The sequence below is a fragment of the Prinia subflava genome, chromosome 7 (assembly GCF_021018805.1).
Source record: "Prinia subflava isolate CZ2003 ecotype Zambia chromosome 7, Cam_Psub_1.2, whole genome shotgun sequence".
Taxonomy (NCBI): domain Eukaryota; kingdom Metazoa; phylum Chordata; class Aves; order Passeriformes; family Cisticolidae; genus Prinia; species Prinia subflava.
Window position 1 is genome coordinate 23,389,020 of NC_086253.1, and position 288,358 is coordinate 23,677,377.

Sequence of the window (288,358 nt, forward strand, 5' to 3'; positions counted from 1 at the left end):
GCTAAAAAGCATCTGCTTGAGCTAGGGCTAGTCGCACCATGTAAGTTAGGCTCGCAAGTCTCTGCAGGACAGAGCTGGATTTCTTCCTCTGCATAAAGAGAGAAATGGGAACTGTTCACCCACGGAATATATGTTTAAGCACACCTTGATGCCCGCTCTGCTCTTGAAGAAGACACACGCCGTCCGGCCTTGTGCTGACCCTCAGGCAAGGCCGGTGTGTCCCCCCAGCAGCCGGGGTGATGCTCGGCAGTGCCGCCGCAGGTCCTGCCGAGCTCCGCTCCCGCTGCAGGACCCCCGGCCTCAGGCAGGTGGGTGAGGGACGGGCGAGGGCCGGCGCCTTCCCGCCGCGGGGATGGAGATTCTCGGGGGCCCCGAGTGGCAGCATCGATTAATGGAGTGTTTAAGGCAGCAGCGCAAACAGCAATTCACCGTGTGTGCGGCTCGCTGCCCTCCGAGCGCTGAGGGTGGGGGACTGGCTGCCCCCAGTGCAGGGGGTGCCCTGCCTTGCCATCGAGCTCCCCCCTCCTCGGGAGCAGCGGCGTGAGGGCAGCGGCTATTCCCCGAGCAGGGAGTGCTTTGCCATCACGGTCCCCGTCCCCCACGGGGGTGCCCGCGTCCCCCGCCCCCTCCCCCGGCCGCAGCGCCGCCCGCGATGCGATGCTCGCGGCGGGGAGGCGGCGGCGCGGGCATTTGCATGGGCTGAAGGCAAAGCGGCTTCGCCCGTCTGTTTTATTTTTAGCTGGCAGCTCAGGACAGCGCGGCGCAGCTCCGCTCCGCCGGCGGGGCGGGCGGGGCGGCAGGCGAGGGAGGACCGAGCCGGCAGGGCGGGCGGGCGGACGGGCACCGCGGAGAGAGGTTACCGCAGGCGAGCCGCAGCCAGCCGGGCTGCGGAGCGCCGCCGCCCCCGGCTCCCGCCCCGGCGGCTGCGAGCGGGGAGAGGCAGGGAGAGGCAGGCAGCGGCCTCCGGAGTCCCCTCGCTGCGGCCGCGGTTCACCCCGGGCTGGCGACTCGGTGCTTGGCTTCTCCCCCGCCGCAGCCGCGGCGCGCCGGGGCCCTGCAGATGGCCAGTCCTGGGCTGGAGCTGGGAGAGGTTCAGCCTCCTCCCGAGCCCCCGCAGCCTGAGCCGGCCTTCACCGAGGCTCAGAAGTGGATCGAGGTAAGCCCGCGGGATGGCAGGGTGCGGGCGCCTGACCCCATCGGGGACACCCCGCGGGACAACCCAGTGTTCTTCCCTCCCCCCCACCGGTCGCTGTCCCCTCGGCGACTGTGGGCGTTTTATTCCACGCTGATCTCTATCCCGGCCTCCCCGCCGCTCTCCCCAGCATTTCTCGCTGCAGGGAGAGCAGCCGGGGCCGACAGAGCCACCACAGTCCCCGCGCAGGCTGCGCGCCTTTGGATGGGCCCCCGCCCCCCTTCCATCTCTTCCAAACTTTAATCTGTTAATCGCATTTCCCTCCCCGCCCCCGGCGTTTGGATGAACGGGATGGCTGTAAACACGAGCCGGGCAGGTGCGCGGAGCTGCGGAGCGGACGCGGATGCTCCCGGGGCTCCCGGGGGCAGCGAGGGCCCCCGGCCCGCCGGGAAGCGTCCGGCCCCGCGCCCCGCCGGCTCCCCCGGCCCCGCCGGCTCCCCCGGCCCCGCCGGCTCCCCGCGGGCGCGCAGGTAGCGCTCCGCAGTGCGCAGAGGGCGGGCCGTCACCGCTGCGAGGCCGGGGACAGCCCTGCTGCCCCTGTTCCCGTCCCTCAGCCGACCAAGGAGAGATTTAGTCTAGCTGTTCATGCAGGGCAGAAAAAAAATAGATGTGCTTGCTGTACGCTCGCGCCGTAAATCGGAAAGATGGGCAGGTGGCGGGTCAAATTTAATAGTTAAATATTTTGGCGTGTGTCAATAGAGGCGCTTAAAATAGCTCTCCATCTGATTTCCGGTACAGAACATGCGTGAAGGTGGCATAAACCCAGATACCAGAGTAGCTGCTCCCTTCAGCTGTGGGCTGTGGATTTACTCTGTAGCTTTTAGAAAGCCTCAGTGGATTCTCTTTTCTGAAAGTGACTAGGCAAACGGTTGTAAAAATCGTCGTGACTTTAAGATTCTGTGAAGCCCTGGGAAATTCAGCCTGTGATGTTTTACTCCAGTATCAATTGCAAAAGTAATGCTGTGTCAGTCTTCAGGGAATTGGCCCTGACATGATTTGAATCTGGCTGGTGTAAGACCAGAGGCAGAGGAACCACGATGAATGTGAAAAGAAGGGCTTTTGTGCCAAGGAAAGGTGAGCATGCCGCTTGGAAAAGTGAGGTGCAGATAAACACATTTGTCTTGGGAAGATGAATATGGCAGTTTCTGTAGAGCCTTCTTTATGACAGAGGACCAAGGGAGAGAGGCACATGACTCCATCATATGGTATATGGTATAAAAATACCTTGTGACCATGGGTTCTGCTGACTGCTAATGAAGCCAAGAGCTCAATGGTGAAGCAGTTCTCTGTAGATAACAAAGCTGCCATCAGTCACTCCAGGCATGATAATAATTAAGGGACTATAAGTCTTCCTGTATTAGAACAGAAGCTTGTGGGTCAGGCAGAAACTTCTCTCTTGGGCAGTTAATTCCACGTTTCACTGTGGCAGGAGGTCTCATCCCTGTCTCTTGTGCTATGCAGGCCCTGGTGAGCAGAGCAGGAGGGCTCTTTAAGTTCTTTGTCCTCCATGCAAGTCCAGGAGTTCCATGTGTACAGGGGAAGCTGTCAATAACTTCTTGTGCTTCCTCCACCTTTTAAAGCATCATCTGCTTGATGCATGAATGGCAGAACTGTAATGTACTGTTAATTTTGCAACAATCCCCTTGCCTGAGGGGAATGTGTCAGGAGCCTGGAGCATTGCCACAGCTGTGGTGTCTGCCTTTCCAGCAGTGCCCAGAGTTGATGGTCCCAGTAAGAGAAAGAAGGAGGAAGCTGCCAGTGAAGCAAATGTGGCTTAATTTGCCCAACACATTGTATTCCCTTTTAATCCCAGTTTGAGTTAAGCTCTGGGGCATGAGGGTTATTACGTCTTCCAAAAATCTGGTCAGCATTCACCCTTCTAAATCTGGATGATTTGAAGTGACTGAATTTTGTGGAACTTGATATGCTAGTGCAAAGTTATTGAAAAGCAATGTCAGTCTTAAAAAGAAATAAAATAAAAAAATAGGAAATGATAAGGTATCAACATTCAGTGTGCCAAGCCCTATCAATCTGCATGGAAAGCAGAAATGGGGGTCATGCTGTGTCTGGCTACTAAGTCCATTTGCTTCAGCTGGCTCTGTACTTGTCTCTCACCAGTTTATTCTCTGGCCTAGAGATCTTATCAAATGTCCAGCGTGTTGTGTCTTCCAGCTCCCTTCTGACCATTTAAGATTACATCTCTCTCAAATGGAAATAAAAGGAATTGCTATGATTGCAAGGAAGGCTATTGAACCTGTAGTACGAAGCAGACAAGCTAGTGAGAATGTTAGCTGTGTAAGACGGCTTAAAACCTGTCTTAGGCTGTAAAATAGTGCTGTGCAAGGAAATTAAAATAGAAATGGACACATGGAAAATTCTCACAGCTTACTGTGCATTTTTATTTCTAACGATTAAATTGTGTGACTTGCTTGTTTGATTCTTGTCTGATTTAAATCCTCGTGTGAGTGCTGTCACTATTGTTGTAGGGCTGCAAAAATCCACCCTGTGGTCTGCAGTACATTTCTCCTGTGGTGGGACTGGAAAGGGAGGCTTCTTCTCTTCTTGCAGATGGGCAGCCAAGACATTAAGTGATGAATGTTTAGATCTGCAGGGATCAAGGAACTTCAGTTCCACTGCTCCAGAGGTCTTAGGGGTCTTGTCTTTATTCCTTGAGTCTGTCACCTTTCACCAGAGATGGTCTTCTGGGTGCCAGAACCCTTCCTTTTTCTCTGCCAGCATTACTTTAGTATGGATGCTGCAGTGTAGGGTGGTCTAAATTACGCTGAAGTTTTGGTGGATTCTTGTACTAGTCCTCTTGCCTCTCCCTGGAGCTCTGACCCGGTAGCAGTGCTGATCTGAGCAGGGAAAAAGGCCAGAGTTCTAACTTACTGCTGAGGCTGCTTACATATTTAACTATCTGTGTTTTGCACAAGAGTGTTTCTAGTGGTGATAGATTTGGTCTCTTCTCTGGGTTGCAGAAGGTGGGATTTTGGAATTCTGTGGAGTTTTGATCATGAGTCGCTTTGGGTAGGAAACCAGATTTCAGGCTTGCTTAATTTTGCACAAACATCAACTGTGCATCCCTCTTGTAACAGCAAACTAGTCTATTTTAGTTTAGCTTGAAATGTACTACTCAAGTAAAGAATGCCCTCTTAATGATAAAGTGCACCTTATTAGTAGGTGCATTTTTAATTTCTCACTCAGAGGAATTAAAATAAAGGCACTGAATGAAAAACCCTCTGATAGAGCTACATCAGTCTGCATTATTAAAGGTGTGGTATCTCATTTCAGTTAATGCGTCTCAGTTTCACTGAAAGAATATATCAACCTTGTAAAGCCTAGTTGCATGCCACAGCAAAATAACAAATCTAATTTAATCTAAAGGCCTGTAATCTTAAAATATCAAGGTTCTCTGTATGTGTGTTTAATCTGGAATAGCTGGTGGTTGAAAGAACATCTGTATAAACAGAGTTATTCTTGCTGTAAAGACTCATAGGAGAATAATACAGTAATAAAGTCACATTTAATACTGGTGTAACTCCTAAGGGTATTGTTATCTCCTCATCGTGCCTCCTAGCCTTGTCTCATTAATATGCTCTCCTCATTGCTGCGACTTGGTTCAATTAGGGATGGCTTTTCCATAGATTTGTATTCCTTAGAAACTTTGCCAGCTGATAAGAATACTTCCTTTATAGTTATAATAAACAGGTCGTGTTTTTCTGTCCATTGTGACCGGTGCTTGACTTTATCATTCCCTCTAGATGTGTGTAAGCTAAACCCCATCAACTTCTAATAATCCCCTGCTTTTTTCTTGTATACATTCCCCATGAGAATTCTTGTGTTATGGAGAAATCTGCCAGCCAGAGAAGTTTCTTTGGTGTTTTTTGGCTTCTTTTTGCCTTCTAGCAAAACACCTCTTAGATTTTTGTATTTAAGGAGGTGTTTTAATTTGGTAACAGTGATGCTGCTTCTAGGAGAAGCTGTAGGACCGTGTGCATTCCTTAATGCCTCTGGATGTGTCACCTCATACAGCAGAACAGGCAGGCCACTCCTGCACCATCTTCTCTATGGAAGAGTACCAGAGGCATAAATTCAGGGAACTGACTCAGGCAAATAAACTTCATGTGACTTGCGTGAGCTAGGAGTCTAGAAACAAGGTTTCTATGGGGTGTCTCTCTCAGCCAGAGAGCTGAGGTTCCTACTGCAAAAATGTAACTTAGAAGGAGTTGAAGGTAGTTCATGGAACAAATCTTTCCCCATGGGGAAGGACTTGTTTGGAGTATCTGCAGTGGTGGCCTGGAACTTGAGTAATACGCAAGTTTGTTTATGTGATCTTTGGAATGCAGTTTGACCTTTGAGATATCAAGATCTTTTGGTGAAATGTATTGTGGAAGCTGACTGATTCACTGAGGATACGGGTGACCTGTGTCCTGCAGGAGTGCTTCTATTTCCAAACATGTAGACATCTCCTCTTCTGTGAAGCTGATTCTAGGATCCTTGAATAGGGACTCCAGTTCCTTTGAGCATTGACACAGTTCCTGTCAGTGGTGAACAGTTCCTGAACAGTGGTGCCTATAGTCAACCTGGGACCTTTGGGTACCACTACGGTCATGGCATTATTTGGATAGGAATGCATTAAATCAAACAGACATCTTCTCTAACAAGCATTTCCAGAGAATTCAGTTTAACTACTTCACGAGAGTATTTCAATACAACTTAAGTGTAGAATGTTGCACCAGGCTCTAAAACGGAATGGTTTTATGAATCAACTATTGTAGAATAGTTGTTGAATGAGCCTCCAAGCAGTGTTTGCAGGTCAAATTTCTCAGTCTTTAGCCTTTCTGTCTTTTTAGCTCTTTTTCTTCTGCTGGAAGAGTGTCTTACCTGTATACTTTATGTAATGTATTGGGAATTAAATTACTAAAGTGACCAAGTGTATTCTTAGACTAGAAGAAACCTATGCAAATGTGTTAGACAAGTTGCCTGATACAAAGACAAGCTGAAGTATAGGCCAGAAAAATCTTTCCCACAGTGTTTGGAAGGTAACCATGACCACAAAGAGTCACAGGTGTGTGGCTGATATCTGGCCCTAGATGCATGTGAATGCAGCATAACTTTACTGTGGTTGAGTGACTGGACTTGGAGAGGAATTCTTCACTGCTATGTCTGCGTCTCCTCCTGGGCAGCGTTTAGGGACTGCAGGCAGGACAGATGGGATGCTCTTCATTCTGGCTCAGTTAGTCATTCGGTGGAATGAGAGCTAAATTGATTTAATTGGGGTGGAAGAACCCACCCAAACTCTCTGACCCTGTCAGACTACCAGCTTCTAGAAGTTTTTTCCTCTCCAGCTGCCTGGCAGCCGACCTCCTGTGCTGTATACATGAACCCAGTTCCCTTGTTATAAGATCTGTTTAAGCCATGTTACAAGTAGTGCTTGGCACAGGGGTGTAAATAATCAGAACAACAATACTATTGATGAAGGGATAATGTCAGGAAATGCAGGACTGAGCTCTTAATTGTCTCAAACCTGTATTAATTTCTACTTTCAGTATTGAAATTTTAAAATAGATAAAAGATCTGACCTTAACACCAGTCTGGGGTGCTGTTATGTAGTTGGTGGTGGAGACCAGTTAGCATAGCTATGTAATGTCACTGTGCTTGTTCTGCTAGTAACTACATTTTTTTAAAATTATTTTTTTAAGACAAACATTGGTCCTCTAGAAAGGAAGGTGAAATCTTTTCCAAGTATGGAGTTTAAATAGTAGGTTGATACAGCAGAATTTTCTAGCTTCTGAGATGTTTTGGCTTATCAGGGTATGAAAACTGCATTATCTTTTGTTTGGAAAATCTAGCTGTCTAGGAGCTTTTCATCCATGGATGAAAAATTCAGTGTATTCATTCTCTGCAAACATTCCAAGAAGAAGAGTTATTCAATGAAAAAGCCACTTATGGGATGAAATTGTCACTTAAAAGGACAGCTGCATGGGGAAAGGTATGAACATTCTGGCGTGCACGCCATGAAGATCTAAGCTTCTCCTCCTTCTCCTTCTCCTTCTCCTTCTCCTTCTCCTTCTCCTTCTCCTTCTCCTTCTCCTTCTCCTTCTCCTTCTCCTTCTCCTTCTCCTTCTCCTTCTCCTTCTCCTTCTCCTTCTCCTTCTCCTTCTCCTTCTCCTTCTCCTTCTCCTTCTCCTTCTCCTTCTCCTTCTCCTTCTCCTTCTCCTTCTCCTTCTCCTTCTCCTTCTCCTTCTCCTTCTCCTTCTCTTCCTTGTCCTTGTCCTTGTCCTTGTCCTTCTCCTCCTTCTCCTTCTCCTTCTCCTTCTCCTTCTCCTTCTCCTTCTCCCTCTTTTCTCCTTCCAATATTATCACTTAAAGAAGAAAGACTTGCCTCACTTGGGCCCTTAGATCACGATGTGTACAGCAGATACTGTGGCACCAGGAACATGACATTAAAATTGATAGCTGAAACTTCTCCCAGCTATGTTAATCACTGTTGTGGGTGAAAGGACTGTGGTCTGTGTCCTTGAGGCAGCCTTGTCAGAATGTGAAGAACAGTAATGTACCACAGCTTGAAATGAAGAAATCCCTGCTTATTACTGCTTTTTATTTTATAAACAGCATAAATGTACTTCCTGTACCTGGGACTGGGTGAGGACTGACTGCTGGGGCAGCAGCTCTGGTGGAAAGGATGGGGGGAACCTGTGGGCAAACAGGCTGGTCACAAGCCTGTGGTGTTCTGGCAGCAGGAGAGGCAACCCCTTCATGATCTTCTGGAGCTGGTAGTGATGGAAGTGGTTGTTTGCTCCTGTTTGGACCTTGCTAGCCCCCTCTTGGAATACTGCATCCAGTTTTCGAGCCCAGAGTGTGAGAGGGACATTGCTAAGCTGGAGGAAATGGAGCAGGGTGTCCCCAGGCTGAATCGGGCTGGGATACTTGCCATGAGAGAGAGGGTGGTGGAGCTCAGCTTCTTCAGGAGAGGTGGCTTTGTGTGTAGTCATGGCAGCAGCATCCCTGTACCTGTGAGCAGGTTTTTGAGAAGACAGATTCAGGCACTTCACAGAGGTATGTGACAGGAAAATGGGATACCTGTCATAAATTAAAATAGGAAAGCTTATGGCTTGATGCAGGGAGAAGTTTCTTCACCATGAACCAGCTGAACATGAGTGCAGGTTGACCAGAGGTGCTGGGAGAACACCATCCATGGAATGCTTCTTTCCTCTCTGGACAAAGCTGGGAATGGCCTGGTCAGACCCAAGAGCTGCACTTCCACATGGCAGGAGGTTGGACTAGAGGCCTTCTGAGGTCCCTACCAACCTAGTCATTCTGTGCGTCTGAAACTCCTTGACAGTGGGTGAAAAAGCATCCCTTAATTTTATTTTTAATGCTACTTTATAGGCCACTTGTGTTATTGTAATGAAGAGCCTGTTTATATAAGCAAGATCCTTCTTTTTACAAAAGCAAAACTCCTATGGTTTATGGCAGACATCTTCAGGGAATGCTATTGAGTTTTCTTTGTAGAAACTCATCAAGGCAGTGTGAAATCTGTTTGGCTTCTAATCTAACTATTTTTGCTAAACCTGTTTTATTGTAGGAAACTATAAAAATGACCAATTTCCTTGTCTTGGCTTGAATTTGTTGTTGTTGTTGTTATTTAATTTATTGTGCACTACTGTAATTGACCATTAAGGAATTTAAATTTCCCTTCCTTTCCAGATCTTGAGAAGATGACATGCAGGCTTAATTCTTGAGCATTTAGCTGCTAAATCCTTAAGAGGCTTTTTGTTTGTGGTATTAGTTGTTTGTAAGAATCCTTTACCTTGATAGTCACTCTGCTCAGTTCCAGTATAACTTGCTACTGTTAACTAGGGTTTTCTTTAGTTGTATGCATACATAATGATTATTGCCAGTAATCCTTACCCTAGAAAAATGTCTACCTTAAAAACAGAGGTAATAATAGAGCTTGCATCGGATGTTAAAAATGACTTAAGGTAGCCTAGTGAATTCTTGATTGATGAGGAAAGAAGAAAATCCTCTTCGTCTGCTCACTTGAAAAGAAACCCTATTTTGCTGGTTTTGGCGGTTGAGAAGTCTCTTGCCTAGTACCAAAGACAGCTTGATTTTGAAATCAACTTTGACAAGCTAAGATTCTGAAAAATAATGCTGCTGTGGCTTCTTGGCTTTGGCATCATTGTCAGTGATTCACAGAGCACTTTCACAGGCTAGGGAGCAGCATGGTGGAGGCAGGGGAAGCAATTCTTTAATTCTACTCTGAATGGATGGATGAGTAAGGTAAGAGAGAAATGCTCTTCATTAATTGCTTCTTCACAGAGTGTTCTGCATGATCCCCCTGGTTTATGACAGAAATAAGACAGGGATTTTTGCAATTTGTGATCCCACTGTGAGTTTCAGGAAGAATGTCAAAGGAGAAGTTCTCTGTGATGGCTTTTTCCTTACGCTGTTCTGACATCCAAATTCTCTCTGCCTCCATCTGACTTTTCCAGTCTTCAGATGAATCCCAGCCCTTCAGTTATCTACAAGCTATATGGAAAGTGGCTGCACATACTCTGTGTAATGCACAAAACCCAGAAGATCTCATCCTGATACTGTAAATACATTCCCTCTGCTTTCCTTTCCTCTTGGTGTTGGTAGATCTCCGTAGAGTGTTGTAATCGGGAGCAATCAAATGTCTGGGTGGATTAGAGTATCATTTAAAAAATAAATTAAGCTGTTACCTGCAGTTCCTCAGACATACATTGCTGTGTTTCAGGTTTTTCTGACCAACAATGAGGACGCAAAATCTATGGAAAGATTAATACATAAGAGTTCCAAAAATTTATTTTAGCTCTATACATACATTCAGCAAAAATGCAGGTCAAGGGCTTTACATAAGGCATTGATAATGCTTGATAGCACTGCATCATCTGAATTCCTTCACATAGGATGGGACTCTTAGAAGGAGAAGTTGTGAACTGAGGATGAAGAAAAGTGTGGTCTTCCACTTTGGGACCTTTGCATTTCCAGAGTGGCAGGAAAAAAGCTCCAAATGATCTTTCCACTAAAACCAGAAGGCCAAGAAACTCAAAGGAATTTGTAGTTCAGCATCAAGTCAGGCTGGCACAAAGAGTTTTAACTGTTGCTCTGACTTGGAAGCACAACCTTGCTTTTGCAAAAGCAGAGGCTGATGCCCATAAGTAACTGATTTCAAGGGGGAGCAGAATGCCTGCATGGCTACAGAGGACACGGGGTTGAGATTAAAAATCTCTTTGTGTGGCTTTGCCAACACTGTTCTCCATGAAATGCACAAAGTTATGCTGTCGTATCACAGCAGATTGTGGCTCTGGTGGAGGTTAGAGGTCTTGATATGTGTCTTAAAACAAAAGTAGCTTCCAAATCCAACCCTCTAACCCTCTTCACCTGCATATAAATATCGAAGGAAATAATGGAACTCATAATGATTTAATTTCTTGTGACAATTTTGTATCTGATGTTGGTGTATTGGACACTCCCTTTCAATTCTACTTCCAACGAATACTGAAAGTCCTTTGTCCCAGAGTCTACTTTACTAATCTAGAAAATTCTTAAGTAAGAGATTTTTTTTGAAGTCTGTGGTTAGAGAAGGGAAGCTTCTGTGTCTGAGGAAAAGTGCTGAAGTATTCCTCTCCATTTTTTTCCTCAATTCCTAGTTTTGAATATTAACTTCATGCCTTTGATGGCAATTTCCTTGTATTTTACAATTTCTTTTCTTCCAATTTAAAAAGAGTCATGGTGTGTTAGCTGAAGTCTGCTCCTTGTCAGTGAGCATTTTCTGGCTGTGTCTGGGAAAGGGGGAGGGATGAGGCAGAAGTGGCTGCCTTGTCTCTGTCAGACAGCTGCAGGCAGGGATGCCCAGTGTGCCAGGATGTCCAGCCATGAATCCCTTGGCTTTGTTTCTGTGCAATTATTGTGATTCATTTCAGTGGGCTAACTCACATATATTGTTGCAACAAAAACAACCCTGGAAAAATTTTCAGTCTAGAGACGTAAATGTAACTGTAATCTAAACAGAAAAAAAAAAAATGAGAACAGCTATGTAAGTATTTCTTTTTTTCTGTTTGTCCTTTTCCTGATTGTGATGAGTTGTTTTTTAAAGTTGTGGTTTGGATAAAGGAAGATACAGATTTAGGAGTATGCATGTGCAGTGTCTGTCTTCTGGCAGTATTTGGATCAGTTAAAGATAGGCAAGAAAATAGGTTTTTTTCCAGAAAAAAAATGTGCTTGCAAGGAAAAGAATGTGTGATTATCAGTGAGCCACAAAGGTGAGTCTTGCTTGAGTTCAGAGAAATTATATAAAACCTTAGCCTAACGTCCTACCCCTCCCAAAACCAATTTTTATTTCATCAAGAGGGCCTTCAGTTTTGGAATAACATGTTAAAAAAACCAAAAATCAACATAGTTTAATTGACTCCAATGATCCTTTATTAGAAACATCTTGGCTCTTCCAAAAGGAAGTAAAAGTACCCTCTAAACATTTTAATTATGAACATGCAGATCTTCAGTCTTGCTGGGACTTTGTTTTCTCCTCCCCTCAGACTAGAGCCACTCTGCCCATGTCACTGCTCTGCTGAGGGTGCTGGGCTGGAGGGCACTTTCTGTCAAGGCAGGTACTTCTGCCTGCTGGTGGCAAGGGCTGCAGACAGTGCTGCACTGATCTCTCAGGACAGCCCAGGGGCATGGCCGCTGCTCAAAGTGCAGGTGCTGGCTCTTGTGTGGTGGTTCCAGCATTGGCAGCTGTTGCATTGCAGCTCCTGACAGCCACAGACACTCAGACTGGCACAGCACAGCGAAGGCTGAGATATTTGCTGTGAGGAGATGAGCATAAAGGGAGCACACAGTGTTAAAAATAAAGCTGGTGAAGTTGCAGTAATTTTGCCTCTCTTGTTTACCTTTCAATAATTATTTTCTCCCAGGAAGCAGTCCTCAGTTAGATTTGCAGATGTTCACTTGCTATGGGTGCCCTCCAACTAGAAGCATCAAACTGGATCTGTGAAGGATGTGCAGTTTGTGAAGGATGCACTGCAATTGGTGGGAGAACCTTCTTGGAGTACCCTAAACAGGAAAGATCCCTATTTTTATTTAAAAATGCATCTTAGTAATAAATCCTTTGTAACTTCATTCATTTCACTCATTTTTCTTTGTGTTAGTGTGAGCTTCAGGGAAGAAAGTAAGCAAAGCTGTTATTGATAGATATAGGACAATTTAATGAAAATTCCCAGGGGTAGCTCTGGGTGATGTGCTAGTAAGATACAATAAAAATACTTGTCTACCAGTGCTTGTAGGATTTTATCCAATAATTTCCATTCATTGCAGTTCACTCATGTCTCTGATGTTGCACTGCTGAATAATAGCTTTGATTCTGTACTTTTTATTTTTGGATTTCAACCAAGACTCTTGAGTACATATTCTGGTTATAGGCAGATCTGATATTTGTGTTTCTTACGTCCATCCTTGATATTTGTTAGTTTTTCATTGCAATACTTAGTTCTCCATTGCCATACCGGGTTTTCTTTTTTCTTTTTCCTTTTTTCTTTTATTTTTTTAACAAATTGTGTGGAAAAACTTGCATTTCAGCTTCCCACATTAAGTGCCTTGAAATCAATAGATCAAAGCCAGAGCAGACTTGCTGGAAGTGGTGCAATCTCAAACTTGTTGAAAGCTTTTGTTTTCTGTCTTTTTCCTGTCTCTTGGTATCTCCCAAGAGGGGGAAGACCACGAGGAGGGTCTCTGTGCAGGGAAAGGGGAGTATGCCATCACTGCCTGCTTGGGGTGCAGGGCTGTGTGACTACAAGGTGCTGATTTTCACCCTGATGAGCAGTGGGGGCAGGCCTTGCACAGGATGAGGAGCTCTGATATGAGGCATCCAAGCAATGGTTTCCCATGGCTTGACCTGGCCTCTAGTACACCCAGGAGATAGGTGCTGTTGGAAAAAGTGCTCACAGAGAAAGGACTGTCAGTGTTAACTAGGAGCAGTGAACATTTCTCAGTGCATGCAGCTTCAGCCAGGTCTAAGGTTTTTTTTTAGGACTGAGAGGGAAAACATAAGCATCTTGTACACAAAAACATATGAACCAGCGAAGCATAAGCTCCTATTTTTGTGTTTGGTGGGGAGGGAGAGTGCTTTAAACTTGGAACTGCAGCAGCTGAACACTGTAAATGGCTGGTGAAGCAGGTGTGATAGAGTCAACAAAGTTGAGATGCTTCCACATGTCAAAAACTCTTGTTGGTACTCTGTTGAGGATAAGCTTTTATTTCTTCAACAAAAACAGCTTGAAGAAATGGCTCTTCTACAATGTAGAAAGCTGCTGGCAAGGGCAGAAGGTCACTTCAAATGCGCACACTTGTGTCCTTTGTTGTCCAGAGGTGTATCATAGCAGAGTTCCTTAGGACAAGGGCATGAGGTGAACAGAGCTGCTGTCTGACAAGCCTTCCACAACCAATTGCATTTGTGGGTGGCCGTGAAAATGTCTTGTAAACGATTGAGCTGGAAGCCACATGTGTTGACCTGTGAACTTGTCCTACTCCTCGGAGCCATGATTCCTTCCTGCCAAAAGTGTAATGAGGCTTTTGGAGGGAAAGAGCAGGTTTGGGAATTTCTGCAGTAACTATAGCTCTTACACCCCCAGTGCTGAGACAGAATATTTGAACTAATACAAGTTAGGAGAATTACAACTTTATTCTTACTACAAAATGCTTTTTTTTTTTTTGCTGATCAACAGCCCATCTGACTTAAAATACGGCTTTTGACTGAAGGGCTTTGGACCATTTTACTTGCTGCTTGTGTGGGCAGCACTGGAGGATTTTTTGTCTGTAAATGACTGCCCAGTAATTCATCTGTTAAAGCACAGAAATATGGGTGGCAAAAGACACTCACTTGATGCATTTGTTGCATGGGTTCTGCCAGCTTTCTGCCTCCTGTCTGCCTTAAGGGCTTAAAATATCTTTATATAGGATAATGGTTATTGCAAGCTTTCTTGAGCAATTTATGTGCAGTTGGTCATTCATGCCCTTTTATATTCGGATCCCGGTGCAATAACTTCAAGGTTTTTCTTCTAAACTTGAACAGAAATAAAGAAATCTAAGAAATTTAGTTGAGAGAAGGGAAATAATGAGAATTAGCAGAGTCTGGAGAAAGCTTCAAGAGAACACACCCTGTAACAGGCACTTCAGAGAATATAAGCCAGATCAGGCATGTCTAATCCAGTGTAAAATCTCAATTTCCCCAGGAAGTCCTGGTTGGAGTGGGGGGATCTCAGGCCCTGATCATGTTGCAGGCAAGATGTAGAATTTCTACTGGAAATATTTGACAGCAATTCTGACTGGAATGAGTTGCTCAGCAGGGCTTAATAGAGATTCTGTGGTACATTGTTTCTGTGAAGCTGTGTCTTCAAGAGTTCTGCATTTTGTATTCTATCACAGTAGAAAGTGAGAAGCATGAGTACAGACAGATACCAATTTGCCAGATCATCTCTTTGGAAGGCACTTGGGCTCAACTCTCAAATTAATTCTAATTTGACCCTGCCCTGTTTCTGAAGAGAACAGTTGCTTCTTTCCTTTACTGCTTCTGTCTTTGTCCTGCATAAACCCCATTTTTAAGATAAAAGGTGGTGGAGGCAGATTTTATTTAAACTGTGGTGTGAGCTCCTGGTGTTGCTTTGAGGTTGGGCTGAACACACTGCTTTCCACCTTTAGGCAGTTGTTCCTCTAGTTGACTTGAACAGCATTTCATCCTGACAGCTGTTTTGCTGACATTATTCCCAGTGAGTTGTTCATTGGCATTAAGGGCTTTCTGCAGCCAGAACTCTTTGCTGGGAGTGTGCCGTCATTTGGCAGACCATTAAACCAGTAATTCTACAGCGCTTAAAAATTTTAATTTGCCCTACGTTCTTCATATTTGGAGTTCCAGCTTAATTGCCCTGTGGGTCAAGAATAAAAAATTACTATAAAACCCCTCATTTTTCTACCCATTCCTCTTCCCCACAGTATTTTCAAGCCAAATTTTAAGAGCCAGATTTTGGTAAGAGCTGCTTATTCCTGAGGTAACACAGGTTGGTACGTGTGTGGGCTTGAGACTCTGTGTACAACTGTTCCTGGGTCACTTGGGTGAAATCCATGAGCAGCAAGAAGGTCACTCAGCATTCCTTTGCATTGTTCACTCTCTGAAGATGATTGGTGTAATTTCCAGACTTGGTCCCACGGGGTAGCATGATCCTGGGAAGAGAGTACTTGCAATGGTGGTGGTGATGACACTGGTGCTTTCTGCCAGTGCTGGTGGCACTGGTGGTGTCCCTTCAGCTTGATGTCCTCACCTGTCAAGGAGGTGGCAACAGTGGTTCTTGCCAGCACAGTTGGGCTGGCTGTAGCTAGAGGAGAGTGCTTTGTGTTTTGCAGATACTTGGTGCTTGAATGGCCATTTCTTTCACTCCTCTGCTCCTTGGCAGTCACCTGATAGTAACTTGTCTTATGCTTTGAGAGTTACAGTTTTAAGCTAATGTGTAAGCAATCCTCCTGTAATTAAAATCAAGGATCAGTTCTCTTTTGGATCTGTAGCTTAGTTTATCCTGGCACTGGTCCAGACTGGATGGAGAAGCTGTTTCCCTCTGCAGGCTTCTTTGCTGCTGCTAAGCAGGAAGAACTCTGGGTTGCATGCTCTCAGAGCATCTGTTTCTTTACTAATATGTTTCTTACTGGCCCTGGCCCTGGATCTATTCCATAATGAAGAGGATGTTAAGCTTATGTGTTACTCTCTCATGTTCTGCATCTAATTTCAGCTCTAGTGCCACCTACTCACATATTGTATCTATAATGTTTGGTGTAATTCTAGAAAGAATTGTGATAACCCCTTAATTTTTACCATATCTATACCCTTTCCCTTGGCTCATCTATTTGTCCTGCTACCAGAGGGCATTGAATGAATTTGGTATGGTTCTGGTGACAGGAATCTTGTGGGCTAACCATGGGCATGAAAGGAAAAAAAAAGGTGGTTTTTATTATTAAAAAGAACAAAGTCTTCAATAAAAGGGCAAAAGGACTGATGTCCCTTTCAGCTGGAGATAAATTTCTGACACTCTGTTCAGCTGATGTGTGTTATATTTTTAGACTCAACTGACTTTGGTTTAAGACACTAGTAATTTTGAATACCTGCCCAATTTATATTTGAAAAATCTTTGGAAAAGCAGGTGTGTTCATGAGTATGAACTGGCACAACAGAATTCTGTCTCTGGAAAGACACAATAGTGTTAAATAGTACTGAAAAAGTATAAAATTCCTTATATCATGTCTGTAATCAGAATGTTCATCTTAAAACTCAAGACTATCAGAAATGACCTGCTTCCTTGAATATCATCAGCAGAAAGATTTACTAGATAAGTACTGAGAAATACTTTTTTTTTAATAAGATAATCAATCTTTATATCGATCTTTCTCTCAAAGACCAAATAGTTTAAATCCCATTCCTTCTCTTTGTACTGTGTTGTACTCTGCTCTCCCAAGGGTAGGTTTAGGGTCACGTTGCAGACCAAGCAGATGATCCAGCCAACCTGGTTGGAAGTGGGTGTGGAACAAAACTTTCTGGGCCTTTGTTGTTTTTGCAGTTCAAGTAAAAACTGCCAGCCCTGCCCTACAAAGCCAAAGCCCACTGGTGTCCAAAAGCCCATCAGCTGGCTTCCATTTCATTTTTAATAAAGCAGACTACAGAGATTGCTATGTAATACGTGTACTGCAAACACTGCTTGGAATTTGATAGCCTTTGAAAGTGGCCCAGAGTGGAGTCGAGATTATAGCTCAAGATGGTCTCCTTATTTAGTTTCTGGTTGGGAGATTTCATAATTGTCTTGAAAGACCCTATTTTGTATATTTTCACCCTTGGTGATAGTGTCTCTTTTCCATACTGAGTCCAAATGTTTGCTGGTTTTGTCTTCTAGCATTCTGATTTAGGGTAAGTTTTGTAACTTTAGATGGAGTCCTTTTTTTTTTGGTAGTTGTTGCTAACATAAGATTATATACCTAAATTTTTACAGGAGACTTAAAATTTTGCATTAGAAATTTAATGTGCTAAGAGTAGCTTGGTATTAGTCAATTTTCTATCTTTTGTTGTGGCTTCAAGTTAGGGTAGCAGAAATAAATTTCATCATTCAAATGGGAAACAAAAATATTTGCATTTTAAAGTATATTTATGATTTTTAAAAAATCCATTATTATAGCTTCCAATACCACAGAAGTTGGTTGGTATAATTTTGCAGAGAGCTGAGGAAGGCTCTATGCATTCCTCCAAGAATACTTTACTTTGTATACCAATAGAACTTTCATGTTTCGAGTACTGGAAAATTCAGCTTCACACCCCCATGAACAGCAGAGCTTGTAAGAAGACAAGAGAATACTAATGTAAATTATGGTTTCCTGTATATGTAGGATATTTCTGGGCTAATGCTAGAGTTTTGGCCTCCATTAGAGCACAGACAAACTATTTGACTTCAGGAGAGCACAACAGACCTTCTTCCATTGGGTTTTTTAAAATTGTTTACTGAATACTACTTTTTGTTTGAACATATACTTTGTCTGACTGTTCACTCTTTTGGCACTTCATCTCCTGACCTTTGCTTGCAGCATTTGTTAGACTGAATTGCATGTACAAACTTAAAGATGTTAAATTATCAAGAGGAGTGCTGTATTCTCCTTTGGAAAACAGGCAGTTTTACCCCCTCATATGGTACCCAATATCTCGGAGCCTGATCTTGCTGAAGACAGCTAAGTGCAAGTGAAACAGGAATTATCTCAGTAATATGTTTCTGTCTTCAGTCTTGGAGAACGTGATGAAATTTGCAAGGTCAGGCCTGCTAAAATAACACAATAGTGTCTCTGCAAGCTCAGTTCCCCTTCATGGGCATGCATATTAAATATGTGGTCACTGCTGTGTTTCTCCTGAGTATCTCTTTAGTGCCCAGAATGAATAGTGGAGCTCTCAATGAACAGCTATTCAGTGTTTCATTTTCTGCTCACTGTTCAACATGCAGTCCTATGCCATATTCTTTGTTTGCAGTTCAAACCAAATTCCAAGGATGGAATTTTTTTCTCAGACTTTTGTGGTGCTCATCACTGAACTGTCTTTGCAAAAAAGTTCTATGCAAACATGAACCTTATTTCATGCCTTTGCTCTAAGTACCAGAATTGTGGTACAGAGAAATTGATTCAAGACTGTATGCTAATTTGAGGCTCTTAAGACCCTGTATTCTTTGCCGTGTACTTAGCATTCTGTAGCATTCTAGAGGCACAGCTATGCCTGTCCTCTGTGTGCTGGGATGCCAGGCTCTCACAGCAGTGAGCAGTGTGTGACTGGTGACCAGCTCTCAAACCTTGCTATCCCTGATTGCTCTGCTGACACCACTGAGCACACTGGCATAAGCCAGGAAAGTACTCAGATCTCAGATCAAGCATGTGGCTGCCTGAAATGTAAGATCATCTTTTCAACTCCCTGCAATTCTTTCCTGCCTTTGCTGCCTACATACAAATTGTACAGGCAAGGAAATATCATTGTCCTTGCCTGAAATGCTGGTCTCTAAGGCTTTCAATCTCACTCTTCTGTGATATAAGCGACATAATAAATTTGTTTTGTTTTAATACCAGTTCTTTATTCTTAATCATTCTCAGGCAGCTTCCTTTTCTCCTGCCTTCTCGTGTCCCTCATTTTCATACCTCACTGGACTCTGTGCTTTAAACTTAGCACCAGCCAAATTGAAGGAGCAGTGTGGTGGGTGCTGTTGAATCAAATCCCAAGGTTTGGGACTGTTCTAACAGGGAAGAAGTGGGGCTGAAATGCCCCTAACTAGGAAACCTTGTTTTATTCTATCAGGATACAGTCCTAGTGACTTATTTCCCTTGCTAATAGATGATAAACGGCTGTAATTATTAAGCACTTTTCTGACTAGCATTGCAGATCTTCTGTCTTCACCTCCCTGGATAAAGACAATTTAAGAGCTTGTCCAGCACAAATTTTCTGGCTTGCTATATAGATTTCAACTGGAATATAACAGTTTCCATGTCTATGATCACTTTTTGGAAGTAAGAAGTCATGATGAATTAGTACTTCATACATCAGGAGTTTTAAAAGGACATGTGGTCGGAGGGAGGGCTGGGAGGCCAGCCCATAGCATCTGTCCTACAGTGCAGCGTCATCTGTTCCTTGGTATTCAGGTTGTCTGAGTTTCTGGCTGAAATTCAACACGTGAAGGTTATTAGATAAATTTTTTTCTGTCAAAAGGCTGTGGAAGCTTACTTTGCCAGTTTGTCCTGTAGTGAATCTGCTTGCTATCGCGATGCTTTTCCAAATCTGCTTTATTTCAGTAACCTCATAGGTAACTTCTGTATTTGGAATGAAAAGTCAAACACGAATGATTAATTTATGACCCACTATGCACATTATTATCATATAATAGTATTCATTTGAAACTCTTTGGCAGCTAAAATGTCTGTCTTGTGGCAGATTTTAAGTAAGGATCTTTATTTTTCAATTTTAAAATTTACAAATTTAATTTTCCTATTTTGATCCAGCTCTGAGGTATAAAAACTGCCTAAGGCTGTTTCATACATTTGTAAATAGATGCATTTAATTTTTTGTAGTGGTTAAAGGAGAAATCAGTGAATTTCTCTCTAATAATGGGGACTGCACTATAATAAAGGCTACATAATAAATTTGCCCAGCAACCATGATAAATTTGCCTTACTATTGGTAAACAATAAATCAATTAGGTGTCATGGAAATAGGATGACTTAGAGTCTAAGTGGTATGTCTCGTATAAGCCACCATACAAGTAATGTTTTGAGCTTAATGTGATAAAGGTTCATAGGTAGTGAGTATTTGGTAAAATAAAGGATCCCAAAAGGAATATTGTGCAAAATAATCCAAACAACTCTCGTTCTGTTTTTTTTGGCCCCATAGGACTTCTTTGAGCATGTAGGAGTCCTGTTACAACCCAGAAAGGTCAATGCAGTTGTAGGGACAGCACTGTCTCACCACACAACTCTTCAGTTGTAAAATATTTCAGCTGTAAAATATTTTTGAGGCCGACTGTCAATAAGCTCAGATCCTACTAGCTGGTGATTCTTCATGAAACTGGGAGACTTGAAGAGAAAGGGTGTGTTAAATGTGCACACAGGCACACCAACCATGCAATCAAAGTGATGTCATGTTTCTCTGTAGCTTGGAAGGCTCTAGGGACAGCAAAGTGATAGTATCACATTCTGGTAGAAGGGAATTTTCTGGCTCATCTTGGTGAAATCATTCATGCCTTGGAGAATCCTCAGTTTGTTTTAAAAAATTGACTATTTGCAAAGGATATGGTGACCCTTTCAATGTTATGAAAAAAGCTTGGAGTTTGCATCTGGTTTTGTGCTGTCACTGTAATATGACCTGGTTTATTATCTGATATAAAAGCTCCAGGAAATCAGAAAGCTATATATTTAAGTTAAGTTTTAGGATGCCATTTGTAAGACTCCTATTACCATTTTTACAAGATAAGTGTTGATCAGAGAGGAAATCTTATCTGTCTGTCTTTGAAGCACAGGGTCTAAATCATACAAGTCTCTTTTGGTGTGTTGGCATGAAATCATCCCTCAGAACAATACTTGCACTATGACAGTGGGTAGAAATGGAAGATAGGCTCCCAAATGAGGACACAGGTAAGCAGAATAGAAGTTTTGGCTGGAACCCTGGGAAAATACTTGCTAGTGTCTCTTGTGGGAAAAGAGAAGAAACTTGAGATTCTAGCACAAGGTAGCTTTGTGCAGGCTTCTGTTGATGGCAAAGAGAATGTGGAAAGTTGCATGGCAGACACTTGATAACCAGGCACCAAGAAAAATGCCTTTTGATGTTAAATCCTGTAGGTCCAGGTGGCTTCTGAAAAACTGAAAATATACCCTTTTCCCCAAAGAAGCTGACTGTGAAGTAAGGGGAGGAGCTGGCAGAATGAATCGAAAGGAGGGTTTTTGAAGCTGGAGTGTGCCTGTTGCACTAATTTTATCGAGCATTATCTTGTGGGTCTCTAGATAAAGCCTCAAATAAAGTAAACAAGGTACTTATATCCTGCTGGTAAGACTGTGATCATCATATCTGGAACATTTTTGTCTTTCCTATTCTTTAATTATGTGTGAGCACCATCAGTTTTCCATCTTTGAAAATCAGGTTGTGTATTCTGCAAAGGGCAGGAGTGGGTGGCTAGCTAACTCCCCAAGTGCTTTCTTGGGTGCCCTTGCAGAAAGCCTTATTGAAGGCAGCCACAATTTACCAGTGTTTATCAAGTTACTCTAAAACTTGAAGGTTGAGGTTTTGGGCAGTAGGATATGTTTTTGCAGACTCATTTATAGCTTTTTTTCCTTTGATTTCTCTGTATAGGGTCTCCCAGCATTTGCCCGATAATATTATGACTCTTGTAAGTCCTGTTGTGGTTTGGTTTAATGTGGTATCAGGGCAACATCAAGCATTTTGGGTAAAAATCTGTGTTTTATTGATACTCAGTTCACTTGTTAGATGATACTGAGATCCCAGATTTTGAAAACAAATATAAATTGGGAGGAAATAAAAAGCCAGACATATACACATGAAAAAAAATTGCTAAGAAACTCTTAGTGATAGATTTGAGTTAACAGAGTGGATTCAGAACTTTGCTATATCTCACCACTTCTTAAAGAGCTTGATGGGCTTTTTTCCAGTACTTAAGTATAGGCAATCAGTGAAAATTCTAAAGCTAGAATTTTTCTTCATTGGCTTTGTCAAAAACTAGATTATTGTCCCACATGAACTGAGCTGTATGTAAACTATTTGCTTGGCATATTAATTTTTTGACTGGGCAAGATGGTGTTGAAGTTTAAATTTGTTCTGTAAATTCAGTTCCTGTGGAAATTATTGTGACTGCCAGCATAGGAACATCACCATCTCTGTTTCAGGGGAAAATGAATTTCAACATAACAATGTTATGACAAACTGAGTTGAAGTTCATTTTACAACTGTTCACATGCATTTATGAGTCAGGATGACACACAGGGCCTGAAGTAGGATTTTGTCAGTCTTCAGCTGAGTTTTATTCCATCTAGCCATGTACACTATGTTGAATATGTGTAGGTGCAGGACACAGTCTGTTTCATCCCTCCCCCTTACATTCAGTTAAGGGCTTGTGGTTAGAGGAATGAAGATGGTGACACAGCTGGAGGCATCCTGTGTCACCTGATACAGGCTGGCCCTCAGCTCTAGCCAAAAGACCACCTGTTTCTCTGAGGGCTGACCTCAGAGATGGCCTCTGCTATGAGGTGAGGCTGTCTGAGCACAGCCAGCATCCTTTTCCATTGTACTTGGCTGGCATCCTGGAAAAATAGCCTGTTTGTGGATTTTCTTTTTTAACTCTCTGTAGCAGAGATCCTCCTCAGCCTTGCTGAACCTGGGAACATGCTTAGCTTCTAACAACAGCATCTGCCAGATTTCTGACCTAACTTGGCTTTCAAAAGGCCCCAGGTGTTTTTAAGAGTCTAGATGCTTCAGTAAGCTTAAGGGTATCTTTTGCGTGCAGCTCTTCCACCCAATCCACTGAGCCTGTGTAGCAGTATTTCCCTACCTCCATGCTGTCTCTTTCTGGGCCTTGCAACTGAGACCCCTAAGAGTGTTATTAGGCAGGGTCCTATGGGAGGTAATTTTCTCTGGTGTGAGAATCACCCCTCTTTCCCATCTTTTCCTTATCTCTTGCTTTGTAGATTTTAGCTCATATTAGAGTGGAAACAGGACCTAGTGCTCAGCTTTAGTTCTTGATAACTGTTACCCTGTGGTGTATGTCACAGAATCTAACCAGATAATCAGTATGAAACACTTGCACCTAGTTGACATTGTCCAAACAGCACTAAGAGCATCATATATGGGAACAGCTGTACTTCTCCAGCATTCTGTGTAAAATCTGCCTTCAGGGTAGGCACACGGGTAAGCGGGTATTGTTTCCAGCTGGACCTAGGAATGTGCCTTTTGACCTAGGATATCTGAGGTGAGACAGGGTATTGTTAGCCAGCTGTGGCACCCAGGGAATGTTCTGTAATAAATGGGGATGTTTGAGTGCCTGAAATGCATAGCCTGGCCTGCCAGTTTGGTGACAAGACTGTATCACTGATGCAGCTCAATGGGGAATACTCTGGAAGGGGAAGGCTATATTGAGAGCACACCTTGAGTGACGCCTGTGGCCATCTTCAAGCATGCCATTCCTTTTCTAAAACATACACTGAAACCAAATATCCTGTCATGTCCAACTGTTCCTGGAATTCCCTCCTCCTCCCTCTCTACCCATATCCTGATTCTCCTCCTCCTCCTCTGTCTCATCCAAATGGTTTGCTGGCCTCAGAAAAGACCTGGTCAGCCACTCTTCCTGACCATGAGACTTGCAGTGTTTCCCCTCTGTTTTTAAGTGCTGACCACACTGCCATCAGAATCGATGCCAGGGAGATGGCTTACTCTCTTCAGTACATTTTTAGCCCAGCCCAAATCCATCCTAGAGGTGGGCTGATCCACTCAAATGCTCAGCAGGCCCTGCAACACACTCCAGGCAGGGCTTTATCATTGAAGAAGTGTCAACTGAAATAGTAATAGGTCATGTATAGGTCAAAATACACCAGAATGTGTATTTAATGCCTGATTCCATTGCAACTGATATTTGGTTTGATTGTTTCCACTACTGTAATGCCATCCATCAAGGAGGGAACATGGTGGACAGGATTATTGACCAAACCTCTAGGTTTCCCAGGGGCAATGGGCTCAAAGAAAGGGCACATAAATTTATATTTTTTAAGAGTTGTTGTGTTTAAGTTGGTCCAGAAAAATGGTGTGTCCTTGCTGTTCTCAGAGCTAAGATGTGAACGCAGTGCTGCAGTAGCAGTCTGGTTAAAAGAAGTGTCTGCTCTCAAGTGAGCTGTCAGGTGCTGCTTCAGCCCAGCCTTTCAGTGCCTGAGGTTCACCTCAGAGCTCAGCTCTGTGCACGCGCCTGGGGCCACAAGTGAGCTCTCAGGATTTTTCTGTTTTCTCAAAGATGAGAAAAAATTAGTTGTGTGGAAAAAATAAATCCCAAACCTAGAACCTCAAGGACTGCAGAATGATGATTGACATACACAGATTTTTAAGGAAAACGTAGTTTGAAAACTAGTTTTGTCTTCACAAAACAACCCAGTGCTCTTTCAGGGAAGGCAAAGATAACCTTTTCTTCTGCACATTAGTCATTTAGAGGTGATAGATGTTCAGGGAATAAAATTTTGCAATGAAGTGCACTCCTGTAATGGGCTAAAGAGACGCTCTACAGGGTCAGTGCATTTTTGAATTCTTGGGTTTGGTCTTGTATTTTTCTACATTTTCTTATTCAACACCTTCCCCTCCCCATCCCTTCTGGAGTCTGTATTTGTGTGTGACTTTTTCAAGTTGTGTTTGCATGTGGCTTTCTTATCTTTGTCTTTCTTTCTTTTTTTCTTTTCCTCTTCTTCTGCTTTCCTTTTACCCGCTTTAAGGGGTAGTTATGAAATTCTTGGCATTTCTGGCCATTCTTGTATGTTCAAGTTGATGTGTGTGGTTCATTTTCATCACTGAGTGGCAAAGAAGGAGTAGCAATCTGCCCAAATTTACTGAAAAAAACCCCCAGCTTTTCTTGCTTTTGAATTTCTTTGGGTAAAATCAAGGTATCTCAAATCTCTGTTGCTTGATGGCGTGCATATATATATATATATATATATATATATATATTCACTAAACTACTTTGTCAGTGCCAGGGAGGGCAGCTGAGGTAGTCCTGCCTCGTGCCAAGTCCAGTGGTGTTCTCTTGTGACATTGCTTACAGCTGCTGGGCTGAGCTGTCTCAATTAGTTGTGGAATTAGTCTGGTAGCAAAGGGTATTATTTTTTACCAGGGAGGTCTTCAAAATAGTTCAGGTCTCAACTCTATTATTTGGAGCTTTTTTTCTGTGCTCTACCCTTTAGCTTTTGCAACAAGTCCAAATGGCTTCTTCTTTTTGGACAAATTTAGAAACTGCTATCATGTTGCTTGTAGCTTGTGGCATGCAAAAGAACTGGGAACAAATGGCTGCACAATGATATATTTGATACCATTTGATCTATGGAATGCTACACCCCCCTAGTTTTTCTCTATTTTTCAACCCCCTCACTCCTATAAACCTGTCTAGTGGTTTAATATTCTGCCAGTTCCTAAAAACAACAAAATCACACACATACTGTACTGAAAAACTGAGATAGCAGAAGTTTCCTATTTGCAGAACATGATGCTAAAGTCTTTATTACCAAAAAAAAGAAAAAATCAAATCCTTCAGAAATTCCAGAAGTCAGTCTGTAGATCAGGTTTTTGGAGCTAAGTGGCATTCTTAGTGAGCATTTGGGTTGTGTCTGTGGTGTGAAAAGCACTCTTAAGCTGCAGTTACTTAAACTTTCCTGTGCTTTCCTGGTTTGCTTTCTTTTGGGATGTTGAAAGCTTTTATTACTTTGCATTTTTTCTCTCTGTGGCTGATGCTGTGATCCTTTTGGTTTCTAACTCTCCTTACTCAAGCAAGGGGGAGATAAAAGATCTTGTTCACAGATTTACTGACCAAAGGATTATATTATTTTATTTCTTGACTGTTCAGTATTAGCAGATTTTTGGAAGACTGCTTCAAACTTATAGTCGTAGGAAATACAGGTGCCAGCCATTTCACACAAGGGTTCTCACTGATTAATTAGAAATTGGTAATAGACTAATTTCAAAAGTGCAGTTTTCTAACTCAGCTTTTCATGGCTCATCAGTTAAAGGGTATTCCTAACAACCAAAGGTTAGTGTATTTTTTCAAACCATAACGCTAATGATTTTGCATTATTAATGAAGGTTGGATGGGCTTTGGGACAGCCCTGTTGCTGCTGAAGTTCTTCATTTTTTAAAGCTGAAGGTTGCTGTATTTATTAAACAGATTCTGTCTAGCAACCTTGCTCTTGGCCTTGAGTTGCACTGTACAGATGAGCATTGAGCAGGTGATCCAGCTCACATGTAGCACCCCCGGGCAGGGCTGAGTCCTGGCACTGCTGGTGACCTCACATGGATCATGGTGACTTCTGTTCTGTATTACAGTGACCAAAGACATAGCAGTAAACCAGCAACAAGTAGAGGGTGGTTGATTTGAGAAGCAGGCGTGTGCTAATACAAGGAAGGCTTTGAGTGGCTTGTCAAAGTATGGTACACAAAAATCAGGTTTGTTACCTGTGCGCAAAAGTCAATAATTACATACTTGAGACAGACATTGGTTATTTATTTCAGAGCTCTGCAAGCCTGGCTATTCCACAAATCAAGCACATCAACTTTTTATTAAACTTTTTTATTATTTATACATTTTAGCAAACAAAGGAATTGGTGTTCGTTGGCTACTTGCTTCTCCTGATATTTAATCCTCATGCTCAGTCTTTCTTTCCTTTTGAGCCAGTGAGTTTCTTGGGTTGGTGGTCACAAGCCTGTGGAGACAATCTCCCCCTGCCAGAATTATCTTTTACCAAGTCAGAACTGATTTCAGCGCAGTTGCTGAGTTGGCTTTATTAGTTTCTTCCTTATCTTGGGAGTTCTGCCAAATATCCTTGCAGCCTGTGAATTCTTTATGTCCATCATCTGTGGGCATCCTTCTTCCCAAGCTTTGTTCACCTCTGCCTAGGTCTGAAATCATCAAGCCTTTAACTTTAATAAGGCAATTCTACCAACAAGTAATTTGTTTTTCTAACACCCAGGCATCACTTAGAGTTTGCTTGTTACCTGCTTTCTGTTTCAAATGTTAAATTGTCCTTCCTGCTGATCAGACCTGAAAGCACAGAAAGATCTAACATCAAAGAATATAATTTCCCAGGAAAATTTTACATATTCCAAATTTTGCAACAAAATTACTAGAGACTCTAAGGGAAGGAGACATTGGAAATTCAATGGAAAGTAACTATTCTGCTTCAGACACACCTGCCCTCTCAAGAGCATGGAGAAGACACAGTTTGAGAATGGATGTTCTGCAAATAGTTCCTGCAAATTCTTATGGATCCGTCTCTCTTTTTCATTAAAAAAAAAAATTTAAAAATGCTCTGTTCTTCATGGGCTCTTCATGGCCCTACTGTGAATGGTCTCTTGCAGTGCACTGTGCAGTCTCCTGCTGGGGAAGGGGCAGCCAAACAGTAAACAATAGATTTATGTTTGGCCTCTGGCTATAAATTATAACAAGTTTTATAATGCTGATGTTTGACCTTCCATAAATTTTGTCTCATCAATATCTTACCAGCACTTCTGATCAGCTGTAACACAATGGTTTAAATCCTCTGAAAAAGAATTTGGAGGCCTTATGTACTGGGATACTCGATCTTTTAATGGCTGCTATGAAATACCATCAGCAAATTTATGCTTTTATATTGGTTTTCCTCAGCTCTATAGGTCAGAGTACATGTCGGCAGGAAGGGTCCCAGGTTTAGGGGAGAGACAGGAAATTACACTGGACAGGAAAAATGGCACTGCTGATAAAAGTATGATTTTGGCCTAAGTTGTGGTTGACAAGTATCAGGATTGGAAAGGGAGCCTTTGTTTTCTGTTGAATTGTGTTATGATAGAGGACCTAGACAAGAATATCCCATTTAGAGTAGTCAAGCAAAATTGCTTCCCTGTAGAGTTTTTTTTGTGGGAGAACTTTTCAAGTAGTAGGTTAAAATTTCCCACTTCCTTTTCCCTGCTATAAAAATCACTCTTATTTGCATACTTCTAAAATAACTGTAATACAGTAGATACATACAAATGTATAGATTTTTTTCTCTCTTCCCTGTTTGGAATATTGATTAGCATCTTCACAAAGTAAATGGAAATAAAGATCAAAGAAATTTTTTTAATGATACTAAATAAAACACTGCAATACAGAAAAATGTGACAGCTTCTTATTATCAGGATAACATTTTTTAGGTGGCATTATCTCTGTCTGAAACAACTAACAGTGTGTAACAAGGATATTAGGAAGTATTCAGTTTTCTGCAACTTTACTATGTTTCTTCTTCAGTACTTTAAGTGTTCTGTATGAAAATGTATCTCTGCATGACATTGAAAAGTGTTCAGAAAAATACGAAAGAAAACACAGTGGCAAATAACTAAAATAATCACCTGACTTCTAGAATTTAATATAGACTAATTATTTATAGTTGTTGTAGTTACTGTCCTAAAAACTTATATGAGACAGGAAAACATCTAGAGGAGGAGTGTTGTTCTGCCAGGAAAATTTTAATAATTAAAGCTATTTCACAAGAGCAAATGACTGAGGAGATGTTTGTATGAATACTGTTCTGTAGAATTCTAGTAGCTTTGAAAATGTCTACTGTTTTTTACTTGGTTTCATTAAAAAATCCCCTCCCAAGTAGTTTATGATGTTAATCTTCAAACTGAGTTGGCATAGAAGCTCTCCAAAAAGAACTGCAAATGTGAAAAGATTTGGCAATGCTAAATACACAGTTAATATAAGAAACAACCAGCAAAGAAAACCATGGATATCCATAGATACAAGCCACTATTTTGTAGAATCCTATTTTTCTTTTAAAACTTTTTTTTGTCCAATAAAGTTATGTAAAATACCACTTGCATATGTTGTATTCTTCGTCAGACCTATGTGTGTTGCTTCAAAACCAGTGCTGGGGCAGAAATGCAAAAGCTTGTTAAATGTACATAAAGCTAGGACAGCTCTCTGACCTTTTACTAACTACAAAATTACAATGTGTGGAGACTTACAGCTAGGGAAGGAGTCCTCCCTTTTATATGACTTACGGAGAGATGAAAGTGGCTGTCTTTCAGTTTATCTACCCAAACTCTTCTGTAAGAATTGTAGGTAGGATGCTCTTGCAACCAAGATTGGGACTGAAGTTAAAAACTGTGTCAGACTTGAAGCTTGCTTGTGATCAAAGTTATTACTGACTTGCAGGTGGCTTGTGATCAAAGTTATTATTTCATTTGCTGTCTGGTGTGAAAGACAACAATTGTAGGCACTGTTTTGGCCTTGTTCATTTAACAGTTCTTTGAATCAGAATGACTTAGAAGCTCTGGTGGAGCTTCATGTAGAGCAGAGCCCTGGCAGATGATTGGAGCTGGGAACTACTGTCTTCATTAGGTCCTTGGGGTACCTGACACTTGAACTTGAGTTGGCCCATTACATGGCACCAGAGTCAGTGAATAGAGAGTGCAGAGTCCTTTGGAGCCTTTTGTAGGTCTTGAGATTTTGAGCTGTGTATTTGGCTTCTCCCACTCCCTTAACATCTTCTGTTTGCTTATTATAGTCATAGCTGAATATAGAAAATAGAATCTTCTTGCTTATTGAAATGGAACATAGCATCACATGTCACACTTGTCTTTACTGAAGACTTGGTTAACAGAACTGAGCTTCCTTGGAGTTGTTTCTCAAGAAGCTGGTATGCTAGTAGTTGCTAATTCCTACAAAAAACTCACCTATCTTTTGTATACCTCATCCTAACATACTGCTTTCAGTCCCTAAAGCAAAATGTTATTGATGCTTTAGTAGAAATGTGAAACAATCTTGGTATGCAGTGACTCATTTTTGCAGCTCAGTCTTCCTTTTGGGAGAAAAAAATTCTTCCTCTCTTACATTCTTTCTGTCTCTTTCACACTTTGGTACAGGTTGTAAAGACATTTCATGTGTCTACTGTGTAGGATTTCCTCAGAGGAACGATTGAAAGCAGATGTGTGAATATGCACACGCACACTCTCCCATACTCACATATGGTCATATGGAGCTAATGAATTTTGACCGAGCCACAGATGATGCAATAAATCTGTATAGCGGGTTTGGGAGTGTTGCCACTTGTGTATATATGCATGTGGTATGTCCACTTTCCTTTCTGCTCTCTCCTCCTCCAATATTACTTGTATTTAAACAAAAGACATATCAGGATGACCTTTGGGAATGCTAGAATGAACATATTTTTTAAATTTTGCGACTCTTAAAAACGTTTAGTGCAATCCTGTCTGCATTTTTTGTTTTCCCTTCAAAATTGTGAAATATGGTGACTGCATCCCATTAGCATTGCATCTCCACAGCATTTCATTGTGGTCTAGAATGAGACCAGTGCCTAAGTTTTGGTGGGTGGCATTGTTTTGTTTCTAACATGGAAGACTAAAGCAGAGAAATACATGGAATTAATGCTCTGAAAGAGGGGTGTGATTGGAGCTCTGTATGGAAACAAAATCAGCCTCCCTAGCAGTAAAGCTTCAAGATGACATAATTTATCATTTATTTCCATCAGATTCATCCTTTATGTAATGCTCTTCCTAATGACAAAATAATTAGGGGTTGTGTTGGGATAGCAAACTGTGCTCTTGTGTTCAGCAAAGAGAGGAAAACCAAGCTTCTTTCTTGACTTTAAAGACATTTGCCTTCTAACCTGCTCCTGTAGTTTTTCGTGAGTCCTCAAGTCCATGTCAGTTTTCTGGTGAAGGCTTTGTTGGAAATGCACACCCACACTTCCTGAAGAAACCTTATCCTTTAGAAAGGAAGTAGGTTTTGCCCTGCAATCCCATGTGTAATACCTGTGCTACTCTCATGCTGTGTGGGTTGTGCATTTTGCCATTATCAGTGCCTCTGTGAAGCAGAGGAAGAAAACTGCAAGCCAAGAAAATACGGATTGAAAATCAGCTTGGGACTTTGGTGTGGGTAATGGCCAAGAAAAATGGTTTGGCTATTTGGACTCCTTTTAATTTGTCATCCCACGTGGGGCCTCCTCACTAGGTCCCACCTACAAGATGACAGGAGAAACCCACTGCAATTAGGTATGACAAATCCAGCCATATATAGTGCAAAACTGCTGTCCATTGCCAGTCATTGACGGCTGGGAGTTATCAAGGGATAGAGGTATCAGTAAATGCATTTATCTGCTACTTCTATAGTAATCCATGAACTTTGAGCTTTTGTTTTAACCCATTAGCTCTAGAGAGTTGAGAACTTGTCTTCTCTTGACTTTTAATAATCTTATAAAACAGTTCAATTTGCACCTTAAAGGAGACAAGGTACAATTACGAGCATCAAAAACTGTCATAGGTTTTCCTCGAGTTTTTTTGATCCTTACTGAAGTTGTTCCCTTGGAGATTACTGAACTCCCCCAACAAGCAAACAACAGAACAATTGAAAGTGGATGTTTGAGCATTAGAGACCACTTTATGTTCTCCACCTGCACCTTACAAGCTGCAAAATTCTAGGAATTGCTTCTCATGTTGTGAAGACGGCACTGCTGTAGTACTGGAGTTTGGTGCTACCAAAATTCAAACTGGTTTGGGAATTCAAACTGGTTTGTATGTAGGAGGGAATAATCTGTAGCTGTTTGAATGTGACTTAGAGAGTATTTTTAACTTATTTTTCTGATCAATTTGAGGGTTTTTCCTGCTGTTCTCCAATCCTGACTGTTTCAAGTTTTGAATGAACAGTTTTTCAGGGTTGATTTTGTAATGGTTATTTCAAACTAAGCCATATTGATATGTTCTGTTGGACTGGAGTCATATTGCATAAAATAGAATATTCTTCTAACCTTTAATAAAACACAATTGGTGATGTTTAGTGTTATGAACATGGTTGAGAGGTCTTATAAAATAATAAGACTGTATTAGATATAAAGATCACCCTCCAATGCACATTTGGTCTTGAGTTGACTGAGCAAAAAACGGTTAAAAGAACAATTTAGCCACAGAGCCAATAATATCATAACATAAGCTTTAGTGTTTAAAATTGTTTAATCTTTTCCACTTACTTGATCATGACTGTGTACATACATTTCTGGTGACTTCTAGAGAAGGTGTTTGTGGTACAAGACAAATAAGCAACTAAATATGTGGTTTCAAGTCTTACAACACGTGAATACGGTTATATGAACAAATTAATATGCTTTTTGTCAAATGAATATAAATTAATAAAGAAAGATTTAAAGAACTCCATCCAAATTTGTTCTCAGTGGTAGATGGCAGGAAAAAGTGTTTGGCTTGTTAAAAGTTTCACTAATTGCAAACTTTCTGTTAGAGGAGATCAAAGGTATACTGAAAAATGGTACAAGAATTGCTACAACTGTAGGTGAGAACACATTTTTTTTTTTTTTAGATCCAAGTTTTTAAACTGAGAAAGCTGTAGAGGTTTTATGAATTACCTTAATGTCAGTTGAGTGTCAGCTTCATGTGTCATGCTAGCTGGTAAAGTTTACAAAGGACAAAACCTTCAGCAGGAATTACTCTCAGGGCTGTTCCAGCCAGTGTTTGCTGATTACAGCATGTGTGATATTGTAATCAGGCCATTTCTAGTGATATAGCAAGGTATTCCTCTGCCCTCGAGAGCCCTGCTCACACAGTGCATGGTCTGGTTTTCTTGTTTCTCTACTGATCTGAAGTACTAAAACACTCTAAGCTTAATACAACAGGACAAGTCAGTAGTGAGAACAGTGCAAAAAGCCTTGCTAAACTGTCTCAACTCTAAATCTCATTAATAATGTTGGCTGTACCGTGTGAGCAGCAAATATATGTCCATTGCTGAAGCTTGGCTGTTGATCACTGTGCATTCTGTAGTGGGTGGCTTTGTACTTGGAGAAAGGAGAAAACCTGGATCTCATTGAATTTCAGAAAGACTTAACATATGCATCCCTGGCTTGGAGCCTCCACCTGTGGTTTTGGAGCCTGTCTGGACATTCAGGTATGGCCAAGTTTTCTCCAGAACAGCTGTTCTTATAAGATTTAGAACAAGAAGAGGAAATCTCCCAAGAACTGCTGATTGTTGTGGAACTCCTTGCCATTTTGGCAGAAAACTTGCTTTAAAAACTGAGGATAGATCCTAAAGTGCTTAAGTACATAAGAAACTTTACACACCCGAGTAGTTCTGCTGCACCCAGAGGACTTCTGTCTCTGTGTGGAAAACTGCAGATGTGCTTTAGCGCTTGCAGATTCAGGCTTGAGTAGTACTGTGCTTTGATGAGCTTCATCTTCTTTAAATTTGGATCCACAGATAGAAGACACGTGGGCAGGAGTTTTAGAGCTATGGGATAGGCAGAGGCTGAAATACAAATAACTTAAAACTAGATCTTGAGCATATTTATGCATATAGAAATATGGACATCAGTAGTGTCAGGTCTTGAAGCAGGGGAGAGAAGAATGAAAGCTAAGTAATATTGGTGCTCTAAGTTATACGGTGCATCAAGAAAAGGAAGTCATGAGTTTTCTTAGGAGCCTGTAAGTCAGTGGAGTTGGGCTCCTTAGGCTGAGGTCCTGATGGAAAACCCTTTAAAGTTAGGTGGCAAAGTTAGTTGGTAGGAATCACCTTTCTTTCCAAGTGTCAAAACACAGCAAGTATCATCAACAACAAGAGGATGCAACTCTCGGGGTGGCAAACCCCAAGTTCACGAATTATTTTAAATGGCTATATGAGAAAGTAACCAGTAATTGTTCATAAGCATTAATAAAAGTGGAAAGTGACTTCTTATACCAGGTGATCATACTCAAATAACGGTAAAAAGTAGAAGTTTTTGACAGTAGGTGAAATGCAATAGGAGAGGCAGCTAGGGTCAGGTACCTATGGCAGTGCTGAGAAGGGAGGATTTCTTGTCTTGCTTTTGAAAATGTAAAAGCTAGCTAGCTTTATTCTTTGTGATGTATCCATAGCTGTGCACAGGGACAGCTGTCCATACTTGTGACAGGCTAAATGAAGATCTCAAAGGAAAGCAAAGGAGTCAACAATATGTTGAAGATACATAATACATACTCCTTTTTTCAGGAGATCTACCACACATGATCAAGTTGTTACTGTACTACCAGTTACTCTGATGACTGAGATCATCTGTTTTGTGTAAAAGCTCATAAGGGGAAGTTCTATGATAATTTTTGGTGGTGCTGAGATGTTAGGATAGACCAGCTTGGGGCAATTTTTCTGTCTCTCTCTATTTTTTAAAAAAATGAAAGATCCTTCCTCCTCCCCACACAATGTATAGGCACATTTCCAAAACACTACTAATGAATGCACTAATTTAACAGCATGCAGTCTGTAGTGCTGGATTTGAGAACTTTCTATGCACAGATGGAATTTTTCTCCCCTACAATGAACAGATGAAGTGAGAGACAAAACAGGCTTCTTGGATTTCCCAAGGGATTTCTTCAGTAAGACACTGAAGCCCTTCTTTTGTAGGGATAGACTGTGCTTTCCTGTCAAACTTCCATGTTTTGGTTCAGAGTAGTTTGTGGTCAAGTCTGTGCTTTCAGAGTTCACTTTCTGAATATGTGTGGCTTCCTATTGCAGGCTTGTGTTAAAAAACCCCAACACTTCTTAAAATGTGGAATGCTTAGAGCCAGAGCCAACTTGCAGAATTGCTTTGAAATGAGACAGCTTAACTGCTGAGAGCATGAGGATGGAGTCAGTTGCACTTTTGTGCAACTCCTTGAAATCATTGTGGTACTGCTTTAGTCCAAGATATTTAATTTTCCAAGCTAGTGAAATTTACTGCAAGAGTTACAGGTTATTCGTGATTCATTTGCCTGCCCCAGTTTCATATGAGTTACTAAATTTTGTACAGGTGTCAACAAAGAATCTCATGGGATGTTCTGGTGGATGCAGTGGAATTGTTTAAGCAGTTTTAGTAGGGTATGGAGTAAACTAATTAGATGGTATCCAAGGCAGGAAGAGCCTTTTTCAGAGACAGTTCTGTGTTAAAACAAAGGGTAAACTTTTACATTAGTACACAGAACTATGAACGAGTGAGAATCCCTTTATATCATTGCTGCAATTACTCTGCAGATGTGGTTCATTGGATTTTGCAAGCTTCATTCCAAAATGAATCCGGCTGCTTTGGCTTTTAAAGAATTTTTTTCTTTTGTCTGTGAAAACATGTGGTATCAACTCATTAAAAAAAAAAAAAAAAGAAGGAAAAAGGAAAACCTCAACAAAAACCCCTTTGCTGCATATTGCCTTTAGCAGTAAATGGTTACCAACTGTATAAACAATGAAAAACTTTATGAAAATCTCAGTTCACGTATGTCTTGGTGTGTAGCATGTCTTCAAGTCTCTCAGCTTTGAGCTAGCATGAGCTATGACGGTTATATGGGCATCAGGAGGTCTTGGTCAAATGGAAACATTTTCATTTTGTTGTCCCAGTTAATTTTGTAAAGGTTACAATATCACTCAGGCAAACCTATTTTCTCTGCAGCTTGCTCATTGTTTTTGCATCGTGATAGGGGTAAGCCTTCATCCACACTTCAGTCCTGTGTTTTGGTGTCAGATGTTTTTTGAAACATGGTTTGTTAATCCTAAATCTAGTTTTAAGGCTGAGACAGCAGACATGCCTAGTACTTGTTTTAAATTCAGTAAACAACTCATTTTTGGGGCAATAGGAATGGATATTGGAGATTCATTAGAAACCCTTTCTTGAGTTTTTTAATCTGCAGTGCACACTTACCAATTCTCAGGTGTATTTTACCTGAAATAATGTGGAAGAAAATCATGGAACAGCTGCTTTGTCATCCAATTACAGCTTGGGTAGCTGGATAAGTGAGACTGATTTTAGTGTTGGATCTGCTGGATGGAGCAAAAAGCACAGGTGTTCTCTGGAGCTGTGTGCCAAACAAGAGTTTTTGTTGGGTAGGGAATGCTTGTCAAGAAAAGGAAATTATCACTAGCATGCCAAAAACACTTCCTGGAAAAACCTTTTGAAGAGGTTAGTCTTCCAGGATCCATCAGGCTGCATACAAAATGTTGTGAAAAGGTTGTGTCCATAGCAGGAACAGAAAGGACAGGGGAGCAAAGACCTCATTGACAGCACTTTTAGTTTTGAGGTGTTTTAGAGTCACCTTACATTTTCACAGCGGGTAAAAATAAGGAACTATGTTTCACTATAAAGTGGATATTTCAGTCTTGTCCTACTAAATCCAAACAAATATATTCTATTTTGACTTTCCAGTGATTTGAGCTTAGGCTGTTGGAAGTTGGTCAGATGTTGGCATAGCTTGTTTCTGCCATTTTAGAGAATCTCTGTGTCTATGAGACAGATACATTGTTTGTATTGCTAACTAGCCATCAAAATATTTTAACAACACTTTATATATTTTACATAATTTAATGGGTAGAGGTCAGATAGTTCTCAGGTGCTGTATTCAAACTTTGAGCTTTGGTCTTATATATTTGTCCCCTGTACTGATGCCTTAATTATTAGAAGATTTAGATATTTCATTTCTGAGTGATATTACATGAATTTTAGACCATAAATTATATTAATTTTCTTGTAGTCTTAATGCATAAACGTGAAGCTTTCTCCTGTGCCATGTATGCATTTTGGTAATGTAACAACCTCAAGACATTTTGGTTGGTTTTAACTAAATGAAAATAAACAGGCAGCTGGCTGTGTAATGACATCAGAATGCCTATATAAGCCAAATGTTACAGTTAAGAGGATGGCCTCAGAAAATTCTATTTCCTAATAAAGGAAACTGCAACGTTTTTGTTTCTTGTTTTAAAAATCTCAGGTCCTAGTAGGTTTTCCACAATAATGGAAGGCGTTTTCAATATTGTGTAGTTTAAATATAGAACTTGTTGTCTTTCTCAGGTTTGTGAACACTTACTTTGACTCAAACATACAACTGGTTTAATACTACAGGGCAAATTCAGATGAAATTGAGCAGAGAGAATGTAATTTTTAAGATGAAATACCATCAAATATGTTATTTATCTGACTTTCAGTAATTTGTGATAACAGCTGTTGCAAAAGACCTCTGTGTTTTTGTATGAAAGGATAGTTTGTATTAAAGGAACTTTTTTCTCAAGTTCCTTTGTATTTGGTGGCCTTTCAACTTGTTTTGATGCCTTTGTTTCAATCCCTTCACCACATTCTCTGTGAGTTTTATGACCACACATTTGTAACTATTTATTTTGAGTATTTGTGCTTCTAAATGGATCTGGAAAGTTTCAAAAACTGTTTGGTAATACTGCTAATGATACAACTGGTTGTGTGAGATAAGGGATGAAGGAAAGTTACTGGGTAGAAGTAAGCCCATGTCTTTCTATCCCTAATTGTGAAGGGGTGCTATTGAGGAAAAATGTTTGAGGGGTGATAAATATCTTTTGAACAGAATTGTGTCCTCATGATTATAGATGGACTTTCATAGATGTTCAGAGCTTTATCTCTTATGATCTGTTACTTTAATGACCAAATATGTGCAGCATAGGAAGGGGAAAGGGGAGTATAAATTGCAAACTTACTTGTCCTTAAGGAAAGTGTGCTTTGTTCCACACAGCAAAGACCAAGGGCATGTAGAACTGTTATCACATGCTGGGGTCAGGTAAGGTGTCTGTATGAAAAATATTGCCAGCTCTGCTCACTAATTATGTTGATGCAGTGCTCTGCTACAACCTAGCTGAATTATTGGGCATTATCATTAAGCTTTCCAGTCCTTCCTTCTATTAATTCAGTGTTTTTCCTTTTTATACTTCTTTTCCAGAGCTGCACCCAAACTGTAGTGATTCTGTGGGCCTGATACAACTCTTACAATGCTGTAGAATACATTGTGAGGACAGAACACAGGGACAACTCTGTTACTTCCACAGCAATTTTGCAAATACACATCAGATGACTGAAGTGCCTTATTTATTTTTATAAGCCTCTTTGGCAAGGATTTCTAGGTCTTAGCATTAACAACTATTTTGCCAGGTGTCAGTAAAGATTATGCATTCTTGAAATTCTCAGTAATTGTCAATGATATCTGTGCAGTCTGCTTTGAACTTCCAACTTGGACCTTAAGTGTGGAGTGACTTTTAGTAGCAGGAAGGTAGCTTGGGAAATACTAAAGAGTATTTCTGTGCATAGCTGCTGTAGAAGTCCTCTTGGAGGTGTGTATGTCTCTGTTGGGTCTACTTCAAACTGGATGATTCAGAGTTTTCATATGATGTTTCACACTGAGTATGGTATGAAGTTTCATTTCTCACCTTTGGCTCTCATACAGCTCTTTTGCTTTGGAAAGTAAGCTCAAAGTATGGCTAGGGGTGCCAGCATTTAGGTGGGAAAAGTATTGATGGAAACACAGTATTGGCAAACCTCTCCCTTCAGCTGAATGACCTGTACTGTGGACTATTGAAAGAACAGACATGAAGCCACTTTGGAAAAGGAGTGTGCATGTCTCCTGACAGTCTGCTTCTAGCTAATGATAAGACAGCTTTGAAGAGAGCAGAAGCCCCTGAGAAGCTGAAACATGTTGTCCACAAAGGCCCAGATCAGCGAACTATGTATGCTGCAGCCTTCTGTAGGATCTTCAAACATGATTGTGTGACCCATGGTGGTATATGTGTCCATCCAAGCAGAGGAGATGGCCTACTAAGTGATTTCAGAACTCTGCCAACAACTCTACACTGGCTCTGTTATTTGAGCAGTGGGCATCTGGACCCTGTTTCCCTCTGTGACAGTCAAATCCTTCTGAAAATTCTGTGTGTGCCAGAGATTGAGATTCTCAAAAGGATGAACAAAGAGTGTGTTGTCAAATTCCATGACTGCCTCTTTCATTTCTTCTCTTTTAATTTTCTTAAGAATTCTGAAAAGCTAGACTGATATAAGTGCATGTTCTTGATGCACTTTAATTAAGGTCTTCAGCCTCCAAAGAATTCGGATGTTTGCTAAAAGTATATTGGACCCTTATGGAAATCATGGCTGAAGTTATGTCCGGAAACACTCCATAAAGCTGGTTCCTCTGTGCATCATGAAAGAAGAGCAAAGCTAGAGTGCTGTGCTGTCTGACTGTCAGCTCACCAGATCCTAGGCAAAAATATGGTTTTCCATGTGATGAAACTGTTGGCCGGAAGCTGCAGCCCATATCCCTGGTGGTGGTTTCTGAGTCTTTTGACACTGGTGCTGAACAAGCTGACTAGCTGAGCTGTTCTGCCAGAGCCACTACTACTGTGTAATTAAGAATAGATTTTGGGTTGATGACAGATTTGGCAGCTGCAGCTGTGAAATTATGACATTTAAGATTGTCAGTGAAAAGAAAGATAATGGAACCAACTGGACTTCAGGAGAGCAGACATCAGCTTGCTCAGGAAACTGGTAGGACTGATCCTGTAAGAGACAGATCTCAAGGAGAGTGACACAGGAGGACTGGCCTAACCTTTGTCTGCAGTAAGATTATGGCAGAAACAGAATATCTTGGAAGCTGTTTAAGGCTATATGAAGAATGAGGAGGTGATTAGAAATAGTCAACTTGAATTTTCACAGGTAAATTTTGGCTAACTTGCTTGCCTTATGTGGTGAGGTAACTGGTTCAGTGGCTGAGGACAGTGCAGTGAATATTCTTTTCCTTCATTTTTGATGTTGTCTCCCATAGTGTTCTTTAAGACAAGTTAGAAAACAATTGACTGAAGTCTGCTGGATAGGTGGAAAACAGACTGGACAGAAAGACCACTGCTTAGTAACTGTTAAGTTCAGCTGGTGGCCACTTTCTACTGGTGTTCTTCAGCACATGCACATTGTGACCAAGGCTGGTCCTTCCATTCTTTGTGTCTTTCTGTAGGCACCTGCCTAGATTTATGGCTGTGTAGCTCTCTGTCAGGAAGTTTTCGGTCTTCCTGGCTGATACATCAGTAGCCATCCAGCCACATACAACTATACTTAACACTGTTTCATCTGAGATCCATGCTTGCTGTTTTTCCCTTACTCCTGTTGGCAGTCACCCAGCCTCCTTTACATGCACTGTGCTAGTACTTTGAATTTTGCTTTCTGCTTCACTGTACATCTTGCAGGTGTCCACAGCCATGGCCTTGCATTGCATTTTAGTCCTTATACACAGTGACAGGACTTAGCAGGACTTAGTGTCTTTTGCTGAGCTCATTTTGGTTGTTTGGTATGGTTTTTTGTTTTTGTTTTTGATTTTGGGTTTTTTTTGTTTTGTTTTGTTTTGTTTTTTGTTTAAATGCAGATGAAGATGTACATAATGCATCTATCTGATTGTTTATGCCATGCCATACAGAAAGCCATCCGGACACACTTCTCTCATGACTTTATGTAGTTAGCATTAGCTGGGCTTGTATAGGTTCACAGCTACTTTACACATCTTGGTTCTGTTAGGGACACCTATTTTGTGAGTCAGAAAGAGATGATAAGAAAGACCATAAAGACCAGAACATGGTTTCTCTGGCTTCTGTCCACAAGCAGCCTGTAAGCCTTTAATTGAGAATGAGGTGGTTGAAGTTATCAAGTGCCCATAGTTGTCCATGAGGTATGTAGTAAAACCCCAGAAAAAAAGGAAATGGGAAGAGACTGTATTCCTTTTAAGGAGGATTATTGCTTCCTCATGGAAAAACCCAAACAAAACAAACAAAAACCCCCCTTCTTAACTCTTTGTTTAGGGTTAGTATTGTTTTTGGATCCTGTTTTAGTCAGGACTACAACACAGGTATGAGAAGTCTTATACGTGTAAAAGTGGGAAGTATTTCTCTGTTGAATATGTGTCTTAAGAGGCATAAATGCCAGAACTCAGGCTGGATTCTGTGCTTAGACTCCTTTGATGCCTGACATTTAAAACTGTTATTGGTTCCATATTGGGTGAGCCGTTATGTCCAGTAATGGTTTCAATTGCAAATCAAAAGAAATCTTTCTGTTCAGTGCAAACCTCTGTTTATCCAGCTGCTGCATGTGTTGGGTGATGACTAGTGCAAAAGCATGAAGTAGTGAAAGATGCAAGATTTTTCTCAGCAGTCTTCAAACAGCAGAGCAGAGCATTCAGTCTGTCAGCTTCAGAATCTGGGAGATGAGGCCAAGAGTTCTTGTGTGAGCTGGATTGTGGAGCTTTGCAACGAAGACTTTTGATTGTCTAGTTACATTGGCCTGCATAGTCAGGATCTTTTTGGTCTATGCAATCATCTTCATGTAAATTTTTCTATAGGTTGTGATTCTCCAATCCTCTCTACTGTGAATAAGTGCCAAAACATCAATCTGAGGGAATGTGGTGCCTACTGTAACCTGTTTTGATAAAACATAAAAGTGATGTCACACTTTTATGTGTAAACTGATTCACAATTGATTGGTTAGTGATTTCATATACAACTGATCCACAGTGATGTCATATACTGATTTTTGTTTGTTACAAAATGGGACATAAAATGCATCGAAGGTATGTACTTCATCAGCTGTTCTACTGCCATTTGGCTCAAGCACAGCTTTGATTTTGTGACTAGTAAATGTTTGAGGTTCATAATTTGTGTGCATCATTTCTATTAACCTAAAGCCTACAATCAACTTTTAAAGTTGCCTGTAGCAGAATTTGTCTGAACCACCTGTTCTAAGAAACATAGATATCTAAGATCTGGCAATCCAGCCTGTGTTTGCACATCACACTTTTGTCTTTCATGAAGAAAAACTGCTTTTTTCTTTGAATTGAGGATTTCTTTGGTAGCTCATATTTACATTTCTAAATATCTAAACTACCTGTTCTAGACATGGAATGCCCACTTGGCATTTCAGAGCAACTCTCAGAAATGTGTGCTTATTTCAGACTTTTTTTTTAGAATCAAGCCCTTCATTCAGAAACAATTTGGGAGGCTATGTGTATGTATGCAGGAGCTGCGCTCAAAGGATTTACAAAGAATTAATCATTTGCCTAATTTAGCTTGCAGGTTTTGCAGCTTATTGAATTTCTTGCAGTTGTTAGGGCTTATTGAATACTTCAGATTTCTGTGCTCAAATTCTGCCACGGTTCAAACAAGATCTACTAATATTAACTTCTAATGAACATTCTAATATGGGTGTTACATTTATAAGAGGTCTTTGTATATTTAATATTTCTACATAACTTGCATCGCAGTAGTAAAAAAAGTAGAGTGAATTTGAAGGTAAGCACTTAAAAACTGGTGTTAGTATGTAGTCTGCCTCTCTGGTCTTACTTCTAAGATGCAGAATAAATTGTGATCTTTACCTACATAATCATAGACTCTCTTTTTCCTGCAGTCTTTTTCTCTTTCAATGTGTAAGATGCATAGAGCTAGGGCAGCTGATCAGTATTAATTTTTAGTTGGTGTGTGTATTCACTCCAGGATTATTGCATAGTATCTAAACATGTTGCTGAAAATAGCTTTGTTAATTTATTGTTTTGAGTTTTCATCCTTGTCTTTATTATATTTCAGTACCCCTGAGCAGTTATGTGAGTTCAGATAGTAGAAAAATAACTACTTGCCTTGTATTGGTCCTGTTAGCTTAACTAACCTGTTAGAGCTTCCTCTGCAGTGGGTAGACTCTGCTTTACAACCCAAAGCACAATTGTATCTCCATTCATTTCTGAATTTCAGACTTGAGATGCTATCAACAAAAACCAGTGTGTTGCAGTTCAGAGTTTGCACAGGCACACAGAAGAGCACTGCACAAATTCATGGGTCTACAGTAGGCATGAGAGGAAACTTGCTGTGTATGGATGTGGCCTGCTGTCAGCACGAGGATAGTTTTTTGAAGAGACCTCATCATGCAAGTCTAGAGAGGATGAAAAACTCAAAATAGATTTTAAACATGTATCAGTGATTGCATCTACAACTGTGCCTGTTCCTGTGTCAGTGTTGTCCTTCAACTCAAAACTCTCCTGGTTCCAAATGCTCCTCACTGTTCAACAATCATGTAGCTCAGCAGTCTCAAGAACAGGAGGCTGAATGAGTTAAGAGTGGAAACAGTTTCTCTGGGTGAGCTAGCAGTTGGTCCTGCCTTGAGAATCTTTTGATAAAGAATGGAAAAAAAAAAGTACAAAACAGAACTCATGAGTGTATGTATAATTATTACAGTGTAATGTATTCCATGTAGGAGGAGGTGGTGTCTTGGCCCCAGGCTCTTTGAAGAATTATTAACACAGGTTGTAATGGGAAACCAGAAATAGGCCATCCCTGAAATATAATTCAAAGTATACTGCTATTAAAGACTTCAGGTATATGTAAAAATTGATTACATACCCATTTCCAATTCCGAATATAATTTTCATTTCTTCTGAAATTATATTTCAAGGGCATTTGCTTTTCAGTTTATCTTGCTCTTACCCTTCATTTCCTGACTCTTCACACAGTAAGACTTTTCAACAACCAATGAACTAGCTTTTGAATTGTTGGGAGGTGAAATAGTCTTTGTCTTTTATATTTACTTGTAATCAGCATGAATTGTAAAGAACAGTATTTATTGCCTTGCAACTGTGGTTTTGTCTATTAATAGGCTGATGCTCATATGTGTGGTTGACAACTTGTTTCCCTAGTAGGCAGGCTGCTTTCTGAGGTGATGATCCAATTTACTTTTAGTGTGGATAAGAAAGACCTGTCTGAAGCGCTGTCCAGGGAGGCTGTGTGAAAGACCTTGCTTCTTAAGGTTAATGATCTAGAATTTCACACATAACGCAAAATATTATGCTCTATGCATTCTTCTTACTGATTACAAAAATTTTTTATTTAGTGTGCTGGAATAGTCCATAAACTAAACATACCCTGTTCTTTTAATTGGATGGAGAGTAATACTGCTAATTGGAGAAACCTGAATGAAGTAGTTGGTGCTACATGCCAAATGACAGATTTTATACAGGAAGTATACCTTGTCCTTTATATGCATCAACAGAGTGGTAGTGTAAACATGTAATACAAAATGAAGCTGATAATACTCAGAATCAATTCCATTATTTTACAGACACTACTAGTGTTAGACAACATCCTTACCTGAGATATGTTTAGTGTTTATTTTGGAAGCTAAAGCAGGTGTAGACAATTGACTTTGCCTGAGAGAAGGATGTGACTGAGAGCTTGATGAGATGGATGGTGTTTCTTCAGCATTCCTCCAGAAGAACTGCCTGAATGCAGAAGAAAAGAGCAACACATTTCACCCTCCACCCCCAGTCTGTTTGGTGAAGGGAAGAGTTAGTAATTATTAAAAGGGCATCCACTTAGTGTGGAATATCACAGATTCTTAAGATTAAGGCTAGTCTTTCCCACGTTGTCAAGAGCAGCTTGATTCACTAGGAAGTTACTATTAGGGATGATTAATTTCATAAATAAAGGAGGCTCAGAAGGATGAAAACACACGCACAGACACACAGAGCACAGCTTTAGTCTTTTTATCCTGCTGCTGCTGATTCCTAGGTAAACATCTCTGCATCCTGGTAAAATCCTCTAATCCTTTTAGTGTTGCTCTGTAGTGTGAAAAGTAGGTTGAAGGTGCCAGAGTACATTTTACAACATTGCCTTCTAAGTAAACACTTTGGAGAATCTGGGGTATACCTAGCCAGGCTGAGATACTGCTGGACAATTTGAAATTTAGAAATGTTTTGTACTGCCCCTCAAGTAATAGAACAAAAGCATGCTGGTGACATACTAATTGTGCAAAATTGTTTGCAAAATATGGAACCTAACCTGATAGTTTGACAAGAAGGTGAAAAGATATTTCTTTTTGGCTTGGCATTGGAAATTTCGCTGACTTCCATGGTCTGCAGCTGAAGGCTTGGTGGGCCTCTGTTAAGGAGCCCTGTCTGTTTTATCAGACAGCCACCTTCATGAATTTGGGAAAGCTAGCACTAAATGAATGGGAGTGAAGTAAATGTTGCTTTGGCTTCAGGTAATATTTAAGGTATCATAACTAGGTGAAACCATATTGGTGAGAAAAAAATTAAATCAAAAATTTAAACGCATTAAGATGGAGAGAATAGGACTGATAACATTTGAATACAAATTACTGTATCTTTAAGGCAGAGGAACTAGTTATCTATTTGAAATGAACAAAATATGATTTTCATGAATGTAGGAAATGAAGACGTAGATATTTGTCTTTATGTGCTTGGATTTTGTCGGAGATGGAATAAACAGAATGCATTAGCAAACATTTTCTGAAGGGTAAGCAAAAGGGAAACGTGCATAGATTTGTTTGTTGGTTGTTGGGGTTTTTTAAATAACTTTGAACCAAGGTTATCATGTGAAAAACATGGATCTCTGATGTATTTGATTGCTAAATAGATATTCTTTCCTTTTCATTTGTACTGCAGGGAGCAATTCTGCCCTATTACTGTTCTTTCCCTGGGACAAATAGCAAGTCACGCAGATATACACGGCAACCCTTTCATATCTCCCAAAGCCAATTATAATTGCTTTAGTAAATTGCAAGTTATGGACTTGAATAGAGGGGTAAAGTATCCACCAGAACTTTTTGCCAAGTTCATTGGTCATCAGAGAAATTCAGGGAGAAATAAGAATTGCATAAGATACAAAAAGAACAATGTGGCCCTTTTTTTTTCTATTTTTGTCATTCGCAATTAAAGTGGCAGAGTATATTCAGCTGTGAGAAATGTTCTCCCTTACCACAAGAGTGTGCAGCACAAGGTTTTTATGACTCCAGTTGGAAACACAGACTAACTAAATTCAACTTCTAAAGGTGTAGAAGGGATAGGCAGGAAGGGACAGAAACTTGTATGTACCTCAGTTTTTTTCAAATCTGCTTTCAGAAGGACCATTTTAGATGCCATTTCTGAACAAGTAGGCCTTAAAGTTAAACTCCAGTCAACTCCAGTGCAGAGTTTTTGAGGAGAACACTACCCACACTCACTCATGTGTTGGCTCTGGATGGGTGGTTAGCCAGTCCTGTGTCCTTGGGGTGGCAGGGCCGGCTGCAGGAGCAGGGGCAGGGAGCACAGGCACAGAGGCAGGTCCTCGCAGCTGCTGGAAAGCAGGAACTGGTGCACAGCTCCAGCACTGCAATGACAGCTCCTTCACGTCAGTCTCACACTTACACTGGAGATCCTGTCTTTTCATTAGATGTGGAGCCTGGAGACGATCTTGTCCTTTTGCCCACAGTCCCTGGCCTGTCTACTGTGTGATGTGGATGATGTTTCTTTCCTAGGCTGGACCAAGTGCCCTTTTCTGTTCCTTGTCCTGCTGCCAGCTTAAAGCAGTCTCTTCCAGGCTCTCAAGGTTGCTTTTCTGCATTCACCAGCAGATGACCATCAGTAAATTGTGAACAGTCCTGGGGTGTCTGTGGTGAACCTGTGCCCACATTTTGGGGCCTCTGTGTTTCCCCGTTGGTGACCGGGCCAACAGGCGGGGGCCGGGTGCTGCAGGGGCGGCACCGGGCCCAGTTAGCATCGGGCACGTGGCCTCTTCACTAGTGATGGCAGCATGATTTTCAAGGACCACGAGGAAATTCAAGGGTGTGCTAATCCCCTGGACCTCCTAAATTCTCGTAGCATACTGATGGGGGTTTTTTAGTTGTTGATTTTGGGTGGTTAGTTGGTGTTATGTTTTTTTTTAAAACCTGTTAAATCCTGTGTTACGCAAATGGACTCCCACAGATGATGCATTCTGCTGTATCATCTCTTCATTTGTAGTATTTCAAAGCTCAAGAAGTTTTGGGGGCATTTTTTCATGCTACAGTTGAAATGTGTGAGTTTTAATCCTGTGGCTTAGTGGCCTTGGCATTTTGCTGGTGGCTGTCTTTGCATGAAACACTTGGTTTAGACGGCTGCTAGTTTTTAATTCACACATACAGCAGACTAAATTATTTATTGCATAACAGTAATTTTTTATTAAAAAAGCTCGTTTAGTTCAGTACGAGATTCTTCAAGTAGAATAGAATTCAATTCTTAACAGAGTCAGTAATAAATCCATATCTAATGCTGATACAGAAAGAAGCTGTTTATTGGTTTCCATGCCATTGAACTAGCAAGGAGTCATGGTCTTCAGTGGTCTGTGCTTGCTATGCATCCTCCTGTGGTCTCCTTCAAAGACAGGCTAAAGTGATTTCAGGCTATTCTGCATCAGTATATCTGCTTGTGTGGGGTTTCTGGTTGATGAAACAAAGCGTCAATATATGTCAGAGCTAGCTCCCTGAGAGTGCAGAAGCCTAGAGCAGAGTTACAGAAGAAGTTGCTTAAGTTATTTCTTTATATTTTGAATTATTATTTTTGGAGTGCTTGTCTTTGGATTTACTAAGGGAAGAATGACCACTGCTGTTGAGAGGTGTTCTTGCCAATAGTTAATGTAAAAATATTTGAATACTATTGAATTTGATTTTAAATAAACTTCAAATATTTTGAATTTGAGATGTTTGATTCAACTTTCAGACAGAAATTATTTGGCCTTTACGGGACTTTTCAAGCATGAGGGATTTTTTTCCAGTAGAGCCCCTCAATGACGCAAGTGGCCATCTGGGAATAATGCAAGATAAAGAAATATTGCCATGGTAGTGGAGGAGGAAATGTTTATATTAATGTTCTTTTTTACTCATTGGAACGGCATTTGCTTCAAAAGGTAATGTGCAGATTGCCATTACATCTCTTGGTTCCAGCTTACTGCATTTTATGTAACAGGTTAACCAGAATATTCTCTGTATCCAGACACACTAGGATAAATAAGATGCTGTAATCAGCTGTGACTTGATCTAAGAGTCTACTGAATTGAATTCTGTGTATTTTTCTGAAGGACTGAAAAGTGCTATTGCAAAAGGAGAGAATTTTTCTGAGAGCAGAGAGGAAGGAAAATGTGAGGAAAAAATTAGTGATTACTGGTTGTCTCTGATTTGCGAAGTAGAGAAAAGCTCATCTTCAGAGAGAGTAACTGAGTGGCAAATGCAAACTGGTACATGAAATGTATTTTGTGCTGTTTGCATGCCTGTTTTTTAGCTGCACAACTAGTAAAAGCCTCAGGAATGAGAGTCGTTTGTTTTGAATCATAGATTAATTTCTTAAAACAAAATGATCACTGTACTCTATGTAGGGAAAGAAATTTTAACTTTTAACTGTAGAGAAAGCTTTCTATTTGTTTCTGTAGTTTTGGGGAACTTCCAAATAACTACTCAATTTTCAGAAATGACTTATTTTTAATTAATAACACATTTGAGGAGATTTAGCATATGTTTTTACAGAATTATTAGTCCAAGATTCCTACATTCCTTTCTTTGTGTATCCTGCTTAGTGTGACAGATTTGAACAGGGTTTTTTTGTTGTCAAGAGTGCCTCCATCTCTAATATGTAAGTATACCTTCAAATTGGGTAGCCTGATTTGTGTAAAGTAACTGTACTACATGAGAGACAGGTCCAGAAAAAGAATTAGATTTTAAACCTGGTGAGAGGGACTTTTGTTTTGTTAAACAATACGCTAATTAAACAGCTAACCTCAAATATAATATGAAAAAAATAAAACCCCAAAAAATTCCACAAACAAAAAGATATCCCCATGCAAAGAGAGATTGAAAATCCTGGCCAAGAAGCTGGGTTTGTGTTATGCAATAGATATGTTGATATTTTTGTCTAACCAAGCAACTTGTGGCTGAGATGCAAACTGGACCTGGATACCTGTGTCTTAGGCATCATAACTCCAGGGGAGCTTGTTTTGGCTGTAATGTTTGCCCTCCTCCTGCTGAGTTCCACTTGTCTCTGGGATTCCTTAATGGCCTGACAGTCAGGTTGGGAGTGACTGCAAAGCTCCTTTCAGCAGCTGGTGGTGACACTGGGAAGGGGAGCACTGGCAGGAGCTGATGGTGCTGGGTGCTGCCGTGACAGGGGCTCAGGAAGGTCTCCAGCAGTGCCCTGGGTGGTGCTGGGCTGCTCCAGCAGTGGAGCTGCTGGAATGTGGGTTTGGGCTTAAGAGTGTAACAGGGAATTGTATTTCCTGACTTTTGGATCAGATAACTGTTTTTATCTCATCCCTTGGTCATATGAATAATAAGGAGGATGACCTCTCCAGGGCACACGTATCTTTGGTGTGGCTCTGTGTAGTTCTGAAGTTGCACAGCTGGATGTTTCTAAACTTTTAGTTTTAGAAAAGAGTTCATTTTCCCCTTCTGTCTCAATAGCAAAAGGACTGATTTTTGAGCCCAGTGGGAAATGTGGCAAATATTTTAATTACAGGAAGCAGTGTTTTGATCTGAATTTTATAGATGTATGTGTTTAACAAGCCTGACCTTTGGCTGAGTTTTGTTTCTGGGCTTTTTTTCTGAAGAAGAGTTAGATATTTAAAACCTATTACCCCCTTTTCAAAAATAAATTAAACTCTTACAGAGATTTTTGAGATGAAGCTTTGGCATCTGTTCATTGAATCAAATGAATATTAAAAAATTCCTAGCTAAACCACAGATAGTTACATGTGAAATACTAGAAAGAAAAGCAGCTGAAATGTTTCCAAACACATTTTTAAAATTTACATTTGTTTTTATTTTGCAGCTTCCTTCAAAAATCTTCAGTACAGGTTTTGTTCAGTGTTCAAAACCAGTTAAGTTCTTCAGGCGTTTTAAATTTGCTACTTGGTTTTTAAAGATTCAGTGAATATAAAAATAGAATTAAATGTTTGTAATTTACTTAACGCAGCTTAGATGTGGCAGCCACTGATACTGGTGAGGGTGGAGGTTCTGGTTGGAGCCAGCTGCCCGCCGTGTGCATCAGGGCCTGTTCAGTCACAGGGACACATGGACACGAGCCACACACAGTTGGTGTGGTAGCAGCGTAACACGTACAGATACTCTGCAGACAAAAATCCTGGAAGGGGCTGGGAAACCATCACCCTTTCACTTTCCACTTCCTCTCCCTTTCTCACATCCTCAGCCTTTATGCTGGGAGGCTCTGCCAATATTTCTCAGCTCTCTCCTATGCTCTGGGATTGCAGTCAGCCTAAGATCTGGCAGGTTTATTGCTGATGTTTCTTTTTTCCAAGCTAATTGCAAACAGCCTCATTAATAACGTGTTTGATGATTATGTCAAATTGTTGGTTTTTTAAATTTTGAAAGGTACTGGTTCAGAGTCCTTTTTTAGGGGCTGATCTCCCAGCATTAAGGTGACTTTGAGCAGAGATTCAGGTTGCGTTTTGTTCCTGAGAATCTGGAAACAGTTCTGACTTCTAAAGTATGGGAAAAATGTTTTAAATGGTATTTGTTTATGCTAATGTTGCAGTCAGCACACACCTTGTTTTGTTTACTAAGTATCTTCTGAGGACTGCAGATGTTGTTTGTTTTGATTGTGAGACATGTAAGTGTTGGTCCCTGGGAGGCTGCTCTGTGAATTTGCAAACTGATAAAACCTGAAAAATGTGTTGGTTGTAGAGATCATCTTGTTTGCTAAGTGGTTGTTTGTATTGAGCTGATGAATGAATGCAAATCAACAATATGAAGACTTAAAAGCCTTTTATATACATAGATATAAAAATGATTGTTGATAGACCTTTGTGCATAAGACCATCAAGAAATTGTGTAAGATCTAACAATGACTTGGAGAAAAACAGCTGTTTATAATAAAATGGATATAATCAGGAAAACCTTTGTTTGATTTTTCCCATCTGGTCACTTCTGTTACTACAAGGGGAAGGAACAAAAAGGTTTGTTTATTTTAGGGCATTTGAAAGAAGCAGCAAGTCTCAGCCTTCTTGCCCTGCGTGGGAGTTATTAGCTGCAGAGGTAGCACCTTCTCTAACCCTGATACAGAAATGGTCTGCAAACAGCTGAACTGGTCAAGGCACAGTTAACTCCCTGTTGAGAACTGAATGGCTTAGTTTTCACTAATCTTAATAGAAGCTGGGATAGTTGTTATTACCTTGGGATCAAATACCACATGCCTAACTCAAAATTAACGAGAAACTGGAATGAAAGCTCAAAGGTTATTTATCTAGACATTAGTTTTCTCTCCTGAGTGGAAATACTTCTTTTCTATTCTTAGTGTAGAAAACGGGATAAACCAGAGTGAACATGTTACTGTGACTATAACAGCAAGAGTGAAATGATTAAAAATCCTACATGTGTGGCAAAGCAAACCAGAGCCGTTTGAAGAGGGTCATGGCAATTTTGGTAAAGAGATCATGAGTTAGCATTAGGAATAGATTGAAACAAGCTTTGTGTTTTCGGTTTTGGTTTTATCTCCTCCACACAGTGTTCTGACAGCTCATCTAAATGCATCAGTTTGGATTTCTAGTCTTTCTCTTTACTGTTTTTTTTTTTTTCATTATCCACGTGGAGTTTATTTCGTAAGAATAAACCACAAGAGTAATGGGTGCTGTGTGATTGTGTTGGTCACTGACTTTCCTTGGTCGAGTCTGGAAAAAGACCTTGCCTTTTATCTTAGCACCTCTGCTCAGCTTTGCAAAGGTTATCCTGCAAAATGTTATAGAAGATGCAAATGGCAGGCTTGTGCACATAGATGTTGTGGCCTGCTTCTACATACAAAGTCTGCAAAAGACATCACTGTCTGTAGATGATGTAGCAAGGGACAGTGTATTTCCTATTTAATTTGCCTGTTTGATTTTACAGAGCCATTCCTTCTTCCCCTGCTATCTGAAGCAGAAAAGAAAGCCAGTAAACTGAGAAAAAACAAGATCATTTAATCTGGTGCTTGTCTCTTGAGAATCTTGCTCGAGTTGTTCTAACAAGTGGCCAAAAGGAATCTTGTTGGATAGAGTTAAGCGGGAGAGGGAGTGGGACAGAATGGCAAAACTGAATCACGGAGGGAATGTACTTTTGTGAAATGGCTCAAAAGATGGTTCAGACTTAGATAGAGAGGTGCTGAACAGTGTTCAAAACCCAGCTTCAAATGTCTCAATGTTTATTTGCATTTGCTGTCTGGTTTAAATTTTAAACCCAGCTACATAAAGACAAAGTTTTAAAGCAGTATATCTGGTTTTAACCCAGTAACCAAAGACCGCAAAGTAATTTAACTTTTATTAGTCTTGGAAAAAATTTGAATACTTGCTGGCTTGTGGTTTGGATGTGAAACATACAAAAATGGTGTTATTTTTTCTGATGTCAAATCTGTTTTTTTCATATTAGTAGACATCCGATTTTGTTCCATTATATAAGGATTCTTCAGACAGGCAGTAAGAGACAATTAGCTCTTGAGACATAGTTTATTTAACTTGATAATTTTGTACTAATGCAAATGCCTTTGCATTATGTGGTGTCAGCTCATTGAGATAAAAATGAAATCACTTGCATAAGTGATGTGAGGCCTCTTCTTATGTTGCTAGAGTTTGTACGAACATGGGATTTCTAACTCTTGGAGACAGCAGCTGTGCTTTTCTGTAGGAGTTAACTTACATCAAACACACTTATGTGTAGCTCCTAATGCATAAAGTACTTTCTGTCTGCAACTTTATTTTTATCCTCATGTGTCTTCTCCTATTTTTGTCCAAGTCAGAACTTTAAGGAAACCAGAGAAATTCATCTGAAAGGGAAATGCACAAAATTTATGGGATGCAATACTATGGAATTAAAGCATCTAGCACTGGTTCTCTTCCTTCTCTTCCTTGTGCTCACTTGCCTCTGCCATCCACCAAGTGTTGAGGCAGCAGGAAAATTAACTTTCTTTCTTTTAACATCAAATATCTCGTTTTATTGCTGAGCAGTAAAAATCAGTGGTGTTTTGAAAGGTAATGATTTGTATAAACAAGTATAATTTCAAGCTAATTGGAAGAAATTTTCTAGCAGTTTTTTAAAATGTGGAGTCAGAGTGCAGAGTATGCAAAACACTACAAAAGTACTGGACTTAAAATTATTTGGCCAACTTTGAGAGAGAGTATGGTAAAAACAGATGGTTGGATAGTGTGCTGATATTCCTGTTTTGGCTAAAATGAGACAGCTCATACTCAGATACCTGTTGCCTCTCATCATGTACAAAACCAGCAATGGTGGGCTTGATACCAGAAGATAAATTAGCTTTAAGACAGGTTACCTGGCCCAGTTAAATCATGTGGTGGTCGCAAATATCTCAGTCTTGGCAAAATAACTTTGAGTTTCCAGCAGCCTCTCCAACTCCATACAAACCCTTTGATATTCTGCTGAGCCCCTAGTCACAGAGTGAAAAACAAGCAAACATTCAGAAACTGGACTGACTGTTAAGGTGAAACTGCCCAACTTTCAGGGAGGTGTCAATAATGCTTTCATAGTAAGTAAACTTGTTTAAGTTTCTTTTTTGTATTTTTTTCTTTTCTTCTTCCCCCTCTCATGGGAAGTCTTAAACACTTGCCCTTAATTCCAGATGACAGGTTGTTATCAAACAGCTGTTCCTGGTAGCTTGCTGTAGGTGACTGCTTCTTCCAGTCTAAGCTGGGCAATATTTAGCACGAGAGGTTTAGAATTTGCACCTAATAAAGTCAGCTGATTGCAAGAGACACTTTTAATTTTAGCCAGAGAAAGAAGCTTTAGGTTCTTCCTGAGCTTTCCCTTTTAAAACATCAGAGGGGTTATCTCAGGTTTTAATATGGCTTTGGTGCACTTGCACACAGACAGGATTGACAAACTGTTTGAGCATGTGAACTCAACAACAAAGCTCCTGCTGTCATGCAGATACATTGTCACATTAAAAAACAACAGGAGAGAAATACAATTCCTATAAGTAAATGCTTTCTCAAAAGAGGGTTGTGGTTAATACACAGAATATCTGGATTACTTAAATAAATTGTAGGGTTTGCTTTCTTTTTTTCTTTTTCTTTGTGTATAACTTTGTTTGTAGATTAGGCAGGAATTCTTGTTCTGACAGTTCTGGTTCATTTTCCAATTTGTATAACAGCAGTATTCGCCCATGGTTGCATGAACAGTGTTACTGATGAGTGCTACATAACACTGTCAGTACTATATGCTTTTAAAGAGGAACAGAGAAAGTTGATGATATTTATTTGCTTTAATCTATTTGATAATATATAAAATTTGAAAACAACCTACTTAGGAAAGTAACTAAAATATTTCCCTTTTTATATAGTTGTATTGTTAATTAATGATAAGTTTCAAGTTCTATGGATTTTTTTAACTTCAAAATAGAAGGAGTTTGCTGAGTGTATGTGTCAGGAGGTACATGGAAAACCAATGTGCTGATAAAGGACTTCAGTCAACCATACCTTTTCCTCTCATTTTGACATGTGAAAACTGTAAAGTAACTAATTGTTGAAAGTGCTTTGCAATCCAACTTTGATGATATTTAAATATGCTTTTCAATGTTGACTCCTGCCAGTGCTTCACGTTTAACGTGGCATTTGAGTTGCCATCTTGACATGAGTGGGGTACTCTGGATTGGTAAGAAAGAGTGAAAATGTCCTTGGGACAGGTCTGATTCTGTCAGGGAAGTGGCCAACTGAAAAGATTTCTTGGAATTGTAGAAATGTAGCAAATGTTTTGAAACTTGCAGTTCTTATTGTTTAGATTGGAAATGTTAAGCATATTTTCATTAGTCTCCTTTTCTACTATTAAAGCATTATGGTAAAATAATTGCATTCCTTTCAGTCCATTTTAGACCTTACATGATTTCCACTATGAGTAAAAATAATAGTAATAGTAGTTAAAATAATTGTCAGGGGGTTTTTTCCTCCTCAGGAATTTATCTTCTGCAAAGCTAAATTGTTAAATTCTGTAGAAGGCAAATTTCTTTTATTGCTCTGACTATATTTGAACAAGATGCTTAATCTAATTGTTCCTAGTATTTGTTTCAGCCAGCAATAAACAGGGCAGAGAATGAGTGCCAGTGCAGTTCATTGATCTGATAATGAGAGGTGCTTGTTCTGTGTCCTGCTTCCTGGTCAGGTCTGTCATGTCTTCAGAGCTGGTGCTTCTGGAACTGGCAGGGCTGGTGTGCTGCATAATGGATGAGCCTGAACTGATGGAGGCAGCAGGTGCTCTAGTAATAGAAAAGAGCAGTGTATATTATTGTTGTAGGCATCATCAATCCTCCTCCCTTTCTCCCTCTGCTTTCTGTGTCCTCCAAACAAAGGCTTCCTATATCTGCAGCAGCAGGAGAGAAAAGAGCAACAACTTGCCCTGTGTAACATTGTTGGGTTTTGTCTCAGGGGCAACCTTGTAAATAGGTCTTGATTTGATGCTCGAGATCTGTGAATGGCATGTTTATCAGTGCAGAGGACAACAGTATTGATTTATGAATTCCATTTAGCAGAAAACTCTTACTGGTTACTGTTACTGTTATTTGTAACTGCCCTATTCCAGCTAAATCAGATGAATGAAAAATAGCTTTCAATCTGATACTCATAATGCACTGCAAGATCTCTAGCTCCTGTGGGAGCAATCTGTTGAAAGATAGGTCTAAACATTCTTTAATTGGGGAAAATTGTAATTTTTGGGAGAAGGAGGAGGAGGACAGAGAAATAAATAGAGGTTCTTAGTTCTGCTTAAGATGCTGATGGCTCTTGGAAGTGTCTTTTCAAGAGTAAGCTGTGATTTGAAATCTTATAGAAGTACTTCCTTTTCTATTGATAGGCAGTCAAGTCTACCAACATCTCATGTCCATGTGCTCTAAGACATCAGCTGATTCTAGCTGTTCTGCAGTGTTTCTCTTGTCTGGAGCATTAATGGCGGTCATTATTCCCTTTTGTTGGTCTCTCACCCTCCTTCAGGATTTGGGTCAAAGGGGCCATGGAGAAGAGTTGGGAAGAACAGAAAACCAGTTTCTTCCAGTGGAGGCTGCAGTGGGTTTTCTATCTGCTTGTGATGTCATCATAATTTAGAGAGAAATAGTTGTTCTGTTTCACCATACCTTTCTATTTAGCTTCTGGTGGTTTCATTCACTTATGGCAGAATTCTTTTTGTGGCTGTGTTGTGTTTTCATACTAGCTGGGAACTAAGCACCAGACAGCTGCTCACTCACTCTTCCCTTGCAGGAAAATGAGGGGAAGAGATTGGAAAAGGTAAAAGTAAGAAAACTCATGGACTGAGATAAGATTAATTTAATAATTGAAATCAAATAATCCTACATTTTAATGAATAGGAAAATAACAAAGAGTGATAAATAAAACCCAAGAAAGGCAAGTGTTGCAACAGAAAACAATTTCTGACCAACAACCTGCCAGTGCCCAGCCAGTCCCCCAGCAGCAGCTTCCCCACCAGCCTTCTCTCTGGTTCTGTTGCTGAGCGTGATCCATATGCTATGGGATATCCCTTGGGTCAGTTGGGATCAGCTGTCCTGACTGTGCCCTCCTAAATTCTTGTGAGTCTAGTTTTATCCATGCTTGGTAGCCAAGTGTTGTTTAAAAACTGGCTTAGCTGGAAAAGTATTCAGAGTGGGAATGCTTTTCCTTAACTCTGTCTCTACAGAGGCAGAGACAAAGTAGATCTACTTCCAAAGAGTTATTAATAAAGGTCTCAAAAGTGTATGACTGAATTAAGATTAGCCTCGTTTCTGCAGGAAAGTGGATCATTTTTCTTCCATCTGTGATTTTTTTAATGCACTGTTTTTCCTGTTTAGAACTACCTGCTGGTAATTCTGTGGTTTGTTTGCAAGTGACTGCAAAACCATGGCACGCAGACCTGTTCCTGCTGGAGAATGTGCCAAGAGAGGACCCAGAGTACAGAAAAACATCCAAGAAACTCAGATATTGTTCTCAAAAGCATTGTGGTTTACCTCTTTCCCTTTTGTTTGAAAGGAGCAAAGTTTTGCAGAGTTGATAGCAGATAGAATTACACCTTTCAGCAGTGTTTGTATGACACATCTCTATTCCCTGTGGACAGTTTCCTGCTTTGCTTGCTCTGGGCTTATTGTCTGGAAAATCAAGTCCTAAGTGCTTTTCTGAGCCATACTTTTATACATAGAGAGAGAGAGATATATATTTAAATGGCACAGACTGTAAATGGGACACTTTACATGTGGACTTGCCTTGAAACGAACTTGATGGTATTAAATTTAAAAGCATCACGGTAAACTGGTGCCTACTGATGCTCATCATTGGCATTTCAGAGTCTTCACTGAGATCTAAGACACTGAGTGTCATCTTTAAATGGATGGTTAAATTTATTATTGTTTTGCTCAAGTGAACACTTAATTTCTTCAAAAAGGCCAGCTAGTGTCTCCTACCAGACATTTTTCATTGCAAAATCTCAGTACTGAGCTTTGGTAGTCTCTGACAGTGCTTAATGACAGGCTGAAGTGCTTCTAGTGCTGGGCCTCTCTAACTTGGAGCATCTCATATGTTTGTATTCCTGTCTCTGCAGCTTTAAATGTGTGCAGTTTTAAGGTTGTCTGCCAAGATGCATATTCCTGGCAGAAAGAAACACACTGGTGTCAAAAACAGCTTGTCCAAGAAGCAGTGCAGTGGTCTTGTAAAATATAAACGCAGCGACTAATGTAAAATAGGTTAAAGCAGTGTAAAGTGGGATTAGCAAATCTAGATACTGCAGTGATCCTATCATCTCCTACAGAGCTGTTGATCTCTTCATTGCTTTGAGGGTGAGACAAGATGTTGAGTTCAAGGAGGGGTGTGCTGCCTGTGTTGTGTTTTGCTCTGCCTCTGCAGCTGTAACTGACAGAGCTTTAAACACTTTTGATTCAGGACTGTCTAAACTTTCTAGAGCTGGAGAAGAGAAACTAGAAGGTTTTACTAACAGATGCTTCAGTTTCAACATACAGATGATACAGCCTAGCATAAATCTTGGAGGAGCACTTTTTCAAGAACATGGGATACTAGACCTAGAAAAAGGAGTCAAAGGATTAAAAAAGTCTGTTTTAATGCTTGCTCTTTTAGAGATGGCCAGAAATCCAATTTCCTGCTCTGCTGGATGGTTGCTAATGCAATCAGCCAGAGACAAAGGAAAAAAATTCTCCCATCCTTTGCTAAAAACCATCTTTGACTTGGTGATAAAATGTGAGGCAAATGGGTATTGGTGGGACAGCTACTCTGTGTTCAGTAGCCAGAGCCTGAGTAGTCTACCTCCACCAGTACTGATTCCAGCTTCAAGAAGGATTAGTTAGGGAAAAAATGAGAGCTGAGTCAACAGTTTCTGCTTTTGAGACTAGTTCCCTGTATACACTTTTCTTTCCGTATGTAACCGAAGAGGTGCAATAAAAGGCAGTGTGAATGCTTGTCTGTCCATGGAAAGGCCCAGTGAATCACACAAAAAGCAAATTCATGATAACTTTAATTAGCCTTTCATTTGTCAGTGAGCAGACTGCTTATTTAGCCTGGTTGGGTAAGAAAGTGAGACCTTGGGAAAGGGTGTTCATGATAGTAATTACTACTCATCTCCTCTTCCCGTCAAAGGTGCGGGAACTGCCATTGTGCACTGGTTCACCCCGAGGCGGGATAGGTTCTGCAGGAGATAAAGGACAGCTGAACAGGGAGCTTTCTCCAGGCAGTGTAGGGAGTAAGGCCAGACTCTCCAGACACACAGGACTAGATTAAATGAGGGCCTTGGACTGATGAGGTGCATGCTTGTCTTCTGGTCTCTTCTACCTGTTGACCTCACATCGTGTGTGCTCCTCTGATCTCGGCTCCTGTGACATCAGCATGGGGTCTTGTTTTTATAGAAAAGAGCAAACAGCTAAAGAATGTACCATTATGGTAAGATGTACCTTCCGCCAAATACAAATTATTTTCCTGAAATAGAGCTTCATCTGCCTTCTCCCCACTGAAGAAGTAGGAGAACACTTTACTGATAAATCCGTGACAAAACCCTACAATTCTCCCCTTCTTTAATTGCCATTAAAACTAAGAAAGGGATGATGAATCCCACAGTTTAGGAAATAAGGGATTAAATTTTTTTAATTATTCTTTTTTTTTTTTTTTAATAGCAATAAAAAGAATCCTAAATTGAACAATTGATTAAAAACACCCTAGGGTGGTTGGTCATGTCTGTCATCTGGTGCCTAATTTCGATAACACCAGAGATAAGAGTCTGGTTGCCCATAAAACAACAGTGCGATGCCAATCTACTGACTGTCAAATACAAATTGGATGTAACAGATGACCTGATGCTAGGTGAAGCTTTCAGGGCATGTACTGCAGCCAAGAGAAATCTGACAGAAGTCGCTTTTAAGTTCCCTTCCTGCTCTTTGCTCTCTTTCTTCATAAAATGTTCAGCCTTGACTGAAATGTTTTCTGCCCCACCCCGCCCCAAAGGGAAGGCTGCAATATCTGGCAATGCACCTGGAAATGTATACAAACAGCATTAGAGAGAGGAGATGAAAAGGAAGCTGATTTTACTCTATCATTAAATTTTAACCCTGCTTAGCAGCTTGCCAGCCAAACGGGATTATACTACCAGATGTCCTGGCAGAAATATGCACGGCTCTGCAAGATCATAAATCCAAGCAGCGTATGGCAACCCTGCATGTTTAATACTGCTGTTAGCAATGCAGAGTTTCAGTGTGGAAAGCTCTGGTGGTGGGCAGGGTTTAGCAAGGACAAAATCTTCCCAGACTTAGTTTTAAACCATTATGTAGGGTAATAGCTGCTGGTGGTAGTGGTATCTACTCCTCTTTCAGTATTTCTTTTGTCATGTCTCCTAAACAAAGTACTAACCAAGCAAGTTTAGTCTACACTTTAAATATAGGTGCCCATTCATAGGATCATGTCCTCATTAATCTATACAAAGGTTAAAAAAAAAACTCCAGCTGTTGTGGTTTTGTTGCTCCCTTCGTGGAAAACAAAAGGCAGTGAGTAGCAGCCCTTAGTAAATAAATTATTCCTTTAGTGAGGACTTAGAATTGGGCCCAACAAAGGGAAATGTGGATATTTTTATCAGTGGATATGGTTCTTCCACGCTATATGTTGACACCAAACTGTCAGCTGACCTCATCAGCAGGGAATTAAAAGCAAATGGGAGAGAAAATGCTATTTTATTCTACTGCTGCTAGAAAAAGTGAAGTTTATATGAAGTATAAAAAAGCGAGTCAGCTTTTTGTCTCATTAAAGAATAATATGAGGGTGAATAGCCAGATGAAAAGAACAAAAGGGACTTCAGGTCAGGTAGTTAACTTTGCAAATTGCAGTTAAACTTAAGTGACCAGGAAGTAGAAGACCTAAAAATAATGTGAAGTGCTTTCTCTGCAGATTAGTCTTTACACCCAAGTGTAAAGTCTCCTCTCATTCTCCCATATATTCTTTAAATTTTCAAGTTCTGCATCACAGAATTTCAGGTGATTCATTGCTGGCCGCATTAGTCATTCTGAGCTCATGCTGGTTTTGTCTCTGAGAGTAGAATTACACACTACATATATTTGTTTGCTCTATTACTAATTTCAGTAGTAAATTGCCTCAATACTGTAAAGCCTTGGAAGGCTTTGAGCAGAGTGCTTGTCATTATTCAGCTTTCCTGGAAGACAGGTATGTTAGACCAGTGGTTGTTGCCCCTGGAAAACTCCATTCTTGCAATCTTCAGGTTTCTCTGGACTAAATCAACTAGCTTCCTAGTATTTGTAATAAAGCTGTTCACATTGCTATGAAATAGCTGGTTTACTGGGACTGGTTTACATTGCTATGATTTTAGCAATTTAAATGCCTCTGTGATATAAGAGGGAGGGAACTCATGCCTAGATGATGTGTTGTGTCCATTTTTGCAGACAGAGACATTGCATGATCGATAGGTGGCTGAACCAGGGGCCAGTGAAGGGTCTCCAGGCTCCATCACACTGTCACAGCAATGTTCTGGGCTGCAAAGGTGAAGCTGGCTTTAACTGGTTAGGGTTGTTTAGTTCAGAAATCTCTTGCCTTATGCTGTATGAAAATGGAATTTAACTTGCATATTCATCTTATTAGCTCAGATTATAACTCAGAAACAGGGAAGTAGGAATTCATTACTCTAGAGAAGCCAAATCCTGATGCCCTAAAATCTGTCACGCTTCTTTTGGTGGTTTGTGTTCCCTGTTGCTTGTACAATCCAATGCTTTCTATATATATACTTGATTATTACAGTTTAAGCCTTATTTTTATATCTTCCCAGTTAAGTAGCAGAGCCTGATTTTTCATTTAAGAGAAAAGATATTTAGGGGAAAATAATGGTTGCACAAAATGGAAAGGCAGCGTACTCTTATGGAAAGAAATGAACAGCTTATGAAACTCTTTGAAAATCTTCCTCTCTTTACGGTCATGCTTCATTGAGCTCTCAAAAACGTGTAATGAGAAACAAAGACCCCATCTTGCTGTGTCTCTAATTTTTTTCACTGCATAACATGACAATTTCAGATGTGCACATAGAAAATGAAACTAAGTGTTTTCAGTGTGTTATCCCTGATGACCAAGTGTTTATTCTACTACTTATATCTTGTTGGCCTAGATAAATTTCACCTGAGGCCAGCATCTGTTCACTAATTTGTCACCTTTTCTTTTTCATGCCCCTAAGCTGTTTTGACATGAGAGGCTTTGCAAGCTCCATCTCAAGAAGCACCAGCAGCAATATAAAATGCAAGAAAAACAATGTAAACTGAAGCTTTAGGAAAATAAAGTTGTACAGTATGGCAATGGTTAGTGGCTGGATGACAGCCATCCTTAGCATGTGTAACTGCAAAGAACAAAAGAGTTAATCAGCAACAATACAATATATACGAAGTGTTACTGTATGCAAATATGTATTAAAGTTGTTGCCATAAAAAACTTTTATTACTAATTTTAGGTTCATTTTCTGTTGTTAAGTGACAGGGAAACTGAGAAGTGCATCCAACACTCAAATAATTGCCCTGGTTGCAACACTTGTAGCTTTTTACAGAGAAGAAAACATCATCCAGATGATGAATAAAAACAACGCCACCTCTCATAAATGAAGCACACAGTAATAAATTATACTGTTTTGCTTCTGTTCTCTATTTTTAATTTCCAGTATGACAGGGAAATGCAGCTTTTTTCCACTCCGCTTTATAGAACTTATTAAAGAAGTGGGAGGCTATTCTACTAATCATGAGCAAGGTGCAGTTTGTGTTTTGTCTTTAAGCTACTTTGTTCTGACTTTGGCACCCTTGCACTGCAGAATTACAATATGCTGCCATTGCATATATAGGATAGGGAACTCTTCCATCTATCCTGCATCCTTCTGCACTACCTAAGTGTGCTGGTCTGTACCAGTGAAGTGGGAAGAGTGCAAGGTGGAAGATGGGGTTGTGTCTCTAAAGCATGTAGGACATGGCAGTCTAGAAACCTGGCCTTCCAAAGAAAGGCCAGGTGTCAAAAGTCCTCTTGGTTAACATCTTGGGGTTTGGTGTTACTTTTCTTTTTTCCTTTTATGAAAACAGCATACAGAGTGACTTGCATCTTTTTATGACTGGTTTTGTGCAGGTTCAGTTCTAAACACCAATTCTCTGTACTATGAAAGCTGATGGGCTAAAGATTTATTCTTCCATTTTGCAGTTTTCTGTACCTAGTTGCAGATGAACAGTTTCCTTTTTTCCAGTGGAGCTCAGTAGAAGCACTGCAAATTCTATCCTTTAGTCCCTGTGTGTCAGTGTTTTCAGAGTTTCATCCAGCAAACTGGAGGATTTTATTTCCTGAGATGGAAGATAAGCTAGTAAGAACAGACCACTGCTTGTATCAATAGCATGAACACAGTCAGTCCTGTGATGTGTGCAGCATTTTTGTGGTATCGTGGCTAATGCATGCACTTTCATTTTTACTGGAGTTTGGGTAAAGTATGCGCTTTGCTTTGTGGGATTCTTTGTGTGCAAATATGAGAGCGCCAGTCCTTTTGCTTGAAGTTCCCTTGTCTCCTCCTGCTCTGGGTGTGCTAAGCAGAGGTTATCTCAGCGATGTGCACCAGCTTGGCCTGTTGGCCTGCAGTAGTTGTTCACGAGGGTGTGGCCCAAAGTGGCCCCTGCAGAGAGGGAGGTGTATGTGCAAACGCCAAGCAACTGAGCTCTTGTTTCTTCTGGAAAAGGTGGATCCAGCTTCTTGCTTTCCTCAGTCCCATTTTATGTTTACCTTTGTCATTTAAAATGTCATCTTTGTGCTTATTTTTAGTTTCTAGCCTTTCTCTCTTGAAATGTTTTTACATTTTAATTGACTAAATCAGGAGACTTGTAGGTGATTAATGTTTTCCCTCTGCAGCTGCATCATCTCGAACAGGCATAAACCTTGCCATGCCTCATTTACTTCCAGTTCCTTTTCAAACAGATGTGCACTGTTCCTGGCCCTTCCTGTCTTTCCTCACCTCCTGTCAGTGTATGTTGTACCTCTCACTGGATGAAATTGTGTGCCAGCTGTGCATCTGTATTTCATGATTTTATTTGTGCAGGCAGAAGTTATGTATGAAATCTCCCTACATCATCAGTAATAACAGCAATACTCATGTGGCAGCTTTTGGCTGGTTGAGTCCTACCTGAATTGTGGTGACAGTTTCAGTACTGCTCCCTGCTAAATAAGGGTCTTCAACAAATGCATAGGAAGACTGATCTCCATGTCTGGGACATTTGGTGTTGAGGAGTGGAACAAGATGACTATAATTTTTCTTTAATTTTTTCACAGATTAAAAAAACACTTGGAGTCAGGCTGCTATGAAGTAGCTCTTCCTACTCCTTTCTGTATTGTATCTTGTAGATGAAACAAAAATTAGTTTTGAAATGCTCCACCAATAATTCATCCCAAATGCTAATGGTTTTATTGTCATAATTTCCCCATGTCCCAGCAGATCAAGATTAGAGATGATTTACTATTACTAGATATATTTTAAATGGTTAAAGGTCATTTACTACAAATTACATGTGGTTTCTTCAAAGATATGAGTGCAACACAGTGCCTTGTTCTACTTTATGCATTTGCACAAGATGTGATTATCCACTGGTGCCCTTATGATACATTTTTCAGAGTATGGGAGAACTTCCTTCACATTGAACAAAACAATATGTTTATAATTTAGTGAAGGATTGGATTTTAGGCTTTGCATTTGCATTTCAATTTCAAAAGTGTTGCTCTCTGTCTACACAGACTACACAGCTATAACCAGCATTTCTAAAACTCAAGCATCCGCTAATCCTGTGGGACAGTGCCAAACTTGCCAGTTTTTATAAATTGCTATCTTTATGACAGGAAACTAGGAGGGGAAGGGTCTTATATCTGAATATAATGGCAAGGAGAAAACAGGGACATAATGACAGATGTGTCCCCAAGTCACTGTTCTCTATGGTGGAAGCAACACCCAGAGCAAGGGTCTTCCTGGAAGACTGGATGCAAGCCATGAGAACTCTATAAGCATCCGCTAAATGTTTTGCCTGGGTAAAGAGAAGACCTCCTGCAGGACAATTAAAACTGTTTTCTTCTTTGTATTGTTTCTGTTCAGTGCTTTCTAAATGTATCTATTTTTGTATCTTTTGTGATGATAATAAAAAGTATTTTCCCTGAACATATAATCTGTTGAGAATGATATGAGGATGAATGGGAAGACATTGTCAACATAGTAGTGATTCATTAATGGGGGCTCAGTCATGCTTGTAGAATCCAGTACCCTCAGAAGAGATTGGGATTCCTGGAAGGTTTCTAGGTGGTCCATCCCTAAGAAGCACAGATGGGTTAAGAGCTTGTGAGGCAAAGTGTACCTCCTGGTCCAAGTGTACCTGGAGGGACCCTTAGCTTCCACTGAGTTTGTATTCCCTTAACCCTCATGGTTGAATTGCTGATGTGAAGTATCTTCTAATATGACCAGGAGTATTGAGGCATGTGTCTGAGGGCCTGTAACTCATGCCAGTGCTTTCAATTGTCTTTGCCTATTCTATAAAGACGATAAGTTCAGGACTAAAGCTCAAGGCTGGTACAAAATGTTTAGTGTGGTACAAAAAAAGCAATAAGAATACATAGTTTGTCTAAATGCACTAGTTTTAAAATTCAAAGCACTATTAAATAAAACTTCTAAAATAGTCTGAAGATTACATTGTAGTTTTTGTTCTGTCATTTTTGGTTTTTACTACTGGAAAACAGTTTTTTTATAATCTGCAATTGCATTGGCCGGAGGAAATACTTTGTGCTGTATGTTAAATAGCTTGATGAAATGGGAAGGGGGAATGGGCATGACTTAGTCGTTTGCAAGGCCTATAAAGCTGAAATATTCCTTACACAGCAGATGCTCTAACTGAATATTATGAATTGCACTTGTAAAGCTCTCTTTCTAATAGATGTCACTCTTTTGTTTCCCTCTTCTCTTTTGCAGCAAGTGACGGGCAGAAGTTTTGGTGAGAAAGATTTTCGTTCTGGATTAGAGAACGGCATTCTTCTGTGTGAGTAAGTAATGTTTACAGTTTTGAGCCTTGAATACAATCTTGACTAAAGTAGAAAACTACCTTAGCTAGTATGTCCCATTGTTGATTTCCTTTTGAGAGTTTTTTTGTTGTGCACAACGTGTGGTATTTCACTGCAGTATCATTTCAGTGCCAAAGCTATTGTTATGGTGAGGGTTGAAATGCGGCTTAAAGAAAGCAGGTTTTATGAAGTGCTTCCCTCTCTCCACCCCAGCTCCTTAGCTGAGTTATGTAAAAAAAAAATTATGTTTGTTTTTTGGTTTCCTTTTACTTAATGTTGTTAACCACAGATTGGCAAACGGTGTTCCTCACTTGCCTGTGGACGTCTCTGCTACAATGAGGCGTTTTGGACCAACTCCAAGTCTAAACGCTGTCAGGAGTTAGCCATCTGAATACCATCAATACACAGCTGCTTTAATAGTTTCTGGAAAGGTTAGGCATCCTCTAAATTTTGCCTAAAGGTGTGTTTCAATGACGTGTTTTGTAATTTTTGGATGAGAGACACAAGTTAGATTTTGCACATTTCTCTCTGTAGCTCTAATGGCTAGTTTTTAGGAAGTGTCTTCCAAAACCTTGTTATAGGTTTACATGCCAAAGCTGGCAATTTCTAAGAGCAATTTGGAAATGTACCCTAATGCCCTTAGTCCTTTGAAAATCAGGTTGTCAGGCATTTGGGAGAATGCTGAGCTGAATCACCTGTATGGACCAATTTCTTTCCCTGGATATGCAGGATTGTCACTGAAATTCATAAAAGCTGTCTTTGCACACCAGAGTGATGAAGCTTGCGCAGAACTGAATCCATCCTTATGAAGGAGATATCCTGGTATGTGTAGCTGGACAATTGCAGCTATTGGTAAAGTTTTATATTATTGCAGGTACCAGAACTTGGAAGCTGTTTTCAGCAGTAGAGTTGAGCTAATAAATATCCTGTAACTCAGCTCTAGGTAGCTTACCATAGATCTGAAACCTACTTGTATAAATACTGTTATATGTCTCACTGGTGTCATTAATCAGACAGCTTGAACTTTAGCTTTTTAGCTTTTGAAGGTGAAAAAATAGAAAGGAAATGATGTGATCTATTTTGATTGCGTGTCTTTGCTGAGGAGTGGCTTTGGGAGGAGGGAAGTAGTTGTTATTGTTGATCAAAAGTTGTGTAACTCAGAAGGAGCGTACACTCTTTGTATTTAAGGGTTGCCTCTTAAATGAGATCTCTCTCCTCTGTGTGTTGAAGGGAAGTGCTGTGTGCTGAATCACTTCACAGTGCTCTTTAAATGTTAAGGTTGAATTGTGTTGCATAAAAAGCAAGGGCTGTGTATTTCAAGATTAGATTGTAATCTTATCTACAAGTAAGCAGAGGTAGTCTGATTTAAATGCTGTAAATCTTTAAGATGGAAGGCTTAACTAGCTAATGTTTTGCTAATGAGACTAATAAATATGTATTTCTTAGAAGGTTTTGAGCTCCAGTAATAACCAAGTCAAGGGAGAGCACTTGGTTATACTGCGTAACTGTTCTGCGATACTGGGCAAATTCCTTGTCCTCATTTATCACTGGTGGATCAGTGCAAATCAGCCTGAAGGAATCTGTCTCCTCAGCCTCAAACATTAAAAGCCATGATGTTTGTATTGCATCCCGCTCTTGGTTAGCAAGCTGTAGCTAGAGTGCAAAACTCTATTAGGCTACAGAGCATTAATGAGAAAGCCACCAAACTGGCCTTCAAGTTTGGTTTCTTGATGACAAACAAACTATAGCACCAGCAGTAGAAGTGTACTCCTCACTTTATTTCACCACTGTGAAATAAAGAACTCAACAGAAATTTTTGGGTCTAACACTAAGAAATTTCAGAGTATCTTCAAAAAGTACTTTGGCGAGTGGAGCACTGATAGTTAATTTTTTATCTGGTGCTCAGTGAAGAAGCACTGTAAAGCTGCCACAAGCAATATTGTCTTTCTAGACAGGTTTTTTGTGACTTATCAGAAACTTACCAGGGTACCTAATGAAAAAAATGTAGTGGCATACAAGCTTTCTCTTAACTCCCTTCCAGTCTGTTGTGCTTTCATTGCAGCTAACCTCAACAAGTAGATGAAAACCTGATCTAAGTCTCTGACAACTTCAGAAGAAATAAATTATAGCTGTCTTCATTTCTGAAGATAGAAGAACTCATTGCTTTTGGTCAGGTTTTATCTCATTTGTTAAAGTTTTAGTGAGAAGCAAACTTACATCTGTTTTTATCCACAGGACAGTACTCACTGCAAGTGGCATTAACTGGCAACTCATAGCCAGACACTTGTCTGGGTGACATCCATGTGAATGTGGAATAGCTGTGCTTAACTTCCACATGACTGTCTCAGGGTTTTCCTCACCTACTATATTTTATGATGAAGACTGAAAGCAAGTTTGGGCTCTGAGGGATCTGAGCAGCTAGAAGACCAGAAACTGCTGTCAGGAGTGGGGACACAGTCAGCATGCCTTGAATGTCTCAAACATATCTCAAGCCACCTTCTGGGTTTTGCAGGTGTTTTGCAGAAGGGAACAGGGATGTTACCATGCCAGAGTCTGGGCTGTACAAAAGGATGCAGGTAGAATCTCTGTCTGTGTCTGTAGCAGGATTTTTAGACCCTTATACACAGCAGTGCCAGGCCTGACTCTACTTGATCCCATCTCGACTCCCTAGACAGCCTACAGACACAAGCAGACATCACCACACTGGCTGATTCATTCACATCTAGCAACAATCCATATACTTTAATAAATCAACACACGTGCATCTATGCAATGCCAGCAGCTCAGGCTCTTGGGATGAATGTGTTGTGGAGCACCATCCTGACTAGTGGAGCAGTCTAGATGTGTATGCTTGCCACAGGGACCCACAAGCCTTGCACCTGCATCTCTGGTAGTGTTTGTGCTGTGGCTGGCATTTTCATCTGGCCTCAGTACGAGCTTTATAGCTTGACATGCTCAGCTGAGGAGCTGAGGGGCATATTTAAACAATGCAGGATGCCATAAAGCAACAGATGAGAGTAACACAAGCCCTTTCTTCTTTCTGGCTGTTCGAAAGCCCACTTGTGCAGTTGCCCAGACAATGGTGACTCTGATTGTTCACCCAGCTGTGCTGAGAAGCCAGTGACTATGACTTCTGTTTGTCTGAAATGAGTTCATGTTTTTTTTTAGCATAGCTGTCTGACATCAGTGCAGATGGTGATTTCAGCAGGGATATAATAGCTATATAGGCAGAGGCAGTTCTTGCTCTGTTCATGCTTTGTGAATTAAATTCTTGTATGAAAAGACTGAAGAGTTTCTGCATGGGTGGGCAAATGTGCCTTCCTGGGATCATAGTTCAAAGCTATATGATGCAGGAATATAACACCAGCAGCAGGAAATATCACTGGAAATCCTCTGTTGCTGCTCCACCACATGTTCAGGGTTTTTTTTTCTCCCTTGTTACATAGCTTTAATGTTTAGATTTGACCCAGATATCATAAGAAGCTAGAGGATTAATCAGAAATAAATTAGATCAAGTTGTTGCAATGCTTAGGTGTTCCTATTCTATGAATTCAGGCATCATCTGAATGAAGGTTGACTGCCATTTTCTTTGAAACTGGAACTCTTTGACTCTGTGACTTTTTTGTTGTTTTTTGAAAGAGAAGATACAAAGACGTTTTAAAGTAATCTTGGTAAAATTGCATATGTACAGTGAACTAAAAAAAGTTTTACACTTTTTTTCCTGTAGGACAATATATAGGAAAGGCAGTTCTGTTCTGTTGTTCAGACTCGGAATATATGCTCTTCAAAAGTACAAGAAAGTTTTTAGGTTTTACTCTTAAATGAAAAAGATGAGAAATTAGTCATGCACATAGATTATTCTAATAGTATTTAAAAATGTGAAGAGTGGCTATAAATTTGAGCAAACTGAAAGTGATTATGACTAAAGGTTACTTAATGTAATTTATCATTTATTCTGTCACGAGAATGATTTTCTTACATAAGTAAGAAATCCCCTTGGCTTGTGTTCATGTTGTTGGTGATGAATGAGCTGCACTTTCTCAAAGAGCAGTTTCTCTGGATGTGCATCCTGGTTCTAGTGCATCTGACCAAGCTTTGGGCTGACATGAATGCAGTTTTCAACAAGGGCTGGCTATGTGCCAGATCAGTACAAGTGTAATGCCGTGGAATAATAAAACTTTTGTGCTCCGAGTCAGTGATACCATGAGGTATGAAGAGCAGGCGTTGCTGTATATATGGTGTTTCAGTCATTCTTCTTGCAAGTTAATGTCTCTTAAGTCTTCTGGTGGGGGAAAACAAATAGTCTTTGCAGGTACAGGATTTCTCAGATATGTCATTCTAATTGTCTGTTAGTGTTATGGGCCTGGCATCAGCTCAGCACTTGGCTTTATAGTGAAGAGTGGAGAAGTCAGTGGATGCCCAGCCCTTATGCTTAATTAGTATTTTGCTTGACTTTCCTATTCTTGGAAACTGAGAAGGTATTTGAGATTTATAGGCATATTTGAAGTTTTGAATGCGACCCATGCTTTGAGGTGAGAAGGAATTGCTGTTCTCCTGTGGTTTTCAGGCTGTGTGCTGTAGAGCCAAAACATTATCAGCATTGTGAATTTGGCATGTCTCCAGGTCTGAGAGATGGGCCCCAAGGCTCATTAAGCATTAAGATTTAGGTTCATGTGAGGACATTTGAAACAGTTTTATATGAATACAGAGTTCTTAATCTGTAAGTTTTATTGTTGTTTCATAATGAAGAGCTATTTATTAATATGGTTTAGATGAGGGGCCAAAGGTAACATAAACCCTAATGCTAAGCCCATGATGAGAAGAGAGGAATAGCCAGTGAGGGGCATGCTTAAATACAGACAGAATGACCCGTCTTTGTATTTATGTTTAAAAAAATATGCATTTCAGCAGACTAAATAGTAGAGCTTTTTCGCTGATGCTTGGTTATTAACAGGGCAGGAGACTGTGGAACACTGACCCACTCAAAAGGAGTGTTGCTCAAATGCAAGACAGGTAATCTCGTGAAAAGTTTCAGCTTTTCAAGAGTGTATGTTTAAGAAAGCATATTTAGTGGTTTTAGAAAGCATATCCCTGGCCATTGCTACTCAGTGTAAAAACTATGAATGAATTTTAAATTTATGAGATGCATGAGATGCTCTTCACATCATCAGTCCTTGTGATTGTAGGTTCTGTATAAATAGCTTGTGAAGTTGCTTACAATCTTCTCTGTTACTTTTCTTGAGCTGTTTGCAAGGCCTCTGTTTTGTTCATATTTTTAGCTTTTGGCAGAGCAAGAATCATGCAGTCCTGTGTTTGGAATATTGTTTTCTCAGTACTACATACCTGCATAGGTCTTTATTCACTTTGTACATATTAGACAGGACTGTGAGCCCTTTATAGAACAAAGTCAGTTCTGTCCTGCATGTTAAAAAAGCACCTTGTTCATCTGATTCTAAACAAATGAAGTCAGGGGCATCATTAGCAATCACTCAAGAATGTTTTCCCAAAAATATTTTTGTGACCTCAGGAACATGTTTATGTTTTGAAACTTCTTAGCCGTGTCTTTTGCAACAAAATATTTTGACTTTTCATTGTTCACTGTTTCAAGGTGATTTGTTCATCTTTAAGACTAGTAGTGGATTTTTCTGTCCTTTTCAAATATTTGCAGGCATTTTGGAGCTGCCACTAGAGCATGAGTTCAGAATATGTGGATACTGAAGCTGTCTAGGCTAATAATTATCAAGTGCTGAAAGGCTGCTTGTTTGAATATAAGTCTGTAAAACTTAATTTGAAGAGAGAAATATCTTTGTGAAGGTTTACTGTGGATAGAAATTCCTGAATTCTCAAATATGAAATGCTCTTTTATGTTTAGATCAGATCTGTAGTCAGCTTTTCTTTTTAGGAATACTGTCTGTTACTTGAGCAAAGAGCTCTGTTGGATACCTCACCCTCCAGCCTGGATTGATCTGTGAACACACATGACTTCAACCTTTCTTTTCTCCATTTCTGAAGTTTATTCTCTGAAAATGCTTCTCTTCCATTTCCTCCTACAATCGAGGTCTTTTTGGAGGCTGGGTTTTGGCAATCATCCTCTGAATATTTTCTTAACTGACGCTTTCTTGCAAGAATTTCATGGGCAGTTTATTGGTGCCTTTCATTAGATCTTTTTCAACTGTTGCCTGAAACGCCTTCTCTTCCTGGCAGAAGTTTTTCAAATTCTTAGCTCACGATAAAAAACCCCAGAAAGGTCTAATAAATTAGTCACACAGTGGCTAGCGCTGATTTCAGCTTGTCTGTCCAGCTGTGGAGATACTTTATCTCCTGGAATGCCAAGCCTTGGGGACAGCACGAGTGGAGCAATTGATTCTCCCTGTACCTATGAGAGCTGGTTTTTATCGGGGGAAGGAAGTGACCTGGCTTCTCCCTATGCGTGGGACTAGGGCAGCTTTCCACTTCCATCATTGCCCTTTTGTTTCTATAAGGTAAGACAGATCTGAGGTTTTAGCTTCCATGCAGTGTCTTACTGTGCTTCATTTAACAGCTGCTGGAGAGTCCGAGCCAGCACCTGGCACAGGGGAAAGGGAGCATGAGTGTCTGGTTGCTCCAGGGGAGATTTAGATCGGATATTAGAAAAAAAATTCTCACTGAAAGGATTGTAAGGCATTGGAAGAGGCTGCCCAGGAAAGTGATCGAGTTACCATCCTCAGCAGTGCTGGGTTAACAGTTGGACTTGGTGATCTTTGAGGTCTTTTCCAACCTTGATAACTCTGTGTTGGACTGAAAATTAGAAGAGAACTTTGAGAAGAACAGAGGATTGTTCTGACTCAGGATGGGTGCATAAATGCTAGGGGTGGTGGGCAGAAATCCCCACAGAGAGCTTGAAGGGTCTGAAAGTAGATCACGTGTGTATGTAGAGACTCAGGTTTTGTGGATGGAGCCTGAAAATTCTTGGTTGTGTCCTGGTTTAGGTGATTGTCTTTTGGGTCTTTCAGTGGGATTGTTGGGATTACTCAAAATGAGCCAAGGATTAGGATTAGGGTTGGGAGAGACTGGAGATTATGATTAAGTGAGAGGGCACAGGCTGGAGCTGCAGATGCAGTTGGGGCTGCCAGAGGAAGATATGTGCTGCACATTTTCTCTCCTGAAAACTCTTTAGACTAGGACATGGCTGGAGACAGGAGGCCCAGGGCAGACAAATCCTTTGTTTAGGACTGATGGGGCAGGAAAATATGGGACTGCAGTTGTCAGGGGCTTCTAGAACAAGGTGTGGGAACTCACCTGTAGAGTCCTTCCCTTGGGCCATGGCCAAGGGTCTTGTGCCAGGTCCTCAAAGCAAAATGGTGATGGGTCTTGTTTGCCCAATATTTCAACAGAAAACTACCAGAGCTGATAAAACTTTACATATCAAAACATGCTCTATGAAAGTCTAAACTGGCACAGAAAATTTAGTTTGTGTATACACGCCTATGTCAGAAGAGGTGTAGTTAGTGGATTTTTGAGAAGCAGGGATGGACAATAACTGTGTGAGTGAAGGCAACCATTGAGACACTGCACAAACAGCACCACATTTCAGCTGGCTTGGTAACAAAAAAAGCTTAAACCACTCAATGTTTTGGCATCTGGATTGTTACTCTAAATGAGGCAATAATTCAGAAGCAGTCAGTCTGCTCTGGAGGAAACCTTTGCCATATTCTGCAGCAAGCAAGTCCTGGGGGCTTTGGTGCCAGACTGCTTAAAAATGTTTCAAACAGGAGACAAACTTTTTAATAATAATTTTAATTTCTTCCTCGGTGTTTTCCATCTTGGCCCATCCCATTTCCTCTCTCTTCAGCCTCCAAATAGTGACCTAAAATGTTGTTTGTTCCCTACTTTTGTCCTTCCTCTCAATTTATCCTTCTCCTGGTTTTCACAGGGAAGTCTGTACAAGCCATTTTGAAGATTTATTTAGAATGGGTTTTGGCATTTGAAGTTTCCAACAGGAACTCTTTATTTTGCCTTCTATTATTGCCTATGACTTTTAATCTGCACCTGCAATATTGGTTATTGTGCTGATGCATTTGAGTAATAAAGAAAATGGGATGCTTTAGCTAATATATTCTTTTTTTCCTGAGACAGAATAGGTGGACTGAGGGCTGAAATCACGAGAGAGCTACAGTATTTGGAAAGGAGTCCTCTGGCAAAAAAAAAAAAAACAAAAAACAAAAAAAACCAAACAAAACAAAACAAAAACAAAAACAAAAACAAAAACAAAAAAAACCCAAAAAAAACCAAAACAAACCAAAACAAAACAAAACAAAACAAAAAAAAAACAAAAAAAAAACACAACCAAAAAATACACAAAAACACGTAAATTGCCCGGTGTAGCAACTAAATGGAAAATAGTAGTTTTACAAACTTTCTGCTGTGTGAGGTTAAAAAATACCATAATATCTTTGGGGGGGTGGGAAAGTAATTTTTTTTCCATCTGTGAAATAAAATAATGATTCTAGAAAATAGGCAGTTCTTCTATTGTCATTTTCTTCATCTAATGAGGAAAAGTGGGTTTTTTTACAAGTAAATAGAAGTATATTAATTCATTTGTTTTTAGGACATTACTGTTAGATTCTACTTTAGGCAGAAGAGGAATAGTACAGCTGTCTGTATGAGCTTGCGTTAGGGAGTTTTTAACTTCAAGAATATTAAAAAAGTACCCTCCCCAACTCCTCAAAGTATCATTCACATTGGTTTTGATAGTACTCTCAATACATGATGGTGTTGGAGATGTGGGAACTTCAAGAATGTAATGACAGACGTACAATTTCAGACAAGTGGAACAGAAGCTTTACTATGATCATAAAAAACTGAGAAGAGCATCTCCCACTCTGCTCCCCTGTTCTGTCAAAATGATTGCAGAAACTCAACCTATATAGTGTTTCAGGGAGACACAAAGGGAAAGAGGTGAGGAAAAGTGATCATTTCAATGTTCATAAAGCCAGATGTTCACTCCAGGAGGGAGGAATGCTTTCATGAGCTTGCAAACTGCCACAGTCCTAAGGAATCAAGCAACAAATAGTGTGCCACTATGGAGAGATGGCTCTTGGTGGAGCTTTGAGCAGTGGCACACCGCCTGTAATCCAAACTCAGATGCAGGGAGCTGGAAACCGTCACAGACTGTTAGCTTTTAGTTGAAAGGAATATTCTTTTCATTTGGATAAACGTCTCAGCCAGACCTCTTGAATATTAAATGAATAATTTTACCACCACAGTAAGCTGCCAGAGGAGTCTGCTTTTGAATGGAGACCATACCAGCCCAAAATGAGGTTTCTCTCTTTCATAGAGGTATTCTAATTTTCAGAGAGTTTTAAATTTAAGCAGACATAATTTTTTTCTCTTCAAAGACCTTAAATTTTAAGACCATGTCTTGACCTGATGATTTTCTTCCTAGTGGATGGAACTGGTTGAATTTTTCTTTGGATAAAAGGCATTATGGTTTTCTCCTAGGGGAAGGGTGGCGAAGACACAGTGTTGCAACAGGATTTTACAATTAAAATTCCCCACTTTAGAGGCTTGGTCATTTTTTTGGGTATTCTAACAATGAACCGTGTCAGCACATCTCATAGCATGCTCATGGGTGGTGAGGAACTTGGATTTGGGGGGTTGCTAATCTTTGGACACTGAACAGTGTTCAACTGTATTACTGGCCTAATGGTGTTTTCCTGATGAGATAGGGGGTTATACTTTCCCTTTTTATTTATCTTCTCTCATTTATGATTTATGGGGCCCTCCATTCAACACATTATATGGAAGGATGGCATTTAATTTCAAGTTAAGATGAAAAAAAATAGACAGGCCACCCATAAAGTGTACATCCTTTCACACTTTCCTGCAGTGCAGAAACTGCCAGACCTGGGTGCCTTCTGGGTTTCTGCTCTCAGGCCCTCCCAGGCATGATCTGCCTGTACATAGGTAAGGCAGACTGATGGGTCAAAATTGACCCAGAATCTGTCTGGGTCACTGATGTGGTCTAGATCAATTTTGAATTTAAAATAAATACTGTTAAGTTTCTGTGCTGTAGATATTCATCCTAGGCTTTCTTCATTTCATTGGTGGAATTTGGATGTCCATGTATGTTTTCAGAAGGGGGAAAGTGAAGATTCTTTTTTTTCCAGTCACACTGAAATCCTTATGTGCTGGGGGAAAGTGTTTGATAATTTGGATTTTGTGACTTACCACTCATAAAATACTTCTTTCTCATAACAGGTTGCTGAACGCGATAAAGCCAGGATTGGTAAAAAAGATCAATAGACTACCGACCCCTATTGCAGGTTTGGTGAGTATATCAAATAGAGGAAAACATTTCAGTGCTGCTTTTTGCACCTGGACATTGACTATGTGATTCAGATAGCCATTATTTTTGTAATTTGAATTCTTCTAGCCTAGTAAACTCAGACAATCCCTCTGAAATCGGAATGCTTTGTGTAGTCACCTTAAGACCTTTCAGTCTTTTTTTTCCAGAAGTAGGCAATATTCAAGTGGCAGGGTGTATTTTTAGAGGAAGATGATCTTCTTGGTTATATATCACCTTTCAGTTGCAGCACTAGCTTTAGAAAAACTGGAATGCATGCATTAGAAGCCACCACCACAAAAAGATAGTTTTTGGAAAGGAAGAAAACTGTACTTGTGTATTTTGTCTCATTTTCCCTTTCCTCAAAATACCACAGTCTGCAGATAACATTCATTGTGGGACTGTCTGGGGAACTGTTTCATGTTGATTTTGAGGGCAGAGCAAAATTTGCCCATACTCTTTTGTAAGCAAGGAAGACCACAGAGGATGTGCTGACAGCTTATGGGCTGTCGGGAGCACTGGGTGCTCAGGGGGTCACCTCAAGTGGTGGCACAGTCCTGTGCTTGCTGTTGGGGCAGAAGGGGGGGGTGTGAGTGCTTGTTGAGTCTAACAGGATTAGCCACATAGAAATATGGCTGCATTGATTTTACCTTCAGTTGTAACAGGAATAAAAGGGTCTTGAGCATGTGGAAGGTGGCCATCCTCTGTTTAGGCTCATCGTATATATACATGGTTCCTTTGTGTTCTGGCATTGTTCACATTGTGGTTTATACAAGATTCAGAATATATTACTTGTTGATAGCTGAAGTTAACATTCCTGTATATAAAAGGCATTAAAAAGTTTCAGTGTATCAGAAACCATGTTACGCTTGCTGTTAAATTAGATCTATGTTGTTATATGGCCTTTGAGGCTGGGTCTTTCAATCTGTAGATTGACAAGGATATTTCTGCATGAATACTGCCTGGTTTTAGAATTTCATTTTTGATCCCCATCACCCTTTTTCTAAAGTTTCCTTGAGTGCCTTTCTTTTGCCTATAAAACCCATCTAGTTTTATTCCTTTGCAGTCCTATTTGAAAAGAATATTTGATATAAACAGCTGAAAAAAGTACCAGTAGTGCAGTTTTCTTTTTCTTGGCTTGCTTTCAGGAAAGACTCAATTTTTGTTATGACTGTTTTAAGAAGATGATATTGAATTACATTGGTTTTTTTCCTTATTCATATGTGAAATCCCAATGGTAAGGTGGTTATAGTACAAATGACATAGAAAAAAAACCATTATGTGTCTATTTTTCTCATTCCTTGAGATAAAGCTCTCTTGCAAGATGTGTATCTTCAAAGCACTATGAAAAAAGGAGTTTTCAGGACACTAGTGATACAGCAGATCTCTTTTTGTGTTGTAAAGTGACTTTATAATCTCTCTACCTGTGTCCTCTGATTTTCTTTAGTAACTGCTTTTCTAAATATCTTTTTCAAATAATTAGGCTATTTTAAAAGTTCACTGTTTCTGAGTTCTTGAACATTACCAATGGATGTTTTAATCTACTGTTCTGTGAATAAATTGCTCCCAACAAAACAATCAAAATTTCCCCTTGTTTTCCAAGCAGTCTGGTTCCATACCTGCTGACTTTTGTTGCCATTTTTAGTTACAGTGGTAAGTGGCTGCTTTAAGGATTGCATGTGAATTTAAGTGATCAAGTGTTCTTTCTAGTCTGTTATGCTCATTTATGTGTATTATATAAAAGTACAGCCATCAGAGGTGTGTTTGAGTACAGGGCGTATCCTTTTCACTTACCTGTACCATGCCTATGTGTCTAAAAAAAAAGTTAAAGTACTGACACTATGGTCCAGAAGCAGTTATACCTCCAACTACCATAGGTAGTTGACCCTATATGAGAGATATTCCCGTATTAACTGACATTTTTTCTTTATTATCTTAGTTTTCGTTGGCTTGACATACTAAATAGTTACTACTTTCCAATTTATTTCACCCCAGTGAGTGTGATTTCCTCAAGTACAAGTAGAAATGCTGTGAAGGCTTCGGTACCTTTTCTTTCTTGCATGAGATATGTGCTTTTAAATACTAGACACTGCTTCTGCCTAAAAAGTGTAACCTAATTATTGTAACAAAATTAATTTCTTTCCTGTAGCTGATAGTGTGTTTATTTCACTAGGAGAAACAATAGGTACATTTTCTTTTACACAGTAGGAGCTAAAACTTAGAAATAATTGAGGAGTATTCAAAGTGCCTTTTGTTTCATCTTGAACCTTCAGAGATACAGTTATTTATTACATAGCTCTACAAAATGTCTACTTGAGTCTAATTCTCCAGATATAGTTTATTTTTCTCCTTTGTTATGGTAAGGAAAAATTAGGAACTGTCTTTTATTGAAGCAAAATAGCAGTGAACTTGAAGCCCATATCAGACACAGGCTGAGGTGTTCACTTGGGAGTATTATCAGATGTAAAAATTTTGCTTGTATTTCATGTTTGAGTTACTTCTCACAACACTTCTGTAAGTATGATGGTTTAGTGTTGACAGACTGAATTCTTCAAACTTTTCCTGGCATTTAAAACCTGATGAATCTGCAGTTACTCTGAAATTCTCACCCATGACTTGCTCATGTATTTTGGGAGGGAATAATTTATTTGCAGATCTTGCATATCAGAACACCAATCATTTAAGTAAAATCTATTGGTTATAGTGCTGTGGTGTTAAAGTAAGAACTTAAAGATCTGAACACCACCACACTTAGTACAGGTCATATAAATACACAAAGATGATCTTTGTCTAGTTGCCAGTCTAAGTCAGGAAGTGGATTGTATGCAGCATTACATATAGAATTACATATGTTCAGCTTGGCAGGCTTGTTTGTAATTTGCTTTGATCTCCAGAAGTGCCGACTGCTTCTGTTATCACAGCAGAAATGATACATTGCTTTAATGAAAGAAAATATAGGACCACTGCTTTGGTATTCAGACTTACAGTATTAAATCTGATGAAATGTTTTCTCATGCTTCTTCACTATTCATTAATCCCGAAAGCTAATGCTCCACCAAAAAGCAATTTCACAAAACATTCAAAGAACACATTAAGCCTAGGTAGCAGTAACAGGCTTTATTAAAAGCCTTGTTGCCAGAAGAAATTTTCTCATGTGAGAAATTGATACTGAGCATCTTTGTTCTAAGACTGTCAGGCGTCCAGCCATCATCATTTCATGTATTTAATTGTAGAAGGCTGAAGAAGTGTTTTGGCTGAGTTATTAATTAAAAAACCATCTGGAGCTGCGGAAGACTTGCGAAGATGTATTAGAGTACAAGGAATATAACTGACTTTCAAAAAACTAGCAGTTTTCTCAGCGAGTTGCTGTTAGTTTCTTTCATTTTGTATGACATTTATTGTGAGTACAACTAATTTTTAGGGTTTCTACTAATTGCAATTTTTTACCTCTATGCCTTATTATCTATTCTATAAAAATTACCAGCATCACCGTAGATAAGTTTTGCTCTATAATACTAACCACTGTATGTTGACTTTCTTTTCCTCTTTAAAAGATTCCAGCTTTTGCTTCCTGTCCCTGAATAATGTCACTCTGTGAGAAAAGAAAAGGGTTTTGCCTTATCTTTTGTTTGACAGGATTTAGGGGAGTTTATAGCATTACTTCAGTTCCTTGAACAATCCCCACAGGGGCTCAGACACTTACTTCAGAGGCTGTGTGAATGATTCTCACATATAATAGGAGGAAGTAGTCAAGACAAAGATGGAGAGATGAACTTTAGCTTGGATCTTGGCTCATGTTTCAGCACTACTGTGTTTACTGTGGCATCCAGTTTTCAGTTTGTTTAGGGTCCTTAACTTTGTGACATATGTATGATATAGCACTGGAAAAAACAGACCTGCAGAAGTCACCTGGTTGCATTGTTATTGCACCAAGACGAACAGAGCCGGAATGTGCCGCTTAAGAGAGCTTGTTCCTTTGAAAGCGAGGTTGGGGGTTTTTTCCCTCATTTTTTTTCCCAAGAAGTTTCTTTTGGCAAAGCGTTCTTTGAGAGCTTGCTATTATCCTCATTAAGAACAGCTATGTGTCTGCTGGTGCTGGTAGTTTGTTCTTATGCTGTAATATTGCACAAACTGTAAGTTTGGGGTTTTTCTATCTTATATGTTATTTCAAAGAAATGTCATCATGATGTTAGCACTCAGGAATTAGTGCTACTAATTAAATTCAGCAAATGAGGTCTTGTTTCTTCATGCAGGTATGAACCTCAGAATAAAATGACAAGGCTGAAATAAAGTATAGTGTGTTTCACACAGTTAAAAATAATTAGCAAAGATAGAGAAATACACAAAATTTTAACAGATGTGCATTATTTTTTATTGCTCTTTTAATTCATACCACCTTGTTACTATTTTTTTTCTTTAAAAAGTATCTGCTTTTTTTTCCTTCTTTTTTAAATTTATCACTCTCCCTTTAATTCTGGTACTTTTTGGAAGAAGCCTGCTGCTATTTTAATATGTAGATTCATAATATATGATAATTTCTGTTTCCTTGTTTTGTACTACTATTCACTGCTAAACATATTCATTTCCCAGCACAATTGTATTCACAAAAAAGTCTTGCTGTTTGAGTTGTGGTACATGTGAAGTAAACAGAAGCAAAATTTCCTGGCTATCTAAAAACAATAAGTTCTTGGCACTCACATTCCAAAAGCATTTTTGTGAATGTTGACGGAAAACAAAGTGTCAGCATAGCAAAATACTGTGCAGACCTTCTGCCATATTTTCTGTGGATCTTCCTTGCTAAATAATTATTCATTTCTCTACACCTCTTGTGCCTGCTTTCAATTCTGAAATCTGAATGTTTGACTATGCAATATTTATGGTGTGGCCAGTAGTTGAGAGCAGGATTGTGTGCTTTGGCTCATCACATACTGCAATATAAAATGAATCTCTTCACTAAAGCAAAAGTATCCTTAAAAAAAATAATGATTAGTATCATGTCATTGTATTCTTTGTGTTGTTTGGGTTTTTTACTTCCCTAGCTTTCTAGACTGTCTTCAAATTGATCTTTCACTTAGATTCTCTTCCCTTGGGTGTCATCTGAGCTGGACAGAATTACTGTATAAAATTACTGTTTAATGAATTTAGCTGTATGTTGTATTCATAAACATTTCTAAGTTACACAAAGAATATAAAAGCAAACTAACAGGTGTTTCTCAACCACGTTGTTTGTAAACAGAGTCTGTGTGGAACAATCTGCAGTGAAGCTGTAGTTAATTCATTGCAGAAGAGGAAAACAGCCATCAGTTCAAATTTGGCAGGAAGCACAGAGAAAGCAGTATTGGGGGGAAAATGAGATAGAAAAAAATGAAAACTAAAAGCTTATATGGAAATTCACCTATTTTTCTTTTTTAAACGGGATTGAAGGTTTTTATTGCTTCCAGTTAACTATACAAATGCTGTCCACGAAGCATTGCTCTCCTGTCATTTAGACTAGTAATACAAATGCAAAATACTGGCAAATGCTGGCATCTAATTTAGTATTTTATTGATTAAAATGCTTCTTCTTACTCTGGTGTGCTGGGTTTGGTTCCAAAACTCTAAAACATTTCATGCTGGAAACTAATAATTGATCTGACAGAAAATGTACTGGAGATATATTCCACTGCTGCATTTGGGTTCAGCCTGTGTTGCCTGGCTTCCAAGTTGTACTATAAACTGATGTGTGCATGCAAGAGAGGCTGAAATAATAGGAAACGAATAAAAGGCATGTTCGATAGAAAAACAAACAAATGAAACAAAGGGAGGTAAATGACCCCACCTTATTTATTTGTTTGTGATGGTCTGAACTGCATTTAGCTATAGCACACACCCACAGACAAGTGAGTTCAGCCAACTCCGAGTAGTCTTCATGTTCACCACCTCTGTATGGCTCATGAGTTGTCCCTAGTATCCATGGGCGATCACTTCTTCCCTCAGATACCAGCTGCAGTGTTGTGTTTCTGATGGCTGGAGGTGAAACTTGAAGAGAAGGACCTTGCTCATTTCCAAATTACCTGGTTTTGATCCCTCAGGGGTTTTTATGTGCTTCCTACACCACTGGCCCCAGCCAGAACTCAGCCAAGACTTTGGCAGACCAACCTCACTGCTGGCCCTAAAGTCCCATCTTCTGGATTCTTCCTTGATCGGAGTGCTTGCAGTGCCCTCAATAAGATAAACTGTTTGTTGGCTGGAATCACTCCTTGTCATGCTAAGGATACTGGCCCTTTCTGCCAGTGTCCAAGAGTTTGTCCCTTGTTATAAGATGAAGTCCCTCACTACCCAGGGTGCCTTGAACAGCTTCCTTGTTGGGTCAGAACAGCACCAGCCAAGATGGGTAAATATTTGCAGGACACATGTGAAGGATGGCTGTGATCCATAGCTGCTGTGGACGTATGCAAACTTCGTCATGTTGTTGAGACCTCTTCCCAAACTAGACTGGTTAGGATTCAAAGGTGCAGCATTTTCACATTTTCAGTCAGCTTAAGCTGTGCCCTCAGCCTGCTGAGCTCTGCTACTGAGAATGTCAGGACTTGATTTGGCCAAATGCTAATAATACTTGTAAGCTCTTTGTGGCAAAGATCATCTGTTAGTCTGTTTTTGTCTAACACCTCACCCCACGAGTCCTGCTCCATGGCCCGGACTCCTAGACAGTATGTTAATACAAATAATAAATAACAGTTACAAAAATATCACAAGTATTCCTGTGTCATTCAGAGCCTCATTTTAGACTGCTCTCCCAACAACTGTGAGTTTAATCAGTAGGTTTATAATTAGCTTTATTCACACTGAATAATTTAGAATGTTAATATGCAAATTTAGAGGCAAGGGGAACCTGTTCTATGATAAAACCAAGAGAGGATGGTCACTGCAGAGGATGTCCTTTTTTGAATTTTTTTTTTGCTGTATGGAGACACCCTTTTCTTGCCCAGCTTTGCATGCTTTAGAAAAAAGTGTTCAGTTAAAAGCAAAGAGTCTACATGTTTAGGGCTATCAAGTGACTTCTCAAAGACGTTATTTATAAAATATAATAATGATTGTTTACTGTGGGCCTGACATTGGTCTGAATTTAGGCTTCAGGCTCTGCTACTGTCTGTGTGAAAGGCAGGCGAACAACTTTCTCATGTTAGCCTGAGAAATCTTAAAGAGGAATTCAAACAAACCTTGGGAAGTGAGAAACTATCTGCAGGTGGTGTTTTTCAAACATGTTTACTGGAAAGAAATATTTACAAAAGAGTGTAGACGCTGAATAACCAATCATGTTCTTTGTACCGAACTACTCTATAAAAGTAGAATTTAGAAGAATAAAGTTGCTCTCATCTTTACCATCATGGAGAGTCATGTTGTTATTTCTGTGCCGTCCGAAAACCATAGCAACATCTGGTGACCTGACGTTTTTCGAAGAAGTTCAGCGCAGCCAGGACTGATTCATGCAGCAAAGCTTGAAAATTCTACCTGCCTCCTCAGAGAGGTAAGCGAAATATCTCCACGTTTTTTCTAAAGAATGCTGGTCCTGCTGACCATGGAAAAAGATCAATCCTGCCAAAAGACAGCAGGCCGGACGGCACCCAGCACAGCTGGACTTTAATTTCTAGAAAAGACAGCCGGGCAGAGGTTCCAGAAAAACCTGGGGAACCCCTCTCCTGAGAGAGGACAGCTTGTGCCTTTCCTGACAAGAGCAGCTGGAATTCTTCGCTGCCGACAGCTTGCCCAGCGCTCCCCCGACCTCTTTCGGTTCTGTCTGGCCGAGATCAAAGCGAGCGTCTGTAAGCCTCTCCCGGCCGGCAGAGACGGCGCTTCCTTGGCTTTTCCTTCTCCTTTCTTCATACCACGGATGGCTGGCAGTGGTTCCTGCGCTATCATCCACTGCGACTAGTCTGTACCGTGACTTTAAAAGATGCTAGCCCGTCCAAGATACAGCTGGTCAGATTCCGACCCGGAGTGTGACACAACGATCCTTTCCTCGTCGGCGTGGCCCAGCATCTGGCCTGCGGACGGGACCGGGATCGAAAACCTTTGATCCCTCTGTATCCTTCTGTGTGTTCAGGGCGAAAAGTTCACTTTATGAGTGTTTTATGCTTTTAACGTTACCTGTGCTTGTTTTTATGATTGCCTGTGTGAGTTTAGGGCTTGTCTTTCTTTGTGTTTCTGTGTTTTAACTTTGTTCTTTCCCTTGTGCGGGGGTGCGGTGAGACAGGCATGGCAGCACGGATGCGATCTCCCTGCCTTCTCTCTCTCTCGCTCGGTTTTTCTCCCGCCCTGCTCCAGGGCGCTGCAGCGGCTGCAAAATCTCTCTCTCTCTCGTTTTTCCGTACTCGGTTCCCCCCCCTCCCTACAGGCGCGCGGGTCGGGCGGGCGCGCAGATCCCTTCCCCGCGCGGTGCCGCTGAGACGGGCGGCTTGGAGCAGCTTTGCCTCTTCGTCCCCCCCCCCTTCCCCCCAGGGCGGTGAGGGGGGCCACCGGCTCTCCGCTTGAGACAGGCGGCGGCAGGGCGGCGGCGGGCTGAGCTCCGCCGAGCACCGCTCCGTTGTCCCCTCTCCGTTTCCCCTCCATTTCCTTCCTGCGTGAATTTGCACAGCAAGTCGTCATAGGAACGGAGGAGCGGTCTCCTCGCTCCTTTTCCCCCTTCCCCCCGCCATGAGCGGCGGGGTTCGCTCCCCCACTCCTTCCCTGCGGGCCGAGCGGCTGACTGCGAATAGGGCACGAGGAACTTGCCGTTCCTCTAGACAGCGGATAATGCTGTGGGAGTTGCTTCGCTTGAATTTTTTTTTACATAGAAATGGGGGCCACGTTTGTTGGATTTCCCCCAGCTCTGCGGAGCGGCCCTGGGGCCATTGAGCCCCCAAAGCCCCACTTAGGCCAGGGCCAAATAGCTTCACCGCCTTTAAGGCAGGCAGAAGCTTTTTCCTTTACAGAAAATGGGGGCCACGTTTGTTTGGATTTCCCCCAGCTCCGCGGAGCGGCCCTGGGGCCCTTGAGCCCCCAAAGCCCCACTTAGGGAGGGCCAAATAGCTTCGTCGCCTTTGAGGTGAGCAGAAGCTTTTTCCTTTTAGAGGGACAGTTGATTTTTGTTTGGGTTTATCCCTTCCCCCCTCCCTCAAAACATTTCTTCTCAAGGCGTCTCTGTGAACAGAATTGGAGCCTTAAATGCCTGTTCATAATAGAAGAAAAATGACAAGAAATACAAAAAACAAATAAGCAACCTTTGTTGCCTTTTGCAGATAACACAAGTATTATTAATAATTCTACAGTATAACCATCGGTTATGAGTTTTAAGTGTTATCTCAGTTTTTAAGATATTTGATGTGAATTCACTGATATGATAAAGTTATTACAGTTCTACAGCCGGCTGCTGCTACTGCTGCTGCTTCTGCTTTTTCTTCTCATGTACTTTGCTATTTGTCTATAATTGCCTGTAAGACACGTGTCACCCAAGAATTTTTCCTTGTTTTCTAGCTGTCTATGCTAGCTTTGCATTCATGATTTTCTAAATATTTTCAGATTTCCAGACAAGGTTATCTGAGTTTGTAAGAATGCCTCCTCTGTTCTGACTGTTTGGGATGCAGTTCCAATCCTGGTCACAGACCATCTCAAGAGCCTGCTGAGCTCAGAGCATCTCTACCCTGACAAATTTAGGAGGTGTCAATTACCATATTAGTTTCTTATTATAAGATTTTTAAGAAGCTTGTTTTTAAAATTGGTGTAAGGGATTCCTCTGCAGTTAGAGCTGGGCACTGGCCATGCCTTGGCTCTCTCTGGATGGGAATTGCCTATTTGCCCAGATGTTCTAGCAAGAAATTACATGAGTTATTTGACTCAACAATTTGACCTTTAAATATAATAGCTGAATTGATCTTTGAGGTGAACCTGGAATTCCTGCCCGGGAAGGATGAACAGGATCTCACTGGTAAAGAAGCACTTCAGCTTTTGCAGTTCCTGGGCTGATCAAAATTATTATCAAAAAGATAACAGGCAACAATGTAACATTTATGTTATGAACCTGAAGAAAAAGTAATTCTGAAACCTGGATGTTGAATTTAGACAATGGAGTCTGACAAGTTATCAGTTTAGGGCAGTGGAGCCTGACAAGTTTGTTAATTTAAGGAGATGTGCCTGTGTTTTATCATTAGCAGGTTCAGCAGTCGTGTTACCCATCACCTTTGAGGAGTGAAAAGGGACATTGCATAGCCTTAGTGGCTGTCATATAGACTGCAAAGATGACCATGCGGTTGGAAGTTATGGAGACAACAGAAGTCCTGTGTCAGTAGCATGGTCCTGTTTTCATCGATCATCCTCGAGTCACTCCCTGCTCCAGGCTTCAAGAAGACATCCAGTGATGCTAAGGATCAACATCTTGTCTCAATGGACTTTTTCTTTTCATGTGTTTTAATTTTATAGTAGATGTTGTTTCATTTAAGTTTCCTACATAGATGTAGTTGTATTTTAGGTAATATTTCACGTGCCTTCGGTGTATGTTTTGTAGTTATTAAGGGCTGTTATTTCACTTTGTGGTTTTTGCCTTTCTGGTCTTTGGGATCATGTAGATTTTTTTTGGAGTCAGATATCTTTTTATTGCTATTTTATTAATTTTAATATTCTTTTTTTCTTTCTAGGTGACATCCTACAGATATCATGGGCCAATTGAGTGAACGATGGTCCAATACTGCACATCCTGCAATGGGTCTCTGCCCTTTCAAACATCACATGCATTTTTGCATTTAAAAAAAAAAAAAAAAAAAAAAAAAAAAAAAAAAAAAAAAGGGTCAACTCAGGTTGTCCAAATAATTGGAAAATTAAATCAGTTTGCGGTTGCAGGTGTAATGCAAGGACCACTGTCCTTTGCTAAAAGGCAGAAAAAGCCCTTGTTATCTGAAAGGATGATTCCTAGAGTGATAGATCTTGACAAATTAGTCTGCCATTTTGAGCAGGCTAATGATGTTTTGTTTTTTTCTGTATTAGAATTAGTAAATAGCTAAGCTTGACGCTGGTGCATGGACATGGTTATGAAGGGTCAACACCAAATGCCACAGAACTTCCCTGACCATTTAAGTTGATGCCCAATGAAAGTTCTATTTAGTAATTGGTTGATTACTAATGGGACTTCTGGTGTCATGTTTGTCTTTTTTTCTCTTGCAAGGGCCCTGCAGGAGAGGACACAGACACAGACGCCACCCTCAGCAAAAACTAAAAGGGGGAGATGTGGGCCTGACATTGGTCTGAATTTAGGCTTCAGGCTCTGCTACTGTCTGTGTGAAAGGCAGGCAAACAACTTTCTCATGTTAGCCTGAGAAATCTTAAAGAGGAATTCAAACAAACCTTGGGAAGTGAGAAACTATCTGCAGGTGGTGTTTTTCAAACATGTTTACTGGAAAGAAATATTTACAAAAGAGTGTAGACGCTGAATAACCAATCATGTTCTTTGTACCGAACTACTCTATAAAAGTAGAATTTAGAAGAATAAAGTTGCTCTCATCTTTACCATCATGGAGAGTCATGTTGTTATTTCTGTGCCGTCCGAAAACCATAGCAACAGTTTACCTTTTTTTTTTCTTTTTCTTTTTTTTTCACAGAAAGTTTAGTAAACTGAAGGATTCAAGAGATAACATTTGAAAATTGCAAAAAGGAAAACATTGCCACTGCTGATGTGATAATGCTAGGCAGCTAAAATGTAAACTTGCCTTTGTCATGGCATTAACCTTCACTATAAATGACAGAGTCCTTCCTTGGTTTGGGGAGGGCAGCTGGCTTCCAGGAAGAGCTCATTTTGTACCTATGAAAAATGTAGGTTGCCCACTGGAATAGCTTGGATTTGCATTCAGATGCTGGAGTGCTTCTGCAAGCTCATCCATGACTTGCATTATGTTGGTTTAATGGTGCTGACTTGAGTGAGTATTTCAGAAATGGCAAGCTTTTGAAGAATAATCTCTAAGTATCAGAAAAAATAATTGTTTAATGCCATTTGCCACAGAGCTTAAATTTGCACTTAATGGAGTGAAGGATCAGTGCCTTCCTTGAGCTGCTGTCTTTTAAACAAAGAGCCTCCTGAGCAATGATTTGTACTCTTCAAAACAAATCCCACCGGTGGAGCTTATGACTTCTCTTAATATTTGGGCAAATACCACATGCTCTGGAGACATGTACCATCTTCAGGAGTTTTCAGTGAAGGACTTGGATGCCTTGAGTCTGTGAATGTGTCACCTGTGTCCTGTGGGGAATGAGGCACCTTTGCAGTTGTATCCAGGCACCTGCAATTTTTGTGTGTCTTCTGTTGCAAAATTGATTAGTTTACGATGAGGATGTAAAAAGAAGCACTGAGCTGATGTACTGCAAGTGTTTAGGCCAACACACATAAAATATGCAGAGCTACAGCTATCCATGTCTTGAAGCTAAATAAATATCAGCTAAATATCAGCTTTGGTCCTTAGCAAGGAAAACTAGACCTGAGGTTATGGTTGCTTTCAGCTACTCTGAATTTGGCATTCCTACAAATGACAGAACTGGCCTTCATATTAGCTGGAGTGGGCTACTGACTTGGCTAAAAAATACACTTCATCTTACAGAATGACCAGAAATGCAGGCAGAAGGGGAGGAAGAGCCTCACAAAATTGGGAAAAGAGGCGTCATTCCATCAGTTTGAAGTAGTTCTGAAAATGCAGCTACACAGTTTAAACTTAGATGCACTCCTTAAGGAATTGGCCAAAAGCAAAGGACACAGGAACCTGGGAAAATCTCAGTCTTAAATCCTTCGTTTAAAGGTTGTCTGTGTTTAAAATTATACTTAGTAGTATTCTCACTCCCTAATTCTGGAAAGCCTCTCACAGGTTGGAGTCTGTAGGTCTGCACTATAAATACCATCTCTGATCTCCAACTGTCTTTTTTAGTAGCCTCTGCTGCAGGGAACAGCTAGATCAGTGTTGATAACCAGATAACAGCAGCCAGCACTGGAAGTGTGACAAGGGAGAGTGCCTTCCCAAAAGCTCTTAACCTGAGAAGTCCTTGGGTGGCAAGCAGGAAGAGTTTTCACAGTACAGTCAGACCAACAGATTGGCACCTCAAAATGGGAGCTCAAGCTCCCTTGACCTTCTCTTGTGAAAAGAGAGCAAGCAACAATCTGTTGTGACCCCATCCCTTGAGCTGAAGATGGTGGCAGAAGAATGCTGTCTCTAATCCCCTCCCTGGCTGCAAATCAACTTGGTGAAGTCTATTGCGGTTAATGTCTGCTAGCAACTGTTCATACTGTTTCTGTGCTGAAAACCTTTCCGGGCACTCTTAAGTGGATTTATTTTTGATGATGTGCATGTTGCTAGCAGGAGCCTACGTGCTGAATGCAGATGATGGAACGTGTCTTGCTCCAAAGATCACATTGCAGTTGTTTCCCTGACTTAAAGCAAACAAGCAAAAAGGCAAACTAATGGAAAACTGGTGCCTTCAAGATCCATGCAAAGTGATTTCTTTAGTTTAAGAGCCCAGTAAAATTCTGTAGTCTGGTGCTGTGGTCAAGAGTTCACAGAGGTTGAAATACCTGACACTGAATTCTCCTTGTCTCTGCATTCCTCACTGCTCCTGGATTAAAGCCACTTGCTTCCTGCTTGGCATGGTACTTTCCAATTGTAATGTGTTTCCTCTTAAATGTCCAGAGGTCTAATGATACTATTGTAAACCTGTTAAAATTAATGCTGCAGAGGAAACAGCTTAGTTAATTGCTTATGGAAAATACAGTGATAGGCTGAACTATCTGACTGAGGGGCATCAAAACCATTAACTATTAACCTTTTGAAAGCTGAAGAACCTTGTGATATCATGTGCAAATCTGTCCCACAGCTTAGTAGGAGAATTGCACATTCATTTATGGACAAGCAATATAACTAATGGTCTAGAAAATTAATATTGCAATACAGAGGCAATCCTTAGCTCTTTGGAGTGGTGTCCTTCTGTTAAAGTTCTCACTATTGCCATGTATTTGTTTGTTTCTGCCTCCTCATCTTCATGTGGGAAGCACTATTACTTAGATTGCTAATGTCTATTTTTCTTTGGGGCAATAGTGCACACTGATTTATTACTGCATGATGTGTGAAAGGGAGTTTTCAGGCTTTTCAGTAAGGGGAGAGTATTGTACTTGCTAAATGTGTGCATGCATCCAAGTGTGTACTGAGTTCAGCTCAGCTTTTTTCAGTCCATTCTGTTACGCTATTTCTTTACCTCGGCTTTTTTCCTTTGAATTCTCATTGTAGTAGTTCTCATGTACAATTTAGAACCAAGCTTGTGTTACCCCATAAGGCCAGTGGTAAACATGATGTTTTCCCCTCTTCCCTTTTTTCTTCTTTTTTAGTCATAATATTGGTATTATTTGGTCTCCTTTTACTGCTAAAGAGATGTTACTTGACTTAATATGTTGCAAAATGGTGTTGGTGTATTGGGAGGCACGTTGGACTGTGTGTCAGATTGTGACACCCTTGCACCTGTTGTGGGGCAACAAATTTCAGGCCTTAAACTGATATCCCAGGCTGTTGATGCTCTTGCTGCTTGCCATTTTTAACTGTTGGGTTGGAAGGGTGCTATGTAGCTCGGCTGCACAGCCAGCAAATCCTACGGGTGTTACCAAACGTTCCTGGATATTTCTCATACCTTTTGTTGACGAAAGCTGCCTTGTTGCTGTTGTCCTTTGAATACCATTTCTAGTTTGGCTGGAAAGAGGCTGGCTGGTTTTTCCAAAACCTATTCTAACTTTACCACTCCTGCCTAGCAACGGCATTAGGGATCTTAGAGCTAATGCCTGCTGTTGGCTAAATTACCTAAGTTGTCAGTAGGACATTGAATTGTCATCTTTGCATTCAAGCCCTGATAGAATGAAGTTGTAGAGGTTCCTGTGAAGCTGCTTGGTGAGTGCCTTCACGGGGAAGCTTCAGGCCTGACTTGCTCTAATGGGCATGAGAAGATGCAGCACAATAAAAGACTCAAGTGTCAGTGGGACATAGGCTTACTGTGCAGGCAGCACCCAATCTTTGGCTGACTACAGGAGGGATGCAAGATCATTTTGGCAAATAAAGAGAGCTGAACTGTGAAGCAGGTCTGTTTCCTTGGCCAGCAGTGCATGGATCAGGAATGCTGGTCAGTGGTTTTTTGATTTTAACCTTCCTGTCCTTCCTGTCTCCTCCTGACCTGCAGCCCACAGCAGTGAATAGGACCATGCTATAAATGCTGTCTGCCTCAATTCTGGTTTTCAGACCAAAGCTGGCAGACCTGCTAGATAAGAAGTGTGACGTTTATGTATTAATTTCTGGAGTTACAGGGATCAGCCACAAAGTGTTAGCACCACTACACAGTATGTCCTCTGTTGTTTAAAAGGGAGGATAGTGGATAGGTTCAGTTATTTGAGGTTTCAAGTAATCCAAGGCAATTTTCAGTGTAATTAATACATGTCAGGAATTTGACCCTTGTGGGGATAACACGAATTTCTAGATAACTGAGGTGATACTGTAAACAAGTTGTGAAAATTGTGCCAGAAGACTGTCTGCACAGGTCAGTAGCACCAGCTAATAAAATATCTCAACTTTTAATCTAGAAAAATATTTCATGAAACTTTCACTTGACATCTGCAGAAGCAGAAAAAATCCCTTTATTTTTGTACAATTCCTGGATGTTTTCTTTCCTTAAGTTTCTCCTGTTACCCCTAAGGAGGTCAGATTATAGTTGCTTCTTAAACTGTAGCAACTGAATGAAAAGGAAAACTTGAAAAGTTCTGAGAGTGCCACAAGCACCAGATACAGATACACTGTTCTGCTGTACTGTTTGTTTTTTTCAAAGAAAATACAAGCAGATTTTAAAAAATTAGTAACTACTACTACAGGCTTGATACTGTATATTGGAAACAATGTATTTTCTGATATTTCAGAAAACAAATTATGAACAAATGTAGGAATTGCATCACTCGTTGGTAAAACAATTTGCAGACTGGTAAATAAAACAGAATGGCTCCCAGGGAGTGCTGTCAGAGCTCTTACAAAAACCAATCTCTAAAGAGGTAAAGAGAAGTAAGTACATCAGTAACTGTTGTGGGCCAAGAGAACACTTAAATTTGTAACCAAATTCAGTGTTTAGTGACAGACTAATGTAAAAAAAAGTAACACGACATAAAGTTTGCCACAGGAGGCTAAGTTTTGTTTTGCTCTGTGTTTTGAGAAGTCAGGCTAGATTGATCTTCTCCGTTAGTGTACATGCCTGTATTTTATTTTTACACTGCTGAATAGTGACTGGGTAGAATCTGATATGTCAGTGGACTAGAATTTTAGACAAGGAGGAAGCAAGATAATTACATCCTCTTGGACAACTGCTGCAGTCCAAGTCCAAAAATTTGAGTAAGCAAGGTATTAGCAGAAATATTTTAGAATGAGTGATGCTATATCTTCAGCAATATTGCAACAGTTTTTCCTTGTTTTGTCATTCCATCTGAAACAACCCAAAGAGCAAAATTCAATCAAATATTATGACAAGTTTGAAGGGAGTTTAGGAGCTGTATCTTCATACCTGCCTGGCCTCCACTTTTGTGCATCTCAGAACTTTGAATGACACAGTCAGCACTGACTAAAATCTGTTTTGCTGAAAAGTGTCAACTTAATGATACTCACGAGTTCATAATTAAGAAAACACACATAGATGTAGTAAAAAGGAACAGAGAGGAACAAAGTTTTTGTCAGTACAGTATCAGTACAGCAAACTCAGTATCTATTTGCCATCAGCATTTCAAAGGCAAAACTAATGCAGAATTTTGGGGAGGATGATGGAATAGTTATAATGAAATTTAGAGGAGGCTACTCATAAGCATGAGGACTGTGTGAGAAAATCCAAAATCTGCCTAGAGTCAGCACCCACAGCATTAGACTAAATTGGCTAGTTCCCAGGGGTGTTTGAGACCTTAAATGCTCTTTACCCTCTGGTTGATCAGAGATTAATCCCTTGCTTTTTTAAATACTATTACCCAATCTCTTGAGCCACCCAATCCTGATTAAAATTTACTTTCTAAATTATGATCCTAGAGAACTGAAACTCCTTGAATTCCAGACCTTTACAATTTTTTTGAAGAACTGAGAGTTCTTGGTGCTCTCACACTTGCGTCAAAAATTCTTGCAGATAATTTATCTTCCCAAGAGTAGTTCACCTTGCTTATTCTTTTTCCTTTGGCTGAAATTTGATAAGCAGTACTAGAAATCCAGCACTTAAGCCTTAATACAAACTATTATGTAATAAATTACACACCAGGAACTTCAAAGATTGTGGTCAGTGTTATTCATCACAGCTTGGAATACAATTTACTCTCTTTTAAAAGCAGCATAGAAATATTCTTGTATTTTATAACTTTGCAAGTTGGAGAAACAAAAATGCTAGACTGGGGATGGGAAGTAAATTAGAGGAAAAACAGTCAACTACTCTATCAGGATAATGGAAGTTGGAGTTTAGCATATGCCAGAGAATGCAGAACCCTGGATAGCCTCTGTGATGTGGGTGTGGGCAACTCACTGAACAGTCTGCTTGGGTTTGGCAGCTCTCACCCTTGCTCAGGACAGCCACATCAGCTCTCACAGGAGAGAAGCTTGATGCCAGTGCCTTTCTCATTTGGGGGCAAATAGCCCAAATGGCCTTAGCAGTGCAGCACAGCATATTTAGGGATTTCTAGGTAGCCCAAAAGCCCCAGAAAGTGGGTGCTGCTCAGGTGCTAGCTGATTCTCCACAGTCTCTGCAGTCACAGGCATGCTGAAGCCCCTGTGCAGCTGTGGGTTGGCTGGCACATACACAAAGAGTATGCAGAACACGTGTGACCAGGGTCTGGTGCCTTGTGGCTGGGTGGGCTCCTGTACTGCAGTTTGGGCAGTGTTCCTGCATCACCTGAGGTGGTTGCATAGCTCTGTAGCCCCCGTATTTCGATGAGGCTACATCTGTTGACCTTGTAAACTCTGGTAAACTAGGTAGCTCCTGGTAGGGTCTCCAGATTTGAGGGTTGATTAGCTTCAGCACAGTGCTGAGCATCAGCTGGGTCAGTGCATTCAAGCAAGGCAGTCCTGTGTCTGATTAATGTATCCATTCCCAGTGCTAGGAAGGGCAGTGTAGAAGTGCTTGCCAGGGCAAATAAGTCCTGCTGGCCTTGAGCTGATTTTGGGTAGCCATGTGTAACATTTGCATTCTCCAGAAATCTGTGCCTATGGGAGAGGTTTGGAGACGTGAGCTGGCTGGGGACTGGGACTCTGCAGTGCTTTAAATCAGCTAATTTGCTGGCAGCTTCTTATTGGTGCTGGAGCTAGTACAGCTGCTTTCATGGTCTTTGATGCCTGGCCTAATAATCTTGCTAGACTCTCTCTACTGGTTCTGCTGTCTACATGTACCTCTCTCTGATCGACTTTGAGTCCTGGTCCTTTGTTGAGGAAAGGAAAAAACCATATTTATGTTAAATTTACCATTTTCCTTTATACACTCTCATCAGCTAAGTTTTATTACGTTTTTTATCTGGCTTTAAATTGAAATAGTTTTCAGAAGTAGCAGATAAGGAGTTGGAAGCTTGTTATTTGATGGTACATGAACATCTCTGCTGGCCTTATTTGTGACTGTTGTGAACAAGAGCCGCTGGTTATACCCAGGTAAGCTGAATTATAAGCATGATTGGCTCTTTTCTTCAAACAAACAAAACTTTATCCCAGGTCTGGCAAGGACAGAGGATATGGTATTAATTGAAGTTTTAAGAATAAATTATCAGTGATAACTGATTGTTTTCCTTTTCTGTTCCCTTCACCAACAAACAAGACAAGCTATTTCTGCTGTCTTCGCTGCTTAGATCTTGTTTCTAGAGACCTGGTGTGAGCCATGTGATGAACACATCTTCCTACCCTTGTTGCTTTCTGTATTCTGAGGGGACAGAGGGTGTTGCAGTAGTACACCTCTAATGTGTTGAAGGAAACTGAACAACAGGAATATCAGTCCTGTAAGAGGACACATCCTTTCCTGTCCTCTGTTCTACTGTCCGGAGAAACCAAAACAAAGACATTGTGAAAGAGCTGGGAAAATGATTTGCAATAGGAATGCACCATATTAAAGAAGTGTCCCTTTCTTTCTCTCTTGCTTTAATCTTTTATTCTATTCCATTAATTTAAGGAAATTCTGCTCCTTAAATACATTATATTATTGTACTACATTTTATTCATCCTAAAAGCTTAGTATTCACAACTGCAAATTACACTGGCATTTAGATGTAATCTATGAATCCTGATTTCCAAATGACTCTTCAAAGGATGCTTGCATGATCACTATAGACTTAGTTAACAGGAGCAATTTAAGTAATTTAAGTAAGCTATTCTGTGTAGTCAATCTAGGTTTGAAGCTACAATAGCTTCAGGAATAGCCATGCTATTTCTTGAATCTAGAGACTGCTTACTGATGGTTGAAAAGAAATGGAAAAAAAATCACTGACAGACTATTGGCTATAAGCTCATCTTGCCGTGAATATTTACTATTAAAAAACCCCCACCAAAGTGGAGATATTCAAGATCACTGATAATTTTGTCCATGCCATCTAGACACCAAATGTGTGTTTTCATATCTGGGAAAGAAACAACAGACACATGAATATAGTATTGGAGTATTCAATAATTCAAGCTGTTATACGGTATATGGTCAAAGTCATGAATGAGCACTGATCTACTGAGCATATTTTTGTACAGGTATTTTTATTGTCTGTAAAATTCACTTGCAGAAAATTGAAAATGATTCACTTTCTTCCCCTTCCTTTTCTTCACCAAAGTAATTCTAGACACATAAATATGAAAGCTCTCTGTTTATTTTTTCAGTGGAAGTAAAAACAAGGTAGGTTTTTCATTGGGAATGTGCTGGAACTTCATTCAGTAGAAATAGCCAATTAAAAAAAAATTGTGGTTTTTGGACTTGAACAACTTCTTTTAGAAGTGTTTTAAGGATACCCCAACCCGAACATTTAAGAAGTGCAGTGTGTTTTATGTAATGTTGGCATGAAAATGCAAAGCTGTAAGTGGAGGAAAAATGTGTGTCAGGTATCGTGTAACAGCAGCAAAAAGATTTCTGATGTTTATCAAACCTTGAACACCACAGATTATTAAAACATATTCCTTGGCAATAGGGAGTAGATGTTTAGTTTGAACAGAGAAGTGGAATTTGTTGCTTTTTTTGCAGAGGTCATGAACTGAACAGGAATGAGTCCTCCTTGGTGGTTTCACTATTTTGCTGTTTGCCTTGGGGAATAGAGATTTGGTCTGATTTTAACAGCTACTGCCAGGCCCCTGGCCCCCACAGGCAGCTTTCTTGCATCTTTTGAGGCCCACCTACAGCAGTTGTGCTTGGACAGACGGATGAAGAGGCCCTCCAACAGCTCAGGATGCAAAGTGTCCTGATCCCTGAGGTTGCTGTCTACTGAGAGAAGTCCAAGTACTGACAAGTGTTACAATTTCCTGCCTTTAAATGGAAGATACATTTACTTAATATACGGAAAAGGGAACATACCATGTAAAAGAAAAGGGGCAAGAAAGTAAAGTCTTGTTTGAAGTGGGTAGTTACTGCAATTAGAAAAAGTGTTATGAGGCTGCCAGGTGGTGGTCATACATTCAGTTTTAGAAGTTTGATGTCATAATAATTTTAATTTTAGGTACCAATTTCTTTTGTACCTTTACAGTTTCAGACCTCAAAAATAAACTTTAGAAAATTTCAGCTGTTCTCTGGCTCTGAGTGCACAGCTGGTCCAATATAGCTGGGTGTCACAAAACTTCAGATTATGTTCATCATGCACGTATATTCATTAAAATCCTTTGGGGATTATACAGTTGTGATGGAATCTGCTTCTCTGTCTGACTGGGAAGACAGCTATGAATTACTTGGGGAACGTAAGAATTGAATCTATACCTCCAACACAGTTTTGTGTTTCTAAGTAATCAGTTTCTTGTGTATCAGAAAAGCATTATGTATAATTCTCACTATTGCTCATTTCTGTTTCCTTTATTTTTTTTCCTTGCCACCTGCTTTGGATGTAGTGACAGAGAAAAAATAAAAGCAGTCAGTAGTGATCACAGGTTGAGAAGTGTTTTTTCAGATAGTAATCTCTGAAGCTGTGTCCAGATGCATTGATTATGCTTTGTGTTACCTGTACTGGTTTATTATAGATGATGCTGGTCAGATAATTAATAATACAATCAGACACACCTTTTCAGGTGGACAGGCTCATGATGCACAGAATTTTCCTCACTTTCTTCTCTGCAAGACCCACTCCATCCCAAAGGTTTTTTTTCCAAGTTGAATCTGATGGTTTCCTGGAGCTGGGTCCCTTGAATAGTCAACACTGCTCTTCCTGGAAAACAAGGTTATTTTCTCTACAGTCAAGTCAAAATATAGAAAGCAGGTATTGGGTGTCAGTGCCCTGGGATATCAAATGTGATCAAAGGGATCCCATGAAGCTTGGACTCTGCAGGCAGAGAAAAGAAGGCAGGTTAAGTGAAAAAAAGGTATTATCTTTTGTAAACTTGCTAGTATAATTAAGGAATACATGGAATAAATTTTAGCACATACACTTGCTTTGCATAGGTAGTCATCTTTACTACCAAAGTACCCCTCTCAGCAGGAACACATAAATAGTTTTATAAAATATCTGTTGTGCCATGGCTTAACACATAATTGCCCTGACAGCAGTCTAGAAGGGCTCAGGTTTATTCAGCACTGCGTGATTTAATTGATGACTGTACGTAACACATGAAGGACTTACTTGTTTTGGAGATTAAGTTATTTGTGGTGTTCCTTTGGACTACCCTAGGGTTGTACCTTTTGAGTATGTTGCTCATGAGGTAATTCAAGTTAATTTATCTGTGTTTTTTTTGGTTTTTTGTTTGTTTGTTTTTAAATGCAGAGCGATAAGCTTTAACACTATGTTAGCAAAAAAAAGTACTCTCCCATATTTAATGCTCAGGCTAGTTTCTTTGATTGTCTCCCTTACTTAAATTTTGTTTTCACAATATCTGGTGTAGTGGTTCTTGTGACTTAAAAGTTTAGATTTAAACTTTATGTATTTTTTGTTTTCTTTAAGCATTTTGTTTGGGATGGCTGTCTTTTGAGTGCTTAGAAATCCATAGTCAGACTCTGTTCTTCCCTTGACACTAACACACAAATAAACCAAACTTAAGAAACAGTATGTTCTTAATTTTGAATTTCTTGCCCTTTTTTAAATTTTGCTGTAGAGCTCATTTGTGGGGACAACAGCTGCAGGGATGTGCTGAGAAAGGAAAGTGTCCAGTTTCCCCTGAGGATATCCAGACAGAACATTGTGCCACTAGCTGTGGTTTCAGGGTTGAAACCCTTGAGATCTATGTTTAGGTTAGTCATACTCCTGCACTTATAATGTGAGTGCAAATAAAGCTCAAATTTGTCTTCAGGACCTTTTTTCCTCTCCTTCAGACAGACAGCACAACTATTGCCAGGAGGATGGATAAGAAGTAGCTGCCGCAGATGGGAGCTCAGGTTGCCCTCAGAGCATGATGTGTTGTTTCTTTCACTCTTGTCTCTTCTGTAGCTCTTTCCCCAACCCATGCTGACATAGCTTCTGTACTGACCTGCTTCATAGCTCCACCATGACGGCAGAGTGAGATAAATAACAATCCTTTCCATCACAGCAAAAGGAACCATGCCTTATGTTTTTGCTGGTTTTGTTTTTATCCATCTTGCTCTCAATTTGCAAGGTGAATTCCCAGCAGCCTCTAAGAGTGCTTGACTACAATTCACTGTATGAGAAATTGTTTTTAACCCTGCTTTTCATGAAATTTATTCACACACACACAAAAAGTGAAAAGTGGGTAACAGAAGAAGTCATAAGACTGAGACCAAATCCCTCACAAGCCAAGCACTAAAACGCTGAGAGAGTGAGCAACAGAGAACGGGTGGAAAGGAAATGTAATCCTTTTCCTTGGCCATAGCATGGCTGTTGCCATAGACTATGGCACCAGATAGGCACTCTCTCTTCAAGACCTGGTGAAATCTTACATCTGTTTGACATCTGACTGTGATTTCATCAGCATCAAGCCAGTGAATAGCCTGGAAATGTTTTGGGGGATTTTTCTCTGCTTGCCTATGTTCTGTTTTCAGTGCTGTAAACAAAGCCATCTTAGGGTGTATCTTGGTTTTGGCAAATCTCAGGGAGTTCACATCATCTGATCATCATCTGCTCTCTCCCCCCAAAGACATGGAAGTTGACTGAGCCCCCATTTTTTTAAATGTTTAATTTGTGCCTTCAGGGATAATGATGTAGCAAGAGGTAATATCAGGACCTACTTAACTAGTGAAGTCATAGCATCAGCCTTGTGCTCATGCTGTGTGCACCCCTCCCACCCTCCTGTGGTTTGCCTTTGCCTGTTGGGTTGAAGTCTGCTCTTTCTCATATTCTCTATTTTACTCAGCTTCCATTCACATTATTGAGAAATTTTAAGCTTTTATACAATCAATAGCAGCATCAAAGTTGTGCACTATCTTCTAGCTCTAGACACGTGCAGGTTTTTGCCCTAGTGAGCCTGGTTGGGAGCAGCAGGATCTAAGCAGATTGGCACTTCCTGCCAAGTTATCTTTGGAGTCAGGTACTGAGACAGGTACTCCTCAAAGGGAGTTGGGGTTGTTGAGCCTGGAGAAGAGGAGGCTCAGGGTGGACCTCATTGCTTTCTACAAGTTTGTGAAAGGAAGTTCTAGAGAGGTGAGGACTGGCCTTTTCTGCTGTGCCTATAGTGAGAGGGCTAAAGGATGTGGCTTTAAGGTGAGACGGGAGATTCAGATTGGGTATTAGAAAAAAAATTCTCTGTAGGATGATCAGACATTGGAATAGGTTGCCCATGGATGTGGTGGAGTCACATCCCTGGAGGTGTTCAAGAGGACCTGGATCTGGTACTGGGTGATGTGGTTTAGTGGTTCAAGGGTTATAGGGGCAGTGCTGGGTGGATGGTTGGACTGCATGATCTTAAAGGTCTCTTCCAACCTTGATGACTTTGATTCTATGATTTTTTATCTTCAGGCAGACTTAGATGTTATCTGAAGGTCACTTAGAGCCCCGTTTGGGGTTTCTGGTGTGTTTTGTGCAGTTGGAGTACAGTACCAACTGGCCAATTTCTTCATACCTATTTTAAAGGTGTTCTTTGCCTTTCTGACAAGAAAGCAGGACTGTTATAGAAGGAGACATGTCTTTTACTTCTAGGCTGCCCAGAAAGAAGCAGAAAAAGGCTGGGCTTTCTTGGCAAAGGCAGCCTTCACCATTTTCTCAGGGGCGCGCTGGGAGGCTCTGCCTGTGGAGCGGGCAGTGCTGTGCCCACCCGGCGAGCCCTGCTCCTCCTGATTCACTCTGATCACGGCGGTGTTTACTCTCCGGACCTGCCCCTTGCCCTTGCGGCTCTCCCGGTGCGCGCCCGGCGCTGCCTCTGCTCCCGCGCCGTGCCCTACCAGGGCCAGGCGGCTGCGGGGAGCGCCGCTGCCGTGGGCTGCGGCTCCCCCGGGCCTGGGGAGGGAGGATCGCTCCGGCTGGCGAGCTGGTAAGTCCTGCTGCCCCTCCCTGCTCCCAGGGATCATCTCTTTCTGCTTTTCTCCCCGCTAGCGTTTAATTTTCGTGGGTGAGGCTATTGTGTGCCGGAATCCTTTTGGGATGTAAGCAGCCCTGTCTCCCTTTGCTGTTCCGGGAGGTGCCTTCAGTTCTGATGTTCTGGAGATTAACCATCCTCAGCTTCTAAGGGAATGTGTCCTAAATATGATCCATTTCCTTCTATATCTACTGATTTGGAGTTTGCCACAGAAAACAATCTTTTATGTTTTATGTTATGTATACAGCAAAACATATTGGATGAACAGTAAAACACACACACACATGCACACACACGCATATATAGATTGTTAAACATATTTATATAGTTAAACATACACAGGAAAGCATGTTGGAGAAATAGTAACACACATGTACATATACACGTATACACACATGTACACACATACACATACACATACATATACACATATACATACAAAAAGTTCCCAGCCTTTCTTATAGTTTTTTCCTGGTGTACTTGAACTGAATATTTCAGTATTTCTATGAAGCTGTGAATCAGGCAATATCCACTGTTTTTATATAGATAATTTATCACTAATAATTACTTACATAAAATGTAAAAATAAAGGAATTAGGAAGAAATGTTGAGACCAAACAAAAGGCTTTTAGGAGTCTGTTGGAAACTGCTCAGAAAAGCAGTTTGGATTTTATTTATTTATTTATTTATTTATTTATTTAATTTGGAGATCTTCTAATTTATTCTGGAGCAGGGAAAATATCAGCATTCCAGAAATGAAAAAGGCCACCTGTTTGTCTGCAGCTGTCCTCTGAAACAGAGCAGTGCTATTGACATCTAATAATATCTCCAGCTTGCAGAAGTGGCATGTATTTGGCATTTTATTCAGTGTTCTGTGCAGACATACAGCTTGGCTTGCTTTTATTTTCCCCAAGTTTATCTGAATATCTCATCCGGGCCATGCAGTAGCACATGTGACAAACGATGGCTCCACAGTGACAAGCTGTAGAACCGATCTGCAGTGCGAATACAGTGAGACTGTTTTGTATGTATTGTGTGGATGAAAGGAATGGAAGCGGGCCAAATTCAAGCTGTTTGCCATTGCATCTGATCAGCAGATCCTATGGAGAGAATTTGCCTGCTGTGAATATTTGATTCTCGCTAGCTTGAACTATCTTGTGTGTTGGCAGTGCTACTGTGTGAATTTGTGGTGGCTTTCCAGGGTGTCTGTCCTACTCAACTGCCAATTCCTGAGGGTTTTTTTACAGAGTTCAGAATTTTGTGCTCCACTTCGTGCATGAGGAAACTTACTTAATGCTATACAGTGAACATTTTTTCCTATTCATAACACACAGGTTCAAACAAACAAACAAACAAACAAACAAAAAAAAACCCCCACCAAAACAAAAAAAACCCAAAAAAACCAAAACAAACCTACAAGTGAGTTTCCCCCCCTCCCTCATTCCCTCCCTCCACCTTTACAAAGGTGTAACCCCTCCACCTCCTACTCTCTCTGTATTATCTTCGGGTAATTATCCTGACAAAGTGATTTTGTAGAGGTGAGTCTGTCAGATTACACACCAGAAAGGATGAAAAGGTGGTGGTGTTGAAATGCAGCTGTGAGAGTAGGAATGTTTTTTCCTTCCTACTTTCCCATGCACCCTTCTGACTAAGTTCTCAAAGAGTCAGTGTGCTGCACCCTTATCTGTCCATGACCCTTCTTACTGGTTCATGGCTGGTTTTGCCTGGGAGTTTAGTTTTGTGTGTTAGTTAATTGTTTGTTTCTGAAATTCAGGATAGTGAAACACTCATATTAATAATTTTTGGTTTTCTGTACTTACAAGTAAATGACATTGCTTGTAGTGCTGATGTAACAGTAACTGTCAGGACTCTGCTGAGGCAAGCAGAAAAGGGCTGGGATTTAGCCTATCACTGTATCCTGTGTTTGTGTCCTGTCTGCCACCACACTGAAGTGTTTGTCTTCTCTCTGCAGCCTGTTTAGACCTTCTGTCAATTTATAGATTAAGCATAGAAAAAATTGTATAGCCATCTGTGATATCTATAGATTACATATTTATAATTTATAGATCTATGTAAACATAGATATTTATGGACATAAATTTTTATATACTAAAATAATAGAGAGAATTTGCAAAATAAATTTAGCCTGTAACCTATCAGCTTGTTCTTCCTCTGTGTGTATGAAGGACAAAAGCCAGAAGAAGATTTTCACTAGTACAGTGGTGTGGGATAAAACCAAGAGGAGCCAGCAAGAGACAGTTGGGTCCTATGGGGCTGTAGGAAATGATGTGCTAAGCAAGTGACCAATTCTCTGTCTACTCCAACACTGCAGCTGCAGAAAGTAAAGGCTGAGAGAAAAGCAGTATCATCTCTATTTAATATATTGAGGAAATATGTGATAGTGCCTTGTAGGGGCTGCCAGAGGGACCAAATTCTGGTCATGTCTTCTGAGTCCGCTGTAAAAGATATCACTGTTAGCTGAGGCACAGCAGCTGTCCACCCTGAGATCCTTGCCACTGCAGTGTGACCCATTTGCATGACCTATTTAACTCTGCCAAGTTAAAGGGGCTGGGCAGGCACATTAAATGTGTCTTTTCAGTCACCTGTTTAAAGTAAGGATGGGTTTTATATCTTGATACCTGTAAACCTGTTTTTTTCTGCTTTCTTTAGTTTCTTCAGTAATGACAAAGAGTGGTGTTTTAGGTGACTACAAAAAAAGCATACTTGCAGCTAACAGACACTGAACAATAAATCCTCTTGAAAGATAAAAGCAAAATTTTCTGAGAACTGAAGAAATCAGGACCTGTTCATTGAAAGGTGTAGTAATCCTGAGAGAAAGCTCTGCTGGGAGCTGGGTCTTAACTTTAAGACTCCTTTCTCCCTTCAGTGGTTTAGGAGTGCTTTTCTCCAGTGACTCAATGGAACTAACAAATGTGAATTTCATCTGTACTGGAGTAAATCAGGAAGGGTTTAGTTCTGCAGTAGTATGAGATACATTTTTGGCTTGGGGTTAAGCAGCCTAAGCAGGTGTCCTTGAATAAATATATCACTTGAAAACGTTTTCTTTGTTGGGTTTTTCTTCAGTCCTTTTCAACCATTGTGCCAAGGGCCATTTTTAGGACCATTGGGAAGTAAAAATTATGAGATTGTTAGCAAAAGCAAAAACTTCTTTCAGGGCTCACTGATTGCATCTTGTTGGCATGTGTGGTTATCCGTGCCCATACAAGACACCACCTTTCTGAGGAATTGTTGGATGATAGTGTTAGTGACTGTTGGCAGACATTATTCATATGATGACCATCCAAATAAAAGCATGTAGCCAAGCAGGAGTAGGTGACACTGGTTTTTTGAGAAGCAGGCATTTTTTCATCAGCAGAAGAACTGAGTTTCCAAACTACATGGCTGCCAAATAACTGGTATTTTTGTTACTGCTTTCATAACTCAGATGTGAATGTCTGGCATAAAGATGGGTGCAATTAGTTATCTTCGGCATTCCTCCTCCTTTGATTGTTTTCTAAGTCTGTTAGGTTACTATGACCTCTATGTCCTGTATATTTTTTTTAAATTTGGAAATATTGTTAGGAACCTTTTTTGAATGCTTTTGCATTTTTATTTGATTTATTAGATTTACACATTGTTCCGCCCACCATTTGAGAGGGACCAGGACTGTCCTCCATCAAAGACTAAACATAAGAGTTATTCACGATGCAGTTGGAAAAATTATAATGCAAACAGTAAGCCAGATGGAAAATTTTACAGGCATCTTTTCATGTCATGAATGATGCTGTCTCTCTGGGTTATGGGCTCTCTGCTCTCTCAACTGCTGTTCCTTCCCCCACTGGCTCCCCTCCAGAGCTGTTAAGTTTCAGCCAGGGAAGAAAGGGAGATCTGAACTCTGAATTTCCAAGTCTGTGTTTTCTGTGGTGTGGCTGGCGAGCTTTGTGTGCGAGAGTGTTGGCATGGCGAGAGCTACGGCGATTAGCGTGCTGCTTCCAGAACAAACAGGGCTGCTGTCCCCGAGCCCCAGGAAAGGCTGGGAGCAGATGTGGGGAGAGCCCTGCTCACCAATCCTGCTCTGTCATGCAGAGTGGGTAAGAGCTGAACACCGCCAGGCTCCTCTGCTTCCCAGGTTTTATGAAAACTCCACCACACACTGTGGTTCTGCTCCTCTGTAACTCTTCATGTGGCGGCTTAGCTTTAGGTTGGAGATGAGACTCCTCAAAGAATATCAGACTGTACATTGTGTCTTTACTTGTCCACACATCCACCATTGCAGTTGCTGATCTAGAAATGTGTATATCTAAAAACTTACTCTCTACTGGCCTACAAGATTTATCCATGTGAAACATATTCACTGGTTCTGTAACAGGGGAGTGGTGTACATGCATATGTATAAGTATAAAACCTGTATTAACTGTATATGCACACATGCAGATTCAATCACCTTGGTGCAAACCAAAGTGTCATCGCTTGGACTTGGTTTGAAAGAGACTTATATCAGGTTTTACTTAGCCTCTCTTAGTTATTGACTTTTAATTTTTACACCTTGAAAAGAGTAAATCCTCCATAAGAAGTGTTAAAAAAGTGGTGTTGTTTCTTCTTAGAGACAGTGGCTATATGAAGTGTAGCTTCAAGGTTTTTATTTCAGGAAAAAGCACCTATCTTTTTTCTCAGTGACTTCTGACTTACATTTGGAGAGGCAAGAGAGCAGTTGTGTTACCTGGCTTACTCATATCCGACATGCAAAGCGTTTTCTGAACAAATTGCTTGCTTAAATGGTGGTGGGGTTTTTAATATCCACTCTTCCTGCTCCCTTCAAAAATGCCTTTTTTATTTTGTAATATGCTGAGGTTGTGTGGCAGCCTCCAGCAGTAGGTGGAGAATTAGTGGGCCTTTTTCATTAAAAAAGTTGCCAATATCTGTGTTTGAAAAGACCTAAGTCAACAAGCTTATTGTAGTTACATGTCTGGGGAAAAAGAGAAAAAGGTTTCATATGTATCTGGTTTTCAAACAAAATCTACCCTGACTTCTTAAATTATGAGACTGGAAATGTCTTTGGTTCTTCACGTAGCTGATGGTATGGCTGTTCACAAGCAGTTACTGAATTAGGGAGAAGTTGGTTTGGTAAGATTTTTTTTCAGTTAAGCAGAGTTTAAAGTGTTGAGGTTTTATGCTTTTTATCTCTTTTCAGGATAATATCATATTATTCTTAAGAGGCTGCAAAGAACTGGGACTTAAAGAATCTCAGCTTTTTGATCCTGGTGATCTGCAGGACACATCAAACAGAGTTACCATCAAGTAAGTACAACAGCACTTTGTGATTAGCATGTTACAGCTTCAGATGCATGTGATGCACTAGTAAATATTTAAGAATGAGCAAAAAGGCTTGTCATGGGTTAGCACTGGCCAGATGTTAGTGCACCCATGAATATATGTTTTTTCTCTAACAACTCCTGTGGGATGTGATCAGGAACAGAGCAGAGCAGGCTTAAATCTTGAAAACAAAAAAAAAACCCACCAAAACTTTATTCATTACATAAGAACAGGGACAAAGATACTCTTAAACACACACAGAGACAGAAATAAAAACTTCTTAGAACATTTCTTCTCCCAGTTTCTACCTCCCCACCCATCACTTTTCACAGACCAACCTTTGGGTTTTAAATCAAACAATCACCACTCAAAAAAACTAATCTTCAATTCAGCAAGGGAGAGAGGAGTCTCTCTCGCACCACAAACTGTTCTTCAGAAAACAGGGGTCCACCCCTTATGTGTTTCCATGTCACCTATAGCACCGCCCGGAGAAGTCTGCTAAGGTGACACTCTCTTTTTCCTATGTCCAGCGCTCTCACCGCTGTCCACAGGCTGAAAACTGCATACAGGGCTCTTTTAAGGATACTTGCATGCCGAGCTCTCCCCTTTTTACCCAGGGGCCAGGGTTCCAGGAGCAGGTCTGCCCTGAGGGCAGAGGGTGCCACCTCACCCTCCCCCTCTCTTCTCTGCTCGCTACTCACTTCAAGTGCCAGTCACTGTAGCAAAAGCAAGGGCAGCTGTATCCACCCAAAAATGCAGTTTATGTTCAAAAGAGACTCAAGTTCAGTCCATGGCTGACATTATGCAAGAGAATTCCAGCTCAGAAGGCTACTCCTCTCATTCTTCCATCGAATTCCTTCCAATCATGCTTTATCATCTCGGTCCCAGGCCGCTTCCCTCTCTCCGAAAACCACCAGTCATGAGAATCAATGTCTAAGAAAAGTTTCTTTCTGCCAAGCAAGGGTTAACAGTTTCTTCTCGGCAGGGTGCAGGCTGAGGCACTCCCAGGCTCGGCAAACCCCCACGTGGCTGGGCACCTTCTCCCGGAGTTTGGGGGGAAGGAGGGGGTGAGCACACACAGCAGGCACTTCCACAGTTTTCCACCCCTCCATCCTGGACGGGGCAGCTCAGTTCCAGTCCTGTCCCTTCTCTTCTCCCCCCCCCGGGGGCTCCGGCTTACCTGAGCCGACCACATGTTTCCCCTCCCCCACCCAGCCTCGTGGCTGGGTGGGGAAAGAAGCCTCACACGTCTCTCTGCTGAAACTGGGATCTGAAAAAGAGGCCGAGCCCCCCAGACTCCTGCTTTTAACTCTTTGTGTCCTCAGAGGCGTGTCCAAACCTCTGAGTGACCAACCCAGGTGCCAGCAGAAAAGCTGATCACTGATTGGACTGCCCACATCCCCCTGGAAAAATTCACCTCCCCCCCCAACCACGACAAGGCTGTAGAACTGTAATTAGTGTAAGGCAAATGTAAGTGTAAAGCAAAGGTTTGGGAAACTTTCCTTGTTGGGACGAATAGATTGTTCTACTCAACAGGTTTTGTCCCAGAAACATCAACCACAGCTCTGTAAAACAGGACAACACTTGGAGAATACTCTCAGGCCTGTGATGTGACTCTTGGGGGTGTCCTGTGCAGGGCCAGGAGCTGGACTTGGTGATCCTTGTGCGTCCCTTCCAGCTCAGTTCATTCTGTGATTTTGTGAAAATACTCTCTTAGTTAGGCAATGGGATTCTGAGGGACTTAGGGGTTTTCCTAATCTAAATTGATGACATTCTTTTTTTGTCTGTCCAACTAATAAAATATTGTAGTCTGTGAGAAAAGAAGTCACAGTTCTGTTATTTCAGATTAAACTGTTCTGATGGTGCAATATAGGACATTAGAGGCCACTCAGATTGTAAGAGATGCAGACATAAGCATGGTCTCTTCACTTTCCTGCAAGAGCTATAGCTTGAGACACACAGTAATTTGGCTAATGAAACTCTGTGTGAACTGGAAATGCCGCAATTTAGATAGTTTTTCACCAAAGCCACACATCCACTACCACACAAATTGCCCAGGCCCTCCACCTTTTAAAAGCAGAAGCACCCCACACTTTAATAAAATTAACAAAATTTATAATTGGTGTTATTTAGAAGTTTTCCTGAAAGTTTTGGGTCTATCATGTAATATTACAGTTATAACAGAAGTTATTGCTCTACAGTCAAGCTGCTGAGTTGATTGAATGGTCTAATTTCATTTGGCCAAAAGGATCATTCAAAGAAATCCTGGTGAGACAAATCCATTTTAGAAAAGTATATGGAAACAATTTACTAAATTTCAGTAGCATTTTTTTTATTCCTTTCTGGCAATGGAAGCTGGAAGTTTTCATGGTGTTGAGGCATTGTCTGGGAAAATTCAAAGGTTCTGAAAATCAAATTGGCCAGTGTCCTTGTTTTAGGGAATACTATTTTTTGCTCCTTTCCAAGTTTCTGACTCTAATATGAGATTCTCCTTGCCCTCTATATGGCAGTGAGTGGCAGCTCTGTGATGTATTTTTTCTAAATCTGATAATACTTCAGTGAAACAGATTCTTCAATGTCCTGTAAAATCATTACAATGATTGACTGGAGAGAGTTGCAAAACAATCCGTAATCTTCGTATAAAACCCTAATCTCCATGTGAAACCAGAGAGGAAGAGTTTTTCTTATAAAAACCTTCATCTTTTAGGGTTGAGGATGGATGGAGTACCTTGGTGGGGGAAGGTTGAGAGGCTTTGACTAGGGTGGAGCTCGGAGCAGAGCTGTTCAGTGTGTCACCAAGTTAAACCTGGCATCACAAACCCCACAGAGCTGGCCTGGCCCTCTGCTGCATATGAAGGCTTCAGAGAAAGCAGCTGTGGAAATGAGCCAAATGTTTTCCTAGCACTGTCCAAGTTCACGCTGAGTGACTGAGTTGAGGTGTACAAGCCAAGTCCATGACTGTTTTAGAGAAATATGTTGAAGGCTGTCTTCTGCTAGCTAGTTCCCAAAGCATGAAGGTGATTTCTTCCCTCTTTGAAGGCTTTTGGGTGATTTTTTTAAACATGGTGAAAATATTTTTTGTTCTGTGGTAAAGGATGAGTATGACATTATTACACATGCTTAAGAAAACAACATTTTAACCATTTTTTTCATGTAGGTGTTAATTGAGGCATGCATTAGATCTATTTTTTGGATCACTTTGCTTATAAAAGTTATGAGCTAATGCTGTAAGGAATTTTTTGTGACTCTTTTCCACTGTTATTTTACTAAGAAAAAAACCCAGGTCTGTTCTATTTTTCTTATTGTGTGGGTATTAGTGGATGAAATTTTGGCTTAAAAAGATGTTATCAAAAATACTTTGTTTACCATTGCCTATATTTTGGCTTTTGTTGTTCTAACAGATTTGAGTACATTTGTTTTTGGTTTTGTCAGATACACTTTAATGCTGGAGTGGTCTTACTGTTATAATAGAAGACAATCCCACTATAAATAATCAGGATAATTATTGAATTACTAAATCTCAAGTTGTCTTATTTAGTTTTCAGCATCTATGTATTTTCTTCATTTTTTAATGCTTTCTTTGCTGGGTTTTGAAATGTTGTTTATGTTCACACAAACTTTATACCCTGTTGTTTTTAACATAAAACTGCTTCTCTTCTATGAACTTAAGAGAAAAAAATAAGTTGAGAAGGATGATGCCAATGTTCAGTCTGAGTGCTCAAGTATATGTTTAAAAAATAAATGTTTTCCCCAGCACGTTCTGTTTTAAATGGCAGGGTCTTTGTTGCTTCGTCCATTCACTTTGTTTTTTGTAATGTTTGTTTCCACAGAAGCACCCGCAATATTTCCTTAATGTTTGGTGATTCCTCTTATGCTTGTTCAGTTGCTTCCAGAATCTGTATGGGTTGCAGAGCAGAATCTGACTGTTGGATAACTGCAAAATGCATTTTAGCAGTGAGGACTTTTGTCTGTCTTTTTAAGAAATCAGTAACTCTATTTAAAGGAAATATTTTGGCATTGTCCTACTTTACTGTGGGACCATTATAAACACATTTTCTTTTTGTACTCCCAGAATTCTGATTTAATGATTGAAATAATGGTGACAAAATACTCCCATGTTATGAATAAATGAATGTGTGAGCTACGTCTTCTTAGCTTTCATGTGTTTCCAGACAGCAGAAGCATTCGGCAGGCTTTTGTTAGGGAAAATGTGATCTGCTGCATACAGCCTCTTGGAAAGTATGTCTACTTTCTGATTATTTTTTAATCTTTTTTATCTTTGTATGTGTTTGTGTGTGCAACCAGGAACACTGACTATAGTAGGAAGCTGAAAAATGTAAGTACATCACTTGGAGCTTTTGTTTTTGTCTGGTTAATCCTGTTATTGGCCTGATCAAGAATTATGGCAGTAAAAACTGAGTACACACGAGTATTGCTGAAAAGTCCCTCTGAATCCAAACCTAACTGGGTTCTGCTGGAAATTTAGGTAGAGCCGCTATGGCTAAGCAGCCTTACAATAGAAATAAAATGGAGAACATTTGTCTCTTTTAAGATACTCTTAGATGAGTGATGAACAAAGTGATTTCTGTGCTGTTCAGTGTGGTGTTTGCTGAGAACAGTCTGATCCACCCATGAAGCCACAGTTTTGCAGCCCTTCACAAATATATAGGCATAGAGTACAGTTGCACAAAGCATTTAAAATGAAGCAAAATGACCATTAAAGTGGGATGCACGGCCTTACTGTCAGGTTTTCTAGCTTTTTTTCTTTTTATTTGTTTTTCCAAATAAATCAGTGTTTTCCCAGAAGACTATTTCCATTTAACTTCAATTTCCTGTTAATTTAAACTAAGGGCAGTGGTATTGGATCCTGTACTTGTTAACAAGAAAAGAAAATGTATGAACTTTGCTGGTCTCAGTTTAAAGCTTAGCAAGGTGTCTGTATTTAGTTAGCTGTAAACTGATATAATTTTTATTTTGCTCACATCCCTATCATCTGATAGGAAATGCTAAGATCTCTTTTAATAACTTTGAAAGCCAGTAATCATAACTCAATGGCTGGAGGTAAAAAAAACAAAACCCAAACAACACCAAAACCACCCCCTCCTCCAAATTGTTTCATCCTGTCTTTTCCATCATCAGTAGAGTGCAATCTTCTGCACCCAGCACACAGATTTTTAGGGAGAAAATTCAGCTTTGGTATTTTAACACTCTTTGTGGGCACTGGCTAAACATCTTTGTACAGATGTATTGCTTTAAATGTGAAGTTTCAAAAATATCCTCCATGATGTGCTTGTGGGCAATATATGCTTTCCAGGTGCAGGATCCTGTAGCCTCAGCTGGCAGGCAGCTGGAATTCCTTGCAAATGTGAAATTTTCTGCCTTCTTTATTCCCTTTTTTTTTCAAATAGAGAATGTAATTAAATGCTAGCAGAAATAAATAAAAATACAAAAAATACCATAACCTTCATCAGTGAACTGAATGGCAAAATTAATTGGACAGTTTCCTGGTTGCTAGAAATACTGTTATTTGCAAATATTTTCATTTAACTTGAGAATGTATACTGTAAGACTTTTTTACATTAAATTTGTGAAGTGGTGTTGGTTGAGGGAAAACAGTTCAGTTTCAAGACAAAAAAAAATCAGTACTAGCAACACCACCTTCTTTCATTCAGCCCAGTAATACTGATTTGGATGTAATTTTTTAAAAAAGAGAAAAATTTTTGAGCTTTATTAAAAATGTTACTCAGTTATTTCATGACGTGTACTACTTATAAATGGAAGAAAAGTATAAGCTATGTTTATATATAAAATACATATTTTACATTATGTACCAGAGTTGTTTTTAAACAGAAGGTCTGTGTGATGTATCCTATTCTGACAGGGCCTCAGCCACAGTGCTGCATAATTTTAGACATTACACTTAAATGGAAAACGAGGATGCCAGAGAAAGTTGATAAGAAAGGTTTAGCATGTTGCTGAGGAGGAATATGGATGCATGTTTTAGGGAAGAAGAGTGTGAGAGATATTTGTTCCAGTGAAATCCCCCTTTGGGATTTCTGCTAGTCTTGTTCCCTTTAGTTCACTATATAGCATGAAGTATATGGCCTTGTTCCATCAAAACATAAAATACTATATTTCAATTTATTAATCTTTTTGGTACAGTTAATCGCAACTATTATTTATTATTGGTTGCATCTCTTTTCCACATCAAAATATTTCCTATTTGTTCTGCAGTTAAATACTTTGCAATGTCATGGAATATGTTAAAATAAGGAGCACTAAAAGAGAAAAAGCCCTAAGTTCTAGGGTGATGGTTTGTCATTGTTAACCAGTGCAAAATGCAACACTGAATTGAATTGCCTTTGATAAGCAGTTTCCAGTCCAAATGGCTGCTGCACAGGTATTATTAAAGACACTGCTCTAAGTGGAGACATATGTAGGTGCAGAAAAGGCCTTTCTCTGCATGGTATAAATGTCAGCATTTTCGGATGTATTGGATTTGACCATCCTAAGTGTCTTAGTTTCTTATTTTCTAAAACAACTGCAACACCAGCAGTGTCAGGTCAGATATCTTTGCTACTTGCAAGAGCAATTCTTGATCTTTTTCCCTTACCAGTTTTGAATGGCTTTTTGAGTTATGGAGAGGTGTCAAGTCAGAACTTCAATGAAATCAGTAACTTTTACATTGCAGTCTGATAGAAACAACAAGATGCTCATGACTTTTGATTAATCTTGGGCTAAGCAATTATTAAACTAGCAGAAGCCTGGAAATAAATGTTCCTATGTTATCTGGTTATTTACATTAAGGTGATTAAAAATGTGACTCCCTTTTCTGTGCTTGAAATAGACATATACTCGAGACACTTTTATGCAGGCAAACATTCTAGGTACATTGTTTATTACCTTGGTCCTAATGGTTTTCATTAATGCTACTAATATTAGTACTCTTTATGGAATTTTTATTGAATTTACAAATGTATTTATGTGTGTCTTCTAGAAGTTTCAAATGTATTTGCCTAGTTTTTCTACTCAGATTCATCTTTTCTGCTTATTCTTCCAGGCAGACATAACAGTTTTATTATTTTTATTAAAAATACCAGGGACATAATATGTTAAGTTACGTATTTTGTAGGACTGTTTAAATTTTATAGTTGTTTGATGTATTTATGTTTAACCTTTGACAGACACTTCCCTTTCAATTCTGATGTATAAAAAAACTTTGTGCCGCTGTGCAGTTTAGAATAAATGAGGGATGTTGCAGGGAAGTAAATTTAGCTACAGAACTGTGTAGATGGCTTAAATTAATTCTTATTAACTTCTGCAGGTATTAGTCACCATTTATTGGCTAGGGAAAGCAGCAAACAGCTGCACATCATATAGTGGATCAACCCTGAACCTGAAGGAGTTTGAAGGCTTCCTGGCACAAATGAGAAAGGTATCTTTTTGTTACATTTTGGGAATTAAAATTTACTTCAAATTATTACTCCGATAAATAAACTGTTTTTGCTAAGTATGAGAGAAGGGGGGCTGGAGTGCAAATTCCTTAGTAAACCTCTACCTACATCAAAAATGTTTCTGTTTCTACCAAACTCTGAAAACCAATTTGGTGGCCAGCTTTGTGATGGTATCAGTGATGCAGCAAGTGATGTCAAATAGGGCTTTAGAATTGTTATGTGGCTCTTTCATCCTAATTTCTATGTGTTTTGGTTTGAATTATTTTCATTTATGACACCAAGTTTCAGCTAGAAGAGCTAAGATTCAAAAATAACGGGGTAGGACTCAGAAGAGCACAGTTTTTTCTTTAAAACTTTCAGTCTCATGAGCAGCTTTTTTGGTTTTGTGTTGCAACATAAAGCATCAAACCAAAGGATCTAAATAAAGCTGAAGTGGAGGAGAAGGAGATTATGTTTCACAAAGGGCATAGTTAGGATAAATCTGTTTTTACCAGGCTCTAAATTCTGGCTGAAATCATATTTGGTGGTTTATGATGAGCTGATCTCTGTTGGAAGGAAAAAGTTGTGATTACTGTGGGGTGGTTTGGGGATTTTTGCTTGAGCATTCAAGCATGCCCTGAACCTTGACATCAGACACTTAGCCTCATGGTTAATGCTAAGGGTTGGCATCAGTAACCAAACCTGCCTTTCCTTGGGATGGAAGGGGCAAGGAGCAGGTGTGGGAGAGGATTGGCAGCACCATGTGCTGGACATACTGCTCAAGAAAGGCTGTGCGGATACGTCCTGCAGTCCACAGAGCCTCATGCCTGCTATTCCCTCCCCACCTCATGTAGTGGCCATGTTGTGACAGGCAGTAGGGTTTGGGGACCATGGGAGACTCTCTGGACTTAAATTCTCCTTGAGCTCTGTGCTGCTCCAACTGTGCCAGCTGCAGTTCTTCATTCTGGGATCTCACAGGGATCCACTGGAGAGGAAGAAATGCTTGTCTGACTGATAGCTGTTCCTACAACCTGGTGTGACCCAAGACCCTTAACTAGATGGGTAGAATTCTGTTTGTGAGCCCAGTTCCTCTGAACAAGCAAGTGAAAACGGAGAGGAAAAGAGAACATCCTGCTTCTCTGGAGAAGTTTATTTTATTCTTCATTTTAATGACCTGTACTTATCACTTGAGACTTTGGCACTTACGAGTGATATGACTGAGCCTAAGCAATAAAAAGATGAGGTTAGTACTTGAGTTGTTTACAAATAGAAGAAGTGGGGAAGGAGCAGTTCACACTCCAAAGAGTCTGAAAGGTGAAACAAACCCAAACAAGGGAGCTAGCCCAGAAAAATTACTGAAGTGCAGTTTGTCACAATGTTACTGCTGCATAATATCATGATTTATTTTTTCATGTTTAATCTCACACCATGAGGCTCCTCTTTTTCCAGGTGATATTTACCCATGAAACTAATCATCAGAGCATTTTGGAGGTCCTATCTTGAACCCTTTTGTGGGATGAAATAGGCTAGGGGCAAAAGGAAGCATTCTCCAGGGAGCTGGTGGTTGTGAAGGGCATGGCTGGAGATTGTGGGGTGCTGCAAATAAGGAACAAAAGCAAGAGGCTGGTCCTTGAGTTGTTGCAGATGTTGGAGCTGGAAAGAGAGTAGAGGTCTCATATAAGCTGAAAACTATATATGCCTTTAGTGTATAAAAAGAGCATTTTGCAGTCCTGAAAAGTCTTATTTAGAGTGATGCTGCTGTGTGGGATGCTGGCGACTTCTTTTATCACGTCCCTACTCTTGTACCCCTGCAGTATTTCCCACTGGCAATTGTGGGTATGTTACTGCATTTGAAGAGGATTTGGTTGTAAAATACAACATGTTAATCATGCTGTGCAACACTCTGATGTTCTTTATAGCTGAGCTAGAGTGATGAAAAGACACTTTATCACATTCTCTACTGGCATTTTTTCCACAGAATTTAATAACTAAATTTACCATAAATTCAGTGTGGTTTAGTTTCTCTGTTGTAAATCCTCTCTACCCTCCTTTTTTAATAAGCAAATCAAAAGACAGCTCTGATGTAAGTTGTCTCAGACTCATCTTTTTCTACTTCTCATGCTGAAGGGGATATTAATTTCTAATTTTATTCATGCTACTCTGGTTTTAATTTCATTAACTATTTGAGTACTCATTCTTCTTTACTTTAAAAACTAGAAATTCCCAATGACAAAATATCCATGGCTTTTTGATTATGTTCAGTGGGTGGAACTTCCTGGACAAAAGCATCTTGTATTTGGCAATCACACTTTAACTGCCACTCAGTGACATACTGTGTTTTTAATTAGATAATATGAAAGACTAATGGGCTGTTGTGTGTCATGTCGTGGTGTTATCAGTCCCACAGATAAGCACATTCCCACTGATAGTGTTTGGGAGATGACGTTTGTTCAAGGCAGGACAAGTACTGCCTGCCTCCTAATTCCTAGTGAGCAGCATACAAAATTAACATAAACAGGCCATTGAAAGTAGGTTCTGCAGAACTCATTAGTTCACAATTGGACTGTTTTCAAACTCTGGGAGATACTGAATGTGGGATGGGGCGCTTTGCCCAGCTGAAGTCCCTGTAGCTGCTGAGCAGTTCTGTGTCATTCAAATACAGTAATTTAGGAAAATGGAAGTGTGCCTAAAGATTGAGAATAGCTGATTGGTATGAAAGGATGAGGGGATTTAAGGAATTTGGATTTTTAAAAAGATTTTTGGATTGTGTCACAAACGGGATTTTAATAGGATTTGTAGATTTATTCTTGGCTGTGTGTAAATCATGCAGATTTCAGAGAGACAGATTTTTGTTGTCTATAGTTTCTATCAATATTTTAGTTCACTAAGCAGAATTGAGAAAGGAAATTACATAGGATTCATTACAATGCATTTTTAAATTTTAAAATGCATTTTATCTGTTTTTAGAATATATTTTCATTTCTGTTTACTGTGAGGTTACTTAATGGCATTACCGCAGTTTAGCTTGGCCTTAGGTGACCTTTGCCGCTGCCTTAATGTGGTATTTTGGCACATTAGTAGTGAGTGGCACTAATTAGGCCTTCTTCCTGAAAAGTTTGCAGGGCTTCAGTCCGATGTCTCAGTCCTGCCTTCAAGCCTCCCTCTTGTTCAGCAGGGGAGTGTTGGTGTGTTACTGTAGGGCTCTCCACTCTCCATCACTTTTCCAGCAAACTCACTTTTTTGTGGAAGCAGCCCGCTATAACATACTGTGATATTCCTGATTGATCATCTCACTGGCATAGTGACGGGTAAAACCTGACCAGTCAGGGACAGTGAGAGCTCTGCTCAATATAGCCATTGTGCTTCAGCTAGTGGTAAGCAGGGGGTGCTTCTTAATTAGGAATTAATATTCAAATGCTTCTGGGGAAAAAAAAAAATCACATTCCAGCCACTTTGGGTCACAAAATGTCAGTCTGATAATGGCACCCACATCTCTGACTTTACTTACTGTCGGGGGAGAAAAAAACAGATTTATCTCTGAACAAACTTAGTTATTTTTGTTTTTTCTCAGTCTGTGCGATTGTAATTAATGTTAAGACACTCTCTAAAACAAGGGATTTATTATAATGCAAGGGTGAGGATGGCTTCTATTGACCTTTCCCTCTGCTGGAGTTTCAGTGTTTTAGTATGTGCTGCTTGCACTGGAAAGAATTTATAATCACAGGGCTGTCAAAGACAACCATTGTTCTCCCTGCTCTGAACATGTGGGTCAGCTACAAGTGCTTTCATATCCCCCAGAGCCAGGAGCTGGCAAAGAGTAAAGAGCACAACTGAATTCTTCTGAGGCATCGGGAAAAGCATTTTGCATATTTTTCATTGCTGATTGCTTGAGAAAGACATCCCTCTTTCATAACAGGAATTTCTCTTCAAGGTAGACGGAGGCTGAAGCACACTGCTTGGTTATTTTGCCGAGCTGATGCAGCAACAACAAATGCTGTCTGCTGGGGTCCTGGCCAGATACAATAGATGGGCAGGGAGAGGGGGGGATCTTTTAGAAAGCAGCAAACTTAAACCTGATGCAGGCACGATGTTAAAAGTGTAGTGCCTTTGGCTGTGCTATGGACTGTGGACGACAAGTCAAGTTTCAGGTTACTTTCACTTTTGATCAGTTTATTAACTGGTCTGTTGGAACTTTTTCTCAGTTCATTGTACTAATCTAATGAGAGCAGCTTCTTCTTAAACAGCATAAAACTGGATTATTGCAAGCTTGCACTTTGTTTTGAAGGGAAGAAAGGGCAAAAACCAAGGAAACCCTCTTTTGGGGAGGAGATTTTTAATATTTGGGAAGATGCTTTGTTTTCTGCTGTGTAATGCATGTGACGAGTATGTCAGTGCCTTCTTTCTGAGGAGGTTCCTGCCGTATTTCCATTAGGAAACAGAGGACATTGAGAGCCCCAAGCGCAGCATTCGTGACAGCGGCTATGTAGACTGCTGGGACTCGGAGCGCAGCGACTCCCTCTCCCCGCCTCGCCACGGCAGAGATGATTCCTTTGACAGCCTGGACTCCTTTGGCTCCCGCTCGCAGCAGACGCCGTCTCCAGATGTAGTGCTCAGAGGGAGCAGTGATGGTAAGTACCAGCCACAGTGCAGCATATGCATAACATTGTGACACAGAAGGAACGTTTCTGGAATAAATGTGCCATTCAGAAGCTGCACACAGCCTCTGAATCGGGCAACTCCGGTGGGAGAACTTCTCTGCAAATGCGGATCTGTGCTCCCTGAGGTGCAGATGACTTTGCCAGCAGCTTACCTGAAGTTTTTCTCAAGATAGTGTAGCACTGGGAAATGAGTTACATCATTGCAGTGCAATTTTATGATGGGAAGGGTGCTTTTCTGGGTTTTGGTGTGAGAGGATGTTATGCAGACTCATTTTAACTTACAAACTAGGCTGAAGCAAGAAATAAAATTACAGGAACAGGGTGTAGTGAACTGTAGTGAATAAAATGTTTGCTTAAGTAAATGCAGGGCAGATAAATGACATAGAAATATCTTAAGAATGTCTGATACTTGACAGAGTTTTGAAGTCTGATGTACAGCACTTTATCAAATGTCATTTATGTTTTTATGGCATTTAGAAAAATGGGTAAATTAATACCTCCCAGCATCAAAGCTTTATGCACATTTGTGAGAGGACAGGCAGCTCTAGGCGTAAAGAAGGGTTGCTGCTTCTGTGCCTTTCTTTTCTGATTGAAGAGGTTTTCAGAGGCTTGTAAACACAGCATGCTGGATGAAGGATTTGCTAGGAATAGGTGGGGAGCATGCACTTAGGTTACTTGTCATGAGCAGGATTCTGGTTTAGGATAAAAGGATGCATGATGTGCTCTTTCTGTGCAGTTACGTTCCTGATAAACAGATAAATAAGTCAGACTTCATCATCAGATGAAATTATGTTGCACACATGAATCGCATCTTCTTAGTAATATTGTTTATTAATTTAAAAAGGAAAGGCAGGAAGACTTTTTGGTGGGAACCAGATGTTCATACTGCTTTTGGCAGTGTGAACGAAACTGGTGCTAATCATAACCGGACACATGAGAGATTTCCTGAAGTGATGGGGAACTCCTTAGAACTGGAAAGCTGGCAGGGAGAGCTGGTATCACAGTAGAACTATGAAAGAGCTCTGGGAAAATCAGAGCTAAGATTATTCTGCTGCTCTAAGGGGCCTGTGGTGTTTGGGCTGTTACTGGTTCACCATCCAGAACCAACTACTGGGGCTGATTCCCTGAAACAGCCTCATGACCTCAGACACTGAGCAGAGCACAGACTCCACCTTATAAAATGTTTTTCTGTCTTCTCAAATGAGACAAGCTTGGTGTTGGCAAATAAGATCACCTCACATGTCCTGATTGAAAACTGTTGCTCTATCCTGGGTGCTCAGGGGATGTCCAGCGTCCTGCTTACTTGGAGCTGGTAGGCAGCCAGTTACATATGTCCTATAGATGCTTCCTGTCAACTTCTGCTGTATTATCAGATGTTAGAAAGGTTTTGTGATTGTCTCCACAGATTGTTTGCTAAGACATATTACCTTGTCACATTCCTGGGTCTGTAACTAACACAAAATAAGATGAAAGCACACAAAGCTTGTTCTGAAAAATTAGTCTTTAACCAGGGTGCGTGCAAATACTGTGTGTACATGTACGACTTGTCCAGCCAGCACTTTCTAATGTGTCCTATTTTCCCTGCTTACTACTGCCATAACTTCACAGCTGTCTCCTCCAACAGTTGCAGGTGAGGTGTAACTTGGCTGACCTCTTTTATGTTGAACCTCTTCCTGTGGTCCCAGCAGGCCTGTGTTTTACTCAGCTGTGAGTAGTTTTTGATAGAAACAGTATATTGGACTCGATGGTCTTAGAGGTCTTTTCCAACCTAAACAATTCTATATGCAAAGTTGGATGGAGGAAAACATTTTGCTTTCATTACTTCTTTCTCCATTCAAATAGGAGCTTTATAAACCAAATAATATTGTGAACTAAAACTATGATTCCTTCCACTCCTAGAAGAAAAAAGAAGCCCGAATGGACGTTGTTTAAGTGATCCTAAGGTGATTAGTTTAGATGGAAACAGTAAGTAATACTATCTTCACAAATGCCATCTGTGATTAGTCTCACTGTTGTGGAACTGCTCTGGTGTCCCATGCAGAGCCTGTCCCTTAGCAAAAAACAAACAAAACCAGTGGCAGAGTAGAACAGTTATTTAAAACGCCATAGAATTGCAGACTGGACTGTCTCTAGAGTTGCCAATGAATAAAATCCTCTGCTTGGCCAGCAGTTGTGCATGGATCCTTTAAAGAAGAATCTTTGAATGTCTACATTGTATAATTGCTTGTTATTAGTTGTGGAAACTGCTGCTGCTGCTACTTGGAAATGAGAACAACAAACTTAAGGTTATAAATGTAGAGCATAGCTGCATCTTCCATTCAGTACTTTGGCTTCAAGTACTTTTTTTGTAAATTTGAGCTGAAAATAATTTCACGAGTAAGATATGAATAATTAAAGAAGCTGTTTTTCTTTGAAGTACTCAGCTTGGGGATGCTGTTGGCACATCAGTAATGAGAGGAATGTGTTCTAATTCCTCTGCTGCTGTGGTTATCAGCATTTCTGTCTGCCAGTTCAAGACTGGTTTTCCTGTTTTACAAAAATAGACACCAGAGCAAAGTTAAAAGCAATCAGAATAGCAAATAACAGTAAGGGATCTTTTTTCTTATCTTTTACTCTCTCTGTGCTCTGCTCTGTCTTATGACACTACAGCCCTTCAAACCTCAGCTATCCTCAGACACCCATGATTCTATAATGGTATCTCCACTTTTGTTTACACATAGATTCAGGGTACCAATTGTGGTGCTAGTTGTCATAAGCTCTTAACAAAATTGTTCAAGCAAAAGACTGCTAACAAAAAAGTTCACTGAGATTTTTTGTCTAACATTCATTTCCATTGTGTCATGTCTTTTCCTACTGTTCCTTTTCACTCTTCTTCGTCTCTCTCCAAGCAAATCACGAATAACTCAATCTACTGCAAAAGCTCTTTGCAAATAACATTCCCAGCATATTTAGACGTCTTTTTCTTCCCCCACTTTGAATTATACACAAGCTACTTGTGATTTTTATGACTTCATTGTTTTCAGTTGTTCAGTATGTAGCATAGTGAATTAGCTAGCAATTTACTAGTGTTTTGAATTAACAAGAGGACACAACCTGAGTGGCTTCCCTTCACCCTAAAAAAGGGAACAGCTTATTGCATATGCAAGTGCTGCAAAGGGGCCAAGGACCAGAGGCATCCAACTCTTCAAATCTTGGAGAACATACAAATGCTGATGGGACAAATGGCTGAACACACTCCATTTCACTCTTCAGACCAGGGTCCATGATAAGGTTACAGTACAGGGAGAAAACTATTTGCATAACTTCTTTGTGAATTATTTTAAAAGGCTCATAATGGTGCAGGGAATCTAGTGAATGTCTGTGAAATGGCTTGCGAAATGGGTATGCGAGCAGTCCACCCTTCAAATGTTCTTTAGGGTGTTTCTCCTACAACTTGGGAGTTTCAAGTCAGAAACTTGGCTAAGTTTCAGTGTCTTAAATGGGTTATAAATATCAGGAAGCTTAGCTGCTTTGAACAAAATCAAGTGGTCACCCAGCTCTGCTAACCTCATTCTCTCCGACTCTCGATTTTTCTCTGGCACTTTATTTCTTCACTGTACTGATCTAATATCTAAATCCTGAGATCACTTCCCTCTCTCCTTGCACCTTTCCATCTAGGTGTCAAGTCTCTTGGCTATTTTGCAGTGTGCCAGACTGATTGACTAGGCAACCAGTAAGACTGGAGAGAGACCATTGAGCCTTCTGGTTCACAGCAGCTATTTTCAGGTCTTGACTGAAGCTGATGTTGTTGGTGTTCAGATTGCTGTGTTAATGTGTGTATAGAAACATCCACATATTCCTGCCATTCTGTAGCTACACAACATGGAATCTTTTCTTTCTTGTGCTTGAGCTAGGCACATATTAGTCTAGGTTCAAGACTGTGAATCAGGTGAGACATGCCCTTATGTACAACTAGGAGTCATCTGGGCTTTAGGTAAACTTTTGTGGCTGAAGATTAATTTTTCAGGAAATGATGGAAAAAAGTTTACTGTCTGTGTAGATGTTATGGCTACTACCTTCAGTGACTGATTTTAAAATAAAATGCAGGTAAAAGTGGCTAAATGTAATTTTCTAATGGTGTCTTCTCTGCTTTATAGTTTTAAAAATAACCCCAAAAACTGGAAGAAAGTGAAAATAAAAAGGATTTTTTTTGCCTTCTTCTCTAGGGAGAGGAAGTGACTCGGAAACTGACCTGCCACACAGAAAGATGCCAGATGTGAAAAAAGATGATATGTTGGCAAGGCGGACCTCACATGGTGAACCTAAATCAGCTGTGCCTTTTAACCAGTACCTCCCAAACAAGAGTAATCAGACTTTCTATGTACCTGCTCCGCTTCGGAAAAAGAAAGCTGAACGAGAGGAGTACCGAAAGAGCTGGAGCACAGCGACTTCCCCGCTAGGAGACAGACCTTTCAGGTAAGACTGGCCTGGGCACCTTCTCCTTTCCTCAGTGATGATGCTTAGACACTTTGCCCTATTTTCATTCTTTTCAGAAGGTGTAAGATACTGTAATAAATCTCTTGCTGGTGTGGTGCTGATAAGTAGTTTTTAGCAATTGGTGAAGCCAGTAGAAAAGCAACAAGTGGAAATTCATTGTTGTGATGTTTTATTTACCATACAATGCAATGTATAGCTTGTGTTTGACAAGATGTTGGTTAATGTATGTAACATGAATGTTGACGCAAACCCAAGGCTGGAAAAAACTGTTCTGGAAAATCTGTTTCAGTTCTCAAGACAATTACTGATAAATGATACTTAAAAATAATGTTTTATATATTTAATCAAAATAGATAATATTTTTGTGATTTTTTTTGGTAAAATAAATTTATTTGTATGTTGTATTTAATACACCAGTATGGTTTATATAGCTGTGACTCTGTGTGTGACTCTGCATGTTGGTTTTGTCAACTAATACCTCCCTTTTGATTTGGACTACGAAGCAACTTCCTTTAAAGAGCGTAATTGTCTTCCCTGATTATTCATCAGAGTTCGTCCTTTGACATCTTGATTTCAGCAAAATGTGCTTATAAGTGTGCATGTTTTAAGCACAGCCTACATTAAACTACCTTGTATAATTCAATAGCAAACCCCACCCTGAAACCATAGAAGAAGAACTGAATGAAACATCAGGACTGTGTGAAAAGGAGAAAGTGGGCTCCATGGCTCCTGAAGCAAGCTCCCTTAAAAATCAATTAGGTGTGAATCAAAGTGAGGAAAACTCCACAGACCAGTCTGCTTCATGTAGTGCAAAAGAAACGTCAGCACCCAAAGGGAAAGATGTGGAAGAGATCAGAAAGTTAAGAAGACTTGAACAAGCTGGTATTAAGGTCATGTCAGCAGCCCAGCGCTATGGCAGGTTAGCCCAACGGTGTGGGAAATGGTGCACGCTTCACAATTGTAGGATTGGCTGAAGTGTGGGCTTCCCTGATCCCCTGCGATTGCACATCTACTAACAAAAATCCACTCTGCCAAGCACTCACAATTGCTGGTGCAGGTCTTGGTCTGAAGAAGCTTGTGATGTGGCAGCTGTGGATTGCAGAGTTGTATGATGCTAACTGCACTTGTGTTGAGAAAACGTATTGTCTTACAGCATAATTTAAACAGGCTGCAGGAAAACTACTACACACATTACTTGTCACCATCCACTTAATGCTTTCTTGTAGTTAATAAAAATATAGAATATAGAAATCTAGAAATATAAAATATAAATATATAAAATACAGCTCTCTATATTAAAATGCCTAGTCTTGGTAAAAGTTTCAGAAATTTACATTACTTGTTGCTGGTGGGATGGATTTATTTACTGAACCAAACTTTTAGGTGGTTGATATTTTTAGCTGTGTTAATAAACAATACTTTTATTTTTAATGGCAGGAACTATGAAAGTACAGTGCTTGTTAACACATGTACCAGTTAAAGTATGGAGGCATAGTTCAGCAGACATAATTTGACTGACTTTAGAGTGGAATATATGTAGCTATTCATTTATTATCTGTGTTATTTATTTTTGGATATTGTTCAATTTGGATATTTCCTATTCTTTAACTTGAGAGCTGAATGATGGCTAGGTTCACAGCCCATGACTTTCCATCATCTCAATCTCTTCTACTCATGGAGATGACCTGCAAAGTAGAGTTTTAGCTAACATATCAGAAGATAAACTATCAGAAGATTATAAACTATCAAAATGGTTTTGCTAAAGGGTAAGTGTCCCAATGTCTTCCCGCCCAAAACATTTTGGTTTGGGTTATGGGGTGAAATACTAACAGTGAGTAGTTTAGCAGGTGCTGGTCTACAGTCTGGACTTTGAATTGTAGTATGAAGAAATGTAGCTCGTTTGCGGTACAGTTTATTCATAGGTGCAGTGAAGCTGGTGCACAGCCACATACAGATTGCCATATGCAGATGAAATAGTCACAGACTATATGCTGTCAACATGTCTTCTTCTCAGGTCTACTTCACTGTGGTCGAGCTGTACTGAACCAGTGTTTATATCTGGTTGTGAAGTATTACTTTTGACAAAGCCCAGTACTAATGATGAGAAGCTATCTGGCATAAATTAGTTCTTCAGCCTCGCTTAGTGTGGTAGTCAACTGGGAATCCATAAACCAGAGGGGTATTAGCATAGTCCTATTCTGAGTCCAAGGCTGTAGTATTAATGGTACTAATGTAGTAATAGGTAGTAAAATGTAGTCATTGCTTGGGTTTAGCAGTACAGTGAATAACAAATAGCTCTGTTTGCATTTGGAGGATGCTCACCATGTTGAGAGACCCTTTTCCAACTCTGTGCTTGATCTACTGTTTTGATGTCCACAAAGAAAGGATGTGTGAACAAATGTCTGGTTCTTTGCTTGGACAGTCTGTTGTCCTTACAGGCCTTATGGAGAAGGGAGGAGAAATAAGAAGTAATTTTTCTTCCTTGCTCTCAGTGGAAGTGACTTGTGGAATTTGGCAGCTGGAAGAAGGAGATGAAAGTTTTCTGTCCCAGCTAAGGGTCAAAGAGCAGAGCTTTGTAACCTAAGCATCACTGTAATGAAGTAGGAGCCTGCTTCTGGGGATTTTAGGAAGGCATAGCTGAAATGGGGACAGAAGTCTGTAAGGAAAATTCTTTGTATGTGAAAGTGGAAGAATAGTCAGTGAGGAGAAGGGAAGAATTTAGTAATGACACTTTAGGATACAGGAGAGCGTTTAATCATATTTCTTAATGTCTTATTATTCTTCTCTGAACATCTCCATTTTATCTCTCTTCTTGGCATCAAGTTCAATTTTCCATGCAGTAATGGCACTCAGCAATTCTCAGTTCCTGTTGTTTCTGTATTCTGATTTTTTTTTTCTTTCACCCCCCTTACTCCCTCATCTTTCTCATTTTTTTTCACTTGAGGTTGTCAGTTTTATTTTAGTTCCTTTGAGTTGTTTACAGGCTGTTTCCTCTCAACTTATTGACCTCTGGAGGGCACCCACTGTGACTTTTGGGTTCTACAAGGTATCTAATTGTTCCTAAAACTTAAACTCAGTAGGGGATTTTTCTGAATCCTGAACAGGAAAGATTTGAACTTGTATGCCAATGTATTTTTTGCTTGGAGTCTAAGTGCTTGTCTCCATTACTGTAGCATGTTCTAGGAAAGAGCTACTTTAGTTAGCTGAATTAGATGCTATACAAATGCATGCCGAAAAGTAATTCCCCTTCCCAAAAGAGTGAATTGTCTCTATTGCATCTTGTTTTATTGATATGTGATCCTCCTTGCTTGCTTATTGCCTGCACATCTGTCTCTTAATTACTGTATTGTATGTGAAAGGTAAGGATCACATTCATGGAGACACCCTAAAAAGAGAATTATTAAGTGTGTTTAAAGAGATGATGGGGAGGAGAACTTAAGAGAGAAATGTGAGCAAGCGTTTATGATATATTAGTTGAAAAATGACATGGACTCTTACCTTCACAGAGCATAGGGATCCAAAACTCTTCCATTGTTCTGAAATGCAATAAAAGGATCCACAAGCCTGTATAAGACCTTGCTTCAGGGAGTGCAAATGGTTGCAGTCACTCTGGAAGCACCTGCCGTACCAGCATTGACCCATTTACGGTTTGTGCAACAGCTGGGGCTGGGTGTGCAGGAGCAATTTGCAGCTAAATCTACTATTTAGTCTTTGCTATCTGTACCATGGTAAGCTTAAAAAGCTTAAAAAACCACTTTTGAGACCATCATAAACTGTTTCAGGAGACCCCAAAATGTCACAGCTAATCTTTGATTCCATGAAAAAATAGTAAATGAATATTCTCAACCTAGAAACAGATTACTGAAGTCTAGTTACATACTAAAAGCTGTGAGTTTCTCATTGCAATGACTCATAGTTGCACTTTTGAGTACTATAACTCAACATTTCTTTGTTGTGAAAAACACTGCTCTCAGAAATGCTACATTTGATGCTCTCAAGCTTCCTAGCATTGGTGGACATGAGACTGAAAAACCCAGCAGTTTTTACTTAATAATCACTTGATGAGCCAGCTGTTTCTGAAGCTGTTGTGAACACAAATATTCGTGAGGAAAAGGGACAGCAGTTTCAATTTGGAATGCTATTTGCCAGTGCTCTGTTGCCTTAAGTGAAATCTTGATCCTTCAGAGAGATCTAAGGAAAAAATGGCCTTTAGCTAATTTGAGCCAATACTCTCCACAACACTAACAGGGCATCCTGTGTTTTGCAGCATAAGAGAGCAAAGGCAGACAATTTCCTATGTCCTTTGAGCCTGAGCCAGGCTGGTCTGTCAGGGATGGTTTATGGCTTCCCTATAACTTTCTCCAGCAATTTTGTGAAGCAGTACTTTGAAAGGGCAGCTGAGAACATAAAATAAGAGGTGTATGTAGTGGGCTTGCAGGGATTTGAAATGTTTTAAATGCTTTTTAAAAGCAGTCTTTATATTTAAGATAGTAGAGAAGCTCAGAGCAACCCCTGAGCTATTTAGATTTAGCCAGTCTGTTTAATCCTTTGTGATTCCTCTCTATTTCACATTGTATGGTAAGGTGTGCTACATGACAGAGCAAATGCCTACAAAAGTACTGCATGGAACAGTCCTTGCTGCCCAACTTCCTAAAATATCAATACGAACAATTAGATTTTTAAATGTGAGAGTTGCCTAGCTCCTGCCATCTGTCTCTTCAGTTTGCCTAAGAGTATTGACCCTTAGAAGTTAAAATAAGCTTAAACATTATGGGTACCAGCTGTCAAGTGTCTTTATTGTCGTAATCTTCAGTAACAGCCAGGCTGTGTTGACAAGAGTTGTGTTTCTGACAAAGGCAGGTGGCAATGTTTTCCAGCATACCAACATCACTGGTGTGCTATCATTGCAGCTACTGTATGTCAGCTTTGGCATAGAGGGGTTATCTGTGGGAGAGGAAAGGTTAATTAGGAAAAGAATCAATTATGGTGCATGTGAAAAGAAAGCAGTTAAGCATATTAGGGTAGACAGCCTCAGTGATTACTCAGATGGGGTTTCTTTTGAATAGAGCTGATAAGAAAAATGCCAAGTATCTGATATTTCAGGACTCAGTAACATTTGCCAGTGATCAGATACTTGTATCACATTTCTTCCTTTGCTTGAAGTGTTCAAGAAGTTTATTACTGCCAGTTATGGTACTACATTCACTGCATCTCGTATGCTAAAATTTGTTCTTACTCATTCTTCCAGCTATAGCTAAAATAAGTAAAGGTCCAACATGCTGATTTTAGTTTAGAGGGTAGAAATGACACAGAGATCTTGTTTATCACAGTTTGAGAAGGTCCTGGTTTATTCCTCTTACAGCTCAGCCATCCTGACCCCAACTATTCACTGACTCTGGCTGCAGCAAGCTGCTGCTGTAGGTTTCCCTTGCAGCCTCTGACTGCTGGTTATTTCCTGCTAAACTCTGACTGCAGGTATTGGTTTGCAGACTCTGACTGCAGGCTTTTACCCAGCTAGACTGTGACTGCAGGTTCCAACAACAGGCTCTGACTGCAGACCCAGACTGACCTCACAGCAGTGATTCTCTCTCTCCAGGATCCTTCTTCTTCATGGTTCCTCTTACCAGCTAACCCACTCCCTTTTATCACACTTATCTTTATTGGCTATAGCTGTGATTCATCAGGGGCGAGGCTGTACTGGGTAACATGGATGGGGTCACCTGTATTCCCTTCTCGTACAAGTTTTTTATGTAAAGTCTTTGTGGATTTGCTATTTGTATATGGCAAGTTTTATTTCTAGCTAGGCTTTATGCAATCTAACAGCAGCTCAGAGCATATTTGATTAATTGTGCTTGTGTTTTGAGCTGGAGATGAATGCTGCACTGCCTACTCTTCCCCTGGTGCATCAAGAGCTTTATTTAATTTTGCTCTATGTCAGTAAAAAGCCAATATCTGAAGACAACGGAAGCATCCCAGACATCATCCTTCGCAAGGACAACCCCTTCATGACACATTATCAAGGAAAGGATTCTGGTTCAGAAGATGAAGCAGCCAGCAGAGTTCCTGATTTGGAAAAGGATGACTTTGCCACCCGGAGAGCCAGAATGAATCAGCCCAAACACATAGTTCCATTTAACTCATTTTTACTTGGACCCTATACAAGTAAAGAGAAAAGTAAACTGGAAGATGTTAAAAAGCCATTGCAGGTGGAAAAAAAGGAACATGCAAGGTGTGCATTCATGGTCTTATTCTTTCAATTATAATTCTTAATTTCACCATGATATATTGTTGTATAGGCTACAAAAGCTGTTTTGGCTAGAATAAAAACCTTACAGATTAAAGTAAATGTGAATGCTTTATCATAATGTGAACCAAACTAATTTTTTGTTAGAGTATGGAGGACAGGTTTTAATTGGCTGTGAGAGTAAATAAAATAAAGGCAGGACACTTTTGTTGTCTAAGCTCATGTGACAGGTCATGAGTGTGAGTAGTGGAGAATAAACTTAGAAAATATGTTTTGCATCTAAACTCTTTTTTTTGATCACTTTCAGTAAATGCTGTTCGGTGCATTTCTTTCATCTCATACTCTTTTAATAACCTGCATAAAACACAGACCAGATGAGTCTTTAGTTAGGATACTGAATATATATGCCTACTACACTGCACTGAATTATGTTGCACCTGGTCCTAATGTGTGTTACGCAGCCTTGATTTGGGAAATGGATCAGGGGTTACAATGCTTCAGCCTAGAAAATCTTTTCTTTCTTCAGTTCAGTGATACAGGCCTTTAAGAAGGTGCCAAACACAAATATTTGCTAGGTAGAGATCTTTCTCAGGAAACAAGTATATTTGTTTTATTTGTGCAAACAGATGTGATTCTAGTTAAACCACTATATACACATTACAGAGAACCTTGACTGTACCAAATGATATGTTCAGAAAACTTCTTCTAATATTTAGGAGCTCTTTTAAATTTTCAAATGTTAATTGTGCCATTCAGTTGCTGGTAATTTGATTATTTTAATGTTTTCTAATGACTAGTTTAGCAGGACATCTGAGGAACACCTAACCACATTTTAATAGTCCAGTGCTATTGACATGACTCTTATGATCAAAGAAATTCCATAGTGTGTTTGAGAGCAAAACCTGAATTTGCTGTGTGAATATTATGCAAATGAGATATTTGTAACTATTTCAGAGAAAGCTTACTTCAGAAATGCTTAATACATTAATAACATAAAGATCTTTCTTGAGCTGGGAATAGAAGTTCATGTGAAGAAGTGGTCTCAGTAGTGCGTGAGTGGGTGAGTGCATAGCTGAGAGGTTTGAACTTCAAACGATTCAGTCCATGTTTACTTCCTAAAATTAGTGTGAAACTAATGTTATAAATTCAGTTTTATCTTGTTGAGCTCTGAACCTCTTCTTTTGACACTGATTTATGATTGCTTCTTCAAAATATCTTTCCTTGCTGAACTGGAATGTGCATTAAATTAGAAGAAGACGGGTGCACATGACATCAGTGAGGCAAATAGTTACAAGCAGAGAGAACCCACTTCTGCAAAGTGAGAAGACTGAGTCAAAGGAGGAACAGCAGGTGAAAGAACTTGATAATGAGAAAGATGATTTGGCAAAACAGAAATCTCAAAGCATCCTTCCTCAGCTACAAGAAGATGTGCTTTTTGTCAATGCCTCTATAACAAAAGCAGACCTGGAAACCTGGAAAAGATTGAAACTGTCAGGGGAGCCCAGGTATGATTTCTGCTTGTGGACAGGAGTGGCACCCTGGGAAGCATGTTTAGTTTGCCACAGTCTGCTGTGTGTGCTTGTGATTTTAAGCTTGAAGATGCCTTCTTGACAACCAGTCCTTACCTATTTCAGTTTTCAGGAGGAGTCCAAAAATCTGTACAGATATGCTATCTGTCATGAAATCAAAGTGTGTCCATCATGTAGAGCACTATAGTAGTTTCACAGTCACTTTTCTTGTTGATAACTCTTAATAGAATATCAGAAAGGTCCCTCTTGTCATGTGGCTGAATTTCCTTCCAAGCTGCTTGAAGTTGAACAGCACAAAGTTCCAAGTGGTACCACTAATACACTAGCAACTACATTTCTCCTTACCAAGCTGTCTTCAGGTCTTGGGGTGTATTATACCTTGGGAGTATTAGCTGAGGATCAGCATCTTTGCATTAATGTCTCTGTGCTCTTTTGAGACCTGAGCTGATACATCAGTGTAGCATTGTACTCCCGTGCTGTGTAAATACACCAGCACTGTTTCTCAGTGCAGCAGGGCTTTCAGGAGCCTCATTGTATGGTGTTTGTATGCTCTTGTGGTTAACAAAACCTCTACAAAGGGAGCTGGTATAAAGCAGTTATTCTAAGCTTCTTCCCTATGGAGATGGACTATAACATAGGCAGGTGATTTGTGAGTCCAGCAGGAAAGGAAACAACTCCTAGCCTTCCTGTTTAGGTGCATGCCATTTTGCAGTTAAAGATGGCTGTCTGTTCTGGTGTTCTTCTAATAATGTAGTTATTGTATGTCATTTTTGCTCTAATAAATCAGAACTCAATCAATCTTTCGTCCTAAAGATATTAGCAGTCTCTCTGCTACTTTTAAGGTGATTTATTAAAATCAGGATTCAATCTGCTTGGTTTAGGGTAAGTGAATTGCCCTTGGTAGTGCTCCCATGCCACTGTAACTCCCTCGTGCCAAAGTGATTTCTAGTACCACACAATCACATATAGTGCATGGCCTGGGTATATGTGAGCGAATAAGGGAACTGTGGCTTTGATAGGGTGAAGAACTGAATTTGGAACAGGCCATATGCTACATTCCTTGCCCTTAGGAAGTGCTTCCATCAATGTACTCCACAGGTTTTCCCTACAGGTCGGCAATTCTTTGCGTTTTAGATGTCATTTGGGACTCAGTATGCCACAGCTGTTTATACCTGTGTCCTTGAATTTTAAAATAAAACCCGTTCAAAACCTTTAGGAGCAGTTAATTTGTTTTATTTTGAGGGTCTCATGTTGGGGGCATTCTTTTATTCCTCACTATGACCAGTGAAGAAGATTTCAGATGTTCCAACAACACTCTGCCACCAACTGATACCACGGTGAAAGCGATAGCCCATGATGATTTTGCTGTCCGCAAAACCAGAGCAAACAAAAAGTCTGGTAGCCCCAAGCAGAAGTTTGTGCATTTTGGGCCAGTAACTGAGATTGATCAACAGAAATGGGACAAGCTCGTTATTGGCAGAGCTTCATCCAAGAGCGGAACAGAAGAGGAAAGCAAGAAGGATGGTGGGGAGAGTCTCTCTGGTGTTGAAAGCTCTTCTTCAAGCACTGCTGTCAGTCTTGGGTTTGCTGAACACAGCAGTGAAGTATCTGAGCCAGAAAATGATTCCAGGTATTTGGTGTGGTTTAAGAAGTGCTACTGAGCTGTAAATGAGACCTGTTCTTGCCAGAGGCTGATCTGCATGGGAGTGAACTGCAGCAAAAATTAAGAGCTGTTTACACACGTGGCCTTGTTCAGAAGACATCTGATGTCTTCACAATATCTTAACATGTTTGGGATTGCACAAAACGCTGTGCACAGTTCTTCCAAACACTTGCTTAAAATTTCTGATGGGCAGTGAAGTCACTGGTATCTCAGAGACTGAGTTACCATTCATGATTTTTCTGCTGCTTGAATTCCAGCAGCTTTTTTCTGCCTGCTTTCAGCACATTAGGAATTTGTCATGCAGCTTGCTGGCCTTACTGATCTTCAGAAAATGTTTTTTTCAAACCTAACGGATTTACTTTCTTTTTGAAGATGGTGTACTGCTGCTCTGTGTTTCTCACATTTATCTGGAGAAAATTATCTGGGTCGTTAACACATTAACAGATCTTATATTTCTTTGGCGTTTCTTTAATCACTTAGTCTGTGGCTGCAGCAAGAATTTTTAATGAATGCTTTTAGCAAGCAATTCATTCAGCTAAGTTTGTATGTTTGTAAAACATTTGCAAACTGAGTTAGTTGATTCCTTTTCTTATCTTTTATTTGACCTGAGAGTGTTTTGTCTGTCTCACCCCTCCTCTCATTCTCATACTAGTGAGGGAGGAGTCAAGTCAGGTACAGATGACTCTTGCAGAATTCCATCACCTGTACCGGCTTCTGATGTCATCTCTGAGGAACAAACCCCATGGAGTTTGAGCAAACAGCAAGAAAGCACCAAGGAAGAATGTGACAGGAATTTACCAGATATTGAGAGAGATGATATGTTGGTTAGAAGGATGGGAACTTTTCCGAGGCGTACCACAAGTTCCGTTCCTATAAATTGTCCTCCCATGTCAGTAGCACCTTATCTGCTGCAGCAGCAGCAAGAGGAGGCTGTAGCTCATGAAAAGGATTTGAAGATTCTGCAGGAAGGAGAAAGGTCAGAGAACAGAAGCAGATGCCTCTGAGCCTGGTTTGTGTGTGGTGTTAGCTTGGATCAGTCAGCAATGTGGTCCCATCCTTCACATGACTTTAAAGATGTGTTTTACTCATTCATCATGGCATGTTCTGTTTTGTAAAACTACTTACAGGAATGTATCCTATGAATATAAAACAGCCTGTTTTCTTTCATAATATTTAAGTACTTCAGTGGTTAATTACTGTTCAGCATGAAAATAGTCTTTCACCTTTTGGGGGGTTTTCTTTTGCAAACCATGGTGCTTTGTCCTAGATCTTGTCTAGATTTTATGCCAGCTTCCAAGTAATTAAGTGGCACATAGATTTGTATGCAATTCCCAACTTCTAACAAATCACCTGCCTAAGTGTGGGGTTGAACATAATTTCCTCTTACTCCCTGTGCTGTGGCTAAAGATGCCTAGTTTGCCTAGTTGTCCATCATTCTCAACTTTGTTTTCAGTAACAGTACCTCACATTGCCTACAGCCACTTGCTGTGCAAGTGAGCATTATCATGGAACAGTGTCACTTGTCTCTCTGAGCAGTACTGTCACACAAGAAGAGAGCCAAGAACAGCTTGAAATCCCTCAGCTACAGAGTGATGGAACAGGAAACATGAAATTTCCAGACCCACAAAGAGATGACATGTTAGCCAGAAGAACTGGAGCTTTTCTAAAACAGCCTGGGCCCAGTGTTAAGCAGTTCCTTCCCATGCCATTTTCAAAGCAGCAGAATAAGCAGGGCACAGCTGCAGAACTTGAGAAGAAAACCACAAGGTAAGAAAGCTGTGTTTTTCTTGGTTCCTTTTAGCTAGTGTGGGCTGTTTGTCAAGATCTCTTTGTCAGGGAGATTTACTGGTGGCCCAGTAGTGGTTATTTTCATTCTTGTCCTCAGTTCTTTGCTAATTCTTTCTGCTCAGTAGAAGACAGTAGAAAATTTCTGGCCCTTTTAGAAGAGCCATGTGGAGACTCAGACCAGAGCTGTACCAGGTGCAAAATTCTAACAGCATGTGGAAACAGATCTACATAGCAGCAGTTACATTTACATTACTTTGGCAGAAGTTTCTGGTTGAATACCAGGTAATCATTACAAATGTTTCCAGCTAGAAATGGAGATGCTGGATGTAGTAGGTTAGATGATTGTCTATGGCTTAACTAGTGCCAGTGACTTCCTAACAGGAAATCTAGAGATCCCGAGATTCTTCTGATAGTGCTCAGTGCCTTTCTAAGCAACTTTGTTCAGATGTTTGGGGCTGTATGAGTGTTGAAGCCTTTGAAGAGAGTTATCATTTGGTGCCACATGTAAGCAAGAGTGGAAAAGTTCTTACTTATCAGCTTCTTTAGAGTACTTGAGGAGAAAGATATGCATGCACCTGTACAGACATGGATGAAAAACTAGCTTACATCTCAGCCAGGAGAAAATAAACCTGTCATCTACCATAGAATTCAACGGTGGCTTAGTGTTGAAAAGACTTAATACTTTAATTTGCAATGGTGTTCTGGACAGTTTATTTTCTAACTTAATAGTACAAGCATTTGACACTTAAAATTATGGGTTTTGCTCCTGCCTCCCTTGGCTTGTCCTGTGTCAGCTACTTGGTTTTGTAAGTGCTGGTTTTTTGTTAACTTATAGTTATTCTTTTCATTATCTATGTGTGGTTTTGAAACATTGCTTAATACATCCCTTTGCACTACTGCCTTTGGCTCACTCAGGCCTGAAAAATGTCCACAAGGCTACACTAACAGCTCTGGAAAACCTGCAATAGAACCACTGCAAGAACAGCAGCAAGGGCAGGAGGACAGTCTCCCACCTACAGGACAAGATGAGATTATTAGTAGTGCCCAAGTGGCTGAAGACTGCCACAGTGAAGTCCACCTTGGTCAAACATCTACGCTTCAGGAGGTTCCTGAGGAAAACAAAATGGAAACACTTTCATCCAAGGATGAGCATCTGCAAACGTGAGCTTTCTGGTGTGAATCAAGCAGCTTGTACACCCCTGTGTGCACACTTCAGAGTTCAGATTGTGCATTGCCTGGTGTGTTTTCAGTCCAGACTAAAACTCTGTATGTCAGTAATACACATTTTAGAAACTAAAAAAGTAGTTGTGTAATGCATTTTATTTGAATTTTTAAAATATTTAATTGAAAGCTAAGTGGAAGGAATGTTTGATTACAGTATATATGTTGAATTGCAAGAAGAGTTCATGAAGAGGAGACGCTAAAATGGACTCTGCTCATTGAGACATGCTTATTCTATTTCTCCCAGGATTAGAAATGTTGTAGTATTGACTTTTGTACTTGATGCTCTTTTATGATAAATCCCAGATATAAATATGTGGTTTGCATAGCTCTAAACAAGACTATAATTTTAGCGAATGCTACTGGTTTGGGTATTACCAGTAACTTTTTTCAGCTATACTCCCCTACCCTGAGGAAAGAAAACCAAGACCAACTAACAAAACAACCAAAAAGCAAACAAAACAATAAAAAACTCCAAACCAACCAACCAACCAACCAACCAACCAAAACAAACCCCAAAAAACTCCACCCAAACCAAAACAACAAAACGAACAAACAAAATGAAACACCAAAACAAAAACAACTAAAACCCCAAACAAAACATAAAGAAAGAAATCCCCCAAAACAGAGAGGAAATCCTGTGACTCACTTTCTGACTATAATATTTGTCTCTTTAATGCTTCAGTAATAGTGGTACTAAGCACTGCTGTGGAATGTAACTGTTAAACTTTGTCTCCATTCATTGCATGTATGGCGCAATGTAAGGGCTAGACATTGACTGTTTTCAATAACTATTTTCAACACACATTTTAGGTTTACTTCAGCAGATTTTTATAATGTAAGGCATAAGTATGTGTTTAAGGAGGGATGGATGATGTTCTCATGTAGTTTGACCTCAAGAAGATCAGGTAAGTCTTGTTTGATGAATACATAATCCCTGAACAGTATGGTTCTATTTTGGTCAGCTTTACTAGTAGAAGTGACAGTTGTGCAAATTATATGGGTCCAGTTGCAATTGCTACTTAATGTATTTATCCACAATCTAATTTTATATTTGGTCTTGTAGATTCGGCCCCAGATCTGCTGTGTCTGATGACGCAGAGTAAGTTGTCTTGTGTTCACAAGATTCTGTTTTAAACAACTTACACTGCATGCTTTCCCATCTTTCTACTAATTTAAAATGCAGTTGATGCATCATTATTATTTTGCAGTGTTTTGGCAAATAAATTTTTCAGACAGCACTGAAAAATGGAATGCAATATGGCTTACATTGAAGTTAAAAATAATTTCTATATAAAAGACCATAAAAACTACGTGTAATACTAATGTCTAGCTGTTGCTTGAAGTATTGTTTCCTCTTTTTTCCTTTTATTTTGTCTTGGTTTTCTTCTGAATTTCCATTGCCTCTAATCAGCTACAGGTAAAGCGAGTTGGGTTGAATCTGGGTGTTGAAGAAAAAACGTGAAGCACGAGGAGGAACAGGAAGAAATAAGGAAATCCCAAAGCAAAATAATATCGTTGTGATCATCAGAATAATTACCAGGAAGATGCATCTTTAGCTGAGCCTCTATTCTCTTTATTTTAAAAACTTTATATTCAATTCCTTCCAGGTTAAGTTTAATTTAATAGTGTACTAAATTTCAATTTTTAGGCTCTTCACCTCAATGCACCTTTCATAGAAGCAGTAGAACTGACATTTATTACTCTCAAAAATCTTAATTGTTCATGTATGCATACAGACTTCAGTACAGAATAGTATGCAATGTCATTTGGAAAGCTCTTTGGAAGTATTAGCGACTTAGAAGAGAAATAATTGGGAACTACTCACATAATAATATCCCTAATGTCCTTCTGTTCACAGAAATGCAGATGACCTTCTCTGTCTCCCAGATTAAATCCCAAAATAAAAACAGTATGGAGAGTTGTAGGGGTTTTATAATGAGTATATACTGAGACTCAGATTTTTCACACTTACCTCAAATGATAAAGCTTAGAATCATGGACTGAGTGTTCTTTAAAAGTTCTGTAATATCTTTATGCTGAGCAGAGCCTCTGTTCTCTGACAACAGAGTAAACATGATCATTTTCAAGCAGCAGGAATCTTTTCAGTCAAACGAAGGGATGAGGTAAAAAGAGCAATATAACATAGAAGTGCTATACTTAACAGTGGGGACGTTCCAGCTATTTCAGAAAGCCTGCTTATATGATTGATTTTTTTCATCTAGTCATGTCTGTATTAAATGCAATCGTGAGAGAAGGTACATGAAGATGCCTTCAACAAGGCACTGCAATGGGCTTGGTGGCATAATGTGAGAATAGCAATGATCAATAAATCATATTGCTTGTTCCATACTGATTAGAATTTTGTTTTAAAAAGAAAAACAATTAATGTTCAAACTTCATTGTCATCCTTTCCAGATGTGCTACAGTTTACAGAGCAACTATTTTCCTATACTGTATTCAAGTTCTTATAAAAGTAAGACCATGCTTTCCCTTATGAAGACAAAGTATTTATGAAGACTCTAATAAAATTTGGCTCTCAAGTAGGAAAAGTAAATTGAACTGATATTTAAAATAATTTAAAAATATTTGTCAAGTCCCCATTGAAAACTGTAACTTGAATTCAGTCTTAGACTAGATGCTCTATTCCAGCAGCAGAAGTAAGGATCCCTTTATGAGACTGTCAAAATTCCCTTTGCTAGTTGGAGTAAAACTAGATCTTGTCATCAGCTTTGGTCTGTCTCAGGGTCCAGAAAAGGCAATACTTAGTGTGTTGCTGCTGATCAGGCCCATTACCATCTCCCAGAGAGAGAATTCTGGTGGTACTGTGGTAGTCCAAAGTGAGTGTGGGTTTGTAGTGAGCTGAGATTTTTGAGTATTTCAATACCAGAGTCTGATTTTGAGCCAGTCTGTCCCTTTGTTGTGTTTTGTTTTCTTAAGTCTTAGTATGACTGTAAAATGGTAATGCAGCCACATAATAAATGCCTTACATAAGGATTGTTAACATATTCTCATAACAAGGTTTTTTACCTTATCTTGCCCTTTTATATTAATTATCCTAACACTGAGGTCCTTCATATTTTTTTTAATCCAAAATTTATTTAGATCTGTTAAAAAAAAAAGAAGTTGCTTCATGATATCACTGACAAGAGCAACTGTAATTTGTGATAATAAAGCAGTGTAGCTTGAAAATCCCAAATACACTGTTGGTGTGCACAGTGCTTTTTCCCAGGTCATTGTTAGAACAGCAGGTCTGGTACGCTGGTCAGCAGAAAAGCATCTTGCTGCAGGACAGAGTTTGTGTACAATCTCAGAATTTACATTTATATTCTGAATGTGTATTCAGAATATACACTTCTGCTAATGGCAGAAAGTTAATGAATTTGGTGCAGTTATGTATTTCCTGTCTACTTATGTGCTATGTGCCTGCTGGCCCAGCATGTGGTTGAGGAAGGAGTAAATCTAGTTCTTTTTGTGGAGGTGTTAGCGATTGTCTGGAGCCATTTGTAGATTATACAAGACAGAAATAGGACAAAATTATGTGGGACTCATCGTGAAAAGTGTCTTTTGATAGAAGCTCAGAGCTTGGGCCTCTGATTCTTTTCTAAGGATGAACTTGTCAGGCAGAGAAGTTGATGTAGACCTTTCAGTTTGCCTTGTGCATGTCTCAGGAAAGGAGTTTTTTCTCCTTAATGATTACTACATGTTGGTCAGAGTGGAGCACAGTGCTTTGAGATGGGACCCCTCCAGACTGCTGTCTTGGGAAGATACTGTTGTGGAAAAATGTTGCTGGAGAATTGAAGTTTGAACTTACCTACCTGCTTATCCATGACAATGAGGGGCCAGCATTTAGAGGTGACTGCTGGAGTAGGAGGTGCATCTGGAGTTGTAGGGTGTTTTGAGTTTGACACCTGACCAAGGCTAAAGCCTTTTTCAGAGAACCTTTTTGACTGCACTATTATTAATTATAAAACCTGTTGCTGTCTGTGCACCCTGTGAGACGTGCATGAATTCAGGGAACACACATTAGACGTATATTTGGAAATTCAGGTACTCCTGCCAGAAAGGCAAGGTTCTTCCATCCCAAATGGCAGAGAGTGTGTACTCATACATCTACTAGGACCAGTAACCACCATTTCAGGTCTTACCTTTTCTCCTACTGTGTATGAACGGAAAATTCTTTGGACATGAGGAAAGAGTTTAAGAGAGGAGCTACACAACCAGTTTGACCCAGTAGGCACAAGATATCAAATATTGAACACTAAAGGCTTTCCTAGTGTGAGTTTCAAAAGCTCATAAACTGGAATAAACCACGAGTGACTAAATTAAGAATGACTTTATTGAAAGTTATGCATCTCCCAACGTTCCTCACCAATCTGCCAAATATGACTGACATTTGCCATCTCTTTAGGTTCTGTTACTTAGGAGTGCTCCAATCCAATCCTGAGCAATGCAACTCTTAAACTACCCACAGAAAAACCCAGGTTACTGTAACACTCAGCACTCTGTTTAAGGGGTGAAGCACAGTAATATGTTAACTTCACTGTTCATGCTTAAAGGCAATAGGATGTTTATTCTGTCCTTCATTTCTGAATAAATACCTACTTAGCAGGATGGAATCTGTGCATGTCCTTTCCCATACACTGTCCAGACCTTTCAAGTTTTTCCTTGAGAGTGGCATTCTTGTCTTTGCTTGCCTGAATACAAATGCTGGCTCATAAATACATGCACAGCTTTCTGTGACTATTCACTTTGATTACTGTGGACAGTTGCCCACAATTTTATCTTCACTGGGTGCTTCTGCTAGTTGGCTCATTGGCTCACGTAAAGCTGCAGGTGATCATTTGAGGACTGCTGTGAAATCACTTCATGTGGAACTGCATGGCTTTCTTTTGTTGTTTTTTTTGTTTTGTTTTGCTTTGAATGGCACAACTGAGGTCATGTTTTACTAATAATAGGTAGTAGAGGTGGAGTAGTAAGCCTGTTATCTTTGTATGAAGATCTTTGTGTGATATAAAGAGATGTATAACATCAAACCATAACCTTTTTTTTTTCCCTTTAACTCTCCAAAGGTTAGAGACGTAAATAGAAAAAAACCTTTTTTTTTTAATGTTCTGGACGTCATCTTTTCCTTGTTAGGTTAGCTGTATTAAGAAGTTGGTGCTGATAGCATTGGATTTCTTCCAGGCAGGGAGGGGAGGACAGGGGAGGGTAGAAAGCACCATGCAGTTTGAACTGAATGTACTTCTCTGTGTTTGTAGCAATAGCATTTAGCTGGCCATGCTGCCCTTGATGTACTTCTCAAGCCTTCTTTTAACCTGAAATGGAAATTTCTGTCTATGGTGTTAATCAAAGTGATCTTGAAAACCCATTGAGTACAAATCTTCAGAAAGTAAAATGTTCTGAATGATAGAATGATTTAATAAGAGCTATTGATGGAAGTGAAAGTTAGAAGTGCTTCTTAGTGAGAGATAAACTTGTGGTTGACTAACAAAACGGGTAGTTGAGGAGTGTAATGTCTGAAGTACTGTGTGGGAGCCATAGGAATGCTAACAAGCCCATCTTGGGGACTGCTGCTTTTGTGAGCTTTGCAATGGAGCAGGTGTCTGATTCTGCTGTAGCACCCTCATGTGGCTTCAGCTCTTACAAGCTGAAGGAATATAAGCCTCTAAATAAGACTGGCCTGTTGTTATTTTCCCCTTGTTTAGGAGTATGAGTATGTTTGATATGAGATGTGAAGAAGAAGCTGTGGCTCAGCCTCATAGCAAAGCTCGCCATGAGAAGCTGCAGAACATACACAACCAGCTGAAAGAGGATGAGACCAGATGGCAAGATGTGAGTATACAACATTGTTTGCAGTGCTGGCAGGCTCTGAGGCCAGCCAGCTAGGCAAAAACAGGACAACCTGCTAAATCTGCACTTGCTGTCAAGTGCTTTAAATAATCAGGAGAGCTCTTTTTTCCTGAGTGGATTGTTACTAAAAGCACAGAAGTTCATAACTTGATGTAAACCAAAGAGTAAAAGATCATCCAGTCCCTCTGCCAGTTCACCAGGTATTTTGCTTAAAAAAAAAAAGGTCTAAGGAAACTGTGATTAGGTAACAAAATAGAAAAACAACTTCTAGCTGCTGACTTCTCTAACTTTTCTAATTAGTCAATGTCTAAAGTGACAAAATACAAGACTAAGTAGGACAGGGAAGAAATAGGTCAGTCTTTTCTTAAATAAATTTGCATAGATACAGAAAATGTTAATGTTTTCCATCTTGTCCATGCAAACAAATGGCACTTTATGTTAGCTACAACCTGCTTGGTTTACAAGGCCTTTCCAACCCCTCTTTCCTTGATATATTTTGTTAAGCTGTCCAGGCATTTGGCATTGTCTGCAGCAAATTAGCAAGGACAGAAAAAAGTGATCTGCAGGTAAGTTAGTATAAGGAGTTTTAGTTTCAATTCTGTTTATTCCTAAAGACTGATTTTAAATGAGGAATTTGGAATTCTTTTTTAATTAAAAAACCCAAAACGCACTAAAACACATCTCTTGAAGTGTGATAGTCTCATTACAAGGAAACCTTCTGTGAAACACCAAAAAGATGTTTTTGGTAGAAAATTTAATGAAAGGTTAAAAACAAAGGGTATATACAGCTAAGAACTCGCTTTTTATAGTAGTAAAAGGAAAGACTTCAGCTGAAAGGTCTTTATGTGTGGGAAGCCATAATATCCCAGCAGAAGTAAGAAGAAATCCAAAGGCATTCAAGAAGCTTGAGAACTATGCTTTCAGTTAAAAATCCTCTGAGCTAAAGTTCCTGCATTTTCCAGGCCCTCAGCACCTTCTACCATGAACTAAAAGTTCTGAAGAGGTACTGAAAATGCCTTTATTAGAATGTCCTTGGCATTCTGAGGGCTTTATAGAGACATGTGTCGTGGTCTGATATTTTAAATGCCTATGCTATAAATTTGCCAACAATTAACAGTTTCATGGGTTTTTTTTAATTATTGTTATTCTAAAGCACCTGAACTGAAAAAGATAAACATGTCTGGGTTTTAATTATGAAAAGATGAGAAAGGCTTATGTTATAAAATTTGCTAATGAAAAACTAATTTCCAAACAATAGACAATAGTGGAAGTAGCTGAATAAAGCTGAAAAAAATGAGAATAAAGAAATACTTCAATGAGAATAATTAGGAACTCAGGAAAATGATAGGCCTATGTTTCATGAAAGGGATTACAGACTGATATATGTAGGTCATGTGAAGAAGTACTTGAATGAACATTCCCTTAAGTGTAACATAAATAATTTTTTGTTTTAAGCTAAGGTAGAAGTGACAATGTTTCTTCTTGATTTTAATAAAATAAGTTATGTTTGCAGTACCTTCTGCTATTTACCAATAAAAATGCAATTCAAATATTTGGGAAACCATGTAATTAATTAAATAACCTTTGCTGTTTACCAGTAAAAATGCAATTAAAATATTTGGGAAACCATGTAATTAATGAAATAGCCTTTGAATTGAGTATGTGTTATGAATATGTGGGTTTTCTTAGAACCAAAATTTGTTAGAGTGCATGAAATATAATCTGTATACTAAACTCCTGATGTTGAAAAGTTAATGACAAATGTTCCCTTGCAGTTTCCTAGGAAGTTATTTTTCTTTGCAGAAGTTCTGCAGTGGTTGCTTTTTACATGTAAAATTTTGTTCCTTTGCTAGTTGGCTGCAAAGAAATTTTACAGTTCAGAAAACTTCTTTACTGTAATACTTGTACTGTGAAAAATATCTTGCTTCTGTATCCTCCAGGATTTGTGAATTCACAAAGGATGCAAGACATCACAGGGGCCCATAGCAGGTACCTCCTGTGACTCTCTGGTTTAGTGTCTGGCTAGTTTTTCAGAAAAGCCAGAGAACCAGATTCAGGCAATCTTCTGCACAATTTCAGGCAGGCAGATTCCAGAAAGACTGAGATTGTTACTTCAAAAAGGAATCTCTATATAGCTGGATACAAACCATAGGCTTTTAATCTGTCATATCTCACACCAGCCAGGTAGGAGCCACATCACTCCCTAACCTCTCTTGCTCACATCTGGTTACAAAATACTGCAGGGTGCCCATGATGAAGAATGTAAATTTGGATGCTGCACTGGATTTTTCTATCAGAAAAACCCAACATCATGGGTCAACCATATTTTCATATAGCTGACTGATAGCATGGGCAAAGTATGGAACTATCAGGTCTCCAAGGCCTGCTGTCAGTGCAGCTATAGCTCATGTTGAAACAACATCTATTCTTGCAATGAACCCCTGTTTCCCATATGCCTGATTACTAAAATTCTTCACCAAACATATGTTTTTTTATTTAATCCTTCTGGGTAACTGGATTTTGTCCCCAGTGTTTGCCTAAGTGAAAATGAGTGTCCTGACTGGTCCTTTTAATCCAAATTTCCTGCCAAAAGCAAAGTGAGCAGTGAAGCTGTGAAGTCCTCACTGTATCCTACTGTTAGCAGAAAATTCAGGCAACATCTTCATTTGTGGCATGATCTCCTTTTGTCATTGAAATAAATGATGCTGCCTGCAGGTGATGGGAGCAAGAACAAGTATTGCAACTGGCTGTTTGGGTTCGTTGTTACCTGTGGTCACTTTTCAGTTATTTGCAACTCTGCATTCAGGTGCCTTCCTTCTCTCACAGGACCTGGCTCGGTGGAAGAGTCGTCGAAGGAGCGCTTCACAGGACTTGATTAAAAAGGAAGCTGAGAGAAAGAAAATGGAGAGGTTATTGGCTGGAGACGGAATGAATGAACGTAGAAAAAGCATCAAAACCTACCGAGAAATCGTGGAGGAGAAGTATGTTGTTTTCCTGGAGTGTAGTGGCATGTGTAAATGCTGTGTGCTGCATAGGTGATAGGTGACTGTGGGCAGCCACGCTTGCAAGTCTGAGTGAGGGAGAGCGGAGGATGTTGATGGAGCAGAGGAAATGAGTGTGATTTCCCATGTTAATGTGATGGTTTCTCCTGTGTTATCTTCCTTGCAGAGAGAGAAGGGAGCGGGAGCTTCATGAGGCGTACAAGAATGCAAAGACACAGGAGGAGGCTGAGAGCATCCTCCAGCAGTACACTGAAAGATTCACCATCAGCGAAGCTGTCCTTGAGCGTTTGCAGATGCCAAAAATTCTGGAAAGAAGCCATTCAGTGGAACCGAATTCCCCACTGAAAGACCCAAATCCTCTGAGATATTTAAGGCAACAGTCACTCCCTGCTCCAAAATTCACTGCCACAATTGAAGCAACCATTGTTCCCACCACTGAAGTAGAGCCCAGCAGTTCAACAGGACGCACATCTCCCAGCAAAAGTGTCTCCAAGGCTGTGCCTATGCTGACACCCAAGCCTTACTCACAACCCAAAAATACACAGGAAGTTTTAAAGAACTTTAAGGTAGGATACATCACATGCCCCAAAGTCAACCAGGAGGCAAAGAGTTCTTGATTAAGTCATCTGAACATATAAGTCTTTAATGCAATTATGTAGAAAATGGTGGCAGCATTCTGATATTATAAAGTTCAGCTTCATGCTCAGTGCTGCCCAGTTTAGTGGTTTCTTCATGTTTACCAGTCTTCTTAGAATCTTGACCTCTTCAGATTGAAATATTTGCACTGGTCATTTTTCCTCAAGCTAAATTTGTTTCGAGAAAGGGGGAATTTAAGAAAAAAGCAATGCATTTCCTCAGAAAGATTTCAGAAAAGAGTATATGGTTATGTTTTTTATTTTTGAACAAAATGGAAGGTGCAGGGAATGTGGAGGCCTTGACTTTTGAAGCAAGACCTGAACTGACTTTTGTGTCAGGGGTCTGATTTTTGTTGTACCCAAACAAGTGTGTCCCTACTCCTTCAGAGCCAAGAGCCAGCTTGCCCAAAGATATGCTCTGTCTTAAACATGCTTTTGTCCAAGGATGAATGGGCAAAGCTGCTTCACAGGCATAAAGAGAGGATTTAGGCTGTACGTGGAGGTTCAGTGAAACAGGTTGGTACTGGGGTAGCAGAGGAACTGGAGACTAATGGTGAGAGAGGGAGAGTGGCTCCACTGGATCACAAGAACTGTGCAAAGATAATGGGAGCAAAAGAAGTAAGAGAACTTGGATGAAAGCAGGGCTGCTGGGAATAAGTCAGCTATGAGATCTGTGGGAGAAGAGGATAGGAGAAGAGTAGGAGACAATAATCTGAATCCAGAGTATGGAATCTGAGGAGTGTATGTTTTGACTGGATGGTTGTGGAGAATGGGAGTAAGATACTGAACCAATGATGGAAAAAGCAAAGAACTGGGATGTATTAAAAAGAACAGACCAGAATAAGTCAAGTTTGAAAACACCTGCTGTTCATAGTGCCTGTATCAAAATTGGAGCTTACCCAAGTCTCATAGTAGTCATGTTGTGAGCAGTGTGAAGCCTACTGGCATGGGTGCCCCCAGCCTAGAGTTTGAGTTCCCTTCTGTCTGCCATTGCTCATACTTTACAAGTGGCATTCAGGGGTCTCTGAAGCCCTGCTGGTATCCCAGTAGCACTGCTATCATGTATATTCAGGTTGTTTACTTTCTAAAAAATAAGTCAGCTTTTTATAGTGAGTGCAAAAAGTAGGTTGTGATGTATAATTTATTGCAGTCTGTCCCAGCTCTTGTGGAAACCACACCCCACCATGTTTCCTAGTAAAAACATGAAACTGATAATTCCTGTTTCTCCTATACCTCAGTTGGTATAACCTGAGTTTATTTTTTAGATATCAGTTAGTTGTGGATCTTTGGGTTTTTTCTGATCCTTGACACTTTTTTCACCAGAAGACCAAGATATGTGTGTGTATCACCATAATGTCATTGCATATATAATTCACATATGTGGGAAGAAACTAACCCATGAGGGCTCCTACGCCCTATGAGCCACCACAAAAAAATTGCCTGAATCTTGTTCACATGGTGTAAAAAAAAGTGATTTTTCTCAGTAGGAATTATTCCCTAGCACATGTAGCTGTAGCATTATTTTCCTTGAAACACCAGTCTGTCGATGATTCTTGGCTCTGGTGACAATGTGTTGACTTCCTCCAGATCAGAAGGAAAGGAGTATGTTTGTTTAACTCTGCAGCCAGGGCATCTGTCCTGCTCATATTAACATTTGGTTTTCCTCCTTAATATAAATAGAAAAATGTCTTAGTCTAAACAGAGACACAGAAATGGATGGTGCGGCCTGCCAGTGTTTTCCTGGCCTTTTTATTTCTGAGATCTTTCATAACCTGCCTCTCTAGTAGATAATCCAGCACACAGTCCCAGAAGACTTGGGGCTCAGTTCCTGCTCACACCTGTGTTTGGAAATAAACCCAAAGAGAGGTACTGTGTTAAGTGGATGATGTCAGTGTAGAAAGGGAGGGAACATTTTTGTCTGAAAAACACTCAGATGGAGTGAAACAGGTGATGAAACTGATTGTGCAAGAGCTAACTGCCTCCACCTTCTGCACACCTGGCAGAGCTAAGGATGCCCAACACTTCAGAGATGGCCTCTTAGTTAATCATGCTCATAAAAAACAAGCCTCTGGATGCACGTGTATGAGAAGGCAATGGAAGACTTTGCCCTCAGCTTGGTACTGATGATATGTACTAAATTGGAGTGCCACTCTTGAGGTATCCAAGCTGCTCACTCAGTAAGTAAGGAAGGATCTCTGTGCACAGAGTAGCAAAGCCCTCCTTACTCCTCACACCTGCTGACAAGCCTGTGAACAGCTGTGCTGTGGCCAGGCAGAAGCAATGTGGTACTGAGACCTGCTCCTCTCCTGGTCTCTCTCCACCTGGGCCCTCTTAAGATGAATGGCTAGTGAGCCCTCTGTGGTGAGACTTCTGTATGCTTCTACAAAGAGCCCTTCAAATTGAAGGGAGTCTTTACATGCCATCCCCATTCAGAAATTCCAGTGTAAAAGTGCCAAGAAGTTGTATCAATGGAGAGGAAGAAGCCAAAGCATATTTTGTACTTTCTTCTTTGCTTAAAGGTTCCTTAGCAGGAATATATGGCCTCCAAGGAGCTAGCTTGACCCTGAGAAAAAAGGCAGTTAAACTGTTTCCACACTCTCATTTCAAGCAGATTGCCTAAATTTTTTGGGAAAGCACCTAATCTATTTGATTGCCTTATGGAGAGGGTGGAATGACCAATTTTATTTGGTGCCTTGATTCCTTGTTATGAACAATAAGGAAACAAGTGGATGAACTCTGTTGCTCCTGTCCCTTCAAAGTTCACATAAGAGTGCTTCAAAAAAGCACAGGCTGCTAATACTGTTGTGAGGTAATTGAGATACATAAGCAGTTCATCAGCATAATTAGTCCTGGAGAACCTGCTTGGCTCTTGCATAAGGCAATGCAAAATCCAATAGTTTTGGTCTAAATTTAACATAAAATTTGCTTTTTTAAAACATCCTTTGATCTGTGATGCATGCAAAGGGTGTCTGTATGTTACTAGGAGAATGGAATGTGGGAAACCAGGAAATCCAGAAAAATTATTTCCTTGTGTCTGTATTTTGTTTATGAGCTCCCTGGGGTCATCGGGTCTTCCTCTGTTTTGGCGTGTTGAATGAAATATGTGCTTGACTTCATCCCTCACTGATAACACAGACTGTGTTAATGATTGTAGTATCATGTTGAACTCCTAATTTCCGAAATTTCTTTGAATGCTACTTGTCTCAGCATATTTATTTAACTGTATTCTGCAGGTAGATGGAAAAGTCAGCATGAATGGAGAAAATGTCAACGGCATGGAAGAAAAGGATAAAGAATGTACAACAGTAATATTTACTCCTTCACCAACCAGATCTCTGAAATTTGATGGAGTAGCCAGAGGGGACAGGCCCCCAGTAGAGTTGAAGAAGGACCCCCCAAGTGTTGAGCTCAGTTTACAGAGGCCTGCCACTCAGAGTGTGCACAAAGAGCCAACAGTAAGACCAACACGAACAAACCAGCCTTATTTTCTTTGCCAGTTTTCTGTCTCATGATGTGTTTAATCACTAACTAATGATACTCAAGTGCCTGTGTTTGCCTTATTTCCAAAGGGTGTGCCCAGACCAGGAAAAAAACTATAAACAAAACCCCAAATCCTTTGTAAATTAAAGGCTTCTTCCTTTTGTATGTGGGTAGAGAAATGGGAGAGTAAAATTGAAAAAACTTTTTGCAGCCACTGGGGGTTTTGGGGGAATTTTTTTTTGTCTTTCTTTTTTGTTGTTGTTGTTTTGGGGGGTTTTTTTCCAGATGTCATGCAGCTGATAAGCATGCTTTAAATGTGCTGGGCCAGGGAGAAATTGATTCAGTGTCACAGCCATTGTGCGGGTTTATTCAGCGCTTCTCCCAGTGTAAGCTGATTAGATCAGCAACGTAATTGGACTGTGTGAGCCATTATAATTAGTCTCAGTTTTCAGTTTTCAAAAGAGGATGTGGATGTGCTGGCAGTTTTGAACATTTGGTTTTCATTCCCCTCTCAAAAACATTAGGAAAGGAGATAAGCTATTGAAATGCTCAGAGGGGCCAACATGCTTCTTAACTGCCTTATCAGAGAAACAAATTAATTTTATCTTTTCATCTTTCTCTACCCCTCTTCCCCAGAGGAAAAGGCAAGAGTAAAACTAGAGCATATCACAGCAGGCATCTACATGCTACAAAACTATAATAAAAGTAGATAGTAAAAACAAAACAAAAAATAAGGAGAGGATTGCAAAGAGAGCATGTAAAAGGGCTGCAAGCAAGTGGCAGGAGAGGGAATTCTCACCATTTTTTTCTGTGTAACAACAAAGAGAATTGGAGATGTGGTGAGAGTTGGAGTATGATAATTTTTTCTTTCATCTCAGATTTTATCCAAGCATTGGCCAGATGGATAACAGGGAGCAGGCAGAGATCTGTCCTGGTGCTTGATGGCTCATTCATGAGAAAGGGTTTGTGTTTTACTCCCCTGCTTAATGCCAGTCTCTAGTTATGGACAGCCAAACCATGGAACCTGCAGCAGTCATGGGAACTGGGGTGTGCCAAAAGCACAGACTTGATCCTGTCAGAGGGAACTGGTATTGAGTCAAAAGTGAATGATTTGCAGGGAACGCAGAGATGAGGCTGCTCCTGTCACAGCAATTTGGCTGTGAGGGGAAAGCCAGGTAAGCGTTGCATCTGATACAGAAGAGCAAATAATGGGAGCGTTTGGAGAACAGAGAAGAACCTCAGCTTGCTGGAGATTTGAAGCTCAATGACAATCAGAAAAGTAGCCAAGTGAAAGTGTCTCCTTTTCTAGGATTTTCAGGCCTAGTTAGAGTTATGAGGAAACTCAGCAGAAGTCCCTGTTCTTGAATGTGCTTGTATCTGTTTGATGTCCTCTCATCCTCCGCTTTCTACACCTTTGAGGATGATATGGCCAGCTGAATGCAAATTTTTCTGTGTCTGTTTTTTCCTTCCAATTCTTAGCTCTTATGGTGATATTGGCAAAGGAGGAAGAAGAGTTTGACTCCTCAGATTCCTTGTCACTCTTTGACATTTACAGAATAGTTCCTCATTTGTAAGCTTGAATGCAGTTAATGATGAAGCCTACAAGAGAGAATGAGTGTGCACCAAAATGGTGCTAGTGTCAGAGTGTCTTGCTCTAACTGCAAATTTTATATCACTAGCCTCACAATTCCATCAGCTATGTGACTGGGTAGTGCAAATCATCGTAATTACTCCTGGCACATTGGCTTCAAGCAAAGGTATGTATATTAAGCATGTCAAGGACAGAGCAAGGAGAGCGGACTGCTTTGAGGAGGAACTTCCATGGGAAAAGAGGTGGAATGCACTGAATGTGATGAGAGAGAAGAGAAGGAGATCTGCCTGTGGCTGGAAGGGAATTTGCCAGCCTAAAATCAGATTCCAGATTCCGTTTCTTCTGGATGTTTACTTCTCTCTGTCCAGATGCTTCTTTTTAATTTTCCAGGTCTCCATGCCTCAGACTAAGGCATGGGCAGTAACTTAGCTATTGAGCATACAGGAGAGCCTTGGGTTTTTGATGGAAAGGGCTTAGATGCCAGGTTACAGAGATGGGGTGTGGTACTGATGCTTGGCTTCTTCACTGTGTGTGTTGAGACACAGACAAGCTCTGCTATAGACAGCTTGATATTGATTTAATTGGTCTGGAGCCTTATCTGCAAGAACTGGGCAGCTACACTGGGCTCACTTCACTCAGCCTTCTCCCTGTACTTACTGTACTTCGGACTTTGGACAACTAACACCACGATGTCAGCTTCATCTACAGACCCTGAAAGCTAAACTGGTCTCTGAAGGATATAACCCCTCCTAGGAAGGTTGGGAATCCAGATTAGGAAAGATAAGATCCTCCTGGGCTTGTCCCACTTCCCATAAAACGAGACCTCGTGCTCAGTAGGATACTGGATCTTGCTGTCACTGTCAGCATTCCAGAAGGGAAAAAGAAGTTTGAAGTTTGCTCCAGGGATGGGATTTCCAAGCTACATATTCTTAGAAGTAAAGAAGCCTTCTGAAAGCCTCCTCTATCGCCTCCCACAAGGAGAAAACAGGGCTGTAGATTTTCTCTGATGCTTAATCCTTCTGACATTCTAGAGGAGGAGAAAATGAAAGAAACAGGTATTAAAAAGCAGCTGAGATGAAGAAGAGCTGGAAGAAATTACTGAAGCTCTTTTGCCTTGAGAAAACTTCTACAAATTAAGCATATTTTCAAAGCCATTTGTAAACTTACTTTCACTGTGTTTATTTGTATATTTTATTGATTCAGTTCTTCTTATCTGTGTCCTTCCCAGGCTTTGAATAAGATTCACAGGTAATAGTTCCTCTGTTAAGAAATGCTGAGTCAGGGGGTTGTTTTCCCCCCATCTAGTTGCTTGTAGATTTGGGTTGGTTTTGTGTTTTATTCATTCATTTTCTGCTCCAGGTCTCTTCTGTGAAATATACATTTCTTTTCATGTATACCTTACCTATGGCACTCCTGTCCTCCCCTTCTGATCCTCTTCCTGTTCTTTACATGCCCCTTCCTCCTCCTCCATCCCTCGTAAGGCTGCTCCCCTGCTGTTTCAGTTCATTTGTCAAATGGACTAGTTCTGTCTTCTCTCAGCCTGGCAGGCTTCCCTTTGAAGTCCCTCCTGTAGTCCTAGTTTGAGTCTGTCTGGCTGCCCTCAGGCGTTGTCTGCAACAGGGGAAGGTGCTGTGCAACTGTGCTCTAACAGTGCTTTTGGCCTGAAGTTTAAGTTGCACCCCTTAAAACACTAATACTGTTGAGGCTTTTGGGGAGCTGGACAAGTGCAGAGATGGTTTCCTGTGGGTGAGACCTCAGTGGCAGTTGTCTTTTTGAGAAGGACCCCATCCATATGTGAATCAAATAATGTTCAGCAGTCAGAGACTGACTGGGAAACATGTATGTCCTGCCTAAATCTACTATGAAATGAGGTGCAAAAAGTTGCAGCAGGTGGGCAGGACAGTAAAGAAAAGTATTATTAAATATATACTTATATCTCTAGAGCATAGGTAGAGTATTAGGTAGAGTATAGGTAGTGTATAAGTGATTTTATAGAAACTTACCTTTTCTTAAAGTAGCTTATGAAATTTTACCTGTGACTAAAGGCTTAAAAGGATGAACTTGGTCTATAAACAGGAGGAAAATAACCCACTGGTGTTTGTGGAGCAATGCTAAGAGGGGTGGCAGGTAAGGTGTACCTATACCTCTCAATGCAGCTGGAAAAACTAGGGCACAAGCCCGAAGACTGATCAATCAGTGGCAATAGCAGCAATAATGTGAAAATCATCTCCTCATCCTGTTCCTACCTGTCAGCCATTTAGGCTGTGTTTTCTTCCCATTATACAGAATAGTGGTGGACACTACAAATGCTGAGAAGCTGTATCCCCTAGCTCTTTGAATCAGAAGTTGGCAAAGTAAATGTTTTATTTTAGAATAGTGTTGGTGCAGAATTTAGTGTAGGGGAATTAATTTCTCAGTAATTAAGTAACATCACTTTATTTTAACCAATCTTTATGTGAGCACTTAGAAATTATTTGCTTCCTATAGCTCTAATTATAACTAAATTATTGGCTTCCTATAGCTCTAATTATAACTTTGCTCTGATCAACCAAAAAAAAAAATATAGGCAGCAACCTAAAAAAGATCAGGGTGAGATGGTGGTGGTGGGGAGAGACAGCTTTCTTTTAATTTTCCTCTAGCCAGATTAAACTTGTCCATTTCTACTCACTACACGCTTGGCACAAAATGCACTTGTTTTCTGTGTCCGAGTAACACTCTCCTTCGTGTTGAAGAATTCACTGATTGAACTGAGATTAAAGTATAAGCTTTCTTGTGGTTGAGGATTGTTGGCCAAGCTACAGGAGACCAGGGCTGAAACCCCGGTTTGTACATAGCCGGCAAGACAAGTCTTTGTTCTTTGATTCATGATGAGAAACACTCGTAGAGTAGGTCTGTCTGTTCCAGATTGACAGCTTTGCCTTGAACCACACATGAAAAGATGCATGGAGGGCTGGACTACCTGAAGGGAAGAAGGTGTAGGATAAGAAGTACGAGCAAAGCTTCAAAGCAGCTAGAAGGGAACTCTGCTCAGCATTTGGTTATGAACATACCATGCCTGTCTCCTGTCCTTCAGACAGCCATGTACTTTTCACTGTCTGTCAGTGAAAGAAGCTAATTTTACACCCCAGTTGGGCAGTACTAACTCTAATGACTATCAGGAATACTTCACACTTTCTTGCAATATTTTCAAGGCTTCTCTGTCAGTTACTGATTACCCTGATCTTTTGTTGTAAATAGCCGGCCTCAGTATATCATTATATAGCTGGCAGATGATTTAACTTGTTGAAGCAGTGTTCTGGCTGTAGTTCTATATTTGGCATAGCATGCAAGAAACTAAGCCGTCGTAGCCCAAGGTTGTGCCATCATTACCGCTCATGTCAGCTGCCAACATGAATTTTGATGAGGAAATCTTAGTACTAAAATTTTGAAGTCAATGATATGTGTAGAATTCGAATCACAGAAGTTTTGTGATTTGTCAGACAATTTCTACATGTGGCTATTGATGTTGCAACCAATTTCATTCCTGAATGGTTTTACAGAATTTAAATTGTAGTTTTAACCTGATTCTTTCTGATATCACTGCATTCTCACTGGTTCTAGACAGCTTGTTTTGTCATGTTTTTGTAGAAAATACAATAACAATATTTCACGTGATTTTGTGTGCAAGCAGTGTTAACTGACCTATGTTTTGATTTAATTTACAAGAAGGATTAATAAAGTTCTACTGTAACTTCCTTTGGAGTTTGTATTCTTGCAGAAATTGTGATGCTCTGTGTGTTAGGTACTTCTGGCTATTGTATTTTTAGGGTTTTATTAAGGGTGTAAAGTTCTGCCCCAGAAGTAGCCAATATGGCTTGTATGATCTTAATCAAAGAAATACTTAGACAGATGTCCTAGTTTATGTGATAAAAACCCTGTCTGTCACAAACGGAACTAATTTATTTTCAAGCCTAACAGGTTTGGTAACACTGTATGCTTGTGCTTGTGTCTTTGTTAAATGGATACTTTGTTCAGCAGAACACCAGTGTTGCTTAGTCCTCTGTACTGATGCGCTCATAACCACAACTGCCATCACAATATTTAACTTTACATTATGAATTAAGGCTAAGTCATAAATGGGGAAGTTTACTTCAACTCCTGGGCATCCAGATGCATGAGGTAATAAAAACACCCATCCAAGCAGACAGCAGTCTTCAGTTTTTAGAAGTTTTAATGGGACAGTCTTGACACCAGCCTGATGTGTGGGCAGAGATAATCAGAGCCCCTGTGCACTGAAGTTTTTCATGCTTCTCTTGAAGGCTTCATTGCCCGTGGTGGTGTTGTGTGACCTTCCCTCACAGGCACCTGCAGCAGAGCCTGTGTTTGGAATGACTCTGTTGCCCTGCAGAAAAAGACCTTGTCCACACAAACACATATGACAGAAGGGTGCTGAGAGGCTACATCTGTCCCTTATCCCAAGGCATGAGAGCTCCTCATAAAACTGAAGCACCTCAGAAATGTCACTCACTAGGTTACAGAGTCTTTCAGTCAAAATACAGTCCTCTTATGTGTAATGAAATGTTTGTATGCCTTTTTTTATGTTCAGTGATAACATCATTTGATTACAAATATTTATGAAATGTGAAGTATGATAGTCTGTGGTAGAAAACATTTTATTAAATGTATCAACACACTTAAGAATTTTCTTAAGCGTATCATACACCTGTGGATAAAATACTAGATAATACTACATTAACTTGGTATTATAAATAGAATTAAATTTAGTGGAAATAAGAGCGTTCCCCAGTGAAATTGGCTTCATTTTTTTATAAATTAGTTATTAATCAGTTTTATATTTTTAGCTGTATGTCACTAGCATTTAATTGCTCAGCAGAGGGAGGAGAAAGAGTCAAGTCTCGTGAGCAGGGACAGAACTTCTGCAGCATGCCATTGGAAAGTCAATTTTCCTGCAGCAAGTAGTAGCTCTTTTTTCTATAAATAACGTTTATGTCTATACCTGGTTCAACCTCCTGGATATAGTTTATGGGCAGGTTTAGTTACTGTGCTTGTGCAGAACAGCTGCATGACAGCACTCTGTTAAGGTTCCAGAGGTAACTCCAGACCCAGAGGTGATACAAGTGCATCTTGTCTGTGCATCATGCATCACTGCAACATTCATAAAAAAAATCAATCTAAATATTAATAATTGAAATCTACAACAATTTCTTTGGAAGGCTTATGGTTTGGATCAGTGAGTGTGGAGCCTCTTGCTTTTCCATGTGAAAACAACCTTGTTTAGGGCAAATCCTGAGCTCTCAATAATAGCCATTTGTTTAGGTTTAACAGAGTTTTGTAGGTTGTAAGATGACGTAGAATAATTCAGGCTGTAGGTCTCTAGGTGAGTCTGCTTCTCAAAGCAGGATCAGATGTGAGATCAGAACAGGTTGCTAAGGGCTTGATCACTCAAATCTTGGAAACCTCTGAGAACAGATATGGCATGACCTATCTGGCTAGCCTGTTGCACTGGCTTGTCTGTCCTCATGTAGAAAAGAAATAGTTATTTCTGCTTTAGTCAAGGTTGGGAAGGATTTCCTGTAGCTTCTCCCCTGGCTGATGTATCAGGAGCCAGAACTGAGGCTGAAGGGGAAATGTTCTTTAGTTGCAGTAGAATTCTGCTGGGGCTTTTGTGATGAAAACTCAGTGACACACCAGGCTGGTGTCCAGATGAACTGGGGGAGAGAGGTGGGTTATGTGAAAGAAATGAGCAACTAAGGGGCAAGAGATAAACCTCTGGGCCACAGAACTTGCAGACTTTGGAGCATTTCTGTGGGGCTGTGTTTTAGCCTGTGCCTCATCTCCAGTGACCATCCCTCCTGGGAGTGTGTGAGACACGGAGGGAGAGGTCTGTGCTTTCTTCACTCTTGGTATAGATGCATTCACAGGTGGACATGGTAGAGAGGAAGTCCTGAAACTTTCCATGTTACCTTTTTAGAGACTCTATTTCACTTTCTGCCTCATCCAGTTCAAGAACTGCTTCTAGGCAGGTGGGAGATGTGTCTCCATGTCTTGCCTGTGGCAGAGGCTGAGGGTGCCAGAGGTGAGGGTGCACTGGAAAGTGGCAGCAGTGGTGAGGATGGCAGGCAGCCAGCCCCAGCAAGCGCTGCCGCTTCTGGAGACTCGTGGCTGTGATCTGGCGCCTGTCCTGCTGAGAGGTGGCAGCACAGCCCTTGGCAGCTGCAGGCCCTTCTCTTGTTCCCAGCACTGCTGGCTGCCTGCTGGGTTTGCCTGGGTCACTGGCCCTGGCCATGGCTGCACACCAGTCTGCACTGTTTCCTTGCAGGGTGTCTTCCTAGACGTATCCTTGTCCCAACTGAGAGCTTGTCTCCCTCCAGAGAGGAGACAAGGCAGGGATTCACAAGCTTTGCCAGCAGTAAATTTCCCTGGAGCTTTGTGGTCTGTCCACAGGTGTTGACATCCTGTTGGCATTGCCAGCAGATGTCTCCAGTTATGAAGCTGTGAGAGCCCAGGTCTGTTTTTCATAGGGTGTGTTCAGATAAGGGGCCATAGGCTCATGTGGGCCTGCAGGGATGGGAAACAGGATCCATACGAAGGTGGAGGTCTGATTCCTGCCAGCAGAAAAGAGGAAGTTTCATCAGATTTCCTCCTTTGCAGCTGTTAAGAAGATGGAGAGGAGTGGGAGGAGGACAGGAAAGAGAGTCTACAATAGGCTATTTCTGAAATATGTTACTTTTTATTTCTAAAAGTAGTCTGCATTTTTTGTTTTCCTCCATTGAATATGCTATTTTCTAGAGTTTGGATGCATTAGTTATTGGCAATGGCTGACAGCTTTGCTGCAGATTTTTCTCGATTTGCTTTCTGGAAAAGCAGATGTATGGTGGAAGCTGCTGAATACATCAGCTGAAGTGTTACCCTTGTTTTGACAGGGTGGTTTTAACTCTGCAACAGCCCTGTCCAGGTCAGGAAGCTTGCTTTTCAAAGGCATTTGAATTACTGGCTTGATACAGTCTCACCATATTTTTTCAGTCCTCTCTTAATAGTGTTTCAAGTATTTCATTACCTTTAATACCAACTCTGCCTTTTCCCTTCAGATAACAGATTGTTTAGACAACCGTGAAATAAAGGAAGTATTTAATTACTTTGCCTTTTTCCAAACCCTACTATGTGCTATCTATTCACTAATGCATACATTTTTGTGTTATTCTGGAAGGGGAAACTAGGGGTGAAATGTATGCTTATCTCCAGCTAACACAATCCAACATACCCTACAGTCTTAAAAGCTTGGAGAAGCTATTCCAAACCAACCACATTAATGGCTGATGATGAGCAAATTGAAAAGGAGATTAAAGCACAGCCATTCAATACCCAGACGGGCACATACTGCTCTGAAACATTCTCCCCAACACCCTGCTGAGCTCCACACTGATGTGGTTCAAACACACTACAAAGGAGCAGCAAGCACTGCCTTGAGGAATTAGCACATACTTTTATTTCCACTGTTCTCACTCCATGCTATGTTCCTCCCTCCAGGCCTCCCCGGTGGAACTGGATGGAGCTGACAGCCTGCAAGCCGAGCCCAGCCCCAGCAGTGTGGCACCTGCCCCCCCGGAGTGCCCATCCCCAGGTGGGTGTGCTGCCACCCCACCCTGCCCCTGCCTGTCCCCTGTGGGTGCGCTGCCACCCTCACCCTGCCCCTGCCTGTCCCCTGTGGGTGTGCTGCCACCCTCACCTGCCCCTGCCTGTCCCCTGTGGGTGTGCTGCCACCTCACCCTGCCCCTGCCTGTCCCCTGTGGGTGCGCTGCCACCCTCACCCTGCCCCTGCCTGTCCCCTGTGGGTGTGCTGCCACCCTCACCTGCCCCTGCCTGTCCCCTGTGGGTGTGCTGCCACCTCACCCTGCCCCTGCCTGTCCCCTGTGGGTGTGCTGCCACCCTCACCTGCCCCTGCCTGTCCCCTGTGGGTGTGCTGCCACCTCACCCTGCCCCTGCCCTTCCTCACTTATGTGCCCGGGTTGAGGCACACCCTGTGGCAGGAATCTGCCAGGAGCAGCACCAGCAGCACCAGCAGGGCTCATCTGAAAATGCTGCAAATGTCAATAATCTGGACATAAAATGAAATTGTATGCTGTCAGAACAGTGATCACTGTAGCAGCCTCCCAGGGGATGTTAGAGCCCCTGTGGCAGGAGGTTTTTCAGGTGCAGCAGGACAGGGTGCTAGAGAATCTCCTCTAGGCTCCCTTGCCCACAAAAAGCAGGTCTAGAGGGTCTGTTGAGGTCCCTTTCAGCCTGGCCTGTCCTGTCATTCTGTGGTTGAAATGACACACCTGAGTTGTCCACTGGGCCATTTGTGCAAGTGAAAAGCCAGTGCCACAGCATGCTGTAACCAGAAAGCAACAAGGGCAGAAGCTACCAGTCAGTAAAAATTTCTGTTTAACACATTTTTCCCCCAAGACATTAAGGAATGGGGGGAAAGAGTAAGAAGGGGCACTTCAGTCCCCATAGGGGCTTTAAATGGACAGTATTGTGCAGACTCCTAATTTTCTGCCTTAAAGCCTTTATGCATGATTCTTAATCTGGGGAAATGAATTTGCTGGTAGAATTTCAAGCTGTTTTCCTCAAAAGTGTGTTTCTGAAACATTGTCTTTGAGTTGGCACTTTATTTGCTGTATGTTGTTATACTAAGTTCATGGTAGTTTTTTGTTTTTCATTTTTTTAAAATGGGTCTATCAAAGTTCAGCTTGATATAGGTAAATAAAAAGTACTATATCAAGTAAATGTTTAAATGAAATCTCTGGCTGTAGTTGGTATGTAAGCATAAAGCTCCTATTTGTTGGGGATAAATGTGACTTAAACAATTGAGCTTTGCCCTCAAACATCAATGAGGTACCATTCCCCAAAGATTAGAAGCACATGGGCTGTTAGCAAGGGCTCATTAGCTGCCTTAATTACTTTGGGCCCTAGATGCCAAAGTACGTAGTTTGACAATTTTAAATTGCATCTGGTGGGTAATGTAGAAGGTGCAATCTTGTAATGAAATGACCATATTCTCCTCTCCAGAGTCAACAGTGATGAGCTGGTGTTGTCTACAAATCACAAAGCCATCTTGGCTTCAGCTCCTCAGCTGTCAGAAATGCTCAATCTTTAGTATTGACAGCAAATTTTGTCTGGCAAGAAAAACTGAGATAGCATTGCAAAAATTGAAATGATAAAGTAACATGGAGTTTTCACAATGTCTGCTTTGGAGGCATAGATGGGGTCCAAACTGTGTGAACCTCTTGTAGAGTAAGCAACCTCCTCTGCTGTTCAGTAGAAGCCAAACACTTCCATGCTGTGGCCCCTATGCCTCTAATGGTGGGGAAACAACTCCAGAGGAGGGTGCATCTGCCCTGATGGCAGCAGCTCTTGTCTCTCCTTGTGTCCACGTTCTTAGTGGAGTTGTAGGCTGGTAGGTTTAGTGAAAATAGGCAAGCTGAGATATCCTCCAGTGCTGACAATGAGACCATGTCAAATAGCTACTTAACTCTGTAACATCTTAATACCTTACCTTATGGTAGGATTGATCACATAACTTCAGTAAAGAGATCTTAGCTCAGTAGGCCCATTATAGGTTACAGCTCATCTCAGACAAAAGAGTGCCTGAAATAAAAGTTTGTGTGACTCTTTCCCAAGGACGACTTCTCTGTTTTTGTTGACCACGAAGGGTGGCCAATGATGCCCAAGTCAAGTGTAAGTGTATAAATTTTGATAGGTGAATTTCATTCTTTGAGTTTTGCCTTCTCTGAGATTAATTTTTCCCATTTTGCAGAAAAAAGTTTATTTTTTCAAAACATCCAGTAAATGGGCTCACAGTATATCCAGTATGAAACTGTATTGTAAGAAATAGGCGTATGTTTTATTTGAAGAAGTATCTTAACTTTGCAACATTATCTCTTTTATGTGTGGATTGGGTTTAGATCAAAAGCAATTCAACTCAACTGCAGCTTGTGCCAGCCCTGTTGTGAAGAGATTAGAATTTCTTCCTAGTCCTGTCCCTTCAGAGGAAACTGCTTCAAGCAAGAAAGATGTGAAGAAAGTGGAAATAGAGCAGCAGAAGGAAGCGGAGCTCTCTCCTACACAGGAGGTCTGTACAGGCAAGAAAAAGAGGGAGTGAAAAACAAACAAACAAAACAACACCAAACAGGAAAAAAAAAAGAGATCTTACACAGAAATTTTTAATGTACAAATTGGTATTTTTCTCCATAAAATGTCACTTCAGGAGTTCATTCAAAATATGACTCTGAAGGATGGTTTCAGCTGCCAAATCCTGTGGTCATCAGAGGGTTCCCCCTCAAAAGGAACTCCACAGTGTCTGCTTGTAGCATTTGAACCTGTAAATTGATGAGACTAGAAATGAGAATTTAACCTACAAACCCAGTCCCAGCACCTATTGGGAGGGCAGAGTATCCAGAAGGTGCAGACAGTGGAGCTTATCCTCTTAGTCCTCTTGAGGTGCTGAACAAGTGCCCGTGGTGGCAGAGGTAACAAATGGCTGTGACCATTCTGCTCTTTCAGGTGAGTTAGATGTTGGTTAGTTAGATGTTGTTAGAGGATTGACTTTGGTGTGCAGGGCAGTGTGAATGTCAACAGGAAACAGCTACCAGTTACTTACAGGACTTCAATACTGCAGCTCCCTGTTGTCATCTTGGAGATAGAGGTTTCAGCTTTGATAATGTTGTTTCAGAAAATAAGTAGAAAGGGTTTAAGCTGACCTTTGAACCTGCTGCTTTTTAATGCTGTTTTCTGCTCCCAAATGTCCGAACAGGTGACTAAAGCAAAAGTCCTGGAAGAAAAGGGCAGTGTAGTGCTGCCATTTTTAAAGAAACTACCTGAAACCAGCCAAGTTACTCTGCATAACTCTGGTCTACAAGGTGAGCAAAAAGCATTTGGAAAACTCAGCCAGACATAGCTGAATATGGGCATGTGGTGTTCAGGGATATGTGCCTAATCCATGACTTGGAGGGTTTTGGAGCTAAAACAGTTATTTTCTAGTTTCATTGACTGATATTGGTAGTGTGACTTCTGTGATGAAAAGAACTCTTCTGGCTATTCCTCTTAAACACAGCTGCAGAAATTTGACAGAGCAGAAGGAGAGCCCTTTCTGGCATTTACCCGGCCTAGCAGTAAAGGCTGGTTTATGTCAATGAGTATTACATACTGCTGCTCACAGATGAAAATGACTTAGCAATTGGCTTTATCTCACAATAAAACTTTCTGGAGATAAATTCTGCACTCATCTGCTCTTGTGGAGCTCCTTTTCATAGATGAACAGTACACATATCTGGCCACATCCTTGAATTTGATCACTGCCCAGCACAAGTTCTTGCAATGCAGAACCCTTTTTTTTCCTTGCCTCCATGACAAAGTATTGCTCGAGACTGATAATGTTTAGTAGTTTGATTTCACATTTGTTTTAAATATGCATATATTTAGGTATTGTGGAAGAAAGAGAGAAAAATCAACTGAGTTTTTTTTCCACCATAAGAACTTCCTAGGTTGTTAATCTATAGGTAATAAACTGATTAGGCTAATGTTTTCAAGGTTAAAACTACTGAAGGGGATCCATTTTGAAAAAACTGAAGAGGGACTTTTTATAAAGCCGTGTAGTGATAGGACAAGGAATAAAAATATTAATCTGAAAGAGGGTAGATTTCGATTAGATATTAGATGGGATGCCCCATCCCTGGAAGTGTTCAAAGCTAGTCTGGATGGAGCTTTGAGCAATCTGATCCAGTGGAAACTGTCCCAGTCCATGGCAGGGGGAATTGAAACTACACGTTCTTTAAGGTTCATTCCAACCCAAACCACTCTATGATTGAAAAGGAGTGGAATTCTCACTTGTTTTTAGTGGGTAGGTGCTACCCAAGCAGACTTTGAGAACAATATCCTTTTATGTTAAGCAGATCAAACCAAATATTGAGTGACAGGTTGTAGGTCTCTTGCCTTGTCTGTTTTCTGACCGGTGCTGAAACACTTGGCTGCACTCTAGTGTTCACAGCACACAGAGCACTGAAAGGCTCACAGATCCATTAAAACCTGCATCAGCGATAGGAATGAATGCAAGCACCGTGCAAGACTCCAAAGGATGGCTGCCCTTGCATCAGTGTGCTGGAGCTTTCATGTAAGTCCAGGTGCCGTGTTGCAAAAGTAGCATTTAAGTACAGATAGTCCATGTGATCTTCAGGTCCATTGTAAATCAGCTGCCGTGGGCCAAAGCGACCGCAGGCAAACCCCTCTCGTGGCCAAGGTGGCTGAGGTCTGAGTGTGCCATCCCCTTTTCACCACGCTGTTTCTTGTTTTGTCTCGTGCCGTTGCCTGCAGAGCCGCCCCGCGGGGCCGTGGTTCCGCTTAGGGTCCGCAACCACTGGCGGCGCTCACAGTTTTTCTCGCAGTCAGGTAAATGCGGCGCTGGGAACAGCTCCAGCCCTCCTGCTGCTCCAGCCATAGGTGTCTTCGGACACGGGGCTGGAGTGAAAGCTGATGATCACGGGGACTTGTTCTACCTCTTGCTTTTGTAGAAATTATCTATTCCTGCTGCACAGTTGACAAAGAGCTGTTGGGTTGCACATTGTTATCATGCTCTGGTTTCAGGCACCCAAAAGAAATCCCTTGCCTATAAATACCTCTTTCATAATTTCTTTAAATCAGTCTGATTTTCAAAGACATTTGGATAGAAAATGGCAATGGTTCTCTTCGTAACTGTGGCTCTTGAATAGTGTAGTCCCATCCTTTTAGCATCGCTGTACTTTTTCCTTCCTTGCGCTGAATCACGAAGGAAAAAGTAGATCAAGGTAGGTAAGACTTGGTGTCTGAACACTGCTAACACCTGTGGCCAGAAGTAGATGGCATTAGCTAGTGGTAGAGTAGAACCTGATATTAGTTAATATTGTACTCCTCTATACCCAGATTAAAAGTAGTTTTGTTGGTGATGGTTATAATCGGGTTTTCTGATTTATTTGCTTGCAGTTAGTCCTTGCATTTGGTTGTGGGAGTAAATAGGAAACTAACATGAAGCTTATACACAGATATAATGTAGATTTATTTACAGGCTGAGGAAATTTTGCTATGTTAAATTTAATCTTTCATTTTCTGCGTTTTTTTTTAATAGCTGATTCTGATACTGGTGATAAATCAAATGTGAGTACCTTTTTTGCATTATTGTCTGGTCTAGTGATTTGTGTTTAGCAGAAATTAATTTTTTATGCAGACTGTCTCGTAACATCCCTAAATCAGAATAAGAACTTTTTCTCATGAACATGTGAAAGGGAAAGTACAACCCAAATCAAGGCATTATCTGAATCTAGAATTCATTCATTCTCCTCTTATCTGGAGCTAGCTATACAGTATTTGGTTGCTGGAGCCCTAGAGCTTCACAATCTCTAAATAATATGTAATTTTAAATTATCCACTGTATTTTAAATGCATAGAAATGAAAGGACTTCACAATTCTATTGTTTCCTCAACAAAACAAAAAAAACCCAACACACCACAAATGCTACTCTGAAGTACACAGTACTTCACATTCTGTTCATCCTATAGAAATAGACATAATCTCATCCTATGAGATTCAAATACTACTTGTAGTGAAAAAGGATATGACAGCAAGTATCTAAAATTTCCCTTAATTATAAGGATTTTGAACATATCGTGTAATAGGATCCTTAGTGAAGCCTGAGGATTTATTTAATTATGGATAAAAATTCAAAGCAGGGCTGTTGTGCTGGCAGACATAAAAAGAGAGAATATTTTTTACAGCCTAAAATTTCTTTTCATGTTGTAAAGAAGATTATAGAGAAGCAAAAGACGTATGTTCCTTAAATTTGAGTCCCTGGAGGTGGCTCTGTTCAGTGATATTTAGAGCTTTCTTTTTCCCCCTTTGAGTTGAAGTGTCCCAAGACTTTCTTTGCAAACCAAATGATTCTTTTTTCATGTGGCTATGAATGGGCAACCCCAAGTGTCAATGAAGCTAAGAATATTGTCTGCTGACTGAGAGAACCCTTATCTAGTTCTCAGTTTCCCATTGTAACATCATCAGCAGGGCTAAATCAGGCACAGTGCAGTTTTCTCTGGTACCCATGTGAAGTGTAGTGTCACAGTCTAATAGCTTGGTTTTCCTTCATGTAAGTGTTTCAATTTTTGGTCCTGGGATCCAGAAGAAGAGCGAAAGCGCCAGGAAAGGTGGCAGCATGAGCAAGAACGCTTGCTTCAGGTAGGGAAGAAACTGTATGTCTTCCACTGTGTGGTTCAGCTGTTGAATTGTCCCTTTGGACTAAAGTTGAGCATTTTGTGTCATGTTTTCCGCATCCTCTGTGGATGCATGAGCTAACTCTGTGGCAGTTAAGTGATAAATGAGCACACATACACGATCTCTGTGGTTTAGGCACAGAGGCATGTCTCTCTTCCCCATTCCATGGGAAGATGAAAAGGACTTGGTCCTGCAATCCAGTGCAGAGTTAAACCAAATGTGTTGGTCCTCAATTGTATGTAAATTATGCTGAGCACAGACTGCAAAGCACTTAATTACTTGGAGCCTCTTTCTCAAGACTGACAGTTTGTTAACCCTGATGCCTATGCAACTCTTCTTTAAAATTATGGTCTTAATAGCTTTTTGTAGAATTCTGCTGTGTTCACAGGTTCTTCTTGGAAAATATCAAGCTAAATTTGGACATGAAAGGACTTGGATTTTAGGGAGTTTTGTGAGAGAGGGAAGTATCTTCAACACAACCATTAGTTTTGCCTAATGGTAGAGGAAACTCTAAAAGTTCTAGATTTGTGTCCTAGTTGGAAGAAATGCAGCAGCCAGGAGAACCTGAATTTCCCAGTCAGGAGTGTCTTTTGAAACTGTGACTAGCTTTGATCCCAAAGAAATAGTGTCTTTGTTTAATGTAACAGAAGGGCAAACAACTGTCAAGGGATGGAGAATAATAAAATGGAATTTTTTAATGCTTTAAGAAGGACTGCGTATCTCTAAGCTTTCTTGAAATCATCTAATTTTGCACCTCTTAAAATGGCATCAAATTCTCATAATAATTTCTCTGGCACATGTGGGTGCTCTCTCAATAGTAAATGTCTCTTCTAGATTAGGCAGATGTGGTTACCAATCTGAACAGATGTTGGAACTGGTGTAAGAGGGAAATGGAAGTCACCATTTCTCTCCATATTCAAACCAGTTCTGGCAAACTATTTTAAACACCTCTTCGAGATAATTTCTTGTGCAAAACTCAGTGAAAACAATTCTTAAGAAATCATCCCTTCAAGGAAGAAAATAAACTATTTAGTTAATTATAATCTTTCTTCAAACCTTTATACTATTCATTTATCTTTTAAACTTGCATAGTTATTCATAATTCATTAAATTGTATTGGCATATTTCCTAAATTAGTACCAGTAGCTGCAAAACCTGTTTATTTATATGCTACTTTGCTGAAGTTTTTAATGTACAACCATTGTCTCAGTGCTTTGGGGTCTGTGAAACATTTTTGAAACTTAATATAGTAAGATAAACAAGAAATTATTAATATTTTTGAGCATAAACTTAATTTCTGACCAAAGATTTTAAAAATTCTAAGAAATTAAACTTCTTCTAATGTGTCAAATATTCCTTGAAGTTTGAAGGTGTTAAATGCAAGTCCTGGAACAAAATGAACAAAGTGAAAAAGAAGTGCTTTTTTGACACCTATGGATGTTTCTAATTTTTATCCTTTTATTTCTTCCTATTTCTGATTAAACCACTCTTAGAAAATTCATTTTTGCTGTGGAGATACTACAGAATTTACTCTTAATACTGAATGCTCTGAATTTTTGCACAGGAGAAGTATCAGAAGGAGCAGTACAAGCTGAAAGAGGAATGGGAGAAGGCCCAGAGAGAAGTTGAAGAGGAGGAGCGTAGATACTATGAGGAGGTATAAGGCTCAAATAAGGAGGTTGTTTTTTGTTTTGGGTTGTTGGTTTTGGGGGTTTTTTTGTATTTAAATGCACCCACTTCTGTAACCAAAAAAAAAATCATCCCATACCTAGATTAATTAATGAAAATCCTCTTCAAGGCTGAATTCTGAGGAGGATTGTTTCTCTTAAACACTGTCATAGATGTTGAGGAAAAATATTTAAATATTTGGACAGGTATCCTGAGCACCTCCTCATAGGTGGAGGTGTCTAATTGCTGTGCGAGCCTGGGTGAGTCAGTACAGCTGTGTCTGGGCACGCTCAGACTTCCCTGCGGGGGCAGAGCCCTGTGTGTTTTGGCATATACTTGGTGCCTTGAATTGGTGGAACTCCAGATGAAATTGTTGCTTGCCTTGGGTTTGATCATGGAGGTATTTTGTAACTGGCCTTTAAAAAAAAAGGAAATGTTCAAATTTGCAGTTGTGGGATATTAACAATCTATAAGATAGTGGTTTTCTTCTGTTGTATGTAGGTCATCATTGCAGGAAACTGGAAAATATTAGAAGTTTATCTATGCATTATGTAAATGGATAGTTTCTCATCTGTGCTTGAGGGACATACTTGTGGTCTAAACAAGAATTTTTTTTCATCTTTCAGAATAAGTTTCTCATGTACCAAGGGTAATTTCATACTTTTATATTAAACTTAATACACTGGTGCTCTGCAAAACAGTAGTTCCATGCAAGTGAAATATTCTTTCCTGTTTTGAAATTCTAAATTCTGAATTCTACCATTCATCCTAATAGTAAAAGGAATGGAAGTGCAAAACCTTGAAGTAACTTAAAAAATGAAGTGTTATCATTATTCTTGGTACCACAAGTCCTTATTTAGCCATTTAAATATGGCACATAGCCAAATATTATTTTCCTTATGTGTTTCATAAGCTCATAGTTTACATTCTGTATTTTTAACCCCCACTCTCTCCTGATGCTCTTTCTTCAGGAGCGCAAGATAATTGAGGATACTCTAGTTCCATTCATTGTTTCTTCAAACTCTGCTGAGCTCCTCTCCTCTTATTCCTCTACCACTGAAGGAAACAAGACCGTGGTGAGTTTCTCATGGAGTAGTAAGGCACTGAAGAGTAAACCTTCTTTAGTGCAAAGTTTAATCCTTTGCTGTCCAAATCTGGGAGCCATAAGAGTAAGGATATTCCCTGGATCTCTTCTCTAACTGGTGATACCTCAGAGTGCTGTAACTTAGATTTTCACAACAAAATAGCTGTATTCCCAAGCAAAGTGCTGCCATCCCATTTTCAACTGGATCAGAGAATGGTACTCTCTCTCTGCAGCCTCTGTTTTTAATTTGTGCTGTGAAATTTTAAATATCATCCAAAACCAACAAAATCTTTAGTGGTTTCCCTGAATCCAAAATCTCGAGTGTAAAATAGTCCTTTATGTATATGTCAGATGAGACGGAATCCTGCCTCCAGTTTTCCTCCTTTTCTCTCCCATCATCCCTCCTAGAAAGCAGCAAAGCAGAGGAATGTTCATTCTATGTTTGGATTTTTCCCTCATGCAGCACAGAATGTTCAGAATGTTTAATTCAATGCCTCTAGCCTCTGATTAAATCAGTGTTTGCAGAGATCAGGGAATGACACCCCAGGTGAGATCACTATCAAGTAAATGTGGGATCCACAGACATAATTTTCTCTTGCCTAAGGCACCTGCACCCAGGCATCTGCCTTTTCCCATTCAACTTCAGGATTAGGAGTACTGTATCGTTTGGTTCTCCTCTCACTCTTCCGGCCCCCCTATTCTCACTCATCCCTGTGCAAAGGCATCAGCCATGGCCAATTTTTGGCATGGCTGTGCAGCAGTAACTTTCTTGGTGGAGTTGCTTATGCCACTCAGGACACTGCCTGCACCCAGAAGTGAGGGATCTCATGCCATTGCTTATTCAAGTTCCACAAGTCAGGTGTGAACCACTCCTGTACCACTTTGGAAGTAGTACTGGTGTTGTCCTTTGAGGATGCCCAGTGTATGTGAGTAATGTTTTGCTCCTAGGCCGTGGCAACGAGCTGAGGTCACTCACAAGTCCAATGGGAGACTGTCTAGGCTCTCAAAGTAATTCAAGGATTTCTGCCAAAGAGTATGTAATGGGAAGTTTTAATTTGGTGTCCTTAGCACCATAATTGGTACCTAACTTATTTCATGCTCAGCTTAGTCCAACTACTAGCTGTTTCAGCTAAATTCTTACCTAAATCCAAAGTTAGCCTTACCAGGTTCAAATGGTTCTACTATATGTTCTTTTTGATCATAAGTTGTGTCAACATAATGTATCTAGGGGCAGCCTGTACTTTTTCCATGTGTGCGCCAATGCCGAATTCAAAGGGAGCTCCTTGTTCCCTCGTCATCTGTCTTCTAGAACTCAACTGATTCAAACAGCTGTCCAGGGGAAGGCAAACAAAAAGAAGTTACAAAGCAGAAAAAGCTGCTCTGGGAGCAGGACAGTATTTCATCTCTGAAAAGCAAGGAGAACGAGCTCTGGCAAGAGAAGAGGAGGTGTGTATTAACCCTAAGCATTTCGTAACCCTGTGGAGGTAACCCTTGTGTTCTGTTGGCTTCTGGGATATCGCGTGTGCCCAGGATTGATGCTGCAGCATCAGCACTTGGTGGCCTTGATACAATATATCCTGATCAATATTCACTGGCCCCACAGAGCCACGCCCATGTGGCAGTGCACAGTGCCAGTTGTGCATATCAGAAGGCTTGTCTTTTCCTTGTATCGCTTTGCCAAGAGGCTGCCACAGCAACCTTAGACAGCTCAGAGATCTGTGTACATCGCTGCACTGTGTATGTGTACAGTTCACAAGCCTTCTGAAGGGCTAGAGGAGCAATAGCTGTTTTCACTCAGAATCTCTGTGAAATTGCCTGGCTGTCTCAGAAATGCCATACCCAATCTTGCCAGGTGGTGTTAGAAGTCCTTTGCTTGACTGCTAATTAACAGGTTTCACAAAAGAGAAGAGGCATCTGATGGTGCTGAGCAGTGTAGAGAGAACATGGATAAAAGCTTTTTTTCTGTCAAAAAAGCCCTTTTCCACAAATCCAAAATGATCTTCAGCACATCTACATGGCAGTTTGAGGTAAGCAGGAAGACTTGGACTATTTGGAGACAAACTTGTTAATTCATTAAAGCTTTCTCATTGCTTTGTCATTGCAAAATTGACACAATAACAGAAATCTTTTTGTGAAAAATAGACTGATATTCAGAAGTCTGATTTTGCCATTGTATTCTAGGTGACATTTTTCCTGACATTTTATTTATACAATGTCACTTATTTTTATTGGCAGTGGGAATAAAGTGCTCTCTGGATACCCAGAGACTGGTGTCTTAAAAGGAGGAAGTGAACAGGAGCACCACGTGCCGGTGATGGAGCGCAGCTCACCTGCCAGACTGAATCTGCCACTGACTCAGGATGAGAGTAAGACTCCTCTTAAGCATGGGTTCTTCTCCAGACAGAAATCAGGCACAAATCTGACTCAAAGAATTTTGGAAATTGACAGTACACATATATCTTCAAAACTGGAATGTCTAAGACAAAAAAAAATATTTTATGTTAGCAAAGAAAGGCATGTTGAGGTGAAATTTAAACTCTTATTTTCATCAGAGATGAGAGTTTCTGCAGCAGGTATCTCATTTATAGGTCTACATGTTCACAGTACCAGTTAAAATGGTAATCTTCCATCTTTTATATAATCTTACATATATATAGGATTTATCTTGATACAGAGAGCATATTTCCAATACTTTTCTTTTTATAGCTAATTAGATTCCTGCCCATTTCAGTCCAGTAAAAATCATTAGCAATGTCTAATGACATTTAAAGTTAATTCATTTTTTTTAGCTCCCATAAGTATTGATGTTTTTGAAGGAAAGAATTTCCCCAAAGTATTGCTGACATGAGGGTCACCCTAAGAAAGAAAAAGGCAAATTCACAAATTTAGCATCATTATCTATCTAATACAAGTGAACAGTGGAAAGTAAATAAGTAGGACTAAAGACAGAAAGTGAATGCAAATTTTGAAATCAAGTGTTAGATTTTAGTTTTCAGTTCAGCATAAAAATTCATTATTTTAAAAAATGAAATGTCTATGGATGGAAAAGTTTTCAGTGTTGTTCCTTGCTCCAAATGCAAATTCGGTCTATTGAACTCAGTAGGTTTGCTTTCCTTGTCTCAGTTTTATTTTATTCTTAGTGCTTTGATAAAAGTTGCAGAAAGAAAGAATGAAAGAAAGCAGAATATATATCATCCAGCAATTCAGCCTTGGGGGATTTGTAGTAGTGATTGAGCAAACTTTACGGGTTTGACAGTTTTAAACTACACCTCCTAATAACCCTGCTTCAATTTTCCTAGGTTCTTTTCAACAATTTGGTCCTCTGCAAGTATTCTGGCAGCTCCTTTCTTGCCTCTTAAAGCACCCATCCTTGCTCCCTCCTTAAGCCCTTAAATAATCAGGTGTGTGGGTTTATTGTCTTGATATCAAAATAGGTAACAGGCCTTTCACAGGCCCCAGCAAAGTTTTCATTCTCTAAACCAGATGGTTGGCACATGGCAGGGTAAGGTTTCTCCCCAGCCTGTGAGCTACAAAATTCATCTTGCAGGGTCCAGGTAATGCACTGTTTCTCAAAGATGGGATGGTTGGCTGCCTGGGCATCTCACAGATCATTGCTTTTTGCTGTGAGGCTGTTATTGTCACGGAACCATCTGAAGCACAGAAGAAAATTACAGAGGAATTCCTGTTCATCAATAGATTTATGGAGAGCAGTGACTATCCCCATAACTCTTGCTGTTGACAAGTTTGGATCCTCCAGCACCACAGAAGTTTCAGTCTCTCTGGTGCTTCCTTCATTATGACAATACATAATTTTCCCAAGTGTATGCAAAGGAACAATGTTCCATAGAGGTCTTCTGATGTACCAAAGCCTGTCTCTGACTTTGGGGGGGGTTTCTGAGAAGGTTGTTTTAAGGAACAATGCATCTCTCCCCTTTGTGGTGTGCCCACAGTCCATGATGGTCTATAAATATTGACAAAAGCATTTTGCCTCAAACACTGGGTTTTCCCCTCCTCTTGCTGTAGATGTGTCCTGGAGTCAGCAGTTGCTGACAAAGCGATCTCCACAGTGCGCAGAGGACATTCGGCAGAGACCATTCCTGGGCCAGGCTGTGGGACAACAACCAAGCTCTGCAGGGGAAGCAAGGAGGTGAGAACATCAAGGTTACTGAAGACGCTTGACTCTCCATCTTCCAAACACATATCAATTGCTACTTTCCAGTCCTTTAAAGATTATACCTTTTAAAAGAAGATACACATAGAGTAGCATTTTCTTTCTGCTGTAAATTTTGGTGAGGTCTTTTTTCTTTGCTGCTTTACCTGTGCTTTTTGAGTAAGCCTTACTGAACAGTTATACCAGTTCTTTTGGTAAATAAGGGATCTGTTTGCCTAATACTTACAAAAAGAAGCTATGTAATGGGAAAGGAACATCTGTTTTCATTAGCATATATATGAACACAGACTTCTGCAGAACCTGTTACCTCTGTTAAGGTTGTATCCAGTCAAAACTAATGTAGATTGAGGTTTGATTACCTATTCCTCATTATAAACTGCCTGTGTGTGTGTGTTTGAGAAAATTGTTATTTAATCTGTTAACCGTTTTAAGCAGTTAGAATTTGGATCAGTCCTATGACTTCTGATGACAAACCCCATGGTTTTGCTCACCAAACTTGTTCAGAGTAGCATGGATACAAATTAACCATTAGCAAACAAACCACCTTTCAGTGTTGATAGCTTCCTTTTTGCTCAGTCAAGGGCCAACAGAGAGTGCAGTGTGGTGTGACCTGGTTTAACCCTCCCTCATCATGTTGGGAGCTATGATGGATTGGTGGGGTGGGCAGGAGTTTCCCTGATTACCTTGTGAGTTACCTGATTGAGCAGCAGCAAGCAGGCTAAAACTCTGAACCAAAAATCCTGGAATTCATTAACTGGATTTTCTCCATACAAAACCTGGTTGTATTTTTTGTTCAGCTGTAGTAATGCATCTTCTCTGCTGTATTTTAGGGCAGGTTATCATGAGAACTTCCGATCTGGGCCATCATCTCCCTGCTCTCCTGCTGCTCTGAGTCAGTCACCCAACAGGTACTAAAGGTCAATAAGGAATTTTGCAGAGCAAACACATCTTGTAAAGTTGCTGGTGAACTGCCAGAGTGAAAATCACATTAGTATTATGTGGATGCACTATTAAGTCTGCTAACTGTTGCAATTCCTAGCTGTCCGTGGGATAAATATGTAGCTCCCTCTCCCATATTTCTTGCCAGCTTCAGTAGTACTGTTATGGTTCAAATAACACAGTTCAGAAAGAAGCTCTAGAACTCTGCTTAATCACTGAAGTTTCAATAAAATTGAAATGGGACAGTATAAACCTCAGACAAAGTGTGAGCTCAGAGGACTTAAGACAAAGGATGTCTTCATTGCAAGTAGTCACATGCTCAGGAGTAAGATCTGTTCTAGACATTGGCACTTGCTGATTTAAAAAGAAGTTTTCCTTTCATTTCCAAACTAGAAATGCATTTTGCTTTTTTGCTGATTTTTAATTTACCCACAAGCATGCTAATCTCCTAGAGATTTGATTCTCTTGAGCACTCTGTACATCTTTCAGTGAGTTATGTGTGCCAGGTCTAAATAAATGTTAACTGTAGCCTGATTAAATCACTGATAATTTGGGGTATATTAGAATCAGTTTGCTTAATGAATAAGGTAAATTAATACAACATAGAACACAGCAAGTTTCATTCTTTTTGAATTACATTGTTCTTCACTTTTCAGAGCAAAGCCCTCCTTCTGATGTCACCTTCATTGACGTGAAACTATTGGGAACTTTTTACATGAAAAATTTATGATATTTTTCTAACCATAACTGCAGTTTTGGTGGAATTGCAGATTATTTCCTTGCTACAGGTCACTAGTTGTGATAGCTACTTCCTATTATTTAGCAGCAATATTCTGATCTGAGAATATTTTGCATGATCTTTTCCTGAAATAAATCTTAGTTTTGTAAACAATAGATGTGACATAATTTAGTTTTCCACTAAAACATTAGAAAACTCTTGAAAATTTCCCGAGATCTGAGACTTTTAACTCGCTCTTGTAGTAATTCTGATAGTGGAGAAGTAAAAACAAAGGTGAACTCAAGAATAACATAGAAGCAGAAGGGTTAAGGCTGTGGGAGGGGAGAAAAGAACCTAGCAAAGTTATTCTAAAAAAAAATAATGATAATGAAGCAACAAGAAGGTCGTCTGTCTGTGCTGCCTGTGTACATGGTGGGCTCAAGAGTTGGAAGCAAGGACAATTTTCTAATTGTGATGAGTTTTTCTGCTGTTTCTGTCTCTCTTTCTCTGTGTCTCCTTTTTTTTTTTTTTTCTTTTTTTTTCCAAAATGACTCTTTTGTCATGCTGCAGTCCAGATCTGTCTCTGTTAATGTCTTATTATGTTGCTGAATCAAAACTTTAAAACAAGAGGTTGTAAACTTGCTTATCTGAGTATGATTTCATCAAACTGTCTTTTCAAAACTCATGAAATGTCACAAAGTTTCTCTCCTGGTTTCAGCCCTGGCTGAAAAAAGCGTGGATGACACAGAACCACAGGGGATCCCTTTTGGTCTCAGGTTCATCTACTGGCCCAAGCATCAGTTCTGGCAGGCTGACAGGCAGGAGAGAAGTGAAGAGACCCATAGGAGTGGGCACCTGCACTGCTATTAAAACCATTATGAAAAAGGGCACCAGTTATTCCTAGTGCTCTGAACTTCACCCACCTGTCATCCAACAGCAGATTTATGAGAGAGGTCTAGACAGGCCTTCAGGACTGCTGAAGGAGCAAATGGAAGTATTTTCTGCATTGCAGATGGAGATCCAATTTCAGGTTTTCTCTGACTAGTTACAGTATTACGTGGCTGCAGCCCTGAAATGAGTCAGCCAGTGCCTGGTCTGTGCTGCTGTAGTTATGCTGTTACTGTTGACTTCACCAGCTTGGCTGGGTGTGAGAATAGCATCCCTGTTTTCTGACTTGCAGTGAGCAAGTCCATTTGTAAACAAATTGAAAAATTTCCAGGCTGAGGGTCTGACTCAGGTAAGTTGTGTGAATTACTGTGGCATTGACTAGGTCTAAGTAACATTTACTATGAGGGTGGTGAGGCACTGGAGCAGATTTCCCAGAAAGACTGTGGACTCCCCATCCCTAAAGGTGTTAAAGGCTGGGTTGGATGGGGCTCTGAATAACCGGGTCTAGTGGAAGGTTTCCTGCCTATGGCAGAGTGTTTGGAATTACATAATATTTAAGGTCCTTAACCCTAACCATTGTGTGATTCTGTGAATCCACAGGTGACAGTTCCCTGTCACCCAGGCCTCTGTTAAGAGGCTTGCATCTCCCTTGATCTAGCACAGCAGACTGGCAGGGAAATGTGTCTCAGTTGCTGTGCATTTAAGCATTTTAATGCCTTTGCTTGCTTATCTGGAAGGCAGATGTACAGGTTGATTCAGTAACATGGCTGAAGGGTCAATGTGTATTTATGTAAACTCCTCCAGTGCTCCTTCCTCCCATTCTGTCCCTCTTGACAAACCTATCTAAATATTTGGCTTCATTTTAGCATCAGTTGCTGTGTTCTTACAGCTATGTTTGTCTCCTAGGTCTGTCAGCGGGAAGAAGCTTTGTTCTACCTGTGGTCTCCCTCTTGGAAAAGGAGCTGCCATGATTATTGAAACACTTGGGCTTTATTTCCATATTCAGTGCTTCAGGGTATGGCTCTTGCTTTATAAAGAAAAATCTCAAGTCATGCACAATGCAAGTAGAGAGTAGATGTGAAACTGAAAATGAGAGGACCGGGGGATTTACATGGTTGTTATGTCTGTTGGAATGTCTTTGTAAAGAAGTAGAAATAACACAACTAATGGGTTATTTTGCAGTCAGATGTGTTAATTGGACTCAAACCTGTGATCAAGCTAGCAAACTTAGCTTCTGTACTTATGGGAGCAGAGGGAAGCATCATAGAATTTCTCAATTGTGCTAATTGCTTTTTAAATATAACATTATTTATCTTGCTTTTTTTTTTTTTTTTTTTTTTTTTTTTGGGAGGGTGTTGGGTTTTTTTTGTTCCAAAAGCATGACCAGTCCATCTTTGATCAGCCCCATGGTTGGAAAGCTTTGACTATGGAATGACTGATGTATTCTGGCTTTTACCAGAAATATTTCTTGACTTTTCTTGAGTGTTTTGTTTTGAAAATAACCTGGAGTGTTTTCTAGAGAACTCAGAAAGCATCCGTTACCATTATCTGTGGCTCAATTGATATTAGACATATGTGAAGCCTTTTTTGATTTTAGACATCTACCCAGACTAAATCTCTGCCCTCTTTAAGCTTTATCCATCACAACTGACCTGCCTCCAGAATGCAGCCTCAAAGTCAGATGTCCCATACAATAGTTAAACTTTACTTCTGTGTAAGGAGGTTGCTGAAATCCAGTCCTAAGCACTTTCGACTCAATAAAAACCCTCTTACTCATTTGCAGTGTTCCCCAAGAGTATGAGCTGAGTTCTAGGGGTGTATTTTTCTCAGCATTCCAAGAACTACTTAAACTAAAGTAAAAGTTTGGGAAGAGTTGTGACAGACATGGTCTCTCTTACTTTCTCTGTTCTTCAACTGACAGTGTGGCGTTTGCAAGGGACAGCTGGGAGATGCAGCGAATGGCACAGATGTCAGGATTAGGAATGGTCTTCTCAACTGCAATGATTGTTATATCCGATCCAGAAGTAAGTACCAAGTGCTGGGAACTCAAACAATGCTGTGGCCATGATTTTAACCGGCTGGTTTGTCCAGCTCTGACACTCAGGCGTAGCTTTGCCGTGGGAAAAGGAGTCTTCCCATGCCATTTTAATTATTTTCTCCTATCAGAAAAGATTTCCAAGCCCATTAAATGTTGCCCAGAGGATCTCTGCTCAGCACTATTCAACTTAAAGGCTGTTTCTGTGCATAAACATTAACTCCTATATTATTAACACATATTGCATGATCTAGAGGCTTGGATCTCTCACATCACATGAGACAATGTAGATAATTCCACCCGATCTAGGACCCTGGACCTTGTTTGGAGAAGTTCCCATTTGTTAAATCTCTAGGCCTCCCTTTTGTGAACAAAATTTCATGTGAAATATTAAGAACATTCTGTAACTCATAGTGAATCCTTGTGGTGGTATCCCAGATATTTGCTAAATAGCGTTGCTTGCCACAAATTTTAAAGAATGAGCCAGACAAGTGCATGTCAGAAAGAAAACTTTGTGATTTTGCTGCCTTACAGCAGGTCATCTAAATATCTTTCCAAGTCCTGGATTTCTGTGACTGATACCAAATTACTTGAACATTTTAGCTTCACCCCAATGTCACCAGTGATGGTCAATGCTCATGCTGGTTTCCACCTTGTGGAAAACAGTAAGATGCAAAACAATAAGACTAATTGTTGTCTTCCTGTTAAATATTATTTGGTATATTCACTGCCTACAGTTCCAACTTATAAGTGGACATCTAGAGCTCTTTTTCCTTTGCTTACTATTCCCCTTGTCCTCTCTCAAAAGCACTGGCTGTAGAAATCCAGGAGCAGGAAAGGTACCTCCCTACCTTTGCCAGAAGAAAAGTGGGCACTTATGTTCTGATTCTTCAGGAAGGAGATACTTCTCCATCAGCAGAGCTAGAGGGTGCTATTGTACAACTGGTTTTTTGGTGATTTTTTTCTTAAATTCTGCTAAGAAATGTTATCAACTTTTTATTATTTATTTAACCTGAAATATTTAGAAATAGATTTTTCCCTTTGTGCTTAATACTATAAGCCATCCTCATGTGGATGAGGTCCTAACCCTTAAAATGCAGATTTATGTATCCATCTTTACACAAAAAAGAGAGGAAGGTATAAAAGTTATAATTTCCTTCTCTTCTTAGTCCTTTCTGCTTAAATAAAAATGGATGTCCCTTGAGGATAGATAAAGGCTTAAATAAATTGTCAGCTTATATGCTGTAGAAATCACTCCCACCATCTTTTCCCACCAATCCCACTCCCACCATAATTTCTACACTAGCATTACTAGAAAATGCATTACAGAGCTGTGTGCAGTGTTTCATGTAATGACGTTTTGCATTTGTACATGCCCAGCAGAATGGTAACCAAGTCCATGAAAGAGGAAATAGATGTTGAGAAAATGTATGGCTCCTGAAGAATAATAATGGCAAGGGGTTTTTAATTTTTACTACAAATTGCCTCTTCTTGCTGTGTCCACTGGTCATGGAAAATCACAAAATCCAGTTAGTTGAATTTAACCTACAGTAACTGTTGTTGACAGTTCAAAAGGACTGGTTTTGATAGAACTGCAAATGTTGTTAGTTGTTAATTTTTAACTATAATTTGATGCATAGCACACCTGAAATTAAGAATAAACTGGTGCAATATTAGTATTTTGCCTTTCAGTTCTGGGAATAATGCTGCAAAATGTCAAATCAGTTGTTTGCATGGCTTGTGCCTTCCTGCCCCCATGGCTGTGTCTCAAACCCATGCAGCAGTGGGCAGAAGTGATGGTCTCTGACTAACCTAGGGGGAGTCAGTATTGTTTAGAGACACTTATGGACATCTGCATGAAATATTTTGGCTCCCAGAAGCTTATCTGAAAAAATGGATGATTCTGTTTCAAAATAAATCATAAGAAAAGATGACTAGAAAAGCATTAAGGATTATATAGTGGTCCAGGATCCAAAATATTTCTGGTTTTCAAATAAAAATGGATGAGTTTTTATCAGTAAGTTGTTTCTGTACTATGAAACCTCACAAGGAAGGAAATTCTCTGTTCAAGGTCAAACACAGGGAATGGTGGCAGGTTGATGAGTGTCAAAGTCAAAGGCAAGAAGTCAATTCATGAGATTCCCTATATGGCCAAACAACACCGGGAGTCTGTAGTACCAGGTAGCACAAACTAGGCTCAGCTGAAGATGACTCAGTAGTCCTTTGCTTTACTATTTTGCCACTGCAGAGCCTGAAATAAATATACACACAGGTACTTTGAGTGTAAAATAAGATAAAACTTCATGCAGAATGCATTCAACATGTGGCAAGGATTTCCACTGATGATGATGAATCTTCTTTGTAGTAGTTACTGCCCCAGCTTTGCAGGAGAAAGGAAAACAGGGCACAAGTATATATATAGCTCCAGATGCATTTTTTTGAATTGTAGAGATGATGTAAAGAAAAGTCTCTATTTGTTAAAATTTGTAACCAATTCTTTGTTTTGGTTTTGTTTTATCTAGCTGCTGGACAGCCAACTACATTGTGACATGACTTTCAGTCCTAATAACTTTCAAGAAGGAACTCCCTTCTCATATGTATCGGCTGCCTCCAGACAATCACTTGCAAAAGCTTGAATCCATGGACATGATGGCTCTCATCTCGTTTTTAAAAACTCATTAAAAAGCTGCAGCTGCTCCTTTGAAATGTAATATGTTGGTTTTTGCTTCCTTAAGAAATTTGCAAAATATGTATGACCATGTTTGGGAAGGCAAAGCCTAAGTACAATTAAAAAAAAAAAAACACCACCTTTCAGGTATGCTTATAATACCCAGTCTGTTACCTTGTTCTTTTGAAAGTAATAAGAGAATAAACATGCAATAAAGCTGTTTTATTTTAATATTTCTAGCAATTAAAAAGTTTAAGTTTACAAAAACTTTATAGAATATGCCAACTTGAGCTGAGAAGTAATTTTGAGATAGTATCTAATCAGTGCATTTGAAAAACTAAACATCACAGACTTCTCTGTTATAACTGAAGCTATAACTTTTTTTTATACAGAGACTAGTTTGATAATACATCCTGTAATTCTGAAGCATTTTGCTTCTATATTACCTTCAATGGAGGGTAGAAGTTAAACAAATAAATTATTGCACCTTTAGTCATAGGATTTTTTGTTTGTGTACCTCAAGTAATGTTCATGACTATAGCTTAATATTCTCTGAAATAAAGATTTCTTCATTAAACCTAAAGACTGAATACCATTAACAATGGAAAAATTCCCATCAGGAGCCATTCTTCTCAGTAAGTTCAGCAGCCTGTATTGTTATTAAACTCAGTGAAAGGTGATGTGGGGGAGAGGCAGCCGAGCAGGCAGACCCAGTGGGGTTGGGAGTCTCCAAGCTCAGTTTGATGCTGTGGTGAAGCTTTTCTCTTTGGCATGTAACTTGCCCATAGATTTGAGTGGGTTGGACATCTGCTGGTTCACTTGCAAACAGTACACTTGGTTGAAATCTCATGCAGAGAAACACGTGTGGTTTGGGTTCCCCCAGGGTAGAGAATTAGACAGCCTTCAGCCTGTGTTCCTCCATCCACTACCCAAAAATAGTCAGCAAAACCCAGAAGTGTGGAAGATGGGCTGGGAGGATGCTGGAGCCACAGGCAGAAAAAACACCTTGCCTGTGTTTGGGACAGTTTTCCTTTGTGCTATTTGATTAAGCATGTGCTCCTTACTGAAATGATCCAGCAGCTCATTGAAGCAGAGGTTCAGCAGGCATCTACAATACACAGACAAAGTTAGAGAATGTGTTGCAACTATAAAATATCCTAGCACTTTTTGGTAAACAGTTACTAGACATATCTTCAAATGGAGGGAAAAATGTCTTTTTCTGCCTTAAAACCACTATAAAACTAAACGGAGATTTCTTTTTATCTGTGTGCATATCTGTCATCTTTTGATGTGTTGGTAAATAGCAATGAAGTGGTTATTAGGGAAACAATAACTCTGAGTTTTTCTTTAGATAGCAATTATTTATTGAAATGCTAGGCAGTTGCTTGCATGCGAGTTGCATAACCGTGCAAGACTTCATGTCATCAAACACACACATGCGATGTCATTGGAGGACATTGTGACTGTCTGCTGGAAAGTTACATGTTACTTCCTTAATACTGTGCCTTAGAAAATGCAAAGCTGTTGCACACAGTCAGCAATGACTTATGGATGCAATAAATCCAAAAAGTTGAAGTCCTTCATGGACTTCACCTGGGGAATATTTTTAAGTAAAAATAAAATAAATCAGGCAAATGTTTTGGAATTAAAAGCGATATCCTATATTTTGATCAGCCACCTGCATGATTTACCATTAATGGGTTTTGGTAACCAGGAAAACTTACTCTTTGCTTGTGGTTGTTAAAACATTTTCCCACAAAGAATGTGTAACACGGAAATTCAAGAAGCAGATTTCGTAACTGACGTGGTGCATCCGTATAACTCCATGCGCTGCATTAAGAATGTGTAAATACATAATGTCTGAACCTAGTTTTTAAATGAGACTGTGCATGCTTGTACATCTGTTCAATATGAGTCTCTAGCACTGCTTCACCCACGTGATAGAGTGAGATGTGCAAATCAGTCCCCAAGTGTATCAAAGGGTTGGTTGTCTCAGAGGTCAGGTCCGCTTCTCATTCATGTAGGGGTAGGTGCCCAAAGGGCTTAGGAGCATGGTTGGGATAAAGTGCATGAACGAGGGGGGAGGGATATTGCATCACACTGCAGACACATCACGGGGTCTCTGGGGCTGCTTGGACATTGATCCCAGTGTCTATCAGATAGTTTTGTATATGCATGTTTTAGCAAAGTTGATTGTAAGTAAAGTGAAATGAAGCAGTGTTCAACAATGATGATTTTTTCCCCTAATGAACATCTATTCACCAGCACAGAATAATTTTCAAGTTTTCGAAATCATACTTGCCAACTTCTTATGTTTGATTTTATATTCCCTCTGGAATCTTACATGGCAAATTCATTCAGGCTAAGATTTTTTTCACATTTTTTCCAGTTTAAACACATGAAGATGATACATTTCTAATCAGGAACTTTGAGCACAGAAAAAAAATAACGCTTTCCTACATTTGAACTGCAATGTAAATGTATTTGTTGCAAAAAATGATTTATTATTACTGAGCAAGTACAATATATGTAATGGGTTTTAGATGTTTTGGAATTTATTTAGCCTCTTACTACTTCAGAGAACCTGAACAGGTGTCATAACCCATCTGTATTTTACAAACCCATTCTCATGGTGTATTTTTTCCTTACTCTTGCTAGTGTTATTGATGCAGTGCATCTGTAGTTTCCAGTGAATGTTGTAAAGGTTGGTGAACCAGAAGGGAACCATCCTTACCTGCATGTCCATTCAGGGACAAGGATTGCTCTCCTAGCTGGGGCTAATGTTGAGTACCAATTATGCTAATCTTCCCTTTATTTTATTTATTCTAAAATGCCTCTGGAAATTAGGAAAACTTGTCTAAAACTCAACAGCTTTTATAGTAAATGTATGTTTATAAATAAAATGTTGATTACCTTTGGTGGTGTTGATTTTACTTATTCTAACTAACTTCTATTGCGTGAACCTGGTTTGCAGAGCAGAGGCTTCTGCTTGGTTTGGTTTGGCTGCGCCAAGCTATGTTCCACAGGACTTAGTAAATGAGATGAGACAATAAAAAAGGCACAGCTGAGATGGCAAAATACACTGTGGATTGCCACTGTAAGCTGTAGCCCTCTATTCACCAGAGCATGTGTGCCTGTTGTGGTAAAAGTGAACAGAAAAGGCTTTCTGTAGAGAGGCAAACCCAAAGTCCTCAGATCTTTCATCACTAGCTGGTAGACTGGGCAATATTTGTGATTGATACAAATATTACACAAGTGCACAGGTACTCTGAGCAAATGCATAACTCTGTTAAGAATTGACAAAAATCAGGAAAATTCATGTAGAACAATTAAGAATATTTCAGATGATGGGCATAATTGATGACTTATCAGTGATAACATATGTGTGAAATCATATTATTATTAATTACTAAAATATTGTGCTATCATCTCAGAGTTTGCAAACAGCTTTTGGAACCTTTTTTCAGCGAGGACTCAGACCTCCTTTCCTGGAGGTGCTCAGGTCCATTCTGAAAAATCAGTTCAGCTGTCATTTTATAGGGTCAAATTGTCAAGTCAAAATAACTTGATTTTGTTTTGTTTTGTTTTGTTTTGTTTTGTTTTGTTTTGTTTTGTTTTGTTTTGTTTTGTTTTGTTTTGTTTTGTTTTAAGCAGAAATCATCTGAGTTTTTGGCAGAACATCCATCCAGATAACAGTCAGGGCTTGGCTAGGGCTCAGGCTCTAAACTGGAGTGAGGTCCCTTAATACATTTTTAAAACAAAGATCTTGATAATAGCAGTTATGAAATGCTTAAACAGTTAAAAAATAAAGATCTTGAAATGATGTGTGTCTTTGGATAATTAGAACAGGGATATTAAAGCACATTAAAAATCACCTGCAAATAAGGAAAATTAACAAATTCACATCATATAATTAATATATCAACACTAATTATCTTAGAAAGTTGAAATAACACTTTTCTAAACTATCATATACTTATAACTTACAAAAAACCCAGAAAAAACCCATATGCAATAAAACCTTAATTTAATAGAATATAGACTTAATATTATCTATTAATAAGAGATGGTGAACTGTGGTTCAGACTTTTCACTCAACAAAGCACTTTATATATGGCAGTGGTAAATATGTTCTTGGTTAATTGCATGTTCACGTAGCCAGGATCCTGGGGTTTATGCTTAGTTTTGCACATGCTGGGGTATCTCACTAATTCTTGAATTGCAACTAGTGTGTGACTTGTCTAGTCACCAACAGAAAGTTCATGCAAAATTTTAAACTAATAACTGCTCCTTTTTCTACTTTTAATTTGGTCTTAAGTGGATGATAAGTTTGGGGTTGTGCCAGTAGAGTTGTCTCGGCTGTTTGATGAGTCATGGGGACGTACAGACAATTTAATTTTTATTCATTCATCCATCCATTCGTTCATTCGTTTTTATCCTGGTGCCCTGATGGCAGTGGTGGTGGTCACACAATATTCCTGTGTGTCCCTGAGGGCCAGCATTCTCTCTGTGGCATTCCTGGCAGTGCCATCGGTGCCCTGTCTGCGGGAGCAGCTCGCTGCCACTGGAGGTTGCTCTGAGGCTGGATTTGGAGGCACTCAGGCAGCTATTTCTGCTCCAGCAGCTCTGCACCAAGGCTGCTTGGCACACGGACAAACCTTGTTTGTCACCCTTATGAACCAGGGAAAATGGTGGCAGTCCTGGTATGATTTTTTGTAATATTAGTATTATTACTATTTTCTAGTGAATGTGACCTGCTCAGTCATTTATGATCCTAAAAGGGAACCTTTGGGGATGCATTCACTGGACAAAATGATTTTGAATACTTTATAAATGGGGAGCTGTGTCACCTGTCACCAGGACCTCCACCTGCAGGTAGCAAAGGCTGCCTGGGCGCCCGAGAGAAACCACGATGCTAACAGGGCCTTGGCATGCCCCAGGAGAGGCCACTGGCTTGATGAGCAGTGGGATGAAGCTGAGGGCATATGAGAGAAATAGGAGGTGATGGGAGAGAGGAGTGGGCTGTTACAGCTGAGGTTCAAACACTGGAGCAGAGGATATCCCATGCAAAGAAGGGAACACACCTGGGGGTACCTCCTGTGCCAGGGGCACCTCCTGTGCATGGGCCCCCAGGAGAGCTCCGTGCCTCCTCCTCATCCTGTCCAGGTGTGATGCCTCCATCCCTCTCCTTTCCCCATCGTAGACTGTTGGGACAAGTGCTCAGTTTCCTCCATCCAACCCACTTTGTTTAGCTCATTTTTTTTCTCTCTTTAGCAGGTGCTTTGGTGCAGAGGTCAACAGTGAGCACAGACAGGTGCTGGTAGCTGCAGGAGTCTCTAGGCACAGGTGATGAACATCAGTAGCTTGCTCACCTTGTGAGTACAGATTCTGACCCAGAGAACTCTTCTAGAGTGTGGTTAAAAGCAGGCTGCTACCACTTTGTTTAGAAAATTAGCTTTAGATACAGTTCTTGATGGGTCCCCTTCTTGGTAATGGGAGGCTGGTCAAGTAGTTACTCAATAAAACTTGTAGAGTGGAAGCCTGCCCTTTTCTCCCCTTTACCAGGCTGGTAACTGGGAAACAAAATGACCAGATGGCAAAATGACAAGATGACAAGATGACAGAGACACATCTGCAGTGAAAATCAGAAGGGGTTGTAAATGCTCGAAATGAGCAGATGACCACCACTTGGATGGGAAACCAAAAATGTCAGTAAAATGTGTCTCCTGTAAAGGCAAACAGGGCTCCTATAAAGTTCTAAAAGCCTCCGGTAGGAATGTAATTTCATCTGAATTTCCTGATAAGAGGAAATGACTAAACTGGAAGCTGCTCAAGTTTTCAGGTAATAAGAGCCCAAAAAATGAGATAGAAGGCACAGGACAGAATGTGACTCTTCCTACAGTGCAGAGGGGGGTTGGTATTTGAGGGGTTGGGGGTGTCTATTTTCTAGTTCACGTTTTTTATAAAATGTAGCATGAGTTAAACATGCGAGAGGGAGCTGCTGCTCTGTAGATGCTATGAAATGCCCCATGCTCTGCAAGAGTAGCTGGTGAAGCTGGGTAAACCCCAAAGCATATGGGGTTTAGAGTAATTTAGGAAAAAAACACCTCCATTATTTAAGATAATCTTGTAAGTCACTGTTAACTCATCCATAGAGTCCATCTGCTTCACTGCACATGATGCATTGTAAATTCTCTTAGCTAATGCCACATCCATAGATCACAGATGTTTTTTTCCTAAGCAGATGACCTGCTGGTTAAACTCTGCTGAAGCCAGTCGTGGGTCTAGAAACTAAATCAAAACTAACCAAACTGCAAATCTTTCCTTGAAATAACAGAATTTATCAAACACGAAAAGAAAGCAAAATTTCAAAAATTCCTTTTTTCTGTTACATCTGGTTATAGACAAAACCACTCAAATTATAGCCACGGAAACAGAGCTATGCTATCCAAATCTGTGGAAACTACATATAGTAATGCTGGAACTGCTGTTCCAGGGACCTGGACTTGGGGGTTTGCAATGGCTATCCCCTTTTTTCAGTGGCCAAATGCTTTTTGGTTGTCTTTGAGGTGGTTCATAAAACTTTGTGGGTGTGCACAGCTCAAAGGAGGTGTTACAATAGTCCTCAGTAGAGCAATATGTCCCTATCATTCAAATTGAAGATGTCACCTTCAAATGCACTTCCCTGGGACCACAAGTAAACATTGCCAGATGAGAACAAAATGGCTATTTTTCCAAAAGATGTTAAATGTAGGGGTTTTTTTTAAATCTAATGACAAACTTTTCTTAGGAAAAATTCATTCCAGTGAATGATTTGGTATTTGTGTGGTGTACTAATTAACACTAATGTATTGAAGTAGACTACATTGCAGCATGGGCTTTCTGTGTTGAACTTTGTGAAATTTTGCAGGTCTTAAGGTTTTTCCTGACTGATACACAATGATAACACTCAGATAATTTCCAGCCTGAGGGTGAACATGAACAGTTCTCTGAACTGTTTCATGAACTGATGTTCTGGAGGTTTTCTAGAAAACATTTGACTTGGCTCGTCTTTGGTGCTTTTTGGTGCCCTTCCTGGTTCCATGGGTTTGTACCGAAACCATTCTTGAGCAGAGAGAAGTGGTCATGGTTTGCCATGGTCTCTGGGCAGTAGAAGACACTGCTTACAGAGCCTGGAGGGGGCAAGCCTTGCACTGAAGCTGGACATGGCTCCTGCAAACCCTCTGTGCCCGGCCATGTCCCAGTGAGGCTTTAGATAGGTGAAGTGTGAACACAGCAGTGTTAGATAGACCTCTGAAATGCATTCTGTCTTCTTGTTCTAAGTATTTACAGGTCTTCAGCTGTGTTTAAAGTGGATGGATAAAAGGACAGCACTCTATGTAAAAAAGAAGCCAGTTAGCAGATATCTTACCCATACTCTGAAATGCATTTTGTATCTTATTATTTTGAAGCAGGTAGGATGACATTAAGAGGAGATCTATGCCACTAGCTGATATAATTACAAATCAGTTCCAGTGGACTAAAGCTCAATTTTGCAATCAACTTGCAGCCTCAAAAACCCACTTTCAGCCATTTCTGTTGGGATGCCACCTTTGTGTCCAGCGTGCATCCATGTGGCGATGGCAATGCCGGGAAGCGGTGGCAGGGGCCAACCACCCCTCCTGAGCTCCCATCCCCTTCCCTTTGCTCCTGCCAAGGCTGTTATCTCTCAGAGCATTTGTCACAGATACACCGGAGTACACAGCAGTTGAAAAGCCATTATCTCTTTCAAAAGTAGTGACTAATGTGCTTTTGCCCACAGCAATGTGGAAAGTCATAGGAAGATTTGCTGTAGAATCAGCTGTGTTTACCTTGCAGAAAAACAGCTGCATTTTCCTAATATTTTTTTTGAGAAATAGATCTCTTTACTTCTTGCAAATCTTTTCTGGTAGCTTTCTTTTTATATTTCTCCTGGAACTGTTGACTGGTATTTTTATACCCTTCTGTCATTAGCAAACAGGCAATTTTAAGGGGTTTATTTTCTGAGTAAAACAGTATTTCACTTGACTGGATGATACTGTCCAGTGTAATTACATGTGGTTTGATAATCAAAACTTAAAAGCACCTTTCAAAAAAAATCATAACAGCTGACTTTTCTGGCTGTGGTGGCAGCCCATCTACCACAATATTCTGCATCATGGGGACCAGTGTATCCCACCTGGCAGCAATGAACAGTGGTGCATCAAAATCATCACAGCCAACTGATGCCCTCACTGCGCTCCATTTTATACAGAAAAGGATGGTGCTTGTAGTTCATTGCAAAGCTTGCCTCATTAAATCATCTTTTCAGACAATGCACTTCTGAGTAGCCTTTGGGAAAACCAAAGTCCAAGGAGCTCAGGTGGTGGCAGTGCCTTTGCAGTGATTCTTTTCATTGTGGGGGATGAAGGAGAAGGAGAAAGCTTTTCACTTGCACAAGCTGCAAGTCACCCATGCAGTTGGGTTTATATCTGGGAAAAAAGCCTGCATGATTATGTACAATGACATTTACAGCCATTGCATTTCTTCAAATTGATGTAGGTAGTCCAATAACTTCAAGGCTCTAGTTTTTCACATGGGTCTGTGTGTGAATCGTTAAATAACGGAACAAAGTGTAGGCTCAAATAAAAAGTTTATGATGGAATATAATCACTTCATACTTGGTTTTCTCAGTATCTCTATCTTGAATGCTTAAAATCTGCTTCCAGCATGAATAAAATTAAACATGTACATATATTTCTCTCTACTGCATCAAGGCCCTTCAAGCATGTGGCTGTTTTCACACACTTCCAGCTGACAATAAAACTCGTGTTTTTACCCCAGGAGCTGAAGACTTACATTGTACTTGGTAAACTTTGATGCCAAAAGTCATCAATTTTAATTCCTACCAGATACAGGCAAGGTAAGTTGAAAATGTGAATAAATCATTGGATGCAGAAGAGGCATACATCCAAACTTCCAGGAATTGTGAATCTGTCTTGGGAAAACTACTTCAATGAGGATCAAACTGTCAAAAGATAAATGGTGGGGTTGTAGCACTTCTCCCCTCTTGTTGTCAGCCTAGGACATAACCAGTTTCTCAGCCTTGTTCTCCATACCAATTAAATCCAGCTGTGCCCCATGGCACATCCCAGCTTAAATACAAATATCAATTACTTCCTTATTATTGCAGTAATATAAAATAACTTGGACTAGATTTTGAACAATTTTGAATGCCACAATACATGAGTACAAAATGTCAGAGACTTGGAAACAGCTGGATTTTCAAGGCTACCTGATGCACACTCCCAGATAAGCAGACATCATTACCAGGCTCCAAGTCAGGCACAGAGCCACTGGTCTTATGTGAAAGCACAGGTACCTAACCTTGAGTTTTCAGTTTTTTAGAGCCCATCATCACCAGAAAACAGTGAAGCCTTTTTCAACTGTTAGTTGAATCAGATTTAAAAACACCACTGTGAGACAGAAAAATACTATTTACTTGTATTTACAAATGGATACATGGGTCACAAATCCATTTAATTTGTGCAGAGAAAGAATGTCTTCACTAGTGAATTTGATTTCACCTGCAACCTGACAATAAATGTGCTTGAAACTCAGAGGAAAACCAAACCAAAAGATTTTGCATGCATTAACCAGCTACTGTGACTACAGCATGGTGACTTTGGAGTTCAGAAGGACCAGACTATCTGAGTACTGCAGCAAAAATCACCAGAGCAAGAAGGCCATCAGTGTGGAGTCAGTCTGTCTGGACACACGGCACACAGAGCAGCAGCAGCAGCAGCAGCAGAGCTTGCCCGGAGCCAGCGCAGCCTCGCCGTGAGGGCGCTGCCGGGAGCGCAGACCTGAGCCTGCCAGAGCATCTCCTGAGCTCGGAGCTGAGGGAGGAAAGCGGAACACCTGGGGGAAACGCCCTTTTGAGAGAAAAGAGGGCAAAAGGTGTTCTTTTTCTGGAAAAAAGGAGATTTAAAAGCCGTAAGCAGATTGTTTTCATGAGTGATGCCTGCCACAGTGGGGCAGGAGCTGTGGTTTATTTTCTGGTCTTCTTTATAACATTGACTTCTCAGCTGGATAATGTTACTTTGGCTTCATATGCCTCATCTGTGAAGAAAGAGAGATGGAAACAGCCACAGTGCTGTTCCCACAACATTCTGCCTGGAGAATAACAGATATTTGATCTTAGTAAAATAATCGTAAAAATCTAAAAATTTCTTTGCTGGAGGAGAGATGAAGAAAAGGCTTTTCATTAAGTTTTCGTGCCAAATCAGCTTCTCCAGTTAATTATAAAATAGCTTAAAGGAACAGTCTACATGGTGCTTATCCTCTGGAGGTGGTTGCTGTGTCACATACCTGCCAGGATGCTGGGATGTGACAGGATATGCTCCATACAAGTCACATGCATGTGGCAGACTACCCCTGACAAGGGCAAGGCAGCAGCCTGGGGGGCTGCCTCTGGGGGCAGATGTTTGGGGTCATCTATTGCTTTTGTCACCTGTTCTGCGGGGATTTGTGATATGATGTGCCACTGCATGTGCTCCTCACATGTCAAAAACATGATTTCCCAGGAAAATGATGGCCCACACGAGGCTGGGGCTGGCTGGGAGCTGAACAAGCAGTCCTGCTGGCCCAGCAGTGACCTGCAGCTGTGTGTAGGATAAGCACCTGGAGAGTTACCCGGGCTTACTGCTGGAGAGGAGTAGCCAAAGCTAGGTTGGGCTGGAAGGAGAACACAGAATCCAAAAGATTTTTGTACTAACTGTTAGATCAACTCATCCGAAACAAATATTGTAAAAATAAACTGCATAGATGCTACCTGCATCAGGAAGTTAATATAGGTTTCAAAACAAAACAACCCCCCCCCAAAAAAAACCAACCAAAAAAAACCCCAAACCAAACCAAAAAAAAAAAAAAAAAAAAAAATCCACCCTTTCCTTTGGACTTAGCCAGACATTGCATGACAGTATTTTCTGGGCTGAGTTTATTAATGGATGAGAACATTAAACAGTTAAAAGGATTCTTTCATCTTGGTGAATTCTTCACTAGGACAAAATAAACAAACAAGGAAAAACTGCCCAGATCATGCTCCTACTTTAAGTCATGACAAGGGTTGTGAGGGTGACTGCTGCCACACAGCTAAAGGACTAAGGCACTTTGTAAATCAAATTTCAAGTAAAGAGATTGGTTTGCCAAACCTCCTCAGCGTGGAGTCACAAGCTGTCAGAGTGTATTAGCATTATGTTACTGGAGTAAAAAGCAAAACAAATTAAGATGTTTAACAGCTGAAATCTGAAACAAAATTGTGTTTAATGCTGAAAATCTTGTTAACATATTTTCAGGCTTTCCTTTCCCCAGATATTAAATCTCAGTGTGTTTGTGAGCATCTTTTTATCACACACAGAAACCTACTGTGAGAGAATGAGAACTACACACGACATATGGTAAGGACGGGTGTTTCACCCTGCATGCAAAAGCCTCTTCAGCACTGCTGCACATCCAGTAGCACATGGGAAGGTTTTAAGGACCAGGAGAAACACACAGCTGGAGCTCCCTGTGTGTCTGGGGTCACAGAAAGCATTGCATCAACAGCAACAGGCCCAAGCTGAAGATTGCACATGTTGTAGCATTTAATGTGAGGGGTTATTTGAACTCCCAAACTGGTTTTTCTTTCATATTGGCTCCCACAATGAAAGAACCATTAAGGGTTTTAGTGATCTTCCAAGACTCTGCTTCCAGCAGAAAATTGGCTCCTTCTCCTTGGACACAAGACCAATTTTTAATTGAATTTCAAGAGATGATGGATGTTGTACTTTATTCGAAGTCTATATGCTAAATTAACAAGGCTGTCTGCTTAGTTTCCTCTTTTGAAACCACATTGAGATGAGTCTCTGCTAATTCTCTTACACAAGGCATTAGACATGTGAACGGAGTCCTTATTCAAGAATTGAAATAATAGGCTTTTTTGCCAGGCTTATTACTTTGGGTAGTATTTTGAGCTGTGGGGCAGCAACAATAATTTGCTTTCTGAGAAAGGATTACCAGCTGAATTATTTCAAGTAGAATGAAACTAAACATACATTTTCATCAAAGTATTTAAAAAATATTAATTAATTTTTAAAAGTATATATTAGAGCAGGGACCATTCCATTAGGTGGGCTCATTTCATGTTTGTTTTTTTCTCATGCTCCCACTGGTCACTTTTAAAGATAACAGGAAGTCCCTCAGGAGTATTCTGGATTACAGAATATGTTTAGCCTGCATTAGGTTTATTTATCCAATTGTTAGCATGTGAACAGATGCTGTTGATTAGTTAAATATTTGATTTAGCAAAACACAGAAAAAATGGCATAAAAGTGAATGTTTTTCTTAACTCTGACCACTGCAGTAAAATTTATATAGTACTGTCCATAAAGAAGATGTCTCACAGAGGTAAGCCATTGGGAAGGGAATTTAGAATGAAATTTTGGACAGAACACAGAAAATTTGAAGGCAAAACTCTGACCAACTGAGCAAAACCAGGAACCAGCTCTGTTAAGTCTGCATACAGTGTTCTACCAGTAGAAGCTGAGTTGTTCCTGGAAATACTGGGGTGGCCAAAAGGAGGCCACCTGCTTTCAGGAGTGTGGTTAGGATTGATTAAATACAGCTGGGAACACCTTTGTGTGTATTCCTCTTCTTTCTAAATAGGAATTTTTTAAAGCAATTGTGTTTGTAATTGTAACGTGGCCCGGGATGGCAATAAACAGTCTCAATGATTTCCTCTTGGCAGCACAGACCTAGCAGGTCTTCTTATTTTGCAAGGAGCTTTTCAGATGTATTGAACAAACTGGCCACATGGAATGGGGTTCACACTTCATGTATCACAAAATGGTGTTTCTCAACTGGAAAAAAGAAACCAATGCAAAAATGCAGCTGTCAGTGTCTTCCTCAAGAGGAGGTCAAATACAGAGATGATGTATATCAACCAATTAGAGCAACAGGATGAAAGAGTGTGGTTGAAACAGCTGAGTAATTTAAGCATGGAATAAATAGAATAATATAACACATTTAGCATAATTGAATAATGGCCTTCCCACAGGTGACACAAGGTGGAAAAGCATGGTCAAGTCTTTTTTTTAACTGTGATTATGCTTTCAAACAGTAGCTTGTTAAATAAAACAGTAATAAAATGCTAATTCTTTCTTGTAGCTTTATATTTCAAAAACATTTCAGTCCTACTTATGTCGGATACCAGTCTCATCCTAGTCCTCCCTTGCATGGAGGTTTCCAAAATTCCCTTTTTGTTAATGTTTTCTGCTGCAACAGAATGACTCAGAAGGAGTTTTAATTATGGCTGTAGCCCGAATGATCCTGCAGAGCTCCTCATTAGGTCCTGGGAGAAGCTAATGGCTTATCTGCTCTGTATAATTGTTCAAATCTTCTTTTCCATCAGTTTTCCATCAGTGATATCTCATTTGTTTGAGCTGTACGCTAGTGAGTCAGCTACTCAGCCCAGGACTTTACAAATAAAAAAATACACTCTGTCAATGCAATAAAAAAAACATTCTGAAGTTATTTTCTTAGAGCATGAAACTGGTGTGAGTTTTGAAATACTGTATCCTCATGGAGCTGCACTGATTAACAATATCTGATATGTTTTTATAACTAATGTTAGTTTCACTCAATGACACAAGTGATTAAGCAATTTGTGCCTCCTGACATAGCAACAGAAAACTTATTTCTCAACAGCTTTGCCACCAATAGCAAGCAATAATTTTGATATCTTTGTTTGACAGTCAGCAGCATGGTTAATACCCAGTTTGTTCAAATCACAGATCCCCTTTAATGATGCACAAATAGAAGTCCTTCTGCTCAAAGCAGACTTTTCTTTCCCAGCTCCTTGAAGCATGGTGTGGTGGTTTTGTCAGCAGCACAGGCTTGTCGGCAGCAGTGGCAACACCTGGGCATTTTGAGACCTGTCAGTGCAGCTCCCTGAACTTCCCTAAACTGTGTGGCAGTTTGGTTCCTGGGGGAAAGGGAAGGTCCAGGTGCTCATGGAAAAGAGAACTGAATGGCTTTCATGAGGAAAAACTGTTTAGGGACAATTCATAACCTCAACGAGCAAATGAGTGACATGTAAAAGCAGCTTTGATGCACTGTTGGACAATCCCCTGGAGCCCTGCTGCCATTTGTAGGTGGATGGAGACTGTGATTGCTGTGACAGAAGAAATAATTATTATGGAGGAAAATAAATTGCATTTCTAGTGCACCTGTCCTCTGTAAGAAAAGCCCAGTACGTCTCTAAAGACACTTGTCTCAGCTTTTACCTCTGTGCAGTAAAATCTGGGAGACATGCCTCCCCTCTGGATAACAGCACTCTCCCAGCTGAAATCTGAGTTCTTCTCTGCCTGAAACTGCCATGCTGAAGGAGCCTCTTCAGAAAACACATCTCTTGTGACTAATTTATCACTAGGGGGAAAAGGAGATCACAGAACCTGAACTGATCTTGGAAATGTAAAAGAGACACACAGAGGAGTTTCTGAGCCTGCACTTGCAGGCTATGCAGAGGTTTTGGCACATCTGAGTTTCAGTGGGATCACAGCCCTCTAGACACAGAGCAGCACATCTCTCCCTTACCTTCTCCCCTGCTGAGGATTCAGAAAGGAGAGTCTTTAAAGGTCTCTCCCCTGTTCTGCCCACAACAGGTACAATTTTGCTGGGGACTTGTGGGAAATTAATGTTGTATCTATTTCTCTTCCCTGTTACCCCAATTAAATGCCCATAATAGAGCTTTTCTTCTCCTACTTAATTTCAGCTTCAAGATAAAACTGATTCCCAATGTGTGTGGTTTTATTCTTGAAAGTTATGCTGAGAAGATCCCATCAAAACCAATGTTGGCTGAAGCCTCTCAACAGCTGTAGGTCCAGAAAAACCTCATGCATTCAGGTATGTCACAAGGCTCTCCATGCTGTGCTAGGACTACCCTCATTTCAGAATTCCATCGACCATTAATCCTCCTCCACTGACAATATTGCTGTGTATTGCCATTTGGGGGTATTTGCCCCCCAGATCTCAACAGATTTTTCTTCCTTAAAACTGTTGATTAAGATGGTTTACCCTCTACAGCTATTTTTATTCCTTCATGGGGGTGCTAACGCCAACACAGAGCTCCTCTTGCCTTTCTGTGTGTCTGCCTGCTCAAGAAGATTCTTAGCTGTACCAGCAGCTCTCACACAGACAAGCCTGAAAGAGCAGTGACCTCAGCACTGGCAGGGAATTAAGCCTATAATCTAATGGGGTTTCTTTTTCCATTTCTAAATAATGGGATTCTATTAGACCAAAGTGTAGTCGCGCCATAATGATAATTTATTGTATAGCATATCTGAATTTTGCCTTTTATAAATCATAGAGAATTACAATACACAGTTATATAATTGAATCTTCTCTTGTATCATTAATATTTTTCATTGGTTACAGAAATTCCATTTTGTTCAGAATTCACATATGGCTGGTTTTAGAATTTACAGGGGGTTTAAAATGCCTATTTTTATGTGTTTAAATATTTCCATTTTTATTATTTTTAAATATTTTGTAATAATTCTTTAAACACATTTTATATTTATGAGGTTTTGCACATACCATTTTGGACAATTTTAAAGACAAATGTAGCCATAAGTTTGTGTGTATATATCCTAAAATCTCAACAACAACAAAATGTCATGATCTTTGAAAGGAAATAATTGAGGTTAATTGATTCCCACATTGACATTTAAATGTATTAGTGGTATACGTGAATGAAAGTATTGATCAGTGAAAGTAATCAGCAATAATAGGAAAAATTAATCACTTTTGAAGATTTATTTGACTTCAGCTATGGAATGTACTGTGGCCAGGGCTGAAGTTGACCCTGTGAATGTAACAGGGACTAGTACCAAACAAAAAGACAGACATATAAATGAGGGAAAGCTGGGAGGGCATGCTTAGAATATTGCTATTAGAATATTGAAATAAGGATTGGCCTACAGCCTAAGACTTGTGATCTACTGTTTGTAAATCCATTTCTAGATTTGAACAGCAACAGTTGATTCAGAAGAACACACAAGAAATTTGTTGGTGAAAAAATTTTGTTAAAGATCTCACCTTCAATAAGTGGAGATTGGTTTCTACCCTGAAATGGGTGGGTTTATGTCAGTAATCTTTCAGATTATTTTATTAACTGAAGCTGTACCACCCAGATATTCTTACTTAAGAGCTCAGGTTTTTCAGAATTTGGTTAAAATCTTCACATCAACCCGATCTTGTGGCAATGAGTCTCAGTTTGACTATCTAGTGACAGGGAATATCCCCTTTTTCTGGTTCTAAGCTAAGCTAAATCAGGAATCAAAATCAAAATCACACAGTTACATGTTAGCCTACTTTTTTCTTCTAACCAGCTTAGGAAGGAAGTCAAGTGATGCAGTCACTGAAAGGTGAGATTAAATCAATAAAACCTGAAGGCCTGGTTTAATTTCTCCAGTCTTTACAGTGTTTTAGCATTCATACTTAGTATTATACAGTACAGCACTGAGTAATACAAATTATTAATACAAATAACTTCTCCACTCCTCTTGAATATGTGCCCTTGATGCTTCTTGCCACTTTTCTGTGAATGGCACCAGGTTTGATAGTCAGTGAATCAGGCCAGAAATACTTTAGGAGTGCTACATTTCCAGTGGGAATTGATTATGACGGGAGTGAAGGGCTTAGACGTCCATCTAGAGCATCCTCCTCTCCTGCAGCAGGACAAAACCACCCACACCATGTTTATCTAAATTTTTGTCTCCATGGAGATAGTCCTAGTGATAATTAGATTTGCATGTTTAAAGCATCACTGTTCTAAGATAGGTTGTCACATAATGCATTACCAGTGCATGCAGTAGCAGCAGATAGAGTTTTAACTACCTCTTCTTCCAGATGTAAGGAGATTCTGTTATTAAAAATGAAGAGACACACAGTTTTTAAATAAAATGTATAACTATGCCATTAAAGTGGGTTCCTCAGACATTTCCATGCTAGTTGTGGGAGCATCTTGTTTGCAGTATTATCTATGGAGATTCTTGAACTGCTTATTTTCAGAGTTCACTCCTTTTGGTGGACTTTTTAAATTAATTGGTGAACTATTATCTTTTTAAAGATAATACAGCACAAATATTTTGGTAGCTCTTTCTAGAAACAGTTTGGTGTCATGAAAAAAATATGGGGCCAAGAGCTTCTGAATTCTCCTGACAACACTGATATTTTGATATTATTTCAAACTATAATGTCTGACTCTTTAAGTTGAAAAAAAAGTGGGAATAACCTGCAGCTTGAGATAGCCTATGGAATATCATCTGTAACTGTACGTTGTATTGAAGTCCACTAACATAGTTATGATAAATCTCAATAAAAATGGAAACCTCTACCTTGTAGCTGATATAAAACCTATTTCCCTCAAAGGGTCTCAGCTAGCTCAGCCCTTCTCAGGCCTAGTAGGATTATATCAAGAAAGACAGGACAAGGATTCAAAAGAGGCTCTCTTACCCTTTTAGCTGCAAGTCCTTTATTCCAGGTTGATGTCCCAGGAGAGAGAGAGAGCTCCCGGGGGACAGGGGTCCCTTAATCTCAGGGTCTCTGAGGGAGGGGCTAGCTGGCACACAGCCAATGGGGTCAGAAGGGGAAGGAAGGGTCAGACTACATGACAGGAGTTCCAGGGGTCCCTGAGGGAGAAGAAACCATTTCCCCAGGGGGATGTAACATCTCCTCCTTTTTTTGTTTAAAAAGATACAGAAAGAAATTCTCAAATTCTGTTTAACACGGAGTGTGGGTTTCCCACCACTTATGGTTGGTAGGGAGACCAGACCGCTTTAGATTTGCCAACTCTATATGGTTGACTTCTGAGGTAGAAGATATGAGGCCATTAATAGCCTTGAAAATCAAACAGCGTAGGATTCCGAATGCTATGGTTACAAGGAAAAGGATAACAAAAAGTAACAAAATTGTTTTGACTACAGAAGTCCACCACCCAGTGAATCCCCAGCCCTTGAACAGTTCCTTGATCCAATCTTCTGATTCTTGCTTCACTTGTCCGATCATGTTGTTCATGCTTCGGAGGGCAGCATGGATGTTTGGAGCCTTTGAGGACAAATTCATGCAACAGAGTCCTTCAAATTCCTGGCATTCATGTCCATGCAATAGCAAGAGATAATCGATCGCAGCACGGTTCTGGATGGTAGCCTGTCTGGTAATCTCCTCGTCTTCTAGGAGGGAGCTGATGGCGATGGATGTTAAATTAGCCTGCTTGACCACCCAGCACTCTAGGTGGCCCAATTCACCTAGAGCTTTGGCTGCTGCTACCCACGGAAGAAACAGGGATACAGCAACTCTTTTTGACTTTGCCCAATGAAAAATGTCTGAATTACAATTTGGGTCCAAATTGTCAGCACTCCTTTTTTGAATTTTGTCAGCCGATTTGTTTTTGTGTGTCCATTCACGAATTAAAGTTTGGTTGGGTGTCAACACGGACAATCGCCCTATGGTACATGGCCCTCCGAAAAGCCGGGATGGAATTCCTGCCCATGCCCGATCCCCACAAACCAAGAACAATCCTCTAGGGAGGCTTCTGGGTTTGGAGTGGGATGGGTTGTCTGGTGCAATGTGGCTTATATTATGACACCACCTCTTTGCAGTAAATTCTCCCCGGAACTGCTTTATAAGGTGGTACTCGTCAGTGTTACGGGGTATTGGGATGATAGAGAACTGGATGCAGTATGTGGCAGGGGAGGAACCCAATAGTTCTAACTCCTGGGGTTCATGAGCTACCCTGGGCAAACCCTGCACCCATTCTGCTAAGGGGTTCATGGCGAACACACCTTGCTTTTTATGATCCTGGTGTGGTTGTGGGGTGTGTGCCTCTGGAATTTCGTTGGACTTGTATTTGTCCAATCCTGCTGGAAATTCTCCAGCCTGCAAAGGAATTCCTACCAGACAGGTAGACATAGGATTCTTAGCTGCTGCAGTGGACAGACATATGTTTTCTTGCTGAAGTGTCTGTGCCAGGGTTACCCAGACGTTCTGACGTGGTTGAGGGATGATCCATGCAGCTGCCAGACTGTTCAGCATTAGCAGGATGACAACTTGGATGGGGTTCATCATAGGGTTGAGTGGGAGGTAGGTTTTCTCTGGAAGGGAAAAATAAACATTTTTTTAAACATGTTAAAAGGTTCCTGTTTCTGCCAGAAGGAATCCACCTCTAAGGAGGATCTTTCTCTTCCATCCGGCGGCGTCTTCTCTTCGAAGCATCAGTCACTTGCTTCTCGTCCCCTTCTGCTGGAGCTGGATTTTTGGGGACAAAAGGTTTCACCCACTTCTGGGGAATCCACCGAGGGCCTGAGGGAGTAGCCACACATGCATAGCCACGACCCCAGGTCACAAGCTCATAGGGACCTCTGGTTTCCCAAGTTTCAGGATCCCTAATCAAAACCGGTGGACGCTGAGACAATTTAAACTGATCACCACTGTTAAAATGACGCACCACAGGTGGACTCATGTTTTCAAATGAACAGTTTAGAAAATTGATGGTGAACATGGCTTTGCAGAGCTTCTGCTGTGGTGTCATCCACGAAGCCGAGCAGTTCTGCCTAGCCACAACCTGTTTGAGCGTTTGGTGTGCACGCTCGATCACAGCTTGACCTGTGGGGGAGTGAGGGATGCCAGTTTTATGCTCCACTCCCCACTGCTGGACAAATTCTAGGAACTCCTTGGACACATACCCTGGGCCGTTATCAGTTTTGATTGTTTTTGGAATTCCCAACACTGCAAAGGCTTGCACTAGGTGCTGCTTGGCATGTATGGATTTTTCTCCTGCGTGGGCAGAGGCATACACTGCACCTGAATATGTGTCAATGCTCACATGAACATATTTGAGGCGACCAAAACTAGGAATGTGTGTGATGTCTGTTTGCCATACCTCACAGCTGCCCAGGCCCCTGGGGTTAACCCCCATGCCCATCGATGGCATGACCTGGAGCTGGCAGTTCGGACAGGTGCCTACAATGGCTCGAGCCTGGCTCCGTGTTAGCTGGAATTGTCGGATCAGGGCTGGCACATTTTGATGGTAATGTTGGTGACTCAGTTTTGCCTGCTGGAAGACATCAGGGAGATGTGCCTTTTCAACTGGGGCAGCAAGGCAGTCTGCCTGGCGATTCCCCTCTGCGATCTCACCTGGCAAATCAGTGTGTGACCTCACATGCATCACGTAAAACGGGTGCTGTCGATGAGAAACCAAATAGATTAGCTTTGAAAGCAACCTGAAGAGATGTTCATTCTCTATTTCCTTGAGCACAGCCTGCTCCGCTCTGGACACTACTCCCGCCACATAGGCAGAGTCAGTTACCAAATTGATTGGTTCTGAGAACTTCTCAAAAGCTCTTACCACTGCGGCCAGTTCAGCCACTTGGGGGGATCCCTCCACAAACTCAACATCAGCTTCCCAATGCTGAGTCCGTGGGTTCCTCCAAGTCACGACGGACTTGTTGGAAGCACCCGATGCGTCTGTGAAGACTGTGAGAGCTTTGAGTGGTCTCCGACTCCTTTTCTCATGAGGAATAAGGTGGAATTCCTCATTGAACAACTTGTGGGACGGGGCATGGACTGATATTTGTCCCCTGTAGCTGTCCAGAGATAATTGGAGACTGGCATTGCTCTGCAGCAAATGCTCAAACATCTCTTTGGTCAATCTCTCAGGAGAGTTCTTTCCCTCCTCTGAAAGTCTGACCGGGAGGTGAATGCATGCAAAGTCACAACCTGCCAATTCACACAATCTTACCCTGGCCTTCCGAATCAGCTGTGCTATCAGCTCCTGTGGCTCTGTGATGGTCTTGGATCTTTGGTGGGAGAGGAAAACCCACTCTATTATCAACAGTGAATCTCTCTCTTCCTCGATCCATTGAAAGATCAAGCCATGCAGGTGTGGCAGTTTTCCTAGAACAATGAACTGGAAAGGCACCTTTGGCTCACACCGGTGAGCCTGTCTCTCTGACAAGGCTTTTTGTACCTTTTCGATTGCTGTCTTCGCCTCTGGGGTCAGCTCCCTGGGAGACGTCAGCTCCTTCTCCCCCTTCAATAAATTGAAGAGGGGTTCTAGATCTTGATTTGTGAGGCCTAGCCAGGGTCTTACCCAATTCAAAGACCCACACAGGGAGTGGAGATCTGCTAGAGTTTTTGGATTGCAACCAATTTCTAAGCTCTGTGGAACAACAGTCCTTGCACTGATTTGCAAGCCCAGGTATTTCCAAGGTGGCATCCTTTGAACCTTGTCCTCCTGTAATTGAAATCCAGCAGAGGTTAAAACTTTAACCACTAGGTCAAGCGTGTGTTGGAGTATAGAGTCATTGGGGCCACACACTAGCACATCATCCATGTAGTGAAGGATGATGGCTTCTTTTCTCTGTGCGCGTATTGGAGACAGTAATGAGGCTACATATTGTTGGCATATGAAAGGACTTGATTTGAGACCCTGGGGAAGGACCCTCCAGTGATAACGCTTCATTGGGGCCTGTCTATTGACAGTGGGAACTGAGAAGGCAAACCTAGGGGCATCTTCAGGGTGCAATGGAATTTGGAAAAAACAGTCCTTGATGTCTAAGACAGCCAATTTCCAATCTCGGGGGAGCATTGTTGGAGTGGGCATCCCTGGTTGGAGGGGTCCCATGTCTTCTACTATTTTGTTAATTTCTCTTAGATCATGGAGCAACCTCCACTTGTCCTTTCCCGGTTTCTTTATCACAAAGATCGGGAAATTCCAGGGGCTTGTTGTCTCCACAATATGTCCCTGAGCCAATTGCTCTTCCACGAGTTTTTCCAGCGCCTTGAGCTTTTCTTTACTCAAAGGCCACTGTGCTACCCATCTGGGGGTGTTTTCCAACCACTTTAACTTCTGGGTAGGGCGCTCCACAGTGGCTACTTGCAAAAATCCTGGGGTGTTTTAGGAATGACCAATCGGACTCCCCACTGAGACATGGTGTCCCTCCCCCACAGTGGGGCGTTATAATCTGCTACGAAAGGACGGACATTCGCCACCTTTCCATCAGGTCCCTCAATTTGCACCACGTTTTTCGAAATCCTTGCCATTGAGATTCCTCCTATGCCCTGAAGTTTGCCTGCTACCGGCTCTAATTCCCAGTTTGAAGGCCACATGCTTTGTGGCATTACGGTGACCTGAGCTCCCGTGTCGAGCACTCCCGCCACTTGGAGGCGCTCTGATCCACAAGTAATGTTGCACATCATAGAGGGTTTAGGTTCCCCCACCACCTCTGTCCAGTAGACCTCTGGTGATTTACCGTCTGCTGTGATCTCTGCTGGAACTGGTATGGCTTGGGCAAGAATTTGTCCCGCTACCAGATAAAAGGGTGGGTGCAAACAACGAGCCAACAACATGAGGCCTATTATTTTTCCCTTTATGGTCATGGGAGCTATCTCAATTTCCAAGGGTGTGTGTGCTGTGTCCCCAATAACAAAATACTCACTGTCCAATCCCGTGTGGTAAACCGTCAGGTCCTGTGAGATGTTAGACAGGTCAACTGTTATAACCATCCACTCAGTAGATCTGAAATGGAAACCTTTGGTAGTTACAAGTCTAAAACGGCCAAGTGGCTGCCAAACCTTGTTAGTTGAGCATTTAACATTTACATTTTTCTGCACCCCCACACCCCGTGACCTGCCCTCCCCCCCCTTTTTCTTTAAGAGAGAAGCTTTTGCCAATGTGAGTCCCGCTACATTTATATCTTTGCGCGTTGTAGTATCGACCGCGGGCACGCGCTGTAAATTCAGTTTTTTTGTTTGTTGGATTTCTTCTGCTTCTGGGTCTGAGGGCAGGATCTGGCGAAGTGTCCTGGTTTCTTGCAGCGGAGGCAGATGATGCGCTGCAGCTGGTCTGGTGGCATCTGTTGTCTGCTGGGGTGTGGTCTAGCAGGGGCTGTATGCTGTGGGTGTGTTGTTCCAGGGTGTCTTTCAGAAGTGCAGAACAGTTCTGCCCGTCTGGAACAAGCTTCTATCATCTGGGACAGAGTAGGTGGTGGGTCCAAGGGTAAAGTGAGGATAATTCTACGACAGGTCTCATTAGCATTTCTTTGAGCCATCTCTTTGATCAGCTCTGCCTGCACCACGGGATCTGGTATTTGGTGTTCCACCTGTGTCCTCAGACGATCAACAAACTGTAAAAAATTCTCCGTAGGAAATTGTTTAACATTGACATAACTTCCTTTCCCTTCCCTAGATGGTAGCTGATAAAACATTTTCTCTGCAACATTGCTAATCCTAAGTAAAATTTGTTTGGATAATACTCGGGTTTGTTTTTCGGGGCAAGCCCAGACACCTTCACCACACAAATGTTCAAATGTAATATCATTATTTTCAGTGTCCTTAGCCATATTAGGGTTTTGCTGAATCTCCTGTAAAAGTGTTCTTAAAGCTCTTTTCCACATGTTGTCCCACAGATCATACTCTGAGGGAGATAACAGACATCTGAATAAGTCCTTAATATCATTAGGGACCATTTCATTAGAATCAAATGTGGCTCTAAACATCCCTCTAAAGATGGGGGTGTCCCTGCCAAACTCACGTTGTACTTTACATAGTTCTTTCTTGTCTTGGTAGGAGAGTGGCTGGTATTGCCTAGAACCCTGCCTCCTGCCTACATATGCTACTGGAGCTACAGAGAAAATGTGTTCATCTGCATTTGCCAAGGGTCTGGAAGCTGCTGCCGGTCCCCCCGTGTCTGGGGACACCGGGGTTACAGCGTTTGCAGTCCCTTGTGTGTTGGGAAGGAAAGGCATGCTCTGTCCGTGCTGGCTGGGCAACCCAGGCTGTCCCCCTCCCCCCGCCGTGTGGCAATCATACCCCCCGCCGTGGCCGTGCAGGGTGGGGGGGGCGGCCCTCTCCCTGCTGCCGGGGAGGCAGTGGGAGGAGGGGCCGGCCCCCTCTGAGCCGCCGCAACAGCCGGAAAGGAGGCAGGGGGAGGAGGGGTGGGGTGGGGCTGCCGGAGGCCAGCAGGGGTTGGCACAGGGGTATGGGGTGGGGGCGGGGGCAGAGGGAGGGGGTTGGGGGGGGAAGGGGTCGTGGGGGGAAGGTCGGGGCACATGGCAGCCGCCATTATTATCTGCCACGTGGAGGGGGTCTCCCAGGGGCTCTGCCGCCTCGCAGAAGTCCCGGGCCGCCCCTGCCCCCCCACCGAGATCATGGGGAGAGAAACTGGCTTTGTTAAAAGGATCCCGGGACAAAGGTAAACCCGGGTATAAAGGTGGATCAGAGGGGGGATTACATGGGGTAAGTTTTTGCTCCTGGCTGGGTTTGTTTAACTCTAAAAGATGTTTACGAGCTTGCAAAAATATTGGGATAAATACAGAAGCGGCGTGATCATTATTTTGGACTTTATCTGTGATCACAGTACCCACGTAGTCCCAAAAGGAAACAGTATCTATCTGCAACAATTCAGCTTCAGTAAATTCATGTTCTAACCAGCGAACAAAACGTTTTTGCAGCCTTTTGGAAATTTTAACGTTAATTAAAAGGTCCTGGAGTTGTTTTAATATACTCTTTTGAGGAGCTGATAGCTGTATGCCCATGATTCGATATTATTGAAAGCTATTAGCTCAAAATCCAGCCTCCAGCTGCTACAGTCAGCTGTATGTAACTCCTGTGTCTCCTATAACCAGAGAGAACAGGCGGGGAAAACTCGGGGGCTGCGGTCGCTTATTCGCGCCGTTTCTCCAGCCCCGGTGGCACCGGGGGGTCCCCGCAGCCTTGCTTGGCCGATGGGATACGTGCCCGGGCCGGGGTTTCCCCGAAAAGCAGGGCTCCTTGTGCGGAACCGCCCCACGGGTCCGCGGGCTGCGGCAATCAGAAACGAAAGAAAAAAAAAGAAAAAAAATCGCCGCCGCAGGGTCCTAAAGCCACCCGCTGCTACTAGCAAAGGTAAAATTACGCCCTCCCAGTTTGCGGTACCGATCAAACGGAGGACTTTACCTGGTCCGTGGTATCATATGCTGAGTCAGAAGCAACTGAAGGTCCTGTCTTTAGCTCACTCGTGGCTGGGCAACCACAAGCTACGAGCTTATCCCTACTCACCTATAGCTACAACATGTGGCCAAAGTGCCTAGGGTAATTGAACTTCCCAAAGAGCTTTTAAGACCATGAAAGGTCTCCAGCTCCGCATGGGTTTCTATAATTAAACCCACTTTGGGGGCCAATTGATATAAAACCTATTTCCCTCAAAGGGTCTCAGCTAGCTCAGCCCTTCTCAGGCCTAGTAGGATTATATCAAGAAAGACAGGACAAGGATTCAAAAGAGGCTCTCTTACCCTTTTAGCTGCAAGTCCTTTATTCCAGGTTGATGTCCCAGGAGAGAGAGAGAGCTCCCGGGGGACAGGGGTCCCTTAATCTCAGGGTCTCTGAGGGAGGGGCTAGCTGGCACACAGCCAATGGGGTCAGAAGGGGAAGGAAGGGTCAGACTACATGACAGGAGTTCCAGGGGTCCCTGAGGGAGAAGAAACCATTTCCCCAGGGGGATGTAACATGTAGCAACTCTGCTGTTGCTGCCCATCTGTGAAGCTGAGGCAAACACGCAGACTCACTGAAGCTGAATTCTGTTCTTGGTTCTCTGGAAGAGAGTCCTACAAGCCCCAGGAAGCCACAGTGGTGGAAAGCTGCACAGAGCATCACAGAAGGAGAGCCCAATGCTGAGCCCAGTCCAGCCTGATCATGGTTACTCACAAAGAAGCAGGTGGAGGCAAGAGATTATTCCTGGCTCCTCTTGGAAATGAGCCCCAGATGTAAGCAACTGCTGGGGGCACAGCTGGCTGCAGGGAGCTCAACTCCCTTGTCATCGGGAAAACAGGCAGTGGGCTGGGAAAGTGCAGACAGCTGGGGCTGCTGCTGCAGCTGCACGAACCTCCTGCTCCCTGGCACAGCTCAAGGGGATGAGCCCCACCCTTTGCTCTTCAAACCATAGGTGAGTTTTTAGCAGCCCTGAGAGCACAGGTGGTTTTGACTATGTCCTTGGGCAGGGACTGCTGCAGGCACTCTCTCAGGAGGTTTCAAGAAGTGAATTAACTTTCAAAGGCATTGAGTATCCGGGCTCCATCTGGGTGCTGTGGGTGATGCATGCCTCTGAAAGGAGCAACCCAAGCTTTCCCAAATGCTGTGTCCATCCTAGATGACCAGTTCTCTTAGCCACAGGTATCACAATCTCCACTTCTTTTCTGTAATGAATAACCACAGAAATTTATAAAATGTGTGCTTTGTTCCCTGGATAAGCTTTCCTCTTAGGGGAAATTAATATATTGATTATATTTCTATAAACATCTTTCTGTGAAACAATACTGAAATAAATGCTTCTGAAGACCCCGTCCATGTGTTAAGTCTGATGGCAGAGGCCTCAGTGCAGACATTAGATTTCAGACTTCTGGAAAGGCAGAGTTTTGCTCACTTGTATTTCCCAAGACCACTTGAACTTTTATCTAATACTGTTGATAGATCAAATATAATTTAAACACTCTTTGAAGCAGCAAGAGATGTCACTGGCATTCCTTTACTACCTCTCTTTCAGAAAGAAATGGGAATAAGTAGTCCTTAGCCTGTCATACTAGTATGAAATAATACTTATTTTTAAGTGCAAATATTTTTATTTCCTGTTGATATGATAGCCATGACAAGGATCAGCCCAAAAGACTATTTCCTCTCTCGAAAGGAAATTTTCATCATAAAATATGAAAGCATGAGCTTTATTTTCATGGCTAAAATTTCTTGAGCTGTTTCTGGATTAATTTCCCACAAATCAAGAAAATGGTTTTCCTCTCAAGTCATTCCTTGGCTTACATGATGAGCTCTTGTGTGAAGCACAAGGGACAAAGGTGTTTTTGTAAGATGGAACCAGATTTTAGTAGCACCCAGGATGAAGCCACCAGTTTATTTCATAGCAGTAATTGGGTGATAGCTTGTAAAAGAACCAATTAAATTGGTGACAGAAATAGAAACCTTCCATCACAGAAATGGAAATAGAAAGCTTCATCTCCCATTGATATATAGCCTTCATGGTGCTGATCTTCATGCTTTACTGATGGTGAGGGTAATCTATACATTAATGGTTTTTGACTTAGTGATTTATGTTAAATGTGCATTGAGAGCTACTGACAGGTACAAGTTTCATAGGTGTCTAGGAATTAACAGTGAGTTTTGGGTCCCATTCCCCCTCTGTACAGTGGGGATGCTTTCCATGTAAAGAAACTCCAGATTTTAACTTCAGAAAGAACTCATGTTACAGACCACAGCAGTGAGCTGACAGCCTTGACTGGAGTCAGGCTCATTCAGGGGATTCCTGCCAGGTACTCTTCGACAGTGTCAAAAAAAGGTGGGAAGAAAAGAGAATTTAAAAATATATTCTGATGGACCACAGGCACTTTTCATGACATCTTCTTTTCCCATTGGTTGGTAACAGTTTGATAACTCTATTATATAAGTGCAAATATATAAAGATTAAAAAATTCAGACACACTTACTTATAATTTTTACTAATTGTAGTTTTCCTTTATGCTGGCCTCATATCCCTTAGTTGCAAAACGAATGTTTGCATTGTCATGCATCCATCAAAGAGATTCATACTTCAATCAGGAATTAATTTCTCTGTTCAAGTATTGGAGAGAAGGAAGTGAGAGTGTGTGCAAGAGCCAAATTTAACATTAGACCCAAATTCTAACTCTTGATATTTAGAAGAGCAAACAATGAAACACTCAGATTGTTCCAAACACACAATGTGAATTTACCTCTGAACTCTTCAAAACACAATATGTTCATACTGAATTTGAGTTGGATTGCATAATGAATTATCCTTTATTTGGATACAATGTGAGGGGGCAAACCCAAGAAACACAAAACCTTCTACATTCATTTCTTTACTGGAGCTTCTTTTGGCTTCTTAGGTCCTTTTGTCCAGACTTCCTTGCCTTGTGAGCCCCAGAGCACCTCTCAGCGTTAAGGATCATCTTGCCTGTTCAGCTCTCACTGGTACCACTGATAAGCAGCCTTTTCACATCCTCTTCCTGCCTGGGCTCCTGCTGGGTACCCCATGGCCTTCCTCTAGCAGCAATCCTTAGGTGATTCATTTAACTGATACTCCTTTTCAAACTCCTGCCTCTTCAGACAGACAGGAGAAGTAAATTTGTGTATTTTCAAACCATCCCTTTCTACCTGACTGAGCAATCATGAAGATTGATGAATTAACCATTCCAACTGCTCTGCCACAGGCCCACTGGTCCTACAAATGAGGAGTGACATATGCCTCAGGCCTGCCATGGTTCCCCTTGCTGTGGGGGTGACCAGAATATGGAAAGCAGTGGCTGGGAATAGGATTTATGGGTCAGTGACAGAACAGAAGTCTCAAAAAATGACTAATGATAAGTTCAGATATGTAAGTGGAAAATTGTGATCAGAAATACAGAAGTGATCTTAGCTTTGTATGAACCATTATTGAGAGAGAGACATTGCACTATTTGGTACTATCCTGGTATCCCTTCTGCAAGGCATCTTCAGAAACAGGAGAGTGGTTCCACATCTGGAAAATTTGCAGAAGCTTGAGCCTTAGGGATTGTGGAAGATGTAAAGATGTAAAGATGTAAAGAACATGGCCTATTTAACTTACCAGGAGGAAGATAGATCAAAATGCAAACTAGTTGACAGTGTGAGAAAAGAGAGACAGATAGGCAACTAGATCCACTGTAAGAAGCTGAAGCCTTTGTATATAGGAATAAAGCCCAAGTTTTAGCAGACAAAATAGTGAACTTGACCAAAAAACAGTACTACGTTGTCATCCCTTGGTGTTTTCAAACCACAGCTGCATGCCATATAATCTAACCTCAACATCTTCACACAGCAAGGCCTAACCAGGAGAGATATCTTTAAGCCACCCTTGGTGGCTGGTTGCTTCACTGGTAATACAGGTTCCTCTGTCTCCACAGGCTCAGAGGTCGATTCAGCCATGGTAAAGCAGAGTGAGCACTGCAGCTTCTCCAGCAGGAAAACCTTTACATGTGGATCACTATTAGCAGAACTGCTTTGCAGTGCACAGCTGGGTAATCCCTAGAGGCAGCCCATTTACTTTTAACAAAGGTATTCTTAGATCATGGAATTACTTTTGGAAGAAAAAGTAAAATGGTAAAATCTCCCCACATTAAAACGAAACACATATTCAAAAAATGCATTCAAGTTATTTTCCTCCAGAAAATACACTGCATACTTTATTGTAGCATTTTAAACCTGATGATTCAAGTGCTTCATTAGTGAAACAGCACTTGCTCTGCTTGCCACATTTTTAATCATGCTCTCCCCAGCCCCCAGCCGTGCAGATGTTGCACCCTGCAGATGACAAGGCCCTTGCAAAGTTTGCTTCTCTGCCAAACCGACAGACTTTTTTTTTTTTTTTTATCCACGGACTGTGCCAGAGTCAGACAGGGTTCATCTCCCCGCCGTCCTTGCAGCGAACCCTCGAGTGCCTGGCTGCAGGAGCAGCCCTGGCAGAGGGCACCGGGGTGAGCGGCGACCCCGGCTCTTCTCGGGGAGGGAACCTGTCCTTGCCTGAGGGTTTTCGACTGAACGGGCTGCCTGCTCGGATTGCCGGGTGTCTTCAGCTGCTCCATGCCCCGCAGGGGGACCGGCACATCGGCCCCGCTGCCCGCACCCCCGAGGCGGGGCAGGGCAGGGCCCGCCGGGGTGCGGGAGAGCCGCCGGGGCCGGGGCAAGCACCGCAGCCAGGCAAGGCCGGGCCGGGCAGGGCTGCCCCCTCCCAGCTGTCCCCTCCCGCTGCTCTGTTCCGCTGCCGGGCTCCAAACGCAGCCCGGCCCCGCCGTGTGAGGCCGCCCGGTGGCTCCCGGCCCGGGTGGGAGCCGAGCCCGCGGCCGCGCAGTCCCCGCGGGCGGCCCCGCTCTCTGCCCTCGGTGTCGGCAGAGGGATCCAGCAGAATTGCTGGTGGGAAGGGCTGGCGAAGGCTCTCCGGGATGCTGCGCCCGCTGGCAAACCGGGCCTATGGGTTTTGCCCTTTTTGTTTTCCTTTTAACGGATATCGCTTAATATTGTCCATCTCGAGTTTCTGAGGTAATGACAAAAGGTCAAATCTGACACATCTTCCTCCCCCCAATCAGCCTGTTTGCAAATAATTAATAAGGGTACAATTAGGCACTAATGATGGGACGGGCAGTTATGGCCTTCCTGATGGCAACGGAGATTGATGCTACTGAGCAAATCTTCCTCTGATGACACAGTTCAGGTTCTGCGACATGCGCCTTGGATCTCTACCAGAAATAGCCCCGGGACCTCTCACAAATAACTCCCCAACAAGAAGTCAGAAGAGCACCATAACTATGTTTGCTTTTGGCTTTTATTATCAACAATCAATTAATGGTACACTCTTGGAAAACTATATGCACATGTAGAAATATTTCCCCTTTTAAATAGAAGCATTCATTTTAACCACATATAAATAAATCTGGAAACCCTGAACATAATTTATGACCATTATGCTCACAAACATATTCCAACAGGTAGGGAAAAGAAAAAAAAATGAGACGACATGCAACCAATAATAAAAATATATATAATTGCCTGAACTTGGTCTCTCTAAACGCAAAGGGAACTGAACCCGTGAGAACCTTATTTCTCCATAAAGACACGCCATAGAGACTACGAGAAGGGAAAACATTATACGGTCAACTAGACAAGTCTGTACTGATATTAACACTATACAGTTGAGTCACAGAACACAGTTGTAGAAAGACACGGAAAAAGAGAAAGCATACCTGGCGACATTCAACTAAGAGCTATAGTTTGTGCCTTTTAAAATAAAATTAGAAAACCCTAACGGAGATGCCTAAAAACTGCGTAGACCGTGTAATAATAATAATAATTAATAATAATAAATACCGGCCGGCCGTGAGGAGCGCGGGCCCTGCAGGGGCCGGATCGGCGGTACAGGGAGCGGCGGCGGCCGCAGGGTCAGAGCTGAACCCGGCTGGCGCCGGCGGCGGCGGCAACGGAGAGACCCAAGACCCGACGGAGGGAGAGTGACACCGGACGGCGGAGGAAGGACCACTCCCAGGCGCGGGGCCCCGGGGTGGCGGGGGAGGAGGGGAGGAGGGGAAGAAGACACTTTGTCCCTCCGGCTGACCGTGAAAAGGAACTTAAAAAACCCCAGGGGCGCGAAGGGTGCCCCCCCGGTGCCGGGCCGCCCGCGGGCACAGTCCCCGCGGCCCGCGCTCCCCGCCCGGCAGCCCCTGCCCCGCCCCGGCGGAGGCGCTGCGGGGCCGGCCCCGCCGCCGGGCCGGGAGCGAGGGGAGCCGGGCGCGGCCCCCCGTGGGGCGCGGGGTCCCTGCCCCGCGGAGCCTGGCGCAGCCCGGGCCCCGGTCATCGCTATGGGCGGGCGGCGGATACTAACGAGCGGGAGGGGCCGCCGCCGCCGCCGCCGCCGCCGCCGCTCAGAACATGCCGCTCTTGACGAGGCTGCCTTTGGTGCCTCCGGGCCGCTGCAGCGAGGAGAGGACGCTGGCGAAGGGGCCGCCTAACGAGTCGGGGATAGAGGTGATGGGCCCGGGCCCCGGCGCCCAGCCCTGCCCCGGCCCCGCCGCTCCCTTGCCCGGCTCTCCCCCCGGCCCGCCGGGCCCTGCCGTTCCCTGCCCGGCGGCCGGGCTGGGTCCGCCGCCACCGCCTCCGCCGCAGCTGGGAGCGGGGTTGGGGTTGGGGCCGGGCCCGCCGGTGCTGTCGGGGTCGGTGCTCTTGGCCTCCTTGCTCTCGTCGTCGCGGGAGGCGTCGGACTTCTTGCCGGCCGCCCCGTTCTTGGCTGCCGCCGCCGCTGCCGCCGCCGCCCTCTCCTGCTTGCGGAATTTGGCGCGGCGGTTCTGGAACCAGACCTGGGAGGGGGAGCAAGGGGCGGGCAGCACGGCGGCATCCCCGCCGCCGCCTCCCGCCGAGCCACCCTCGCCCCGGCCCCCGCCTCCACCCGGAGCCGGTGCCTTCCGCAGCGCCGTGAGCCTTGGCGCGGTCCCTCCGCGACCGCGTCCCCCTTGTCGGCACCGCAGCCCGCACATACCTGCACTCTCGCCTCGGTGAGGTCTATCTTGAGCGCCAGCTCCTCCCGGGTGTATATATCAGGATAGTGAGTCTCTGCGAACACCCTCTCCAGTTCCTTGAGCTGGGCGCTTGTGAACGTAGTTCTGATCCGCCTCTGCTTTCTCTTCTCGTTTAAACCCCCGTGGTCGGTGAAGAGTTTGTAAGGAACTGAAGGAGGGAAAGAGGAAAAAAGAGGAAGAAGGGGGAAAAAAGTTCGTGAATCTCTGGTGACTTTCCCAAAGATATTTTTCCGGAAAGACGAACGGTACTTTAAAAAACTGCCGCATCCTTCCGAGGGATCCTAATACGCCTGAATAACCGGAGGAGTCCAGTAGTCATTGAGGAGAGAAAACGAGGAGGGGGTTAAATATGGGAAGAGAGAGAGCAAAGTTTAACACTAAATAAGTATGCTAAAGGCTGAATGTGAGGATGTGTTAAATGTGAGTGTATTAAAATGCCGGAACCCAGCCGCAAAGCACCGGCTGGTCCTGTTCAAAGCCAAAGATTCAATAGGAGAAAGGAAAAATGATTGAAAGTGCCAGAAAGCATTGAAGGAAACATCAGACTGCTTGCTAGCTGTCACTCAGTAATGATATTACCAAACTGCTTCTATATTTATTTGGATTTCTCTAGTCTTACCAGATGATCCTCTTTAAAGAGGTTTCAGTAAAAAGTGCTGTAAAAATAATGACCGGCGAAAAATAGATCTGCACTGCTGCTGCTGTTGTTGGGTTGGGTTTCCTCTTTTTTTTAAGACAGTGTCGGTAATGAGCTTTACTCTTTGGTTATTTAATTATTTTCTAAGCTTTACGTCTCATCGCAAAGTAAATAAATTATGCCTATCATTTTGGCAGCTTAAGATAATTTTGTTGGCGGTTCGGGTGTGACTAGGATAGTGTAACCCTGTAAGTGAATTACCCCTCCCTGCAATCGCTTCTAACGTGATAAATTCTTTCATTTGTGTAAGCAAATTTCGTTTGGTAAATACTAAACACATTTCCATTTTCAAATGCAATCAAGGCTTCCTATATACCAGCAGCGAGGCGGCTGCCGGGGCTAAGAAAGCTGGAGGTCCTTACCTGCTGCGTATGGACTGCTCTGGTGGTCCCTAAGAGAGCCGAGACTGCAGGATCCTGGAGTGAGGGATGGGCAGCCAGACGTGGCCCCAAAAGTGGTCCTTATAGGGTTATATTGAAAGCCACTGGCTTGGCTGCAGGAACTGAAGTCAGCATAAGCTGAAGCCAGGCTCGAAGTGTCCATCCCAGCCATACAGGACTCGTAGGCAGAGGAATTGAGGTAAGAATATTCCATTTTATACATTGAAAAGGCTCTGGATGGCTCAGCCAAGTGGAAAAAATGAAATAAAAGCTGGATATATGGAGAAGGTGCCTGTGGTGGGGAGATGTGCACAGCTCAACGCCTGCTTCGAGAGTGGCCTCCTTACTACCAGCAGAGCCTAGTTTTATGAAAAAGCCTCCTATGAGATGCCTTGCCTGAGGTCTCTAGAGCATATAGTCCTCATAATAAACTTGGCTCTTTCCACTTGGACAATAGCAAAGCGGTTGGTCTTATTGCTGGCGCTTTTTACATGACAATAACTCATCAGTCTATTGGGCTGGCACTGAGGGACCGAGCTGTCCAACCTCCCTATCGCTGATTCCTGCATCTCTAATTAGAATTTAATACCACACCATTACGCACTGAGCCCCTCGATCCTCCCTTCTAACCAGCTCCCTGCCCTTTAATTCAATCACACTACTTGGAAATAATGAAAGTTGGGTGACGATTCTCCCTGATCCAATTTGCCCCTGCTTTTAAGCCTTTTTAACTGATCATATACCTTAGGCATAAATTGAGATAGCGTGGTTCCCCACCGCCCCCCAACCCCTCTCTGATCTTTTTTCTTTTTTTTTTTTCTTTTTTTTCCCCTCTCCTTTTATTATTTTTTTTTTATTGTGTGTGCGCACTTGGTGAGGGAGAGAAACCTTGATGTCATCGAGAAACCTGTTTTGTAAGAGCGTTACACGCTCAATTTAACAACAAGTCTACCCCCCGAAGTGCATGAAATGCTATAAAGGACTGGGACATTAGCCGACTCAGGCACACTGTAAAATAGAGTAAGTGAGCCAGTGGGCTGCTTTTTTTTTTTTTTTTTTTTTTTTTTTTTTTTTTTTAATGGGAAGAGGGAGAGTGTTTCTTTATTATACACCTGATTCAGGGGTAAAAACCCATCAACTTACAAATCGCATTTCTTCTCCAAGGCTGGAGTACCAGGTTTCGTTGTTTGTGTCCTCTCCTAGGGTCTCTGGACCGACACTCTAGATGTTGGGATTTTTTTTCGGCACAAGGCAACGAATAAAGCCTTCGAATGCAAAACATCTGGATGCTAAACAGATGTGTTCGTTGGGGTTGGTGTCCCCGTTTTTATTTGTTCGCTAACACCTAAGGCTTGGATTAAATTGTCGTTATTGTTATTTATCGTTAATATCGTTTATATTGGAATGGAAAAGGCGGATCGAGAAGGGTATACGGGGGATGTGTGCGGGATGAAGCACATTCAATTTTGTACCTGCTTTTTCTTTCTTCGGGAGGGCGAGAAGTGAGCGGGGAGAAGATGCAAACCCAAGCCACACTTAAAACATGCGGTCGGGACGGGGGGCTTCTGGAAACCTGTTTCCAAACACGACGTGGCACACGCAGTTTCCGAAGCTGGAGCAGGAGGATCTCGCTTGGGTCGGGCGTTTTTCTCCGCTGGCCTCGGGAGCGGCGACCCCTTCTTGCCGCGGGCTGCTCCGCACCCGCGCAGGCTCCGCGCTGCCGCCGCCAGCCGCGGAGAGGGGCGGCGGAGCGCCGGGGATCTTCGCCGAGTTTTCTTGCCGATGATGTAATTTGCACTTCGTTAGTCGTATTTCATTAAATTTCTCCTCTGGGTAGGCAGCATAGGAAATGCTGAATGAAATCTCACTGTTGTGTAAACAAACGTTGGATATTTTATATGATTTCAATGTGTAGATAATTAGTTTTATTGCGTTCATTACCCCCTTTATGTGCTCTGTAACAAGTCGACAATTAAAGTAACAACCTCATAAAGTCTTTATAGGGGCATTTAGGCTTGCATAGTATTTGCCAGACTAAGTAGTTTAATTCAAAGCCAGCGGATGAACACGGGGAATCTACAGGCTCCTGTGCTTTGAGGTGGTTTATTATACATTAAAAACGCTCCAAAGCGGTATTTAATTACACCAATGACTGAGGTTTCCTTTTATTTTTTTGCGGCGGGGGAGGGGGAGGGAGACTATGTCACTATGAGTTACCGGTGGGTAATAAAACAAAGCAGAAGATTCTTGAGCCGCTGAGGATCCGGGTGATAGTTTTATGGCGAGGTCTGATAGTTTTATTGCGGTTGCATGTTGTACAATGTGTATTTGATAAAGAACGGCCTTTGATGGCCCGTGGACAGTTTTTTGTGCACCGTCGAAATGAAAATAAATGTGAACACGGTTTTAGTGGGAGGATGGAAACAAATTGCGAGTTCTAAATGGTTGTCCCTTTATGGTCAGCAGACAAGAAGAGAAAAGCTCTGCAAACATCTGTCTTCCGTCCCCCAAATCTAAAGGGCACCAAAGAATGATGTGAATCTAAGTGTTACTACAGCAGGGATTTGTCTTTATTTACGCGCGCTCTCATGAATATGAATACGTGTTTGGGGCAAGGAGGTGCCTTCACCCCTCTCAAACACAACACAGGGCGTAAAAAAAAAAAAAAAAAAAAGAAGAAGAAGAAATCCGAGTTCCTCTGCGGAGCACCTTTTGTGTCGCATTTCTTTCCTCGCAGCAGCACCACGCCGTCTCCCCCGCCCGGGCCTGCGGGCCGCTCAGTGTCGGACCCTGCGCGGGCAGCAGCGCTGCCCGTCCGGCACCTGTCCTGTCCCGTCCCCGGCCTTGCCACCCCGGCTGCCCCGCTGTCCCCGGCGTGGCCGGCTCCGCACTGCCGCGGGGGATGGTTTGCCTCACCCCTCGCCCCTCCCGTCCCCTTTCCGCCCGGGTTTCACCCGCTCCCCCTCCGAGGGATTTGGGCTCCAGTTGTTCTTTCTACACGCGAGCGGTTCTGCCGCAAAAGTTGCAGCAAATGGGTAATTTGATTATTCCCACTATAGGCCAACTGCCTCGGCGGCCTTCCCCCACGCGTCTGGCTGGGGGCAGAGAAACCATCTCCAAGGAATAATCAAATCAAGGCGAAGTGTGGAAAAACCCCTCTGATTTCCAGGCGACACAAATAGAATTAGAGCCTCCCGTTTGCTTCACCCCCTCTTTTCTTTCCCTCCTTCCAGAAGAGCCCTTTTGTCTCGATCGTAAACTCCGGCCCAGCCGGGCAGCGCGGGGTGCGCGGCGGCTGGAGGCGCGACGGGGTCTGGTGCCGGGGAAAAACGCGCCGAGTGTTTAGAAGCCACTGTTCTTTCCTCTTCCTGAGCACTGAGAGGGGCCCGGTCCGCTCCCCTCAGGCTGCGGGAGGAATGCTCGGAGGCAGCGGAACAAAACAGGGAACAGCGCGCCTTTGTACGGCCGCCGCCGCCCATGGGAAAGCGCGTCCCGGGCCGGCTCCGGCCGCGCCGCCACCGTCCCACCCGCCCGAATAAAATGTTAGACACGGACGAGGCTTCCTTTGCCATTGCTTTATCCGGAGGGAGCGGCCGGAGCATCCCACGGCGCTGCGGCCGGGCCCTGGCGTGCGGGCTACACGGAGCGCGGCCTTCGCCGGCCCCGCGCCCGCGGCGCTGCGGAGCCCCTCGGGGGACGGGAGCGGGCGGGCGGGGACAGGTGTTGGCTGTTCCTCTGCTACAGGGGGACGGTGCGGGGACACCTTCCTGTCCCCGACACGTCGCGGGGCTGCCTGCCACTCCCGGGAGAAAAGAATTCCCACTTTTTGTTGTCCCTGCTGCTGCCCCGCTGGCAGCGGCTGCTCGGGCTGGGCTTGGTGGCTCTGCTCGGGGGCAGGGGACACCGGCGCTGCCGCTCTGCCTCTCCGCGCTGGCTTAGGATGCCAGGCCACCGCACGCCTTCTTGGCCGGTCTCCTGTTGCCTCATCAGCTGGGATGGGGGGATTTGCAATAGTAATGATAGTGGCGAGGAAGAAGTGAAGAAGGAATAATAATAATAATAATAATAATAATAATAATAATAATAATAATAATAATAATAATAATAATAATAATAATAATAGTCCCTTCTATTTGTCCGTCCCTCTCTCGGCCGAGACCCGTGGCGTTCGGGTGGCGGCCAGCAGAGGGATCTGCGCTTTGCTTTTCCCCTCGGCGGTGGCGGCCAGCAGAGGGATCTGCGCTTTGCTTTTCCCCCCGGCGGCGGCGGCCGCGGCGGCGGCAACATCTGCTGGGCTGGGGGAGACGGGGGGATTGAGCAGACGCACAGATGTAAAAGTGACATCTGCTTGTGACAAAGGAGTGGGAGAATTAGATTAGACGGGGAGGCCTTTCTGCGATAAGGGAAAAAAAAAAAAAAAAGAGAGAAAAAGAGAAAGGAAAATACTAGCTGCAGATTGTGTAAGCAGGGGAAGAGGATGTGAAAGACAGAAATTCTCGCTGGGCAGCTGCAAAGACATTTGGGGCAGCACAAGGGTCCTGGGAGCTGAAATAGGCCTCAGAGAAAGCTTTGCTTTTCCCTCCAGAAGCAGAGATGTGGCCCGGTCAAAACTGTCTGTCACCACGAGCAGAGGGCAGCAAGCAGGAGACTCGGACATAGCAGGGATGCCCTCCCACTGCTCCTGACCAACTAGGCAGAGAGACCCAGGTCTGGACACTTCTTCTCTTTTTTCCCTGATGGAATAAATACAGGGAGATTTGTATACCCAAAAGTAAGGAGACAGGGTGCCTTGCTTTTGCTTGCCTTGAACCGTCCAATTTCAGTTCCATTAATTAAAAAAACAAAAACCAAAGCAAACAAAAAACCACAACTCACAACCACAAGTTTAAGTCTGTTTGGTAAAGCAGAAGAACTGTTTTGTTGTTCTTGTCCAACCACCTGCACCCAGCTGAGACTTCACCTGCACCAGCAAGCACTAGTTAGCAAGAAGAAACACACCTCCCACATTTCAAATGATACAGTCTGTTTTGCAAGCTATGCTTTTCCCATTTACATGAACACTGATATTGAATATCACTGAACATCATGTTTTGTTTTTTTTTTTAAAGCACTAGCACCTTTATCTCTAGGGATACTTGATGCTCTTCCAGAGCAACATACAGAAGAACGAATAGGACTGAATTATATTTCAAATGGCAGAAGAACTGTACTGTACTGCAAAACCAGCAAGTTACAGAGTGCAATGTGCTGTGCACTGGGGTAGATTTAGTAATGCCTCTTATAGCACATTGTCTCTAAGCTTGAGAACCTTTTAAAGACTAGACTGTGATTTCAGTAGAGTGCAGAACAGGTCCACAGTGCCGAAGACTTGCCTATGCAAGCTGATCTTTGTTACAAAGGTAGAGAGTGTGTGTGACACCTTTGTCAGTAATGGGGCTGAGGAATGAGAGGATTGGATTATAGAAATTGTGAGACCTCTGATAAAAAGCAGAGTAGGATGGGGGAGAGAGAGTGCAATGAAAATAGCTTAAAAGATAATTAGGGAAATCCTGTTGATAAAAGAATAAATTACTTTATGTGCTTATTATGGAAAAAAAAAAGTCCAGTGCATCTGTGTCCCTGCAAATACAGAAGCACAGCAAAACACACTGATGACTCACACATAAGAATCTGTGTCATATACAATTGCAGACAAACATTTGTGTTTTTTAATGAAAAACATATCTGTGAGTTCAAAAAAGTAATGGGTTTTGTATTAGCTGTTATTTGGTATTATAGTATTTGCATGATAAGTTGATTGTCTGGGTACAAACTCCAGCTCTCTGATGGCCTTGAAACTGCTGGTCACGGAGAAGATTTGTCAAAGGGAAGGGTCCTTCTGTTTGTGCACTGCTTCTTCTTTTCTTTCTCTAGGCAATCATCACTGGCCACTGTCAGACCTATGGCCTGACCCAATTACAGCAATTTTATGTATCTATGCCTGTTTCTGTCAATGAATCCAGTGAGGTTGAACGAGACAGTAAAAAAGATGGAAAGGTATGTTCTCCCCACAGTGAAGGATAACGATGTCTAAGTCAAGAGGTCATTGGAAAGTTTAAAGGGCCTCTCTTCTCAGAATAAGAAGCCAGTGACAGGGAGGCAGGGTTAGACAGTCCTGAATTCCTGCCTGTAGGGATGCATTGTGCCTTCAGGCAAGGTACTTCCAGCTCCCACACAAGGGAATGGGTTAGCAGAAGGAAATAGTGTTAAGCTGTTTAATCAAAGGTCTCCGTGTTGGCTAACTGGAGGGTACAGCAGCTCCCACATATAGCTGAAACGTGCCCTGTTGGGCTGTCAGGAGCAGCAGGTCAGAGCAGTGCTGCATGCCTTGGAGACTAATGGTAATTAGCCTTAAATGATGAGCAAGAAACACCAAGTCAAATGGGCTTGGACATTTTCCTTCATGATTCAAATAGGGAGACTTTACTCAGGTTAGAAGTCAGAGCTCCATTCCCATTGAGAATCCCTGGGTACCTTTCAGCTGCTGTTACTGGGGCCACAGCTAGATCAGTGCTCTTGGCTGGGGTGTCACCACTGTGGATCAAACCCTGGCTACATCATTCTGTGGCTATTCTGCTTATTTTGATTGTATCAACAATATTATTTCTGTAAGACAGCTTATCAAAGCTTCACTGCATTTGCTTTGCTTAGCCTTTTTTTTTCCAAGCAGGATTCCAGTTTGCAAATGATTCCTGGTGGATGGTCACAGACTCCTACGTAAAAGTGATATAACACTGGCAGCTGGTCATTTTTAGCCTCCCAGTAAAAATTATTTCAATCAATCAATCAATCAATCAAACAAACAAACAAACAAACAAAGAAATTATTACTAGTTACCCCCAAGAGCAAACATAAAAAGTGTACCTATGCCCTCCTGCTAATCAACAGGTTTTTCATTTTATTGCAGTCCAAATGAGTCCTCAGCCTTCTTCATTGAAACTCAAGTTATATAAGGTCCATCTTTTGCTAAGGAATGGAAACAAGGGTGTTGAGGGGGCATTCATATCCTCAATGGTCAAATGCAGACTCCCTCTAACAGAATGTCAGAAAAGGGGGAAAAAAATACCTGACTGAAAAGTACTACTGAAGAGGGAAGACAATATAGAAGTTTTTATTTTTTTGGAGACATGTAGAGGCAAAGCTGAACTCAAATGAAAAGCAGCTCTAAGATATAAACTATGTCTTCTTCTTTATGCTGGCCACATATCTTCCATAAGCTATTATGTTTGATGAGAAGAGGTCTTAAATGAAGAGTAAATTATATGTTTACATTCACAAACAAAATGAATGGGTAATAATTCATGATGAGAACAAAACTACAGTTTTTATTAAAACCTTTTATGTAATCCCTGCTTGAATCTCTCTTAGAAAAGTGTGGGTTTATGTGTGCACTCTGGGATCTTGTGTTGTGCCATTAACTAAAATAATTGCCTGTATCCACACAGGTGTTGAAAGGATTGGCACTGGGTCAGTTCTTAAAAGTTCATCTACAATCTGTAAGAATTTTTTTTTCTAGTGCATTTATAGACATTGTTTTAGTTAATACTCAGGCAAATAGAACATTAATTGAGTTTTCAGGTTCTGTAATTGTATACTGAAACATGCTGATATCTCCAAAAGTAGATAAAGTGATGTGTGAAAATAAGCTGATAGTAGGACATACATCAATATATATTGTGTTTATACACAATGTATTTAGAGAACCAAACAGGAGATGATAGGGCTCTAACAAACTCCCAATGTAATTTAAATTTCTGTGGATCAGCCATTAGAATTTGTCTCCTTTTAGGCAGGCTCTGGAGCCCTGATTAAGTTTTTACTAATAACTGGGGGGTTGGGGCGGGGGGGGGGGGGATGGGGTACAGAAACATTGCTTCTATGCATTGTAAATTAATTTGATTTAGTTTTGCTTTTATTACTTCCAATATTCCAGGTTTGGTTTAGAAGGCCAGTGGGGGTGGAAAGAAGTTTTGAAGCCAGATGAGCCTGAAGTTCTTGGGGGTTTATCCTCCTGCAAAGTGGATTCAATCTGAAAGTATGGAGGAAAATGGTGCCTGGAATTGAAGGTAAATATTTCGACCATACTTACCTGTCCCATGCAGGGACTGGACCCTTACTTCACTTTGTTGGTAGTCTTCAGCATAAACTATAACTCCATGTGGGCAAGAAGGGTCACAGCTCTGTCACACAGAACAAAAGGTGGAAAAGCCCCCATCAGTAACCCTGCAATCCAGAAGCAGCAATGGTTCTAGCTGGATTTTGAGGTTGTGAACCATTTTCAGGTCTTGGCAGATGATGAGAAAAAAGCACATCTCACCTGAGACAAATGACAATCTCTGTTTGTTCCTTAGGTCCTTTGGCTTCTGCAAAGAAACTGGGATGGCTCATTTTGGGACAAATCTGTGATAAATCCATTTTTTGCTAGTTTTTACTCAGATCCTGTAGTCAGGTGATGTAAAAGCAGCTGCGTTCTATGTGCTGGTTTCTGTGACAGTGAAATGACTGAAAATCATCAGCACACAGCACTCTTCCCAGACATGCTGCATTCTCCCCTTCAGATTTTCCATGTTATTAAAATCCGAGTGTGCTCCGGGTAAATCCATGGAGGTGTTGCATGGTCTTTAGCACAGACTGTGTTGGCTCTGTGGGCATCTCTGTGTGTATAGGTGAGGAAAGAAATTTTGGTCTGGATATCTGCAGAAAAGCTGGGTGTTCCTAAAGATCTCCTTCCAACCCAAACTATTCTATGACTATCCTTGGTCCTGATAAGTCTCAAGTTGGCAGCCACCAGGAAAGCCAACAGAATGGTGTCAGCTGAAACTCTTGGGTAATGTGGAAAACAGGGATTTTGTAGGAAGAAGTGCCTCAGCAGTGCTGAGAAGATTGAGGGCTATTTGAGTATCGTTCAGTCTGCCTGTCTAGTGGGAGAGAAGAAATCATATGGGGGTGGGACCCATATGATTTTGGCATCTGTATGCAAAAATCATCAGAGCAAAAACTTTTTTAAATTGTTTACATAATTCAGAGAGGTTCAGTGGAAGGCTGTTATTCCAGTATTTATGTCAGGTCCTGAACAACCACAATGAGGATGGGAATGAGATTTTGAGGGACTCCTGCTCCTAAATAGCATAATTTCTTTTGCTACCTATACTTTGTGCTTAGGATACTGAATAAGGCTCAAAAAAAAAAAAAAAAAAGGACACCACTATATCAAAGAGGTAGATGGAAGAGATTTGGGAATGAAGTAAGAACATAAATCTAAGTCTACCAGTAAAATCTAATTCAAATTTTGGAATGAGGTGATCTGCATTTTTACCAACAGTTTTTCACACAGAACAGCTGAATCCACTTTCACTAGTGAAAATAGTTGGATATTGGTATGTATGTATTTCACTCAGAAAATCCCACATGTCAACAGATCACAGAAAAGTCATATTAGTATTGATGTGAAATCAAATGGTCATGCTTGGATCAATACCTTTTAATGGTATTACGATGTTTTGGGAATGTGAAATGCAAATTAGCAGTGATTGAAATAACATTTTCATCTTATATTTTAAATAATGTGTATTCTGCATTTTGCACATCATTACATCATAGGCACACTCCCCCACATACCTACAAAGGCTTTGAATGTATATCTAATAGGGTAACATGATGGATGAATTTTGCCATTGGGCAGCTGTGATTTGCCTGTAAGACTGTGAAAACTGTAGAGAAAATGATGAGGCCAAGAGGAATTTGCTTGAAGAAGGCCTTGTTATCTACTGAATGAAGTTCTTTGTATTTGAACCAATGAGAAATTTTGGCAATTATTATAGTCATGGGATGAGCAAAACCTTTTGTTCCTCCTCATTTGATATAATATGCATCTTTTATAATACACTGAGATACAAGACGTCTCTCATGATTACTTCTGTATTTATGCCAACCCAAAATCATTCAATTATGATGATAAATACTCTTTTAAATTCATAAATATTTGCAATTGTGACACTTTCCTTTTAATTTGTTATTCTAATTTAAGATTGCTATTCAATACAGAATTGTGGAACAATGTGCATTAAAGTGTTTTTATCAGATTTTTCCTTTGGTTTTAATGACTGCAGAATATTTTGTGATCAAGATGACTTCCATGTTTGAATGAGATATTACTGTGTATTTCATATTGTTTAGCATGTGAACTTCTGCACTAGCTACTGTTTATACTGGACACAAAGCTGCTTTGTATTTCTTCTGCACAGTAAGATCACTGGCAATTTGGAAGAAATAACTTCCATTATTACATATCCCATCTCTTTCAGTGCTCTAACAGGATGATGGAAGAAGGTGCAAGAAGGTTCTTCAGTAGTGTTTGGAGACAAAATACTCAACAACGAGAATATGTACCTTTAGCTGTCAAGAACTATGTTGTTGACAAAATGAAAAAAGAGACAGCAAAAATAATTTTGAAGAGAAAGTTAAGGCAGAACAAAAAGTATGCAGGAGACAGCTGTGTGCTCAGACATCTCTTGGAAATCACGTACACAGAGAAAAGAAACAAGGAGGCAGCAGAGGGCAGAGGAAAGAACAATTTGCTAAAGGGATGAAAACCAGTGAAAGACATTATTAGGAAGCTGCATTCAAAATTGGTCTGAGGAGGAAGTATTAGTGGAAAAATTAATTCTCTCTCATATAACAGCTCAAATGCTTTCTTCACCCTGTACACAGTGAAGAAGCTGGGAGATTTGCAGTAAGAAAAGGATGTTGTGCTGAAGTTCATGATGAAGAGTTCCATAGGTCTCATGGCATAAACTCTAAACAGATTTCTTCTTTCCACTATAGAAATAGTTATCATTTGGTTAACACAGTTTGGGTGTATACATGTGATACCTGTCTCAGTTGCACATTTAAGTCATGTTCCTGCATTGACAGAGCATCACCTGCATCTTCTAAAGATCCCTAACATCTCTCTGGGTTGTCACTTTCACTTGCAACATCTGCTTCCTCCCAGTTCTTTGGGGACTGTCAGGAATGAATCAGAGCTTCACAAAACCCACCTTTCCCAGACACCAGCAGGAAAAGAGATGCCATCCTCTGCCATTCTCCTGCTCCAGTAGTGTGTTGTACCTGGCCACTGTATAACTCACAAATGGGTTTTTAATTTCTTTTCATACTTCTGCTTAACCAAGAGCTACTGTGCACAATTGAGAATCGTGTTTGAAATTGTAAAGTTACATGTAAAAGGTTCTTTTATGTTTTCCATAAAAGCTGCTCCACAAGAGTAAGTTGCACTCTATTGCTTTTGCATCTTGTCTGCTGTTTCTTACTTGATCTTATGATAATACATTTATAATGTAAATAACTGCACATAAGTGCCTCAGAATATCAACAGCTAAATATTTTAACATCCTGTTTAAAATGAACCAAAATATTTAAGAAAGGTAATATACCTTTGGTGGGAACCCACTTTATAAAGCAGGATAAAAAATACTTCTTTTGTTTGTAAGGTTCAAGTGACTTTTTTAATGCTAGAGTTAACCACCTGAAATATTTTGCTTTCCAAAATGCAAGCCTTTTTCTCCTAGCTTTAAAAAACCCCCAAACATCCAAATATTTAAAGCCATTTTTTCTAGTAAGGTGTAATTTATATGTATAAATTTTTATTGCTGGTTTCAAAGAAACATGGATTTGAATATGTTTATGTCTAATAAGCAGCCAAGTATCATTATGCTCTGATCAAACCTTAGGGTTTAAAATGCATTTTTGAACGGAGGAGAAAACTGTTAAGTTAGATATTGCTGGAGAAGGGTCATGATTTCTTGGATGCATCAATATACTTTTTGGTAAAAAGCACCCCAAATTAATAAATTTAAATCGTGTTTCTTCAAAAAGGGCACAACCTATCTAAGCATCTATTTACTTTCATTGTCTTCCATGTATTAAGCTCTTGTTACTTTGCACGCCCTCAGATTTAAAGACGTGAGAGAAAACATTTTGAAATCTCAGTGCTGGCAGTTAGGCTCTCTCAGATGTGCTCAGGTGTCTGGTGAGGAGGCAGGAGCAGTTTTAAGACAGACCAAGAGGAATGCATAACTGCAGTTTTGCCTACTGCCCAAGTGGAGCCCTGTTGGTTTGAGTGTTTCTAATCTAAGCTGGGCAGTCCATGTCCCTAAGGCACAGCATCTTTTGATCCCAATTTTGCAGACCTTGCATACAGACTTCTATAGGAATTGCATGGATGGGGTCTCTACAGTGGGGTGCCTTTCTCCAGTGACACGATTTCCCTCTCCATTACATTGCTCTAATCCAAACAAATGTAATGAATTCTCAAGGGGGATGATACAGACAAGATTTCACCATTGCTGACAACTGCTGGAAAGCTGTGACTCAATACTCCTTTGCCCATGAGCTATGAAATGGCTATTTCCATAATATCATTGCACTAACTGTTCCTGCTCTAAGTTACTACAATGACAATGAATCCCTATAACCCAGGGATGGCCAGTAATGAAGAATAAATAGCTTTTTGATAGAGGGACAGACGGGGTTACTAACGGCAGCTTCAATGGTTGGAATTGGGCATCATTGATAATACTGCCTAAATGTAATTACTCCTTCTTGTGACACACAGTGTCCCCCTTGTCTTAGCTTAATGGTTTTGACTTGCTATTGTGAGGAGAATCGGTTTTGCCTGGAAAGGGAAGAAAGGTGATTTTGAAGTTATAAAAGAATGTGAATTATTTTTTTGATATTTATGGCAGAATACAAATATAGTAGAACATGTACTATCTTTCTGTTATTTGAAACATTCACAACATAATCATTGTATTTCCTGAGCTTACTTTAGAGGAGATTGCCCAACAGTTGCATTAAATAATCCAATAGATAAGCCAGAAGAGAAGCCTAGTGTTATTTATGTTAGATGATGAAAATGATCATGTGGAGTTTTAAATCATGAATTCCTAGCCACATGTGAAACCATGAGAACAGAAATCCCAGGCTAGTACATTAAAGTTATTTGACACCCAGCAGAGGAAACCAGTATGTTCCATTTAACCATGGAAGAAAATAATTATACCTAACAAGAAACAGGAATCAATGTTATAAATCTAATGAATTTATGCAAAGAAATTTTATCCCAACAGACATTTTTCTTAAATATTTTTCATACTTTCATTCTAAATTGGACCAATGTAGGTTTCAGGTAAATTTTTTTTTTACTTCATTTTGTATTTTCTTATACTAGACCAATTTCATTTTCGGAAAGACATGTGCCAAATTTATCTTATGTGAGTTTTAACATCAGGCTATCATCTGAAGATTAAGGTAAGAGATACATTTATGAATACGTGGTGTCTGTTTTTGTTTTCAATTCTCCCTGCTTATTGTTGTTGTTATCATTATCATAGCATCTGTAAGGCTGCAGAATGTGACATTTTAAAGATATGTTTGCTAGTGGTTTTTCAATTTCTGTGTAACTTAAATGTTTCCTACTTCGTTCAACTACCCTTACAATTTACATTAGTCAACACTCCATCAATAAAACCATCAAAATGATCTACTACATTGTAGACAAAAGTTATTGTGTCAAGTTGACACTAATCAGTTAATTCCAGTAAACCTTCAGATAAACAAAAGCTTGTTGTCTATTACTGATGTGTGTGATTAGCCCCCTGTATGTCCTATAGCTATGCACATCTATAGAGATGTATCTGGCAGACACTTGGCCCGAGGGCTCTATATGTAAACCAGGACAGGATCTATAGTTAATGATGTTGACCCTGACTCCCTCAACAGAGATTGGATTCAGTCCTCATAACATCCCGACAGCTGATATGTATACTGTGCTAATAATATTATCAATTACTTATGCTACTGTGATTCCCAGTGTGTAAAGCTCATAAAAGGTTCTTTCACGTGTCTTTTTTTCTACGTCCCTGCCATCCTACTGATCGTGTGCTAGTTGGGTATTTTTCATTCTGAAGCCCATTTATTTCATGACTGTAGCAAAGATAGCAAGGATGTCATGTCCTACATTCTGTGTAACATGGTAATTATTATTTCACTTTTCTCTTGCACATTTCCTTTATTCCAGAAAAGATGGACTGGGTATCTATTTACAGCTGCTGTGACTTTAGTCTAGAAGGTCTGTAAAACAGCTGGTGATCTAAGAGGTCTCTAAGTGTGTGTGTTCAACTGGACTAGCTTCAAAACTCTTCTATTTGCTTAAAGCCAGACCCGTGTGTCGTTGCTCTCAGCTGGAGCAGCCAAAACTCAGTGATCTGAAGTATGTAGATACTTCCAAAAGCTCACTCATAACAGTGCGAGTGCTGGTGCCATCTCTCTCACTGCAGAGTACTTCTGCCTTGCCCAGCACGTCAAATTGGTAGTGATGGTCTGTGTACAGTGCAGATCAGAGACTGTGGGCATTTCTAACCCTGAACAACCCACTGGCGATGCTATAAACGTCGTCATGTTGCTCTTAAGATATGTTTTGTCATAATACTAGAATTTATTATTTTTTTTTAATTTTGTGCTAGAGCAAGCAAGCTGAGTACATAAGGCTCTACACAGTACTATGAATTTTGTACACTGTGTGTGCATGCACAGAAAAGCCTCCAGATTGTGCCTTCTGAGGCAGGACCTACCCTTCTCTATGTTTGCACAGCATTAGATGCCTTTGCTGTGCTTGCACAGAGATCAGGTAACTACAGGATGAAGGAAGGCTTTATGCCTTGGCACAGCCTTTCTCTATCCTGCTCTGCACACTCAGAGGCCACTCTGCTGGCCCTGTCCCCACGGGGTGCCAGGCTCTGCACAGGGCGGGAGCTGCCAGCAGGCCGCTCCTTCCTTCCAGCAGCCGGGCAGCAAGGCTGAGCTGTGCTCCCATGCACTGAGCAGCTCTGGTTGAAATGATGACAGGGACCACTGTTAAAAATTAAATTCTGCCTTATTTTTTGTGCAGTTCTTGTGAGTCACATTCGCGAATAGTAGCGAGAGATTTAATGATCGTGTATTTTTTATCTTATTTCACTTTGGTCGATGCCAATTTTTTTCTGTTACTGTCGACTTAGAGCTCAAAGTAATTTAGTAATTGATTCTAAGCACAGCAGTTCACCAATGGCAGCCCTCTGTTCAGGGGAATATCTTTGCTAATTTTATCCATCAGAATGAGATTACCATGCTAATCTCTCCCAGCCCTGGTACCTTGGTCTGTTGGGACACACTGATGCAAATGATGTTATTAAACACAAACCCTTCACCCGAGACAGGAGAAAAATGAAAGCAGGAGAAATGAGCAAATCAGAATCTGTTACAAGGATTTCCAAGGCTGAGCTGACATTGTATGTGTGTGTCCTCTTTGTCACCCCTGAACCCTCCAGGGTCTAACACTCCTCTTTTTGTAGCAATCTATAGTTGCTTGTTTGTTTATTTATTAATTTTTATTTTCTCCTCAGAAAGATTTGGCTACTCTCACATATTCTTATCTTGTAAGCTGTAGCAGCCATGGCTTTTATAAGAGAAGGGTTTTTTTTTTCTCTGCAATGGTCTACCTGCAGCCCATATCAATTAGTAAGGTCTATCAGCATTTCAAATCTCTTTTCTCTTAGATTAGAAAGGATGCGCTGCATGTGGCTGCTCTGAGTGACAGTGCTTCAATCCCCTCTATCTTAATCATGGGTGCTTTTGAGAGGACCACTCTATTCTTGGCCATTCAGGAGAAAATAAACCTTCAGTTAAGGTTTTTCATCTGCTACTTTTTCTGTCCTGTTTTGGAATATGTCCATCATCTTGGTAACTCCATCCTGTAAAGGATGGAGATCTCTGGCACGAGTCCTGCAAAGCACTAAAGCAGATGCTGAACTTGCAGGGGCCACGCAGAGCTCCGGCTGCAGCTCCCTCTGCACCACATAATGGAACCTGCTGATAACTGGGCCTCTTCTAGCTCTGCCTGATTTCAGATCCCCTTTCAATCAATAACAAGCCTTTTAAAATCAGGGCCAAATTTGACCCTGAAAAGCAGGTTTGGCCCATCTGTAATTTAGGTCAGTTCCATTTCCGAGTGCAGACTGTTAAGGAAACGTTGCTGAAAAAATAGTGTAGAAAGACCAGCACCTCCTTGCACAATATATTTCTCTAATTCTTGGTGTTCTTTGATATATTAATATTTATTTTTTATTTTTCTTTAGGAAAGAAAACAGAACATTTCTCCAAGTCATGACTCAAAAAATCCAGAAAATACAAGGATCTTATATGGTCTTCTTAAGCTCCTAAACTTTGTGCTTAGGTAAATAAAAAAACAATTTTCAGAACTTCTCTTGCCCTAACACACCATCTTATTACAAGAATCCCTCTGAATGACAGAAAGTAATTTGTTTAATTGCATTAAGATTTTTATTATTAAGCCACAACAGAACCATGTATAATACATTAACATGTATTCCGCCTTTTCATTATTTAATTCTATTTTCTTTTTAGTCTTGTTTTTTTTTTTCTTTTGTAAACAGCTTTAAAACAGCTTTAAAACAGACAAAAATGAAGCTAGGCTTTCATAAAAGGAAAAAAATACAAGGTATACATAGCTGCAAAAAATACTAAGTAGTCTAAGTTAATGTAGTGAATGTAATTTCTGGCTTATATTTGAGCAGAGAAAGGGAAGATATGTCTAAATACTCCATGAAAGGTTAAAAATGCAAACTGTGGTTGTGTTCAGAAGAGTTACACTCTCAAGGGCGATTATCTGAAAGTTTAAATTCTCAAGGGTAAATTAGGAGAAGCACTTGTGGGCAGAGTATGTCACCGTCTGCTTTTATCAAGCCAATATTTTTGATAGACACATATATTGTGTTGGCAGTTTAGAGAGTTCACCAAACACCCCAGTTCCTGAGAAAAGCTCAGATCTGGAAATTTACTTAGAATCGCTGTTTTCAGTGCAGCAGAGTCAGAGGTCTGTGGTGCTGCAGCACAGCTGCCCTGGGGAGCAGATGCTGCTCCTGTGCTCCTCCCTGCACTGCCGGAGCAACGTTCAGAGCATCACTGCACAGCAACATCAGCAGGAAGGTCAGCAAAGGCGCTCTGCCTGCCACTGAAACATTCCTCATGAGCCTCACGGAGAGAGCATCATTTGAGACAAACATTGTCCAACATCTGACTTAGTCTCTTGTTATCTATGGGTGAGCATCGAATCTTTTCTGAGGTTAAAGATATTCTCTCCTACAAAGCCAAGTCCTGTTTCAAATATTTGATATGTATTTCTGAAGCAAGTACCTCAGAAGAGAAAATAAGAATGTTTTGCACATGGACAGAGCACCCACTTCGGGCTGCTGCCTTAGTTCATTGACACTGCAGAACTGAAAAAAATACCTGCTTATTCAGCTAGTTTATGTAGTACTTTCTATGCTTGTGAACTAGGTACACAGCACTCCCCTCCTAATTTGGGAACCTCCTAGCAGTAGTATAGAAAAAACAGCTGGGCTATGCTTTTTTTGCTCAGCAGAAGATACCCTTGTCCACAGTCAGAAAAAGGGCAAGACCCAGGCTTACCATACAGCAAATGGGCTCAGGTATATTCCAAGTGGAAAAGAGCTAGGCTGCATTTACCAAAGTGCTTGCATTTGGCATGTAACCTGTAATGTTCTTGGACATGGCTACTTGCATGGTCATGCCTGCAGCTGCATGCCTGGCATTTTCCTCCTGCTCCTTGCCAGAACATTCTGGGAGAAAGGGAACTTCCTGGACCGTGCCAGAGAATGGTGTTTGGCACTGCTTGAGCTATCACTTGAACACCTTCCCAGGGTCTACTCAGGGTTCCCTCACCTCTCCACCTCGCATGAAGTTGTCTACTTCCTCAGAAATGGCAGAATCTGGGTCTCTTCAGCCACCTCGAGGCCCCACTGGTGAGTAAGCAACAGTCAGGACAGAAAGGGGAATTTATTCTGCTATGGTAGACACCAAGACAATTGGTGGATATATGTGAAAACAGTGACCAAGACAACCCAGTGTGATCACAAAGTTCATCTGAACGCCAGAGCAGGTCCTGGCTGCTGTATGGTTTTCCACCTGGGCATTGCTTAGCTATAGTAGCTGGGAGCTCCTGTTGTGGAGCTACCCTGTCATTGTCCCTTCTCTTTGCTCATGGTCCTTACCTGCATGTACTGTTAGGCTCCCTTGAATGGCAAATTGGTCCTCAAAACAGACTCTGGTGTTTTGGTGGCCTTTTCTCTCCTGTTCTCATCTCTGAAGGGCATCATTTTTCTCTGGTCACATGCCCAGGAAAGTGCTCTCCCTTGTCAAGAAGTCCGATTTTTCTCGATGGCTGATTTGTAAAGCAAATGCAGTCAAAACTCTCCTCATTCTTCCCTGTACCAGTCTGGGCTTCACTCTTCTCTGAGTATCCTTTAATAGACCAGTGTTTAGCATTAGACAAGTCTCTTGCTTGATGTGTATAATATGTTTGTTTGTGATGTCACATCATTTTAAGTAGCAAGAAGCAGGAGTTACACAAGTGCCATAAAAATGGGACAGATTTCAGTTAATCCCTGGCACTGCACAGAGAGCTCACATGCATGTAAAGATGTCAAGGGAAGATAGGAAAATAAGCTGTGCCTGACTTTGCATCATCTGAATAATTGGCCTGCAGAGTATCCTGCTGTTTCCTATGTCATATATTGCTACATAACAGAGGACTAAATACTAAGTCTAGTGGGGGGCTGTTACCCCTGTATCATCCATTCATTCATAAAAAGATTAAAGGGACACCAGAAGAAAGACAAGATTTTTTTTCATGTGTCAATAAAACCAAGATATTGAAATTTCTGCTGTACAGAAAAAACAACAGTGCTGAAATAGGTACGTATATAGTGACAGCTGATGCAGAGGCTGTCAGCTCTCTTCTGAGGGACCAGGATGCCTGAAGGTTGGGGTTTGGTATGGGACTTGGGAAATGGGGCTCTCCCTGTCCCCTTCCATCATGTCCTGGCCGAACCTTTAGTCTTGAGGTGACACAGTTATATGGGTAAAGCCTTCAGGCAAAGGGCTCCTGGCACAGTGCATCTCCCAAGAGAGCCCCAGTCAAGTCTTATGTGCTGTTCTCACTGCAAGAGCTGTAATGTGTTCCCATGGCTTGACTGAACATTTCCCACAAAGGGCAAGTGATAAACCCAAACACACACAAGTCCAAACCACAACCCTGCAGTAGCAGGCTCTGATTTTCTCTCCCCCGCCAGGGAAGAGACATGGAAGAGCCCTCAGAAACATGGCAGTTGATTTCTTACACTGCATGAACATAACTGCACTTGAGGCTTACCTTGAAACTCTGTGTGCATTCGTTGATAACCCCATTATGAAATTCAAGAGACCTAATGCAATTGTGTCTAGGAAGATTTACTTGTTAAAAGGAAAACAACTTTCACATAAATAATTTACTACAACAGAAAAATAATCCTCTGTGCTATCATCCTTGCATTGAAGCCAATCGAAGGGAGTTATTTTTAAATTGCTTGGAAGTGTACTGCTCTCATTTCATTGTCAATAAATATCCTCCATTTCAGCACAATGCTGCACTAAATGCATCTGAATTTTCAAGGGGAATGAGAACTGATCAGATTTTTTAAAAAAATACAGAAAGAAAAGGTTCCTACAGTAAAATTCAGTAAGATGGAAAATTCACAGCTCCGTTAATAACCTGAAGATGGGGCTTGGCTCCTGTATTGATTCAGGTCCAGCATGATTTGCCATTGAAGTTTTGACATTGACCTCAGTGGGAAAAAATTTTTAATACTCTGCTAAGATGGATTTGTCAAAATCCTGAAAAGAAAGATCAGAATTCAACCTCAATAAGTAACATTCAGAATTATAATAGATTTATGAAAGAGTCTGTTTGATTTCTTGATCTGACCACAACCAATTGCTAAGTTTTTTTATTATTATTTCTCTTGATTTCAGGAGTCAGCAATAAAATTGAGTATCCACATCTGACCCTAAGACAAAATCTATATACAGTTAAAATTAGAAGCTAGAAATAATCACAATTTTTGTTTAAATAAAGTCTCTGGGCAGACAAGTGGACAAGTCTTCTTTATTGTTTTTCTCTATAATTTTTGACAAAAGCTACCAAATGAACGGTTCTGATTTCCAAAAACCCTGATGTTGTTTCATTAGAAGTTATATAAAGACATGGAGAATTTGTGGGTGTGTATTTTGATTGAAGTGTCTCTTTTTAATGACAACAATTTGTGTTCTTGGAAAACGGTCCTAGAAAATGCTTACCATTAGCCTGAAATCTTTCTGAAATACTGATTTAACTTAGTAGGTTTGTAGTTTTAGTAGGTGTGTAGTTCCAAGTATTCAACAATTAGTGCTTATCCTATCATAAATATTTTCGGGATATTCATGCATATTCAGTTGCTGTAAAAGGGCACTAAACACAGCTTTGTGTAAGAACTGCAGTATGTATCAGCACAAGAAGAATTCTTGCTTCCTATTTTTACTCTCTCCTGCTCTTTATGTAAGCCCTCCAGGAGGTCTTTTATACAGCTGTGCTCTCCCTGAGCATGGTTTAACCATCATGGAATGTATTTCAACTCTCATAACTGTTAAATATGGACAGACTAATTCAGTTTTAATCGAAGTCCCAGAGAGGTGTCAAAGGCATCACCTCCTGTACCTGAATGTCACTGCTTCAGAGAAAGTCACCTTCAGAAAGACGACATCGCAGTGTCTCTTATTGTCCCATTGTGTCACAGCTTGGATCTTCACGCTGTTAAAAAACAGCCTGCTAATCTCCATGCACAATCTAATAAATGCAAAGGAGTCAGTGTGGAACAGTCTCATTCACAGCTGGTTATTTTGTGTTTCTGCAATTAGAGCAGTGCACGCAATTACCGCTGTCGATACTCTTCGGCTGAACCTACCTAACAACTCCGTCTTCCCCCAGCTTACCTCTCCCTCTTCCCCCTGCGCTACCATCAGCTTCTTCTTTCTTTTCAAGGAGGCAGAGTGTCTGACTAAACATTTTTCTAGTCTTGGGCACCTGCAAGGTATTTCTTTTGCCATGGATGCCTTTTGCCATGGATGCCTTTTGCCTTTTACCTGTCTGTTTTCATGCAACGTGTGGAAACATAATTACTTCTGAGTCTGTTATTGGTGAAACTTGGTTGAAATCAGACAAGGGTCTCAGAAGTTATTACAGAAAGGATAAAGAAGGACCCAGATGGATGTGCCAGCAACATTACTGCAATGAACTTCACTTCTTCAGGAAGCCAGGCAGAAAAGTTGTTCTTCCACAGGGTCTACTTTTGTACAGACAGAGATACCAGAACACTAATGCATAAAAGTTGCAAATAACACTAAGGCTCTGCTGTCATGTGGAAGAAATTCCAGTGTGCTGTTCAAGACCATTCCCCCTCAACATCATCATTCCTCCTCAGCATGCATAAGGACAGCATTATTAGTATGTGCATGAGCTGTCAGGGCAAAACATCTGGTGTAAGGCAACCAGTTTGATTTCCACAGCTGCTGCAATCTGTTTCTAAAACAGTCTTAATAACCCCATGAAAAACCAGCCTAGTGTATGGGTGATGCTCCTATGCCAGGAGGATGCTGTGCTGCAAGCCAGGGTTTCTAGCACTGCACAGGACTGCAGGCTCTCTCTTTCCATAGGTAATTTTGACCCATGTTTTCTGCAAAATATGGTCACTGGTGTCAAAGTTTGCTGTAGAGATTCCACTGAAATAAAAATGCATCAGATGTTCAAAAAATTCATGACCTTGTAGCACTTAGAATTATATTTTACTTAATCTGTGTAGGTGAGAATCTAGCAATTATGGTACTGGCTGCTGGCAGCTCCTGATTACCCCACCACACCTGGTGGGTAATGCCCATACCTTTATTCAGGCTGCACATGATAGAGTGTATTGGTGCCAGGTTTTTGGTGTCAGGCAGGAGCCTCTTTGCAGCTGCTTTAGACTCCTCTGGCTCTCTTACAAGGAAATTTGATTTTCCAGAGCACCCAAGTCCAAGCATGGTTCCCAGATTCTCAAGACAGCTCTCATTTTGTGGATGAGCAGTAGGACTGCACCAGAGGCTTGAAGAAGCTGCCTGCAGGTCTGGTCCCATTACATCCATGAACTTTTTCATTCACCTAGGTTTCACCCACATCTAATGGACCATCCATTACACAGAAATTGGGAGCTTTACATTTTAATTTCTTGGCAGATGCAGGCCCCTGACCAGCTCATTTGCTGTCACTGCTGTACTCAAGTCAGCAGATGACACATCTCCTACTGTAAAAAGAAAAAAAAGGGAGTATCTGCCTTCAGTATGATAACCAGGAGCAGGGAGAACTTGCAGTGTTATTGTTGCATCATGCATTCCCTCTTGTCTAGGAGAATTACTCTCTGTAGCTGAGAGGTAATTTAACTCTCAGGCTCATTCACCTCTTGGCCTCTGGGTTGTTGTTCTGAATATAATGGCTGTGGGTGCGGGAGGGAACGGGGTATGATAGGAGTGTGTGGCCATTAGGGGGAAGGATGGAGTCCCCAAAGCACTTCACCCTGCTGTGGTGACACCCAGAGTGACTTGTCCACTACTGGCCTGCCTGAATTAGAATTGGCAGGGAAGGGGTGAAAGGACATGGATCTTGTTCCCAATTCTCTGAGTCATCCAGTTCCCTGAAAGGTATTTTGAAACGCAAAGTGCTATCTTTGCTGTAGCAGCATTATTTAAGACACAAACACATCTAGACTATTTAAATCCACAAGTTAAAAATATGTGTGAAGTCCCAGTCTCCCACAACCTGACTCCAAAATTACTGAAAAAATACCAACTTGGTTAAATAGCGGCAGTGAGCTAAAATGGGGTACCCATGGTCTGAAAGGGTTCTGCTGCTCTGACCATTGCTGACAGTTTCTCCACTATTCTAGCCAAGGAATCAGTGTAATGGGCTGTTCAGCTTTGAATTTTTCATCATACTCAGTATTTGTGGTTTTACTGGAGTTTTTTAACCTGTTTTGGAGTTACCAAGAAACATAGGATTCAGTGTTACCGATGTCAGTGGGTGGGAAGAGCAGTTTGGTTCCCGGGAGTATCTCATTGACGTGCTGCACCCCTCAAAGATGGGGTGAGAGAGCCCTGAAGGGAGCTCCTGACCATGATCTTTTTACTGTGGAGAGGAGTCCCAAAGCTGCACATCCAAACTGTGACACACCTTGTCTTGGTTTTGGCATGTCGAAGGACCCGAAGAGTGGCATGAAATTTGTGGACAAATCACAGATAATGTGGAAGCAGACTGGATTTGGACAGTGTGCATTTAAAGTGCTAAAAAAACCCCTGCAAAAAGCTCCAGCTTGAGCACCCAGGTTTAGCAATTTTGACTTCAGTCTCAGTTGTCTTTTGCAAAATAGGAATAATGATATTGTCTGAGGGCTTTTTTTGATATGGCAAAGAAATCCATGGATATTTTTTAAGCACTGAGGCACTGAGATGAAAGCTATATAAAAGCAGTCACCAAGAAACAAATGTCTTCAGTTCAGATTTTGGACCACATGTGGTAAATAATGCTTGGGGATTAAGATATAAAGCAGCAAATTTTTAATAAGTATTTATTTTGTTCATTGCATAAGGCAATAAACCTTTGGAGAAAACCTGCATGATTAAGTAAAAAAAAAAAAGAAAAAAAAGCACTGTCTCTCTCAGTTTAAGATTTTGTTTACAGTTGCACAGGCAGTTTTTATATAAGTATTTATGTGTTTGCCTTTGTTACCTCACCATTCCTTTTTTCCATAATTTTCTGAGCAGAATATATACGTACCTTCCCTTTAACTGCTGCTTTCCCATAATTTATTTAAGAAAACATTTGAATTGCTTTAGATGTCTTGTGAAGTTAATTAAATAAATTTAGGGATAATTAAGTGTCATAAAGCACGATATAAACTTATTGATGTCAAGCAGAATGTTTAAAAATTATGACAATGATAGGTAAATTTGACATATGTCAGTATTTTTTCCGTAACTTTATGTACTAGATAACCACGCCTGTTTTCTTTTCCAACCTTCCCTCTCCATATAATTCAAGTTTATTTTGTTCTCCAGCTTGATTACATTAAATATATTGTTATTTTTTAGAGCAAAAATTATCTTCTAATCACGTCTCAAAATACCTCTGTCAAACACCGTTTTATATTAACATTTTTAAGAATATAAATTATTGACTTGGGCTAATTAAAATATATCATTAAGACTGTATTTTTCCTATATTAAAAAATTGATTGCATTTTACGTCTTTCTTGCTTTTGTTAGAACAGCCCCACTACAAGTTGCTGTACCCCAGCCCGTTGTCTATGTCTCTGCACATTGACCTTTGTTGTAAGATCTGCTATAGACATCACAAACTCTCACATCAATTTACTACAATTGGATGTGGCATCTTCCAGCTAATTTGATTTAGGAAGAAATGCACCTGGCTCTGTTTTTCCCTATAGAATGTTGAGGGAGTTCAGAGCCCTCCCAGATGCCATCTATCTGAGTAGCCCATGTGTTTTTCAAGGTCCAAGCAGTTTGTCTTCATCTTCCAAAATGTAAGCCATTACAATAGGAGAGTAGTTAAATTATTTAATACAAAAATAAACTTAACATTAGGTGCAAAACGCATACATGCATGAACATACATAAATGTATGCATACACATGCATATGTGTATATATGTATAAAGTGTGTGTGTTTTAAAATATATGTAAAAATAGATAATGTATATATACACATATTCATATATATATGCATATGTATGCATATAAAATGTAAATATGTCCCTATGTCACAAAAGTCCTTAATATTTTAATATTTTGACTTTTTTACACATCTGCCTTTTCTGGTTTTTAACATTAGGTCATTACTGGGACCCTTTGCAAGAAAAAAAAAAATTTCAGGACTTGTGAACTTTCCAGCCACTGATTTGGATCACGTGGATGAAGCAGGTTATGAAGATCAATCCTGCTGCAGTGACAGAAACATACAGAGGATGAACCACAGATTTCTGCATTCCCTTTCATCCCTTAGGTCCAAAAGTGAAACTATGATTTAATGCATACACTTGAGCCTTCTTACTACACAGGAACCTTGGGCAATTGAACAGATTAAATAACTGGGTACAGAGTTGCAGAAGGCCGCGGTGATTAAAATGAGTCTGGACATCTCAATGGACAAGTTTGGTGGGATCCTATGAGAACAGGAGTTGGCCTGAGCAGAGCCAGCAGAGGATGATCTGCACTGAGAAATACTCCAGGAGTTTCCATTTTATGATTTTTTTATGGTTTTGTTTTTGTTTTTTTTCTGGGAGGGTGGGTAGATGAGGGAAGAGGGTTGTTTACTGAAATATTATTTTCAGGACTAACTACTTCAGTTGATAAAATATACATAATAATAATAACAGTGTAAGCACAGCACACTATACTTTATTGCAATTGGAAAACCTAATTAAAATGAAGTTATTTGAAAACTCCTCCTTTTGGCTCTTCAGGACTACAATGGTTGTGCTTATTGAAAAGTAGCTTGGCAATCATCACCAGATTCAGTGTTCTTCAGGAACCCAGAAGCTTTCCCTGACACTGCCTACAGCCTGATCCTTGCATGCAGATTAAAAGTCATGCTGGATGGGTTATGGGTCTGTGCTTCAAAGTGGGAAGGGAGGTGAGGAAGGGAGCAAAATATGGCTTTGTACAGATTGGAGTCTAAGACACATGGGGTTTAAATCAGCCCACATAAGAGGGAATAATGAGTAGAACAAAGACAGCTGTTAAAAGCATAAATATCTGCTCTTAACAACAACAGTAGATATATTCTGTGTGAATTATGGCTATGGAAACAAAATGAATTAAGGTGATTGTGATGGCAGTAATTTGCAAATCAAAAAAAATGAACGGTATGTTACACAGTTTTCTGGTACTTTGATCACAAAAGCTGAAAATCTCTGTGTGAAAGTAAAAGTAAATAATTTCTTAAAAGTGGAGAACTAGACTCTGAAATACTTTGACTGCTCTATCTGCTCTTTCTTTTCCAATCTACAGACTTGGGAGTACAGACTGCATATCCAGATTAACTATTTGTATTGCACATTGTTTCCAGTTTCAATAAAATTACTGAATTATATGAAACGGCTAGAAGAACTGTTTATGCATTTGCAATCTACATTGGTTATGCCTTTACAACAAAATCTTTAAAGAATTTCTGGAAATGTTTAGGGTATTTGTGCTTTCAAACCATTTAGGGGACTATGAAGTAAAAAAAAGAATGGGTTTTGTTAAGAAAACTTGCAATGAAGCCTATGTATAGAATACAGCCATCATTTATTTAGTAGATATATTTCTTTCTTTTCTCACAGAATAATCTTTGGCAGTGGTTCCTCTTTTCAAACAGTTTGTCAGTAATTTCCATTTACTGCAGTGACACCTAATAGCAGGAGAAGCAGAGCTGACCCCCTCCCAGCTGCCTTGTTTGCTGTGCAACAAAGAGGGGGGAACCTCCTTTTAAACTGGTGGGGAATGTGTGGATTCTTTCCTCACCCCTCGAAGAGCAAACAGACTCTGCTGCGATCTGGAAAGCATTCAGCTGCAGGAACAAAAGCATCTAAGCTAAAACCACAGCCCTTAGAAAGCCACAGATCTAGCTTTGCAATTTTTTATACTCTTGTAAATGCTGAACTTTCACCAAAAGTAGGGAAAGATAGCTAGGGCTGAATATTAAAATAACTATTAGTAAAATGATAGGTAGTAGTTCTTTGTGGCATATGGTCATGACTCTACATCTGGAAGTTTCAGGCTCAAGGGGGCTAATGTTTGTGATGGACATTTTAAATTCATCTGTGCTAAAAGCTGCCAGAAAGTGAGTTATTCAGGTCAGAATAAAAGTTGGCAAGATACATGCCAAAGATGTTCAGAATTTACTTCTGTGTAACAAGCTTATAAAATACCTTTTTATGCAGCTAAGACCAGCTGGATGAAAGTTAATCAGCCAAATGCAATTATAGGAGGTGTAAGTCTTATTAATGCATAAGGAATTCTCATGGTACTACTGGACCATTCCAGATGTGCTGAGGCATAATGAGTACAGCATAACCTTGATCAAGAAGCCAATCTGTCTGGTCTCTTCATCTCTTCTAATAATGTATATAATATTTACTTGCCATGGCTCAGCAGGGACTAATAGAAGTAATAGGTTCTCATTCAAATGTAGACTTCATTTTCTAATAAAGGTAGCTTGGTATAAGCCTGAAATGACAAAATTTCACTTCATCTATAGTAGAAAATTACATTTCTTTAAACATGAAGCTAACCAAAGGCAGGTCTTATCTAATATTCTGGCTAGGACAGGTGTGTTTTGATGCTGTTAAAGCCAAACAAAGTGATCAATTTTGTTTTGGACCAGTGGCAGGTATTTTTTACTGAAATATGGACAGCCAGCTTCGAGGAGTGGGGTCCTCCAGACTGCTCCAAAGTGAGATGGCAGCCAGGAGGGCTGGGAAGGAAGACCAGACTGCAAATCTTGGGAGAAAATTTGGGACCCATGAAGACAACAAGAGATTTGTTTGGGGTTTTGTTATATCATACTGTGGCAGAATTCTTCTCTGTTGGTTTTGAGGGATCTTGAGAAAAATCTACCAGCTGTGTCTTACTAAGGCACTTCTTCCTCTGTACATCAAGACAAAAAATTTTTAAAAATTAAAAAAAAAAAACAAACAGAAAAGGAGCTTTGAATCTGACCTGCCTACCCAAGCTAGCTATAAAAAAACTATCCCAACTCTGTTTTTACCTTCTGATTATGAACATGGCATTCATAGAGCAAATTTCTTACCTGCAAATGTGTTATTAACTGGGTAGCCACAGGGACACCAACCCTCAGACATTTGCACAACTCCTTGACCACCAGTAATTATTTCCCATTACAAGGGCTGCCAGCAACCTCCACACTATGCTGTTGTTCTGGCAGTATTCTGGCATCTAAAAAGACCACAACAAATCCACGTCTTTCCCATTTGTATTGACATTCCCCAAAGGAGGCATGGTTCTTCTTAGGGACCTATTGTCCTCTTTGTACATACAGTCAGCTCCCATTAATCTCATTAATGAGACCTACATTCCCAAAGTGGAAGGAAAAAAATCAGCTGGAAGGAAAAAAAGATTTCCCTGGAAGACAAGAAGGGAGCTAAGGAGACCATTCAGTCCTCCATGTCTCTGCTCCCCTCCCTGCAGTTACCCCAGAAATGCCATGGGGAACACCCATGGACCTGCACAGCAGAGTGGGGCCACCCATCCACCCCCATCAGCTCAGCCCATGACTGATTACACATGTAGGAGGGAAAGGAAGGAATAGGGAAGAACAGGAAAGAAAACAAGTGCAGTGTCTATCTTCCTGCAGAGATCAATGTCTGGTGACATTTAGTAGGTGTTTCTTATGGTTCTTGGAAAACACACGGGCAGGAGGAGTGACTGTGATGCATTCACTTGTGTGGGCGGCATTTTCATCTCAGGAGAGGAGACATAATCAGCCATTTAACCTTTCACATTTTTTAATAAATTTCACTGAATCAAATCTGGAAACACTGTTGCAGGCTTGAAAAACACTCATTTTGCTAAACTGCTTGGGAATAAAACTTAACCAACAGTCTTTGCTGGAAGAAATAGGTTCTCAGATGTAGGAAGTGGTACAGCCCAGGCTGAGTAATTACTGTGTCTTACTGAAGCTCACATTTCCTGCCCTCCTGGTGCTGTCTGAACAATGGACCTTCTCCCATCTCCTGTCTGGAGGTGAGGTACCCCTTACCTCTCCTTTCCCAAGAGCAAGCAGAACTACAATCCCAAAAAAGTGGCACTATTTCCCTGATCTAAAGATCAGGCAGCTGCCTCTGGGGCCTCAGAGTCCTAGAAGATGGCCCCAATATAGAGCACTGTGGCTGCTGTGAGTTTTATCTGGGTGTGTACTGCTGAGAAATGCCATCGTGGATGTACGTGAAACAGAAAGTTTTCTCAGGCCTGCAGTGACAGAAGTATCTGCTTCTAAGCCTGCAAGGCTTAGAAGAAAAGAGAAGCCAGATGGATTCAGGATGACATCCAGGAGTGAGTAAATCAAGCTTTTCACCCAGGGTCTGAAGGGGCTTGCAAAAGGGCTTGCCCCATGTGAGGAGCCTGGAGCCATGCCTCTTGCTGGCCCACATGCAGGTATCAGGCAGCCAGTGCTTCTGGGCAGAGGGGAGTCCTGCACAAAGCAAGCACAAAGCAAGCTCCTCAGCCAGGTCAGGATGTCAGGGGTGGAGCTGGGACATGGGCACGTTTTTTGTCCCCCATGCACTGTGGTGCCCCTGCCACCAGCTCTGGATGAATGCTGACACAAATGGGAAATAGGGTAGGAGTAAAGTAAGGTGGAAGGTGGGGATGGATGTGCAGAGTGGGGATGTGGGAATACGTTCAGCCTTGGTGCTCTGAGTCATCCAAGAGGGCTGGTGCCAAGGAACTGCTCTGCTGTGACTGAAAAATTGAATTTTGCCTGTGCTTACTGGGAAGACTTGAGTCAGCCCTGCATCTGCTACTATATTAAAATAAAATATTTCCCAGATTATGTGTCATTATTGCCTCTATTGTCTATGTCAAATGAGCCCAGTGTTTTTTCAGAATTTGAGACCTGATGATAGAGCATTCAACAATCTGTGTCCCAACAACCTGTGTCAGAGATTGAATTTAATTGCTTGTCATCCATCCAACACTTTGTGAACTGTGGCTGTAGCCCCCCAGATGTATGGCAGGACAGTGTGGGTAGAGGCAGAGAGGCAGAGGGAGGATGCCTGCCCAGGCAGGCAGCACTGTGGCTGTCAGCAGTACACATCAGTTACTGGCACTTCATCATGCACTGAAGGGTAAGGATATTCTTCAGGGATAAGTTGAACAGAGGTTGCCTTAATTATATGCTTTAGTCAGTCCTTCAGCAGAGTTTCTTCCTGGGCAGCAAAGGGCCCTCCAAACACAGATCATAGTATCCACTACACCTCCTCTGTGGTTAGCTCTGCTGGTTAGCTTTGTACCTTCTTTCCCACAGCAAAGGGTTTTCCTGGGAGCATAGCTGTATCAGGAGAGAATGGAAGCTGTACACAGGGGCAGACCCTTGAACTGGGAAGCACAAGATCCCTTACTCAGTACACAGGGTGCAATTTGCTTAACAGGCAGCCTCGTTCTACGGGCATAACATGGCAATCGAAGTCTGCCCTGCTCCTGTGCCAGGTCTGGGCTGCCTGCTGCAGCCCACCAGCCTTGAAGGGCCACTCACAGGTGAATTGCATGGAGGGATGCTGCTCCTGTCAAACTGTCTCAGCCTCTGCACATCAACAGATGCTCATCAATCATATATCCAAACTATACAATACACTTAGAACTGTGCAGGACACTTCATCCACGTTTTTTGGAGAAGCATTTCAGATTCAGCCGGTGGAAAATGTTTAATATTATCAGTCCCCCATGTTACAGAGCTTGCCTGGACTGAGCTTTGGAACCTTTGTGGATATTTCCTCAGGCAAGCAGGGAAAAAAATGGATGCACAAAGTCTGAAATAAAAGCTCAGCATACAGTGAGAACTTAACACTAAGGAAAGTCCTTTTGACCAGTGAAAGAATGCATTTCTCCTAACTATCCCTGAACTGAGCTGCCTTTGCATGCCACTGGGACATCACTGGAGCCTGCACTCCTGCTCCTGAATCCAGATCCATAGCTTTCATCTGTACACATACAGCCTTTGATGTCAGCCACTGGCCTGTGGAAAAGCTTTGAAGCCTTTGAAGTCACTTTTTTGTTTAGCAGACTTACTGTATTTTGTAAACACATGATAACCAAGCCAAAACCCATTAGAACAAAAATGGCTGGAAATTTCCTGCTAACATCCCATCCTGGTGAATATGCTGAGCACAGAGGTTGCTGGTGAGAGGACAGCTCTTGTAGACCCTGATGAGCTTGTTTGTCACTCAGTGCTGGAGGCATTTTGTGCACTGGGTGGTAAGGCACTGAGAGGCATTTTAGGATTCTGGGTGCTGGGAGAGTTAATAATCTGTGCTGGGCAGAAGACACAGCTGCCTCACTACTATTTCAGTGTTTAAGCTAAGAAGATCAAGGAGGAAAGCCACTACCTTAGACAGATGTTAAATCTGCTCAACCAGAAGTGTGGGTTGACATTATGGAAAGAAGATCCAGAACTGCAAAGTTTGGAAATACATCTGAAAAATAAGATGTTCTTCAGTGTGCAAAATTTAACTGGAAATCTAATTACTAAAGATTTTTTTTTCATTGGTGTGAGATGTCCTCATCTCAATTTCCAGTAAGTACAAGATACTAAGAGATGAGCCCTCCCATGTTGTTAGGTCTGTTTTGCTTCCAGCCACTGAGTAAACCCAGATGTCTGTATGTAGATACACACTTTTATTTTTAAAAATCAAATTGAACCAAACCAACCAAACAAACAGAAAAAAAAAAAGCCACAAAAAACTAGATCTAGAACTTTCCATAATATTTTGCCATTCATTTAGTTCTAGAAATCTGCAAAAGCTGGCTTCAATCCAAGTTTTATTTTTTCAAAATCATATCTGAAATTCTGAGCAAGGGGCACAAATGTTAATGTTACTTTGATTTCAGTGTGATTTGAGACTCTTTATTTTTCAGAAAGAAAGGAATCAGCTGCACACCCTGATGAAGAACTGTAATGCTAAACATGAAGTCATTTACAAATTGGAATGACTGACTGTCTGCAAAATGGTGAAAGCTGCTCAAATTGTTCAGCCAAGACCTGCTGGGAGGAAAAAGAGAAGTCAGATTTCGGAAATAATTTACAGCTCCCTCATTTACAAGCTGCTCTGGCACCAGGGAAGCCGAAGTGTTTACAGAGCTGCTCTAAGTGCCCAGAGCTGCTGCAGGGCTCAGGCTCCGGGGAGAGGGGAGCAGCATCCCGGGCACCAGCTGCTCTCTCTGTGATGCCCTGTGCCTCAGGCACAAGCTGGCTGAGCATCCTTTTCTAACCTCTCAGAGAAATAAGCCTAACACAGGGAAAAACTGAGCTGCCTCGAAAAAGCTGCTTTCTATCCTTTCTGCTTATGCTACGTATTTAATCCAGGAGGAAAAGAAATGCTTGTCCATGTCTAGTTGCTCAGAAACCCTTTGCTCTCCTCAAGCGATGTTGGGAGCAGCTGGATGATCGGCAATGCGTGGTCTGATGAGGGAGTGTTGGTAATACTTTTTGGAATGCACTGCTTTCCCAATAAATTATCTCCAAATAGACCCCCCCCCCCCCCCATCTTTTTCTCCATATTTTGAAAAAACTCACTCTAGGTTTACATATCACCCTATCTTCCGAAATTTCAAGCAACATTTCTTCTTTCCAGGGCTCTATGTTTATCACAGAAAATCATATCTGTTACCCAAGTGTTACATGTGTTATCCTTGGACCCTTAGTTTTATTTAAATGAAATCCTTTAATAAAGGATAAATTTTTAAAAAAAATCTACTAATCAAATCCCTTATTCATCACATATTATGAGGGGCAAGGTCTTAAGGGGAAAGGGATTGTTTCTCTTAACAGTAAAAGTAGTAAAAAACTTGTATAAGCTTCTACCTTGTATCTTTGGAAAGTGTACATTTGGTCACCCTTTTGTAATTAGACTTTTTGGAAAAAGATATTATGGTGCAAATCTGTGCAGGAATCAGTTTGGTTCCTTTCAGTAAGCATGTCTGTTACAATTACAGCCAATTTCCAAAAACCTCTTAAAAACCCAGCTGTATCAGTCTCTTCTCCTGGCTACTGATTTTCCCACCCCCCACCCCAGGAGCCAGCTCTTTCTGGGTGCCTGGCTCTTCCTTGTAGGTTCCTGTTTGGGAGACCCTGAAGAATGCCCTGTGCTGGCACAGCCCATCTCTCTTTCTAAGGTGTCTCAGTATCAGGGACTGACAAAATGCTTTAAATCATTCCTTAGGTCAATGTTCTTCATAGCCCAATAAGTCAAAGCCAAGTTGTGATCAGTTCTACCTTCAATTTGACCACGTCATTATAATCCTTTTCTTTCCTCCTTTTTTTTTTTTATATTTGCTGTTAGTTAAGGATTTGAAGGAAACTTTTTTCAAGAAGCTAGAAATCTTAAACAACAAAAACCCTGCACATTGCCTCCCTCCAAAAAAACAGAACAAAACAAAACACCAACAAAACACAACACAAACAAAAAGCAAGAACAGTGCATCTACACTGGAAAATTGAAAGAAGACCTTTAAGGTCCTATTTCTGTTATCAAGCAAAAAATGCAAAGCAGCTGGAGACTGACCTGAATCTGGACACTGGAAAAAAGGGCAGAGGAGGAAGGGAAGAGAGTGGCAGCAGAGAGGGGAGGCAGAAATGTCCCTTATCAGCAACAGGGCATGGATCAAACCTGTAATGCTTGATGCCAATTGAAATCGTGCACAACATGAAAAACATAAACAGCCTAATAATTTTAATACCTATAAATTATATTAGAATTACCTGAACTTAGTCATTACTCTTCTTAGTTAAATATATTTACTACAATATTCTTTTGCATTATAGGAAAGGTTTAATTCTGTGTGGTTCCAAATAGTAGAGGCATATTCCCACCAGTAATTCAAAAACAGAACAAGTGATGGTGCAAACACACTGTATGTCACATATTTAAGGCTATTTTGCAAATGTTACTTCTGAATACTCATTTCAAGGAAAAAACCTGATTTTTTCATCCACCTCAAAACAAAAAAAACACTGCCTATGTCTTAAGGCTCATAAGTGCAATGTGTAAAAGGAAAACATAAACAGCAGTAATGCTCCAAAAGTTGAACTGCTGTGGGGTGTCTGAAATGCGTGAGTCCTGATGCTGCCCTGTGTGATCTCGTGTCAGGTGCAGATCGAGAGCTGCCCCGCACATTCCTCACAGCCCTGAGCTGCCGTACAAAGCCGCAGCCCGAGGTTGTTAAGTTCAGTAGGAGCAGGAATGAGCCATTGATGCTGCTTGAAACAAGGGAAAACAATAGGTCTTTAAGACAGCTCCCATTGCTGAATGTAAATTGTTTTTTAATAAAAAGTAGACAAAACCAGATGATGTCAGAAGAATTCCTCCCCTGTGCCACCCTGGAGATTGTTCAGCAAACTGCAAGGGGCGCATACATTTTGGGGAAGCCTTTCTGGGTTTCTCATGCCCATTGCAGCTGTACACTGGAGTCCACAGGCCCATTCTTGCATGCCAAATTCCTTATTTACAGCACGACTACAGCTATAAAAATGCAGCACGTTAGGTCTGTGGGGTGGGACTCACAGGCAGCAAGTACAGGTATTTTGATTCTGCCTTTAACTGCACTTTATGGGACATTCCACACTTCATTTGCTGTCTTTACTGTTTCCTCCCTCTCATCAGCACTTGTTTTCCCCAGCTCTTGTGGTGGTGAATCCTCTTGTAGATTAACAGAAATCACACAAAAATACAAACCCATCTGTGCAATGATGTGCATACCTGCACACAAGACAACCATGTGTGCACATGTTTGCTTATGCATGTGATTCCATGTACACATGTAGAGGGTGTGTAGAGCTGTGTGTGTACACACAGAGTCATTTTTTTGGAGTGAGATGCCTTGCATTGGTAAATTGTGTTAATGAGAAATAGATTTTCAAACCAATAAGTAATGGCCTTTTTAGACAATCTATACATTAGCAGTTCATTTTTGATCATTTCTAGGACACTTTTCCCCAGCAGTTGCAGTCATCCGATTCCATGTGTTGTATCTGTATTAAAAATAGCACAATTCCCTGAAATTCCTTCTGTATTTTCTTCAAACACAAGGGACAAAGCACACTCCCTAATATATTTTATGGGCACACTCTCTTTGCAATATTTCCTTTGCAAAGGTCCTGCTCATATTTGTATCTTATTACTTTTCTTATACTGGATTTATTGATAGTTTCTAACAAAAATATGATTTCAGTATATTTACGGAACAAAACTCAATATAACAGACCCAAATTCAATTTTTTTTCATCAAAATGGTGAACAATAAAGAATCTAAAGTCTTCAGTTCAGACACATAGCATCAAAAACACCTATATTGTTAAAAGAAATAACTCAATAACAGGGAAGTGATAGATATTACTTAAAGAACAGCATTAACTTTGTTACCTTATCTGTGTTTCTAATAATCCAGACCATGACTTTGAGACTTACAAGTATTTTGCTCCTGAACTATGTATAATTTCAGTCATGTTCCGTAAATGGGGAAAATTAATGCCTATGCATTAAGAAGCATTTATTGCACATTGTTACTGTTGGTGACATTGTCCTATCTATTTAGTTGCATCCACATGAGGGGGTTGTGTTGGAGTTCTGCCATACTTGTTTCATAAATGCTTTTCATTTATAGGGGGTTTTGTGGTTCATGGTTCTTGGGTTTTTCTTTTGCTAAAAGTTCATATTCTGCATTTCTAATGGATTACTTTCAAAGAAATACCGTGGAGCTAGTTTGGGGTTGGGGGTAGGGTTGTGTTTTGTTTGTTTTTCTATTGACCACTAGCTAAAGGTTTGATTAATAACTTTGGTTAACAATAGATTTTTAGTTAAATAGATAAATGAATTCATTATTTACCTGTTCTTATTCTCATGTGTATTGCCTAGTGATGATTATAGCTGTTTTAGAAATGATCCTTATTTATGGTATGTTGCATCATCCAGAGATGTAGTAATGATTTTAGATTTTCCACCTAAATTACAGGGCACTTTCCACTGAAAATGGTAAACAATATTACAAACTTAAAAAAAAGAAGTAATCTGATTTCAGGGAAGAGGGAACCCAGTGAAAGATGTGTGCTTTTATAAGGATGGACAATGGAAAGCAATATAATAACTCCTAAGTTTGATTGTTCAAATATATTCTGCAATACAGAGAGCTGCATGCAGGCTGGAGCAGGCATGGGGCAGGAAGGTTAAGTAGAAGAGAAGGCACAATACTTCAGATTGGCAGTAGACTGCAGCAAGAATAATCTAATCAAAACTAAATTCAATTATCTAGTCCCAGGGCAGGCTCCTGGGACTGCTGCACTGAATGCTAGCAGAGCTCCTCCTAGACATTTTTCCCCAGTCAAACTCACATGATGAATGCAGATGAAATTTGAAATATGAAAATCTGAAATAATTTATGGAAGTTGTCAGAAATTTGGCCTGCTTGTGGTGTAATTTCCTCTGAGACGAGGCAGGCTGGCTCATTGCTTCTAGTCTCAGAGCAGTTGCTGGTCTTCCAGTGGATGGATCAACCCCTTTAAAATGCTCTTCCAGACAAATTACAGCTCATTACAGACAGCCTTGCACCATGCCATTATGTCAGAGGAAATCTTTTTTCATTTGCACAAATTTGCTTGGAATTCTCATATTTATTTGAGCATCCATTATCAAATCTGAACATTGAATTATCCACAATTATTTTCTGGGTAGGCGGATGTTTGTGTATATGGAATAGATAGTGACTGTGTAGATATACAAATATATACAAATATTACAGCATTACTGAAAATCCTCCTTATTTCAAACAACTGCATTTATGCAGTAAGTAGAACATATATACCTACATACATACATACATATATATGCTGTTCCCTCAAGATGGCCTTTTAGGAGGTGTTTTTACTTTCTCAAAGGAGGCAGCTACAGAAACCAGCTCACTTCCCAGTGACTCAGAGCCTGTTCTTTGCAGCAATCACAATTAGAACTTTTGACTGGCCACACGTAATTCATGTATGGTCTGGCCACATGTGAGACATCCACAGTTATTATGTACTTTAAATTATATTCTGCAACAAACATGCTGTCTCTAGCCCAGTTGTGCTCACATCTAGCACACCTCCCCCCTCTCCTGTGTGCTGAGATTGTGAGTAAGCACTGGCATGCAAGAAAATAGAAGGGGCAGTGATGGGACATATTCTGAAGCCTTCACTCCTTTGCTCTCAGGCAAATTTTGACTCAGGACTGTGAGTTAAATTATGTGCTCAATACTAATATTTTCTCATTGCCTAACATTGTTACTAGGCTGCTGATATCACAACTTTATGTTTTTTTCAACATTGGAAATATTCATTAGTAAAAGGATTTTACAAGTGCTCAATCCAGTGTGAAACTGTCCCTTTGGGTTTCCCATCAGGAAAACCAGAATAATTTGATCTTGTTCCTGTGGATAGGAGTTGCTACAGAGAAGTAGACCAAAGTACCATTGAGACCATTTTTGGCTTTTTGATCACTGTCAGTGTTAAATATCTAAAATTCTTGGTGCTCCTGAGAATCTCTGTCCAACAAGAATGAGAGTATTACTGCATTACTTTCAGTGAGTTTGAAGGATTTAATTTAAAATATGATGAGTTTCCTCTCTGTTTTAAGAAAAATTCTATTGCAAATACTCTCAGGTCCCCATATAAAAGTTTGGTCATATAAAAGTTTTTAATTGTCTTTTGTAACTTATTATATAAATATCCTTTAGCTTACTTATGATCTATCCCAGCACTGGAGTTTCCATCCTGTTATTATTTGTGTCACGTGAACTTCTCACAAAAATCTTGTTCCAACCTTCACAGACCAAGAGCTGTAGGAAAACAGAGGGCACGACTGGTTTATTCATGGAATTCACCTAAATATTCTTTCATTATTCAGTCAGATAATTAATCACCAAGAAAAGTCTCACAGTGTGATAAGATCTCACACAGTCTGGATTTTATAGACAACTGAATTTAGGACTGGTATTTGTATTTTCTTGAGCTAGAGTTAGGTTTGAGAACTCTCACAAAACACTGCAGCAAAGCAAGCAGAGCTCAGTTTAATGAGCTTCAAGTGCCCCTCACATTCACTCAGAGCCCTCTCTGCTCAGCTGTCCAGTGTCCTGCTCTCAGGGTCCCTGCTCAGGTTTTGGCAGAAGCCTGCCCAGTGCTCAGGAAGAAGGTGCTCCAGCCTGGGCACAATTGCCTGCAGGTCCTTTCACTCCAGATCTTGCAACCACAGCCTTTGGGAGAGGTATGGGGTCTGACAGTCTGGAATGTTCAGGGCCAGGTCGGACAGGGATTTGAGCAACCTGGTCTAGGGAGGTGACGTTGCATGGCAAGGGGGTGGGAACAAGGTAATATTTAAGTTCCCTTTAAACCCAAACCATTAATTCTGTGATTCTGTGACTCTGAATAACTTTAGTGGACCACCTTTTTGATTTTTGTTATCTATAGAATAGGGAGAAGGGCACATGTTAATATGTTCATTCTTCTTCCCCTCAGTATTGTAAATCATTGTGGTGATGCATTATTGAAGATGTGCATTTGTCGTTTTGACCCATTTCCTTTTTCATTACTTCTCCAGAAGATAATTAGAGGAAGTTTCCTGTTTCTCAGACAGAAAGAATTTTTTCTAGTCACCAGATTATTTTAAGAACTCCTTAATAGATATCTTTCACAACATTAGTCAAATGTATGCTGATCAGAAAACTTTCCATCCCAGAATATTTTATGTTTTGTGATATATCCAGCTTTCTGCTCCACATGTTTCCCTTGTTACTTCATCAAATCATCTGTTTATATGAGAGGACCTCTCCTCATGTGGCTTTTTGCTCCGTATTCAGTCTCTCAGTGGAAGTTGGATATGGCTGAACTGTTTTTTGTATGGACAGCGCTCAGGACAAACAGTTCAGTGACCTCAGGTGAGTTACTTCTGTCTGTCTTGGGACAGCACCTGGGCAGAAAGGGCTCCATCCGTGCTGGCAGCTCCACCAGATGCTGTCATAAACACATGATAATAAGGCATGGTTCTACCTGCAAGGACATCACTGCAAGTAGATAGCTGTTAGTGACTTGCAGGTACTTGCAGACACTGGGAGGCCAACTTGATTCCACCAAACTACTCCAACCTTGGACACCCTTAAAACATCTATTTGTGCTGGTCCTAAGAGGTGTGAGTCTTTGTAAAGAGGAATTGGCAGTGTGTCAGGATGATAGCAGAGCAAGGATGAATCCTAATTGATCGTGAGGCTTATGAACATTAGCCAAATGTGGTCATTTGTGCAATTAATGCAATGATGCTGAGAACAGCAATATCTGGTACTTTATTGTAATTGTCTGAACAGAATTTTGAACTAAGAAGGAGTAATTTTGCTACAATGAAAGTTATTTATTTTAAAGATACATAATGATATTAGGATTTCAAAAACTAGAGCCACAAACCCATTAAACTGAGAAAGCTTTGAGCTATTTTATGTCTTGTATTTGCATTTTACTTATAATAAATATAAATTGTGAATATTCCCTTTAAAAATGTCAGAAGAAAAAATAATTACCTAGGAATCACAAATTTTGTTTATTGGGATTTCTGTTTCTTTTCGTGCTACAAATTTTAAAATATTAATGAAATTATTTCCCAAACCCCCTCCATACCACTTGATAGTGCTGTCAGGTTGAAAAAAAGAAAAAAGTCACAGAAACATATAACTGATTTAGGTCAGCACATTCTTTCATCTGGATAGCTGCTGCATGGTTGGAATAGGCTGTAGCCTCCCAGCTTCTCTTTGCTGCAGGAAACTTTGTAATAGCACTTAAATAAATAAAGAGACTGGGTAGGAGATTATTGCTTTCATTGTGCCATTGTATATGTGTATTATAGAGTCACCCCGTAGATTGACACAATTAGCTGAATGCAGGACAAGACAAATGTTGTATATGACAGTGGGGTAGTATTGAAAGATGACCCCATATCTGGAGAGCTGCGAGTTATGGATCCATTGATGGCTGTAACCAGTGTTTGGAAGCGTGGCTGTTAAATTTTGCCTGCTGGCTTCTGGCTGCTGGCCTGCCAGCCTGCCTGCCTGGGCAACCGCGGGCTGAATGGAGCTGCAGGCAGCTTCGGCACTTTGTTCTCCTGTCATAGAAACCCACCACTGACAGGAGGAGCCTCTGCCAGGCCCAATGGGGATGCAGCACCGCGGATCTTTGTTGCTCACTTCACTGCCTGTGCTGCTGCTTTGGAGCAATCCAAAGGGCCAAGACACTTTCAAATGTTTGTGCATGCAGCATTGGATGAGAAAAGAGACTGTCCACGAAGAAGATATCCTGAAAAAATGAGATTTCTAATAAAATATAAAGCATTTCCTCCACAAAGAAAATAAGACCATAATAATATATGCAATGGTGATGGTTCAGAATCTCTGCCAGCCATTTTCTTTTTAGATGCACACATGTGCAATCAAAACGTATGCTATAGATAGCAAACTCAAAGTATCCAGCCTAGAAGATGCTGGCAGAAATTCCTGTCTACTTTGCTTTGACTATAGCTATAAATATTTTATATTCTTCAGTCTTTCATGACCATTTCACCTGTAAACAGAAAGGCCAATATATTTCCCTGTTAAAAAACAAGCCCTCCAAACTGTAAGCATTTTAAGGAAATATTTAATGCATTTATCAGGAGAATTATTTAGGAGACCTCAGATACTTTTTGTCTAAATTCCTGAGTAAATAAGAGTTCTGCAATCCTACTCTCTGGGCTGTGTGTTGCTGCACGTGTTTGCCCAAGCAAGTGCCCTAACACGGGAACCCAGAGGACAGCCTGAAATCAAATGACAGCAAGACAGCAGATGATATGTTCCCTGCAATCTTGTAAAATGGGTAAGGGTTCAATTTTTTTCTGCTAATAAAAAATGTCATTTTGAGTTCAGACTGTGTGAAGCAGGGAGTCTACCCAAACAAGTCTTTTCAAATACATTCATCAGAAAAACAAATCTAGCTGCAAGCTCATAAGAGATGGTCACATTCTAGAAAGCTCTTGAGCATAAGCATCTACTAAGAAAAGAATATTGTCTCTGACTCCATACAGCAAAATCTAGGCACACAGTTGGCTTTCTTGGGGAAGTCACTCCTACCTCAAGTCCCAAAATGCTGGTTACTAAACATGTCTCTCACAGGTCTTATCTGTGTAAGCCACTGACCTGTTTCATTTTGATGGAGGAAATTCTGTTTGGAGGAAACTAGAAGTTTTTGTCAGACTTTTCCAAACTAACACCTGTTTACAGTACTGGTGAAACAGACAAGTACAGTCTGAATGCAATGTATCACTTGACCCTGCACTTCATCAGAGGAGTATTCTGGCTGTGCACAGATAACTCTGTCATATAAAGCAGTCTCTGTTGACATAAGCTGAAAAAGACCTCATATCACTGTGGGGTTTTCTTATTACTGATGAGGTAGGAAACATTTTTTGGATGAGAAGACCACAGAAGCCTTCACTTCCTTGGTTTGCATCAAATCCCTGTGGAAGGAGGAAACTTATGAAGAGTTCCCATCAAATTAGTGAATCAGGAAGAAGATGGACTTTTGAACCTCTGCTGAACTCCTCATAAAGTACTGTCAGTCTCCAGGCCTTTGCATTATCCACTGCCTCTGCTGTGGTCCCATGGATGTTGTACTGGCAGAAATCCCCCTGGCTGGTCACTGCCACCAACTTTCTGGGATTTCACAACCCCTTTCTCTTCCACTTTGCATATTTGGGAGAGAAAGAAAGTTCCCAGGACAAAGACACCAAATATGAGGCAATGATTTTAACGAAATCATGGATTTCATGAAGGACTGAGAGTTAAAGTTGTCAGGAGAGTAACTAACTGACCCATTCTGTAGAGTTAGAGTGCCTGTGCAGCAATTTTTGTAGTGACACTGGGAAGGAGATTGGGACACTTGGGTATTCCTTCTGCAAGGAGCCTGCAGATGTTGGTATTCCTTGCCAGGAGGCAAGAGACTGTTTAGTATTAGCACTAAACTAGAGAGGAGACAGGGATTTGGCTGGTGGCAGGGAATCAGACTAGCAATTATCAGACTTGCATTCTGATCTTCATTTCATTCCACTGAGTCCTGGTTTCCAAGTCAAACTATGCACTGTTTGTTATCTCATGGCACTTTTTTTGCTTCAAAAAAAGTAAATAAACAATTCTCACCCTGACAATGTTGCCAAACTGTGAAATTCGGTGTGCATTATGAGCTCCCGGAATTCACCAGTAATTGAATACAAAATAACAGTTTTTTTTAATGCCCTGCTTATTCATTAATACTTGTAAAATGCTCTGAGATGTATAGTAGGATAGAATATGCTGTAACGTTCTTCCTATTAACGAAATCAAGATAATTTAGAGATAAAAGGAAATTGATAAATGTAATAGAGTTTGTATCTAGGAAGAAACAACCAGCAGTTTCTCTTTTCATCGTTCCAAATGTCTTTGGTTTTCAGAGACAAATTGAACTGTACTAATAATTTCATTTAACTCACTGATTTCTTTTGTCCTGTTTTATTTTTTCCCAAAGCACTATTGCTTTTGCAAGACAACAATAATCATGACTCAGCCTTCATACACATTTCTTAATAAAGTTGTTCTCTTATTTGTCCTTAACTTCCCAGCACTGAGGAAAGGTAAAAACTTAGTGCTGAGTTTTCTATCCAACTGTTTTGTTCTTTACCTTTGCTGCTAACTACTAATGTGAATACTCCCAACCCCAGGCAGCTGATGAGAAGGATTCAGTTCACATCTGTAAGGGTTCCTATTTTGTGTCTCTCTTGAATCTGTTCATTCTGCAGGTATAAATAGCTCCTTGGAAATCAGTAGGATTTCATAAAGAGAACAAGATTTTCACTTTGCTGACTGCAGTGAGAGTTTTATCTGATTCGGGATTGAGGTGTTGGTCCCAACGGTGAATGATCAAAGCCAAAGTGGTAAGAGATGAAGTGAAAAAATGAATAGTGATCCTTTTCCCCTTACAACCTGTTCTCATTGCTGTATTGAATTCTGCCTCTGTACAAATAATTCAAACCATCTCTTTTCATGATGTATTTTCAAGCACTATTAAAGGGAAAAAGACTGTTTCTAAAACTTTGCTATTATTGAGAAATACAAGATACTGTAGAGGATTTTTTATTCATTACAGGAACCCTAACTGCAGGGTTCCAAAATATTTTTGTCCTTGCAATCAGACCATATTTGCTTGTTAAGGTGAAAGGCACAGACAAGGTTTAGAAGATCACTCCTTAAGAGGAAACATTTTTATGTAGGAATTTTCCCCACCACCGATGTACACAATACTTGGGCATACAGAAGGTGAGTTTTTGCATACATATACTCTTTGCACATTTTAACCAGTGAATTGATTACTTCAGTGGGACCTCAATGAGTCTCTTCCATGTAGACAATTATGACCAAGAGGATATATTTGCATCTCAGTCTTTATAAACCCAGAGCTTTTCCATCTAGTCTTTACATGGCAGTAGTTTTAGTTTACCTCAAAGGAACAATTAAAAAAATAATAAAACAAAACAAACAAACCAACAAACAAAAAAGCCAAACAAAAAAAAAAACCAACAAAACTAACCCACAAAAAACTAAACCGGAGGAGGGTTTATACACAAACCTAGTCATGCCACCATAACAGGACACTTGTCACTCTCTCCTTTCTTGTCAGGATTCAGGACCCAGTTTTTTGCCCTGCCTGCCAGAATGGCTTTCCACTACCAGCATTATCCTACTATAGGGCAACAGTGGATGACCGCCACAATGTTCACCTTCTCTGGGGACAGGGCTTGGCTGATATTTCTCCCTTCCACTAAAAGAGTGGCCAGATCAGCTGAGAAGCCTTAGGGACCTCAAAACTCCATGGAATATGACATCAAATCTGTAGGCCCTCTTCCACCCTTCCATTTGGGACTTTGAAGACACCAGACATTTTAACATCCTTTATTTGATCTACTTTTTAATTACTATTGCAGCAGCCACAGCTGTTGGCTCACTTTTCTCCTGCTCACATATGAGTATGATGGGGGTGTATGGGGCATATTGCAGGTGTGCCATTACACCAGAGAGGGATTTTGTCTCAACAGGCACCATCTCCATCACCAAAGCCCTGGGCAGGGGCACGCTGAGATAAAGGGCAGACCCCTATTCCCTCACTCGTGGGCCCATAACCTTTGACCTGTGGGCCAAGCCAGGACAGGTCCCTGCTCTGGCAGGCAACTGCGTGGGCTGGGGCTGGCAGGGCTCCACGGGGTGTGAGAGTGCGTGCATGCCTCTGTGTGTGTGTCAGGAATGCCCCTTTCACACGTGTGTGTGTGAGTGTGTCAGGAATGCCCCTTTCACACGTGTGTGTGTGTGTGAGGGTGTCAGGAATGCCCCTTTCACTGTGTGTGTGTGTGTGAGAGGGTGTCAGGAATGCCCCTTTCCCGTGTGTGTAAGGGTGTCAGGAATGCCCCTTTCACTGTGTGTGTGTGAGGGTGTCAGGAATGCCCCTTTCACTCTGTGTGTGTGTGTGAGGGTGTCAGGAATGCCCCTTTCCCGTGTGTGTGTGTGTGTGAGTGTGTCAGGAATGCCCCTTTCCCGTGTGTGTGTGTGTGAGGGTGTCAGGAATGCCCCTTTCCCGTGTGTGTGTGTGTGTGTGAGGGTGTCAGGAATGCCCCTTTCACCCGCCTCACCTCCCCGGCAGCGCGCTCCTGCCTCAGGCGGCTGGTGGCTCAGTGCCTTGGCTGATTAGGTAACAACAGAGCACCTTCCCTCCCTGTTTCCTCTCAATGCACTTGGGCCACGGCTTTTCAAGGAGCCCGGCCCTGCCACTATCCAGCCATTATAACGGGATGTATGGGGCTTTATCCATAAAAAGCTCAGCCTTGCCCCAGGCTTCATCAATCATTTAGACCGGTTCAAATCCCCTTCATCGTGTTCCGCCTCATTAAACCTATCGAGCGAGACTGAAGAGAGTTTGTATAGGTCCAGAATGCCTGTACACTCCTCTCTATCTCAGATAGCGCGGACAGAGAAAAAAAAATAAAAAGAAGTCGAAGAAAAAGGCAAAAAGGCAAGGAATCGATTAAAAGGGGTATCTCTCCCCTGTCCGCTGCTTTCGCCGGGCGTCCGCTCCTGACGGTGGCTTGTGGAGCCCCTTCACACTCCGCCGGGGCTGCTGGCCCCGGGGACACCCAGCAGCCATTGAACTGCCCGCAGGTGTAAAGGCCGGGGCGATGCGGTCTGCCCTGGCCCCTCTGATCGTCTGCAGCCACGGGAGGAGAACAGCCCCGTGCGCATCCCTGCAGGCAGGGAGAGAATGGGCCGGCTGCCACTGGGTCCCGTGCCAGCCTTCTAAAATAAACGAATTATTTTATCCCCTGGGAGAGAAAGAGAAATGAGCTCCAGCAAAACGGTGCTGATTGTTATTTGTCCTTATATTTTTATTCTGACGACGTCAATCGCCAAACGTGTCGGTGCCTTGCCCCTGTTGTTGGCCCTCCCCGGGTGGTGATGCGCCGCCGGCCGGGATGCTCCGCTGCGTCGGGGCTGCGCTTCAGTCCGCGCCCGGAAACCAGGCTGCAAATCGCTGACATCTGCATTTAAAACAAAGAGGGACATCTGCATTATCGCCGATCCCTTCTGATATTAATAGTCATAAAAACCGGAGTGATTACCGAAAAGGAACGTGTCAAATTGCCAAGACTTTGGGTGGGGTTGGGTCTAAAAAAACGGGAAGAGAAAAAAGAAAGACGTAACCAAACAAAATAATAATTATATATATATATATAAGGCAACACACCGAATTCAAGTCTGTATTTTAACTTTTTTAATAACGATTTTTCCTGTGCTGTAAGCCTGCACCGAATCCTGGAGGAATTGCTAAATCAGATTAAGGTTATATTTTGCAACAGACTGGATGGAGCAATAAAGGAGAAAGCGCGGAAATGGGACTTCACCCATCAATTAGATCTCTATTAGCAGCCAATGCAGGCTTCACCACAGGAAATGTCACGTCCCGGCAGAAGCAGAGCCTTTCACTTTCCCCTGAAATTAAACAATTCTTCATGCTCGCAGACCCCGGGCGAGCCGAGCCTTTGTTCGCCCGGGTGCAGAGGGTGCGCGTCCCGCCAGCACCTGCTCGCTGCCTGCGCCGGGAGCCGCGGCCGGGCCACCGCCTGCACAGGTTGCCCCAACACCTGCGCTGCTCGCCCTCCTGCCCAGCACCCAGGAAACCGCCGCCTTAAAAGGCTCTATTAATATTAAAGGGGTTATTCCAGTCATAAACGGACCATTACCAACACAATGGGCACTATTTTGAATAGCAGGTCGGCTCATCTGCCTCCATAGATCATAACTGCCAAACCCGTCCCCCTCTCCCCCCGTGGCTCCTCATCCCCGGCTCCTTGGGGTTTCTGGAGCCAGAGACTCTTCCGCATCAGTCTCATCAGTGGCACAGGGGTGTGGGGCCGTGTTAGGCCCAGGCAGACGGAGCGGGCCGCTCTCCGGGGTGGGGAAGGAGGCTTCTTCCCACCGTGTGAAGCTGAGTGCCGCGGGGAGCTCGGCTCTGCCCGGCAGGGCGTGCCTGGTACTTCTCCCCCCTCTTCCCCCTCCGGCACTGCAACCAGACGAGCCACCGGCTCCGGGGAGCAAACTGCGGGGAGGGAGGCAGGGAAGGGAGCGGGGCCTTTCCCGCACACGTCCCCCCACCACTCCTTCCCCCCTTCCCGCTCAGGGAAAAGAAAGAAGAAAAGAGAAAAAAAAAAAAAAAAAAAAGGCGTTGATTTTGCCCATAAGCAAGAAAGGTGCAACAGGAAAGGAATGGCCAAGAAGGGGGAAGTCACAGGGGGGGATAAAGGGAGCTCTGTTGCCCCGGTCCTTGTTGTCCTTGCTGCTGCTCCATTCAGGCACCGAATTCAAATGGATATTTTACAGCTCAGTCCAGCTGAACAGGGGCTCAATGCCTGAAAGCTGCCGAGCTGCCTCCGCGGACATGCTCTGGGCCCGATATTATAATTTTCATAATGCGCTTTTATGTAGCTTCAGCCTCCTCCGGTGAGGAGCCCGCAGAGCGGCTGAAAGGGGCTTTGAGAGACTGGGGAGCGGGGCTGCAGCGAGCTGCGAGCCCCCCGCCGGCGTGAGTGGCACCGCCTGCCCCGGCCGAGGGCTCCTGCCTCCATCCCCCAGCTCCCGGCTCCGCCGCGCCTCCCGCCCGGCCGCCCCAGCGCCGAGCAGAGCCGTGCCGTGCCCAGCAGAGCCGTGCCGTGCCGAGCAGAGCCGTGCCATGCCGAGCAGAGCCGTGCCGAGCAAAGCCGTGCCGAGCAGAGCCGTGCCGTGCCCAGCAGGGCCGTGCCGCTCAGGGCTGCTCCGGCTCCACGTCTCTGCCTTGGTGTGCACCATCCGTCCCCGCCAGCCAGCACAGGGCACCGGGACAAAGCTCTGTTTCATCCCCGGCCTCCGTCGGCCGCTAGCGATGTCTTGCCCCGGCTGAGTGTCTGCTACACCGGCCCCACCAGGGAAAAAGGCAAAGAGAGAGGGATTCTCTCTCTCAGACAGGCAGGAGGGCAGCTAAACGGTAGAGAAACACAAGAATTATTTCCACCGCTACAAGCCAGGTCGTCTGAAAAATATGCAGCTGTATATTTATCATCATGGGTAAGACATTCGCTGCTAAGAGGGTCGCCGGCTGAATCGTTAACCGGCTGGAGCCAGTGCCTGGGAATGAGATTCGAAAGATTATTGATTTCCCTTCAGGGCCAAACGAGCCAGCTCCGCCGGTGCCCGCCCGCCCGCTCCGCTCAGCAGGTGCGTGAGCCGCGCTCCTCGTGTGAAAACATCCGAGGTCTCCCCTCGGAGAAGTTTTGCCATCCCCTTCCCTTCCGGCTGCGGAAGCACCCAGCGGCAGCAGCTGAAGAGATAGGCACTGACAGAGGAAAGGCCAAAGTAGGTATTTCTAGGGTCCGTTTTAGCTTCAAGAGCGTCCTTGAATGGTTGCCTGACAGACTGAAGAAAGGGAAAATTTTAAGAACGAAGCAAAAAATACAAAATCAGAAAATAAAACCAAAACAAAACATCACACCAAAACCCTGAGAAGGCAGAATCCAAGGAGAGGGAGGCCCGCTGCCCCAGGGACGGCTCAGGCCCCGGCCCAGCTCTGTGTGCCCGCGGCCGGGAGCGGGCCGGACAGCGGCACTGCGGTCCTCGCAGCTTCCATTAGGGATACAGCAAATAAGGAGGCAGGGGAGAAACCCGATTATCTGTTTCGAGCGTGGCTTTTGACGTTCCTCACAGAGTGAAAGGCTTCCTAAGGAGCAAATTACTTGTTTTATCTCACTACTTATAGCTGCAACTTGAATATGAGTTGCTTGTCCCCAAAATCTTGTGTAGCTACTGCTGCGTGTCACTCGCTAAGCCCTTGCTGCGGAGTTATAAACACAGAGAGTCCTTTTTAAAGTAGGCCAAGACTGGACACGTGGTCTTTCTCCTTTGTGTGCCCCAAAACTCCCGCAGCCACTTCACGCATGCGGGAGGCTGCCTGGGGCCCTGCCCGTGCCCGCAGTTCCCAGCCCTGGCCTGGCTGAGCCCCGGTGCTCCCTGTGGCAGATGAAGCTCCTGCTCTCTCCTCCAGCCCTAAAGAAGAGCTGGAAGGAGGGCAGAGAAATAAATATATCTTCGCCTAAATAAAAGGGAAAAATACAAGAAAACAACAACAATAAAGTTGGATGGGGTTTTTTATCTCGTTCAGGTGGAATTTCACCCGAGATACGCCTCAGGGAGGGGAACTGTTCTCAGCCCCGAAATCTGCATGGCATGAGTGGCTATGTTTCTCACCCACGGACCGTGGCAAGCCACCAGTGGCCACCAGCTACTTTAACCCTTTCCCGCCTCCTTTGCAGAGGGGGAAATGCTCTTGAGCAGCTGGACCACCTTCCCCCCCCAGGACTGTTTTGTCCCCAGGGGACAGCGAGAGGCCGTGGAGCCCGTCTGCGCTCCGCAGAAGGGTCCGGATGCCTCGCAGAGGCGGCTGTGCCCGTCGAAACGTGGGTACTGCCGTTCCTGGATCGTTTTGGTTGTGGACCTACTCATGTTACAAATGCAATTAATAGTAAAAGCAGCCTTTAGCTGAAGAGCAGCAGGCAGCTGCACACCGCAGGTCATTATCCATTAGCGGATAGTGTTCAGCACTTAGCAGGGCTGTCATGTTCAAGGCAAGGGGAGGAAAAGCGAAAGCCTTATCTCCCGTCCTAGTCTTTCTACCACTTTCCTGTGCCCGGGAGGGAGGCCAGCTAGCAGCAGGCTGCCCCGTGGACAGGGCAAGCTGGGCGCCGGCAGAGTGTGGGGACATGGTGGGCTTCCCCCGGAGCAAATCCCCCGGATTCAGCGGAGGAGTTCAACTCTTCTAAATATAGATCCTTCTCTCCTGCCCTCTTCCCAGAAGAGTCCTCCATTTTGCTCCGTAGCAATCGGCAGGGGCCGGCAAGTGCCGAGCTACCCCTGGTGCCAGCCGTGGCAAAGCGGCTGCGTGCCTCAGTTTCCCTATTTGCAGACCCAGGTCAGTGCTCCCGCCTCACTTTCTGAAACACGTCCAGACCGATGCCCTGTGCTGCTGATGCGAAAGGTGTTCCCACACCTCCGCGGGCCTCCCACACGACATGAGGTGCCTGTTCCAAGCCCTCTCGGATGCGTGTGGCATCTACCGGGCTGGAGTTCACCCCACAAGACATTCCTCTCGGGACAGCTAGAGAGCGGACAGAAAACTTCCCCTCGGCCGCACAGCGAGGCTCTACCTGCTGCGGCAGTTCGGCAGAATCCAGCGAGGTCTCCGCCCAACACTTTTAGGGCTTCTCACCCGTTAAACGAAAGTTCAAGAATACACTAAGGACATCCAACAGGTCTGGCTAAAACCTCACTCTGGCCACTCGCTCATGGCAGCACAGAGCAAAATACTTCCTCTGCAGCACGGTGAACTGCAGTGAACCATCTACCATCTGCTAAAACCTCAGGATAAGATGAAATATCTTATTGATTTAGTCTCTAAAAGAAAAGAGAGGAAGGAAGGGGGGGGGGGGGGGGGGGGGGGAGGGGGAAAGCGCCAACCCCGAACCACTCTGTTCTGTATTCTGGAAACAGGAGAAAAAAGGCAACTCTTCGTAGCTCAGTGGGGAAAAAGGTCAAGCTACTATTGACAAGTATGTAAAGACATCTTCTAACCATGGGAAAACATGTATAAATTGTTTCGACTCACTGCATTCAAAACCAATGGAAGTGAATTACAAAACTGCACTTCTTGCATTGTTGGACTGAAAGGATATCTATTTATCATCTTATAAGACAGCTCGAACGATCTTTATCTGCTTTGCCCACTTTCTGACCCAAATTCAGGGTTTTTATGGAAAATTGCAGTCAGTTTGATTGATGAAATTCAAAGATGTCTAAAATGGCACCAAAGATCTCCAACTGTGCAGACTCCAACCGAGGGCTTCAATGTTGGCATTGTTCCTACGAAAAAAGTTGAGAAAACGAGCAAAAGTTAGGGAATTTCTGTTTAAAAACTTCAAATTTCAATGAGGATCCCGAACCTATTATCCCTATTCATGGGGTGAAGTGTGTGAACATAAAAGTATTTCCCACACATTGCAAAACAACAACAACAAAAACCCCCTTATTTTTAAGCCACTCCATAAACCTTCTTTGTAAAACGCTGAATAACCCTGTGCAGAAAATAAACCCAGCCGTTCTCGTTTAGAAATCATGTAAGTTTAAATCCTAAACGAGGAATGCTTAAAGAGAGAAGGGGGGGGGGGGGGGGGGAATGTACATTTCATCCTTGCATCCGAAATTAAAGAGAGCCTTAATTTAAAATTCGGAGACATGCTGGAAGATGATTTTAAACCTGGCGTATGATTTCAGAGGGTTTAACTCAGGGTTTAGAGTAGTTCGTAAGAGATGCTCTTTCCCAGCCTTCCTCGTAGAAGCTGGGTAAACTGCTGCCTGCCAGGGTTTAACTGGCAACCCATGGAGCTGCGAGGTGGGGCCCTCGCAGGTGGGTGAGCGCTCTCTGCCCCCTGGCCAGCCCAGACCCACCCGGGACGTGGCTGTGGCGCAAAGCCCGCGGCGCTGTTCGGCCGTGGATCTGTTTGTTAGCAGCTCCCCGTCTCGTTTAGGGCTACGCATTATTGTGGAATACTGTCACCTGCCTAATTGTGCTAAATGGCCACCTCCTATTATTAATAATAGCTGGAACGTGGCTCCTAGACACGTTACCAAGACCGGGAAGCTGATGAATGAAACCCCTACTAGGGAAAACCTTGGTAGCAGTCTTCTGTCGCATTACCCAAGGGGGCCGACTATAAATCTTCCTTCATTTTAAACACGTTTACCCTCATACTCCTCCAGGCTAGGGATGCTGTGTTAAGATTGCACTGATGTGCCAATGCTTTGGACCAGCTGCTCCTAAATACAGACAAGTCCTTGTCAATTAAGCCATTGAGGAGCAGGGCCTGGGAGCTCTGGGGCATTTTAACAGGCAGCAGTGTGCAGCCCCAACAATTAGCATCCATTTTGAAGGGACCTCCAGGGCACAAATGCACAGGCAGGGAAGAATCAAAACACCAGGCAACTTCAATTCTGAAAACCGGTCACATAATGATACTGAACAGACCGGCCTAGGAGAAGTGAGACAATCTTTCTTGGGAAGGACGTTTGGCCGCTCCCCCAGCCAAGCCGTAGGGCCGAGGCACGCCGCGAACCGCGGAGTCAGAGGAGATAAATGAACACATTCATTTGCCCGTGTGAGCCGAAGTTTCCTTTGGCGGTTCTTCTTTGTAATTCGGTGTCACCTCAAGCAGCTGGTGGCATCCAATGCTCCCATGATCCTGGCCTTTGGCCCAGGCGGAGCTGGACAAGGCAGCCCGCTCCAAGGAGAAGAGCTGCGATGTCTCAGGTCAGAGAGGCCAAGCTACCAGTGGGACAGGCAGAGCACTAGGAGTTCAGCTAAACAAAACCCCGAGGGGAGTAGGGAGCCTGGGGGATCATTAGCGAAGGTGTTTGCTTAAGTCATTAGGAAGCCGGTAGCTAGGGGAAAAAAGGCTTGTTCCACAAGGCACCTCCCCAGAATGGCAGGGCTGGAGATGCAGAGGATATCACAGCACAAGGCTATGTGACCCTACCAAGTTCAACAACAGAGCAAACAGCACATGCCATTAGGGACGGCAGTCAACCGGGAGGTAACAAAGAGGGGAGGGCACTGGCAAAAATGTTCATGTATTAAATATGGAAAAGTATGGGGACAAGGGCAAGGGTCAATGAAAGTCAACAAGAGAGCAGGCATAATGTTAGAAAGAATTTAATATCAAAAATACATAAATCTGCATGGGAGGCAGTCCCAGAATAGGCAGAAAGGAAGGCAGCCTTGGAGTCAACATTCACTTGGTAATAGAGCCAGAATGGATAGTGCCAGGTTGTTAACATTTAACACAAAAGTTAGCGGGGAATAAAGGACGCAGGGCAGGCTCCTTTAATTCGGCTCCACCGGGAGATTTCCATATGTCACACTAAATGGATAACACCAGCCTCACTCCGCAAGGCTTCTGCCGCAGAGTCCCTCTCTCTCCCTTTGCTTTCGTTCCTTATCATTTCTCTTTCCTCCGTCCATCTCCGCACGCCCCGCGGAGCTTCCAACAGGGGACGAAACAAAAGTCTGGCTCTGAGTTGGTGCGGGGAAGGACGAGAGAGAGGAAAGGAGCGGAGGCTTTCGGGCAGCCCATGCCCTCCTGGGGCTTCCCTGTCCACCTTCACCGGGCGTCACGACTCTCCAATAGTTGTCGCGACATGAAATTTAACTCCTGCGGTTTTGGTTAGGAAAGCATCCTCAAGTTAAAGTAGGGTCCGAGGAAACAGGACCGCTGTCCCGGTTCAGCACGGCGCGGAGAAGGGGCCGGGCCCCGCTGCCGCCCCCGCGCGGGGACCGGGCCCGTGGGGCTCGGGGAGCGCACGGGTCGCGGGACGCAGCGAGCGCGGCTTCACGGCCCAACAGAAGAGAAAGAAAGAAGGAAAAAAAAGGAAGCAAAAAACCCCCGTGCCCCTGATCAATACGGCAGTGTTTCCGCGCTAGTTCAGGAGGTCAGGCGGGCGTAGACACAGCATGGAGAGTTATTTATGTCAAGTCGGGTTATTGTAAACGAAATCCAGCAAATTGCACATAAGCTCCTCGGGGCCGCCAGTGGGCTCGTGGGCAGAGGTCAGTGTCAGTCAGTCTGTCCATCCCTCTGGAGACAGTAATTGTCCGGGGGCTGACACCGCGTCGGGGGCGATAGGCGGCTCCATCCATCTCCATCCAGTTATCCCGGCGCCGAGGCCGGGGCTGCCCGCTGGTCCCCGGGTGCGTGGCACCAAGCCACGGCCGGCCCCGCTGCCGGAAACGCCACGGGGAGAATGCCACGGCTCCCACGGACCGTGCCGTGCCGTTCTCTGAGGCGCCCCGCCATCCCCGCGCATCCCGCACCGGGTACCGCGCCTCGCCAGCCGCCAGCATCCAGCTCCATCAGTACCCTATACTCCCTTTATTAATAGGGAAATTCTTCCTTTCTGACAATTTAATAGTCTAAAGTAATCTTCTGCGTGACATTGCCCATCCGTCTTCTCAAAAGAGAAAACAAAGGGGATGTTTTTTTCTTTGGGCCTCTCCAGATCCCTTTCTATTTTGAGAGGGGCTCCCCACAATGGGGTCTTTATGAACCATAATGGTTATGTTTATGAAGCCAGCGATACCAGTGTATGAAGACAATTTTATGCCTAATTAGAAAATGATGTAAGCAAGGGGGAGACAAAGCGGGCTTGTCTGCAGTGGCTGGGTCTCCGGCCACCACTCCGGGGCGAATATATCGCCTCTTCTGTGCTTTACGTCCACTATTTGTATAACATCTCGTCCATTAGCTCCTCAAACTGTTTATGATATCGTGGACAGTTAGTAAAACAGCTCAATTTAGCGGTGGATTAAAGCAATTTTGAAACTTGTTCCGAAGGGAATCGCACGGGAGGAGAAGAGCAGCCCTCCCTTCTCCTATCCAAGGGGACTTCACCTCTGGGAAGACTCCAATAACTGCAACCCCAGCCCCACTCGATTAAGGGATAATTTTTAATATATATGCAATAAATGTTCACTTTGTTAGATTGAATGACAGACAATAATATCGGCAAATCTTCATATCCATCCATTACCGGCAAACGAGCCGCACAAAGAACATATTTGCTTTTGATTAATTTATTTGCAGACTCTGTTTGATAAAGCAATAACTATTTGGTTAAACTTGACATTCGGTCTTAGGGGGGTTATCAGACCAATTCCCTCTCGTTCGTGGGTGATAATAAAGCTGTTTAAACGGGATTAATTATTAATTGGTTGCAATTAATTTCCCCCCTTCTCCACGTTGACAGACAATGAGGATTACTCACTCCCAAACAAAAGACTACCATAGGAGCATCCTCGCTCCCGTCTCTGTCTATCTATTTATATGTTTATTCGTCTGTCCCTTTCCATATCTCGTGATTCCTGTGCTCAGCTTCTCAGCTTTCCTGTGTCCTGCAGCAGGGAGATCTCCCCTCGGAGGGGTGAGAGGGACATCGGGACCCCCGTGCGCGCCCAGGGGCGCCAGCGCTGCGGCCACGGTGCGGCCGCGGAGAGAGCGCGGAGCAGCCCCGGCCCCTCCGAGGGGCTGCTCGGGGACCGGGCTGACCGAACAGGCGTCCCAGGAGGGCGGCCAGGGAGAGGGTCGCTGAAGGACAAGAGTCCCCGATTCAGCCGCAGTGATGAATTGCTGTGGGGGAGAGGAACAGAGCTCTGCCCCCATCTCCGCGCTTCTGCTGCTGATGAATGGGCCCGGAGGATGGATAGTCCAGAGTGTGTTATATCTTCATCAAACTGTGAAACCCCTCCCTTTACTAATAATCTGTCACAACTTTACAGAACACACACTGAGACCAAAGGGAAGCCTCTGCCCTGTAGCCTGCCCCTTCCCTCCTCTGTCACGAAGGGCTTTATCCGGGCAAGGAGCACGGGGGAGGGGGCCTCTCCGCGGAAAGTTTTCCTCGGCCACTGCTCGGCCTTTCCCCCCTCGGCTGCCGCAGGAACCCCTGCCCGAAGGGCCCCGTCCCCAGGTCCGGGGGGTCCTCGGCCTGAGTCCGGTCTCTCCTCGCTAGCCGCGGGAGATGGGGCGGGTTCTGCTCAAAACAGCCAGAGCAGGGCGAGCCGAAAGCACCCCAGCAAATTTCCAGCACGGTTTTTAGTAGCGGGAGATAGGCCCGGAGGGGGGAAAGCCCCCCGTTTTCCCCGGGCAAATGGAGGAAAAACAACTAAGGCGAGATCCAGAATCCGCCTCCAACAACCGATCTCTCGCCTTCCATTAGTTATTTCTTTCCGTCGCAGTTAAATCTCCCTTTTCCGTCGCGTATTTACATTTCGAGCAGGTGCACCTTCCAGCGACGATGTCCACTCCTCTACGCTACACAACAAAAAACAATAACCAAAACTAGTTGTTTCAAAGTGAGACGAGCAGCGGGGGATGCCGTGGGTGACAGGCACACACACACACACACACACACACGTGCCCCTGCCCGCCGCTCGGAGCCCCGCGGCGCAGCCTCTACCCGCGGCCCTGGAGCGCTGCCTGCCGCTCCCTGCGGCTCTTCACCTAGAGAAAGGGTCGTTCCGGATTATTCTGCTGTTAGCAATAGTCATTGCTCTGTCCCGGAATAGTTTAAGGCGTAAAACTGAGGCACTGAAAGACATTAGTCTAATGAGGTTTGTCGTGTAGAAGCTGTTGATATTATGTTGTCATTCATCTCATTTAAAGTCCGAAGAAACGCATTCATGAGATTGTTTCTTTATTTTTTCCCCCCTTTCTCCCCCTTTCTTGCTGTTTTTAAAAACATCGCTTTCTTTGGCTGTTTGCTTTAGGGGCTTTTCATCTGCGTGTTTCAGATAAGAAAAGAAATCAGATTCTTTTATTTTTCGATTGGATCCGAATTCCTTTTGATGTCCCCATTTAGTGCCTTTGACTTCTCCTGTGAATGGCAGCCTTTTGTTGCCGTCCCACATGCCCTTTAAGAAATTCCCCCTTAAACGCCTGGTACCCGCTGATGGATCCGTTTTCAAATGGACCAGAAGGAAAATGCAAGGAGCGAGAGGCCCGTTTCCTTAGTAATTGCTGACGTTTGGGTGAAAATGCAGATATTTTTGTCCGATGTGGGAATATTGGGAGTAAGAACATCAGCAGGGGTTTAAAACAAAGATCGTCAGCTGCGAACTCGCTACACAAGGCGAGCAGCTCGCTTGGCTGCCTTTGGTGTCAAAGTTGGGGTATCCTCCAAAGTGGGGAGCGACGTGCAAAACCTCCCGATGGCCGGAGGAGAGCGGGCAGCCACGGAGCTCTGCCCGGCTGCCCGGGCCCCGGCCGAGCCCCTGCTCCCCTCGCGTCTCTGCCTTCGGGCACAGCCCTGGGCACAGCCCTGGCAGCAACATTGCTGAGAAAAAAGAGTGTGTGAATATACACATGTGTTCATAGGGATGGATGGATGGATGGATGCTGCATATATTGCTCAGATATTGCTGGCTCTAAATAATGATTCCAGCCCCCCTAAACTACACTTCAGAAAAAGCGACTGTAAAATAAATTCGCCATCCAAAAACGCAAACACCTTTGTGCTCCGAGGCTCGGCAAGCAACGAGGACACCACCAGACCGTGAGTGATCAAAAGCTAAACCTCACAGGCATTCCCGAAATATTTATTTTTTCATTCCTAAATAAAGACATTTCCCGCATTTTGCCTCCTGTGGCTTTAAATAATTTTAAAGTAATCGGTAAGTGATCAGAAATCACTATCAAGCAACGACTTCAGGGTCTGTGAAGCAGGATCAGTCTCGTATCCCGCAGTGATCCATTCACTAAGCCGTGAGCGCGTTTTCCCCTCCAAGTACAGCATTATTTCTTGTCACTTGTCAGGGATATATCGCTGCAAAACCATTGCCTGATCATTTTCGGGTTTTGCCTTTCCTTGTATAAACACTCTTTTCTTACATCGTTATGTGTCTGGACATTGAAGGATAATTAAATGCCAACAGAAATAACAAAAGGTCGGATACATTTCTTAAAGCTATTTACTTCCACCCAGCAGAGTACGGGAATTCGGGCTGTAATGGGAAAAGGCTGGGGTGAGCCTTTGCAGGGGAGCCGGTGAGCCAACACAGGTCGAAGGGGCGGAAAGGCTCCTGCTCCTGGCAGGTAGTGAAATCTCAGCTCCCCGCTTCTATTTTTTAATTGTTCTTGTCGATGTTATTATTATTATTATTATTATTATTATTATTATTATTATTATTATTATTATTATTATTAGCCTGCAGCAGCCGATCTGAAAGCATCGCGTTTCTCGTGGGGAGTTCTCCAGGACAGATACCTTGTTCTCCCCTAAGCACCAAGAGCTAACCAGGGTCCTCCAAGTCATCTATTCTCCAAGGGGAAAAAAAAAAATCTTGCACTGCGACAGGGAGGAGAAAAAAGTACCAAGAAAGATTTTCTTTAGAATACAAATGTGGGATAAAAGATTGCGTATATTTGGAAACAAATTTGTAGCCAGACATAATATTTCGATTCTGCAAAGACAATGGCAATAGGAGCCGAGTGAAAGGTGCCTTACTTACGTTTTAGGCGAGCGCCTTCCCTTCCGCACTGACCTGCCTCCTGTGCTGTAGATTATTTTATACATTTCTCCCAGATACACTTATAAACAAGTGGAAATTTTGCATCCTACCCGCACCATTTTATACATGATGAGCCAACAGTAATAGGATTATTAAACAAAAACCGTCTGAGGCGCTGGCGTTAACCTTTTTTAAAATGGCTAATTAGGTTTTGCACAGAAAAATTAGATTTAACATTGCTTACATTGCCTACATTTTCAGTTGATGCTACAATAATTTGAGGGGTAGGACGGGTAAAACAATTCGAAGACATAATAAAAAATTAACTATTTTAACATATATTATAGGTCCCCTACACTAGGATAAGGCAAAGAATATTTTCATGATCAAATATTATATACATAAAACTAATTATCTCTCGCTGCTGCCTCCATCAATTACGCGGGAGAAGGGAGCGGTGTAGAGCGCCCTCTGGTGGCGCGCAGCCGGAACGCGCCTCTCGCAGACGCCTCTCGCTCCTTCCCTCCTCTGCACCTTGCCAGTTGTTTTCTTAATGGAAAAATGTCCTTTTAATTGATCTACAGCGAGATTGATTTGTAACATAAAATGGGGAGGATGTTGTTTATTAGATCTGTGTTGTTGTACAGAGGTAGTTACGACAGATGGTAGACAGTACTCGTCAAAGTTACACATTCTAGACAAAGAGGTCTTCCTTCCTTCCTTCCTTCCTTCCTTCCTTCCTTCCTTCCTTCCTTCCTTCCTTCCTTCCTTCCTTCCTTCCTTCCTTCCTCCCTCCCTCCCTCCCTCCCTCCCTCCCTCCCTTCCTCCCTTCCTCCCTTCTCTCTCTCTGTTTTCTCCTCTCTCTGCAGAGCCTCTCCCAGGTTTATCTCGGGCTCTTTCCCACCGCCTGTGCCCGCTGTACCCCTGGCCGGGCACGGAGGCAGGCCCCGGCCCCGCAGCGCCCTGCAGGCTCACCGCCGGGCCCCACACGCTGCTGCGGTCGGACCCCGGTGCCCGCCGAGCTCCGCGGAGCGAAGAGGCCGCGCGTCTCCCGTGCTGGCCGTGGCGACTCGGGGAACGCGTGTGTTTCGGGAGCCGAACGCCGGAGAGCTGCCCCCGAGCTGCCGAAGGGCTCAGCGGGCGAGGAGAGGCAGGCCGGCAGCGCTGACACCCGGCTGCGAGCTCTCACCACGCCCTTTACTGCCACCACCTTCATTTTATCCTGCTTTTCAAAACACAGACAGCAGACATCACCTCTGAAGCATCTGCACATAACTCAGGGAAAGAAGCCCATTTTCCTGCCTGGTCTATTCCCTTTGCTAGGTATTTGCCTTATTTTTCAGCCTGGTTTAACAAGCAACATGCAGAGAACCTAAAAGGGCCATCAGAGGAGGAAAAAGCTTTCAGATGAAACCAAATGAGAATATATGCAGTTTATCAGACACAGCAGCATTCATTGCTAAACTGAGTGTGTCCTTTTCATCTCTATGGTGGGATGCTCTGTTTGCAGGGCTTTTGCAGGGGAGATCAGGAAAATGGAGGCATTTCCCCTGTGCAAGAGCTGCAGGAAGGGCACTTGGATGGGTTTTCAGAAATGAGAATAAAGGTAAAAGAGTATCTGTGCTTCTACAAAAAATCTTGTTCTATCACAATAGATAACAAGGCCAGCTAGTACTCTGTGAGGGTGCAGTATTTAGAACAAACAAACCATTATTCAATTTAACATTTAAAACACATTTAAAAGCATCCTTTCATCATATTAAATACTTGTTAGTTAAGCCTGCTCTAGAGGCACAAGAGTATCTGTTCATTTTTACCAGTTGCTTTTCCTCTATGAGGGCTTTACTGAGCTTCATGTAACTTCCTGATGTCACCCTCCAGGCACTCCAGTATGTCTGCAGTGTTCAGTGTCTCTGGAACCATGCTTTGTGCTGTTCCTACAGTCTAATTTCTTAGCAGGGAAGCCCCCCCTGTTTTGCTGTTCTGCTGCTGCTGGCTGTGCCCAGTGATTCCCAGTTACAGATACTGTAAGGAGACACCCAGGTTATCTGTAAATGATCACATCTCACTCCTGGTAATTTAGTCTTCTCAGAGAATTTTAAACCTTCTCATTTGAATTACTCTTTTTAGAGGTATCTTTTATGGCACTGTACTGAGCTGTGTAGACAAACACACCCTTAGGCAGGAGAGCAATCCTCAAGACCCTTTCCTGATCCATAAGCACCATGTCTCAGAGGAAGGGGGAGAGAAACACTTTAGCAGCTTCCCCTCTGTGACCCAGAACATGTGTTGCCCTCCACAAAATCTGCTGAAGTGCCTAAAGTATACAGATAACTGCATTTTCTCCGCTGGTATATAAATCTGTTCACCAGCATTTCAGGATTTCTCCTCTGTTTATGTGTACCTTCTGGGTAACCACTACTGACACACACCAACTAGGTATCTCCCCACCCTAATTTCCCCAGAAGCAGGGTCTGGTGTGGAGCACAGCATTTGCTGGGTCAGCACCTCCACCACATTCCCCTAATTTCACCTCAGGCTCTTTTCAGCTGCTCCACCAGAAGCAGTTAAAGCTGATCATCTAGTCATTGGTCTTCTGTAGCAGCTTTCTGCACACAGATGATATTTAATAGACTGTATACTCCCTTATTTCCAGACTAATATTCACTTAAACCTCCAGGAAACAAACAAACTCTTTTGTATTCAACCATTATCAATATACCAAAAATAAATGGAAAAGGTGAACTGTGCATATTTTTTATTAAAATATCTCTCTCCTACCTTCCCCGTCCACAGCATTTGTCTCAGTCACTTTCAGCAATGTGTTATAGACAGATATTTTGGCTGGAACTAGGCAAATATTTGGAATATACAACTGAAATATCCTACACGTCTTTCCAAATTTGCATATTACATTAAGTCTGCTACTGCTGGGACACACTACAAATGCATTGAGCTCAATAACATTCTCTTTGGACCCTAAATCTTGCTATACGATGCAGAAGGTTTTTTTTATTGAAAACAAACAACTGAAATGGCTCATTAGGACAGTTAGCCCAGAACCCTCCCTTGCCAGGTTCATTGCTTACAGTCAAGACCAGAGGTATAATGCAATTATGTGGTTGCATATTGTGCAGCATCTGATCATAAGCCTGTTTTTCTCTGGTAAAAAGAGCTTGTGGACAGCTTGATGGCAGGATATGGCTGGTCCTTGTGTGTGGTGATAGCCAGACTGATTGCAAGAATTAAAGACAAAACACTGCAATTGCCTGTGATTTTATTTAGTTTTGAGTAACATTTTGAGCAATTTTTATATTTACAGGGCCTGTATATTTTCTCAGACCTGTTCCATTTTTATAGTGCTCATTGGCAGGTTTTTGGCCCATTCCAAGGGATGGATGTTATTTTGAGGGAAAATATGTACTTAGGATTGCTCCTGATAAGTAGTCCTGACTGGGTTTATATATTTTATCCATATACTCAGAAAAAAGATCCAAGCCAATTTTATTTACTTATGCTGACAGCTCTTTTCTCATAGTATCTTTTATAAATAGCTGAAAAATGAAGTCATTTCTTCTTATCTGATTGTTTAATTTTAAAGGAATCTTGAAAGGCTATTAGGTAAAAGCGTTGGATCAAGTAATTTCCTGCTATGCAGTTAAACATTCAGGAGGAACTAATTCCATTCTGACAGAATCAGACTTGAGAATATGAATAAGTTTTCATTTGGTTATAGCTTTTGTAAAAAAAAAATCTTGCAAGAGAAATGTCTTTAATTAGGACAGCAATTATTAACTTATCAAGAGCAATTTTGGTCTTGAACAAGAATGTTCTTGCTGGGAAATTTCTTTCTAAACCGACAGGAAGTGCATAGAATTGATAGCATTGATTTTCCCAGTTAAAATGTTCCATCAATAAAGCCACTCTGAGCCTCATGCATGGTATGGACATAGGAAAAAAAGATCAGAATACAGCATTTCTGTTATCTCTACAGCTTCTTAGTGTTAGTAATGGGCAAGAGCCATGTTTGCTCAGAATAAGTCAGAAGGTGCCTGTGTACCAGTGTCTCAGTGACAACTCTCACAGGATGGGTAATTAGTACTGCTAAATTTAAAAGCGCTAGGCAGTATGAATGACTCCAAATGACCAAACTACATTTGTCCACATTGGCTTTTGTCTCCTTTACAGATTATCTTTGAAGAAAACTTATGGAAGTAATCTAAAGCAGAACAAGGACCAAAGGAGGAACTGGTAGTGTGGTCAGTTTACCACAGCTGCTCAAATTCAATTTCTGAATCTTTTTTCTTAAACAGCTTAAATGCCCTCTGCATCATTCTGACTACCCTGGATTTCTGGTGCAATAAGAAATGATGCTATGGATTCATCACATGAATCTTTAAAAATTCTCATTTATACTTTCTAGGCTGGTCCAGCGTGCACACAATATCTTCAGCATCATCTCATCTAGGGACTGCTGGATGACTCTGTGACATGGACTGCAGGGAGAGACCAGGACTACAAACTTCCTGAAATAGATAGGAAAAGTATCTTTGCAGATAGGTCTTTGAATTAAGTCTGCCATCACATTTTGTAAGGATATCCTTCAGCAGCCTTATAGCAGTTATTAGACTAAGGCACAGAGTTTCTGTCATTTCTCACCTAATGATTTACAATCGAACCTCCCTATACATGGGTTCTTGTTTTAACCCAAACACTATTTCATCTAGAAAAAGATTTGTCTTTTCTAGTTGCTTTTACTTTTAGATTGATAAACACATTGAATTGTGTGGAGACTTTGTTACCTGGACAAATATCTACAAAGAACAAGTAGGGAAGCACTAAGTTGACTTTCACTCCTGGTTTTAAAACCAGTAGCTAGTCTAACCAAAGATTAAACCCAAGCAAAGTGTTTGGTATTAGCCTTATGAATTTTATTCTTCATAAAATAAAGCTCTTCTTTGATACTAGGTGTCAATGCCTTTACTCAAATTGATCTCAGATGATAGCATTACTGAAGAAGCTTTCAGCAACTGATAGAAATTGAAACACTGTCTCTATTCATGTATAACTAATACATATGGTAGACATAATTTAAAGTATTTCTCAAACTAGTTGGCTTGATACTCAGTATTCAAATAGGAAAGAAAAACTATTCACACTGATCTCCAGAGCAGAGCAAAATCAGATGACTCGGGACTGAGCAAGCTAGGTTCATGAAAACAATCTTTGAATATTATGGGTTGAATATAAAGAATGCATAGAACAGATCAAATCCAGAATGCAATACTGTATTTCTATTCACTGGATATCAATGTACCCCTTTTATTAGTCTTGCAGAATCTGAGCAAGTCGTGATTAGATGGTATGAATGTTCCATTTTCAAAAGAATAGATAAATAGCATGAAAATTCTCTTATGACTTTAAGAAGAAATTCCCCCCACACTATTTCTGGTTCCTAGTAAACTTTGCTGTTCTTTGAGACATACCATTCCTACAAGATATCATGCAATTCTACATCTGCAGATGCCAGTAATACTGGGATGCCAACACCACTGAAAAAGTCCTTCAGTATATAAAATATGTCTCCTAACTTGTCTACTGCTTGTAATAAGTATTATTCACTATTTATTTCCAGTGACCTTTTTAGTAGTGTTAGATTGTTTTATACTTTAGACAAGAAGATTCTTAGTGTGAGTATCTCCAGTGAAATTTTATGAGATAATTATACAATAAATGATGAACGTACTATTTGCAGTCATCATTGTCCTGTGTTCCACTACTTTTGTAATCAGTACCTCTAAAGGCCTCAAATGAGGCTATTGAGACTTCGTTGAATGCTGCACTTGCTCATATTAAAAGAAATCTTGGTGTTTTCTTTTTTGCTCCTGGGCTTTTGCAGTCTGAGGCCCTGACTGAAGTAGATGGGGTCATAGCAACCAAGGTAAATGCACCTCTTAGTGCTTACTGAAAAAGTAAAAATGTACTGGTCTACTTACTTTTCAAAAATAATGAGTAGACATAATTAAGTTTCTGGCTAATTAGACATCTGGATTATCATAAATGACCTAACTTGAAAGGCATGGTAGGAGTTTATTTTTTCAGTACACATACAGTACGATCTGTCAGATCATAATGCTTTAAATCTCCATTAAACTGAACCCTGAGAAAGCTGCAGAAACAGGAAACTTAACTATGTTCATCACCCATTTACTATGTAAGAGTTCTTACTAACTCTAGAATAACAAAATGCATTTCAAAACCAAGGTTATCACCGATTTGCTGTTACTGAGGTTCATTCACAGGAGTTTAGTGAAAGGATGACTTGAATTGCATCTGATACGATATTGTTATCACAACAGAATCAATTGTGACATTTTCCAGCACTGACAAGGACATAATGAAAACAGATCTGTCTTCTGGCCCTGCTATCCCCTGTTGAGCAAGATGTGGTATCTTCAGAAGAGATGCAAAAACCCAGCTTATTCTTTTGGCATAAAATAATATATCTGACCACTAACAATGCCTTTCCCTTTCCCTGCTGTTTGGTCCTCCATTCTTATTTTTATTAATTTTGGAGCATTTCATCTCTTCTCTAGGCCATGCACTAGTACACATGATATCAGCCTGACTGGAAGATATAAAAGACATTTGTGTCCTCATGATAGCCATGTATTTGACCAAGTAAAAAGGACAACAATGTATTTATTTTCTTATGCTGATTTTTTAAATGTATCACAAAGCTATTTTAAATTATATTCTAATTAAAAACACTTTAGGAATAGAAATATACTAACCTGATGATTCATTCCTAATTTTAACATTAATCAAAAGTCACAGATCTCCAAATTCTTATTTATATTATTTTTTGAGTCATCCATGTTTTACTTCTGAATTATTATTTTCCAGTTCTATTTCTACATGATAAATCCTCTGATAAGCATATGTAAAGCCAAGACAAATAAATATTTGATTGACACAAGTTTTATTTTGTTGCATGAGCTGGTGCTCCCAGGTGAAAATAATTAAATTTTATGGTTTATGCCTGAGACACCTCTGGTATAAAACTGTTGTAAAATACTGATCATATTTAAAAGTTAGAAGCGTACACTGCCACTATGGCATAATAAGGTCATTAGACTAGCAAATAATATTAATATTCATTTTTTTTTCTGGAAAAACATCTTTAGTTTCTTTTGAGCTGAGGTCTTCATAAAAACAGACACACTAGAAAACATTCAGGAGGAAGCAGCTTCTGTGAGCAGTCAGACCTTTTATGGTTATCATGTTTTGAACTCTAGAGTTCTGACAGCATCCTCATCTGAGTCACGGGCAACTCCACCATGTTAATGGAATGAATGTTTGGTGTCCTGACCAAAAGTGTTACATCTTTGTTGTGAATTTCAAGAGGACAAGCTCTGTGACCTGCTCTCTGTCCATATTTCAGGCTGTTAGCTCACCAGCACCTCAGGTCCAAAGCATCCTTGTGGTTCTGAGGAGAAGCTGATCTCAGGATTACAGCTGGTGAATGAGGTTCTGACTTTCTTGGTGCCCAAAAGAGATCCAAAAGGAAGCCAATGACTGCAAACTCAGTGAAGTTTGAGAGACTGATGTTTGGAAATTCAGATGAAAGTCAAGATTTTACCTTGTGCTTCAAGACAGCATTGACAGATTGTTCTCATGCCTTGTGACTTGTTTTTTAGACACTTCTAAGAGAATTTTGTCTCCAGCTTGAAATCGGGGGGCAAATTTTTAAGGACATTTTAATGGTTTGACTATGGAATCCACTATGGCATCTCATTTTACTCACAGAACCTCAGAAATGCTTTTTTACAGACATCTTGCAGATTTGTTTTCTCTCAGAAATTGCAGAATTGCAACATTTCTGAGATTATGAAAATAAAATCACAAAAGAATAAATATGCATGACGGAGAAACACCTTTTCTATGAAAAATTAATAATTATTTAGAGTTTTAGTGTGGCAGCACCAACAGCAGCAGTTCTCAAAGGATGCACTAACCATTGAAATCCTTCTCATTTTGTGGGCTTATTCATAGTATCCTTTAAAACAAAACAGTAAAAACAATCACGTCTGATGTTGTTTCACGCCTCCCAGTGAATTGGTACAATTAACTTCAACCCTCTATGGATGATTCAGAGATTTTTTCTTAGCATGCCAGAAGGAATCATCTGGGTTTTCAAGCTGCATAAATTTACTAAACTTCATTTTAAGAGTATTTAGATGTTTTGATTTCACTGTTTTCACTGTAAGGAAAGTTTCTTACAGTTTCTTCTTATTTCTTGTTTCTTGTTGTTTCTACTCTAAACACATGATTAGCAATTTATATTTATTTATTTTTATATCAACTTCAACCTAACTAATTGCATGCCTGTCCAGCTGTTACCTAATACAGAACAAATCTCTTCTACTCCCCTCTCAGGAAATCTGCTATGCCTCTGGAGAATACAAATCTTTATAATCTGTTTCAGTTCCTTATTTTTTCACTTTTATCACCAACCTACACTCCCTAATACTGAGATTTTTTTCCTCCTGGCCATTTTAAGAGACTGGGGAAGGGATTACAGACATTCTGCTGCAGCATATATAACTTTTTCTTTTCTTATTTTACTTTTACTTGAATTTCTCTGAATGGATGACCTCACTAGTAATTTATTGAATTTATGGATGGATATTCTTGTAATATATAAAAAGCTTAGCTTGCAATTGTTTAGTCCAGTGCTATTTTCAACAAATAGTTATAACAGATTTTTTTTGTTTCCAAACCCAAGATTGGTGTAGCAGCTCAGCCTTTTGCTGCAATATTGATGAGGAAGTTTGTGAGCTGTAGCACTTCAGAACAGCTGCAGTGTATGGATACAAATACAAATACACTTCTCCTAATGATGGAATTCTTTCAAACATATATTCTGTTATTAACCTTCACTGCTACTCATCACTTTAATTCCTATGAATCTTTAAGACTCCTTATCCTTCAGGACCTTTTAACAATGACTGCTGCTCCATCAGGTATTTGCTATCCTGACAATGGTGGGTGTCACACCCATCACTAGGTTGCTCCAGTTTCTTCATTTTTGCTGCTTAAGATTCTCACTTTGCACCAAACCAAACAAATACTGATTGGAAGTGATCCCAAGGACTGGGTAGTCCAACCTCCCCTTTTGAAGCAGGACTATAGCTGAATCTTGAAAATCTTCAAGGATACAGATTCACATCCTGCTGCATGTACATTATTCTCTCATTTCTTACTGTTCATCTCTTATTTGTCAAACACATTCCTGTCACTAAGCTTGCTACAGCTTTCCTCTTACAATTCAACCTTCTCCAGACTGGTGTTCCTGTAGCTCTGGTTTAATACCTCTATTTCTTTGGTTTTGGGACAGAGGAATTTTACTGAGAACTGTCTAAGTTTCTTTTCCTTTAAGCATCTTTTCTGAGATATTATCCATACAGTTATTGAATTTTGTTGCATTTTATTCCAGCTTCTGTCAGAATTATTTAAAATGTTACATCTGCATATTCTTGCTGCAGATAAAAGACTCTGAAGGAATCACGTGATGAGCTTGCCAGAGTTTTTAATATTTCAAGGTTTTTAATAAAGACCCTCTTCCTAATGTCATCCAGGAAGATTAAAACAAAGGTGCCATGTGAGAACTATTTGTAGTGGTCTTAGACCAACTGTAATGTAAAGCAAACTTAAAGAATATATATTTTTTTAATCTCAGTTTTATCTTTCAGTTAGGAGAATATGCTTACTTTTCAGAACTGTGCAACAGATTGAAATTCCTATTAGGAAGAATAAATAATGTAACTCACTGAAAGTCCCATTAAACCTCAATGAAGAAGCTAAGAGTGAGTGTACTCAGTTTTCTATAGCCATACCCTGAATTCCTCCTGTTCCTCTTCCCAAGTCACTGACTGGTAATACACTGACTATTAAATTTCAGAAGCTGTCATACATGTCAATGATCTTGCTCTGTGTTTAACTCTTCATTTTACTTGTGACCTTCTCTAGATTGCTTACAATTTCCCTTGTGTAAATGTCAAATATCTCCCTTGAACCTGAACCTCCCCATATTTACCTTCTTAATGAAGTAATTACTATTGGCTCTATATAAACAAATAAAGATTGCTAAAGAAGAAGTATTAGACAAGTCATTTTTGCAAAAGTCACAGCATGGAATTCAATAAAAAGTTACGAGCCTCAAAGGATATCCTTCTATTACCAGTCACTCTGATCAATATATAAATCAGAAGCTTTGTGACTGAGCAAGAAACTTATCCTTGACTTATCAAGCAGACTATCTGACTAATTGGCATCCTTGAGGATTTCTATATCTCAGTAAGAACATTTTCTGGGCTATGGACAGCTTGATTTTATTCAATTTCATGCCACTTCAGCACATGATTAAATCAGTTTTAAATGGATGGACTTTACCTATGAGTGTTTGGAAGGACAAATCTAATTAATCTGATTGTCTTCCCATCTATTCTTTATCTTTTCTAAGTTTTAAGCTGTTATTGATTATCAGTGGCTACAAAAACCAGTTGGATAAAATATGCATATACTTTTTTTTGGCAATGATTATAAACTTAAATTAATCTAAGTAAATTATATATAATAAAATAAAAAATAGAGGGAATAATTTTATAAACTGGAACACTTGCCTGCTGTGTCTGGAATTGGATATGCAGTGAATGAATAAATATCAATGAATAAAAATATTTCCACTTCCAAAATAAAAAATAAAATATCTGTGGAACATGCCAGTGGACATGTCAGTCCACTGTGCTTAAAATTTAATATCCAATATCAAATGCTAAAATTACTTCTATATATTCCTATCATCATATCAAATCACCCATACAGTTTTCTGTGACTGAATTTCCAAATGGGATCTCATGAAGAATGTGGAACGTTACTGATTTCTGAGTTTATCTGTACTGCAAAATGCTTTTGAAAATTCAGCACCTGGAGTAAAAGATCAAGAACTTGCAATATAATAAATGAGATGACTCAAACCTATCCTGGTTAGGAAAACATACCAGATTGTGTAAAAAACTGTCCAAAATCTAAAGCTTTCCTGTGAAGCCTCCTCTAATTTTATTAAGGTCTTCTATATATACCTGTGTATCTTTACTCCCCAGGACATTTATAACGATGGAAAAGAGTGCAGATGATGGAGGCAGACATGATCAAAGGTTGAAAGATGCTTGTAAATGAAACCAGAGGCAGCTTTGTGGCTGCAGAGAACAAAAACTGTGTAGCCCCTGCATTTGTTGTAGTTGTGTGAGAAAAGCCTTGTGTGTGAATGGGATGGGATTCCCAACATGCTGGCTGGTACACTTACGTCAAAATAAGTCTGTGGCTTATGTCACCTTCAGATAAAAGCAAAAAATTTCTCGGTGGTTCATTTTTACTCAGTTTATACAGCTTGTAACCCTAATTATTTTTCTGCAAACTTCTGCTTGCACTGAATGAGTGGCAGAATGTAGCAATAATATCTCTGCTGAAGAAAACAGGACCACAGATTATAGTGTTACTAATTTTTAGGTATTCGTGCAGAACCATGTTAAGTATTACTGTCATCAATTTTTATGGCGTTTTGCTCAGATTATAGACAGTATTTTAAAAAGCAAATACTTCCTTTCACATTTCTCTGCATACATAGATCTAACATTCTTTGCATCATAACAGAACTTCTTGGGAAAGCTCATAGGTTTGGGGTTTTGTCCTCTGTCCTCTTCTGATTCCCTCATTGATCAGTACAAGATAAGAAAGCTATTTACCAGCAACCCAGTACTGAGTTCAGCATTGATCAATACACTCTCAGATACTTCTCTGAGCTTGCTAGATAATGTTTATCAATCTCTCCTGCTGTTGTATTTATAATCAAGCACTACAGATAGTCGAAAGTTTACATCTATAATTCACTATGTTCCTCCATTTGTTGATATAATCGCTTGCTGCAGATTTCTAAAATCTTCCTAATTTTCCTTTAATTAATTTTTAAAAGAACACTTGCCCATCTTTCTTTCCATTCTTAAATTTTCAATATTTTTCATGTCCTTAATGGGTAGGACATAGCAAATAAAATACACTGGCAAGGCTGCTGTCTGATTCAATCACATGACAATCCTTGTGTCATACCTTGAATCCTACAAAAAACATATATAAAGTTATCATATTTCTTTGTACAATCTTAAGGTTACACTTGCAGCTTCTGTGTAATTTATTTTAATAACATAGGGATATAACAAAATGCCAAGAGTTATGAAAATGCTGACACAGAAAGCAACAGAAAAAATTTTGCACATCTGTTTCACAGATCTTCAAAAACTTTGTGGTTTCTCCTCTTCACTGCTTTGGCACACACTCAGTGATTAAAAGTGTAACGCTTCCAGGAAGGGTGAGTAAATGGAAACTCCAGCTGCAAAGAAAAAGAAAGAAGAACATATTTGATATCACTACAGACCATCCAGCAAAAATCACAACGCAATCTGGGAGAGACAGAAGACTTCTGCTTTGTTTTCTGAAAAATGTAACAGGCATTTACCCAATGTCCTTTTTTGTTTCTTGAGATTTGGATAGCCAGCTTGAGATAACCACAAACAAGAACCAAATTGTTCATTAGAACTTTGCATAAAAACTTATTTTATCTTTGCATTATACACTACTGATACAAATAATGGAGCTAGTTTGGCTACAAGGAACTGCAGTCCTAGCAATCTGGGAAGAATGTTCTCTCTTTTATTTGAAATAAATGAAAACTGCATATAGATGTTAGCAACAGTACCTTCTTTCAAATCAAGAAGGACAAAAGACATAAATCATTATCTGAACCCCAAGTGCCCCTTTCTGCAAGGTGATGAACACCACCTAAACAATGCTACACCATCGTCTGTTAAAATGATTGAGAACAGACACCACTGGAAATCACAAAAGATTGCATGCTTGTGATGGTGATGCTATTAAAAAGGCAATAAAAAATTCAAATTTTAAACCAACTTTAAAGCAAAACACTGGTTCTATAAAGTATTTATTATGGCTGTCAAAAGGCATTGACAAAGAATTATTGTTTATAAAGTATTTCCATAGTGTCTGTAAATGAGGTTCTCAGTAATTAACTTGAAACACCATCGGAGCCTTCTTTGGATATTCAAACTGACTTCCAATTGCCTGTGGAGTTTTGCATATGATTTCATCTGAAAACACATAGTGACTAAGAAGAAAACTGGCAATGCTGGCTCTGGAGTTACATATTCCACTTCTACTGATATGCTACTACTTGTGTGCCTACAAGTAAATTACTAACCTTTTTGACCTGAAGTCTTCATTGAACTTCATCTACTTCATGGTGATGTTGTGAGCATTAGTAAACTTGCACTGCCTCTGAGAGTCTCAGCCTTTCAGTCTCAGCCTTGCTAAACAAATGTAAAGCATTGCATTCACATTTTCTTCCATATAATTCTAAAATGTGTGGTTTATTTTGCAGACACACTAAGGCACTTTTTTTTTACCAGGAGACACCAAATTGATTAGTGGAAGTAGGTGTATACATCTGGGCATAAAAGGTCAAAATATACCCCTTTGCCTCCATAACTTTTTAAATTAAGAGCAAGCTGATCCCAGGTATCATTACTGTCATTAATTCTCTGATAGGTTGTCCTAGTTTAGGACAAAATTCCACAACTCCCTCCCCCACCACCGGGTTTGGGAGGAATTTCCTCAGAGGAGAAAGTGGAAAAAACTTGTTTATTGAGAAACAATGAAAAAAAACACTCCCCAACACAAGGAAAACAGTCCGAGATGATAACAAATGTTTTCACCAGTCCAAGAGAGGGTGAGCAGTCTCTGCTGGGGAGGGTGCCAAAGCTTCTTTCACGTGCAGACTCCAGGGGGTGTTCCCTTGATGTTCCTGAATCAGGGCCCGAAGCAGGTCCGATGTCTTCAAGGGAAGGGAGGAAGGAAAGAAGGGGAAACACAAAAGCAGAAAAAGATGGCAAAAAAGCAAGCAAAAAGCAGAAAGCAAAGAGCAAAGCCAGCAAAAGCAGCCTAAAGCTAGCAGCAAGCCAGAAGCCAGCAGCCGGGGGAGGGGCTCAGCCACAGACAAAACAAACTGGGCACACCGGAACAGGGAAAAAATAAAAATAAAAAAAAACCAAAAAAAAAAACAACCACGATTTGGGATACAAAGCATGAAAATGTCCTGTCACCCCAGGACATTCCACCCCTTATCCCATATCGTGAACATGTTACTGAACACAATGAAAAAAAAAACTTTCTTTTCACTTGCTCAAACCTTCCACACTTACACATTTCCTTCCATCTTACTTGCTCAGACCTTTGACACTTTCATGTTTCCTTCTGTCTCATATCTGTATGATCTAACGTACAGACAATGGTGGTAACGCTCAGCGAACAATGATATCATCCCACAATCAGATCTCCCTGAGGTACACAATGGGTTGTCCCATCTTTCTGCATTATCTACCAGGTATAACCTGGTCCTTGAGCAAAGACAATCCCACGAATGGGTTTGCCTGTACTCAAGGCAGGATTAATCCATACTGTCTTCCCCAACAAACCTCTGACATGGGCCACTGGGACTTTATCTCCATCTACTATATTAAGGGGCTCAGACTGGGCAGGACCTGCTCGGTTGGTGGAACCTCGAGTGTTAACTAACCAGGTGGCTCTTGCTAAATGCTGCTCCCAGTTCTTGAAAGACCCCCCACCCAGTGCTTTCAAAGTGGTTTTTAACAATCCATTGTACCTCTCCACTTTACCTGCAGCTGGTGCATGGTAGGGGATGTGGTACACCCACTCAATGCCATGTTCCCTAGCCCAGTTGTTAATAAGATTATTTTTAAAATGAGTCCCATTGTCTGACTCAATCCTCTCAGGAGTACCATGCCTCCAAAGGACCTGCTTTTCAAGGCCCAGGATGGTGTTGCGGGCCGTAGCATGAGACACGGGGTAGGTTTCCAACCATCCCGTAGTGGCTTCTACCATGGTTAGCACATGGTGCTTGCCTTGGCGGGTTTGAGGCAGCGTGATGTAATCAATCTGCCAGGCCTCCCTATACTTGTACTTGGACCACCGCCCCCCATACCAGAGGAGCTTCACCCACTTAGCCTGTTTAATGGCAGCACATGTCTCACAGTCATGGATAACCTGAGAAATGCTATCCATGGTTAAATCCACCCCTCGGTCTCGTGCCCACTTATAGGTGGCATCTCTACCCTGGTGGCCTGAGGCATCATGGGCCCATCGTGCTAGGAACAGCTCTCCTTTGTGCTCCCAGTCAAGATATATCTTCAACTCCCCTATCTTTGCAGCCTGATCTACCTGCTGATTGTTCTGCTGCTCCTCATTGGCTCTGCTTCTAGGGACATGGGCATCTACATGGCGAACCTTCACAGGTAGTTTCTCTAACCGGGTAGCGATGTCTTTCCATTCTTCAGCAGCCCAAATTGGTTTTCCTCTGCGCTGCCAGTTCGCCTCCTTCCATCTCTTCAGCCATCCCCACAGAGCATTGGCTACCATCCAGGAATCAGTATAAAGGTAAAGTTTTGGCCACTTCTCTGCTTCAGCAATGTCCAGGGCCAACTGAACGGCTTTGAGCTCTGCGAGTTGACTCGATCCACCTTCTCCTTCGATAGCTTGTGCAACCTGTCGTGTGGGGCTCCATACGGCTGCTTTCCACTTCCGGTTCATCCCCACAAGGCGACAGGAACCATCAGTAAAAAGAGCGTAGCGTGTGTCTTCTGCCGGCAGTTGGTTATATGGTGGAGCTTCTTCGGCACGGGTCACTTGCTCTTCTCCCTCTTCACCAGTAAGACTGAAGCTTTCACCTTCAGGCCAATTGGTAATTACCTCCAGAATCCCAGGACGATTTAGTTTCCCAATTTGGGCACGCTGTGTAATGAGGGCAATCCACTTGCTCCATGTAGCATTGGTAGCATGGTGGGTAGAGGGAACCTTTCCTCTAAACATCCAGCCCAGCACGGGTAGTCGAGGTGCCAGGAAGAGTTGTACCTCGGTACCAATCACTTCTGAAGCAGCTTGGACTCCTTCATACGCGGCCAGGATTTCTTTCTCTGTTGGGGTGTAGTTGGCTTCAGACCCTCTGTAGCTCCGACTCCAGAATCCCAATGGTTGGCCTCGGGTCTCACCAGGCACCTTCTGCCAAAGGCTCCAGGACAGGCCATGGTTCCCAGCTGCAGAGTAGAGCACGTTCTTCACCTCTGGTCCTGTCCTGACTGGGCCAAGGGCTACCGCATGAGCAATCTCCTGCTTGATTTGGGCAAAGGCTTGCTGCTGTTCAGGGCCCCAATAGAAATCATTCTTCTTACGGGTAACCAAGTAAAGAGGGCTCACAATCTGACTATATTCAGGAATGTGCATCCTCCAGAAACCTATAGCACCTAAGAAAGCTTGTGTTTCCTTCTTGTTGGTTGGTGGGGACATAGCTGTGATTTTGTTGATGACATCAGTAGGAATCTGGCGCCGTCCATCTTGCCACTTCACTCCCAGGACCTGGATCTCCCAAGCAGGTCCCTTAACTTTACTTTTCTTAATGGCAAAGCCAGCTTCCAGGAGAATTTGGATGATTTTCTCTCCTTTCTCAAACACTTCTGCTGCTGTGTTTCCCCACACAATGATATCATCAATGTATTGTAAATGTTCTGGAGCCTCACCCTTTTCTAGCGTAGTCTGGATCAGTCCATGACAGATGGTGGGACTGTGCTTCCACCCCTGGGGCAGTCGGTTCCAGGTGTACTGCACGCCCCTCCAGGTGAAAGCAAACTGAGGCCTGCATTCTGCAGCCAGAGGAATGGAGAAAAACGCATTAGCGATGTCGATTGTGGCGTACCACTTTGCTGCCTTGGACTCCAGCTCGTACTGAAGTTCCAGCATGTCCGGCACAGCGGCGCTCAGCGGTGGAGTCACTTCATTCAAAGCACGGTAATCCACGGTCAATCTCCATTCTCCTTCAGATTTACGCACAGGCCAGATGGGACTGTTGAAGGGTGAGTGGGTTTTGCTGACCACCCCTTGGCTCTCCAGCTCTCGAATCATCTTGTGGATGGGGATCACAGCATCTCGATTTGTTCGATACTGCCGGCGATGCACTGTCGAGGTGGCAACAGGTACTCGTTGCTCTTCTACCTTCAGGAGTCCTACTGCAGATGGGTTCTCTGACAGTCCAGGCAAGGTGTTCAATTTCTTAATGCCCTCTGCCTCCACGGCAGCTATTCCAAAAGCCCATCTGAACCCCTTAGGGTCTTTGTAGTAGCCATTCCTGAGATAGTCTATGCCCAGAATACTTGGAGCCTCTGGGCCAGTCACAATCGGATGTTCCTGCCACTCCTTCCCGGTCAGGCTCACCTTGGCTTCCAACAGGGTCAATTCTTGTGATCCCCCTGTCACCCTGGCAATAGAAATAGGTTCTGTTCCCTCATGTTCTGATGGCATTAGGGTACACTGAGAACCGGTGTCAACCAAAGCTTTATATTTCTGTGGCTCTGATGTGCCAGGCCATAGAACCCATACTGTCCAAAAAACTCGGTTTTCCCTAACCTCTACCTGGCTAGAGGCAGGGCCCCTCTAAGCCTGGTTATCCTTCTTTCCTGAGACATATGTCTTGGAGGTTCCTTCAAGGGGATCAGACAAGTCATCATCATCATTATGCCTGACAGTTCGAGTACGGGCAACTGGAGCTGCTTCCCTTTTCCTACCTTCCTTCAATTCACGCACCCGTTGTGTCAGAGCAGCAGTAGGCTTCCCATCCCATCTCCTCATGTTTTCTCCAGACTCACGTAGGAAGAACCACAACTCAGCTCGTGGGGTGTACCTTTACTCCCCAACAGAAGAACGTCTGCGTTGGATACTAGGGCCTCTAATTTGTACAGCTGAGATTTGGAGGAGGTCCTCCTTAATCTCTTCCCTGAGTTTCTTACGACTTTCCTCTATTTTATCTTCTAATTTCTGCAGTCGTGTTTCCACAGCTGCAATTCTGGCATGAGTCGGGCCATGTACAGCATCTGCATATGCCCGAAGCTTCTTTGCCATATCGAGCACAGTCTCATATACCTCATCCCGCTTCATTATTGCTAGAGCAGAAGCGTATTCCGGTGGCCCAAGGCGCACAAGTTTCCTCCACATTACAGGTGTGCACGGTACTAAGTCCGGATTCCTAGTTGTTATATCATCTGAAAAAATGATCTCTACCACTGCCATCTCCCTCAGGCGTTAGATCCCCTGTTCTATGGTCTTCCACCGTGTCTGCTGAATATAAAGGTCATCTGCACACAGGTATCTTTGTGCTACGCTGTCCAGGACCCATTCCCAGAGGCTGTGAGGGCTAGCCCTCCTCATCATGCCTTGGTCGATGACAGGATCATGTGACAGGGATCCTAAATGCCTCGCTTCAGTGCCATCCAGAATGGTAGCCTCCCCTGCCGCATCCCAAAGGCGGACTAGCCAACTAATTATAGATTCATCGGGCTGTCGCCTATAATCCTTCCTTAGGCCTCAAAGGTCCTTCAGGGAGAAGGAATCAATATTGGCTCCTGTTACATCCCCCTGGGGAAATGGTTTCTTCTCCCTCAGGGACCCCTGGAACTCCTGTCATGTAGTCTGACCCTTCCTTCCCCTTCTGACCCCATTGGCTGTGTGCCAGCTAGCCCCTCCCTCAGAGACCCTAAGAAAAAGACTGTCCCCCGGGAGCTCTCTCTCTCTCTTGGGACATCATCCTGGAATAAAGACTTGCAGCTAAAAGGGTAAGAGAGCCTCTTTTGAATCCTTGTCCTGTCTTTCTTGATATAATCCTACTAGGCCTGAGAAGGGCTGAGCTAGCTGAGACCCTTGGAGGGATACAGGATTGTATCAGTTGGCCCCCAAAGTGGGTTTAATTCTAGAAACCCATGCGGAGCTGGAGACCTTTCATAGTCTTGAAAGCTCTTTGGGAAGTTCAATTACCCTAGGCACTTTGGCCACATGTTGTTGCTATAGGTGGGTAGGGATAAGCTCGTAGCTTGCGGTTGCCCAGACACGAGTGAGCTAAAGACAGGACCTTCAGTTGCTTCTGACTCAGCATATGATACCACGGACCAGGTAAAGTCCTCCGTTTGATCGGTACCGCAAACTGGGAGGGCGGAATTTTACCTTTGCTAGTAGCAGCGGGTGGGTTTTAGGACCCTGCTGTGGCCATTTTTTCTTTTTTTTTTCTTTCGCTTCTGATTGCCGCAGCCCGCGGACCCGTGGGGCGGCTCCGCACAAGGAGCCCTGCTTTTTGGGGAAACCCCGGCCCGGGCACGTATCCCATCGGCCAAGCAAGGCTGCGGGGACCCCCCCGGTGCCACCGGGGCTGGAGAAACGGCGCGGACGCGTGACCGCAGCCCCCGAGTTTTCCCCGCCTGTTCTCTCTGGTTATAGGAGACACAGGAGTTACATACAGCTGACTGTAGCAGCTGGAGGCTGGATTTTGAGCTAATAGCTTTCAATAATATCGAATCATGGGCATGCAGCTATCAGCTCCTCAAAAGAGTATATTAAAACAACTCCAGGACCTTTTAATTAACGTTAAAATTTCCAAAAGGCTGCAAAAACGTTTTGTTCGCTGGTTAGAACATGAATTTACTGAAGCTGAATTGCTGCAGATAGATACTGTTTCCTTTTGGGATTACGTGGGTACGGTGATCACAGATAAAGTCCAAAATAATGATCACGCCGCTTCTGTATTTATCCCAATATTTTTGCAAGCTCGTAAACATCTGTTAGAGTTAAACAAACCCAGCCAGGAGCAAAAACTTACCCCATGTAATCCCCCCTCTGATCCACCTTTATACCCGGGTTTACCTTTGTCCCGGGATCCTTTTAACAAAGCCAGTTTCTCTCCTCATGATCTCGCCGGGGGGGCAGGGGCGGCCCGGGACTTCTGTGAGGCGGCAGAGGCCCAGGAAGACCCCCTCCACGTGGCTGATAACAATGGCGGCTGCCATGTGCCCCGACCCTCCCCCCACGACCCCTTCCCCTCCCAACCCCCTCCCTCAGCCCCCGCCCCCACCCCATACCCCTGTGCCAACCCCTG

At 41.5% G+C, this 288,358-nt stretch overlaps 2 protein-coding genes across 2 annotated transcripts; one reads left to right on the forward strand and one right to left on the reverse strand.

Annotated features, from left to right (window-relative positions):
* Positions 1 to 769: 769 nt before the first annotated feature.
* LIMCH1 (LIM and calponin homology domains 1) lies at positions 770 to 181,473 on the forward strand. The gene is given in 35 exon segments (XM_063401840.1): positions 770 to 1,156; positions 65,066 to 65,136; positions 75,394 to 75,463; positions 105,308 to 105,414; positions 109,735 to 109,765; positions 112,754 to 112,864; positions 117,295 to 117,490; positions 121,726 to 121,975; positions 122,643 to 122,915; positions 127,935 to 128,225; positions 129,491 to 129,745; positions 131,055 to 131,399; positions 132,085 to 132,408; positions 132,969 to 133,199; positions 134,136 to 134,381; positions 135,508 to 135,543; positions 140,150 to 140,276; positions 143,121 to 143,275; positions 143,463 to 143,862; positions 147,165 to 147,386; positions 156,530 to 156,623; positions 158,950 to 159,116; positions 159,798 to 159,903; positions 161,354 to 161,428; positions 162,141 to 162,169; positions 163,158 to 163,241; positions 164,842 to 164,934; positions 165,917 to 166,021; positions 167,339 to 167,475; positions 168,265 to 168,395; positions 170,053 to 170,176; positions 171,031 to 171,117; positions 173,652 to 173,760; positions 174,667 to 174,769; positions 177,303 to 181,473. Coding segments are annotated over 35 exon segments (5,307 nt in total). The 5' UTR covers positions 770 to 1,060; the 3' UTR covers positions 177,329 to 181,473.
* Positions 181,474 to 208,570: 27,097 nt separating this feature from the next.
* Positions 208,571 to 215,656, reverse strand: PHOX2B (paired like homeobox 2B). Its single transcript, XM_063401841.1, has 3 exons — positions 210,685 to 215,656; positions 209,586 to 209,773; positions 208,571 to 209,406 (listed from the first exon to the last, which is right to left on the reverse strand). Exons 1-3 carry the CDS (start codon positions 210,923 to 210,925, stop codon positions 208,975 to 208,977), a joined length of 861 nt encoding a protein of 286 aa, XP_063257911.1. The 5' UTR covers positions 210,926 to 215,656; the 3' UTR covers positions 208,571 to 208,974.
* Positions 215,657 to 288,358: the final 72,702 nt, after the last annotated feature.

Coding starts and splice junctions, on each gene's coding strand:
- PHOX2B (XM_063401841.1), bottom strand. CDS start 210,925: ATGTATAAAATGGAATATTCTTACCTCAATTCCTCTGCCTACGAGTCC. Junction 209,774..210,684: donor GAGCAGTCCATACGCAGCAG/GTAAGGACCTCC, acceptor TCCCTCCTTCAG/TTCCTTACAAACTCTTCACC. Junction 209,407..209,585: donor TCACCGAGGCGAGAGTGCAG/GTATGTGCGGGC, acceptor TCCCCCTCCCAG/GTCTGGTTCCAGAACCGCCG.